A 276783-nucleotide genomic window follows, 5' to 3' on the forward strand; every position below is an offset into this window, starting at 1 on the left:
GCCGGACACCAAGCAGGGTCAGCAGGGCCGAGGACCTCCCTGGCCGCCTGCCTTGGAGCCAGGCTGGCTCTGGGCTGGTCACCAGGGAAGCCTGAGGCTTGGGAAGCCTGTGGCCCAGGGACCTGGCCTATCAGAGGTCCTGAGTGGAGACATTTTTCAGACTCTGGAACGTTCCTAGGTCTCTGTTCAGCCAGAGACGATCTCTCTCCCCGAAGGGCAGCTACCTGGCTCTAGCCAGCTCTGTAGGCACCCAAGCACAGGAGCTGGCTGGGCTGGGGGGGGGGTCAGACCAGCTCTTTGGAGCCCAGAGCCCAAGCACCTCCCTCTTGCCAGCTTGCCCTCGTGAAAGGTGGCAGTGGGCATGTAGCCCCCGCCCAGGGGCTCAAGCCTGCACTCCCGCTGGCCTGGGGTACTCAGTGCCGGGGCCCTGCCCACTCATGCTCAGTGAGCCGTCTGTTGACCTGGGTGTCTGGGGTTCAGCTGGAGGTCAGAGCAGGACACAAGGGCCCTGGGGTGGGCCCCCTTCTCCATCTACGGCTGGTGGGTGGGAGGAGGTGCGATGAGGGAGAGCTTACATCTGTCCGCTGGGAGGGTCTGGCAGTGGTGGGCCCTGCGCTGGAGATACATGGGGGCCAGCAGAGTCTGCAGCTCAGGCTGGATGCTGACTCCCACCCCGGCCATTGCAGGCTGCCCTTCTGGTGCTCGCCCAGCCAGGGCGTGGAGGACGGTTGTGGACCATGGGGGACTTGGGTGGGGCTGGGGCTCACGTAGTGTTTGGAGCTTCACAGCCGTCTGGGCTGTGACGCTGTTGTTTTTCTCTGCCTGTTCCCTTTCCTAAGAGCTGTCTGTCCTCCTGAGGTTGGGGATGGGGGCTGTCCAGCCTCGAAAGACTGCAGCCACGACAGCTGGACTGGGGCATCCTGGGAGGGGCTGTGCTTGGCCCTGCAGGCTCCACCTGCAGTCCTGGCCGTGGGGGCGGGCGGCTGGCGAGGGCCTGAGCAGGTGGCCTGGGCAGGAGGCCGTACATGTCCTGTGACCAGGAGGTACTCTCTCCCCACCCAGATGCCATGGTTCAAGGGCTGGAAACTGGAACGCAAGGAAGGGAACGCTAGCGGCGTGTCCCTGCTTGAGGCCTTGGACACCATCCTGCCGCCCACACGCCCCACGGACAAGCCGCTGCGTCTGCCGCTGCAGGACGTGTACAAGATTGGCGGTGAGTGAGGCCTGGCTGCTGCTCCCTGCCCCTCCGGGTCCCCGATGCTCTCCCGGGGCCAGGGCCACTGTCTCCACCCTCCTTCCACACCACACGCTTTTGGGGCTGTCCATCCCTCAGTTTGTCTGTCTGTTTGCTCACTGCCTGTCCATCTGCCCACTGACCTCCAGCTAGTCAGCCGCCAACCCAGCATTTGCCGGGCTTTCCCTCTGCCAGGGAGATGCGAACTCTGTGCCAGGACCGGGCCTCAGGTGGGAGCAAAGAGGTGTCCCTCCCCCCATCCTGAGTCTGTGTCCTGGGAGACAGTCCCAGTCCAGGAAAGGTGAAACAGAAGCCATGAACAAAGCCGGGTGTGGTGCCATGCCCCTCTAATCCTAGCTACTAGGGAGGACGAGGCAGGAGGGTCTCAAGTTCAAGGCTAGCCTCAGCAATTTAGCAAGATTCTGTCTCACAGTAAGAAATAAAACGGTCTGGGGGTGTAGCTTGGCAGTAGAGTGCTTGCCTTCATATGCAAGGCCCATCCTCAGTGCTGCAAATAAACCCAAATCATAAACAAAGACGAGCCCCCTCCCTGTAGAGGAGAATGGTGGGTACCCTGGCCAGGGGATATGGCCAGAGATAGCAGGGCACCACTGCAGGGTGGGGTACCATGCTCACCTTGGCACAGAGTACAGCTGCCAGCCTCAGACGCCGTCACACCGTAGTGCCACTGAGCCTCTGTCCATCACAGACCAAGGAGATGATCATGGGCCCCACACTCTGGGGAGGACGAGCCACCTACTGGGTAGCCACATAGCTGGGTGTAAGCTGGTCTGAGGAGTGCCAGGGCACAGGTGCCCCTTCAGTGACACCGACAGTGCCAAAGTGGGGCCCAGGGAGCCCCTCATAGCGGCCAGGGAGCCTACAGTAGGAGCAGCCCCAGGGAGCTGGCCCATGCCTTGCAGCCTGAAAGCCGCAGGAGGGGTCCTCAGAGGGGGCCCACGTTGCTTCTGAGGGACGGCTGCCCCGGGGCCGGGCTGGGGTCCATCTTCTCTCCCTTTTGCTGTGTTTCTTACCCTTGAGCTCTAGGGGACCCCGTTTATTTAGTCTCTTGTTCCCTGGCTGGGTCCGGGGAGTCTCTCCTTCTGTTGGAGTCTATCTGTCTTGTCCGGGGCCTCCCTTGTCCCCACCCTACCCGCGCACTCCTCCAGGTGATCACATCCGACTCCGTCAGGGTGGACAAAGTCCTGAGCTGTTTCCAGGCTCTCTGCCCCAGTGCTGTGCCCTTCCCCCCCCCCCCGCCCCGCCTGCCCTCACGCTCCCTCCTCTCGGCCCAGGCATCGGCACCGTGCCAGTGGGCCGCGTGGAGACGGGCATCCTCCGGCCGGGCATGGTGGTGACCTTTGCGCCGGTGAACATCACTACCGAGGTGAAGTCGGTGGAAATGCACCATGAGGCACTCAGCGAGGCCCTGCCTGGCGACAACGTCGGCTTCAACGTGAAGAACGTGTCCGTCAAGGACATCCGCCGCGGCAATGTGTGCGGGGACAGCAAGTCCGACCCACCCCAGGAGGCCGCCCAGTTCACCTCCCAGGTGCGTGCGTGTTGGGAGCGTCCTGTCTCTGCCCAGAGTGGCACGGGTGGTCCTGGGGAGATGCTGCCCCGGGCCAAGGAGAGCACGGGCTAGAGGTGTGCTCACCCTGGGGCTGCCCACTGAGTCCTTCTCTGTCCATGGCAGCTGGAAGGCCTCGCTTTTGGCATCCCCCTTTGTCCCTGTGGGATTTTTTTTCTCTCCGTTTTCATTACGCTCTTTGGCTACCTCTTCACAGGACAGTTGTTGGTCCCCCCCCCCCCTATGGTACTGGGGATGGAACCCAGGGACATTTTATCTCTGAGCTACACCCTAACCCTGTTTTTCTTTCTTTCTTTGTCTTTCTTTCTTTCTTTCTTTCTTTCTTTCTTTCTTTTTCTTTTTCTTTTTTTGCGGGTCTGAGGATGGAACCCAGGGGCATTCAACCTCCGAGCTACACCCGTAGCCCTATTTTTTATTCTTTATTTTGAAACAGGGTCTCACTGAATTGCAGAGGGCCTCACTAAGTAGCTGAGGCTGTCCATGAACCATGATCCTCCTGTCTCAGCCTCCTGAATCCTGAGATTACAAGCGTGTGCCACCACGCCCAGCCACAGGACAGTTTTTAAAAAATGACTCTATTGAGATGTGGTTGGCATACAATAGCCAGGGTCCACTTTGACCTTGCCGTCTTTGTCCTGGCTGGAGCTGGGGTCAGGGCTAGCCTGGCCTTTCAACAAGACTGACCATTGCTGTTTGCCCCACGGTTTTGCCGCATGTTCAGTGAGGATGCCGGGGTACAGGTCTGGAAGTGGGTTCCCCGTGGCCCAGGACCTAGGCTTCCTCCAGGGTGGGCACCCCTCCCTGGTGTGGATCTGGGAGTACTCCCCCTCCCCTTGTGACTGGCCAGCCTTCCCTGCGCCCCCTGGTGGCCAGGCGCACTTCATGGTCCTTGTTTGACACTGCGCCCCCTGGTGGCCAGGCGCACTTCATGGTCCTTGTTGGACACTGCGCCCCCTGGTGGCCAGGCGCACTTCATGGTCCTTGTTTGCCTTAGGTCATCATCCTGAACCACCCCGGGCAGATCAGCGCTGGCTACTCGCCGGTCATCGACTGCCACACCGCCCACATCGCCTGCAAGTTTGCAGAGCTGAAGGAGAAGATTGATCGGCGCTCCGGCAAGAAGCTGGAGGACAACCCCAAGTCCCTGAAGTCTGGAGACGCGGCCATCGTAGAGATGGTCCCCGGGAAGCCCATGTGTGTGGAGAGCTTCTCACAGTACCCGCCTCTCGGTGAGCAAGGTGGAGGGAGGTGCAGCCCCGAGGCCACGGCTGAATCTCACAAGGGCAGAGGGCCATCGGGGGCACGGGCGCGGGGTGGGGGGCTCCTTTACATTGGCCAACTCCTCTGTGGAGCTCGAGCCTGGCGTCACTGAGCGCAGGTGTCTCTACTGGGCATCCCTCTGCTGACGAAGGCGTCTTACTCCAGGTCGACAGCCAGTCAGGTGATCGACCGGCAGGATGTCTTGTCTGCCTTGTCTGCCCCAGGGGCCAAGCTCAGACCCGCCTAGGTAGCTGCCCTGCGCAGGCCTGCTGGGCCCAGGCCGCTGCTATAATAGCTAATAGGCGGTGGGCCGGCGCGGGGAGGATGCTGTGGGCGCCCAGTGCGCCTGCGCAATGCATCCCGGCCCGCTCACGCGCCTCCCCCCGCAGGCCGCTTCGCCGTGCGCGACATGCGGCAGACGGTGGCCGTGGGCGTCATCAAGAACGTGGAGAAGAAGAGCGGCGGCGCCGGCAAGGTCACCAAATCTGCGCAGAAGGCGCAGAAGGCGGGCAAGTGAAGCGCGGGCGCCCGCGGCGCGGCCCTCCCCGGCGGCGCCGCGCCCCGCCCCCTGCCCCGCCCCAGGCGCGGGCCCGCCGCCCCGCACCCCCGCCAGGCGCATGTCTGCACCTCCGCCTGTAAGAGGCTCTCCGTCAGCGACTGGATGCTCGCCATCAAGGTCCAATGGAAATTCTTCAAGAGGAAAAGTGCCCCATCCCCGGCTTCCGCGCCAGCGTCACCGCGCTCAGTGCCCGTTTTCCCAATAAACTGAGCGACCTGAGCCGTGTGCGCCTCCTGCTGGGGCCCCCAGAACATCCTGCCCAGCACCCCTCCCCTGCTGCCCGGTGACCCGGCCAGCTGTCCTGAGCTATGCAGGTGGGCAGCGAGGCCGGCAACCCCAGGCAGTGGGGACCTGCATGGCCCCAGGGCTTGGGGGTCGGCTCGTGTCCTGGAGGTCTCTCTGAGGCCAGGGGGGAGCCGTCGGCCCCTCCCCAGGAGTGTTAGCATACACATCCTTGGCCCAGGTTTTAGGGCTCCCACCCCCTGGAAGCCCTGTCCTCCCACCCCGGTGGTGTCTGGAGTCTGCCCCAGGACCGTGCTGCCCCGTGCCAGAGGAGTGAGCTTGCACTGGACTAGAGGAACTCTTGACCCAGAAGCTGGGAGGGCAGTGACTTCAGGCATTGGGGGGTGGCAGATTTGAGATGCACCAGGATCGGTGCATCTAGGAGGGACACTCTGACCTTAAACAGCAGCATGGGGGATACAGCAAGACCACCCCTTGTCCATCTGTCCCTGCTCCAGGAAGCCGCCTGCAGCCGGTGCCTGTTGCTGGAGGGATGCGAGCAGATTCTACTGACCCTGCACAGCAAGGGGGTGGGGCCTCCCGTGGCCCAGAGCAGGGCACTGTGACCACATTTAGCGCACACCTGGATAGTCCAGGCTAATCTCCCATCCCAAGAACCTTACTTGAGTCACATGTGCAAACCTTTTCTTGGACCCAAAGTCAAGGTCCCAGGGTCCAATGTCAGGCTCCTGATACCTTCAGGGGCATGTGCAGCCCCAGGCGAGAGGCAGCTCTGCTGTCAGGAAGAGGGCCCGCCAGTCCAAGGAACCCTCCGGGGGGGGGGGGGCTACAGCCCCCCAACGCCAAGGTGGGGTGGGCCGCCTATCATCTGACAGAGGAAGAATAGGAGGGAGGAAGACCCGTGTGGCCAGGGAGCAGTGTTGTCTGGGGAGGCAGTTCTCCAGGGCTGTGCGGTGGCCCGCAGACCCCCATTTTAAGTGTTTGGGTGATGGATGTCAGAGTACTCTGAGGGAGGGTGGCTGGGTTAGCAGATAGACAGAGGACACCCAGTCCAAGATAACTTCAGCTCAATATTGAATCATTTTTAGTGTAAAATATTGGGGGCATATTTAGCTGAAAAGGCATTGGTTGCTCATCTGAAGTTCTTGGTTTGATTGGGTGACCCTACCCAAGGACATCAGGTGTTTCTTGATGTCTCCCAAGCCCATCCTGGGCCTTTCCTGGACTAGCACTATTGCAGAGTGGGACCTAGTGGGACCCCCCCCCCCACAAGAAGTTGTTCTTACACATGTGACCCAATTAGAATTGTGGTCAAACTGAAGAAATTTGCCAGCCTGAGTCAGGATGAGTGAGAAATGTGTCCTGCTGGAGGTGAAGAAAGCTCAGGTGCAGACCCTGAAGGCTTCGAGGCCCCTCACCCTGTTAACAGTTAGCCAGTGCCAATTGTGGTGCCTCTGGTGCTGCGGGCTGGTCAAGGTCAGTCTGCTGCCAAGTTCTGTCTGGCCTCTGGCCTGTGGTCTGCATTGGGCCACACTCTCCCCCAGCGGGTGGGGCATTCCTGGTGGGGAAGGACCTGAAGACGGGTGGGCCACCTCACTACCATTGAAGTCCTTGGCGGATGGGCATCCTGGTCTCTAAGCCTTTCGTCTTCCTTGTGGGTGGGGTGCTGAAGACAGGCCAGAAGGCCCAGGTTCCTGGACTAGATGCCGGAGGGCTTTGGGCCTTGCTGCAGCTCCTGGGTCTGGCTGGGGGGCAGCCCCATGATGGGGGAGGCAGAAATCTGGGTTGAGTTCCTGGCATTTGGGGGGGCAGCACACATGGCCAGCTCTCAGGGCGTGCCAGGGCTTTCCTGCTGTCTGGGTGAGGGGGTCCTTTGTGTCCACCCACCAGCAGCTCTGGGGAGGGCAGGGGCTTGGCCTGCATGGGGCTGCAGCCAGGGGTCTCTGGGGAGCTCCTAGAGCCACCCACACTCAGGGCAGGAGGAACCTCTGGGGGAGAGTGAGCTCCTACTATAGGCGAGGTCTGGGAGACAAAGGACGAGCCTGCCCGTCTGCGGGGAGGCGTGGCACACAGGCACCACTACCCTCTGACACCCTGTTGCCGAGCCAGGCTGAGACAGAGATGAGAACCTGGGGCAGGGTCCGGGAATCCCACAGGCCAGCGGGGTGGGCCTCACCCCATCACGAGAGGGAGCAGGGAAGGGGGAGCCCCTAGCCTCCTTGGGGCAGATCAGCCCCTGGACATCAGGCTGGGGAGCCCAGTGGGCAGCTCACAGGGTGGTGATGGGGTGAGTCGGGTCACCTGGACCCTGGCAGGGGTGGGACCATGCAGTACCAGGGCTGGGCACTTGGGCTGCAGTTGGCTGAGGGAGACCCCAGGCCCAGGGAGGTGGCCCAGCTGGCTGCCACTGGGCACTGGGCTCTGACTGAGGCAGCCGGGGCTTCAGTGCAGGCTCTGAGGTCAGGGCCTGGGGGGAACTTGGGGCCTGGGGCTCCACCCTATGCTGGTGTAGTGAGCAATTCAGAGTAGGCTCCACCAAGACAGGAGTGGCAGATTTAATCTGTGCTTTGGACGCCCCTGAAGGCTGAACTGGATCTGTCTCCTGCCCTGTCTTCCCAGGGCTCCTAGCCACCCAAGACCTAGTCAGGAGGCCCATTCCCACCCTCCCCCTGACTCCAGGGTGGCCGGAGGGCTGGAGTCTCTGGCAGTGATGGTGCTCTGTGAGCACTGGCTTCCCCGTCCCCGTCCACCCCATCCCAGGGCCCGAGCCTGGGCATATGAGGCTGCGGCCATGGACGCCAGGGTTCCTCATGTACCTTGACTACGGAGAAACTGTCCTCTAGGTGACTGTGTGTGCTCCCAGATGCCTTAGTGTCCCTAGGAGCAGGACTGTGGGTACTCAGAGCTCAGTGTGTGCCCTGGTAGATGCTGGCACATGACACATATCCATAGGGTGTTGTGTGGGGCTTAGGAGAGGCTTGGGTGTCCCATGTGTGTGCCTGTGTGTACATGCCTGTGTGCCTGAGTGTACATGCATGCATGCCCATGTGTCTATGTGCACGTGTGTGCCTATGTATGTGTGCCCATCTGTGTACATGCGGCATGTGCATTCCTGCATCTGTGTGCACCTGTGTGTCTGTGTGCAGCTGCATGTCTCTGTGCATGTATGTGAGCACCTGAATATCTCTGTGCCTGTTTCTGTGTGCATGTGTGTGTCAGACATGGACAAGTGTCCCCCAGGAGGCAGCATCACCCCTGGTGAGAATGGCTGACCTAAATGGGCGTCCCCCTGTGAGGACATTGACAGTGACTGGGCAGAGAGCCAGTCTTCTGGGATGGAGTCGGCTGCCCGACCTGTGGGCGGCACGCGGTGCTCTCTCTGCTGCAGCCCATAGGAGGGGCTGCTGGGCACCAGGGGAAAGGGTGCGTGGACGCCGAAACGGAAGCCACAGCCGCCCAAGCTGAAGCCACGGCAGTCCCAGGACGGAGGGAGGCACGATTCTCTCTGTTGGCAGGCAGGTGGGCGGGCGGGCAGGGGGACTGGAGGCTGCTGGAGGAGGCTTAGGCCGGCACTTTCTTCCCAGGGTTCTGCAGGTAGAAGTCCCAGGGTAAGGAGCTGGCGTTTCGCTGGCTAGGTTCTACCTCCGGCTTGCAGACTGATCTCATGGCCTCTCCCTACAGGAAGCAGAGGGTGCGCAGGCCCACTTGCAGCGGCACAGACGCACTCTGGCCTGTACCACTGAACCCAAGGCCCCACTGCCTCCTATTGCTGGGCCAGGACTTGGACAAGTGAATTTTGGGGACGTGATCATGGAGTCCAGCGCAAGCTCAGAGCAGCTGCCTGGCCTGCTCCAGGTCACAGAGCACGGATGAGCCATGGTGTTGGCCTGGGGCCATACTCTGCAGCTAGCACTACCTGCCTTCGGCCGCCAGCAGGGTGAGCTTGCTGTGTGCGAGGGTGGAGTTCACTGGCGGAGATGGCTCTGCGCAGTGCTGGGTAACAGAGGGCCCAGGTTCTGTCCATCCTGTCTGCGCCGGGCAGAGAAGCCAGCCTTTCTGTACACACCTCCTGGTGTGTCCTCTGGTGACCTTGTCCAGGGCGAGCCCACGGGCCCTGCCCCAGGCTGGATGGCTCTGTCTGGAGCCTGCTGGACATCGGCCAGGGGAGACACTTGAGCAAGCCTGGGTGGGCAGCGGGCAGGCAGCCAGGGCGCAGAGGGCGCTGGCCACTCTGCCAGCAGGAGCCCGCTCCCAGGCACCACACTCCAGCTGCCCACAGCCTTGGGCCAGTCGTTGCTGGCGTGGTGGGCGGAGGCTCTGAGGGACACAGGCCTCAGGTCAAGGTGACAGCTCACTCACTGGTGGACGTGGCCGAGACATTTTTACGGGCTGGGGTGGAGGCTCTGAGGGGCTCACCATGAGGGGGAGGAGACATGAGCAGGCAGTTCCAGACCATGTCGGGAGCCAGAGCTGAGAGGGAGGGTGGGTGCTGGAGGCCCCGTGTCCACCTGGTGCTGGGAGACGGAACAGCTTCTGGGCAGGGCACAGTCGGTGCAAAGCCACCTGCATGTGGCGGGGGTGCACTGTGGGCGGGGCTGCAGGTGGAGGTCCGCATTCTTCGGGGGTGCCTCGGCAGGGCTGAGTCTCTCACAGGTGAGTGGGCTGTGGTTTGGAAAGCGCCTGGGGAGCGTCACTGAGGGGTGGGCACAGCGGGACCTGTGCTGGCCTGGGTCATGCCCGCCTGGGCTGCAGGGCCTCTGGATTCCTCACATCTTACTGTCACAGAACGGGAACAGTTTCCTGACTTCTTTGTGGTTCCCACATAGAAAAATCTGAGCAGAAATAACAAACATGGCACCGGGCGTGGTGGGCACCCTTGTCATCCTGGCATTCGGGAGGCTGAGACAGGAGGATCGCGGCTCACGGGCAGCCTCAACTACTTAGTGAGGCCCTTTGCCACTCAGTGAGACCCTGTTTCAAAACAAAAAATAAAAAATAGGGCTGGGGTGTGTCTCAGGGGTAGAATGCCCCTGGGTTCCATCTGCAGTATCCCAAAAAGAAATAACAAACATGGATTTCAGGTGGGCACAGCTAGCACCCCGGGGAGCCACCCCGACCCCCAGCCTAGCCTGTCTCTGTTGTTCCCAAAAATCAGGGACTCCCGTAGTGAAGGAATCACCAGTAGGCAAGAAATACAGCCATTACTCCCTTATGCAATTAGCTGCTCGCTGGGGGCAAGGAGAGCTTGTTTAGAGCTCTGCTCCTTTTTAAAAAACTATGAATTAAATTTCTATTGATTTTAGTCAATAGGTGTTAGTGTGAGATGCTTAAGAAATAAATGCCTTCACATCCTAAATTTTTTCCTCACCTCCCTGCTCCCCAGGAGCTGGATGAACATGGCCCTTCCTTTGCCTAATAACGGAAAATTCCTTGCGGGGGGCGGGGGCTAGCTGGGCCTTTCTGCCGAGGCAGGCATTTCCTGTTTTCCAAATTATAGGATTGAAACAACAGCTCTGACCCAGGCTGAGTGATTGAGAACCTGTCTCTTTCTCGTTTCCCCATAGTAAGTCTTTCTGGGCACAGAGCTCTCCTCCTGGGCTCCCACCAGCTCATCTGAAGTCTCGTGTGATGTTTCTGAACCCTGGGCCTAGGAAGCGCACCTGTTCCCCTGGGAGGAGATGGGAGGGAGCGAGATGAAGGGAGGGGCGCTGCTGCTGTGTTCACACGTGGCGTAGTGTGGCGGTTGGGTCCACAGAACTCCGTGTGGCTGGACACCTGAGACAACAGGCGCATCTTAGCGGGGGCTCAATGGCGGCTGAGCTGTTTCTTTCTGCAGACTCTCTGTGGGCCCCCCATGGCATGCTGGATGGCCCCCAGAAGGCTGCACCCCCCAAGCATAGAGTCTGTGAGGCCAGAGTCCTGACCTCCAGGGTTGCGGTTGGGACTCAGGGTGGCAGAAAAGAAAGGGGGTTTCTGGGAGTGATGGGCCTGCCCCTCACTGGCACCATCGGGGAGGTCACTGTAGATTCTCCAAAGAAGCAATAAGCCCAGCAGGCCTGGCGGCGCACGCCTGTAATCTCAGTACATGAGAGGCTGAGACAGGAGAACCGCTGATTCAAGGCCAGCCTTGGCAATTTAGCAAGACCGTTTCAGGAAAAATAGAAAAATAAAAGAAATGCAGCCAGGCGCGGTGGCTCACGCTTGTAATCCCAGCATTTGGGAGGCTGAGACCTGGAGGATCGTGGTTCACAGACAGCCTCAGCTACTTAGTGAGGCCCTCTGCAACTCAGTGAGACCCTGTTTCAAAATAAAGAATAAAAAAGAGGGCAGGGGGTGTAGCCCAGAGGTTGAATGCCTCTGGGTTCCATCCCCAGACCCAGAAAAAAAAAAAATAATAATAATAATAGGAGGAGGAGGAGGAGGAGGAGGAGGAGGAGGAAATGCACGGGGGTGTAGCTCGGAGGTAGAATGCCCTAAGACTCAGTGCCCCCAGTATGCAAAAGAAAAAAAAAAGGGATAATCCCAGGGTGCTTTGCTTTGAATTCCATCATGAGCAGCCACACCATCAGACTCAGGACAGTGGGCCAGACAGGCAAAAGGGGTGTGTGAGGCAGGGCGGGGTCCCAGCCCCCTAGTGCAGGATGGCTTTGGGGCGGCTGGAACTAGCAAGGACTCCAGGCTGGCCTTTAACAGCTCAGCCAATGTCAGCTCGCCAGCCTGGCCATCCACCTTCCCTGTGCGGTGAGGACAGGAGGGCCTATGAAGTTTCCTGCCCAGAGTAGAGGGGAGCAGGACAGAGGCAGGAGGTGCTGAAAGGACAGCTCCCAGCTCAGCGGCAGCCTGGGCGGGCGCTGACCCCATGGGGCCTCTGAATTTTTCCATTCTTCCTCTCTGGAATCCTGTTGAAGCAGTCTTGGCAGAGACGGCTAGAACCAGAACGCTTTCCCATCTATTTTAAAATGAAATGGAATTTCTGCTGCTTGTGTGAAATATACCCTAATTGGGTGTTTTCAGGACCCCTTCACTGGTGTTTTGTGGTGGAGCATGCTTGGTAACCAGGTTGCTGCAATGTATGGTCTGCAAGCGTGTAAGGCACAACATTAAAAGCATACTTAGGCCGGCCGTGGGGGGCACGCTTGTAATCCCAGCACTCGGGAGGCTGAGACAGGAGGATCAAGGTTCGCTGACAGCCTCAGCTACTTAGTGAGGCTCTTTGCAACTTAGCGAGACCTTGTTTCAAAATAAAGACTAAAAAATAGGGCTGGGGGTGTAGCTTGAAAGTAGCATGCCCCTGGGTTCCATCTCTAGTATGGCAAATAAAATAAAATAAAAAAATAGGGCTGTGGGTGTATCTTGGAGGTAGAATGCCCCTGGGTTTCATCCCCAGTAGCACACACACACACACACACACACACAAAGCATACATGATTAATGAGCCAGCTCACTGGAGGATGTCCCAAACACAGGAAGCAAAGACTTCCAGGTCTTGATATAGTATTCATTTTCTGAAACCTTCTGAAACATGGCAAAGCTGCTGGTAGAAAAGAGAACAGAGGGCTGTGGGGAAACGATCTGGTTCACACCAGCCAGGTCCCCTTCCAGCACCTCTGCCAGGGGAGCCACACCGCAGCTGCCCCGAGACACTGTGGGGTGGCCAATGGCTCTTACAACCTCAGGGCAGTGCCCCCTTCTCCTGAAAGCATGAGAAGGCTTGTCTTTCCAAAGTCCTGGGTCCCCAGAGAGCCTTAAACTTCGCTCCCATCTCAGTGGCTGTGCACGTTGCTCTGACTTCAAACCTGAGAGTTCCTTCCCAGGAAGCATCAAGTGTGTCTTTCTCTTGGACAGAAGAGGCCCCAGGCCTTCCACTGTGGGTGCGACTGAGTTAAGAATACTTTGCTTGGTCTTCTGCAGAGTGAGAATGGGGGCTAACTAGAGTGCCCTGGAGGCAGACGGCCAAGCCAGCCAGTCTGTGCATAGAGGTAGGGCCAGGAGTTGTCCTGTGTGAGGGCACATGTGTTGTGCACGCCTGTGTAAGGGGCAGCCCCCTTCCAACATTCTAGACAACTGACAAGTTAGCACTGTGCCCCTATCGGCCGTAATCATTGAAAACAGCCCCCAAAGCCCAGGCTTTATGTCCAGGGGCTCTGGAAACCAAAAAGTAAACACAACCAAAGGCTGACCCACAGCCAGGGTTAGCGCCATTTCTAAGCCAGGCCAGTGCCTGCCACTGAAGGGGACCTTTGTTGTGGTGGACCACGTGGTGCCGGGAGGTGGGGAGAGGCTGGAGAGCCAGGAGATGCACCTGCAGCGCTTTTTCCCAGCTGTGCAGAGGAAGCAGAGTGCCCAGGGACTGGGCAGTGGGTCCTCTTGGCTTCCCAGCAGGAGCCTCGGTGGGGCTCTCCCCACACCATTGCTCCCTGGCAGGCAGGGGGCAGTCATGGTGGCTCTTCTCCCCCCAAGAGGACACTCCCACCCGTCCAACACCTGTTCTCCTTTGTCCTGGACTCTGCCACTAGAGTCCCCAGCGGCCTCCGTGTTCCCTGGGGCCCACCCTCCAGCCCTGGCCCTGGCCCGCGGGGACCTCCAGGCAGCAGGTGGCTCTCGAGGCCTGGCCTCTCTGACTGCCATGAGCCCTCATTTTGGCTCCCGGCCTCCCTGAACGCCCCTTTGCCCCCTGGGCCTTCTCCAGGCCCTGCTTAGGCCCTTTCAGGAAGCTCCCCAGACCTGGGGGAGGGTGGAAGGGGCCTAAAGGCCTGATCCACCCTGGGGCAGGAACAGGAGACCCCTATGGGCTGAGCCTTTAACCAGAATTTGGCAAGCGCCAGCACCCTCCCCACCCCCTCGGAGGTGTCCACTCCAGAGCCCAGCTGGCCGGAGCTCAACCCTCCCCCCATCAGGCGCTGAGCTTTGGGATGGATCCCAGCGTGATCCTGGGTCCAGGCAGGTGGCCCTGGGGTAGTCTTGCTGGCCCCAAGGGTGACCGCGTCTGGAGCGCCTGGGAAGGCACACGCGGCCGCACGGCGGGCGGGGGAGGGGTCGCGGAGGCCGGTCGGGCCTCTCCTTTCCCCCCCCTCGTGGGCGCTGTCCCGCGGCGGCGCAGAGGTTAACAGGGCGGGGCGAGGCGGCGGGCGGAGCCGGCGCGGCCGCGGGCCGGCACCGAGGCGCGGAGGGAGCGCGGTGGCCGCAGCATCCCCGCGCGGCCGCCTGGGCCATGCGGCTGCTGGGCCGGAGGCCTGGGCTGGGGCCCGCGCCGCCCCCCGCGCTGAGCCCGCGCTGAGCCCGGCCCGGCCGGGGCGGCCAGCACCATGGTGCAGAAGCCGCGCAACGGCGGCGTGTACCCCGGCCCGAGCGGGGAGAAGAAGCTCAAGGTGGGCTTCGTGGGGCTGGACCCCGGCGCGCCCGACTCCACGCGGGATGGCGCGCTGCTCATCGCGGGCTCCGAGGCCCCCAAGCGCGGCAGCATCCTCAGCAAGCCGCGCGCGGGCGGCGCGGGGGCCGGGAAGCCCCCCAAGCGCAACGCCTTCTACCGCAAGCTGCAGAACTCCCTCTACAACGTGCTGGAGCGGCCGCGCGGCTGGGCGTTCATCTACCACGCCTACGTGTGAGTGGCCGGCGGCCGCGCTGGACCGAGGGCTCGCGGGGGTCTGGGTCGGGCGCCGCGTCCCTGGGTTGAAGCGAAGGGCGGAGATGGGAGAGCGGTGTTGGAGAGCAGTCCTGGGGCCAGGCGCCATTCAGGTGGGGCTGGGGGCGGGGGGGGGGGCGTCTGGCTGGCGCGTCCAGTCCCTCCCAGGAGCCCTTAGCCCTAGCCTGCGCGGCCCCTCCCCACGGCCCACTGCACCGAACAAAGGGCCGGCGGGGAGGGAGGAGAACGCTGGAGCCAGGGTCCAGGAGACTCCCTACCCCTCTGCCGCGCTAGCCCCTCCGCTCTGGGTGTCCCCCAACCCAGTGGGGGTGCCCTGTCCCCAGCCACCGTCCAACTTCACACTCCGTGTGAGCCTGGCTCTGCTGCAATGGGGAGGGGTCTTAGCTTTACCCCACCCAGCCCTGGCCCAGGTGCCCCTGGAGCCTGTACCCTGCCCAGGCGCCTGCACATTCTGGGCTCTGGACCCCCTGGCGCAGCGGAGGCAGGAGTGGGGGCTGCCATTGTCCTGGGCCACCAGCCTCCCCCAGGCCTGGGGCTCAGGCACGGCGCTGCTGCCTCCCAGGGAGCACTGTGCTCCTGCACACGAGTCTCTCAGTGTGGCGTGCATTGTGAAGGTTACTGCATGTGTGTGCGATGCACGCCAGCGTGTGAGCTGCCTCCCAGTGCCAGGGCGCCTGCTCCCCCATCCCGGCTAAACCAGGGACAGGGAAGCGCGCAGACACTCGGCCATTTTGTAGGCATTTTGGGATGGGAGTGAGGACCAGATTCTGGGATGGCCTCGGCCAGTGCCGCCTGGCCTGCGAGGGGTGTGCACCCCAAGTGTGCACAGCTGTGAGTGTTGGGCAATGTGAAGGGGAGGTCCGGGGATGGGCAGTCGGTCCCTAGGGGCAAAGGCCAGCCACCTTCAGAGTAGATGTCCTGGGGAGCCCGTGGGAGGAGGGCAGACTCCTCCCAGGCAGGGCTGGAGGCCTGCTGGCCCCAGCAGCACGGAGCGGCCCCTGCCTCCGCCAGAGAGGCAAATCTGGCTCTCTCCGCCAGGGTCCAGAGTGTGGCTGATAGCCCTTGGAAGTGTCCTTACTGGGCCTCCTGCCACGATCTGCCTCTGCCTCCGCCTGCTGGGGGCTGAAAGGCCTCTGGGGTGGGCTGGCTCTGGCTGGCCATGTCCTGGCGCCAGGTGACTTCTGGGATGTGGACCAGGCAGAGCCCAGCATCCGGGGGATGGGGCATGGGTGTCCTGGGCTGGCAGCTTTCCTGGGGTTCCCCTTTAGGCCAGGAATCCTCTGTGTGGTTTGATCCAGTCAGCCCCCTGCACCTGCTGTCTCTGGAGAGCGGGGAGTGGGGTGTGTCATCGCCATTTGGATATCCCTGAGTCAGGACCACCCCTCCCCCCGAGCAGTTCCTGCCCCTGCAGCGTGTGAAGGTTTTGGGGTGAGGCCCGAAAGGAGGCGGCCCGCCCCAGCCTGCTCCAGGCCTCTCCTGGGCTCCTTTCCTGAGGCACAGGGCCTCCAGGGCTCCCTGGCAGGGGTGGCTGGTGGGAAGCCGTGCTGTTGCAGCAGGGAGATTTCTTGGGTGGGGGTGGAGGTAGGAGGGAGATTGCCCGAGAGCAGGGTCTCTGGGAGCTGACTCTGGGCCAGAATTTATGCAAGCCTCTGTTTTCCCATCAGTAAAGTGGGTGCAGCTACCCCCTGTCCCCTGGACTTTGTGAAGAGTAACCAAGAGGGGCATCCACCTCTTCCAGGCCAGGATAGCACATCCTATTGGGCTGCTGTCACATTCCAGGCCCTGCCCCCACCTGGTCAGGAACCTGCGGGCCTGGGTTTCCCCACCCTGCGGCCAGGCCTGGTATGCGCCGCTGGCCCAGCCTGTACTGTGCGTCAGGCACCATTTGGTTTGAGCATTAATTAATAATGAGGACTGAGGCCAGGGCAGCCACTGATAGCCCTTGGCTCAGAGTAGATACAGGCCCCGTACAGTGCTGGCCCCCTGGGCCACCTTCCTTCTGCCTCTGGCCACCAAATCCTGGTTTCTGAGGCATCCAGCTGTACCATCCCTGCTGGGCTCTGGGGGACAGCTGCTGTCTGGGGTAGGAGGGAGGCACCTCCCCGAGGCCCCAGGGCGTGGTAGGCACGGTGGGCTGGGCACCAGCTGCAAAGGGTGCTCTGCCCCTATCGATGGAGAGGTCCTGGACTAGGCAGTTGTGTCCACAGCTCAGGGGCTCCCTGGTGAGCACTGAGGGACCCTCTTGGGCCGAGCTCTGGGCTAGCCTGGTGCTGTGCGGCCCACTCGGCCTAAGTTGGACAGTAAGTCTATCATGGATCTCCTCAGCTGATAGCACCCATGGCGCAGGTGGCAGAGGGAAGTGGGCCCGTGGTCCTGTGCCTCTGGGCTCACTTGTTTCTTATTGTGATGGGGAAACTGAGGTGGCGGGAGGGTGTCCTGCGTGAGTGGAGAAGGGCTCTGCCTAGGAGCTGAGCCCTGGGGTACAGATCATTGGACCTTTCCCACCCCCAGCCACCGAGTGCCCAGGAGGAGATGGCGTTTATTTTTTACTTATGTAACCAGTTTTATGATGCTGGGAACTGGACATAAGAGTGCTCTACCACGGAGCTACACCTCTGTCCCTTTTCATTTTTTGCCCAGGCTGGCTTTGAACTTTTGATCTTCCTGCTTCAGGCTCTCGAGTAGCTGGGATTAGGGGCGTGCACCACAGTAACTAGATTTGGCATTTAAAATGGGCCAGATGGAGGCTGGGCGTGGTGGCACACACTTGTAATGCCAGCATTTGGGAGGCTGAGACAGGAGGATTGTGGTTCATAGACAGCCTCAGCTACTTAGTGAGGCCCTTTGCTACTCAGTGAGACTCTGTTTCAAAAATAAGGAATAAAAAATAGGGCTGGGGGTGTTGCTGGGAGGAAGAATGCCCCTGGGTTCCACTCCCAGTACTACAAAAAAATAGAATAGAATAAAATAAAATAAAACGGTCCAGGTGGTGGCACATGCCTCTAATCCCAGCTACTCTGGAGGCTGACAGGAAAATCGCAGGCTTGATGTATGTCCAGCATGGGGTAATTTAGCGAGACCTTATATCAAAATATAAATAAATAAATAGATAGGACTGGGGGTGTAGTTCAGTGGCAGAACCCTGGGTCTAATCCCCAGTACCACATTAAAAAAAAAAAAAATATATATATATATATATATATATATATATATATATATATATATATACACACCAGATGGCAAGTGTGAGGTGGGGTGGCTATGCTGGAGGGGCTGGGCTCATGTCATGGCTAGGATGGGCTGGACGGCTGGGCTGGGTGCCAAGGCCCCTCCATCCACAGACGGTGTCCAGGTACCCTGTGGAGGCCTCCCATAGCTGTGGGCTGGCCAGGTGCTATTTCATAGCAGCAAGAGTGCATTCCAGAGTCAGGGTCCTTCTCCAGGTGCCTTGGTGCTCTCCCGGGGGTGGCCCAGGATGGGCTAGTCCCAGCTGCCCCTTGGGCCCTCCCTGCTGCTGGCTGCCTCGGGCTCTGGGGACAGTCTGGGTGGGTGCGCGCTGCGTGGTGGGGACAGTAGCCTCTGCTCTTGGCCTCAGCCCTGCATGCCGGCCAGCTTCCCGGCCACGCTTCCTGGGCCCGTGTGTGGGCCAAGTGCAGGCCGGGCCCTGGCAGGGCTGCTCTGGCCTCTGCTGACTGAGCTCTCCACCTTCCGGGAAGACACCGAGTCACTGAATGGCGTGTTCTCAGCTCCTCCTAGTCCCAGCCTTCCTGCAGCCCTCCAGGGAGGGAACGTCTATTGATTGGGGAGTGGAGAATCTTGTGGAAATTTCCCAAAAGGTGCAAATGCCTTCAACATTTGTGGTTTCCAGGGAACCTGCAGTGCTGGGGACTGGGCTTGTCTGACTTCCCGGCCTCCTGTCGGAATTTCCAAATTTTACCAATAACTTAAAGTGAAATTTCTCTGAGATGATGGAATATTTCTAATCATACTGTCTGACTGCACATGGGGTAAATCTCTCAACCTTCTCGTATTTGCAAGGTAATAGAACAAATACTCCACAGCAGGCAGGCAGCTCTCTGGTCACAGATTAGAGTGCAGAAAGCCTTAGTTTTATATGAATCAGCGCAAGTCGGACATTCAAACCTGTCTCTATAGAGACTCAGGAGGGTGCACAGTGCATCCTGAAGGCCTTTGGCTTGCATCCTGCTCAATATCTGGGGTCCTCTACCCCCAGATGCTGGGTGCATGGATTGGAGGCCCCTCTCTGGTTTTGAATATTCTGGAACCCAGGATGGTATGTGTGGGTGTGGGTGTGTGGGTGTGTGTGATGTTGGGAATGAAACCCAGGAGCATTCATTCTACCTCTGGGCTACACCCTCAGCTCTATTTTATTCTTTATTTTGAAATAGAGTCTCACTAAGTTGCAGAGGGCCTCACTAAGTAGCTGAGGCTGGCTGAGAACCTGTGATCCTCCTGTCTCAGCCTCCCCAGTACTGGGATTACAAGCGTGCGCCACCACGCCTGGCGAGGCTAGGATGGTCTTGATGACCTGTGTCCTGTCCTGGATTCAGAGTCTTCCATGTTTTCTCCAGTTTGTTTTAGCTAAAAGTGAATCCACAGGCCTCATCTGTCTGTGTGCTCCCGACTGCCCACTGCAGGCTGAGCCTGTCTACACAGCACGTCCATTCGGCGAGACATTCTGAACACCTGCTAGCCAGAGCTTGGGACTGGCCTGGCCCTTTAGGATCGCACACTGCACACCAACACAGGGCCGCAGGGTCCGCCCTCAGCAGAATGGGAGACTTCGTGCTGGGTAGGGTGTGGAGGGCCCGGAGGGTGACAGCGGGCCCTGGCCCTGTCCTGGGCAGCATCTCCCACTTCCTGCCCTCAGCTGTCCTGTGGCCAGTTCTCCATCTGGTCAGTGGTGGCTAGACCTTGATGGATTGGTTTGGCCACTGTTACCAGTGGTCATGTGTTTAGATCTGAGACCCAGGTCCTTAGCAGCAGAAGTCTGGTGTATGTCCAGCAGAGCTGGCTACGGGGCATGGGGGGGGGGTGACTGTTTCCCTGGACTGGAGTAGTCACTCTGGGCCTGCCGGGGTGTTAGGAGGCACCTTTCCATTTGGGGCCAAGCAGCCCACATTCCGGCATCCTTGGGTTAGGGAGCAGTGGAGAGGAACGATTTTGGCCTGAAAACAGCACTACGGGCAGGTTTACCAGCAAGCCCCCGGACCGGGAGAGAATTGCCATGAGCCTGTGGACATCCGGTTCCCACACAGGCTGTGTCCCCAGCAGCCCTGGTAGTTTGGCTCCCACACGGCTGGTGAGCCTGATCCACTTTTCAGATGAGGGTTGTCCTCTGCGTGGACAGGGTCAGCCTGCCCTGCATGGCTGTTTCCTCTGAGGCTACAGCTCAGCTCTGATTTCTGACAACGATTCGCTGACAAATCTGGGAGCTTCTTAAAACAGCCCCTGTTTGTGGTGACGCACGTGTGGAGGCCTCGGTGGCACCTGTCCACCAGCCTGACAGAGCCAAAGCTAGTGACCAGGTGGATGGCAGAGGCGTGCCGCTCTGAGACGGTCCCGGGCGCGCTCTTGGAATGACTCACGCCGGTCCTGCTCCTGCGCCCTGTACAGCCGGGCTGCCCGCTGCTCCCAGGTGTGCGGCCCAGTGGGCTCTGATTTCTGCCTTCTGTTGACCTGGTCTCATCTTCCCTCAGAACTGAGGCGCGTCCTTCCGCCCACTGGGCAGGCACTGTGCTTCACAGGGAGGTGGGCATCTCCAGAGGGACCGGACTCTTGGAGAGGGCATTCCTGGAAGCAGGGCTGACAGTAGCCCTGCACTGTGCAGAGGTGCTGGGGTGGCCAGGACAGTGGCCTGGTGGGTCAGGGAGGGACAGAGCCTGCAGGGGCTTTGAATTCCTTTGGTCATTTCTTTTTTCTTTCTTTCTTTCTTTCTTTCTTTTTTTTTTTTTTTTTGGTGGTACTAGGGGTGGAACTCAGAGGCTTTCTACCTCCGGGCTATACTCCCAGACCTTTTTTATATTTTTATTTGGAAACAGGGTCTCACTAAGTTGCTGAGAGCCTCACTAAGTAGCTGAGGCTGGCTTCGAACCTGTGCGATCCTCCTGTCTCAGCCTCCCAAGTGCTGCCAAGTGGCCTCATACTCTGCTGCTGAGAGGCCTGCCCACAGGGAGTGCCTGTGTTCCCTGGCCACTGCTGCCCCGGGCTTCTGTCCCCCTGTGCCGCAGCTGGCCACAGAATCGCAGCGCCTCCAGCAGCTTCATGCTGAGGTAGGGACTGCCTCTAGAGGGCGAGGACAGAAGCTCTGCTCCGGGGACTGGAGGCAAGGCGTGTTCCCAGCACGCTTCAGGTCGATGTTGTTAGTTCTGCTGGTTACCTGGCCAGAACAAAATCAGCCCTTTAAGTTTCCTTTTGGATTACTGGGATTAATCTTGAGAATGTTCAAGACAGCAATTGTCCCAGAATGCTCGAAGAGGAATCATTTTGGAAAGGTGTCTGCAGAGACCCCTTGACGGCCTCCGCGGGCAGGTCGGCACTTGGTGCTGAGCTCCAGGCTGCCGGGGTGCAGGCAGGGCCCTCTGGCCCTTCCTCCTTGTCTGCCGAGGGGCGGAGAACTTGCCTGACCCTGGTGCCAGGCCCCGTGGGCTCCTCACCTCCCCTGACTCCTGTTCGAAACATCACAGCTTTAGAGTTGGTCCTCTGCTCAGGCGTGGGAAATCATTTACCGGACAACAAGGAGGAGAAGGCCAATTTCCCCAAGGGCCCCAGGTTCTGGGAGCAAGGGCGGGCAGGGTGATGAAGCCTGTTCAGAGGGTTGCACCCGGGCAGGCACCGGGTAACGCAGCTCTGCTCCTGCACTGGGCTGGGAGCCTCCCTGCAGATGCCCACTCCAGGCGGGCATGTCCTAGCGAGCCCGGCGCAGGGTGCAGAGGGACCTGGGGTGCAGGGTGCCTGTGGCTTGGAGCCGATCTGTCCGCAGGGGAGCTCTGTGAGGGCAGCTTCTCTGCTGGTGACAGCTCCCAGCACCTGCTGTGTCACTTGGAGGAGGCGGCCGGGAAGCAGGGCTGTTGGAGCTAAGCCCCCAGGTAGGGACGGAGGCGGGCTGGGGTCCCCTCTGTAGACCAACAGGGTATTAGGGCCAGCAGCAGGGGCCACCGCCCTCTTCTTATCCCCTCCTTCCAGAATAGCCCAATTCATGTGAAACACACAACGCCCCACCCCACCCCAGACACACAAACATACCAGTGGGGAAGCCCCCAGAAGGGAGCTGGGCAAGTGGACGCAGCCCTTTGCTCTGTGGGCAGAGGTCCTGGGGCAGGAGGCAGCTTGGGAGGGTGAGGTCTGGGAGGGAGCGGTGGAGTGCGGGGTGCGGCTGCGCCAGAGTCTGGATAACACCCTGGCCCCCATCCCTCTTGGGCCTCCCTGCTGCTGCTGGCGGGGGGAGTGTGGTCTTTGGGGGCTTGCGGGTGGCTGGGTGGGGAGTGGGCAGCCGCATGAGCGCACACTGGGGCAGGAGCTGGGCTGAGCTCTCAGGAGGGCCTAGAACACCAGGGTGGGGGTCTCAGCCTGTCAGCCTGTCAGCCTGTCGTAGTGGACAGGTCCAGAGGGTGGCGATGGGTTGGGCCTGTGGAGGGTGCCCAGGCCAGCCCTGCTCGATGTACCTCCCCTGCCTTTGTCCGGCACCTGTGGTCACTAATGGGAGCAGTTAGCCACATGGAGCTGCCGTCTCCGGGGACCTCAGGAGGAGGTGCCAAGTCTCCAGGTCGTGCTAGGGACCAGCCTCCCTGTGTGCTGAGCCAGCGGGGCTCCTGCCAGGCCCGGAGCCCTCCTCTGCTCACAGCTCCCTGCACCTAGCACTCAGCTTACACTAGATACCGCCTTTAGGGAGGGCCCTGCCGCTGCAAAAGCAGCTTTGGGCTGGTACTTTTTGCGGGCTGGAGCCCCTGTGGACACTGTTTCCGCTGGGGTGAGTGTTGAGGAAGTGATGTGGGGGGTTAGTACCCAAACCTCAGCACCCCTGCATTCTGTATCCTGGCAAGAACCATCGCTGGCCATCCTGGGGCCACGGGTCAGTGGGCACCCAGGGGTCTATGACAGCAGCTGTTGTCTTGGGTTGGGAGGAGGGCTGAATGGGTCACTGGTTGGGGGCGTGGGGGACACAGACGGGCCGAGCTATGGCCGCAGAGTCTGAGGCCTTTGCTGAGCACCTGTTGCATACCCTGTGGGACCTCTTGGGAACCTCTGTGGGTGCTGTCTGGCCAGGCAGGTGGGCTTCAGGGTGTCAGATGCAGCCCACACAGCTTCCGGGGGCTAGACGGCTAAGTGCGAGGCTTGCCAGGGAGAAGAGACCGGGTGGAACGTGGCTGCTGCGCTCCGGGCCCTGGCTGGCCGAGCAGCGATACTTCATGTCTGGCTTGCGCCTGGAGCGGCCGTCAGCACCCGCTTCTCTCCACTCAGACTGCAGAGGCAGTGGCCCTGGCAGCTGAGAGTTTATTAGGGGAAATTAGATTCCAGGCCACAGTGCTGGCTACGGCCTAATGGACGAGGCAGTAGAGGCGTCCCTGGGGAGCTGGCCGTGCGTCTGGACCAGAGGGCTGTGCTTGGGCCTCAACCTGGCTGCTCCCGGCCCCCTGGGAGGGGCTCCTTAGTGGGATGAAGATTATAGAGGGGTGGATTTGTGCAGAGGACCCCATGGGGACACAGGAGCCCTCTGGGGAAAGGGGGCTGCGAGCGGGGTGGCGCTGCCATCGGCATCCTCTGGTTGGGTCCCTGAGTGTGCCGTGGTGAGTCTACTAGACGCCTCTACTTCCCCAGCTGTAGAACGGGGATGGGAGCCTGTTTCTGCTCGTAGGTCCTTGGGCACCCTGTCAGTAGCTGAGGATCCGAGCTCATGGCCACCTGCCTTCCCTCCCTGGCAGTCCTTTGAGAGCAGGGGACTGGGGCTGGGAGCCGGGAAGCATGCTTTTATGGAATTAAATATGTAAATGAAGCCAAGTGTGGTGGTACATGCCTGTAATCCTAGTAAGAAGGAGGATCACAGGTTTGTGCTCCACAACTTAGTGAGACCTTGTTTCAAAATAAAATATAAAATAGGGCTGGGAGTATAGCTCAGAGGTAGAGTGCCCCTGGGTTCAAACCCCAGTACCACACACACGCTGAATGAGGTTGGTAGCCCCTAGCCACCTCCAGGGTCAGTGCTGGCAAAGAGCCTGACTGGAGGGTCCGGGCAGCCTCTGTGGGCTACAGGGCAGCCCCAGACCTCCCTGCCCACAGCCTGGGAGGTAGGATGCTGTCCTGGTGGCAGGGGCATTGCCATGTTTCTCCAGAAAAGAGATATTCCCTGCCACCAGATGGAGAGGGAGAGAGAGCAGGAGTCTCACTGGGTGGGCCACACACACTCTTGCGGGGCACACACAGGTGTCCCCCGGGTCTTAGGACCACCGGGTGTTGCCTGGCCCGCGCGGGCCCTCTGCTCAGCGTCCTGCTCTCAGGCGCCTCTCAAGAGGGCCTACCTCTGTCCAGAGCTCAGACTGTGTCCCCAAAGCCCTCTCCAGTCTGACAAAGCCCAGCCTGCTGCTGGGAAGGCTAGCCTGACCATCAGGGCTGAGGCCGGACCCTCACTGCCTCTTGTGAGTTGAGGTCTGGCTGTGCACTGGGATGTGTCCAGGTGGCCTGTCCCCCATGCTTTGGTGGGGCTGCCCACGGCTGTCTGAGGTCCCTGCCGGCCCTGTCCTGGCCTATGAATCTGAGGCTGGGGACCAGCTGCTATTGATGCTTGTCTCCTTGGCAACCGCTGCCAGGGAAGCATCCTGAAGTTGAATCTATTATCATAATTAGCCTTGAAACCCCTCGTGCTGTAATTCTGGGCTGCAGAAACATGACCCGTTCTGCTCAGAGGCCTCTCTCCTTTTTGTCCTTCCAGGCTTGGCCGCTTAGTGGGCTGGGGGTGTGGGGAGGGTTCCTGGGCCTTGCTTCGTGGATGGTTTGGGGGAGTGTGGCCGAGGCTTGTAGCTGAGGACCGAGGCTCCTGTCCCGTTGCCCAGTCCCAGCTGGTGGGCAGAGCGCTGATTTCCAAGTCTGAATGTCTCAGAGCAAGGTGGCCGGGCCCAGGAGGAAGGTTCTGGGTCTCCACGAGCCCAGAGGGCTTCCAGGTCTCTGAGCTTTCTCCAGGGGAAGGAGGAGGAGGTGCTGGATCCACTCCACCCAGGGAACTGCAGCTTCCATGAGGGTCAGAGGCCACAACAGCAGAGCTGGGGTGAGAAGTATTCAGGAGGGCAGGCAGGCGGGGGCAGGGTCTCCACCCTGTGCTGTGTGCAGCCCCACCCGGTGACCCAGGGGCTCTGTCTCCCGGCTCTGCTTAGACGTGGCTGCTCTTGTGCTGTGGGGTCAGGCCTGCAGGAGATCCCTGCATGCCCTTTTCCTGCCCGGCCAGTGCTCCGGCCTGAGGGCTCTGGGTATGGACCCCTGGGGTGCCCCACATCACTGAGGCCTCTGTGCCTGGGGATCAAGGCCAGAGGGCAGAGGAGCCCCTCTCCACTGCTCCCGGGAACAGCAATGGAAAGCCTCAGAGAGCCTCAGTTTCCCCCATCTCTGAATGCGTGTGGGCGGGGCAGAAGCACCGGTGAGGAGCCCTGGGCTGGGCTGGGCGGCCGGCTCTGCTGTTAGAGGTGCGGTGGCGAGTGGGGAAGCATCCATGGCTCTCCAGCTCCGTGGGCGCCAGAGGCTGGGCGGCGCTTCCTTCCCGTGCCCGCCTCCGTGCGCTGCGTGGGAGCCACTCTTTCCTGCCTGTCCATCACGCAGTCAACCCTGCACGGCTTCCCCCGCGGCCATCTGTGCCGTCTGTTCGGAAAACCTAAAAAACAAAGCGTGGAGCCGTGGAGCGTGGTGGGTCCTCTGGGCGGGGCTGCTGGGGAGGGAGGAGCCATCCAGGCACCCTCTGAGAGGGTCCATCCATCCGTCCAGAGCCTGCGGGGCTGCACTGTCATCTCCCCGGTCCGCTTACAGGCTCACAGGCTCTGGGCCTTGGAGTCCCTGGAGGATAGGAAGGGGTACAGATCTGTACGACATGGTCACGTCAACATGCACCCCCTCTGTGGGCTTTCTGGAATGTTCTGAGATGCCTATTGGAACCTTTGGAGCAGGGCTGAGAGGGGTCAGATTACCTGGTACCTTGGACTCTTTTTTTTTTTTTTTTTTTTTTTTGGTACTGGAGACTAATTTTACCTCTGTGTGAGTAACACCTCCAGCCTATATTTTTAAACATTTTTATCTTGAAACAGGGCCTCACTAAGTTGCTGGGGCCTCACTAAGTTGCTGAGGCTGGCCTTGTATCCAGGATCCTGCTATCACAGCCTCCCCAGAATTGGGAGTGCAGGAGTGGGCCACTCTACCTGGCTTGGCTGGCCTTGTTCTTTTTTAACTTAGAGGAAGGTTTTACCATGTGAGACGCTGACTTCTTGATGTAGTATCGGACATCGTGGACTCAGGATTTGAGTCTGTGGGGCTGTCCCTGCCAACCCTGCCCCGCTTCCAGTCTGGCCAGATGTACCCTCTGCCTGACCCCAGGACGCGAGCCCGTCCCTTCCTTTGGACCACCCCACTTGTTCTTCCATCTGCTGGGAACACCCTTCACCTTCTTCCTTCATGGCCAGGCTAGCACCTCTTGACCCTGCTGGTGCAGGCCCAGGGACACCTCTCAGGAAGCCTGCCAGTGTTACATGTCTCTCTGGGCACCATACCTTGCTCTGCTGGGCTGAGCGGGTTCTGGCTGCCCTCTGTGGTAGGGAATGCCATCGGGCCCCTCCTGTGTCTCTCCCACCCTGACCCGGGGCCCAGGAATCCCCTGTCCTCCCTCGGGAGAAAGCACCACCAGGCAGGCAGAAGGTTCGACGTCTGCACTTTCTTTTTTTCCAGGGCTCAGTTAATTGAATAAATTGGCTAATGAACAGAGGAAATTAATTGCACTTTTGAAATGTGGCCGTTCTTCGCATGTGTTCTGTGCCAGCGGGCCCGCTGTGCCTTGCTGCCACTGTCACCTCTGCCCAGGAGCTGGCGAGCAGCAGAGGACCCTCGGGAGCTGCCTCGGGCCAGGAGCTGAGGAGGGGCTGGCTGCGGGCTGTGCCCCAGGGCCCATGTGTTGGGTGGGGCAGCAGGGAGTTAGCCACGGCAGGCGGTGGGTAGGGGAGTGTGTATCTTGGGGCAGCCAGCAGCTTCTTGGACCTCAGGGCTGGGCTGAGGCTCACAGTTTCTGGGATGGTGTGCGGGCGGGGTGGGACCCAGGCCGGGCCAGCCTTGCTGTGGCCGGGCTCTGGCTCTGTTGTGTGGCGTGGGTCCCTGAGCATCCTCAGAGCTTCACTGGGAGACTCTGGGGTTGCGGAGCTAGGTGGTGGGGCAGGGGTGCTGGCTCCCCTCCCTCGTCCCCTCTGCCCCCGTGGGACTCTCCCTGAGAGCCTGCCTCTCCCTGTCCACCCAGGCTGGAGAATCTGCCTGGGGCATTGGATGGATGGGCCTGGCTGTGGTGCCCTCCCTGGCCTGCGTGGAGGCGCCTGGCTCCTTAGCCGCCCCGCTGGGCTCTCTGCTGCAGGCTGGGCAGCAAGTGCCCTGGTGAGGGTGTTGGTGAGGACCAGTCGTGATGGAGACCTCTGCGGAGCACCCGGCAGGAGATCGTCCCTCCCACATGGTCCTCTGGCATCACCTGAGCATTCTCTCCTGAGCTGAAGAATCAGCTGGCATGCTGGGCCTGGCTGAGGTCCCGTCCTCTTCCGGTCTGCGATGGCCACTTCTAGATGTCAGCTGGGCCACGGTGCCCACTGGTCAAACACCCACCTGGTGTTGTTGTGTTTTTAGATGTGATTGACACTGACCTAGTGGCTGTGCAGAGAGGCAACTGTCCGCAGCCTGCAGGTCCCTGGGGTGAGGGACCTGCAGCAAGACGGGCACCAGCTTGGCCACGGTGGGCTGAGGAGGGCCTGCTGCGGGGAGGGGGGCACTAGGCCAGTGAGCCCAGGTGGGCTCGGATAGCTGCGTAGGTGGCACCCAGTGCAGGGTAGGCATGCATTGAGCACCTACTGTGTGCCAGGCTGAGTTCCAATTATCTGCTTAAATTGCCAACACCGCCCACTGGGCTGGCTGGTCCTAGTGTGGGGTGTAGAGATGGAGTGGAGGCCCCAGGGCTGGTGGCTCAGGCTTTGTTCCTGACCTGGTCCTTGGCCCCTGAATGCTGCTTGCCTTTGCTTAAAGCAGCAGGCCTGGTGGCTCCCTGATGGAGCCAGGGTCTCCTGGACTCATGGGGGCAGCCTCCAAGGGTCTTCTCATGTGCAGTGCTGCGGATGGGACCCAGGCCCTATGCTCCTGGGCAAGCTCTCTGCACAGAGCCCGCTCCAGCCCCAAAGGGCTTTTCTTATAAGCAAGGGAATAGGGTTTGGCTTGCGTCAGAGGGGGCTGCATGGCTGAGAAGGGTGCAGAGCGTATGGGGGAGTCTGTAGATTAGGGAGAGTCAGGTATTAGAGTAGGGAATGGGACGGGGGTCTCGCAGTGATTACTTGCAGAAAACCTAGGCCGGAGAGGAGGGAGCCGGCAGCTTACCAGGAAGAAACAGAAATTCCGAGCTTCCTGGCAGCCAGGGCAAGGTCAGAAAGAGCATAATCTAAGACATCTTGGTTGAGCACAGATTTAATTGGAGAAGTTCCCGCTTCTGAGCCTAGCGGAGAGGGTTGCGCGGCAGGGAAAAGGAAGAGCGCTCCCCGCATGCCTACCGTGGGGCAGGCCGCGTGGGTCCGGCTCCCTTTCTCGCTTTTGCAGCAGTTGATGGGCAGGCACAGCTGGTTCCTTTTTACTCTGAGAGCTTGGGGGGCATTCCCAAAGCACAAGGGTGTCAGGACTGCAGCCATACAGCCCAGGGTGGTGGGGCCCCTGCAGGGGCTGACGCGGCGGGGGGCAGGTGTGGACTGCGTCAGGCTCCTGCGGTGGGACGGGACGTCTGGAGGCCGCAGCTCACCGCACCCCTGCTGCTCCCCAGCTTCCTGCTGGTCTTTTCCTGCCTCGTGCTGTCCGTCTTCTCTACCATCAAGGAGTACGAGAAGAGCTCGGAGGGCGCCCTCTACATCCTGGTGAGCCCCGCAGCCCCGGCCCCAGCTGCCCTGCCGCAGCCCTGCCCCGCCCATCCCCGCCCATCCCCGGGGTCTGGCCTCCTCTTCACCTCCCTGGCTCTGGCCCAGCCTAACCCCCCTCACCCAGGTGTGGGGTGTTCCCTGGCAGGTGGGGGCGTGTGAGGGAGGGCTGTGATGCTCACATCATCCCGGTGACGGGGCAGGGGTGGGTACCATGGCAACGGGAGTGCCATTTCTGTGTTGCTATGGGTAACAGGGTGGCCCCCTCAGGGAAACTGATCCCACCAGCATATGCCTCCTCCTACCCCCTGCCTCTGCCCGGGGCAGCGTGAGTCCTGGGTGAAGCCGGTCCCCCTCCAAGTCAGCTGAGACCCTCCCTCAGCTCAGCCACGCTGTGCCTTCCACAGCAGCACTAGCCCAGACGCCCCAGTTCAGGGCAGGGCACCCCGCTTGGATGGTGCAGGACACCCCACCAGCATAGACAGGGCAGCCCCCCAGCTGAGATAGGGCAGGGCATCCGGCTCAGGGCAGGACACTCCAGCTTGACCAGGGAGGGTGGGCCCACCGTGGCCCTGGGCCCGAGGTGCCTACGCTGTGGTCTCCCAGAGGCCCCGTCCCCGGGCGCCACGGCCCTCAGCTGTGGCCTCCCCTGCAGGAAATCGTGACGATTGTGGTATTCGGGGTAGAGTACTTTGTGCGGATCTGGGCCGCGGGCTGCTGCTGCCGGTACCGTGGCTGGAGGGGGCGGCTCAAGTTTGCCCGGAAGCCCTTCTGTGTGATTGGTGAGTCCTGGTGGAGAGGATCAGCAGGGGGAGCAGGGCCAAAGGCGGCCCCCGGGAGGAGTCTGTGCTGCGGTGCTGCTCCTTCTGGAAGTTTCTCCTCACTTGGAGCTGGAGCCTGTGGCCAGGACGTGGGAGGAGTGGGCGGCCTGCCCCAGGCTCCTCGGGCAGGGCAGGCGGTAGGAAGCGCCTGTCCGGCGGCCCTGAGTGCTGCCGTCCGCCCCACAGACATCATGGTGCTCATTGCCTCCATCGCCGTCCTGGCCGCCGGCTCCCAGGGCAATGTCTTCGCCACGTCTGCGCTCCGGAGCCTGCGCTTTCTGCAGATCCTGCGCATGATCCGCATGGACCGCCGGGGAGGCACCTGGAAGCTCCTGGGCTCGGTGGTCTATGCTCACAGCAAGGTGAGAAGCTAGGGCCAGCGAGGGGCCCGGCTCAGCCCAGCCCACCAGGCCGCCTTCCTCCCTGGTGCCCCAGGGGCGGGGCTGGGGGGTGAGAGGCCGCCACGCCGGGTTCAAGCCCAGGGCCCACTCAGGACGAGCCTCCCTCCCCTCTCTTGTTGGGGTTTCTTTCTACAACCTAACTCAGCTTTGTCATCTGCCCCCAAAAGCTTCTTCTTTAGCCAGGCTGGGCTGTGCAGCCCCTCCGTGGAGCTGGATCCTCTGTGGTTGGGTGTCTTGTTTCTTGGTTTTGAGTGGCGGATCAATACGCTGCCAGAGTCACCTGCCCGGGTGGTTGTTTAAGCTGTGGCTTGCGGCAGCTGCTGGCCAGGGATCCGCGGAGTGGCTGCAGCCACACAGCTGTGTTCCTGGGGTTCCTAGCCCCCCAGTAGCCCAGACCCCATCCTGCTGGGTGGTGCTATGAGGCCAGCCTGTGTACTTGCTAAATGGTCCCCTCCCCATTTTCCTGCCTGCCCGAGCCTTGCAGGGGGTTTGGTGACAGTTTTGGGGCAGGACCTCAGGGGTGGGACTGAGTTCTTGGTCCCTGGGCCCTTGTCTCTCTCTGGGTAAGGGCACTGGGTGCCAAGGACCAGCTGGGTGGGGGTTGAGCTGTCTCTGGAGTGTCTGTGGTTCCTTCCATCCACCAGGCCCTGGGCCCAAGTGGGTCCCGGCTCGCTGGCCAGGGGCTGCTGCTGGTCTCCCTAGGTCTAGGCCACACAGGCGATAGGGTGGGACTGGCTCACAGCCAGCGGGAGCCCTCCTTCTGACCCATGCCTGCAGAGCCTCTGGCAGCCTGGGGGTGTACGTGTGTGCAGGGAACCCACCCCAAAGCCGCAGAGACGCAGACCCCAAGCAGGGCTCCCCTGGACACTGCTGGCCTTGCAGGAGCTGGTCACCGCCTGGTACATCGGCTTCCTGTGCCTCATCCTGGCCTCCTTCCTGGTGTACTTGGCGGAGAAAGGCGAGAATGACCACTTCGACACCTATGCAGACGCGCTCTGGTGGGGCCTGGTGAGTCCTGGCCACTCGCTAGGTCCCTGTCCCTGGCCTGAGGGTGGGCTCCTTCCTCCTGCTGCGAGGGGAGCCCCGGAGGCTGTGTGTGTCTTCTGGGTGCTGCTGTGGCTGAGAAGGCCTGTGGGGTGGTGGTGGAGGCTGGGCCTGGCCAGTGTGCAGTGGGGAGGGCCAGGGCTCCGTCTCTACTGAGCTTGGCGCCTGTTCACTCAGGATGGAGGAGAAAGACCGGGACATGTGCGCTGCTCGTAGTGGCAAGGTGTCCCCACTTTAGAGGGCAGGACCCCATGGCCTTTAGCCATCTGCGTGGGGAGCTGGGTACACAGGTCGAAGGGCAGCCGACGCCGGCCTGTCCTCGCTGGGCATGGGTGGTGTGGGAGAGCTGGGGATGTCTGTCCCATCCCCGGCCCGAGGGGCCGGCTGGCTCCAGCTATGCCCGGGTACAGTGAGACTTCAAGCTGAGCAGGGCTGGGTCCTTCGCGGTGGCCCCACCAGCCTGGCCAGGTGACAGAGCCCTGCCACCCCTCAGATCACCTTGACTACCATTGGCTACGGGGACAAGTACCCCCAGACCTGGAACGGGAGGCTCCTGGCAGCTACCTTCACCCTCATCGGCGTCTCCTTCTTTGCTCTTCCCGCGGTAAGCCTGTGCGCCTTCCTGCATGGGGGCGGGGCAGGTCCAGGCCTCTGGGCACCCTCCCCTTGGGGGAACCTGGGCCAGGAGCAGGGTCCCTGCAGGGTTTGCAGCCTCCCGGAGTGGGGAGGAGGCCCCAGGCTGTGGCTTTGGACTGGGGCTGTGGGTCATTCTGCATCTTCTTGTGTGGATGGCCCTGGACAAGGGCATCCTTGTGGCCAGGAGCAGTGCTCCCTGGGGAAAGCACCTGTCAGGGCCCCGTGGCACCGAAGACCCATCCCAGGCACAGGGAGGGGCTGGGCTCGCCAACCCTCGCAACATCTGGGCAGGCAGAGGGCCGTGCTTCCAGACCTAGTGAATGCTTCGGTGTGGACAGGTCAGGAGAGGACGGCTGCTCTCTGGCTTCAGTGAGGGCTCTGCCGTGCTCCTGCCAGCAGAGGGCTCCTTGACCCCAATCTTAGCCCGCCCCACCAGGTGAAGAGGGGAGGAGAAGGTGGAACCCACGCGGGCAGGGGTGGGGTCCAGATGAAGGAACCCTTGGGGCATGGTCTCATTGGTGACTCGCAGGGCATTCTGGGGTCCGGCTTTGCCCTGAAAGTTCAAGAACAGCATCGGCAGAAGCACTTTGAGAAGAGGAGAAACCCAGCAGCGGGCCTGATCCAGGTGAGCACGGCACCGGCAGGGGACCACCTTGCACAGGAGCGTAGCCAGCCCGGGCCTGGGCCTGGGGCGGCCATCTCCAGACATCTCATCCCTCGGTAGGAGCGCGTGGGGGAACGAGGTCAAAATCAGTGTGAGGGACAGGTCAGGCACCTGCTGCTGTGCACAGCACGGGCAGCCCCTTCTGGGTGGTCCTGGCTCAGGCGCCTGGTGGTCACCCTCCAGCCCCCTGGCAGGCAGGTCCTTACACACCGGTTGCACAGCTGCAGGACCCGTGGCTCAGAGAGGTCATTGCTCAGATAGCAAGTTGTGCCTGGCACCCTAGGCTGAACCACCTGCACCAGGCTGCCATGCCTGAGCCCAGGCAGCCTGCCCACCACCATCTGGGGGCAGCGGCCACCTGGTGCTCAGGCAGAAGGACAGAGATTCCCTCTGGACCCTCGGGATGATGGAGGCTCCTTATCTGCTGGGCAGACCCTGCCTCTCCTGTCTTTCCTTTTTAAAGATGGCTCGGCCTCTCCTGTCCCCCCCCTTTTTTTTTTAAAGAAGTGGCTCTCCTGGTCTTGGCTGTGAGTCCAGCTTGCTTTCATGTATGTATGTTTATCTTTCACCATAAAGACTCCAAAGGGCTCCTTTTTGTGTAGCTGCAAAAGAATACAAAGAACAACCAGGCGTGGTGGGCACGCTTGGAATCCCAGTACTTGGGAGGCTGAGACAGGAGGATCACAGGTTTGCGGCCAGCCTCAGCTACTTAGTGAGGCCCTGCACAAATTAGTGAGACCCTGTTTCAAAATAAAGAATAAAAAGTAGGACTGAGGCTGTAGCTCCGAGGCAGAATGCCTCTGGATTTAATCCTCAGTGCTGAAAAGAAAAAGAAAAAAAAAAGAATCCAGAGAACAAAGAAGCCCCTCCTCACTCGCTGCCCACAGTTAACAGAAGCCACAGTGTGTATGCAGCCTGACAGGTCTGGATAGCTCAGAAATTTGCCTAAGCCAAGCCCCCACCCCAGGGTCCTGGAACAGTAGCCTGCAGGCTATCTAGAGACAGCGGCACCACCCAGGGACAGCGGCATGCTCTGCCCACGTCTCCCGGCTGTGCGGTTTTCCCCACAGTGGACGCTGAGGCTGTTCCTGGAGATTCGGGACTTCTCTGACCCATATCTGATGAGTGGCTGCAAGGCAGCCTGTGGCAGACCGGTGGGGCCTGGGGAAATCAGCCAGCGGGGACCCCAGCAGCCCTACTGCGGAGCACTGGGTGGAAGGACTGCTCTCTGAGAGGTCTGCAGCTGGGGTTGGAGTCCAGCCCCAAGAGGCCAGGGTCCCCGAGCCTGCCGGCAGCAGAGGCTCATCTGCGTCTTTCTGGAAGGCAGCATGCCTGGGTCTGACCTCAGGCCTTTCTAAGAGGTCCTCCTGCACTGAAAACTATAAAATATTGTGGAGGGAAAGAATGAAGACCTAATAAACAGAAAGGCGGCCTGTGTTAATAGGATCTTAACAAAATTTGTTCTACGGAGTCGACCAGTTCCTATCATAAGCCCAGTGACCCACCTTGCAGAATCCTAAGAGTCCTGTGTGATTGCAGTGGATTCAGAAGAGCCGATTGTGTGTGTGTGTGTGTGTGTGTGTGTGTGTGTGTGTGTGTACTAGGGACTGAACCCAGGGGCATTCTACCTCTGAGCTACACTCCCAGCCCTTTTTAAATTTTTATTTTGAAACAGGGTCTTGCTAGTTGTCCTGAAGCTGGCTTCAAGCCTGCAGTCCTCTGTCTCAGCCTCCCAGCTACTGGGATTACAGGCATCTTGCCATCACGCCCGGCTGAGCCACACAATTTTGAAACAGGAGAACAAAGTTGGAAGACTGACACTTTCTGATTTCAAACTTTTTACAAAGCTACAGTAATCAAAACAGCGTGGTTCTTACATAAGGATAGACATCTCAGTGGGTGGAGAGCTCATAAGTAAAACCATTCGTCTTTCGTGACTTGATCCTTGACAGAGGTGACAAGTTCATTCCATGGAGAACAGAGCCTCTTCAGGAAATGATGCTGGGACAGCTGGACAACTGGATATCCAGATTTTGTTTTTGTGGTGCTGTGGGTTGAACTCAGGGCCTTGTGCCTGCATGTGTGCTAGGTAAAGCCACCACTGAGCTGTGTCCCAGGTGGTTTTTTGTTTTTTTCCCCACAGTACTGGGGATGGAACCCAGGGGCATTCTACCTCCGAGCTACACCCCAGCCCTATTTTTTATTCTTTATTTGAAACAGGATTTCATTGAATTGCAAAGAGCCTCACTAAGTAGCTGAGGCTGTCCTCAAACCGTGATCCTCCCATCTCAGTCTCCCAAATGCTGGGATTACAAGTGTGCACCACCACACCCAGCTTTTATTCTTAATTTTTTGAAATAGGATCTCACTAAGTTGCGGAGGGCCTCACCAAGTAGCTGAGGCTGGTCACGATCCTCCTGTCTCAGCCTCCCAAGTCCAGGATTACAAGTGGGTGTCACCACACCCAGCTACAGTGGCCTGTTATTCAGCCATAGAAAGGAGCAGTTCCTGGCTGCTGGCACAGCATGGTGGCCTCTGAGGACATCAGCCTCAGCAAAGGAGGCCACCCAGAAGGCCACACGCCCTGGGACCCCAGTGACAGGCTTACCTAGGATAGGCAAACGCGTTGCCAGGGCCTGGGGGAGAGAGCAGGAAGACAGCTTCACGTGGGGGCTCCTTTCAGAGAGATAAAAACAGCAGCATTAACGGTGGTGATGGTGGCACGACTCTGAGTGTGCGGTTGCAAATGGCTAGGTGGAGAGTGTCATATCGTGCACATTTTTTTCGTCACGCAAGAAACATGTTGGGAACAGAAGTCTGGGCCAGCGGAGGTCAGCCTGGAGGACAGGCAGGGCTTTGCCCAGCGAACATCCCCCGTCTAGGGAAACCCATTGAGCCACTGGGCCTGGGGGAGGCCGCGTCCCTGCCGGGCCCAGGAGCCTGGGGAGGCGGTGAGGGGCTGGCCAGGACAGTTAGATCCTCCAAGCATCAGCAAGACAAGGGAAGAACGGGGTCTGTCTGCACCCCTCTTCCACAGCCACTGGCCTGGCGGGGTTTGCCAGTCTGTCTTGTGAGGATAAACTGAGGTGGGGACAGGAATGGAGTCACCCTCTGGCGGAGCCTGGCACCGCTGGGCCCTGGGAAGGGGCGGCTGCGCTGCATGGCCGCCCGCCCGCCCCCCGCTGACCGGCTGCTCTCCCTCCCCAGTCCGCCTGGAGGTTCTACGCCACCAACCTGTCACGCACCGACCTCCACTCCACGTGGCAGTACTACGAGCGGACGGTCACGGTGCCCATGTACAGGTACCATGCGCCCGGCCCCGCCAGCGGTTTTGTGTTTTAACTTTCATTGTTCCTAAGCCTCATTTTCTGTTGTGCATTATTTTGATTCAATTTTGTTTCTTTTACTTTAAAATGTATTTTTTAAAAAAAGAATTGTGCGTGTGATTTATTTCTGATGTTACTTTCGTTCTTTGTTTTATAGCCTGGTGGCTTTTCTTTTCATTCCATCCCTCCGCCCTTTGCTTTCTGTCCTCCGCTGGGGCTGGGGGGCTGCATGGTGAACCCTGCAGGCACAGGCCCTCCCCCGTAGCCCACAGGTAAAGGCCAGCCTAGGGCCGCACCTGCCCCGCCATTGGCCAGAGACCCAGCTGCAGGCACGGAGGGTGGTGGTGTCCAGTCCCCCAGCAAGGAACAGGGTGCCCATGTGGGGAAGGAGAGTGACCCCAAGCTCAGGAAGGCTCTAGGCTAGGAGAACCCATTTCCCAGGGGTCCCCGGCACCCCAACAGGACAGAGCCCAGCACGCCCTAATGGCCTGGGCAGGAGAAGAGGCAGCTCCGGAAGTGCCCCCAGCCCCACGGGCCAGCTGGGCAGGGGCGGCTGCCCAGGGCCTGTCTGTACCGACTCCTGCCGCAGACAGGCCGTGCAGCCATACTGCCGCCCCACCCTCTGGCTGTCCTTTGCTCCAAGGTAGGCCACACCAGGCTGGGGTCCCCCCATCCTTACCTGCTGCACAGGCTCTGCCCCCGGATGCTCCCAGGGTGGTGTGGGCACAGTGCCTGGCTGGGACTTCCAGGCTGGGTCATCCCGAGGGGCGGCACCCTCCTCTGTCGGTGCCGCCCAGGAGGACGATGCCCGTGTGCCCCTCCTTCACACCCACCAGTCCTTCCCGAACGCTGTTGCGTGGTGCCGCTCCAGGCTGCGCCCTGCCGGTGGCCAGGACAGGACGGAGCCTTGGGCTAATTTTCTTTGTTCTGTTGTTTCCCCCACTTCCCTTGACTATTTTGTTTTGTTTTGTTTTCTTTTTCTTATCCCGTTCTTTTTAAACGTTTTGGTTCTTTTCCCTCTGTGTGTGTGTGTGAAAACACTTGAAAGCTCTCAAAGTCAAACCTACGGGGCGTCCAGGTAGGAAACGCATGGAACAGAAAGCCGTGTGTGGTTCTCGTTCTGTGGTGTCTGCTCTGGACCGGCCCTGGGGCCCGGTCCTCACGCTGGGCCTCCTCCGACCTGTCACCCTGAGCCCTCCCTGCCTGGAGCCCTCTGGCCCAGCCCCCGCTCCTCAGCTGCTTCCTCCTTGCTGGGTCTGTCTGTCCCCAGGTCTCCTTTGCGCCTGCGCTTCCTGCCTGTTATTCCTGTGGCCTCCTGTCCCTGCCGCGCGTGCCCCACGGCCCCCTGGGAACAGAGCTGTGGATGAGGGCTTGGGGATGTCCAGGGCTAAGGGCACATTCCTGACCAGAGGCCCTAGGCTGGGCAGGTCGGCCCACTGCCTCTGGGGTCTCCCTCCCTGGGCTCGGGGGCCCAATCCCCCAGTGCTTGGCCACAGCCAGAAGGCGCAAGGGGGGAGCCTGCACTTCCTCTGCACAGAGGGCTCTCCCCCCAAGGGGTGGATGGGCCTGTCCTGCCCAGAGGCCAGGAGGGGCCTGGGCAGTGGGCACAGGTCCCTTCGTTGGAGCCTGGGTCCAGAGGCTAAGCTCAGGACGGAGGGGCTGCCCTTGGGCATCTTGCTCCCACATGCTGCCTGCCGGGCAGTGGTGGGTGAGACCCCCCAGGCATTTAGCCCCAGTGCTGCAGGGCAGCCAGAGGCTCCTCCCCCCAGCTCCTGAGCTGCCCCTCCTCTCAGGCTCCTCCCAGCCCCAGCTGGCGCCTGCTTCTTCAGTTACTCCTGCACCCAGAAATATGCCCCCCATGTCTGCAGCATCCCAGCCTGAGTGGCTGGAGCTGTCCCCTGAAGCTGGCTGGACATCCAGCCCAACCTGTTCTCCGTCCTGGGGCACCCCACTTCCCCACTCCAGGCACACTGCCCCCTCCCACCATGGCTGCCCGGAGGTGACCGGGCTGTGCACAGCACCCTGGCTTGCTGAGTCGGCCCCGGCACCCTGCCTGGTGCTCCCTGGCTCTGAGGGTAGTGTGACTGGTCTCTACCCAGGCTTAGTCTCTACCCAGGTCTCTACAGGGAGGCCTGTCCCTGGGGCCCCTGCTCCAGGCTTTGGGGTGAGGGGGTCCAGGCAGGGTTAAAGCCAGCTGTGTCCCTATGGACTGACCCACCTGACGCTGGGCTCTTGCATGGTGCTGACCCACTGGACAGTGGACAGTCTCAGAGAGGGAGCGGTGAGGGACACTGAGGGGCAAGAGCTCACAGGACTGCCCCCTCCCCCAGGGTTTCCTGAGCCCCTTCAGGGCCTGGTTCTGATGGGGCTGCAAGGGTCAAGGAGGGCTAGGCCCCTGGGTGACGGCAGGTGTCCGTTGAATTGCAGGGACACCAGGAGGCCAGGAGTGGGGGCCAGTTAAGCAGGGAGGAGTGGGGCAGAGACAGCAGGGGTGTTGGAAGGGTCCAGGTGAGGTGTCAAGGAAGAGGAGGCACCGGAAGGCATCTCCCCAGGAGGCAGTCTAGGCTACCAGGTCAGGCTGCCTGGGAGGGGGCCAAGCATTCTGCAAGGCCCCAGGCACAGAGATAAAGGGACCTGTGCTCTGCTTCTGGGGGTCTAGAAGGATGGAGACCAGGCAGGGTGAGGGCTCGGGTCTTGGGGGTTTGGAGCATGGTCGGGGCTCCTGGGAGCGTGGCTGGGGGCCACGGCAAGCTCTGCAGAGTGACCGTGTCCGGGTGGGGGTAGGTGTGGGGGCCGAGCTAGGGCCGGAGTGGCGGGGCCCAGGCATGGTGGGGTAGGTCCGAGGCAGCACAGAGTGTCCAGGGCCTGGGGTCGGGTAGCTGAGCAATGGCCACCTTCCTTGCAGCAGGGTTGGAAGTTATGAGGGAGGCAGGAGGGAGCTGAGGAGTCGAAGGTGGAAAGCGGTGGGAGGGAGAAGTTTTGCCTGGATCCAGGGAGCGCCCACCTCGGGAGTTGAGCTGCCTCCCCTGGTGTGGTGCTCCCTCCACCTGCAGGGCTGGTTCTTAGGGACAGCAGGAACCCTCCCCTCCGCGTCCAAGATGGCCACGCCCCACTTCAGGGCCCAGGTCTCAGGGGCAGCCGAGAGAGTGAAGATGGTCCCGGGCCCTGGAAGAGGCGGAGACACTGAGACCTGAGCCCCCTTGGGCATCGCCAGGGAGCGCCTGTCCCCGCCAAGCCTGGCATTGGCGCCTGCTCCCTGTGCAGAGGGGAGCTGGCGTGGGCCAAGCTCCTCCTGGGCCTTGCGGGTGGTCAGCTCACTGCCCTCTCTTTCTCCCACCCAGACTCATCCCGCCTCTCAACCAGCTGGAGCTGCTGAGGAATCTGAAGAGCAAGTCCGGCCTCGCCTTCAGGTCAGCGCGGGCTCTCCCACGGGCATGGGCAGCAGGGGCCAGGCTCCTGAGGGCCCCGGCGGCCTCAGCCCAGGCCCCCAGCAGTGGCGTGCGAGCTCCTGGGTCATGGGTGTTGGGAGGTGTTGGTGGTTTCTCTTTCTGCTTCTGTCGCTGGTCCAGCCTCCTGTCCCCAGAGGGGCGGCTGTTGGATGGTGGACACAGGGAAGGAAGGGAGGCAGAGTGGGGCTGCAGGGGCCTGGCACGCTGTCCGTGGCTGGTGCTTGGGACTTGGGTGGAAGGTGTGTGCCACCCTGTGTCCTCTCAAGCGCCGAGTGGTGGCATGTGCTGGCGGCTTCTCTGGTCCCGCGTTAATACGAGAGCTGTGACTCTCGGTGCTCAGACACGGACTGGTGTGCACAGAGACTGGGCTAGCTCTCAGCAGAAGCAGAGAGCCAGGACAGTCCCCAGGCGATTTTGTCACTGAAGACGCAGCAGGGCAGAGGAGTCGCGGTGTGTCGAGGGGCGGCCCCTGGCCCCCAAAGCTTTGTTCCTGCTTGAGCTGGATTTTCCAGAGGGACCTGAGTCCAATTACAGTGTGCTCTGTCCAATGACAGCGTCTCCTCTCCTGAGGAGAGGGATGTTTGGAGACTCACCTGGGGCTGGGCAGGGCAGGAGAGGTGGAGAGGCTGCGAGCAGCTGGACAGGCGAGTCCTCCGCAGCCCAGCCGAGCCGGGAGGGAGTGCAGCCTGCTACACCCACTTCAGCTTCTCCCAGGTGATGAAACAACATCCTCTGCTGCAAAGCCGCCCCGTTCTGGCATCTTGTTACGGGAGCTCTAGCAAAGGGATTCAGGCCTTGGTCCTGGGAGGTGGCTGCTGCTGTAACAGACGCCTAAGAACGTGGAATGAGTCTGGAGTTGGTAAGAGGCAGACGAGGTCTGAGGCATGCCAGGGCGAATCCATATTGCCCTGAAGCCACGGTTGGCAGAGGCTCCAGTGTTAGAGGCTCCTGCTGAGGCTGAGAAGGAGTGGGACCATGACAGTCTCTGTGGTCCAAAAGCATGCACAGGTATCGCCACGAACAGAATGTTGCTGGGACTACAAATGGCAGAGGTGTTGTGGTGCAGCTTAGAAGGAAGCCAGCAAGAAACGCGTTCCTGGAAACAGGAAAGGTGACCCTGGCGCAGGCTGGGTGGGCTCTTCTCTTGGGCAAGTGGATTCACAGGTGATGGAAACTTAGCCCAGAAGGTTTCCAAGGTATGTGTGTGTGGGGGGCTGACTGCGAAGAAATTGCTAAGACACCAGAACTGGAAGATGCAGGAGGGTCCGGGCCTGTCCGGATAACAGGATCGCCGTAACCAGGAGGCTCACTGCTGGGGAGGCCATAATGAGGCTGGACCCGTTTTGCCGAAGATCTCAAGTTGGACTGATAGACCCAACATCCATCTCAGCAGAAGCCCAGCGAAGGTGGCCCTATCCAGGAAGACTTTCCTCAGTGGCGCCGGCCCTGTGGCATGCGCTCAGGGTTTGGGCCGCAGAAACACTGCCAGCAAGGAAGAGCTGGAAGGAGGCTGCGGGGCTGCTGGGCCTCTGCACCTGGGAGTGAGGCTGATGGGCCCCTCAGCTGCAAACACTCTGCCTTTAGCACGGGAGGGTTAACGAAGCCAGAAGCCGAGGGAGAAGGAGCTCCTGCTCCTTCCCAGAGCTTGGAGCTATGTGGAATTTGCCCACTGGATGTCAGGCTTGGGTGGCCAGGGACGACTCTCCTGTTTTTCCTTTTTCTCTGTGCTGCGTCTCCACTGTAGCTTTTAAGCAGACAACTTATTTTGGGACTTGGAGGCCTATGGAGGCTCCAGCCCCAGGACAGCACACACCAAGTCTCTCACTCCGGATTCCAGTCACTTAGGTGACTTCAGATGGGACCTGCAGTTTTCGGAGCCTGTGGTATTTAGGGGGATCTCGGAATAGAGTTGGTGCTGCAGTGAGTTGTGGGTTTGGGGTATTGGGTGTTTGGGGTGACTGTGTTCAGAATATAAGAGAGAACAAACCTGGGGAGCACGTGGGCCCGTACCCCCCCGACACGTCTGGACTGGACTCGCTGGAGTGCGTGGCCCTCGAGAGTCCCGAAGTCTGGCACACCCTCACCCTCGTCCCACTCTGCTTTGCCAGTGTCCTGGTGACGTGGCGCCTGTCAAACAGAGCCTTCGGAAGTGTGCCAAAGAGCCTTCCTACAGCAGACCAACCTGCTGCCTCCCAAGGGTCCTGCTGGGACCCCTCCCCATTTGGCTGTGCCAAGCCACATAAGATCCAAGCCACCAACCTTTTATTCAGTTGACTGAGAATATTACCAGCAGGAATAATCAACTCCCAATTAAGCAGATGTTGGCCAAAATAGCCTCCCAAGCAGAAGAGACCTGGAGAGCAACACTAGCCCGAAATAGACACCGGCTCACGGAGGACGGCAGAGCTGCCTGCCGGTTCAGCCCTTCACCGGGAAGTTACACAGAGAAGAATTCCGCCTAGTCCAGAGCTTTCTCCTGCACACATTTCCGTTTTGAGACTTAATTATATCAGCCTGGTTCTGTTAAAGCTGGTGTCATAAATGCTGAGTGAGAGCACCCTTAGGGTGAAGGCTGCGCAGCCCCTCTGAAAATAATCCCTCCCCTCTCCCCAAGGGACTTCTTAGCCCTGAGGTGTCCTCCCTCAGCTGGGGGCCCTGGGGCAGGTGTCCTCTCTGAGCCCCAGCCTGTGGCAGTGTGGGGACAGGTGCAGGCCCGGGGTGGGGGGCTGGGGTCTGGAAGGGGTGCTGGGGGGGAGCGCGGGGCCACTGGGCACTCCATGGGGCCGGCCGGAGCGGGCAGCTGCTAACCCTCTTGTCTTTGTTTGCAGGAAGGAGCCTCAGCCGGAGCCCTCGTCAAGGTCAGTGCCTCCTGCCTCCAGCTACCTTGGCTTGTCTGTCTTGCTCTGTGTACGCACCATGTGTCGGGGCAAGGGCTGCCATGCGGGCCCTGCGTGTGCTTCTGTGTGCCAGCGTGCAGCTGCGTGCCCAGCCTGCCCGGCGTCACGCCCCCGAGCCCAGGGCCCGCTGCTGCTTCCAGCTCACTCTGCAGCACTGTGGGTTTCGGCAGCTGGGGGCTTCTCAGAGGGCCCCACCCACCCAGACCACAGGGGACTCCATGCCAAGGGAACACTGTGATTCCCTCCAGGGGTGGGGCCCGATTTGCAGTTGGTTTGAGCTGAGACCCCCAGGTGAAAACTCTGGGCAGGGACCCCTCCTGCCACCCCAGGCCAGGCGGGTAGGAGGCCTCTCTTTCTTGGTGGTCTTTGGAGCTGCTGGGAGAGAATCAGGGTCCACCTGTCCCCACTCCTGTGCTCCTTGCTGAGCCAGGACCGGCCAAGGGGCCATCCGGGTGCTGACACTGGCTGCTCCCTGGGCCCCGCTGGCCCTGGGGCTGCTTGTTCAGGCTAGTGAGGGCTTGGGGCCAGTCTGCTGGGGTGGAGAAGGGCAGAGGTGGCCCTCCCAGTACTGAGAACACCAAGGTCACTTCACAAATCCCAGGCTATGGGGTCCAGCCCACCCGTGTACCCTTGCTGCGTTCCCAGGAGCGGGGTATCCCCCAGGGCCCTGCCCATTCAGTGCAGAGTAAACCCGACCCCCAGCCCTCAGGGCCAAGATGGACACCTGCTGCCCCCGCTTGCCCTCTTGGACCACAGGGTGACTCGGCTGACCCAGATGTCCAGGAGCTGCTGGGGGCCGGGGGGAACTGGGCTGACCCCCACCCTCTCTGTCTATTGGAGGACAATCCTTCACTCTCTGAATCCCACAAAAAGGGGATAGATAGCAGGTGGTGTCTAATTGAAAAGATTGGCGATGCTTTTGCTCCTATCGGCGCAGAGGACCAAAGACTGAAATGCCCGCAGAGAGGCTAAGAAAGCCAACCCTGGAGCCAGAGAGGGGGGTCAGCCCAGGGTAGCAGCGGCTAGCCCGCGGCCCGACACGCTGGGGGGAACAGCGGGAGCTGCCCACAAGGAGGGACCGCGCTCGTCAGCCTGCGAGGTCTGGTGCCCCCCGTGCTGGCCGCGCCCCGCTGCCGAGGCTGCCCGCGCGCTGCCCCCAGCGCCACCTGACTCACGGCCTCCCGCTTGTAGCCGCAGCTCCAGCTCTCACTGGACTGGGGACTCTCTCAGCCTCTCTCTCTCTCTCTCCCTCCCCGCCCCATTTGGAAATCTTGCTGCCCCCCAAGTGCCTTTAATCACTGTCACTGCCCTCGGGCCCCTTTCTCGTCTGCTCTGTCTTTTGGGATGAGGTGCTCGCCCTGAAAGCAGGACTCAAGGTGAGGACCCACGGAGCCCCTGGCTCTCCGGTATGTTCCGTGGCTCCCCCGCTCCCTGCCCCCGCCACTCCTCTGTCTCTTCCTGCGTGTTGGTGGCCCCTGCCTGCCTGTGCCTCTCCACGCCCTTCCCCAGGGCCAGCACCCACCTGCCTGGCCGGGCCTCCTGGGACACCCACGGTGAAGTGCTCAGTGGGGTAACCGCTGTGGGCCCCGTCCCTTGTGACTCCTCGGCCCGAGGGCCGACCCACGGCTCCTCACGGGTCTGAGGTCCTGGAAGGTGCTTGGGTGCTATGGAGAGAGAAGCAGTTTTTGTCGATGAAGACTGTCCACTCTGTTCCCTGGGATGCACACCTGCCCAACAGGTAATGGGGTGGCATTTCTGCCCACGGCCTGGGGCAGCCACAGTCCCATCTTTAGCACCCAGTACATCGTAGGTGCTCAGGAAGTCGCCCTGTTACTTGGGTCACAAGTAGCAGGTACACTTATCTGGCAGGGGAGGCTGTTCCGTAAATGGGAAGGGGGATTGGGCTTCCCAGGGCTCTGCCACCCCAGGCCTGTGGCCGCACCTCTAATTGTGTTTAGCCAGAGGCCTGCACCTGCCCAGCACCTTCCTGGCTACGTTCACTGGTCTGCGCAGGCGGTGTGCAGACCCTCACTCACCTGCACCAACTCGCCCTCCTGGCCCTGGCTCAGGATGCCCGGCAGCACGGCCAGCCTGCCTTTGGCTCCTCGGCACCTGGCGAGGCCCGTGTTCCTGTGCTGGAGCTGCGCAGGGCCTGAGTGCGGGAGCGGGGCAGGCAGGTGCTCGGGCCTGTGCTGCTCTGGTGTCTTGTGGCTGCTGCTGCTCCGACCTGTCCTTTGTGGCCGGCTTTACCCTCTGTCCACCCAGCCTCCTCTTCTTTGCAGGTGGAGGCACCTGTGGGTTTGGGTGCAGGTCTGTCCTGTCTGGTCTTGGTCCCTGTCTGTGCGCATCTCTGCCCTCATGGGGCCTCAGGACCCCTGGGCTTGCCTGCCGGGCGCTGCCTGGGCCTCAAGGTCAGCCCGGCATTATCCGATAGGGCAAGGCTCCACCTGGTGGCAGGGCAGGGAAAAGCCCAGCATCCGCTTCAGTCCGGGGAGCAGGCAGCAGCATGCTGGCCTGGGGCGAGGTCCTTGGTGCCCCACCAAGCAGTGTGGTGTTCAGGGAGGGCTGTGGCCAGGAGTTCCCTCCACAGCTGAGTTGGGCTCTCAGCTGCGCTGTCCTTTAGGAAGTCATGGGTAAATTGACATTTCTTAAGCTGGACACACTGGAGATTCATGCCAGGGTCTCAAGCTGTCAGACAGACTACATCACAGAACTGGGCCTCGGGGCCCGGGCGGTGCTTCTTGGGTGAAGCAGTAGGACTGGGTCAAGTCTGGGGGCTTTCGTGGGTGCTGGGAGCCAGGGCTGTCTCTGTCCTCCTTCCCATTGAGTGCGGAGGCCTCCCTGGGGATCCTCAGTCAGTAGCCCTGTGTTGGGCCTGTGTTGGGCCACATTGGTTGAGGGCCAGTCTACATTCCTGACAGGCCTCGGTGCGTCTGCGGCTGAGATGAGGTTGGGCTTCTGAGAGCAGCAGAACTGGAGGCGCAGGGGTGCCCTGGGGCCGGGTCGCCGGGTACTCGGCTGATGGCAGCATCTTGCGGTGCATTAGCCTGTGCCTCGAGTCCAGCCCTGCAGCCCCAAAGCAACTCAGGAACCTGAGCGGCTTGTCTGCTCAGAAAGCAAGCCCACATGGGGCACTGCGCAGCCGGTGCTCGGGTCCCGGCTGCCGGCTAGCGGGTGCTCTGCAGAAGCCACGCAGTTGCTCCTCCCCCGGAGTTAGCGGCGTGGCCTTTACCCCCGTGGAGGCTCAGCTGCGGCGACTTGCCACCAGGACCCTCTGGATTTGAATAAGTGTGCGAAAGGCAAGCGGGATGCTGAACACTTCCATCCTGAGCTTGCTTTGTTTCAGACTTGGAGCCCTAATACCCTTGGACTTCCCTGGGTGTGACGTCTGAGAAGTGCTGCCTGAGAGAGGGCAGACGCAAGGTGGGGGCCTGGAAGAGAAGGGAGGATTTGTGTAATTCTTTTCTTTTTTCTTTCCTCTTTCTTTCTTTCTTTCTTTCTCTCTTTTTTTTTCTTTGCTTAAAATTTACACGTTTGAAGCTGGGTGTGGTGGCGCACGCTTGTAATCCCAGCATTTGGGAGGCTGAGACAGGAGAATGGCGCAGGTTCGAAGCCAGCCTCAGCTACTTAGTGAGGCCCTTTGCAACTCAGTGAGACCCTGTTTCAAAATAAAGAATAAAAAATAGGGCTGGGGGTGTTGCTCGGAGGTAGAATGCCCCTGGGTTCCATCTTTAGTACCGAAAAAAAAAAAATTTACACGTTTGAATGAACAAATAAATCTCGGGGTTTTGGGGGGATTCTTGGAAAGTTGAGCATTTGCTGAGCCTGCTCTGAGGACCATTTGTAGGCAGGGGCCTGTTCAAGTGGATTTGTGAGACCAAGAGGAACTGGCTTGGCCAAATCCTTTTAAGTCCACGCGTCCCCAAGTCCCTTCTTGGCTTTCTTCCAGTTAGTGGCAGCCACTGCTTCCTCGGTAAACTGAGGCCTAATTCCAACTGGGCGGCAAAGCGGCTGGCGAAGCCCCAGATTGGAGGGTAAAGCCACCGCCCCTCTTCCTCCAAAGATGTGCATGTTCTACCATGGTAACTTCCCGGATGGTGACCATCCAGAGCCAGCCTTTGCAAAGTCTTAGCCCATGTATTATTTTTTTGTTGGCATGAATATAGCAAAAAATATAATACATCTTTTAAGACATGAACCCCAACTCTAGGTTTGGAAGGAAAAGGTATTTTTGGAGGAAAAACACAGGGATTCTTTCTCTCCAAAAATCGGGGACACCTCTTCTTTTCCAGGCCACGGGGGGCTTCACGCACCCCTCCTCGCTGTCCGTGCTCAGATGCAAACCCTGCGGCTAGGGCACTGTGAGCCCAGGGCCGCCGTGTGGCCACGGTGCCTCCGTGCACTGCTGTTCTCCGCCAGGGCCTGCCGCCGCCGACTAACTCTGCTCTCCTCATTTCCAGTGGAGGCAGACCGTGCAGAGGGTGCCTGTGTGGATGCTGCCCTGGACACTCTAGGTACCGCCACGCTGCACGGACTGGTGCCCACTGCACGCTCCCGCCCTCCCTGCTTACTAGAGGTTCGGACATGCCGGGCCCGGCTGGTTCTGCCAGTGGCCTCAGAGCTCTGCGCTCAGGCCCAAAGGCCTCCTCCCTCCGCCCCGGCCCAGCCGGAGTCGGTCATTGCTATGGAAACAGTTACTGCCCTTGGGCATTTCCTGGGGCCGGTCAGTCTAGCACCTCTACTGGGCACTGAGGACCGTCTTCAGCCAGCACTTAGCTGCCACTGGCTGAGCAAGGCAGCTTGCTGTGTGACTGCCCAGGGCCAGAGGCCCGGCTCCCCTTCTGACTTACAGGCCTGGTTTAGGGCAGACTGGAAACAGGACTGTGGAAAAGCCCCCGCACCTTGACCACACCTCTCCTGCCCCTTCCCTGTCTGCTGTCGGTGTGTGAAGGCCTCTGTACTGCTTGCTCTGGGAGCCCCTTGCCTCTGGGGCTTCCTCTCCTGCCCGCCCTCCTCCTGGCCGGCCAGCCTGGCGACCTGTAGGCCGTTCCGAGGTGCCCCATCGGAGCATACCTCATCCTGTGCATGTGGCCCGGCCGGCTGGCGCCGAGCAGCATGCTTGTGCATCTGCATGCTCTGACACTGCCTCCCGGGAGAGGGGCTTGCAGGGCCCCGCGTGCTCCCCAGGCCTCCTGCTACCTGTGTGTTCTGGAGGTAGGCGCTTCTAGGGGTGGCTGCTGCAGCCCCAGAAAGGGAGGGGCTGCCAGGGAGGCAGCCTGCTCAGGCCCCAGCTGAAGCTCTGCTTGTCTGGAGTGCCGGTGTCCTGGGTGCTTCTGGTCGCAGGCTGGACCCTTAGGGCAGGGGCTGAGGCCAGGCTGCTTGAGAATGAGAGGGTTTGGAAGTGTGGGGCAGAGGAGCCCTGCTGTGCGTGTCTTCCTGGAATGTCCCCCTCTCCTCGGGTGCTGTCTGTCCAGGTGTGGGCTGGGCGGCTCTCTGGATGCCAGCTCCCTGCAGCACTGAGCTGAACCCTGTGCGCTGGCTGGGGTGAGGGCCATTTGCAGCCGGTGCCCATGTGGATGTTACCCTGGGGAAGGGCAGGCGGAGGAGGGCTGGGGCTTGCTCTCTCTCTCAGACTCTTCCCCAGCTTGCCCCTGCCCTTTGAACACTGACGTGCCCGGCCCTTGCAGCGGAGGGTGGTTCTGGCTGCCGGCTGGAGCGGTGGAGGAGGCTCTTGGGAGATCATCATTTCATTAGCTTTTTCCTTGGCTTGTCCCTGGCCTGTGAGACTCCAGGCTTTGGGGCTGAGGAAGGCCGGTGCGGACTGCGCAGCCCCTCTTCCAGCAGGGCCTCCCTCGCAGGCCTCAGAGCCGAGTCTGAGGTTGAGGAGGCAGAGCCAGGGTCATGGCTGGGGTAGGAGAGTCCTTTCTGCAGTGGCCATGAATGGGCTGGGTTCCTGGGGGCCCCTGGTTCTGATGTGGCCAGATCGATGCTTATAGAGGCCTTTGGACTCCACACCCAGCCCCTCTTCTTACTGCTACCTCTTGGCCCAGTGCGGTCTGGGGGACTGCTTGGGATCCGACCTGTCCTCTAGGGAGGCAGGAACCTGAGCTGCCTCCAAACGCAAGCATTCCTGTGAATGGCCGGTGTCCTGCCTGCCCAGGAACCAGGAGGTGGCGGCCCTGGACTCCATCTTGCCCCCCCCCCCCAGCATTTCAGTGGCCATGATTGAGAAGGAAGCGACCAGCTCTGAGGTTGGAGAGGGAAGGAGAGGGAAGTGAGGCCCAAAGGGGCTATAATCCGCTTTCCCATGTGTCCAGGAGACTGCCTGGCATAGGCCCCGTGTCTCTGCATCTGAAGTGGCTTGCGTGATAGAGGCAGAGCCCATAGAAGGAGAAAAGAATGCTCTAGAAGCTGGCATCCCAGAGCTGGCAAGTCACGATGCCTGTGGGCCCTGGTGTTACCGTGGCGCCACAGCCGGGAATTGCCCCTGGCAGGTGGCTCCAGTGTCTGGCTCCCCTGGACCAGTGGGGAGTTTCTGGGTTGCCTGGTCCCACTCTCCTCACCTGCCTGCAGTGGGGGGCACAGAGGCACAGGCTCAGTGTCCCACGCAAGCGAGCGCCATTGTCTCTTGATGCACACAGGACACAGGACGCCTAGAGACCCCGAACTCTCCGTCTCGAGTGGCCTCCATGTTCCAGGCCATTGGGGTCTCTTCCTCTTGCTCCCTCACCTGGACATGAGGTGGGGCACTGGCCCTGTGCACGGTGCCAGGCTGGTAGGCTGGGCACTGAGGCTGGTCCTTTCTGGGTGGCCCCTTCGGCGCTGTGTAGACGTCTCTGGCTGTGCACAGCATGCGGGACTGCTGTGCAGTGAGATGTTAGCCAGTGACACTGGACACTAGGGCTTCCTCCTGGAGACAGTTCTAGGACCCACCAGACCTCCCTGACCCCGGGTCTGGTGAAGGGCTCTGGTTGGAAGCCATCCTGGGGAGCCTATGGCTCTGCGTGGCCGGCGTGAATGGGCCCCCAGCCGGAGAGGCCGCTCTTCTCTGAGGCCCCCTGTGTGCACAGTGTGGGAGCCAGCAGCTGGCCTGGCTCCTGGACCGTTTGTCTCTGCTGGTGCCCGGGCTATGTTGGAGCTGGTGAACTCAGGGTATCAGCCCTGTCTCCATGGTTTCCAAGAAACACGAAGCCAAGGGCGGCTCCAAGACTTTCAACACTATGGGAACAGTGGCCCTGCTGGGGAAGGCTGGGGTGGGGGAAAACCGCTGTCTCCCAGGCCTGAAACACCTGGTCCCGCCCTCAGGTGGGGGTAGAGCCTACAGGCCAGGTACTGGGCAGGCCCCTCACAGGAGCCAGGGAAAGGCTGGACAAGCATGAGCAGTAGCCCCTGGGCAGGGGGAAGAGAGATGGGGAGAGGCTGCTGGGGGCAGGGGAGGCCTGCAGGAAAACCTGGGACTCCTGTGAGGTCACTTGCGGGGGCTGCTGGGACAGTGTGGGGAGCCAGTGGCGCCTGGTGGTAGGTACTAGATGGTGGAGTCCATGGGATCCCTCCCAGGCACGGCCGAGCTCTGACCGCACCTGTGCGGCCCCTCCCTTCCTGCCCGCACTTCACCCGCAGCTGCTCCGAGCCTCTCATGTGGTTGGTTGTTCCTTGAACCTGCGTCTCCCTCTGGTCTCGGGGACAGACACCGCCCCGTGTTCTTTCCAGAGTGACTTCTCTTGCTGTCTTTCTGTGTGTGTGTGTCTGTCCACTGTCCACGTTGGTTCGCATGGGAGCAGCCAGAAGGTCAGTTTGAAAGATCGTGTCTTCTCCAGCCCCCGAGGCGTGGCTGCCAAGGGGAAAGGGTCTCCCCAGGCCCAGCCGGTCCGGCGGTCGCCGAGCGCCGACCAGAGCCTTGAGGACAGCCCGAGCAAGGTGCCCAAGAGCTGGAGCTTCGGCGACCGCAGCCGGGCACGCCAGGCTTTCCGTATCAAGGGCGCGGCATCCCGGCAGAACTCTGAAGGTGGGTGTGGAGCAGCGCCAGCCTCCCCAGGCTAGTTGCCATCGGGAGGAACGTCAGCTCGCAGCTTCAGGGCACATGTGGCAGCCCTTGGAACAGGGAAACCCCAAGCCCCACTCTTAGGAGAAATCACACTAGATGAGCCTTGCAGAGCGCTACATGCTGTGGTGTTTCCTACTCGGCTGCAGCCATCACCTCTGCCCAGGTGACATTTTTGTCCTCTGGGGAGGAAGCCCCAAGCCCACTAGCAGAGGGTCCTTCCCGCGCCTTCCCAGGGCCTGCTCTTCCCCCGGGGGCCCCACGTGAGTGGCCTCGTGCACCGGTGGTCCGTGCTGGCTGCTGCTGTCACAGAGCGTCGGGTTCTCAAGGCGCCTGCCCCCTTGGCACGTGCCAGACCTCCGGGCCTTTTCCGGCCGAACAGTGCTCTGTGTGTGGTTGGGGCACCTCACGATCCTACATTCCTCTCTGGACAGAGATGCCCTTTGAACCCTCACGCCTCCTCTCCCTGGGGCCACAGCCTCTCCTGCAGGGCCTGCCAGGAGGGGGGAGAGAGGAAAGGGCCCCGGGGAGTCTGAGCGTCTCTGGGGAGCGTGGCTGTGGCTGAGGCCTGGGTGTGACGTGCCTGCTCCCTCCCACCCAGAAGCAAGTCTCCCTGGGGAGGACATCGTGGAGGACAACAAGAGTTGCAACTGCGAGTTTGTGACCGAGGACCTGACCCCTGGCCTCAAAGTCAGCATCAGAGCCGTGTGGTGAGGCCCCGCGGCCGCGGCCAGGCGGGCCCGCACTGTGCACCGTCTGTGCTGGTGCTCCTGGGCTGGGCAGAGCAACCAGGGCCTGGGTCCTGGGGAGAGGAGGGAGTCGAGGTGCAGGTCACAGTGGGCCTTGAAACGGACCCCTGCTGGTCCCAGTGGTTCCTGTTGCCGGGAGTGGTGGGCCTCTGCTGTCCCGGTCCATGGGCCATCGCAGGCTGAGGTGCTGGGGCTGCTGTGGGCGGACTAGTCCCCTGTGCACTGGACCCGGGCTGCCGAGTCCAGCGGCTGTTGGGGACCATGGGACAGCTGAGTCTCGGGTGTTCCAGGGCCGGGGTGACAGGCTAGGTAGACGGGGTCTGTCTGTGAGGCCAGGCCCTGAGGGTGGCTGGTGGGGCCAAGCGGGACCCAGCGGAGACGCACAAGTTGCTGTGTAGGCACAGCTCTGCCTGGCATGGGTGTGCGTGCAGACACACTTGGGGCTGCGGTCTCGGAGTTGTCTGGGGGCAGCGGTGGCCGCTGGCCTGGTGCTCACACTCTGCCTGCCCATTGCAGTGTCATGCGCTTCCTGGTGTCCAAGCGGAAGTTCAAGGAGAGTCTGAGGCCGTACGACGTGATGGACGTCATCGAGCAGTACTCAGCTGGACACCTGGACATGCTGTCCCGCATCAAGAGCCTGCAGTCCAGGCAAGCACCCCACTTGCCTGCCCTTCTGTCCCGGGGCTGGGGAGGAGGTAGAGGGCGGGCCAGTGCTCAGGCGCCCGCCCGTCAGCTCATGTCAGCTTTTCCTGCCGTCTTCACGCAGTCCGTCCGTCCGTCCATCCGTCTTTGGTATTTGTCTCCCCCTTCTCTCCCCACATTCCTGCACTGTGGTGGGTGTGCACTCACACAGATTTGTGTGCACATGCATGAGTGTGTGAATGTGCACATGTGTGTCTCTGAGTGTGTGCACACGCGTACGGATAAGAGCATGTATGCGCGTGTGTGTGCCCAGCATGTGCGTGTGGTGTGTGTGGATGTGTGGACATGCGCCTGTGTGCTGTGCCGTGTATGCACACTTGCAGTGGGTGCATACATGTGCATGTGTACACATGTGCCCGTGTGTGTGCATGTGTGTGGGGAATGGAGTACTCCTCCAGTGAGGCAAAGCTGTAGGGCTCCCACGGGCCCCAGAATGCAGGCTGCCCACTGCCCTGAGCAGGAAGTGGGAGTAGAATGTGCACCGGAGGCCTGGTGGTAGTGGGCACTCACCTGCCTCATGTGTGGGAAGTGGCCAGCTCCTTCCAGGCACCACTTGCACACGCATCTCTCTCTCTCTCTCTCTCTCTCTCCCTCTTTCTCTCTCTCTCTCTCTCTCTCACACACACACACACACACACACACATACACACATGCACACACACACACGTGCACTCCTGTGGACAGGCGTGTTTTGCACACACAGTCCCAGGTTTAGCCTGGCACCTGTGCATGTGTGCTCCCGGCCACACACCCTCAGCCACACAACAAGCACATGCACATGCATGTGCTTCCAGCACACTTCTGGCAACAGGGTCCGCCCCTCCCAGGGCGCAGTCCTCCAGCCCTGGAAGTTTAGCCCTCCTGGGCCCTGGCCTCTGGAGCAGCTGTAGAGGTGGGGGAGGTCCAGGTCTGCCCCCGGGCGCTTGCCTCCTTACTCCAGGTGACAGTGAAGGGGTCACTCGTGGGCATGGCCAGAGGTGTCCCCTCCCTCCACCCGATCTCCCCACGCAGAAGCTGGCCCTGCTGCACGTGGCCAGTGAGAACTCCCAGCCTGACCCTAGCTGGTGTGCAGGTTCCTTTTCCTTTCTGTCTGGAAGACAAATAGATACAGCCAGTCAGCCCCAGGAGCGCCACCCTGATGTTCCGTAGAGACACCTTCCCTGGGACTTTGCCCCAGCCCCAGATCTGCCCCACGCAGGCTCCCGAGACCCAGGCCCCCCCAGATCTGGGTGCCGAGGCTGAATGCCCGGCTCCCAGGGCAGAATGATGTGCTCAGAATGTGGGGTGTGGTGGGCCTGCGGCCGGCGGGTCTAGGCCCTGGCTCTCATCCGAGCAGGCGTTTCTCGGGGATCACTGCTGTTGGCAGTGGAGGCCCTGTTTCTGCGTGCCCCCAACTCCCTCAAGCTGCTTGCTTACCCACTCTGCTGGTGTCTCTTTTCTCATTTACGTTGCCAGGATAGATATGATTGTGGGCCCCCCACCCCCTTCAACTCCCCGGCACAAGAAGTACCCCACCAAAGGACCCGCGGCCCCTTCGAGAGAGTCACCTCAGTACTCACCTAGGTCAGGACGCGGCACCTTCCTGCCTGTCTTGTGAATGGCCAGCGCCTTCGCCCCAGGCCACAGGACGGCAGCACCTCTGCTGGTCTTTCCACAGACTCAGGGCCTGTCCGGCTTCTCCCCTGCAGAGCTGCCCCTGCCAGGGCCCTGGGGCAGTGCAGGGCAGCAAAATCCGGCATGCCCACCAGTCTTCCACAGATAGGGCCTCCTGGGAAGCCAGGGCTCCTTCCCTTGGACATCCTGTGATGTCCACTGGGGACCAGCTGGCTCCTGGGCAGAAGTGGAGGGAAGGCACCGGTGTCCTTGACGCCAGCTCAGATGCCTTGAGACTCTCATGGTCTCTCTGGGCTCTGACCGACTCAGGCCCTGGAAACCTGCCCACTGCTGGGTGGACCTGCCCAGCCCTGACTTTGGTTCTGTGCATCTGAGCAGATGGCCGCTTTCCTGTGCCCAGTCCCTCTGAGCCTGCCTCTTACACCATCATGAAGAATAGGAAAAAACCCCTGCCAGGCACCCAGCATGGGGGCGGCTCAGTTGAGCACCAGTGCTACTTCAAGTTGAGGTCCTGGTAACTAATGTCAGTAAGGAAGATGGCAGGACCTCCCTCTGGCTGACGGGCAGATGGGGGCCAGAGTGGTCGGCTGGCCAGAGAGGGCTCTTTGGTGGTTAACTGGGACCTTCCAAGGTCTTCCAGCTTTCCTGGGACCGTTCAGATGGGGCCTTCCCCTCCAGCGAGTCTCTTAGGCCATGCAGAGCGAAGCCCGGCAGCTGGGAAGACCAGCTGCGGTGCCCGCCTGGCTCCTCGGGTGTCAAGTGATTGAAGCCCGGTGAGCTGGCCGTCACCGGTCAGCGTCTGCCACCCTCTGGGCCAGTGCTGCTGCCCACGAGGCCAAGGGTCAGTGTGCCGGGCACCTTCTTGGCCAGCAGCTCCTCCCACGAGAGAGACTTCCTGGGGAGTAAGTAGGAAGGCTGTGTTTGCGGCTTCCTGACCCAGGGCGGCCTGGACAGTGTCTGCCGAGTCCGCTGCTTGGCTGAACTCTGGGGCCGAAGTCCTATCTCCCAGGTCAATGCAGCAGTGGCAGTGGCTGGGGTCTCAGCCATGAACTAAGAAAGGCTCGCTGGCCCTTGGAGCCCCCAGGCCTCCCAGAACACTGCACCCAGGTCAACAGGGAAGCACCCGAGAGGACAGCCTAGCCCCCACCCCGTGGAGTATGTGGGGGTTGAATCTGAGTCCCCAGTCCAGCCCAAGGGGAGAAGGCAGTGCGGGGTCCCCAGAAGACCCTCTCCCTCTGTCCCAGCTGCAGTTCTAGGCTTAGCCCTGGGCCCCCAGACAGGCAGCCCGTCATGTGGCAGGGGTGAAGGCGCTGCGCGTCGTGCCTGGACATGTGGACACTTGGAGCACCAGGGCCTGCCCGCTCCGTTGCACCTGGCGTCTGCTTGGAGCCAGAGGTCCCCTTCCCCCGTGCATGAGTCTGGCATGAAGCCCCGGAGCATGAGAAGGCTGCATCTGGCTGACGCAAGCCCGTCCTGTGCTGTTTCGTGCAGCATAGGGAAACCCCCCACCCCACAGAAGCAGGCAGGGCGGCTGGTCCGCAGAGAGCAGAGCTGGCACCACCCGGTTGGTGTGGTGCCTGCGGGGCGCTCTGGATGCACAAGGCTGCTGTCCAGTGGCAGGTGGCCTGAGGCCTGTCGGTCCTGCTAGGCAGTCCAGGGGGCTTGTGGACTCAGCACAGGGTCTTCCCGAGTGGGTGCCCCCAGCTGTGGATCTCAGCTCACGCCTGCTCCTGCAGCAGCTCCCACCCTGCAGGGTCTCCTGGTGCACACGACGGCGAGGAGCTGTCTCTGCGGCGGGTCGGCCGGGCTCCTGTCCCCGGGGTGAAGGAGTTCCTTTGCTTCTTTCTGGCTTAGCCATCCGTAGCTCAGCTTAGCTCTGCTCCCTGCATAGGCACATGCAGTTGTGTGTGTAAGCACATGTCCCATGCACACACGCACACACACACACCCTGGCTAGCAAGGCTCTGCGCCCTCCTCTGCCGAGTGCTGCGGTTCCTGTGTGGCTGCCCCTCCTTCCTGCCTGGTGCATGGGCTGCAGCCCTCCCGCCTCCCTCCGTGGTTTCCTGCTTCTGTTGTCCCCGCTGCAGACCATTAACTGCCCGTCAGACCCGGGGCCAAGGGCTGGTGGCACATTATGGTGTAAATAAGCTCCGTGGGCACCCAGCAGCCATACCGCCCCTCTGGCTGCAGGCCAAGGAGGAAGGGAGCTGGGGACAGGTGGGGTGGAGGTGACAGCCAGGGAGCCCTGCTGGAGAGGAGGTAGGTGGGCCAGCAGGGCTCCGCTTTGCTCCCGTTAATGTGCCAGGCCCGGGAATGGACCAGGTAGGAAACAACCCTGTGGGTGCCAGAGACAAGGCAAGGACTTAAGACACAGTGTCCATCTGTCCTGGCCCCTGCAACCCCCGTGGGCTCTGGGCTGGGCCTGGAGCCCTGTCTGGGGGGCTGTGGGCTGGCCCAGGAGGAAGGGCAAGGGGCTGGCCACACCCTCCCGAGCTCACGCGCGGGGGCCGGGTCTCTGTTCCCGGTAGAGTGGACCAGATCGTGGGGCGGGGCCCAGCGATAACGGACAAGGACCGCACCAAGGGCCCAGCTGAGGCAGAGCTGCCAGAGGACCCCAGCATGATGGGACGGCTCGGCAAGGTGGAGAAGCAGGTGGGAGAGGCTCAGGGCGCGCCTCTGCGGTGGGGCCCGCTGTCAGCCTGGGGCCGGTGGGCAGGGTGGAGGCTGGAGGGGCGCAGCCTTGGGCTTCTCTGCTGGAGCCCTGCTCCACCATGCCAGGCATGGGCGCTTTCCTTTCCAAGGTCAGCACGAGGCCATATGTTTCTCTCCGTGTCCTGGGGCACATTGTGGGGGGGCCTTGGAATCATCTCTATGGAACTTGCCAGAAGTCACCCTGGACTGGCTTGCCTCCCCTCTCCTCCTGCTGAGCCCCGCCCCACAGCCTCTCTTCTGGGAGTGGCGCTTCAGAAACCATCACGTGAGGCCCTTGTCTGCTCCCGAGCTCAGCCACACACTGACTGGTAGGGCCAGGGCTGGGGAGAGGCCGGCTCAGGAGACTGACCTCTTCTGCTCTTTGCTCCTGGGGAGCGCTGGGTCCCTGGAAGCCCAGCAAGCCCTCTCTTTCAGGTCTTGTCCATGGAGAAGAAGCTAGACTTCCTGGTGAACATCTACATGCAGAGAATGGGTATCCCCCCGACGGAGACCGAGGCCTATTTTGGGGCCAAAGAGCCAGAGCCGGCGCCGCCGTACCACAGCCCCGAGGACAGCCGAGAGCGCGTGGACCAGCGCGGCTGCATCATCAAGATTGTGCGCTCCGCCAGCTCCACCGGCCAGAGGAACTTCTCGGCGCCTCCGGCCGCACCCCCCGCCCAGTGCCCGCCGTCCACCTCGTGGCAGCAGCGCCACGGCACGTCCCCAGTGGGGGACCACGGCTCCCTGGTGCGCATTCCACCACCACCGGCCCATGAGCGGTCACTGTCTGCCTACAGCGGTGGCCACCGGGCTAGCACGGAGTTCCTGAGGCTGGAGGACGCGCCGGCCTGCAGGCCCCATGAGGGTGCCCTGCGGGACAGCGACACGTCCATCTCCATCCCATCCGTGGACCACGAGGAGCTGGAGCGCTCCTTCAGCGGCTTCAGCATCTCGCAGTCCAAGGAGAACCTGGACGCGCTTGGCAGCTGCTACGCAGCTGTGGCACCCTGTGCCAAAGTCAGGCCCTACATCGCGGAGGGCGAGTCAGACACGGACTCTGACCTCTGCACGCCCTGCGGGCCGCCGCCGCGCTCAGCCACAGGCGAGGGCCCCTTTGGTGACGTGGGCTGGGCTGGGCCCAGGAAGTAGGGGGCTACGGCATCTCTCCAGCCCTGCTTTCTGGCTCGGGTGGGAGCTCTGTGGGCCTTTTTCCTAGAGGCATGTGTGTTGCGAAGGCACCTGTGGGTCCCGCTGCCAGGCCACATGGGCGGTGGGCAGGCTCTTTGGCTGCTGCAGTGAGATTTTGTGAAGTTCTTCCCCAACAGGGGCTTCAAGAGCACCCTGCCGGGCCTGCTCAGCAGGGACAGGCCACGGCGGCACAAGGAGGGCCGAGTGGGGATGGGGGTGCAGCTGGCAGGAGTGTGTGCTGGGCAAGGACCCAGGGCAGAGTGTGGCGAGGCAAACCTGACCTCTGACAGCGGCCACCTTAAGGCCTAGTGGGTCTGGGCTTGGGCTGACAGGTCCAGGAGGACATGGCTGGCTGCCCGCCATGGCCCGCCCTCAGATCTGACAGCTTGTCCCTGGGTTCCTGGCTGCCCCAGGAGGCGTCTCCCGGCCCACCCATTCGCACAGCTGGGCCATGCCCTCGCCCGGGTGCCCAGCTAGGGAGCTGCCAGGCAGCATCTTCCCTCTCCTCTCTCTGGGATCTGTGGGTCTTCCCGTGGGAGCTGCCCCAGTTCACGACTCTGCCTGGAGCCAAGGACAGGGTGAGGCCTTGGGGACCAGCCAGAGACCAGAGCCACCCTTGGACCCTCCTGGCCTCGGCCTCTCAAGGGAGGCCCGGCTTGCAGTTTCCTCTGCAAGGGCTTCTGGGAAACTCCTGCTGACCCGGCCCTAGGCCCTCCCAGAACGCACAGAGCCAGCAACCCCCACTGCAGCAAGTCTGGGGCGAGAACCCGTGACCTCTCCTCTCTCCTGACTGTCCTGGATGAGTGCCGGGCACCAGGCTGTGGTCAACACTTTGAGGGACCATCTGCCCATCCCCTACCCAAGCCCTGCAGACCCAGGCTAGGATGGATGGTGTGGTCACTGGCCAGGAAAGCCCTTCAAACCACCAGCTCACCCCACCAATTGGCCACCACGTGCCCATCCCAGTGGAGTGGCGACCCTGACACTCCCGTTCCTGCAGACCGGGGCCTTTGATGGGAGCTAGAGATGCCCTGTCCCCTTCATTGGGCCCTGGTGAGCAGGGCCCTCTGTCCCTCCTGCCCTGGGTGAAGCCCCCACTTCTGGCCCTTCTCTTCTGGCCTGGGTGTACCTTGACTCTAGGTGATAGTGTCGCGGGGCTGGGCTCTCTGGGGCCATGGATCCCCAACCCTAATCTAGGAGGAGCCTCCAGCCCAGCAACATCTTGCCACTGGAAGAACTTTTAAACAGTTTTTTGGAGTGGCAGAGCCCGGCTGTGGGGGTCCCAGGCCCTGGGGAGTCATATCTGTGGTCAACAGGGTGAGAGGCGATTGTGCCTGGGAGCCCCGGCCAGGAGCTTCTGCCGCTTCCACCCAACGTGTCAGCTGACACTCCAGGAATTGGGGCAGCTCTTGGGGGGCTGAGAGCCCTTCCGTGGAGAGGCGTGTCCCTTGCAGACTGACATGTAGGATGAGCCCGCCAGGCCCTGGGCGGGTGGAGCCTGGGGTCTCAGTCCCCCTTGGCCCTCTGTGGTGGGTAGGGAAGCTCCAGAGGTGGCCACAGGCCACAGGAGTGTGTCAGCTCCAACACACCCCGACCCAGCCCTCCCTGAGGGAGGTCTGCCCGTCTCCGGGGCTGCTGCGGCAGAGGGGCCTGGGCCACGAGGGTTGGGGATCTGTGGGGTGAGGATGGAGGACAAGGGCCCCCCCTCAGGATAGAGGAGGGCATTGGCAGGGAAGGTGTGAGACCCAGCGGGTGACATGGGGCCCCAGTCTGGGAGATGATGGGGTAGAAGCCCCTCTCAGGGGCCCCCAGACCCAGGCCCAAGCAACATCACTGTCCACTGCGCTTGGGGTCCCACCCTTAGAGGAGAAGGAGGAGCTTTACGAGACGTCTGTGCGCTTTCTTGGCTGTGCACGGTGACGCGTGTGGCTGAGAGCCAGCGGCGCTGTGTGCAGGCTTCCCAGACGGGACGTTTGTTAGAGTTTGCACTCTCTGTGCCCCTGACACACACATGTGCATTCTGCCCGTGCATGTGCTCTTACATACCACACATGCAGAAACACTCATGCACTTTCACATGTACAGAGAAAGACACACGTGATATGGCGCACTTTCATGCAAGGTCACATGTGCATAGGTGAACACATGGCTGGTGCACACTAACACAAGCTCACACGGGCACACACAGCAGGCATACACTTTCACATGTACACACAAGTGCACTTGCACTCACATACCTGCAAGCGCACACACATGCACACAAGTGCAAACAGCAGGTGCACACCTTCACACATGCATATGCAGGGCACACACAGGGACACTGTTCATACACATGTCACGCATACACACATGTACACACAGGCAATCAGACCCCCGTGGCAGGTACACACTTATACACATGCACACACAGGAGCACATGCAAGTCACAGACCACACACAGTGGACACACAAGTGTAAGCGGAAGTGCACACAGGGCAGATGCGTCTCTCACGCATGCTCACGCAGCTGCACAGCCCACATGGTATGCACACACATGCACACGAAAGCCCACGCACCCGTGTTTCCAACTCTGGCTGCCCTTTGTCTCTGATGCTTTCCTCTTTGACTTTTCCTGACATGAGCTGCCTGGGAATGGGGCCACAGGAATCAGCCCTTGTACGCAGATGGTTCTAGAATGTTGAACACGGTTGGGGATTCCAGCTGTCCAATGTTCCTGGGCAGCAGTGGCTGAGGGGCCTCCTGCAGCCCACTAGGGCCCCGCGTTGCCCTCCTCTGGCTGGCTGGGCAGCCACCCAGAGCCACTGTAGTGAGGCAGAGTGGGGCCACGGGCACTTGCCCTGGACCGAAGCTGCAGGAAGCCAGAGTCTGGGTCTGGGCGCAGGGACGTCCCCATGTCTGTCCCAGCAATTGGCCTGGGGGGGGGTGGCTCCCTAGGCCCCAGGTGTGTGGCTGCACCTCATTGACCCCAGGCCTGCCCCAACCAGTGTTGTCTGTCCACCATTGGCGTTTTCTGTCCCAACAGCTTCCTTTCTGTCCCTTCATCACAGCCTTCAGAGGGCCCTCCCGCCTGCGGTGGCCGGGACACTCCTCCCTCCTCGTGGTATGGGAGGGCAGTAGCGCAGGCCTCACCTGGGCCGCTCCTGGCGGAGGCCACGCTGCCCCTAGTGACATCCTCACCTCAACTCAGCTGAGTCTGGGCAGCTGCCCGCACCAGGAGCCCTCTGCAGGGAATCTCTAGCCACGGGTCCAATCGCCCCAAGAGCCCAAGGAAAGTCCCCAGCCAGGGCCACCTGCATCTTCTAGAGTGTTTGTGTCCTTTCAAGTTACCTCCTCTGTGCTCTGCCGGAGGCTCTAGTGGTCACAGGTCCAGGATGTTGGAGGAGGGAAGGGAAGGTACCTGATTTGGTGCCACCCCCGCTGGGCTGGAGCCTATTCAGAGCACTGTGAAGAACATCTCTGCTCTTCAGGGAAGGAACTTGGCTCTGAGATACTTCCAAATTCTTCCTGAGGGCAAACCAAGCCTGGGCAGCCTTTTGGGATACTGGGTGAGCCTGTGTCAGGGTTACCACTGTAATTAGGCAGAGTGGGGCCACAAGGCCAACAGGTCGAGCCACCATCCCTTGGAACAAGTGTGGTGAGAGGGACAGACCACGAGGCGCCCCACAGTGGTCTACTCAGGCTTCCCAGAGCCTGTGTCCCACAGGATGGGGCTAGACTCTGAGCAAGGGGCCCTGTGCATGGTCCATGGGCCAGGCACACAGGGCTTGGAGCCAGACACCTGACAGAGCCATTGTCTGCCACAGCCACATGCAGGCAGCCCGCTCCGTGCAACCCAGACTTCTGTGCACAGGACATGGGCTATGGGGTGAAATGAGCCTCCTGGGGCCCCTAGGTATCTGTCCCAGGCCAGCTGTCCTCCTGCCTCCTCCAGGACCCAGCTGAAAGTGGAGGAGGAGCTGCAGAAAGGACCTCCCAAGGAAGGCATCGTGGTAGGATGGAGAGTCTGCGCGGTGCACCCCAGGGCATTCTGTACCCCTGGAGTGGGAACGAATGGGGGCCGTGGTTGTTGAGTTTTGCTGTCTTGAGGGCTGAGGCTGACCGCTGGCCTCAGGAGGAGGAGCTGGGGACTCTGAGGAGCAGGTGGGAGGAGGAAGGTGTCCGCAGAGAGCAAGGCCCGCCAGCGTTTCCTTGGCATCCATGGTGGGAGGTGGGATCCAGTGAGCCCCCATCTTGTACGCTGCTTTGATGTCCCTGCTGCCCTGTCCTAAGGCCCCTTGGTGTCTGGCCCTCTGCCAGGTGCCAGGGAAGATCTGAGGCCGTGTGTTCCCAGGGAGCCAGGTAGGCTTGCCCGCGGCTAATCGCCGAACGTCCAGCTCAGACTGGGTCTCACAGTCGTGGCCTTAAAGGTGTCCAGAGACTCGCTGAGGTTGGCCTTGGCCCAGCCCGTCAGGCGGAGACACCGGACCGCCTCTGGCAGGCCGCAGCGCCCTCTGAGATGGTGCAGGGCAGAAGGGCTTCTGCTTGCTGCCGCGCACGAGTCCTTCTGGGCGCCTCTGCCTGGGATGGGCCTGGCCCCGTGCGGCCCTCACCTGCCCGCCCGCTGCAGCCTGGCCCCGCCCACCGCGCTGCGGCTTCCCACCCCCGCTGTTGCCTTTGGCTGACTCTGCACTTTTGTTCTTGCTCCAAAGAATACTTCATGATGCCTTGTGCTGCCGCGCACCGGCCGTCTCGCGTGCATCCCTCGGGCCGCCGCGGCGGCCTCCCCTCAGCGATCGCGTTGCCGCCCGCGCACTCCGACCCGGCTCCGCGCACAGCCGTCTTCTAGGGATAGACGCCAGGGAACGGACTCTAGTTTTCTAACGGAGTAGCCGAGATGCTAACTCACTCAACACGGACAGGTGGATGCTTCTGCCATAGGAACCGGCTGGTGCGGGTTTGTGGGGGGGACTTGGGGTGCAGAATCCCACAAGGGTCACGTGTGGACAGTTCTGGAAAGTTTTGCTGCCACGGGGCGAGTCTGGATGCCCAGTGAAGCTGTGCACTTAGTAAAATGCAGTGATCCAACATGCACGGTGCGTGGTCCCTCAATGTCACGTGGTCACTGGGCTGAGGACTGGAATGGGGTGGGGAGGCCTGCTTGGACTGCTCCGTCCTGTAGGCCTTGAGCCCTGGGTCCTGCTGGCTCCCTGGGACCCTCTTGGCTTAGCCTCAAGTGGCCTGAAACGCCAGAAGTCATTCCTTGGCTGTGGTTCACGGAGGAGTGCTGAGCAGCCGGCAGTCTACCAGCTGCAGGGAGCCTGAGCACAGGCAGCCCGGTCCGGGGCCAGGGCCAGGAGCTTCCTGTCCGGTTGCTCTGTTCACGTCACTTCCTCCCACAGGGCACCACAGAATGGCTGCTGGAGTTAGGCCGTTACAGCTGCCTTCCAGAGAGAAGGAGGGGGGAAGGGAAGCGGGCACACGTCCTCCGCACATCTGACTTGCAGTGTGTCCGCCGGCCCCTGCTCCAGGCTGCCCTCACCAATCCCACAGAAGAGCACGGGGCCTTCCTGGCCGGGGTGGGGAGGCACGATGGCTGCGCCCTATTTAGACTCCCCTGGCTGACCATGCTGCAGCGCCCGGGCCTCTAGGGCCAACTGTATTTCTCCCTCCTGAGGGCCCAGGAGGGGCAGGAACATGTGACCCCTGCCGTGGGCGAGGGTGTGCCCGCCGCTATGGATCATGGGCCATCGAGTGAGTGAAGAGACCGCAGGTGTGCTGGGCGGCTGCCTGGCCCTCTGGCCTTCCCGACTCTTGGAGCTGGGGCTATGCCTAAAATACCCACCAGGTGGCAGTGTTGGCCCAGAGAAAGGACCCGTGGGGCCAACCCGAGGACCTCTGGGCAACCTGCCGGCAGCTCTCCTTGCGACCACATTTGTGCATCTGCTCCCCACACCTCTGTGTTCAGCCTTTCTTGGACACCCACAGAGGCCACCTGGGCACTGCTGAGCCTGGAGAAGGACCCAGAGGCCAGAGGAGGACTGGGGGCTTACAGACACATGGTGTGGGGCCCCTGCCAGGCAGGAAGCCCCAACCCAGCTCAGTCTCCCATGCCCTGGAGAGGCAGAAGATGGGCCCTATTTGGACCAGTTTCTTCTGTAGGACCAGGCCTGAGGTAGAGGTGAACTGGGTGGAGGTGGGTGGGGACATAGAGAGATTTTATGGGTTGGGGTGCACCACGTGTCTCCCAGGGCCCAGGGCCTTTCCTCTCCCTACCCGGACTCTGAGCTGCTCCACTGGCCTCAGCCCATCCTGCTGAGCCCTCTGCCTGAGCCTCCGCCCACCCCTACACAGAACCCCAGGCACTGGAGCCTCAAGGGACCAGCAGCCCCCACAGCCTCTGGCCCATAGTGGACCCACACCGTGTGCCCTCTGAGAGCTGCGGGTGCTCTTGGGAACAGAGGCTTTGGGGAGCCCCTGCTGGAGTCCCCACAGGCATGAGTAGAGGGCCCTGCACTGGGCCCCAAAGCCCCCCAACCGCTCCCTGGGAAATGACGGGGTCACGAGGCCAATGCGAACTGCTTCTGTGTGTGCAGGTGTGGCCCATCAACACTAAGTCCCGCGACATCTTCCTTCTGGCACCAAGGTCCTCCTCCTGCATCCCCAAGCCCGTCTTCTTCCATGCCTCTGCACACAGACCCTATGACCACAGACTCCTCAGCACTACAGCCTTCCTGGGCTCCCTCTTGCCTGCAGGGAAGTCACAAATCTCCAACCCACACCCAGACCTGCCTGCAGGTGGCTCTCTCCGCCCCACCCTCCATGCCCCTCTACCCTCTTCCCAAATCTTCCTTCACGCACCCCCGCCACCCTGCAGCCCCTGCCCACGTAGCTCTTTCCCCTCGATCCCGCCTCTCCTCCGTGGGTTCCTTGGTGGGCGCCTCATGGCCCCAGGCGGGGTGGGGAACCCACTAGTGGGTGAGCACCAAGGAAGTCCTAGAACCCAGGCACCACCGGGTCCTGGGGAATCCACCCAGCGGCAGCCCAGCCACATCAGCTTTAATAAAATATGAAAATGTCTTTTTTAAGAAGGAGGGAAGGGCCCGGTGTGGTGGCACACGCTTGTAATCCCCGCCCTTGGGAGGCAGAGACAGGAGGATCGCGTGGGTTCGAAGCTAGCCTCAGCTGGCTTAAGAGACCCTGTTTCCAAATATAATATAAAATAGGTCTGGGCATGGTGGCGCACGCTTGTAATCCTAGCATGCGGGAGGCTGAGACCTGAAGATGGTGGTTTACGAACAACCTCAGCTACTTAGCTAGGCCCTTTGCAACTCAGTGAGACCCTGTTTCAAAATAAAAAATAAAAGATAAAAAAAAAGGACTGGGGGTGTAGCTCGAAGGTACAATTCCTCCAGGTTCCATCCCCAGTACTGTTAAAAAAAAAAAAAAAGAGGAGGGGATGGGGTGGGAACTGGGGAGGGCTAAATGAGTGATGTGCGTATGTGTGCCTCCACCATCCTGTACTCCAGTAGGATGTCTGACTGCAATGCACCCATAAAATTTTAATGTCTTTTTTATTTTCAACTTGAAAATAAAACAAGGTGTTGGACTCAGTCTCCAGCACTGCAGAAAAGCAATCGGCTGGGGTGGCCCTGAGCAGGGAGCTGCCAGGCCTGTGGCAGCAGCAGAGAGGAAGCCCCAGACCTCTGTCGTGGCTGAGGACATCCCCGGAACACCTGCTGCGTGCACTTCCTGGGTAACATTGCGGGTCTGTGGATAGTGACAGGGTGAGCAGGGGTGCTTCCCCGTAGGGTGCACAGTGGCTCCCCACCCAGGCCCACGCCTCCCTCAGGCTCCCTTTGGAATCTACCCAGTGATCCCTGTGGCCTCTGACTGGTGGCCGTGGGGCCCTGGTCTGCGCTGGACTGCCCACTGCCCTCAGATGGCCTGTTCACACAGGCTTCTACATGTGGCCCAGTCCCCACAGCCCTGTCAGGGGGAACCCTGGCTCACCCAGGCGGGCTCCTGTAAGGCCGCCAGGTTGTGTCCTGCTGACTTATGGTCCGCTAACACTCTTGGTCATTTTCTTGTGACCTGCTTGCTGGCCAGGACAGTGAATTCAGGTGCCTTTGCAACCCTGGGCAAACGTGGCTTCGCCCTGTTGGGCTCGCCTTCTGGCCTGGACCCATGTGATGTTGTGCATCCTACTGCCATCTGCAGCCTGGGAGGGGGGTTCGCACACACCTGCTTGGGCGCATCCCAGGACCCGACAGCTCCCCTGGCCTGGGCTGCCTCGCTCTGTCCCCAGTGGGCCTCAGAGCACCACCATCCTTGTGCCCCTCTATGCCTGCCAGGGCCTCTCCCGCCCAGGACCTAGAGAAAGCAGCTCAGCTACCCGCTCCTGGCTCTGCTACCAGACAGCTGCAGCTGGCTCCTCTGTGACATTCAGAGAGACTGCTTTTCCTGGGTGCCTGGCTTGACATTTGCATTGGAATGGATTTATGCTAACTCCTGTGCTGCTGGCAGGAAGACCACATCCTCCTCCTCCTCCTCCTCCTCCTCCTCCTCCTCCTCCTCCTCCTCCTCCGCCACCCCCAGCTGAGGCGTACTGGGGGCCGAGACATGCAGGCACAGCCTGGTCTTGCGGGGACTCAGTGCCACCCTGCCCTCTGTCTTCATCTAGACCTTGGGCCCATGAGGCCCAGAAAACACAACCAGTCCTGCCCCGGCGGGCCCTCGGCACAGGTGCTTTTCCTGGTGAACTGACCACACGTCAGTCCTTGTTATTTCACAGAAGGAAGCCAGGTAGGCTCTGTTAGGGCAGGGGCTGCCTCAGTCCCTTCCTTCAGCAGCAGCTCAGGTTGGGGCACACGCTAATCAGCTCACATCCGGGGCTCCTGCAGCTTCACTGCGGTCCTGGGTCCAGGGTCCAGGCACCAGCCGCCCTTCAGTGAATCCCCTCACCCCAGGCTCTGCATACCTGATCCTGCCGTGTATGCAGTCGGCACAGGTAGCTGCCCACCACGTCAGGGAAGGGCAAGATGCTGTTTTGCAGCAGATAAATGCCAAACCTGAACCAGAGATGGTGGTGTGGGTGTAGCCCTTCTGCTCTACCTAGAGAGCAGATTTGCTGGGAGCCTGGGACAGGACTCCTACTGAGAGCCAGTGGGGGCCTGAGAGCCCCCCAGGGCTTGGGGCCAGCCCCACACACCCTGATTCCTGCCCAGATCTGGCCATTTGTCACACTGCCTGAAGGAAGGGTCCTTCCTGTGGCATGGTGATGACCTGACCTGGAGCGACCAGGCGAAGGGACCTGCTTGAGGCTCTGCTGTGGATGCATAGCCAGGTGGAACTCTCGCCTAGCTCCCGCCTTCGAGCGGGAGTTTCACTGTCGTCTCAGACAACACATCAGCCTGAAGGTCGGATGTGTTTCCTAGGAAAGGCAGCCCAGCAGGTCTCAGGTCCAGCACAGGCCAGTGTGCTGGGGTCAGGGAAGCTTCCCACCAACCCCATGCCTGCCTCAGGCTGCATCAATTGTATTGATTTTTACCCTAATCTTCACTATTTCCTTTCTTCTATTTTTCACGTTTAATTTTCCTTCTCGTTTTCTTTAGATGGACACTTAGCCACTTACTTGCAATCTTTCTTCTCTCTAATATAAACATTTAATGGTATGAACTTCCCCCTATGAACTGCTTTACCTGCCTTTCACAAAGTTTGATATGTTATTCTTTTCATTTTCATTCAAATTCAAAGTTTTCAGATTTTCCTTGATAATTCCTTTTATGGGTTGTCACAGAACAGCTATTTAATCTAGATGAGCCGGGCGTGGTGGCGCACGCTTGTAATCCCAGCATTCGGGAGGCCGAGACCTGGAGGATCGCTGTTCGCGGACAGCCTCAGCTACTTAGTGAGGCCCTCTGCAACTCAGTGAGACCCGGTTTCAAAATAAAGAATAAAAAATAATAGGGCAGGGGGTGTAGCTCGGAGGTAGAATTCCCCTGGGTTCCATCCCCAGACCTGCAAAAAAAAAAATGTTCTAAGATGAAATTTCATGATTTCTGTTTGTTTACATTTATTAGGATCTGCTTTATGACTGGGAATACCATCTTACTGAGTGTTGCAACCACGTGAGAGAGCGCGTTGCTGGGTGTGTTAGTCGGCTTCTGTGTTGCTGTGACCAAAATACCTGACTTAAGAACAGCCTGCAGGAGGAAAGTTTATTTGACTCCCAGTTTTGTAGTTTCCGCCTATGGTCAGCTGGCTCTGAGGTAGAAACATTGTGATGCAGGGTGGGTGGGGAAAGCTGCTCAGCTCACAGCAGCTAGGAAGCAGGAGAGGTGAGAAGTAGCCAAGGACACGCCGGGCGTGGTGGCACACGCTTGTAATCCCCGCAATTAGGAGGTGGAGACAGGAGGATTGCGCTGGTTCGGAGCGCTGGCTTGAGACCCTGTTTCCAAATTTAAAAAATATATAAAATAGGTCTGGGAGTGTAGCCCGGAGGTAGAAGGGCTTCCAGGAACCCCAGTACCACCACCAAAAAAAAAAAAAGTAGCCAAGGGTGGGTCTAATCTATAAGGCCACACACCAGTAGCCCACCTTCTCCAGCCGATACCCTACCTCTCAGCTTTATGTGCTGCTTAACACATGAGGATTTGGGGGACATCCAGCCAATACCCTACCTTTCAACTTTCTGTGCTGCTTAACACCTGAGGATTTGGGGGACATTCTAGGTCCAAACCATAATATTTCCCCCATCCCCAAAAAAGCTCATGCCTATCCCACAGTGCATTCAGTCCATCACCACAGTCTTAACAGCTTAAACATTGTTCAAAGTTGAATTCAAAGTCTCTCTGAGACTCAAGGTAAACTCTTAGCTGTGAGCCTCTGTAAAAATGAAAAGCAAGTTACAGATATACAATACCCAATAGCACAGAATAAACATTCCCATTCCAAAAGGAAGCAATAGAGTCATAGGAAGAAGAGATGGACCAAAACCCAGCAGGGCAAGCATTAAGTCCATATAGGACTATATATATGGAGCTACATGTAATAGCTCCATGTCCAGCAGCCAGGACACATGGTGGTGAGATGTGATCTCCAATGGCCGGGACAGCCCTGCCCCTGTGGCCTCGCTGGCTGTCTCTTAGCCTGGACTTCTGTAGCCTGCAGCTTTTCTTAGCAGACATTCGTGGTCGTGAGACCTCTTAACTTGTCGGGGCTCTGTCGTGACTTTGGCTCTCTTCTCATGGTTCTCTCAGGGGCCTCTCACAGAGACTCCAGTTCTGTTGCACATTACCTGGCCTCCCAGGCCTTCCTTTGCCATCTCGGCAGAAGCCTTCATGACCCCTTCACTTGAACATCCTGCATTCCTGCAGAACCAACACTGTCTAGGTAGTGCCAAGGTCTGCCACCGATCAGGCAGTAGCCAGGCCCCCTTGAGCCAGGGCTGCAGTGGCCTCTGAGTATGGTGAAACACATCCTAGGTCTGGAGGCCATCTCAGATCTAAACCGTAACCTGGGTGTCTCCATGCTGTCTCTTTCCTGTGTTAGAGAGGTCAAGTTGGCCGATGTTCAGTCCTCTGTGTTGGCCCTGGTTTCAGCCTAATTGTCCTGTCAGTCATTGCTGAGAGAGGCGGGTCCTCCAACCACAGCCTTGAGTTCGTCCGCCTCTCCTTTCAGCTCTGCCAGCATTTGTCTCCTGTGTTCTGAGACTTGTCGGATGCGCACACATGGAGAATTGTATGCTCTGTGGAGACCTGACCTTTTCATCGAGCGTGATGTCCTGCTTTACCCCTGACAGGGCTCTTTGTTCTGGATCACTCGTTCTGATGTTACGAGGCCTTCCCTAGATGCCCTAGGGTTGGCCTTGGCATTGAACACACTCTCCATCTTCTTATCTTATTTGATCTTTGTCTTTATATTTGAAATGATTATTTTCAAATCCTAGAGTTGATTCTTGGTTTCTTCAATTTACTCTTCTTTCTTTCTTTCTTTCTTTCTTTCTTTCTTTCTTTCTTTCTCTCTTTCCTTCCTTCCTTCCTTCCTTCCTTCCTTCCTTCCTTCCTTCCTTCCTTCTTTCCTCCCTTCCTTCTGCTAGAGTTTGAACTCAGGGGCCTTCTATCTTTGAGCTGCAGCCCCAGCCCTCTTTATTTTTATTTTGTAACTGGGTCTCATTGAGTGGCTGAGGGCCTAGTTACTGAGCTTGGCCATAAACCTGAGATCCTGTCTCAGCCTGCCGAGTCCCAGGATTACAGGTGTGTGCCATGGCACCCAGCTATAATTTTTCCTTGAGAGTGTTTTTAGACCATTTACACTTTCGGTGGCTACCACCACAACTGGACCAGATTCTGCCCTCTAGCCGCTCTGTGTATGTCTCTTCCCTGGTATCTCTTCTGGGTCCATTGAGAGCAACCCTGTGCATCTTAAGAATGAAATATGCTGTTTCTGGTTTTGCTTTGGACAATGAGTTATCTTTTAAAGAGAGTAAAAATAAGAAAAAAGAAACCTTATTTTAGGTCCTCTCATTTAATTCCAGCACTCCTTTCTAGTGTTGACCTCTGTCCTGCAGCCTGCTAGCTTTTTTTTCTCATGAAAAAAAAAAAAAAAAAGACAGGAACAGGTCTGAGGGTGATGGAGCCCTGCTTTTGTTTGCCTGAGAAAGACTTTATCCTTTCTAGTTGGTGCGTGGTTTTGCTGGCTACTGAACTCTGGGATGAGGCTTTTTCCCCCTGCAATTTAAAGATACCCTCCCAACCAGCTCCTTGCTGAAAGGGTTGCTGACAAGAAGTTTATAGGTGTGTGTCAGTATGAGTGCGAGCACGTGTGTTTCCTTGGGGGGCCTGTAAGAGCGTCACTTGTCTTTAGGTTTCAAAGTCTGAATTTGACATTTCCACACACAGCTATTTTGGGTTTTTATTCTACCTGGTGTTCTCCAGTTTTCTTAGATTTGTCATCTGCTGTTTATCATTAACTTTGAAAACAATTTGGCCACCATTTCTCCTCCATTCTGCACTTGACACCGATTTCACACTCGTGTGTGTGCGTGCGGTCGCATGTGGGTGCGTGTGCCCATGTGTGTGTTCAGCGTGGCCACCAGGCACGGGTTTCTCTTTGTCTTCCCCGACTCTTCCTTGGCTGTGTTGCGCCTACTGGGCGTGGAAGTTCCCGTCTCTGTTGCTGTTTTGAACTCTTTCCATCTGGCTCTTTTAGTTTCCATCTCGGCTGAAATCACTCACATTGCCTGGTACCTGCCGTCTGCGCCAGAGCTTTGACATACAGCTCAGACTATTTTAAGCTCTCTGCTGGGTAGCGCCATCATCTGTCACAGCAGATTCTGGTTTCGATGACTGCTCTCCCCTGGCAGCGTTCCCTGCCCCCGTGGCCCTGGGCTTCGTGCAGGTCCTCGTGCCTGGTGACCCACGGGCCTTCCTTCTCCAGGTCCTGGTGTGGGGTTCCATCAGTCACATGAGGAGCAGAGTGAGTCAATGCTGTCCTGCCATGGCTCCTGTGGGCTTCCAGGAGTCCTCACATTGGGGTGTGAGCTGCGTGTGTGGGAGACTTTATCAATATCTTCTCCTTAGTTTTTCGTGTGTGTGTGTGTGTGTGTGTGTGTGTGTGTGTGTGTTCCCTCCAGCTGCTCCCAGAGATCATCTATGTGTCCAGTTCTATTTTTGTTTGGCCCCTGTTAGCCATGTGTGGGTGGTGGGAGTGTTCTCTGAGATTTTATCAAGCCTCCATGTCAGGGGTGTGGCCTCCCCAAGCACCCTTGTCCCTCCTCCACTCCTCCAACTGTGTGCTAAGCTCGGAGGTCCCCTTTCCTGGGGGGCTTTTCTCTTCTGTTCCCCTCCTCAAGTGCAGCGTCTCCTCAGCACCCTGAGAAGCCAGTTTTTACTGTTTTTCCCCTTCTATGGATGGAGTTTCTTGCTTCCCACGGAGACTAAGGGTGGGGCTGGAAAGAGTCGGGCAGGCTGTTCCTTCACCCATGTGTGTGTGTGTGTGTGTGTGTGTGTGTGTGTGTGTGAGAGAGAGAGAGAGAGAGAGAGAGAGAGAGAGAGAGAGAGAGAGAGGGAGGGAGAGGGGGGGAGAGAGAGACCCCCTGGGTGTCTTCTGTCTGTCCTCTCTGCACCTCTGTGCTGTGCAAAAGGGTGAAACCACCCTAAACTCCATTCCAAGAAACCTGAGTGCCAGACTAGTGCAGGCTAACTAGACTTCAAGATTTGCCAAATATTTTTGTTTTTGTTTTGTTTTGTTTTTGGTGGTACTGGGGGTGGAACCCAGGGCTTTCTACCTCTGGGCTATACTCCCAGACCTATTTTATTTGGAATCAGGGTCTCACTAAATTGCTGAGAGCCTCACTAAGTAGCTGAGGCTGGCTTCAAACCTGTGCAATCCTCCTGTCTCAGCCTCCCAAGTGTGGGGATTGCAAGCGTGCGCCACCATTAACTGAACCTTTACTGGCTCATGGCGTTTAGTATGTGTGCAGGTGGCAGTGCCAGGCCCTGTCCCTCGCACAGGAACCCATGTTGCCCTGAAAGCCCAGTCTGCTGTGGGTTTCAAGGAAAGGTGTTCTCCTGTGGGTTTCTGGAGCCCAGCCTTAGTTTTGTTTCTGAGGGGTATTTTTGCTGGGTATAGAATTCCAGGTTGGTTTTTGGTCCAGTTTCTTTGTGCTACAGTGTCCCCCACACTGTGGTGCTGAGAGTTGAAGTCAGAGGCTTCTACCCCAGAGCTCTACCCTCAGCCTTATTTTAGTTTGTTTTTGAAAGAGGGCCTCCTAGGGTGATGAGAGTCTCACTGCTTGCTGAGGCTGTCCTCGAATCTATGGTCCTCCTGTCTTAGCCTCCACAGGCTGGAATCGCAGGCGTGTGCCAGCACACCCAGCTCTTTACGCTGTTTCTGATGAGGACCTGCTGTGACCTTCACTCCCAGGTGTCTCAAGTGTCTTTCCCTGTCGTTATCTATTCTGCTTGGTCTTTATTATTGATTTTGAGCGATTCAATTACAATGTGTCTTTGCATAGATTTAGTCATGCATGTATATTGTACTTAGAATACTTGAGTTTGTGGAATTGTTTTAATAAAATTTGGAAAATTACCAAGCTTTTTTTCAAATATTTGTTCTGTTACTCCTCCATTGGGAACCACAATTACATGTATACTAGGCCGCATTACACTGTCTCACAGGTCAGTGAAGTTCTCTTATTAAAAATTTTCTTTTCTAGCCAGGCCTGGTGGCACATGTTTATAATCCCAGTACTTGGGAGGCTGAGAGAGGAGGATCACAGGTTCAAGGACAGCCTCAGCAAGTAGTGAAACTCACATCAACCTAGTGACACCTTGTTTCCAAATGAAAATAAAACAGGGCTGGGGGTGCAGCTTGGAGGTAGAATGCCCTGGGCTCAATCCCCAGTGCCACACATGCAAACATTTTCTTTCCCTCTGTTTGTCTTGGGTGCTTCTCTGTCTTCAAGCTCACTCATCTTTTCTTCAGTTTACTTTGTGTTAAGCATCTTAGTTTTTTTTTTTTTTTTGTGGGTCTGGGATGAAACCCAGGGGCTTTTTACCTCCAAGCTGCACCCCCAACCCTATTTTTTATTCTTTATTTTGAAACCGGGTCTCACTGAGTTGCAGAGGGCCTCACTAAGTAGCTGAGGTTGGCTGCGAACCACCATCCTCTGGTTTCAGCCTCCAGAATGCTGGGATGACAAGCGTGGGCCACCACGCCTGGCTGGCATCTTAGTTTTCATTGCTAAAGGTTATGTTTGAGTCTTTTCTATATTTTCATATCTGCACTTAACTTTAAATAGATTTTATTAGTGTATCATAATTATGCATAATAGTGGGTTTCGTTGTTTAATATTTGATGCAAATCTACTTAACTTTTTAAGTAAATTAAATGCAGGCATAATAATTTTTAAATGTCCTTGGGTACTGATTCTAACATCTGTGTCAGTTTGGGGCCAATATCAATTGACTGATTTCTGGTCCATTTTTTTTTTATGCCTGGTAATCCTTGTTTTAATGCCATAAATTGTGACTTTTAATTTGCAGTGATTTCTGTTGGTTGTGAGCATTTTTGCATTCCTATAAATGGTTTTACTACTTGTTATAGGAGTACTTTGAATTTGAGAGTCTTCTTTTTAAGGTTTGCTCATTGGTAAGCCAGGCGTGGTGGCGAACACTAGTAATCCCAGTGCTTAGGAGGCTGAGATAGGAGAATTGCGAGTTCATGGCCAGCCTCAGCTATGTAGTGAGGCCCTCCACAACTTAGTGAGACCCTGTTTCAAAACAAAAAATAAAAAATTGGTCTGGAGGTGTAGCTCAGAGGTAGAATGCTCCTGGGTTCCATCCCCACTAGTGCAAAAAAAAAAAAAAAAAAAAAAAAAGAAAGAAAGAAAGAAAGAAAAAAAAGGGTGTATTCATTTCGAGTCACCCCTCATGCCATTTTGGCATGGGGCTGTATTTCTATTTTCTGTATTTCTATCTTTCAATAAACTTCTTTAAATCTTCAAACAAACAAAAAAAAAGATTTGTTTATGGGTAACATCAATGCTTGGTCTCATCTGAGTCATTTCCCACTACTGAGAACTCTGCCTGGTGTCTACGAACCCAGGCTCTTCCTGTCTGCGGGAGCATCCCTGGCCCCACGTGAGTGTGGGTCCTGTTCCTTCAGACCCTTTGGATGTGGCTTTGGGGTCCTTGGGCAGTTTGCTTGGGCGTGTGCAGAGATCTTGCCCACGCACCTCTCCTCTCCCTCTCTCCAGCCACCTCAGTGTCTGTGGACCCCCTGCTCTGTCTCCAGTTTAGGAGGCCCCAGCAAGCCAGCCACGCGGCCCTGGCCTTTGCCTGCTGGCCTGATGCCCCCAGGCCTTTGCTGCGGGTGTGTACAGGCTCTGGGGGCCATGCTCCCCAGCTGCCTAGGCAGGAGGGCAGCTCTACCCGCTGCTGCCCACTGGTCCCCTGTGCTTTCTGCTCCTGATGAAGTCCTTGTCTCATGATGGCTACCCTACTTCCCTTCCTGGGCCTCTGCCCCTACCCGTCCATCCCCTGAGCACCTGTCCAGCACACCTGGCAGAACCTCCCCATGTGGGAGGTCCCAGATGCCCAGCAGCGCGGTCTTGACGTGGCAGCAGCTGAGAGTCTTTGCAAGTGTTGGATGAGGTGGGAAGTGGGGTGGGTGGTGGGGCTGGGTTATACCCAGGGCTGAATGAGGAGGACTCAGCCATCGCAGTCGGCCTCCATCCTGAAAGACCCTCAGGGCTGCCGTGGCTGAGGAGGCTGGGGGAGGGCCACTCCCTGGCCTGTGGAAGAGAAGTGCGTCCCTTAAGTCGGCTTCATCCAATGAGTGCTCAGATACTCCCTTCCAAAGGCTGCACCAACTGTCAACTACATGGACTGGTCCGGTAGTCACCTGGGGGCACAGGTGACTCACTTTAAGGAAGAGACTGTGGCGGAACCATATGGTGGACCGGGACTCCTAACGGGCAGGGTGACACCCACTGCGGGCCCCACCCGGCTCCCTTGGCAGCACAGGGCACTCCCAGATACTCCCAGCAGGTGGCGCTGCAGCAACAGCTGCGGCAGTTGTCCAGGCTCTGCTCTGCTTGGAGCTGGGCTGGGTGGAGGTTTCCCTCCAGCCTCCCTTTTTGCAGAAGGGAGGCCAAGTGTGGAAAATCCACCTCGCAACAGGAGTCTCAATTTCTTTTTCAACCCCAAACTGATTTTGGCTTAAAGGGCTTCATCCTAGCCGGTCAACACGGGGCACCCTGGGTGTCAGGTTCTGGGTGCTCCTTGGAGAACTGCCACCTCTCTCCTAGGAGAGGACACAGATCTGGAGGAGCGTCCAGTCAGACCTGCCATCCGGAGCCTGGGAAGTGCCACCTCCCGGCCTGACAGCATCTGGCCAGAAGAGGCAGACGTCACAGAAGAGGAAACTGGGCCCTTTGCTGGGCTTCCAAATGGGACCTGTATGTGGGCAGGAATACATGTCCTGCCTGAGCGAGAAGAGGACAGCTAGCAGGTGGCGGGGTGAGTGCAGGGGTGTGGGGGGAGGAGGAAAATCGCCCCCCCCGCAGCAGAAAGGGTCAGCACCTTGGACAGCTCCCCCATCTCCAGGGGCAGATTTTCAAGACGCACCCCTCCCACTCCTCCCAGCCTGCAGCTCCAAGTCAGGGCCCGCTGACCCCACAGTCCCCCAAGAAATTGTCCCCAGCCTGAGATGCCTGCCCCCCAGAAGGGGAGGGTGGTAGCTGTGGTGCAAGTGAACAGGAGTGAAGGAGCTGCCAGGCCAGAGCTGTGGGGGCTAGCTGGCCCCCACTCCTACATGAAGGTACGGCCCAGAAAATGTCTTATGGGCAGAGACATTTACATCAGAAATTATTTCGGCCAGGCACAATGGCACGTGCCTGTAATCCCAGTACTTGGGAGGTAGAGACAGGAGGATTGCAGGTTTGAGGCCAGCCTTAGCAACTTAGTGCAATCCTCAGCAATTTAGCAAGACTCTGCTTCAAAGTAAAAAAAAAAATAGAGTTGGGGGTATAGTTCAGAGGTATAATGCCCTGGGTTCAACCCCCACTACTACCAAAAGAAAAAATTGGAAGACTGAGAAAGGAGGATTGAACGTTTAGTGAGACTCTTAGCAACTTAATGAGGCTGATTTCAAAATGAAATATAAATTATTCTGGGGATGTAGCTCAGAGGCAAATGCCCATTGGTTCAATCCTTAGTACCTCAAAACCAAAAAACAATAAGAAAGAAAAAAAAGAAAGGGAGAGAGAGAAAGGAAGGAAGTGGAAGGAAGGAAAAAAAGAAAGAGAGAAGAAAGAAAGAAAGAAAGAAAGAAGAAAGAAGAAGAATGAAAAAAGAAAGAAAAAAGAAAGATTACCACTCCAGGTCCTCGCCTGCCTCTGGGGAAGGTGCCGGCTGCCGGGGAAGGAGCCTTTTCGGCTTCCAGGTTCATGGTTTTCCCAGCTGGCGGAGGCTGCGGGGGTGGGCCGCAGCTGTGCCCGGCGCCCTGGCCGCAGGGCGGACGGCTCTTGACATTGGCTGAGACCATGCCGGCTCAGGGCGCCCTAGATACCGACAGTGGATGCTGGTGGACAGGACGGCCTTGCTATCAGGGGGAAACACCTGCCAGGCAGTCCATCAGCTGCTCCAGAAGACTCGCACACTGGGAGGGCTGATGCCTGCTCAGCAGGAGTGGGCACCCAGGCGGCCCACTTACCCCTGCCCCCAGGTTCAATCACAGAGGGAGCCGACTGTGGGCTCTGCCTCTGGCCCCTCACCCAGGGGACACATGAGATTCTGCGGGAGGATGTGTCTGGGCTGTGTCATCCAGGGCAGCCTCTGTTCCTGGGGTGGGGGTCAGGACAGGGATGGCTTCTCACTGGGAAGAGCCAAGCCGCACCTGGCTGAGAGTGTCCTTGAAAACGTGAGGGGCGTGACTGTCACAGGCAGCGCGGGCCCCTTTCTCACCATGGCGGAATGAGAGGGTCCCACTCTGGGCCTTGGTTTCCTGTTCCTTCAGGACAACCCAGGGAGTGAGGTCACAAATGGGTGCTGTGGGGCAAGAGTGGCGTGTGTGGCACCCATCCCCTTCCCCCTGAGAGGCTGTGTTGGGGTCATGGACGCCCTCCCCTCTGCAGGGCTGTGAAGGATTCAAGTCAGGACTGCATAGTCTGATGAAATGGCTGTAGGCACGTGCAAGTTGCTATGGAGACACGCACAGGCTACTGGGGTGGGGGATGGGTCCCGGAGGGTCTCAGATGAGGTGTTGAAAGATGAATGAGGTTTCAGAGCAGAGCGGGGCGGGAGGAGGCGGTGGGGGGCACGTCCTGGGCGAACGGGAGAGCCTCTGGATGGAGAAAAGCCACACACTCACACCAGCCGTCCACATCAGCACAGAGCCATCAGTTCACTGACAGCCCTCTCCGCAAAGGACAGTCCCTCTGCCTCCTGGCTGGTCTGGGAGTGCAGATGGAGCTGGCTGAGGTGTGGTCTGTGGGTGTGCTTCTGCCCCTGGGCCTGGGCCCCAGCTGAGGCCCAGGAGACACAACTGAGCTCTGAGGCTTCCCAGCAGTGAGCGGAAGGGAGGGGCCCTTCTGTCCACCTCCCAGGAGGGATGCGTTCCCCCCTCTGTGCTGCACCGAACATGTTTGTTCCCCAAGCAAGGCCCGGGCCAACTCATCCAGGGAGAGGGAGGACCGTGGGCCCCTCCCTGGGCACAGGTCAAGGTGTGCCCTTGGCCGAGGCAGCAGCCAGCCAACCTGCTGCACTGGAGATGCTGAGTGACCTGCTGGCCGGGCACCAAGAGCGGGCATGGGCCCCAGGGAGGCCTGTAGGAGGCGCTCTCAGCAGTGCTTTAGAGCGGCCGGGGGTCTTCTCCGGGCTTGGCCCTGCCCTGGGCAGTGAGGAGGTGGCGGTGGGCAGTCTTCTTCCTTGGGCACTAGTCCTGCGAGTCTGACTTCAGGAGACGTTGTCCGGGGGGGGCTCTGAGGGGTGGAGTGGAGCAGGCACAGCTGGGGGCTGCACAGGTGCACAGGGGGCGGGCTCCTCGCCTCCCTCTCCTGGGAAGCCCTCCTCCATCGCCCTGGCCTCAAGCCCTGTGGTCCACCTGGGGGTGGGGGGGCTCCGCAGAGAAGCCTCTGCTCCCGGGAGCACTTTCCTCGAGTGCCGGGAGGGGAGCTGAGGAGCGATACCAAGTCCCCTGACCTTGTCACGCACTCTCGCCTCCCCTGGTCCTCACTGCGTCTCAGCAGTGTCCACTGCAGACAGACTCCTGGAGCAGGCAAGGTCGCCCAAGGCCGCCTCCTCTGCAGGCTGAGGAGTCCTCCCAGCCTGGCCTCTGTCCTTGGGCCTCTGTCCTTGGCTGGCAGCAGATCCCAGCAATGAAGTTCCCTCTGCCCTGAGTGTGGGGACACTGGGGTGGTTATGGCAGCGTACCCACAGTGAGGCATCAAAGTTCAGACCCTAGCCGGGTGCGGTGGTGCACATCCATAATCCTAGTACCTGGATGGCTGAGACAGGACGACTGCAGGTTCAAGGACAGCCTCAGCAAGTAGTGAGGCTCTCATCAACCTAGCAAGATCCTGTTTCAAAATAAAAGTCAAAAATAGCTGGGCAGGGTGGAGCACGCTTGTATTCCCAGCATTCGGGAGGCTGAGACCGGAGGATTGTGGTTCAGGGACAGCCTCAGCTACTTAGTGAGTCCCTTTGCAAGTCATAGAGACTCGGTTTCAAAATAAAGAATAAAGCCAGGGGTGGTGGTGCACACTTGTAATCCCCGCACTTGGGAGGCTGAGACAGGAGGATCGTGCAGGTTTGAAGCCAGCCTCCGCTGGCTGAAGAGACCCTGTTTCCAAATAAAAAATATAAAATAGGTCTGGGAGTGTAGCTCGGAGGTAGAAGGCCCCTTGGTTCCATCCCTAGTACCACAAAAAAAAAAAAAAAAAGAATAAAAAATAGGCCTGGGAATGTAGCTCAGAGGTAGAATGGCCCTGGGTCCCATCCCCAGTACCACAGAACAACAACAAAAAACCCCCCACAAAAATACAGCAGTTATTACAACCATGCTCCAGGAAGTAAGGGCCAACACCTTGAGAGTGGACGGCAAAATGGAACATCTCCAACAGAGAATGGAAAATCTCAGAATTGAGAAAATGCAGCGTTGAAATAAAAAGCCCCAAGGACGGCCTCAATAGCAGAGCAGAGAGACTGGAGCCAAGCCCTGATGAGCTAGAAGGGAGACCCGGGGGAATTGTTCACGATGAATAAGACAAAAAGAACAAAAGCCAACCAAAAAAATGTGGGAGATGCCAGAGACCCGCCACTCGTGCCCTGGGCGTCTCAGGGCACCCCTTGGCTTCTGACTGCTGGTTCAGCAAGGGCCACCCAGAGGGAAGCAGGCACCGCTCACCGTGCTCTCAGCCCAGCCTGCTGCCCAGAGCCAGTGACCCGCCCCAGGGTCACCGGCTCTCTCTCCCACCTGGCCCGGGGTAAGTCACGTGCGAGCGCGTGCACACACACACACACACACACACACACACACACACACACACACCTCTTCAAGAGTGTCATGGTAGGAGCATCCAGCTGTCCTGGAGACCACCCTCAGGCCACCTATGGAGCAGGACGCTGGTAGTCATTACAGGATTTCCTTTATCTGGATCATTTAAAAAATATTTCCCAAGGGAAATGAACTCCTCTCTAAACTGTGGGACTAAAATAAATTCAAAGACATGAGTAAAAAGGGAAATCGGATGGACCCGGGAGTACCTAGTTCATAGAAGTGTTCAATTACCATTACCACCTGCTAAAAATTTTTAAAACCAAAAATCCGGAGCCACAGAGCAGCAGCGTTGGCAGTGTGTGTCTGACCTGTGTCCTGCAGGCCTGGCTGTTGGGAAAACGTCTGGAACCCAGGCCAGGGCTGAGGATGGGGCTGGAGGAGGGCCCTGTGGTGGGGTGAGGGCTGGGCGGTGGAGCTGGGGGTACAGGGCTGGGGTACAGGGCTGGTGCAGGGTTGAGTATAGAGCAGGGAGGTGCAGGGCTAGGAGGTACAGCTGGGGAGTATAGGTTGGGGTGCAGGGCTGGGTAAGGCTGAGTACAGTGCTGGTGGGATGCAGGGTGATAAGGTGGGTGGGTGCAGGGCTGTGCAGGTTGGATGGGGCATGGGGCTAAGGGTGGGGCTGGGGAGTGTAGGTTGAGGGGTGCGGGGAGCGGGATGGGCGGGGCTGGGAGATATAGGACTGGAGCAGTCTGTTCACAGGTCTGGCTGGCCTGATTCAGAGCCCCCAGCCCCAGCGAGGCAGCTCTGCCTTTTCTGTTTTATAAATAGACGCTCCACCATGCAAGCTTTCTTTTGAAGTCGAGTCCTGTGAACAGAACAAAGTTCCCAGCTCCACCCGGAGCCGCGGCCTGTGGTGCCATGGCTACATGCCATGCAGCCTGGGGGGTGGAGAGACCCTGGGCTAGGCCAGGTAGGTGGACACCAGGCATGCCCTAGCCTCGGGTGGGGAGAATCCCGCCAGCCTCTGGATGCATCTTGGGGTCCAGGTGACTTAGGCCCCTTCATGCATTGCTGAAAGGTCACCTCCATGAGACCCGGGGCTCCCAGGGAGGTGGGGAGAGGGGCTGGTCCTGCCCAGGGGACTCTTCCCACCCCCACCTCCTCCCTAGGACGCGTCCTGCAAGGGCAGCCTGGAGCACAGAAATCCTATTAAAATCACACTTCTCTCTGAATGAAGCATCTTTGCTGCAGCTGCGTCAGCCTGGCTGGCAAGCTGAGCGCCCCGTGCCTTCGCAGTGGTGGGAGATGAAGGGGCCACTTGCTTTTGCCTGGCTCAGCCTCCCGGGCATCTCCGCAGGAGACGGAAAAGAGCCCCCTAGGGCAGAGGGGGTGTTGCAGCTAATTAAGCAGGCAAGGTAAAGTGCAGAGACCTTAATTAGCAGCAGCCGGTCTCCCCTGCCAGAGTTTCCTGACGTGGCTCCTGAGGCGGGGTTTGATTTGGATGGAACAGGCTGACAACCGACAAAAGAGCACAGGCTTATGGCCGCTTTGAGGGGAAGATTCCTCTAGCCCATCCTGACGCCCCTCCCTCAGAACTCCACACCGTCCTCCTTGCAGGTGGGCTGCCTGAGGATTTACCAACCTGATATGGAGTGGCTTCCACCTTTAGCCCAGAGAAACCCATGGCCTGGCCCCTTCCGTGGTCCCCAGCCCTGCCAGCCCGTCTGGCCTTGTTCGGGGCTTCCTGGGCATCCTGGCTCCCGGGAAGGAGAAGCTGCCCTGGGGCCTTTCCCAGGACAGTTCGAGGGAACACCCTGTGCCCAGACGCCACCATCTCCGGCTCTTCTAACTCCTCAACCAAGCACTAAGCACTGTGATTCCATTGCGTATGAGGACACCGGGGGAGTCCCCATTGGGTGGAGGGACCCATTGGACCTTGGGAACGTCGGGGCTGGACTGCCACTGCTGGCTGCCGCCCATCAACTGCCCAGCCGCTAGGTAGGGGCTTGGTTTTCCCTAGGCGTAAGTGAGGCCCAGGCCAGGGGTCTCAGGAGACCTGAGGGTCTGCATGGGGGACTGGGCTGCAGACTCTAACAGTAGTGGCCGCAGGGATGAGTCTCCTGACAGACACGTTTGCTGGAGCCCGGGGTTCCCTTTCCGGGGGCAGAGGGCGACGCGCCACCCCGGGCCCTCTGTCCTCGGCTCTGCAAGCATACAGGTGAGAGTGCTGGGCAGGACCGCAGGGCAGGGCGGGCAGGCTAGGCTTCCTCCCCTCGACTGCACCACGGGGCGCAGGGGAGCTGTCTCTGAGCCCTGCACTTGGCACAGTCCAGACGAGGCTGAAACCCAACCCAGAGCTGGTGCTGACCTCAAAGCCTCTCAGAGCCTCTTAATTGAGGGAAAGATTGGGGTCAGGCACCTGGGGACTGCCGGCTCATGCCAGCTCCGGGGCTGCCTCTGGGATGCCAGGATTCATGTCCTGGGGTGGGACTTTCAAAGTAAGAAGTCAATCCCCTGTTCCTCCTTTTAAGCTTTCTCGGCCGCAACGGGGCTTCTCCATCAGGCCTGTGGGGGCCAGTGGCTCCGGGTGGTCCCCGATATGCACACTGAAGGCCATGCCCCCACGACCCCCCTCCTGCCTTCCTTCAGTCACACAGGAAGCGGGGCAGGGATGCCCAAGGCAGATGTGGGTGCAGCCTCCTGGGCTGCAGAGATACAGGAGACAGTCATCCGGCATCTCCCTACAAAGAATGGCAGGGCCCGACTTCTGAGGGATGTGGGAGGCCCTCTCGAGGGGGGTGGCCTTTTATCCCAGATCTGGATGCAAAGAGGCATCCAGCTTGCCCAGGGCTGGGAGGAAGGTGAGGCAGGTGTGCAGGGAGGGCCTCGGCATCTTCTAGAACGGCTGTGCACCTGTGGGGAGAGGAGAGCAGAGGGAAGCAGGGCAGACTGCGGGCCTGTGGCCTGTGGACAAGGCACTTCAGCCATCCCCTTCCTGTGCCCTGAAGGTCTTCCCAGGGCTGAGCTCTGGAATGGGGGAGCAGGTCTGCTTTGGTTTCACATCCTGTGGGACTGCCAACCGCCGGTGTTGGCTCAGCGAGTGGAATCAGGGACAGCCTTGCTCCGTCCTACGCCCCAGGCTTTGCCTTGTTCCTGCAGGCCAGGTGCTGCTGTCCTGAGGGTCCCAGAGGCCTTCTGGGGTCCCGGGTCTCCCCCCTTCAGAACAGGAGCGCTGAGCTGCAGGGCCCCGGCCCCCTCCTGCAGCTGAGGCATGCTCAGAGTCCCCTTCAGGGCCGCCGCTAGGGCCACCTGCCCTGGTGGTTTCCAGGCCGGGAGCAGTGCCTTCCTGTCTGCCAGCGCCTCCCCCTCCATGGCCCCTGTTCCTCAGGATCCTTTCCCCAAGGTGGAGGCTGGGTGCCTCACCACAGGGCCTGTAGGCAGCCAGAACCCGGGCTCTGAGCCCAGACTCTCCCCCTGGCCAGCACAGCCCCTGGGGACGTCCAGGTGTCTAAGCTTGCAGCGACTGTGGCCCGTCCACAGCTGCACTTGCCGCCAACTGCCAATGAGAAGGAGCCTTCTGCTCCCCAGTAGTGGAAACGGCCATCCCGGATGGGGCCCAGCCAGCGGGAGGGATGCGTGCCAGCCCATCAAAACACACCACAGCCAAATTTGCGTTTCCAGCACTGAGGAATCGTTTTTAAACTCTGCAAATGGACGCCAGGATAATTATCCCCACCAGAACTGGGACAAGGTCCAGGGCCTCCCGGAGAACAGGGCAGGGACGTGTCGCCCGCTTCAGAGACAGTGAGCTGGGGCAGGGTGCCGGCTCCAGGACAGTCCGGGTGCAGACAGGGAGGCCGAGGCTCCTCCCTGCTGCTGGAGGAGGAGAGGCTGGGGAAGGGGCTGAGAGTCTGCCAGGGGCTCAATATTCAAGGTAACTAGGGAGCCGCAGAGATGTACCCCAGACCATGAATATTCATGAGCTGCAGCCCTGCCCAGGTAGTTGGCCCTGCTGTGCCTGAGCTGGTTCCTGGGCTCCGTTTGAAATGACACAAGCACTTTGGATGGGTGACATGAGGAGCTATTTGTAGATGGTCTTTGTCAATAAGGAACCGGAGCCTGAGCCGACTGGGAGCTCCCCTGAGCAGACACATCCTCAGGGCGTGGTGTCTAGGACACAGCTTTGGGCAGGGCTGGAGGCAGCAAGTAGCTGGAGCGGTAGCCGTGCTGGTGTGGGTTTGGGGAATTGGGGCGTGGGGGGCCCTGGTGTTGAGGTGGGGAACCCTAGAATTGAGGCCTGGGTCCCTCTGCCTGACCAGATGGCTCTGGCTTTGACATCACGGGAGGGACAGAATAATAATGTCTTCCCAGATGCTGGGGACAATCCATCTGGTTTGACAAATGTTAGAACATGCCAGAAATTGAGAAAGTGCTCCATGCTGCAAATGAACCCCTTGCATGGAGCTAGGCTGGGGCTGGGCTCAGAAACCCAAGGCAGGTGGAGTCCGCCAGCCTCCCCATCGACAGGACAGCATTTTATTTATTTTTAATTAATTAATTAATTATTTTGTGGTACTGGGGTTCCTGGAAGCCCTTCTACCTCCGGGCTACACTCCCAGACCTATTTTTATATTTTTATTTGGAAACAGAGTCTCTTAAGCCAGCTCGGCTGGCTTTGGACCTGCGCGATCCTCCTGTCTCCGCCTCCCAAGCACGGGGATTACAAGCGTGCGCCACCACACCCAGCTTATTTATTTTTAGTTTTTACAGCACTGGGGATTGCACTCGGGCACTCTACCTCCGAGCTACACTCCCAGCCCTATTTTATTTTTATTTATTTTGAAATAGTGCTTCAGTAGGTTGATGAGAGTCTCATTACTTGTTGAGGCTGTCCTTGAACCTGTGATGCTCCAGTCTTAGCCTTCCCAGTGCTGGGATCACAGGTGTGGGCCACCACCCCCGGCTAGGACTACTTATTAATCCCCACGATAGCAGTTGAGACTTGTGGACCACGGACATGCTTGGTTCATAGGCAATTGGTTCTATTCCCTCTACCAATGACCCCTTTGCCCAGAGCTGGCCCAGGCTCCTATTTGGAGGCCGAGTGGCCAGTGTCCTACCTGGGGAGGAGGAGCCTGAGGCCTGCTGCCCCTTGCTCCGTCTATGGCTCCAGATCTGGGGCCTGCTTTGGGGGCATCTTGGCCACTTACAACCCTTCTTGCAGCCTGGGGCTTCCCCACTCTTGACTTCCTCCCCATCCCAGGTTCTGGGGGCTGCAGGGACTGGCCTCCTCCCTCCCAGCAGCCGTCAGGATCCTAGGGGTGGCTTCCTCACCCTGGGAGGGGCCCTGATGCCAGCCCATCCCTGGGTATCCAGAGCTACCACGGTCAGCTTTGTCCCTCAGAATCTGTGGGAGCTTTGGCCTGAGCCCACACATGGCGTTTCTGTTGGCCCAGAGAGGCCCAGCCTGCAGGGACTCCAGGCACCAGTCCTGTGGGGGACTGCAGGGGTCCCGGCTCTACCTGGTACCAGAACACCAGAGAGGGCGAGGTGACTTGGGGCGCAGGAGGAGGAGGGAAGTTTTCCAGAAGGGCTTAGCACTCTCCCTGGAGGGTCACTAAATCTCTGGCTGGGCCAGTGCTATCAGTCTGTGAAGTGAATCAGAACACTCCCCAACCCCGTCCTCTGCAGCAAAGCCAGGGCCGGCCCCTCTGCCCCTCTGTCCTCTCCCTCTGCGCTGGGAGAGGTGGCTTCTGAGGGACTCGGGATGGAAACCACTCACAGGCAGCCAGCGGGCACAAAAAGGGGCTTTTCTGTGCCGGTGGCCAGTCAGGACACAAGCCTCCCTGCAGCCTGACATCTGTACCTGCCCTGCTGCCTGCCTCAGCCCTGGCTGCAGGGCCTGGCTGGGTCTCCAGGCTGGGAACAGGCAGCGCCAGGAAGCTTGTGCTCGGACCCTGGGTGAGCTGCCCGGGGCTTCTGAGCTCAGAAGAATCACCAGGCGGACCCAGTGACAGCCCAGGTTCCACGAGGGCCGGGAGCTGGAAGCCTGGCCATCACTCCCTCCCTCCACCCACACAAGGACCCCTGGCCTTCAGGGTCCACTGACGGCTGAGGCCCTAGTGCCAAGAGAGGGCGGTGCCTTGGCTGAGGACACCAGGTGGCAGGGCAGAGCCAGGGCTTGGAGCACAGTTCTGTTGCCAACCAGGCCAGTGCCACCCTGGCCACAGCAAGGCTGAGGGCAGGTGCTCATTAGTCCCTGCAGAGCCTCCTTGGAGTATTTATGGGTAATTAACTGCTTAGCGAGAGGCGCGGGGAATGGAGGCGGCACAGATACACTCCGCTGTGACTCTGGAGCCCAGCCCGGGACAGAGCAGTGGCCAGTCTGTGAAGACAATCGTCTACTCCCAGGAAGCTGGGCACACGGGAGCCCTAGGCGCCAAGGAGGCCCAGGGGAATGGGCCTGCGGAGATTCCAGCTGTGGCCAGAGGCTGCCCTGGCCAGCATCCTGTCAGAAAGGACCCCAGCTGGCCTGGACGGCAAGTGCCCACAGGCTGAGGCTGCCAAGGACCCTGGGCCAGGAGGAGCTCCACCGTGGCCCATTGCCCGCCGCTGCCACACAGGGCCTGACCAGAGCTTGGGGGGACTCTGGTGTTGGGAGGAGCCAGGCTCTGCCTCCTCAGTTACCATCCACAGCTCCATGGAGAAACTCCTGGTTCTGGGGTAGTGGTGCTGGAAAGGCCACAGGCCTCCCTGCCGGGCACACGGCCACCCTCACTGGCCCACCGCCATCCTAGCACCTCTGGGGCCCCTGCCAGCCCAAGAAGAGGCTCTGCAAGGGCCTGGGGTGGGCATGGCCGTCTCCGGGAGCAGGGGTGCCACAGGACGGCATGCTCTGGGAACTCGGGAGCAACTCTCATAATTCTTTTGCACTTCATAGTTTCCAACACTTACTTTCCATATTGGGGTTCAAGCCCACATGTGTGCAAGGGAACTGCACTGCCACTGAGCTACATTTCAGTCCCCGTTTCCAAAATTTTTGCTAAAAAAAAAAAAAAAAGGTGGGGGCAGAGGCCCAGCTACTCCCCCTCTCTATCCGCCCAGGAGAGGCACTTCCTGTGCAGGGCGCTGGGCTGGCTCGGGCCTAGGGGCAGGGAGCGGCCTGGGTGGCCAGTGGATGCCTGCTCACCCAGGAGGTCACTAGTCCACCTGCACTGTGAAGGCAACCTGGGGCTGGCACAGCACCGGCCCCTCACATGGCTTCTGCCCCTTCCGCCTTGCAGGGCCATGCTGGATGGGCGCAGGGGGTGCTCCTGACAGGCTGTGCACTAACACCCGCAGGGGCTGAGCCTAAGACCAGGCCTGGCTCCCCAACACCCTGGCAAGAGCGGGGGACAGAACTCGGCACAGCCAGGCCACTTCCAGGGAAGGGCAGAGGCCTTGCCAAGCCCACTCACCGCTGACCACACCTGGGGGCTGAGGGACCCAGAGGAGGTGAGGGTGGGCCGCTTCCCAGGCCCCAGGGCCCCTCCTGCCTGCCACACTGGGCCTCCGCTCCTCTTTCCTGGGCTCTGCAATTCACCTTTCCACCTGCCCAAGACCCATCCAAGCATGAGCCTCTCAGTCGGCCAGTGTCCAGCCTAGAGATGGGTCCAGCTGCCGCAGGACAGGGCCACTGTGGACGCAGTCCCTGGAATCCCCTTGCCAGGTGTTCCCTGCCTCCTCCCCTCCCCACCTGTTCCCAACCTCGCAAGCACCTGGCCCCAGCAACAGCGGAAGCCCAGAGCTGGGAATTCACGGGGGGGGGGGGGGCTCCAGGCTCCCCCCCATTCCTTTCCAGGGATGCTTGGTTTTTTTTGGGTTTTTTTTTTTTTTTTTGGTACTGGGGTTCCTGGAAGCCCTTCTACCTCCGGGCTACACTCCCAGACCTATTTTTACATTTTTATTTGGAAACAGGGTCTCCTAAGCCAGTGCGCATGGCTGGCTTCGAACCTGTGTGATCCTCCTGTCTCTGCCTCCCAAGCTTGGGGATTACAAGCGTGCGCCACCACGCCCGGCTAATTCTTTATTTTGAAACAGGTTCTCACTAAGTTGTAGAGAGCCTCACTAAGTTGCTGAGGCTGGCCTCTAACCTGAGATCCTCCTGTCTCTGCCTCCCAAGCGTGGGGATTACAAGCGTGCGCCACCACGCCCGGCTGATGCTTGGTTTTTAAAGGTTGGCTAGGGCTCATTAGAAAGAAATGCAGTAGCCAGGCGCTGAGTCCCCGGGTGGGACAAAGGTACGACCCCCCCTTTGTGGGTGGGGCCTGGGCAGAGACTGGGAAGAAGCCCCCTTGGGGCATGGAGAGCTCAGAGGGCCAGGGGTCAGCAGGAGCCCTGCTCCTCCTCCTAACCTGCCCTCAGCCCGCAGATGGCGCCTGCTCCTCAGGGCAGCCTGGAGGCCCACCTTTATTTACATGAGTCCCGCTTAGGTCAGCAGATGGTTACCATGGAAATGTCCTTGCACAGGGCGGAGGGGAGAGGGGACATCCCCCCAGAGACCTCTGCCTGCAGAAATGACTGTCCAGTTGGACATCGCCTGGGAGGCGATGACAAGTTTGGGGGATGGGAGGCGGGGGTGCTCTGCAACCCCTGCCCTCGGGGGGCACGCAGCTCTGCTCTCAGGACCACCAGGGCCTCTCCCCTAGAGCGGTCCCTTCAGCTTTGAATGGGGCTTTTCTTTCTGGGCCTGTAACAGGAACCCATTTCAGCTGCCTTGATTACTAGGTTCCTGCGAGACAACCTTCCCAGCCCGCAGGTGGGGAGGGAGGAGCCATGCAAAATTAATGAGTTAGACTGATTAATCTTTTTGCATTAGCAAGTCCACGGGGAGAGCCTGCCAGGGCAGACAGATGTGTGTGAGCTGGAGCACGCAGCCCGGAGCTGACTCTAGCATGGCGAGAGGCCGGGCCTGCCGGCCTCAGCGGGCTCTGGGTGAATTCACCTGTGGGGCTGCTTGGCCAAAGGGAAAGGAAGGCTGAGCTGAGCTGCTCTGGGGAGCGCTGGGTCCTCCTGGCCCCACTTGGGCCAAGTCCCAGAGCCCACCCCAAGCAGGACATGAGGCTCACGCTTAGCCCCACCCAGGGCCCTTAGAGCTTCGTAGTGTGTCCGAGGCCTCCTGCATTAGAGGTGGTTGAGAGCGATCAGATTTGGGGCTGCACCGGACCCAGCAGTCCCCGGAGCGGGGCGCAGCGTGTGGCCTCCCTGTGCCTGGCTCTGGGTTCTCGTAAGGTTCCCCCAGCCAGCAAGTTATTCAGAGGAGGCCCCCAACTTTCACAGGAATGGGGCTGGGCTGGAGGAGGGAGTGTGAGCCCCCATGACGAGGCAGGAGAGAGCAGCCTCACCCCAGAGGAGTCCTTGGCTGGCTGCAGGTGAGGACACAACGCCCCGTTGGCACTGAGCCTTATCAGTGAGGCCGCCCTGCCCCTGCCCCCTTCTGCTGCCAAGTCAATGGTGGCAGCCCCCTGCCAGCGTGCCCAGATAAGACCGGTGGGAGGGCCCTGGAAGGGGCCCATGGGGTCAGCTCTGGCTCAGCCGGGTGCTGCGGGGTCATCCTGTGACCATAAGAAGCAGGTGTCTCACAGAGGAACCCCAATAAACTTCAGCTGTGGCTCCCTCCAGGCGGGAGACACCAACCTGCCACCTTCTCTTTCCTGCATGGGGAGTGCAGGTCTGCGAGCGTGGCCCCATGAGGGCTTGCGCCCCTGCTCTGGGCAGATCAGGAGACCAGCTGCTTGTTGGACCAAATCCGCAGCATGCTTGGAGAATTCCTGGTCCCCTGCACAGAGCTAGATCGTCAAGTGACAGTGAATTCTGGAAGGTTCCAGGAGCTGGGGTGGGTGAGGAGCAGGGGTGGAGACCTGCGCATGTGAGCCGTCAAGCTTCCCCTGGCTCCAGGAAATACTGCAGCAGGACAGGTGCGGCCTTCCCGGACACTGCCTGGGGCCAGGAGGCCAGGGCATAGGCTCTAAAGGAGGTGGGAATCCCACTGCTGGTGGCGTGACTTTGGACGTGTGGCAAAACTCTCTGTGCCCTCTTGGACAAAGTGGAAATGAGGAAGAAACTACCCTTCAGGGGTGCCATCGGGCACAGTGAGCCCGTGCGTCCACACACATGGGCCACGTCTGGGAAGGCACAAGGGTAGCTGGCCCTGAGCATTCTGGAAGCTCTGCCTGAGGGTGCTGCCCACACAGTGGACACAAGGTCTCAGAGCAGGTGTGTGAGGCTTTGAGCCCCGCAGAGAACGACTGGCCAGCGGGCTGGGCACATGGCAAGGGCCCGTGAGAGCTGAAAAGGAGGTTGGGGAAGGGCGGGCACTGCCTCCCGGCCTTGTGGGGGGAGGCAGGGGCCTCTCCACCCCACTTGCACACCGAGGTCTCTGCTGGCACGGTGCCTGCTGCAGGGCCTGGGGAGGGCCCTCGGATCTAAGGTTTCTGCTGCCCTCTCCTTGGGAGATTTAGCCACACAAAGTGCCTCTCCTGACTCCCACTGGAGGCCCCTGCATGGACATCTGCAGAGAAGCAAGTCGTGGGCCCCAGGTCGGTTTTCCAGAGATCTGTTCTCCAAGCCCCTGGGCCGCAGACCCTGCTGTGCAGCCCATGTCCACGGCTCTGCTCAGGCTCACAGTGCATGGAAAGGCACCCATAGGCTGCAAGGGGGTTGGGGGGTGTGAGGGACCCTGGCCTGGCTGGACAAGAAGCACTGCAGGGGGGCCATCAGGGTCTTTCCACTCCCCAGTAAAAGGGGGCAGGGCCTGGCTTCCCCAGGGGATATCTCCTGGTGGTTCTGGGGCAGGGGGAGGCAGGACGCCCCGCAACGGGCTCCTTCAGGAATGTCTCGCTGGAAAAGGAGACGTGTGGTTTCCAAACTGCAGTCAGGCTGAGGCGGGTGGGTGATGGAGTTGGGCGTTCCGCCCGCTAGCCTAGAGTAGCTGGATGAGAGAGCCCACCCTTGCAGGCAGGCAAGGGGCCGAGGGCTGGAGAGGAAGGTGGGGGGCAGGGTCCGACTGCGCTGGGATCCTGCCATCGACGCAGTAACCACGGGGTCCCCAACCCAGGCTCACGCATGTCCAGAGCCCGGGGAGGAGCAGGAAACTTTACCCCCCACCCCACCACAGTGCGGACCAGGGCCTCCAGGCCCCTCCTGTGCGCGACCCTCCCCCTCCTCCTCCCCCTCCTCCTCCCCCTCCTCCTCCCCCTCCTCCTTCCCCTCCTGCTTCCCTCCCTCCCCCTCCTCCCCTCTCCCAGCGGCTGAAGGCAGCAGGTCCGGGCGGGGCCGTGCCGCTGAGCCCACAGCCTTGCGCTCCAGCCCTGCCGCCACTGCGCCCCGCGGGACAGGCAGCCATCCGCCCAGGGACAGACGCCTGCGACTTGGGGCATGAAGTTGGGGCCTCGAAGCGGGGGAGCGGCGGAGCCGGGAGCCGCCCGCGTCTAGAGCCCGCTTGGCGTGCCATGGAGCCCCGGGGTTCCCGGGCACTGCCGCAGCTGCTGCTGCTCCTGCTGCTGGGGACCGGCCTCCTGCCCGGTAAGTTTTGGGGAGCTGAACGCGCTTATTGTTCGCCCTGGCCCGGGCGCCAGGGACCCTGGAGCCAAAGGAGGCTCCTGGCTGCAGTGCCAAGCCGCGGGTGCGCGCAACGGGGCGGCCACAGACTCCGCACCCAAGGTGCACTGGCGGTCCTGCGGCGCAGACAGAGCAAGGGCTGGAGGAGTCGACCTCCCACAAATGTCCGTGCAGGGCTTGGCGGGTGTGTGTGGGACCCCAGCTCCATTGTGAAACCAGACCCAGAATCTCCAACTTGGATAGAGGTGGGCCTGTGGGGAGGGGCATCCATCCGGCCAAATGTTTCTGCAGACCCTGCTCACTGCTATTGGTTTAGGGGATCAGAGATGGCCTCTGCCTTTGGAAGCCCCCACCCCACCTTTTCTGCTCCTCAGCCTCCCTCCACCCCTTCCCCTTCCCATCTCCTGGGCAGCACTGCGCCCCTACCCCATTCAGGGGCTTCCTGCAGGAAATTTAACCCCTGGGCTTCTGGGAAGCAGCCGGCTGCACTTACTGGTCAACAGCAGGGGGAGGTGCTCTGGGCTGGAGTCGGGGTCCCAGGGGTCTAGGATTGACTCCTCCGAAGTCCCGTCTGAGACCTGTGGGAGCAGGACCCAGGAGGGAGCAGGGGTCTCTCCTCCTGCCCTTATTCCCTCCATGATGCAGCCAACCAGGGTGGCACAGAGGCCCCCAGACCAGGTGGGGAGACTGACAGGGAGCACCGGTGGGCCTGAGGAACCCCTCCCCAGACTTCAGAGCGGGGGCCAAGGCAGGGCACCCCCTGGCCTTTGCAAGAACCTAGGGTGCCTGCAGCACTGTGCCAGGCCCAGCCACCAGGCACAGGTCCTTGTGAGCATTATCTCTGGTGCCCCGAGCTGCAGGAAGCAAGCTCTTGGGTGGAATGGGTCCTCACTCCCCTTCTTCCTCTCTCTCCCTGACCCCTGGGGGCTCCCATGCCCTCTGCACCCCGCTTTTGCTGTTATCCCACGTCCTCTGTCTCTCCTGGTCACTGAAGATACAACCTTTCCCTCCAAAGATACATGGGGAGAATCCCCCGATCAGTGCTTGTGAGGTTGGTTGTCTGGCTCCCTGGCCAGGTGCAGGGTGCCAGGAAGGCCTGACCCTGCCGGAGCAGTCTGGAAGAGGCAGCTGCTGCAGGTCCTGGGCCAGGAGGCATGTGCAGGGAACCAGAAGGAAGGGATGAGCCTGCCTGGTGTAGGCTGGAGGGGCAGCCTGGACCCTCTGCCTAGAGCCGCCCCTCCCTCTCCCCACAGCGAGTGGCCGCCTGGAGACCCGGGCCCATGCGGAGGAACGGCTCCTGAAGACACTCTTCTCTGGCTACAACAAGTGGTCCCGGCCAGTGGCCAACATCTCAGACGTGGTCCTTGTCCGCTTCGGCCTGTCCATCGCCCAGCTCATTGACGTGGTAGGTCCGTGTGGGGCTCCAGCTGTCATGCATGGTGACTGGGTGACCCTGAAGGGAAGGGTCCTACAGGAGGGCAGTCAGGATGGGCAGGGGCACCCCAAGGCTCATATGGCTGTGTGTCCAGTTGTGGCGGGTGGGGCAGAATTTTAGCCACCCACTCTGCCTGCCCAAGGCCCAGCAGGACAGCCCAGCCCTCCCCTCCCTGCTGTCCACATAGGGGCCGAATTTTCATAGGGAGCCAGGTGCCTTCCAGATCAGAAAGCAAAAATGCCCAGGGTGGGGGCAGTGCCATGGCCTTCAGCCACTGGGCCCTGGGGGTTTCTATTATGCCTCAGTGGGGCACGTTGGGCGCCTTGGTACTCTGTGGCACCCCTGACCTCTGCTTGGTCCCAGAGGCCCTGAATGTCCACTGGTTAGGAATGGGCAAGTCTCGGTCAGGTTCTGTTTGCCTGGGGTATGCTGGCCTCTCTGGCAGGACACCTGGGGGCCAGGCAGAGGCCCCTGCAGTGTGGGTGGAACCGAGGCGACAGTGAAAGAGCCTTCGGAGATCACAGTGTCAGAGCCCAGAAGCACTTGCAGGGGGCCTGGGCCTCGTGCAAGGCAGAGGTGCTCGGCCAGCACCCGCACCTCCTGGCCAGGCATGGCCGGGCTGGGACTGACCTCCAGGGCAACCATCTGGTGACGCTGCACAGCCTGGCTGGTCCTGCTTTGAGTCTCAGCAGCACCCAGGGCAGGGCCCATTATGCGGGCCTTGAGCGTAGCCTTGGAGTGAGTGGCCTGGCCTTGGGTGGTCTGGGTCTGTCTGGCTGGAAGGGTTTGGGCTTCCCTGCACTGGGTCCTGGCTGGCCCCAGCCTTACTGCTGAATCTCAGCTCTCAGGTCCAGGGCGGGCCTGCATCTGGGGAAGGGAAGTGGACCGCGGAAGGGACCCCAGCATCCCCGCAGGCCCACGCCACCCCCTGCCGGGACAGGCTTGAGTCTTCTGGCCAGAGGAGGAGCCTTTGCGTGCAGGAGGGCTGGCTCCCTTGCCACCCCGGTGTTCTTGCCTATGTGGGCTGGGAGCAGCCATGCCATCTTAAGTGAGAGGCAGCACCCCAAGATTTTGGAAGCACGAGGGCCTTCAGCCCCCCTGGGGAGCCCCCAGCCCATTGTCCCTGTTCAGAGCTAGACACTTACACCTCCACCGCAGGTGTCCCTGAGGAACCAGCCCTTAACACCGTCCCTGCGGGGTCCCTGGCTGGCCCCAGCCAGGGACAGTGTGAGATGTTGGGGCTTGTCAGCTCTGCCGAGGTTTGCAAACGTGACTGTGAAGTGGCACCTCACAGCAGTGGCGCTGGTGGCTTCTCAGAGCTCCAGTCTCGGCCTCAGGGCCCCCAGTTTGTCCAGGAGAGCGTAGCTCATGCCCAGACTCCAGCAAAGGCCATAGCTCCTGGCGCTGGCCTCTGCTCTGGAGCTGGCCAAGGACATGTGTGAACATGCACACATGTGTGCAGACGTGCTGGGTGTTGCAGAGGCCTGCAGCCACATGTGTGCGTACAGGGACCGCCTTGGGCCTATGCCTGGCCCCAGGGGCTGAGGGCTGGTGCTCCCGCCCCAGCACCCCATTGGCCTGTGCCCCTGGGGGGCTTGTGTGCTAGGGGAGGGCGAGTGCACCGCATGTGTGAGTTCACACCGGGCCTTAGCTGCAGAGGAGGCTGAGAACCCCCAGTGGTTCCCTGACCTGACACCCAGTCCTGAAGAGTGTGCCTTGCTGCCTCTGCAGCACCAAGGGCCTGGGGAGTGACGGCCACGAGGGACTGGGTGGACGCGGCAGAGGGCACACCCAGCACCCTGGAGCCCGCTCCCACTGCACGCCCCTCTGACCGGAGCTGGCCATGCGGGCGCTGGGGGCAGCCGCACCCAGGCAGGCAGAGGGGTACATGTTCTGCTCTGCATCCCACCTACTCTGCAGCGTCCTGCTGGGGGCACCAGTCCAGGCCGCTGGGTGGCCAGTGTTCTGGGAAGCAGGCTCAACCTGCAAGCAGCCTGGGAGACCGGCCAGAGCCTGCATGGGGTGGAGGAGGGGAGGCCAGTGAAGTGATGTCCTAGGGGCAGAGAACAGGCTGGGCCTTGTCCCTGTTTCCTTCTGGAAAGATTAGGGGGCCCTTGTCCCTCAGCCTAAGTCTCCTCAGGCCACCGTCCTGGGCTTGGTTGCCACCAGAGACAAGGTACTCACTCCCCGCTGAGATCCAGCCTGGCCCCATTTGTGCCCGTGGCTATGGCTTGGAGAGAGGCGTCCTGACACCGGGACGGGGTCTCAAGTGCCTTCTCTTCCCCCTAGGACGAGAAGAACCAGATGATGACGACGAACGTGTGGGTGAAGCAGGTACGTGGAGGCGTGGTGTAGCCGGTGAGGGGGCCCTGCCCTGCCCTTCCCCGGCTCCTCACCTCGGCCCCTCGCCCCCCAGGAGTGGCATGACTACAAGCTCCGCTGGGACCCCAGAGACTATGAGAACGTCACCTCCATCCGCATCCCCTCCGAGCTCATCTGGCGGCCCGACATTGTCCTCTACAACAAGTGAGCATGGGCCTGGGCGGCGGGTAGCCAGCCTCGCGTGGGGCTCAGAGCTTAGGGAAGCTGTCGTGGGGGCTCAGGCCAGCGTCGGGTGGGTTTGGAGACTGAGGCGTCACACCAGATGAGTGTGGCTGCACCACCTGGTCACCACCTTGTGGCCTGAGGGCAGGGGAGTTGGGGCCCTGCCTTGGTGGTGCCCACGGCCTGGGGCAGCTTTGGTTCTCCATGCCCGGCCACATGCCAGGTTCCTCGAGTTCCCAAGCAAGCAGACGGTCACCAGGCACCGGGAGCTGAGCTCACACAGCCCGCTGGCTGTGCCTGGCAGCCACGGTGACTTTCCAGAGATTGGCCAAGGCAGGGTGGCCTCCCGAGAGCCGGTGTCCTCAAACTCGTCCTCCCCTGGGCTCCCACAGGCCCCCAAGGCAGGAACGGCCACTCTCTGAGCTGACCACCCAGGGGCGGTTCTCCAGCCTGGACGGAGCAGGCAGCCGTTCCCACAGCACTTAGAAAGACAGCAAATGGAAGCCCCTCACCCCCTGGCCCCAGCCATCTGCCCACAGCCCCATCCAAGCCGCAGGGCGTCCGCCTGACCTACAAACAGTCCCATTTGATTAAGAACGATTGGGCTCCTCTTCCTATTAATTGAGTCCAATAGTGGCTACAGCCTTGGCCAGGGAAGGCTCCCCCAGGCTCCAGCGTGCATGCAGGAGCTGGCAGGAAGTTGCTGTCCTCTGCCCCATCTGTCCTGGGGCCCGGGGAGGCTGCCGGCCTCCTGGCCCTTCTGGGATCCACACTCAGCTGGCCCAACCCCGCCCTGGGGCCAAGCACCGAATCAGCACAACCTGCGTGAAAGGTGGGAAACGCACCAGGTAGGACTGGGCCAGGCAGAGGGTAGTTGTGGGACTGTGTAAATAGTCACCAGGACCAAATACTCCTGGACTGGAGCTCAGGAGGCGACGTCCCCCAATCCCGTTTTCTCCCCCTGCCTCCCACAGCTTCCTCCTCCCTGTGCCATGCCACAGGAGGAGGCTCATTTTCAGGGGCAACCAGTAGCCACTAGCCCGGCGGTCAGCCCCAGTGTGGGCAGGGGCCCAGCTCCTCTGCAGGCTTGGGGAGCCCTCGAGGGAGGCTTTGCTATCCCTTGGAGGTTTTCCAAGCCTCCCTTTAGAGCAGGGGCCCAGAAGTCCCCAATCTGGTGCTGGACAGTGGGCAGAGGGTCTCACTGACCTCTTTAGTGCAGTTACATGGTGGGGCCTTTCCACCTTGGGGCAGAGCTCAGAACCCACCCACCTGCTCCCAGCCTCCAGCCAGGCCAGCAAGTCCAGCATGGGCTTCTGGTTGGATCTTTCAGCCCAGACACCCACACCCCCTAGGCTCCTGCGGCCTCCGAGATGCTGTGGAGCTTACAGGGGTATACCACCGCCACCTGGGCAGCCAGCCTGGGACAGCAGCTGCTGGTGCTGAGGACAGGATGCCCTGGGCCTCTGGGCCCTGCGGGAGAAGAAGGCAGCCGCCTTCACCCCTCCACAGCTGGGGCCTCACGGGGAGGCAGCAGGTTCCACAGCCAGGATAGGGAACTGGGCTGCCCTGCCGCTCTGGGACCTCCGTCCTCGCACAGGGTAACATCTGCCTCGCTGACATCAACCCCAGAGGTGGCACTCCCAGGCACAGAGAGCCAGGTCCCCGGTAGAGTCCCCAGAAACCGAGCTGGGCTGTGAGCGCTGAGGGCAAGAAGCAGGCCGCAGGCCAGGGCACCGTGCAGGAAGCCGTGGGGCTTGGAGCCCTCCTCACGTCCTCCCACAGTGGGTCTGCAGGGCGCGATCCACCCGTGTACCTGGGAAGGCCGAGGCTTGGCTTTTGGAGAGACCGGGCTGGGAGGAGGAGGCAAGCCCACGCCCCATTCCTCATGGGCTGACCTGTGCAGCAAGATGCTGTCCCAAGGGAACCTCGGACCACGCAGAAGCCAGGCGGTGGGCGGAGGAGCCTCACTGGGACGCCTGTGTGGAGGCAGGGTCTCCTTCCCTCGTCTGAAGGGCCAGCGGTGTCACCAGGACGAGTTCCCGGGGGCAGAGGACCGGCTGGGCACCAGCTGGGCCCATGGGGGACTCTGATCTCGGGGCCCTTAAGGGTGAAGAGCCAGTGGCGGGGCTGGCACCTGAGAGGAGGTCCCTGGGGGCCCTAGGTGGCCACCATGGCTTCATGATGGGTCAGACAACAGGGCCGGCCAGGTGCAGGCTAAGTGGGCAGGCAGAGCCCAGAGGAGCAGGCCCTTCCCTCAGGGCCTTGAGAAGCCCTGGCCTTCACATGGGGGCTTAGGGATGAAGGTAGGCGGAGGAATGGGCAGGAGAAACGTGGCTCAGGAGGGCATGGTCCTCCCTCTGCAGTGTAAAGATCAGTGGGTGGCAGCTGCTGCCCCCGGATCAGACCTCAGAGAGCTCGTTAGCATCGATGAGGCTCCCCATCAGAGCTTCTTAGCCAAAGATCTCAGGGCGCGCTGGGCGGGGCTCCAGCCTTGGCTGCTGCCACTGTCTCTGCCTCTATAGATACTACCCCAGGGTCTGGGGGAGGCTGCCCAGTGCCCACGTGGGGGTGCAGCTGTGTGAGGCCGCAGGAGCCTGGCGTGGGGAGAGCGCAGACACTGGCCCCACCCCTGGGCCTAGGACCGCCCACAGCAGCACCCTGTGCCAGGCGCAGGTTGGCCCTGTGTGCTCTGAACCGTCTCACCTCGGGGGTGGACAGGCAGGTGGCAGCCTGGGGCCAAGTGTCCATGCCACAAGTCCTATGCTCTGCCCAGGACTGGCGGCCCAGGACGAGGCTGCAAGTCCTGCATACAGGACCGTGCAGGTGCATGCGGGTGCGCGCACGTGAGGGCCTCACTCCCCTCCTCTCTTCCTGCCAGCGCGGACGGGGACTTTGCAGTCACCCACCTCACCAAGGCCCACCTGTTCCACGACGGGCGGGTGCAGTGGACACCCCCGGCCATCTACAAGAGTTCCTGCAGCATCGACGTCACCTTCTTCCCCTTCGACCAGCAGAACTGCACCATGAAGTTCGGGTCCTGGACCTATGACAAGGCCAAGATCGACCTGGTGAGCATGCACAGCCGTGTGGACCAGCTGGACTTCTGGGAGAGCGGGGAGTGGGTGATCGTGGACGCCGTGGGCACCTACAACACCCGCAAGTACGAGTGCTGCGCCGAGGTGTACCCCGACATCACCTACGCCTTCGTCATCCGGCGGCTGCCGCTCTTCTACACCATCAACCTCATCATCCCCTGCCTGCTCATCTCCTGCCTCACCGTGCTGGTGTTCTACCTGCCCTCCGACTGCGGCGAGAAGGTCACGCTGTGCATCTCCGTGCTGCTCTCGCTCACCGTCTTCCTGCTGCTCATCACCGAGATCATCCCGTCCACCTCGCTGGTCATCCCGCTCATCGGCGAGTACCTGCTCTTCACCATGATCTTTGTTACCCTGTCCATCATCATCACGGTCTTCGTGCTCAACGTGCACCACCGCTCGCCGCGCACGCACACCATGCCCGCCTGGGTGCGCAGGGTCTTCCTGGACATCGTGCCGCGCCTGCTCTTCATGAAGCGGCCGTCTGTGGTCAAGGACAACTGCCGGCGGCTCATCGAGTCCATGCACAAGATGGCCAACGCCCCGCGGTTCTGGCCCGAGCCTGAGGGGGAGCCCAGCGTCCTGAGCGGCCCGCGCAGCCGGGGCCCGTCACCCACACTGTCCTCTTGCGTCCCCCCAGACACTCCGGTGGAATCCCAGCCTGCCTGCAAGTCTCCCTCCACCCAGACCCCTGCCCTGCAGCCCTCAGAGGCCGAGAAGGCCAGCCCCTGCCCATCACCTGGCCCTCGCCCCCCGCTGGACGGCACCGGAGCCCCAGGGCTCACCAAAGCCAGGTCCCTGAGTGTCCAGCACATGGCCAGCCCCCAGGAAGTGGCGGAGGGCGTCCGGTGCCGGTCTCAGAGCATCCAGTACTGCGGCGCCCCCCAGGAAGGTGCTGCCTCCCAGGCCGACAGCCAGACTGCTGGCTCCGCGGCCTCGCTGAAGGCCCGCCCGGCTGATCTCCCACCCCTAGATCTGCTCTCTCCGTGCAAATGCACCTGCAAGAAGGAGCCCTCTGCGATGTCCCCGGTCACCGTGCTGAAGGCCCGCAGCACCAAAGTGCCACCCCAGCACCTGCCCCTGTCGCCGGCCCTGACCCGGGCCGTGGAGGGCGTCCAGTACATCGCAGACCACTTGAAGGCAGAAGATGCAGACTTCTCGGTAAGTTCCTGCCCCGTGGCTGTGTGTGGGAGGCTCCCTGCCCAATGAACAGCGGATGCCTGGGTTTCTAGCGAAGGGTCCAGAAGCCCAGGCCCCAGATTCTAGACTGCTTGGCTCCAGGAGCACAGCATGGCTCCTGCCCAGTAGCCTTTGCCGGACCCTGTGCGGAGCTGGGGTGAAGCAGAGCAGGTGGCCCAGAGTAGCAGGTGTTCAGAGGGCCTCCCTTTACGCCACTAGCACTGGTGAGCCCTGGTGGGTGGCAGGGTGAGGGTGGCCCCCAGCACATCACTCCGGCACACACAGGATCTTCCTGGGCAAGGGTGCGGCATTAGACCGTTACTGACCACAGAATTCCGAGGCAACCATACCCAGTGGATGTCCACCTCACCTTCCCCAAAACACAGTGAGGCTGCTCTTGCCTCTGCCCTCAGCCCCAGTGTAGACCCCCCTTGGTGCCCCCATGGGGAGGGGTGGTGTCTGCTCCCTAAGACGGCAGTGGGGCCAGAAAGCAGGTGGGCGGGGCAGTCCCTGGGGGCTATGGGCACCACCCTTCTGGGTATGTGCCTGCCTGTCATATGTGGGGTCTCCAGGACTGAGTCCTAGCTCAGACGGGCAGGCTCAGGACCCTGCGGTGCCAGGAGGGCTGCTTCCTGCGGCTCAGACTGCCCAAGAGTAGAGGGCTGCAGGTGGCGGGGCCTGAGCCCTCACGAGGCAGCCTGGAGCCTCCGCCACTTCAGCCGTGGCGTCCTTGCTGACCCTCAGCACCTGTCCTCTGTGCGGACCTTGCGCCGGCCGGCACCTGCGCTGTCCTGGCTCCTCCTTGTCCTCCCTCCCCACCTGAGGGGCCTGTCCAGCACAGCTCCCGTCCAGCCCAATGTCTGTCTCCCTGGAGCTGAGTGAGCTCTGGGAAGAAGGGGTCTGGTGCCCCACACCCCGAGGAGTGAGTCGTTGCCCCTCAGTACACCAGTGAGTCCTGGGACGTGTGAAGCCATTCTGGAGGTCTCTGGAAAGTTCCAGGGCTCGGAGGCCTGCCTGGGAGAAGCTGGCTGTGGGATCACATTTTGCTGCACTCTGGAAATGAGAGGCAGCTCCTGACCCGTGACGTGTGGTTGAGCGGGCAGCTAGGGAATGGCCGACACCATCACAAGTGTGACCGGAATCCTCGGGAGACCAGTCCTGAGCTCGGCCTCCCCTCCTCCACTGCCGAGCTGCCTCCGCTCCGGCCTGACCTGCTTCCAGCTCTGGGCAGGCAAAGTCACAGGGACTGGGCCCGGCCAGCGGAAAACTTTGGTCTGTGAGCCCGCCTCATCGTGAGCTGGGCCGGGGCACCGGGCACAGGGAGGGAGAGGCTCAAGGCAGGGGCTGCTGCTGCTCAGCTTTCCTGGGACTCAGTCCTAGGCGGCGCTTTTCATTAGAAGTGGCCCTGCTCACTCTGAGGTTTTCTGAAAGTAAACCTAGCATTTATGTTCGGTTTAAACCCATCGGGACGCCTGTGATTACTTTGAAAAATCAGGGCAGAGGCGCCGAAACAGGGAAGCCATCTCCACCCTGGGCCCAGCCTGCGAGGCCTCAGCTGCCTGAGCCCGTGCCAGCCGCAGCCTCTCCTGGCCACTGGCTCAGGGTGCTCACTCACAGCCCACCCCAAAGGCAGTGCTGGCCAAGCCCGGTGGGACTCGGGGTCCCCCTAGGCAGCTGCCACCCAGGTGGGGAGGCAGCAGAGAAGGAAGCGCGAGGCAGGGGCCGCGTGCAGAGCTACCCAGAGACTTCCTGGCCAGGCCCCTGGGGGCAGGAGCTGGTTTTGCTTCGGAGTCCCCGCGCTGCGGAACTGTCCAGCGAGGACTGGGCGTGCGTAATGGGCTTTAGTCTATGCCCCTCCGTGCTGCACCTCCCCCTGCACAGCTCCGCTGTGCCGCTCAGCTTCTGTGGGGACCCGGCTGGCACCTGCCACTGGCCGCACTGGTTCCAGAAGGTTCTCTTGCTGCCCGTGGGGCCAGGGGCGCTGGGAATGACGATGTCTGTGTTTGCAGGTGAAGGAGGACTGGAAGTACGTGGCCATGGTCATCGACCGCATCTTCCTCTGGATGTTTATCATCGTCTGCCTGCTGGGCACCGTGGGCCTCTTCCTGCCGCCCTGGCTGGCCGGCATGATCTAGGGGTGCAGGCGTGCGGCCCAGCCCCAGGGCATGCGACCGCCTGCTGGTTCCTGTCCCAGCTCTGAGGGCCCCCACTCACACTTACCCTCCCTCTTCTGAACCTGCTGTGATATGGGAAAGCGACGCTGCCTCGGGCTGGAAGGCTGAGTGCTGGCTCTGATCGGCTGTGGCCCAGGGCTGGGGGCCAGGAGGGTGGGGAGCACATTTGTTCAACCTGCAAACAGCACCACGGGCTGAGCCCATCAAAGCTTCTCCAGAGCAGGTGGCCGGTGACCTCCTGACCACAGATGGCACTCTGACGTCCCTGATGTGTCCCCACTGTCCCTGGGCCCGAGGCCTCGCCCCTTCAGCCCTAGGTGCCCTCCTCCCATGGGGTCCAGCCCACCTATCAGCTCCCATCTGCACCGGCCCTGGGGGCTGCAGGCATCACCCATGTCCCTTACTGGAACCCCAGGATGTTGGGAGACCCCAGACGGGCAAGTTCACGCCAGGACAGGGAACAGGGAAGACACTGGGCCTTAGGTGGGGAGGAACTGGATTTCAGATGTGAGCCTGTGATGTGTGTTGGCAAGTGGTGCAGCTGCCGGTGTGTGGGCAGGAGCAGCGGCAGGTCGCCGGAGAACAGGCCGTGAATGCCCTTTTCTGGGTCAGGAAAGGCAAAGCCTGGGACTCTCACTGAGCCCACACCTACCCACCCAGAGGACACGGGGCAGGAAAGTGAAGTGATGCCCCACCGAAGACCCCGGGTGCTGTTTCCGTATTTGCCCCCAGGGTTGACTTGTAACTGAGGCGACCTCTACTTGGGCCAACACATGGTAAGAGGCCTTCGGGCCGGGAACGGGAACGGCGCCGTCAGCCCCACAGACACCAGTGTCCTCGCGGCCCTGCGTCCTCCCCCGTCCTGGACAGTGGTGCTCCGCTGAGTGGGTGTCAGGCTCCGCGTAGGGCACCGCTGTCCCATCTGTCAGTGCTCAGCACTGGGCAGTGTCCTGTCTGAATAAACGGAATCGTAGTTTCTTTGTCTGTGGCCGGCTGGTGGCTTTGGTTTCTAGCTGTGGCTGCCACGAGCCAGGTGCTGGGGGTGTCTGACTGTGTGGGCACCTGTTCTGTTCTTGATTCTCTTTGCCTTAACTGTGTTTGTTTTCTGTGGTACTGGGGGTTGAACCCAGGGGCATTCCACCTCCAAGCTACACCCCAGCCCTATTTTTTATTCTTTTTTTAATATATAGGGTCTCACTAAGTTGCAGAGGGCCTCACTAAGTAGCTGAGGCTGGCCCTAAACCTACATTTCTGTCTCAGTCTCCCAAGTCCTGGGATTACAAGCATACACGACTGTTTATTACAATATTTTAGGGTACCTTTCAGACCTGAGATGGGTCTGGCTGGTTCCAGGGTTGCACAGCTTGCCTGGAACCCACCTTCTTGGGCAGACGAGTCAGTCGAGGGCTGCGCCCTGCCTTCTTGTCAAACCCTCACACCAGGTAGAGATGTCTCTGCCCCGGACCAACCAGGGCCATCTACCAGGCAACCAGTTGCCATCACAGCTCAGAACCTGCCAGAATTATCCAAACTGGTCAACACAGGCTGCTTAGTCTGCTCTGCCTGGTCCTCCCGCAGAGCCCCTGACTTGGCCACAGCCTGTCTTCCCTTGACCCTCTTCCCCGCACACCCGCCTGGTGTCACCGGTCCCTTCTCCCATATGTGCAGCAACAGTCTTCCTTCCGCGACCACAGCCTCCCCAGGCCCTCGGTCTACCTCATAAGTTAGGATGACCCAGAGTCCTGGAGCCCGTCCCTGTGGGTGGCCCGAGCCGTGGGGCAGAGGTGGATAGACAGCTGCTTCAACAGCTGGACACTGGTGCCTCCCAGGAGCCGACGGCTCAGCGGCTCCATGTCCTGGACAGCCGTGGGCTGCAGGCCCAGCAGAGCCCACCCGAACTCTCCGCTGCTAGATAGGGCCACTCTGTGCACCCATAAGCTGCCATGAAGGCCCCGCCACAACAGAGGAGAACAACAGCCCCCGAGCCGGGCCTGCTGGGATGAGCACAGGCCCACTTCACATCCACAGTGGGCGCGTAGACACGTCCAGCCACCCCTGCGGGCACGCGCCACGCTTGGGGTTTATGTTATTCTTGTCTGTTTTGATCTGTAGAAAAACACTAGTCACACACCACCAAACTGATTTCTCGCCCCGCTGCTGGAAGCACCCTGCTTAGGAGGTAATGCCCAGCAGCGGCTTTGCTCAGCCCTGGGGTTGGTATTGGGTTTTAGAGATAATGCAAAGATGCTTTCCACACGGCCGTGCCATTTACACTGCCCCGTCCGCAGACAGCTCCCCGGCCCTAATCCTGGCTGGCATTTCTTGGTATTTGCCTTCCCTGCAGGGTGACGCACACACCGCGGGCACGAGTCCTCCGTGGCACATCTAGACACGGTTTCTCTTGGACGGAACCTGCCATGTTTCCAGCACCCGGGGCTCCCCCAGTCGCCCGCCCCGCCCTGCAGGCTCCTGCTCTTGAATTTGGCTCTCTTGGGACCACACAGGGTGCGCTCTCCTGTCTGATTTCCTTTCCTCACCCTGGCCGTCTCAGCTCCGCCGCGCATGCGCATGGATGCAGCCGGCACCTGCTGCCTGGTGGCTCCAGCATTTATTCACCCATCCTCCTGGTGATAGCATTGGGGGCTGCGGTGTGCAGCGGTGCTGTGGACATGCCCTGCTGTACAGATGTGGGTGTCTACTGGACACGGTTCAATCGTAGGAATTGCACGTGGTCAGCTTGCTGTCACCAGACCCATTTCAAAAGTGGCTGTATCGAGGACCCTCCTTCCACCAGGGTTCCCGGCACGGGGCCACACCGAGGCGGTGGGCTGCGGCTCTCACTGGCTGAGCTGTGCTTGCGTAACTGCTAGTGAGCTTCACCATGTTTCCACTACAAATTGCCTGTTCTTGTCTGTCGATTTCCCCGTCTTTACTATAGAGAAATGTCCTGTTTGACCCTTCTGAATTTGCCACGCTTCTGTTCACACCGGCACGTGGTCTGTCTCTGTCCGTGTCCCACACACACTGTGTCTGGTAGAAGGTGTGAGCTTCACCTTCTGATTCAAACATCTAGCTACCTCAAACCTCTGGGGACACCACCATCCTGACCTATGCAATGCCTTAGGGTGGTCGGCGTCTTTTTCCCAGCTTTGGAGGGCTTTGGTTTGTCTGAGTCTGAGATGAATGGTGGCCTCGCTCCTCAGGGCTCAAGCTCTCCTCCCGCCTCAGCCTCCAGCTTGGCCTTTTATGGTGGTTTGGGGTCCAAGGGACTAGTGACTCCATCATGGCTGGGAGAAGAAAGCCTTCTCTCGTCTTTTAATGCAATTTAGAGTGTTCATCTTTCAGCCAGGGAAACTCACTTGTGTTTATTTAATTTCTGCTGCACTGGGAAATATTTGAGTTATCTCTTTTATTTACTTAGCTATTTGCTTAAATATGCTCTCTCCTCTCTGTGGAAGAAGACGGTCTAGCCAGCCATGCTCGGTGAACCTTTTGGGTTTATCTTCCTGGCCGCGGCTGCTCACTTTACGAGTATGCATTTTCAAGACCCGTCTAGACGGACCGAAGCCTCTCTCCCACACCTCCACCTCCGGGGCACGGCTGCCTCCGGCACCGGCCATGAAAGACAACGGAGCTTTCAGTCCTGCGGGGTGCAGCGCTCGAGGCCTCCCCATGCTGAACGTGGGTGAAGTTCCTCTTACCACAGCGTCTCCCACATATCTGGTTATTTTCCTTTTGGAACTTTCCAAGAGGGCCTTTTGTACTGGGCCTGGAAACTCCATGGCGCGCAGAACACCTTTCTTTCATTTTCAGTACTGGGAATTGAACCCAGGGGCGCTCCACCTCTGAGCTACACACCCCAAGTGTTTTTTATTTAGTTTGAAACAGGGTCTCATTAAGTTGCTAAGGGTCCTGCTAAGTAGCTGAGGCTGGACTCAAACCTGTGATCCTCTTGGCTCAGCCTCCCAAGTACTGCGATTCCAGGCGTGCGCCACCAGCCCGGCTCCCAGGACATCTGGCCAGCGGGCTTAGTGGTAGTCCTGCGGATCTGCACTGTGCCCTCCACAGCACTCGCGGCCGTCGCTGTCGCCACCGCTGGCCACATGTTCTTGCCCCTCCGTGGCTCAGGCCGCCGGCCTCTCCCGTCTTCACTGTGTGCTGCCTGAGTGAATCTAACCTCACTTTAAAGCCCATTGTGTGGAGCCAGGCGTGGTGGCGCACGCTTGTAATCCCCGCGCTTGGGAGGCGGAGACAGGAGGATCGCCTTTTGCAGGTTCAAAGCCAGCCTCACTGGCTTAAGAGACCCTGTTTCCAAATAAAATATAAAATATGTCTGGGAGTGTAGCCCAGAGGTAGAAGGGTTTCGTCCCTAGTCCACAAAAAAAAAAAAAAAAAAGTCCATCTCATGGGGCACTTGGAGCCTTTTAACCTGAATCCAAGTCTTTCTCTAAAGCTCAGATTTTCAAAAGCTAGCTATTCTGAGCCCTCACCTCTGTTCCCTTTCCTGCCCTCTGGGATCCATCCTGAGGCTCGTGGTGCTCAGCCCGACCTCCCGTCTATCACCGGGCCTTGCCTATTGACTTGATTTCTCCTTGGTTCCCACGCACTGTACTTCCGGCTGGTTCACCTTTACTTACATCTGTTATTTCTGGCTCTAGGTTTTGGCTCTCTCCTTTCCTCTTTGATATATAATGATTCTTAAAAATTAATGGACCATGCCAGGCGTGGTGGCGCACGCTTGTAATCTCTGCATTCGGGAGGCTGAGACGGGAGGATCGCGGTTTGTGGACAGCCTCAGTGCTTAGTGAGGCCCTTTGCAACTCAGTGAGACCGGTTTAAAAATAAAGAATAGAAAATAGGGCAGGGGGTATAGCGCAGATGCCCTTGGGTTCCATCCCCAGTACCACAAAAAATAATAAAAAAAAGAAAGAAAGAATAAAAACTAGAGCTGGAAGTGGAGCTCAGAGGTAGAATACCCCAGGGTTTTATCCCTAGTATCACAAAAAAAGATTAAAAAATAAAGAATAAGCCGGGCGTGGTGGCGCACGCTTGTAATCCCCGCGCTTGGGAGGCAGAGACAGGAGGATCGCGCAGGTTCGAAGCCAGCCGCGCGCGCTGGCTTAGGAGACCCTGTTTCCACGTAAAAATGTAAAAACAGGTCTGGGAGTGTAGCCCGGAGGTAGAAGGGCTTCCAGGAACCCCAGGACCACCAAAAAAAAAATTAATAAAGAATAAAAATAGGGTTGGGGATGTAGTTTGGAGGTAGAATACCCCTGGGGTCCATCCCAAGTACCACAAAAATAATAAATAAATAAATAAATAATAAAAATAGGGCTGGGAGTGGAGCTCAGAAGCAGAATACCCCTGGGTTCTATCCCTAGTACCGAAAAAATTAAAAATTAAAAAATTAATGAATCAAAGAAACACTAGAATCACTTTTTCTCTGGTATAGACTGCTGTTGGTCTCTTCGTGTTTTTTCTTCCCAAATGTTCCATTCTCTCTTTATCAGTGGACCACAACCTGCTAATGGGGCCCTATGACAGGTGTGTGTGTGTGTGCGTGTGTGTGTGCATGTGTGCATGTGCGTGTGTGTGTGTGTGATTTCAGGAGGAGCAGTTAACTGTCCTGTGATGACTTCTGAGACTCTCACGTGCACACACCGAGCTGTCCGCATCCCCGAGTCCGCGCCGCTTCTCGGGAAGCTCTCAGGCGCGCCAGCCCCCGAGCTGGCTCGCGAGGACGGCGAGTGGCCCTGGGCTCGGAGCCACCTCGGGGACTACCTAGACTTCGGGCTTAGCGTCGTCCGCTCTGGGTCTGAGGCTCCGCTGGCACAGTGGCTCGGAGCGCCCGAGGCTCCTCCGGCTCTTCTGTAGCTGTGGTTTCGCCCTCTCTCTGCTCCTGACTCTGCCCGGGGCCCTTCTCATCTTGGCCCCTGCCGGGCCTGTTCTGTCTCCTTCCTGCTTGGCGGCCCGGCTGCTGCTGGACGCTGACGCTCACTGCCCCTCCTGCCTTGGAAACAGCCTGGGTTTCACTGGCAGTCACTCCTCACGGCGGCCTTTCTGTGAGACGCAGAGCCAGGCAGTCCTGGTCGCCCGATATTCACTCACACGCAGTTTCCTTTGCTTGTGTTCAGCTGGAGAGGGCAAGGCCGCAGGGGACAGGTCCCCAGGCTGCCCGGGACCACTCAGCTGCTGTCTTTGCCATGTTACTCTAGTTGGTCTTAACACTGGCCTCCTCAGCTCGCACCCTTCCTGAGGAGCACGGCCAGCTCCGGCCCCGGCACCCAAGGCTACGACTCTCCCCAGGGGCTGCGTTAGCTGCACCTCTGCTCTGGCGGGGGTCTTCAGTTTCCCTCAGGATGCTGCCTCAGCTTCTCTGACCCAGGACAGGGCTGGGCACTGACTGATCTCTGAGCACTCTCGGGCCTCTGTTCCCGTGATGTACAGAGGTGGGAGGTGGCAGCTGACGCTGGGAGGCTGCGTCTCCCCGGACTGCAGGGTGTGCTCCTCGCCTACTCAGCCTCCTACTGTTCCCACTTACCTCCATGTTCACTGACGCGGGCGAGCAGGCCCTCCCCGAGAAGGTGAGGTGGGCATGGTCCCTGAGGCTGTCTTGCTGCCCCCTACTCGGTGCCATAGTGGTATCTGCAAACCCGTGCCTGCTAACTTAGTGGATGGTTCCCTCTGCCTGCATTAAGGTCTCTTTGCTCCTTTTAAAACCTCTTCATCTCTTCTCCCCGCCATGGTGCGGTTCCCTCCTTGCTCCTGGCACCTCTCTTACTTAGCTGCACCGTAGACCAATTATTGGACATTTGGAAGAGGAAGTGGGTGCTCCCAGCTCTCGTCCATGGTGGCAAAGACTGAACACCAATGTGTTACACATTGGCCCCATACTGCTTCTGGACAAGACAGTGAGGCCTGGCGCTGCACCTGCAAGGGTCGAGGAGAGGCTCGGGCGGAAGGGCCGGGAGCACTGCTGAAGGATGCCCTGGCTCTGAGACCTAGGCCAGGAAGCCAGTGCAGAGGCTGGGCCAGTGAGGGATGGCCACTCACATAGGACCGGCCTCCTCAGGTGGGGACATAGTGGGGATGAGGCAGACAGGGCCCTGCTCCTATCCAAACACTCATATCCAGGGGCTCACGGGTGCTGTTCCAAGGGAGGGGTGGTACAGGTGAGAGTGGCCACCTGGACCAGAACCAGGCAGGACACACAGCAAGTGCAAAGGCCCTGGGGCGGGCACAGCAGGAAACCTGCTGTTCTACAGCTGGTGGGGAAGGGGTCTGGCCAGAGCCCTGGGAGAGACAGGAAGTGTCCAGGCTGATGTTCTGACTGTGAGGGTGACCCTGGGTGAGCAGCTGAGCATCTACCATCCTGGGTGGGGTGGCAGGAGGAGCTCTGTGCAGGATCTGGGAGAATCTGGAGGAGGCCCAGCAGAAGGTGGCAGGAGCCCTGGGGGGCTTGTGTGAGCCCCACCTGTTCTCCCCAGCACTGAGCAGGCACCTCGCACTGACAGTGAGCAATCGGGTTTATCTGAGCTTGGGAGTGTCACAAGAGAAGGTCTGGGAGGGGCTGAGGGCTGCTCAGGGGGCAGGCAGGAGTGGTCGGTGGTCAGTGTGGGGGTGCCCAACCGCCTCGGCTCCTTCTGCCTTCAGGCTCTTCTGAGTCCAGACAGCCCCAGGGAAGTCGGGGGAGGAGGCGCCAGCTACTTGGGGCAGCACAGGGGTCGTCCTGGTAGGAGAGAGGGGTGGAGTGTCTGCGAGGCCACGGGCAGCTGGCCACTGGCTCGGGACACAGCTGCCCGCCCACTGCCCCACAGAGCCGGTGTCCTGGGTCTCCGCAAAGCTGGTCCCAGGGCTGTGGTTGGAGCAGAGGCCTGGGGTGTGTCTGGCAGCCTCCAGGCAGGGATGGTGCTGCCTCCTCACCTAGCACTCCGGCTCCACCGCTGGGCCAGGTTCGTGGGTGCAGCCTGAGCTCCCCCTGCCCGCAGGGCTGAGCCTGGGTAGGGCTTTCTCCCATCGCTGCTCTCCGCGGTCCAGTCCAGAGCCCAGCCATCCCATGCACACGCCACACCCCTGCTGCCCAACCCGGGTCTGAGGTCAGCCCTGCCCCAGCACTGGCCCCTTCCTCCTGGTCATGCCCTGGGATCCCCACTCTGCAGCACCACACTACACCCCGGGGTGGGCCCGAGCTCGGCCATCAGGGCGGATGCTGTGCCATCCAAGCACCCTGACTGCCCCCATGTGCCCCTGGTGGGTGCTGGGACAAAACTCACCTGCTTCCTTCGGGGGTGCTAGGGGCTGGCTCCCCTGCGGCCCAGGGCTGCCTGGCTGGCCACCGGCTGCTGGCTCACCTGCAGGGGACAGATGGGCAGGCCCGTGGTGTGGGTCCACAGGCATCCCTCTCAGGGGCCCGATTCTGACTGGAGGGCATAGACAGGTGCCTTCCCTCCCTGGGCAGGGCCAGCTGGCCAGACCCGAGCTGAGGCTGACAGCTCAGCTCAGCAGCAGGCCCCTGTTATCACTGGGGAGTGACCAGAGTGGGGGGCCTGCGGCTGCGGGCTGAGAGGCAGCCTGTGGGCTTCCCGGGATGGCCCCAGTTCCTTGACACATCTTTGGGATAAAGGGTAGAATTCATATAACTCCTGACAAAAGGAAACACACACATACATGCACACACACACACACACACACACACACACACACACACACACACACGCTGTGCCAGGACCAGGGACCAGTTACATCTTTGCCCCAGAGCCCTATCCATAAGTGGGGGCCTGGTACCTTGGTCCCCAGGCTGGCGGTCCCCAAGCCCCCACTCCCCAGGAGGCAGGGCCTTCTTGCGTGTGCCGGGGGCACCGTCTGTCTTCGCTGTCTCCGCCAGGACAGGCATGGGGGGCCTGGCGCTCCCGCGGAGGATGGAGTCCAGCTTCAGCACGTGAGCTGGAGACAGGCGTGTCAGCCCAGGGCAGGGGGACAGGCGCAGGAGGAGGCTGGGCCAGGCCTCACTCACCCTGGATGGCTGACTCGCAGGCCTGGCTCACCAGCTGGAAGATGGCGGCCAGAGACTGAGGCTCACCCTGGAAGGAGGCCTGGTGGTGAGAGCCGGCCGGCCCCAGCCAGGGAGCTCCGGCCCCAGATCCGGCCTCACCCACCTTCTCTCCTCGTTCTCCCTTGGGCCCCGGAAGCCCCTGCAGCAGGAGGCAGAGGGGCGAAGCCGGTCAGTGGGTCACGCTGCTCCAGCCGCCCATGCACACCGCAGCCCCAGGGTCCCGAACATGGTGCCCATGGCCTCGTCCTCAACCTGACCTCCCAAGTCCCAGGAGCAGGGCCCTTGCCTGCACCCAGAGCCAGCAACTGAGGTTGATACCCGGCAGCAGGGCAGTCCCAAGTGGGGAACATGGGTGGGCAAAGGACTATCCCTGGCTGTATGTTTTGTGCTGGGGACAGGGGTCCCGAAGAGCTGGATGCTTGGAGAATAAACAGGCCCGTCCCCAGCCTGAGCCAGGCCTGAGCAGGTGCCCCTGCCCATCACCTCGTCCTTCCTCCAGCTTGCCCAGGACCCAGGAACACACCCCCACCCCCTGCGCAGGGCCCTGTGGAGCTGCTGAAGGCCCCACCCTGCTTGCAGGCCACATTGGTCTCCCAAGGTGGCTGTCCCATTCCGGCTCTGTTCCCCGCTCCCCCCACAGCCCCAGGACGGGGCAGAGGCGACCCCAGCCCCCTGGCTCTGCTCAGAGCTGGGAGTAGCTGGCCTCCTGCAGGAAGATCCTGAGCCTGGACCGCTGAGCTCCTGAAGGTCTCTGGCCCTGGCTGACTGCTGGGGCCACGGGGATGGCTTACCGTGGGCCCCACGGCCCCTGGGGGCCCTCGCTCTCCATTGGTGCCCCTGGTCCCTGCCAAGCCCTGGAACCCCTGCAGAAGGCAGAGGGTACAGCTGGTGTGAGGCCTCAGTGAGTCTGCCCCTGGGTCCTGGCTCTGAACACCTGGGGGCCTCACTGCCAACCAGGACCAGACCCCTTAGCTAAACCTCAGCTGCCCTCAGGCCTCACCCAGGTCTCCAAACTTGTCCATGTCCTACAACCACCCAGCACCCAGGGAGGACCCCACATCCCACACCCACACCCAGGGAGGACTCTACATCCCACACCCAGCACCCAGGGAGGACCCTATATCCCACACCCAGCACCCAGGGAAGACCCCACATCCCACACCCAGCACCCAGGGAGGACCCTACATCCCACATCCAGCACCCAGGGAGGACCCCACATCCCACACCCAGCACTCAGGGAGGACCTCACATCCCACACCCACACCCAGAGAGGACCCCAAATCCCACACCCAGCACCCAGTGAAAACCCCACATCCCACACCCAGCATCCAGGGAGGACCCCACATCCCACACCCAGCACCCAGGGAGGACCCCACATCCCACACCAGCACCCAGCATCCCACATCCCACACCAGCACCCAGGGAGGACCCCACATCCCACACCCAGCACCCAGGGAGGACCCCACATCCCACACCCAGCACCCAGGGAGGACCCCACATCCCACACCAGCACCCAGAGAAGACCCCACATCCCACACCCAGCACCCAGGGAGGACCCCACATCCCACACCAGCACCCAGGGAGGACCCCACATCCCACACCCAGCACCCAGGGAGGACCCCACATCCCACACCCAGCACCCAGAGAAGACCCCACATCCCACACCAGCACCCAGGGAGGACCCCACATCCCACACCCAGCACCCAGGGAGGACCCCACATCCCATACCCAGCACCCAGAGAAGACCCCACATCCCACACCAGCACCCAGGGAGGACCCCACATCCCACACCCAGCACCCAGGGAGGACCCCACATCCCACACCCAGCACCCAGAGAAGACCCCACATCCCACACCAGCACCCAGGGAGGACCCCACATCCCACACCAGCACCCAGGGAGGACCCCACATCCCACACCAGCACCCAGGGAGGACCCCACATCCCACACCAGCACCCAGCATCCCACATCTAGTTGTCTGATTCTGCATGGAAACGTCTCTAGCCTCAGATCCAGTTGCTTGGGAATAACTGGCCCTGGGGTGATACTGGGTGATACCACCTGCAGCAGGTGGCCCTGGCTCTCGGCAGGGTGGAAATGTCCTCCCTGGCACAGGAGCCCCACCGAGCAAGGGCAGCGGGGCTGGGTCCTGGTCCCCCAGCCCACCTGCCCACCCTACCAGGCCCAGCCAGGAGCCCCGGCGGCCCCTGCCTGTGGAGGAGGCTGCATGGGAGCCAGCCCAGGGGGAGGAGGCCTGAGGCGGCTGCTCCTGTGCAGGAGCACTCCCTCCTGGGGCATCCTGGGCAGGGGCCCTGGTGCGCAGACCCTTCTCCCAGCCTGGCCCTGAGCGGCTGGCTCCCAGGGGGGCTGAGGAGGCGGCGGCGGCACCTACCCTGGGGCCAGGTGGTCCGGGCAGGCCAGCGGGCCCCTCCAGTCCTCTCATGCCCTGGTGGCAAGGGAAGGGTGAGCAGAGGCGGAGGCATGCCACAGGCCCACACCCGAGGAGGCGGACAGGCACCTGCTGAGGCTGGCTGCTGCTCCCCCCAGAGCAGGCCCAGCACCAGCACCTTCCCAGGGTGCGCCATGGCCGCCCACAGCCCTGTGCATCCCGAGGCCTGCCTGGCCAGCCGCCTTCCCCTACATACACCCTTCCACCAGAGCCGGTACCTTGGGTCCCTGGAGGCCAGCTCTCCCTGGGCTGCCTTGCTGGCCAGGGTGGCCCTGGGAGGGAACAGAAGTGGCCGGCCAGCCAGGGGCCGAGGTCATACCAGAGGAGGGGCCCAGGCCCCGCCCTGCCTGGCTACAACCCTGCCCGTGCTACCTGCAAGCCTGGCAGTCCGTGGTCCCCCTTCTGTCCTTTGGCCCCCGGTGGACCCTGGAAGGGAAGGTTACCAGGCAGCAGAGAGGAAAGGGGGAGGGGAAGGGAGGGCAGGGGCAGGGAGCGGCACCTACCATGGGCCCCTGGACCGTGCGGCCCTGGCTCCCTGGTGACCCCTGCTGACCTCCAGGGCCCTCAGGTCCTGTCTGTCCGGGTGGCCCTGGCTCTCCCTGGAGACACACAGGAGACTGAGAAGGTCCCTCACGTCCCTCCTGCTCACTGCTGGCCCCCAGGCCCCGGGCTGCTGCTCCGTGGCTCTCGGACCCAGGCCACACACAGGTACCTCAGTGGAGAGTCAGGGGTGGCTCGAGTGTCCACATGACCACCTGAGGAGGCCCTGGCACTGCCCTGTCCACTGCCCAGCCCAAGACAAGCGAGTCAGGACCTGCAGCCGGTTCTGCCCGCCCCACTCTGGGTTCCAGAGGGACTGGAGCTGTGGATATCACTGGAGGAGGAAAGCCTGATGGTCTATCACACGGAAGAGGCTTTCCTTCAGCTCTGAACCCCGAAACACCAGACTTTGACTTCACCAGAACCCACCTCTAGGATGGGGGCACCACAGTGTTTAAACTGTTTGAGCCAGGTGTGGTGGCATATGTCTGTATTGCTAGTACTTGGGAGGCTGAGGCAGGAGGATCACAGGTTTGAGGACAGCCTCAGCAAGTCCTAAGACTCTCATCAACCTAATGAGACCCTGTTTCAAAATAAACCGTTTGAGACTGGGGAAACCACTCTTTCCTATTATTATTATTATTATTATTATTATTATTATTATTATTTTGTGGTATAAGGGGTTTCTGGAAGACCTTCTACCTCCGGGCTACACTCTCAGACCTATTTTTATATTTTTATTTGGAAACAGGGTCTCTTAAACCAGCGCGGCTGGCTTCGAACGTGTGTGATCCTCCTGTCTCCGCCTCCCAAGCGCGGGGATTACAAGTGTGCGCCACCACACCCGGCTCCAATTTTTTTTTCTTTTTTTTTTTGGTGGTACTGGGGTGCCTGGAAGAAACCTACCTGAAAATAAAAAGTATCACCACTAAATAAAGGAAGGAAGCTGGATATTAAATAATACTTGGAGATAACAGGCCATATATAAATAATACGGTAGAAACTGTAATGAGGGAAAAGACCCTACTTGCAACGGTGACAAGAGATTGCTTCCGTAGGGATGCACAAGAGTTCAGTAGTCTGATAAAAAGTGACCTCAAAAAGTCACTAAGAGCCGGGCGTGGTGGCGCACGCTTGTCATCCCAACATCTGGGAGGCTGAGACAGGAGGATCACAGTTCACGGACAGCCTCAGCTACTTAGTGAGGCCCTTTGCAACTCAGTGAGACCCTGTTTCCAAATAAAGAATAAAAAAAATGGGGCTGGGGGTATAGCTGGGGGTATATAATGCCCCTGGGTTCCATCCCCAGACCCGCAAAAAAAGAAAAGTCTAAGAGTCACAACAGACATCTGGACAAACAGAAGAAGAGTTGTATTCCTGGACGAGAAGATTTGAATCATAAAAACGTCACTTGCTCAGTGCAGCCATAAATTGGAGGTGGTTCCAACAGAAATACCAGCTGAATTTTTTAGGGCAAATGGACAAGTTGATTCTATAGTTCACTGAACTTCATTACAAAGGGAGTCAGGCATGGTGGCACGCGCCTTGAAACCCAGTGCTTGGGAGGCTGAGCCAGGAGAATCCCAGGCTCAAGAAGAGCCAGCAAGTAGTAAGACTCTCATCAACCTATTTCAGAATAAAAATAAAAACAGTACGGAGGTAGAATAACCCTGGACTCAATTCTCAATATCAGAGAGAGAGAGAGAGAGAGAGAGAGAGAGAGAGAGAGAGAGAGAGAGAGAGAGAGAGAGAAGAGAAATATAACAGGGGCACAAGTGCCCTTCCTAGACTTTGAAACTATAAACCAAGCTACAGACATGGGTGGATGAAGAGGGAACTTCCATCAAGCCCCAGGCTTGGGAAGGTGATGGGGAGCCTGGACCAACTCCCTACTTCCCTGAGGTATCAGGACCCCTGCCTGTCTGCAGCTTCGGGAGCCCCCACCCAGCTTGGGAGGGTGACATGCAGCTCCTCCCTGCATCACGAATGTGCTGGGAGCTTCCCTGCACAACCTCAGACTCACCCTGGGCCCTGGGGGGCCCTGCTCTCCTGGGGTGCCTTTTCTCCCGGGGAGGCCCTGTGAAGGCACAAATAAGGCTGAGCCCCCGCGCCACCCACACTCCAGCCCTGGCCCCTGAACACGCGTGGGGGAGGGCTCCATGGCACCCTTCCCTCCACAGCTGGGCACACACTGAATCAGGCAGATCTGGGCTCAAGCCCTGGGCCCCACTCAGCAAGGTCACAAGCGCTCTTGGTGGGATGGGTTCTTGAAACCCAGCCGAGCTGGCGGGTGGTGGTACTGGAGCCTCAGGGCCAGCAGAGGTGGCTCTGGCGGGCTGTTTAAGTGTCCTCTGAGGACCGATCCAGCAGCAGGGACCAGGCCTGGAGAGCTGCCTCCCGGGGGCCTGGCAGAACTCCTGCCCCACCTGCTGCAGTGAGCTGGCCACCATGCCCAGCGAGGAGGCACTGTGTAAAGAGCCGCCCTTCTGTGGGGGAGGCCTGGAGAGGTGCCCGGTGGGCCTCATGCCAGCTGGGAAAGGGGCCAGTGAGGGGCCTGCCCCACCCCTGCCAATAGCCGTGCTGTGGCTCCAAGCCCCTAGTCGACCCAGGGGAGGGGCTACTGGACTCACTGGAGGGCCTTGGGGGCCTGGGGGCCCTGGGGTCTCCGAGGAACAGGTGCAGGTAGAGGCAATGGCTGGGCACGTCTCTCCATCCCTCTGGAAGAAGGGAGACTTCTCGTCCAGGGGTCCTTTCCCTAGATCCTAGGGCTCAGCGGGGCCAAGGACACATGGCTCTGGGAAGCCTCAGACCCACAGCTGGGGTCCTGGCTGCCCCTCCAGGCTGCCCGATGAACCCAAGGCAGGGAGGATGACCCCTCGCTCCTCTCGCTCCCCTCCCAGGCCCCGGCCCTGTGCTGGACACTCAGGTAAGCAGCTTGAGCCCTGCACGTGCTAGAAGGCCCCAGCAGCCTGGACAAGCCCTTCCTGTCCCTTCTGCACCGGCTAGGCCCACAGAGAAGGGGAATGGCCCCATACACACAACTATTGTAGGGGCGTCCCGGCCTGCTCCAGAGCCTCTGGGACCTGCTAGCCAGCCACCCTGGCCCCCAAGGCCACCTCTTCCAGGACCCCTTCCTAATCTCACCCAGCCCTGTGATGGTCCAGATAGGTTGTTGGACCCCTAACTCCGCAGTGCCTGGACACACACACACAGGACTGAGGGGCGGTGGCCACAGCCACACTGCCACCTACCGAGGCAGGGAGCTCGCAGCACCTGTCCTCGTCCGCCCAGGCCTCGCCACACACTACCTGCAGCATCTGGAGCTGGAACTGGGAAGCCGGTGCAGGTCAGCCGGAGGCCAGCCCCGAGGACCGCCCCCACCGGCCCACAGGCCCAGCCCTGCTCACCGCGGCCGAGCTGCTCCGGGCTCCTCGGGCCTTGGCCAGCCGCCCCAGCGTGACGAAGCCAGCCACAGGCAAGCTGCCAGCCTCCCCAATGGGCCTCTCAGCCACCTTCTGGCAGTCCACGTACAACCGGACCTTGGAGCGTCCCACGGCCACGTGGACCTGCAGAGACGACACCGGGTCCCCCACAGCCGGGCCAGTGCCCGTTGGCTCCCAGGTCAGGGCCAGGGCAGGTGGAGCACGCGCTGACCCCCTGGGGCCTGGTCGGGATCCCGCCTCCGCCCACATCCATGGGGCCTGGGAGTCAGCCTGGCTGGGCCCCAACTTCCCGTGATGCCTGACGCAGGTGCCCCCCAATGAGAAGGGCGGGATGCATGCACTTTGACCCAGCTAGGACGGGCATCTGGACAGGGGGCGGAGGCCCCTGTGAGAGGCCCTGACCCGTCCACCTCTCAAGGAAGGTTGTCATTCCCCAGGGGAGGCAGTTGGGTGGCAGGGAGGCCGGTCTGGCAGGGTACGGCCCGAGGACCGAGGTGGACAGTTCCTAGGACCTTGTGGAAACTCCCGAAAAAAATCTTCTTGGCCTCCGGCAGGTCGAAGGTAACCTCCTGCGAGACAGCCCTGGGGTCGTGGTTGAAATAGGTCAGTGATCTTCTGCCGGCTGAGGGCGGCGAGGAGCAGGCCAGACCGGTCCAGAGGCAGAGCAACAGGGAAGGACGGATTGTGAGCAGCAGGCCACGGCCACGACGGGACCCGGCCGGGGTCTCCCTGCAAGGGGCAGGCACAGCCGGAGGGTGCAAAGCCAGAGGGGACCCTGGGTGGGTGGCCCCCTCCTGGGGAGCCCACTGACTCTCTGACTCCCGAGCCATGGGGTAAAGAGGGGTGACAGGCCCCATCCCTCCCATTGACAAGGGCGACGCAGGGCCCACAGTCACCGTCCAGGAGAACTCCGAGGACGGGCTGGAAGTCCTCGGCCGTCATCTGCCACAGCGCGAATGCCTCGCGGGGCGTCTCGGGGAGCAGGCGCACCAGGAAGACGATGGTGAGTTCGCGGGGGAGGGTGGCAGGGTAGATGTCGCTGGGGGCCGAGGGACAGGAACAGAACAGAGGGTGGCCACCGACTGGTCAGGCTCTGCGGGAACCAGCCCAGCCCTGCCTCCAGGGCTGCCCCGTGCGGGAGCCCTGCGCCCACAGCCTTCCCAGCTGCGGACAGACCGGACAGACCGTAGAGGTCGTCTACCCCCTAGACCCCAGACTGAATCAGGAATCTGCAAAGCCAAGCCAGTCTCCCCTGCCCTGGTCTCCCCATGAACATCAGGACAAAGGACAGGATACCCTCCTGGGGTGATGGAAACACCTGCCCTGACACTGCCCTTGACCTCGCCGAGGCCTGGCCAGGACAGCAGTGAAGGCCACCCAGCACGGCTGGCCAAGACCCCGCGCTCAGGGCCCCTTTGAGGTGAGGAGGCTGTGGCCCAGGCAGCGCTGTGTTCAGGAGTTGCCTCCACTGAGCACACCTGGCCAAGTGCTGAGGCTGGGGAGAAATGGGGTCCCTGCCCATGCCGCCCCAGGGCAGGGAGCGCAGTGACATGGCTCCCCTGGCCTGCAGCCCCCACGCAACAGCCCAGTCCCCTCCAAGGCAGCTGTGTGGCGGGAGCCACACCTGTGCCGGGCAAGCACACCCAAAAGGGAAGCATTCCAGGGAACCATCTGGCCCCTCCTGAGCTCCAGAAAGGCAGGCAGGCAGCCCTGGCATGCCACGCACACTGCGGGCCTGGGGCTGTCACAACGGAGATCTAGGGGAACAGCCACTAATTTGGCGCAGGCTGTGATGTGCAGGAGGGCAGGGGCGGCAGGGGCGGGGCTGGGTCCTGGGTGAGCAGGGGGCGTGGCCCTGGTTGTGGGTCCACCCCAAGTCGTCCTTTGGCCGCCTGTGAAGCAGTGCTCCTTAAACACCTAGCAGGATGGAGGCGGGCAGACGGCCGGTGAGGGCATCTGGGATGCTACACTGGGGCCAGCCACGGCCACGTGGGAACAGGGCAGGCCAAGGGGCCTCACTACACTGGAGACTTTGCTCATCTGGGGCGGGATGCAGGAGCCGGCGGCTCTGGGGGCTGGGGTGGCAGATGTGGTCGGTCTTTTCCCATAGCCACCTTTTCCTGTCCCTCACACCTGGCCCTCCGAGTCAGCTGAGCATCCTTGAAGAGCGTGAAGGTCGGGGTCTGGCCCAAGGCTGAGGGCTCCATGGCTACACCTCGAATAGAGGCATATTCCTTCTTCACCAGGCCGAAGGCTGCCATCAGGTCAAAGCCTGGCAGGACAGAAAAGGCTGAGCAGGGACGGTGGACAGCGAGGACTGGGGCAGGGTGGGCGGCACACTCTAGCTGGGGCCCCAAAGTGCCAGAGACTGAAGCCCGGGGCCTTGGGGGGCTACAGGGAGCTGCAGCAGGCTCCTGGCACCACCTTGCCCTTTGGGGAAGAACCCAGCCTCTCTCTGGCCACGCCCACCCCACCCCAGGCCACACCTCCCCATCCCTCGCCCCAGTCCTCACCCTGGGGAAATCACTCGGCCAAAAGTCCCAGTTTGGGAGGCCCAGAGATGCTATGGGGTAGGACCTGGACACTCAGTCCCAGCTGTGACCCCAGCTCCTGGCTCTCGCCCCAGCAAGCAGAGCTTCAGTTCCCACACTGCCCCACTCGCAGCCCCCACACTTGTTTTCTCTCCAAGGAAGACCTCGCTGAACTACCCCCCACCCCGGCACCAGTCTTGAGTGGTCCCTCTGCTTCTCTCATCCCAAGGACCCCCCACATCCCAGCCCACATCCCAGCGGGCAGAGCAGGAGGTGCCACAGTGGGGTCTCAAAGCACTAGCTCCTTCTCCAGCATCCATGGGGACAGAGTGGAGGCTGAAATCTCAATTACACTCAGTTTATTAGCACTCCAGCAGGCATGGGGGCTGGAGGCCAGCTGAGCACCAGCCCCTTTCAAGGAGGCTGCCTCGCCAACCCTGCAGCAGGCCCCTCACGGGCCGGGGCCCAGGTGAGATGTGCAGTCCTCCCGGGGAGCCCCTTTTCTGCCCTGCACTTCAGCCCCTGCTGGGCAGGGTGCCCAGACCAGGTTCCCCAAGCCCTTCATCTACTCTGATGGGGCTGGAGCTCTCACAAAGCACTTGGCACCGCCCCCCTCCCAGGAGCCACAAAGGATCAGAGCCCAGCTATGTCTCCACCTGCATGTCTTGAAGCCGACCTTGGGCCAGCCTCAGTTTCCCCAACTGAGAAGTAGGGGCCACCTGAGAAGGAGCAGCATCCTATGGAGGGTCCCCAGTCGCAGCCCCTGGGCCCCTACTCTGCAAAGAGCCCAAGGGACAGAAGGCCAAGCACAGCGGTCACGGGTGCCAGGACCTACCTGACAGGGAGCTGTTGGGGTGAAGGGCGGGGCAGGCTGCTGAGAGGAGACAGGGCTGGTGAGGCACTCCTCCCCCCAGCCGCCAGGCGACACTGTCCTCCGCTGTGGGCATGGGGGAGGCTCGTGTTGCACCCCCCGCCTGTCCCCTGGCACTCAAGGCCTGTGGCCCCCGAGAAGGGGACAGGATGTCCTGCCGTCACTGGCTCTGAGAGCGCAGGTGCCCAGTTCCTCTGCAGAGCTCGGGGCCAACACCAGCGATCTTCTGGGTCCTGCGCCCTGGGAGGGTGCCGCCTGACAGCAGGGCCTGGGATGCTAGGTGCCTGGCAGGCGTGCTCCGGGGCACCTACCAGTCAGAGGCTAAGGACACAGGCTCTCTGTCCAGCCAGCAATATGGCAGCATGGGTGAGGACGGGAACACCCCCCCCCAAGCAGAGGCATGAGAAGGATGCCAGTCAGGGAGTGAGGACCCCGTCCCCCCACAGGCATCCAAGCCACAACCAGACCCCTGGGGGGAATGCCATGGGGGGGGAGGGATGGCAGCAAGGCCGAGGCCGTCTGCTAGCCACTGCGGCCACCCAGAGCAAAGCACCAGTGGCCTCAGTTCCCTTCAGCAGGGCCTGGTCTTGTAGAGAGGACCCCCACCCTGTGGAGATGTGGCCTCATCTGGTGCCTGGCTGGGTCTGGGGTCTGGTCTAGGGCTAGTCTAGCCTGGGGTCTGGCCTGGCCTGGTCTGCAGTCTGATTGTGTCTAGAGTCTGGCTGCGACTAGGGCCTGGCTGGTCTGGGGTCTGGCTGGGTCTGGGGTCCGGCCTGGTGTGGATCTGGCCTAGCATCTGTCTAGCTGGGTCTGGGGCCTGGCTGAGTCTGGGATCTAGCCTAGGGTCTGGTCTAACCTGGCATCTGTCCTGGCCTGGCATCTAGTAGCATCTAAGACCTGGCTGGGTCTGGGGTCTGGGTATCCACACACCTGTCCGGCCTGTGGCAGATATAGCCACACTCTCGCCTGCTCCGTAGACAGCAGAGACCAGGACCCTGTACTTGGTGGCAGTCAGCAGGTCAGGGAGCGTGGCGTGGCTCCTGGAGCCTGGCACAGAGATCTGGGGGGGCAGGACCACCTGAGCAGCCCCCTCCTGGAGCGTCTGGTCTGCCATAGTGAGGACCCCACCCGGAGGCTGCCACCCTCAGCAGACAGGTGGGCACATCTCAGACACTGCCCCTGGGCTCCTGGAGAGGCCTGTGGGTGACAGCTTCACAGACTCACCGATTTCTCAGGGCCAGAGCCCGAGGCGGGCGCATACGTGAGCCGGTAGGAGAGAACAGGGCCACCTGGTGGTGTCCAGCTGACCTGCAGGCTGTTGGGGGTCTCCGAGGACAGGCCCAGGCTGGAGGGGGGGCTCCTGCTCACTGAAGCTAGCCAACAGCACAGGCAGGGTGGCTCAGGACCTCGAGGCAGGAGCCCGCAGCCAGAGGGCACACTCCCCACACCGCACTCTGCCCAGCAGGCCCTGCTGTCCTGGCTGCTCCTGCACAGAGGCTGTCCCACACCCCAGGTGACCTGCGCCCTGGTGGGGCCCTGCACACCCCATGGCATGTCTGGGGGTTGCGACTCGGGGAGTCTGCATCCCAGTGGCTCTGGGAATTCAAGGTTCTGGGTCTGTGGACATGGGGAGTTTGGGGCCCCTCTGGCTGTTCCTACCAGCAGAGTGGGGGAGGGACCACCTACAGGGAGTGTAGCGGAGGGTCACGGGGTCACTGCGGGCCCCGTCCTGGTAATAGGCCAGGATGGTGATCTCGTACTCTGCGTGCCTCCCCAGGCCAGGCAGGATGGCCGTGCTGAGGGTCCCTGGGACAGAGATCTGGAGAGAGGAGGGTCTAGGTGTCCACCAGCTCACAGGGCACATGCGGCAGGTATCCTCAGGATGCACACCCCAGGAGGGTATTTCCAGAGGGCCAGTCCACCCTCTGCCCACCCACACCTCATGGGCCTTCCCCTCTCCCAGGGGCGTCCACTTGATCTGGTAGACCAGCACGCCCGATGTGGCTGCAGCCGCCCATGCCAGCCGGACGGAGTCTCCGGGCAGCTCGGTCACTGACAGCTGGCTTGGACTGGGGGCTTTCCCTGGAAGATGGAGGCAAGGGAGGCCGGAGACTGGCTGCCAGCGGTGTGCCCCACCCTGCCCTCTCCTGACACACCTCCAGGCTCATCCAAGGACTGCTCAGTCCTGGCCAGAGCAGACGCCCTGCACACGTCAGGACTTGAGCTACCCAACAGGACAGGGCGCAGTCCACTCCCCGGGCCCCAGCTCGCCCTCTCCCCTCTCACTTGTGGTCACACGGCCGGTCAGCGTGGAGGAACCTCCACCCAGGTACAGGCAGGTGACTCGGACGGAGTACGTGGTGGAGGAGGAGAGGGGGCCCAGAACAGCCGACGTGGTATTCCCGGGAGCCTCCATCTGAGGGAACACGAGGAGACCAGTGGGTGTGTGCAGCCCCCGCAGGGTGGAGACCCAGGGATTGCATGCAGGATAGTCTGTGGACCCACAAATGTGGTGACAAGATGAATCACAGAACCCCAGGAAGGCCCACTGGGGTGCCCCCTCTCTGCCCCCACAGAGCCCCACAGCTGGTTCTTCTCCGTGACACACCTGCCACCACATGCCTGTGTTGGATTCTCCACCTCCTCGTGTCTCCCCCAACTCCCACCAGGTGCCCCCGGGGGCAGGACAGTGTCCACGCTGTGTCCCTGCCCAGCTCAGAGGCCGGGTGTGAGGAGCCAGGGCAGAGGTGTACTGTGGACTCAGGAGTGAGTGGGAAGAGGCCACAGGGCAGGGTCGCAGAGGGGGCGTGGTGCTGGACTCCCCAGGTCTGTGTGTGGACACGGGTTCCCAGCATCCCTCAGGACACTCTGGCCCCGGGCCAGGGGCTCTCACCTGCCCCGAGTGGCCGCCATCACTGGAGACGTAGCTGATCCTGACCAGGCGCACAGGCCTCTGGGTTCCCTCCCAGGACACACGGGCGGAATCGTGGCTCACGTCCAGGAAGTCCAAGTGCCTTGGGGGTGCCGGAGAAGCTGCAGGGTGCAGCAAGACCTCAGAGGCTGGCACGCCACCCTTGCCTGTGCCCAAGGGCTTCGTGGGTCTGGAGCCCCACCCTGCAGAAAGTTCAGGATCCAGAGTGGGCACCACCATGTGGTGGGAGGCCTGGGGCACTCACAGGTCCTGGCACGGATGCCCCGGGCATCGCTGACCTCCATCCCTTGCAGACTCTGCACGGAGACCTCATAGTCCCTGCCTGGCTCCAGGCCGTCCAGCAACACCTCGGGCCGCCCCACCTGCACCTGAAGGCCTGGCGTCACTGCCCTGCCTGCCCTCCCCGCACTCTCCCCCCTGGCCATGCACCTCTCTCCCCTCCTCCTCTGCCCCCCTACCGCCCCCAGCCACGCACCTCTCTCCCCTCCTCCTCGCCCTTGGGGGAGGTTGGCAAACATCGCACCAGGTATTGGGTGGCCCCAGCTGTGGGCTGCCAGGTGAGGTGGAGGGTCTTGGGTGTGGCCGCCACCAGGGTCAGTGCCTGGGGCGGAGGCAGGGGTGCTGGGGAGGGACAACCATCAGGGGCACTTTGAGAACAGGCATGGGCATCTGCCCACAGCAAGGGGCCCTTGTTCAAATGTCAAAAGGATTCCCCTAATCCGGGTGTGCAGGCGTGTTTGATTGGAAATACCACAGAGGCAGGGCTGGGGCAGACGGCTCCCCCGCAAAGGCCTACTGAGGGCTCAGGGCTCTGAATGCTAGCCCACCGGGCTTCGGCTTCAAGCGAATGAGGCTCTATCTCAGTAGAAGTGTTAAGGGGGTTCGTGGTTGAGATGAGGGATCTCAGCCATGCGCCGTGGGCCAGGCCAGCGGGGCTCTGGCGACGGGTGGGCAGGAGCAGGAACAGGCTGGGGTTGGCGATGGGATGATTGGTGTTCAGCAGAGGACACCGGGGCTCAGGGAGGCCCAGGGACTGAGCCCTGTGGGGGGTTTAGACCCAGGACGGCCTGCAGCCTGCAGGCCTCCCGGGGTGCCAAGCCCCGAGGGGAAGGCAGAGGGGGTGCCTGCGCCCCACCTACCTGTGGTGGCCAGGCCCCGCAGGCCCTCACCCACCCCGCCCTTGTGGACAGGGAGCACAGAGACGGAGTACTCGCTGCTGGAGGTCAGGTTTCGGAGCTCCACAGAGGAGACACTTCCTCCCACCACCACCTGGAATGGAGGAGCCCGCGGGGCAGAGGGGGCAGGTGGGACTGGGGCAGGCAGGGACTCTGCCAGCTGAGGTGTGGGCTGGGGGAGCTGGGCATGTCGCATTCTGCACATCAAGGTCGCCAGCGGGGAACGGGGCAGGTGAGATGGTCAACACAGCCACCTCCTGGACGCTCCCGCCTGCCCTGCTCTCTGGTGCATCTGTGTGCAGCCGCCCACCCCTCGCGTCCTTTCTCAACAGGCCCCTCTCACCTCCCGCGGGGCGCCACCCCTGGAAGGCCGCCACACAACCAGATACTTGAGGGGCAGCTGCGGGGCTGGAGTCCAGGAGAGGTGGACGCTGGAGGAGGTGACTCGGGTCAGGACCAGGCTGGTGGGCCCCGGAAGGGGGTCTGGAGCCGGAGCTGGTGTGACTGGCAGAGAGGTGGCAATCAGGGCCCAGTCGGGCCTCTCTGCTGCCCCCGCAGTGTCCACTTGTAAGAAGGACAGGAAGATGGCTCCCCTGGCCCCTTGGTAGATGGATATCCTCCTGTTGGGGCTGCAGACCCTTCACGACATGGAGTCATCCTGGTAGCCTGCAGGAGCCACAGCCTCCCCCATGCCTCTGCCCAAGCAGCACCTAAGGGCGCCCTCACCTGGGCCCGCTCTCAGGCTCCTGCCCTGGACCCTCTGGCAAATGAGGCGGCTGAGCAGGCCGGCCAGCGTGGCCAGCTGGGGGAAGTCCAGCACATTGTGGACCGTGATGTCCAGGGGCCGGGATGCTATAAGCTTCAGTTCCGCCTCGTCAGCGTTCTTCACGCCTGTTCCGAGACGAGGAGGAGGTGGGCATGCCAACTGGCAGCTCCTCAGCCCCCCAGCCCTGGCTAACGTATGGCCAGAACCACCAGGGGCCCCACTGAGGCTCCCGGCACAGGGGGGGCCGGAGGTGGAGAGGCCAGCTGCTTGGCTCGGCCTGGGCCTCGGCACTCTGGTCCTAAGCACTCTGCTCAGTGGCTAGGCTAGACGGTGCTGTGGCAGAGTGTGGTGAGGTGGGGATCTGGAGTTTCTTCCCCATGGGACAGAATTGACAATGAGCTAAATCTGTGCATGGGACTGAGGGCACGGTGGTCCTCGCCGGGGCAGCTGGGCAGGAGGGGAAGGGTGGACGGGGATCAGCTTGAGGCTTCTCTGTGAACATTGCACACTGAACATGGGGTCCTAGCACAGAGGCTGGACCAGGGACCCTGCAGGCAATGCTGAAAACCCAGACCACCTCGCCAGTGCTCACCTCCACGCGTTTCACAGCCATGGGAGCCCAGGCTCTTGGCCAAGCGCCCACCCGCTCTCCAGCTCTGAGAGTCCTGTGACCCAGCCCACTCAGACCCGGAGCTTGGGACCCGCACGGGGCTCACCCACGGCGAAAACATCAATGCCCAGGCCCTTGAGGGTGCGAGCGGCGGCGCGCACGTCATCCTGGGATTTGCCATCCGTCACCAGGATCACCACCGTGGCTGCCTCTGGACGGAGCCCCACCGAAGGCTTCAGGTTGTGTCCTAGCACGTGGTTCAGGGCGAGGCCTGGGAGCGGAGGTGCAGTGACGGGCAGCGTCAGCCCCTGCTCCCGCGCCCTCAGCCTCACTGTTCTCGCCCTAGCCCTGGGCCTCCCTCAGCCCCAGCCTGGGTCACCCAGGAACAGGGTGGCTCCTCTTCCCTGGGAGGTCCAGCAAGGCCATGCCCAAGGTCCCTGAGGGCCACCTGCAAGGCAGCCCAGCCCAGGGGTGGGGCCCAGGAGAAGCTGTGGGATCAGGGGAGCTGTTCACTAGCAGCGAGACGCAGGGCAGACAAGCACAATCACACCCGAGTCTGGTCTGGGAGGGTCTTATGGGCCACACGGGTCCAAGCTCTGGCCCTACCTGTGAGCGTGTTACCCCCCTTGTAGTGGAGGCCTTGCACAGCCGCCAGCACCTCTTCCCGGGTATGGAAGGAGTTCAGGTCCCACTCAGTCTGGGGGTCTCCACTGTACTGGGTCAGACCTGGGGAGGGCCAGGCCACGGGGCTGAGTTCTGAGCACAGTGTTCTCCATGAGATGGAACAGGGCTGGACCCACATCCCAAGAGATGCTGCTCTGTACACAGCCTTCCAGGGGCTGGGGCTCCTACCAGAGGGAAGCCCCTTCCCCAGGGGGAGACATCTGTGCACAGGGCCCAGGGCTCCCATGGAGGAGCCACCAGCGGGGCCCTGGGAGCTTGCCGTTCAGCAGCCCTGGCTTATGCGGGGAAGTCCGCCCAGGGATTGGGCCACAAAACCCCACTCAGACCCCACAGACTTCAGCCAGCAGGGGTCTCTCTGGTGTCCCCTGTCTCTCCTCTGGGGGAGCCAGCTGCCCTCTGCTGGTAAAGAATTATAGTAACAAATTCCAGGGCAGGACCAAAGCAGGAGCCATACCCACCTACTTGGACTGTATCTGGCCCGATGTCAAAGGGCGTGATGACGCTGGCCAGGAAGTCTTTGACCTGCTGGAAGTGGCTGCGGCCGATGCTCCAGGACCCATCCACCAGGAAGACCAGGTCGGCGGGGGTGGGGGGTGTGCAGTGGAACTGAGGGCCTGGGGCTGTCAGGGGGGCACAAGTGCAGGTGGGGCCATGGCTTCCACTGGCCCGGAGCTGCAAGCTGAGCTGAGCCTGGCTGCAGACCCCTGAGACTGCCTCCCCTGCCCAGGACGCCAGGGCCACTGGGGGGAGGCAAGTCTGAAAGACCCTTCCTGCAGTTCCGAGTCCCTCTGAGGACCCCACCTGATGGGGAGGCAAGCTGTTGGGGTGCCCGCTCACCTGGCATCTCTCTTTGGGCCAAGGTCCTGGTATGGCTCTGCTGCCCAGGTCTGGGGGCAGCTGCTGGCCTGCCCCGGCACTTCTGGAGGTGGGGAGTCACTGCTGCCACCTCCCACTGCCCAGGCCCAGGCTGAGGGGTACCAAGGGACCAGAGATCACTGGCCCCAGTGCCTGGATTTGCGTGAATCCAGGAGCACAGCGGGTAAGCTTCAGTTAAAGCCAGAGGGCTGAGCCAGACCTGAGGGAGGACTCCCGCTTCCTGGCTACTTGGAGAGGAACTAAGAGGCTTCCGCTCCCTCCCTCCCTGCCCAGCAACTTACCCTCACTCCACCTGGACCCACCAAGGGTGGGCAGGTCTTGGCTTGGGGCGAGGGTGACTCTGGGCTCAAGGGTCTGCTCAGAGCCTGGGGCCCCCACGTGGGAGGGAGTGGGCTCCAGAGCTGGCCCCGGCCTCCGGCTGCTCCTGCCCAGGAAGTTACTCTTCAGCTCCTCGACTGCAGAGAGGGGGGCTGTCAGGACCCCACCCTCCAGGGAGGGAGCTGAGGCCCGCGGGTCAGGGTCCCTTCCTGGGAGAACACACGCATGGGCCCTGTGGACTCCCTGCTCAGGATGTGGGCAGGAAACAAGACCCCCTGGCACTTTATGGGCAAGGCATAACCTGAACCCAGGCCCCAGCTCCAGTCCAGAGGTGTTTCATCCATGTCCACCTGGGCTGGGGTCCAGGGGAGGACAGGGAACTTACTCACAAACTCCCTCCGTGCCAGCAGGACAGGCCCAGAGCCAGTGAGCTCGAAGATCTGCAAGGTATAGCCCTTGGAGGGGCTCAGGCCCCCCACGGTGGCCTTGGGGGTCTTGGTGGTCAGCATCACTTCCTGCTCCGAGTCCCCTGGGGCGGGGGAGGGAGAGCTGTTGGGGCCACTGAGGTGGGCGTGCACCTGTGTGCATGGTGCATCACACATACGGTAGGAAGTCCTCCAGGATGCTCCCAGCTCCCCTGAGGCCAGGGGAGAGGAAAAGGGTGGGAGTCTAATAGGAAGGGCTTTCTTCAAAGGAAAGGTGCCTTAGAGCAGAGAAGAGAGACCTCCTTCACAAAACCCTGCTGAAGATGTCATGGGGACCTGTCATGGGATGGCACCTGCGTCCCCTACTCTGAGGGCTGGGATTGGGTATTAACAGCAAACAAATCAAGCTGGGTGTGGGGGCACAGGCTTGTAACCCCAGTACTTGGGAGGTGGAGACTGGAGGATGGCAGGGTGAAAGACAGCCTCAGCAAATAGTGAGACTCTCATCAACCTCGTGAGACCCCGTTTCAAAAAATAAAAATAAAACAGGGCTGGGGGCATAGCTCACAGGCAGAATGTCCCTGGACTAGGTGGCCTGGAGCGGGCCTGGGAGCTGGCGGCCAGGGCTGCAGAGGCGCCGTGGAGCCCCTGGGTTTCCAGCGGCTCTTGCTTATTCAAGGCACAGAAGCAAATGGGTGGTGTGCACTCCTTTGGGGTCCTAATTTATTTATTTATTGGTATTGGGGGTTGGGTGCAGGGGCATTCTACCTCGGAGATACATCCCCAGCCCTATTTTTGGTTTGAAACAGAGTCTCTCTAGGTTGATGGAAGTCTCACTATTTGCCAAGGCTGTTCTCAGACCTATAATCCTCCTGTCTCAGTCTCCCAAGTACTGAGATCACAAGCACCACCACACCTGGCTTTGAGGTCACAATTTGGAGAAGTGATTGCAAAGGACATTCATCAGACATGCTAGAAAACCTGAACACAACTAAATATTTACTGCCGCTCTGAACCAGTTTTAATTTGGGGGCATACTAAGATGTGGGGTTATTTCTGAGCTGTTTCCGTTGGAGAAACATACTGAAATATTTGTAGGCAGAGCTATATGATATCTGGGATCTTCTTTTAAGATAATCCAGCATTTGGAGGGGTGAGGAGAGAGACACTGGGCAGTGCTCGCCATATGTGGATCACTGTTCCAGCTAAGCTTGGAGCATGAGACTTGCTATACTTTGCTGTCTTCTGCAGCGTGTTAAAATTTCCCACAAAAATATCAGTTCAAAAGAAGTCAAGAACGTCAGGTGTGGTGGTGCACTCCTGAAATTCCAGTACTTGGGAGGTTGAGACAGGGGGATCAGAGTTTTGAGGCCAGCCTCAACAACTTATTTTTTATTTGAGATAAAAAATAAAAAGGTCTGGGGTTATAGTTTAGAGGTAGAATGCTCCTAGGTTCAATCCTCAGTTCCCGGGGGGGGGGGGGAATAAAAACTCACAATAAGTATAGCAAAAAGAAAAAAAACAGGAAGATAGTAGGTTTAAGCTCAAGTAGGTTCATAATTCCACCAAGTGTAAATGGTAGAAATAAATATGTCAATTAAGAGACAAAGATTGTCACACTGGACAAAAATAACACCCAAGTACATGCTTCTGAGAAAGATTGAGAGTGACTGAACTGGAAAAGATAGTTAATAAAATCGCACCAGCAGAGGAGATTTCACAAAAAGTAGATAAAAAGGGAAAAGAGAGAGGTGGAGCGCTGGCGGGGAGCCCTCCACAGCGGAAAGGCCCCACCCCAAAGACATGATTCTGAGTGTGAGTGCTCCCTGGCCAGAGCCTCACGTGTAAAACAAGCCCAATGTGACGACCCCAGGGAAGTCGTCCACAGCCACAGCGCAGACGTTAAATGCGTCTCAGTCACTAGTCAGATAAGCGGACACAGAACCAGTGGAGGTAGGCAAAGTCTTGGAGGTTAGAAAGGAGGAGCCGGCCCTTACCTGCCCGGGGCTTCACCTGCACCAGGTAGCCAAGGCCATTCCCCTCCAACTCCCGCCACTTCATCTGCAGCCGGTCCTCCGGCAGCACCGCCAGCCTCAGGTGGCTGCTCACTGTGGAGACGGCGTGGGGTGATGGGGACCCCAGTGGCCAGCAACTTCCTCCTCCCCCAGCCGGCCCGGGGAGGAGGGGAGCACCTGCCCTGAGAGGTGTGAAGGGGGCACGGCCCCATCTCGGGGGCTCTGAAGGGACATAGCCCACCCTGGGTGTCCCAGGGGGACTTGGGAGGAGGAGCCCCACTGAGGCTGACCCTGCCCTCCTTAGGCCCTCAGCAACAGGGAGGCTGGGGGTGTCAGTGGGTGGGAGTCTAGGCCCTCCCAAGGATGCCCCTCGCTCAAGCTGGTACCCAGGAGAGCAGTTTCCACTCTTGGTGACCAGGGTGTCAGCATTGGGGGACTGCTGACCGCCCGGACCTTGGCAGCTGCCCGGGACTCCCAGTCAACTCCAGAGCCTGTAGGAGAAACAGATGTGCTGCTCCGGAGCCCCTGCTGCCAAGGCCTACTCCCAGACAAGTCCCTGGGGGACCGACAGGCTGGGAGAAGTCTGCCCAAAGCATGGTGTGAGCATGGTGGCTGTGTCTGCCTGTGTGCATGTGCTGGTGTGTCTGTGTGGCGTACATGTGTACCGCCTCAGCCCTTGCGCTGGGGGGGCTCCTGCTGTGGCCCCCGGAGGAAGTGGGCTCATGGGCTCTGTGGAGAGGGCAGCTATTTTGGAACACAGGGACAGAGGGGGTCTCTTCTGGCTGCCCACTGCCCTCCGGGGTGCGGGAGACGGGCAGGGGCTAGGGTGCTCAGGGTGGATACAATGACCCATTCAGAGCAGGAGCAGCTGAGCTTGTCTCCGGATGGGGCTGGGGGCCCGGGCGCCCTGGAAGCACCCGGATGAAAGGCAAGAATGTGCGGTCGAGCTGGGCCCCTGGACAGCCAGCTGTGCGCAGGGCTGCTCCTGCCTATGAAGAGCCCTCTGTCTCTTCACTGACCCCCTGCATGTGGGGGCCCTTCCAGCTTCCTCTCAGGACAGCGGCGCCAAGGCCGGGGGTGGGGGATGGGAAGGCCCCCAGGCAACGCTCCCCTCCCCACCGCAGCAACACCTCCTCCATCCAGGTACCCTTTGAGCCCAAGCCCCGCCCTGCCGGGCCCCTGTGGGCATGGTGCCTCTGCTTGGCACTGCTTTGTAGACTCGCACTGGCAACTAAGGTTTGATTCTAACTGAAATCTCGGCTCTGGCTCCTCCTAGGCCTGTCCAGGCTGAGCAGAGGGAGCCCAGAGACCCGCCCACATGAGCGGACAGGTTGGGGACTGAGAGGCCTGCCAACTCAGGGCCAGACCTGGGCCCAGGTGGGCTCAAAGCCCTGTGAGGGTGCAGTGGGCGGCAAAGTTCTTAGCCCAGACAATGTCAGATCTCGGTGGTAACCCAGGGCACACAGATTCAGACAGGGCTGAGGTGCCACCAAGAGTAAAAACTGCTCCGTGGGAGGTGGGATGTGCCAGGCAGGCGGCATCACCCAGCTCAGGAGCAAGGTCCTGGCAGAAAGCTGCTTAAGATCCCCCATGGCCTGTATTTCTATCTAGGGAGGAGCCCTAGCACAGACCTTCCCCCTACCACTGCTAAGGGGTGCAGAAGACGGGGAAGGATAATGGAGGCCAGTCAGGTGGGGCCGGATGGAGGCCCTGTGGCACCCGGGGCCTGACCTTGCAGGAGGGAGAGGCAGACAGCAGCCGCTCTCTGGGGAGGGCGGGGGCAAGGGAGACTTCTCTTGACTCCAGATGTGGGCTGTCTGAAAATTTATATTGAAAGGCATTTGTGGAATAATCCAGCAAATCACTGATGTGAACTAAACAGATAGTGTGCCCAGAACGTTTTTAAAAAAAACCAGAAACAGAGGACGCACAAGCATCCCCAAGGCATGATGGGAAGATGGTGCGGCCACGGTCAGCTGAGTGAGCAGCTTTGTGCGCGCCTGTGTGGTCAGCAGTTCTCAGCGGAGCAGTGAGGTGAGTGGCTGTGGGGGAAGGCCGGTGGCAGAGACCCCAGGAGCCCCTTACCTTGTCCCGGCCCCAGCGCCAGGGCGGTGCCCAGCCACAGGCAGAGGCGGAGGCGGAGACGGAGGTGGGCTCGGGGGCTCGTCATGGTGAGCAGCCTGGGGAGGAGAGGCCACAGCCTTTGCCACCACAAAGCCAGCACTGCTCTGCGGCGTCCCATGGCCTGGGCACCCAGGCCAAACACACACGTCTGGAGCCAGCGGCCTGCGACCCACTGCCAGCCCCAGCCCATCACCATGAGGATGCTATTCCTGTCACCCAAAGCCGAGGATCCGAGGACAGAGTGGGGTCCATGCTGGGGGCTTCCCATGCCCCTACTCGGTTCACATCAAGCTGGGTCAACAGCTGAGGTCCTCTGAGAGTGACAGCCGGTCCCTGAGCTCCCCGCCACCCCATGCCCAGCACTGGCGGGTGAAATGGGCTATGGATGGACACTGGCTCTGAGGATTCTCTCGGCTAGGGTCAGTGTCTGTCCGCTGGACACATGTAGACATGTGCCAGCCCCGCCCACCCAGGACAGAGGGACACCTGGGCCTGGCTGAGGCCAGAAACGCATTCATGGGCAGATCTGGGGAGCCGTGTCAGGTGCAGGTGTGTGCACCAGGGCCCTGCTTGAGGGGTTGGGAGTCAAGGGCAGGTCTATGCGGCTCACAGGAGAGGCTGACCCATCTGGGATGTGTGGGCTTTGAGTGACTCAGCTCCTCCACCTACCCTAAGGTTGAAGGAAGAACCCTGCATGGGCCAGACTGGCCTGCGAGGTCTCTGCATGGCTCACACTGGGCCCTCCACCCAGGGCGCCATTTCTTACCTTTAGGAGAGCAGAGGTTCCTGGGTAGGCCCATTGCCTCTGTGCTGAGCTGAGGGCAGGAGTCAGTGCAGCCCACCCCCCCCCAAAGTAGGGCTCTGGGGTCCTCCAGGGTTTCAACTGACCCAGACGTACCAAGCCCCCACACCCTGCACACCCCACCCAGTATACCTCAGGGGGACCACTGCAGGAAGCCAGCTACTCCTTGAAGGGAATGCTGCACCTCATACCACCCTGACCATTGGCTCAAGCCCCCAGTACTGCCCTCAACAAGCAACCTACATAGGAAACCCAGACACTGGAGGCCTGAAGGCAAGATGCCTACAGCCCGCAGTCTGCCCACAAAGGTGCCGTGTGGCCATTCCTCAGCTCTCCCAGGCCCCTAGACTCTCAATCCACACTAAATCTAGATAAAACTCACCCCAGGGCCACAAGAGGCCCTCCCTGCTGGACATCTGTCGTACTTGACGCTGGGTGCTATCTAAAACCCCCACAGGGGTAGCGGGAGCTAGGGCAGCCCAGGTTCCCTGGCTGCATCTGGTCCTGCTGCCCAGGAAGGAGCTGAGCGGCTAGCCCACCCTCCCCACCTTGCAGACTGGAGGGGCCCCCAGCCCTCGGCTGCAGCCCATCACCAACCTCTTCCTGCTCCAAGGACAGCGCCCCTCGAGTCCCAGGGATGGCTGGGCCATTCTGGTCCTGCTGTGGCCACAGGAAGGACAGGGCTTATGAACGGCCCTCCGACGTCACTGGCCCATCCCACCCCTTGGCTCCCTCCTCCCTGTGGGCCTGTCTGAGGCATCTCTCCTAGAAGACACAGTGGTTCTTGCACAAAGGACTCACCACGAGGGCAGGAACCCACAAGAGGGTGGCAAGAGCCAAGCACCTTCATTCCTCACCCCCAGAGGCTCTGTCCCTCAAAGGGCTCCCCAGGAGGGCCACCTGGGGACAAAGGCTATGGACTGAACTGCTGGGCACCGGGCAGCCTCATGGAGCAGCACCTGGACCCCGTGCTGCCACTGGAGAAAGGACCACACAGCCCCACCCCCACCCCCAGCCTGTATGCCCCCAGGACCCCGGACAGCCCCCCAGGCTCAGGCCCAGGCTCACACCCCTCCACCTAGGCACTGCTCTCCACTACTCAAGACTCTTCACTGTCCAGGCCTAACAGAGCACTGAGTAGAGCCCTCCAACCACCCTGATGGCCCCACCGGGCTCTGGAGGCCAGCCACAGGACCAGACCCCCCCCCGCCACTGGCTATGCCTCGACCCCAGCCTCGCTCAGGACCCCAGCAGGGTTGGAGCCTGCACAGGTGCCAGCCTCCCCCACCCTCCAGGCCTTGGGCTTCCCTACTGGGGACAGACGCGGAGCCACGCCCCACTGGGCTAAGGGTTGCCTGCATCTGTGTTACTAGTAGCTCCTGGGGCTCCCTCCTCTGAATTGGGTCCCACTGCCCAGACTGGGGGCCTGGCTGCCGACCTAGTGGCCTTTCCCCAGCTGCCCATCATGACTGACCCATGAAGGGACGAAAAGCCTGGCCAGCAGCACGGCCATCCCCGATGCCTGCTGAGTGCCAAGTCCCCATCCCAGCCTCTAGTTTCAGGGACCCACCCAGGCCCAGGCTGCAGCCAGGCGAGGCGCCACCCAGCCCATGAGTGTAGCCGCAGCTCACAGGCAGCGTTAACGGGTATGCAGGTGCACACCACACACAAGCCGGCATCCGAACTTCCTCACGCTCTTGGTGCCCACAGAGCCCACTCGGTGGTCCTGTGCTCCTCACACCTGGGCCTACCTGGAGATAGCACCAGAGGCTGAGCCCTCACACCACTCGGTCATGCTGAGACCCAGGGAGCTGAGGGGGCACTGCCCAGAGGCCCCCCTTTCCCCAGTGCTCTGGCAGCTGATCTACCCATCACGTTGGCTGGGCCAGTGCTCCCCCCAATTGACCCCGCCCATCCCACCACCCGGTACTGAAGGCCCTGGACTGCAACTCCTGGCTGGGCTGCATCTGGGGTGACAGGCAATGTCAAGAGCACATGCTGAGTGACAAGTCAACATGTGAGTCACAGCCTGGATGCAGAACATCCCAGGGCATCACACTCTGGAGGCAGCCGGGGTGGAAGCAGCTCCAAGGCGGGGCACAGCCCGTGAGGAGGCTGTTTCCTGCGGTGCCATGCCAGCTCCTCCACAGGCCAGCTCCTGCTTGGCAGCACACGCAAAGTGGGCTCTATATGTGTGAGAGAGCATGTGTGTGCTTAAATCTCCAGATCTATAAGCAAAAAAACCTTCCAAATTGCAGGCATCAGGTATTTGGGGTCACAGCAGCAAGAATGCTGACCCAGGGTGCAGCTGGGGAGGATACTCAGCGCCTGCTGACTGACAAGCATCTACTGGTCAGGTGGGGACTTTGACCAAGGGCAACAGCACAGGCCAGTGGGAGACGTCCACCTGGTGGTCAGGACAGCTTCCCTGCCCACTTCCTCCCCGGCTCGCCAGTTGGCAGAACTAAGTTTCAAAGCGGACTTGAGCGGACTGGCAACTTTGCCTGGCCAAGCACCATGTCCACCAACCCGTGGCCACTCTGCCCTGAGTGCTCCAGGAGACAGCGGACTCCAGAACCTCCCCCAGGCCTCTCCTAGCCAAGCCACTCTGGTGTCAGGGAACAGGGCTAGATGGAGGGTGGGAGTGGGGAGAACACAGCACTCTCCTTGCCACCTGCCACAGACAGGGCTGCAGTCTCTCCACACGGGCTCTGGCATGGTCCGGGGGAGGCTGCCCACCCACTTAGGCCGAGGGCCACTGGCCACCTCCTGCCCTCCTTCCCCCACTTCCCAGGCGGCCTGGCCACAGAGCAGCAGCTGGTCAGGCTCCTGCTGGGCAAACATGCCCTGGGCTCACTCCCAGAGGGTCCACCTGAGTGTACTGGCCCTCCCAGGAGGGGAGGGAGACAGTGGGCCTGTGTCCCTTGAAGCCCAGTTGGGACCGTAAGGTTGCTGGCTCACCCGTGTCTCCTTCCTGAGCACCTGCATCCCTACCTGGCTCCTGCCCACCCACTCGCAGCACAGAGGAAGTCAGCCTTCAGGGCTCAGATGTCCTGTTCCCATGTGCTCAACTGGGATGCCGTTGGTCAGTGCCTCGAGTAAAGAGAGGAGACACAGGCCACACTGGCACAAAGAAGCCACCCCCCCACACACCTGCTCTGCTGGAAGGGGTCCTAGAGGTGCCCCAGAGTGGCAGACCTCCCCCTTGAAGGAAGCCCCAAAACACGTACGAGGGGCCTGTGCAGCTGGGGCAACTTTACCCCAGGCTCTCCTCTACATGGGTGTCCACACACTAGGCACAGCCCTGGAGGGACCCGGGCACATGCTGGGAGTCATCTTGGTCAGAGAAATACACCTGTGCCAGCACTTGTAACACTTGGCTCCCCTGAGCTTTTTACTGTGACCTCGTGGTTCCCATCTGCCTGTGGGTTCTTGGCCCAAGCCCTTTATCCCACTACCCGCAGCAGGCTGCTCCTTCAGCAACAGCCCCAGCTCCACCCCTGCCCCCTAGCTCAGGCATGTCCTGAGACTGGACTACCTGGCAGCATGCCCACCAAGGGCCAAGCACTAGAGGGCGCCTGATCAAAGGCCACCACACCCCTTGGACGCCCCCTGGCAGATGGCTCGCGCTGTGAGGAGCCCAGCGGCGGCAGGGCAAGCACGTCACATAGACCACACAGGGGCCACCAGGTGCATGCACTGCTGGTCAACTGAAGGTCACACAGGGGTGCAAGGAGTCCAGGCCCCACGCCCACCCAGCCATCTGTCCAGAGCGGAGGGCTGCCAGGCAACGCTGCTGGCATCAGTGTTCCAAGAAGCCCATGAACCGGTGCTACACTCGCCTCACATAGTCCAACAGGCTCAAAGCCCATGCAGGCTCCAGGAGGACAGTGAGACCCAACGGCCTGGCACAGGAGAGCAAAGCCGCAGACCGCCGACCACAGCATCCACCCAGGTCCCCAGCCGGCAGGAAGTGGCTGCTGCAGACAGGACGGGAGGCAAAATTCCAACTGACAATCTCTGCCTGGAGAGTCTTGCGAGAGGCAGCCACTCGGGCCAAGATGGCAGCTCTGGAGGCCGGCCCGCCCTGACCAGCTCCCCTGCCTGTGCCAGGCCAGGGAAGGGACAGACATGCTGCGCCGGTGCCCCCAGCCCCCGTGCCTGGGACTTCTGAGCTGTCCAGAACACTCCAGATGACCAAGTTCAAGCGCTGGGCCCCGGGCGGGGAGGGCCTGCAGGCATGTCGGGGTCTCAGCACAGACCGCAGGGGAGGCGTGGGCTCAGGAGGCGGAGGGTAGATGGCAGTGCGAGCTCCGGGACTGCTTCCAGGCATCTTCTTCTAACAGAGAAGAGCTAGAGCAAGCCCTCGAAGACAGAAACATTTCAACTGACAGCACAGCCACGGTGCAGAGGAGGCGGTGCCCAGGCCTGCCTCCGCAGCCGGAGACTCTGCCCTCAAATGCCCAGGCCTGGCCCCAGGAGCGCCAGACTGCAGAGCCCACGGCAGGCATGCAGGGCGCTTCTCACCCTCGCGGCTGGAGCCCCGCGCCAGGCAGGGCACCTGCAGCCATGCGTGCTGGGCTGCCGTCCTGGGTCAGGTGGGAGAGGAACCGGGAGAGGGCAAAGTGCAAACACGCGTGGCCTGGCGGCCAGGGTGGCCAGGCTCGGGGCCTACCAGTTCTGGTTGTCCCAGCCATCGTCGGTGGCCACAGGGGGCGCTGCCCTCTTGGCGGCCTTGGCCCTGCCCTCCCCACCGGCACCCTCCCAGCTCTCCCAGCCATCGCTGTTGCTGTTCTTGTTGGACGCAGAGCCTGAGCCCCAAACGTCCCAGCTGTCTGAGCTCCTCCTCCCAGTGGAGGCGTCTGCACAGGTCCAGCTGTCGCTGCTTGGGGACTTGGCCTTGGGGGGCTCAGTGTTCCCGAAGGTCTCCCAGAAGCTCTGGTCTATGGCACTGCTATGGAAGTTGTCCCCGCTGCTGTTCTGATAGCTCTGGTTCTCCGGGGGCCTATACAGAGAAAGAGAGGAACGCCCAACAGTTGTGACCACCAGCAAGGGTCCTCCGACTGCCTGGCCTGCTCAGGTGTCAGGCCTGGAGAACAGACACCTGCCATTCCACGGGCCCTGCCCAGAATGGACTCAGTCTGCACTCCATCACTCACCCAAACCAGAGGCTATGTACCAACTGCACAGCAGGGAAGGAAGACAGTGTGGCCCCCCGCTCATGAGCAAGCCATGGGTCTGAGGCCCTGAGCAGAGCCAACAGAGGCAGGTCCCAGCTTGACCACAACTGCCCCCCAGAGCACCATGGAAAGGGCACAAGAGAAGAGGGGCCAGGGGAGGACGGAAGGCCACCGTCCCCGGCTGGGGGTACAGCGTACCTATCTGAGGGGTCCTCAGCTCTCCCAGAGAAGAAGGTGGTGACATCCCGCCATCCCTTACTGCCAACTCCCTGGACCTGGAAGGAGACAGGAAAAGATGGTAGCCAAGGCCCACTGCACAGCACGGTGGCTCCAGGGGCCCAACGCAAGCGCAAATGTGCCCTGTCCAGCTAAGGAGACCTAGCCCAGACTGAGGAGTCTCAGGGACCTGCACACACTCAGCAATGCAATGCACTACAGCACTCAGTGCACAGCGCGGCTGCTGCTCGGTGTGCGTGTGTGTGTGGGTCCTGGGACTGAGCTCAGAGGCACTCTACCTCTGAGCTTCTCCCCAGCCCTTTTTTTTAAACCAGGCTTTGCTAAGTCACTGAATCTGGCCTTAAACGTGGTACCTTGTCTGCCAAGCACTGGACTCACAGGTGTGCGTGCCATGTTCATGGCTTGCCTGCCCGTCCGCCTGCCCACCAGCACCCTAACCAGGCCACCTGTGGTGGAGGGGCCCTTGCATGGAGGGTAAGAGGAGCTCGGCCTCCTTCGCCATGTGAACAAGGTCCCCAGTGGGCCACATGCTGGGAGGCACCGGTGAGCAGCCAGAGGCTGCGTGGGCACTTACCCGGGCACAGGCCGCCGGCAGCAGAAAAGGGGAGAAACGGAGTTAGTAGTTGACAGCCCCACCGCTCAAGCTGTTTCCATATTCCTCACGCCCTCGGCAGCAGCAAGCAGCGGCCACTGAGAGGCTGGCCCGCTGCATCGGGCAGGACACACTGGGCCTCTCCCGTCACGGGGGCCCAGTGCCAGGGCCAGGAATATGGAGACTGGCTTTGGCCACACCTGCACGCCAGGCGGGCCTGCCCTACCTTGGATGCCAGCTGAGAGACCCCACTGGACACATCATCAAAAATCCTTCCCTCCTTCACCTGTGCAGAGTCAAAGGACAGCATTAGGGACTGAAGCTCGGGGGAGAGGGCCACCTGCCACCGTTGCCAGGGACACGCTGCTCACAGCCACCTGCCCGAGACCTGCCATGGCCTCCCGAGACCTCCTCTGACAAGGACCCTGCCTCCCCAGCTGAGCGCCTCCTGCTTGAACCTCTCTGTGGGCCACTGGCCACCCCCTCCTCGGACAGGCTGGCGCTGTGCCCCATGGCCCCACACGCAGTGTGCGGCAGACCGGAGGGCAAGCTCGGGGACTGAGCTGAGTGGGGCTGCCGGGTCAGAGGAGCAGGGAGAGGCTGTGACTCGCTGGTCCAAGGACATGGGGGGCTCAAAGCTCCCACCCACTTGCCCAGAAAGCAAGCCTGGGACACGAGCGCCTCAGCCTGCCCTACCTTCTCCTGCGCGGGCTTCAACACGTTCTCGTTCAGGCTGTGGCCTAGCTCCGAAGCCTGTTGGGAGGGACACCGTGTGAGCCTGGCACAGGGCAGGCAGGCACGGCAGGATAGAGAGCCAGCCAGCGGACGGGGCACATGGGGCAAGGCCACGGCGGGCGGCACAGCAGAGCTGCCCAGCTTTGCCAGCATGAGGGAAGGCACGGGAAGGGGCGCACAGGGGCGAAGCCATGGCAGGCGGCACAGGACACCAGTGTGGGCGAGGGTGGGCACTCCTGGAGCCCATACTCCTGCCCGGCTGCCTGGGGGCCTCTCCCTCCTCTCCCAGGAGCACCCGTGGAGGCAAGGGGGGGCACAGGCTGAGCAAGGGAAGAAGCCACTGGGGTGCAGGCGCCAGCTCCTGCTCCTGGGGATGCATGCCACGCAGGGGTGGCCGCTGAGGGCCAAGCGCGGCCCGGGATGCGGTGTGCTCCTCCCCCAAGGCTGGACAAAAGGCTTTACAGGGAATAGTGCCATAATATCAGAAGGGTCCTCCCCAGCAGGGGGGATTTCTGCGTCTGGGTCGGGGTAACAACGATGAAATGGGATCCTTGGCAATCCAAGGCCCATCCGATGTGCCTGGCTTGAGCAGCACCGGGCTCAGGATCCTGGGGAGCCACAGGCCACCCCCAGCTGGGCAGGCCAGGGAGGAAGTGAGCGCAGCACACGCAGGGACGCAAGCACATGGGACGGGCACGCCAGCGCCAAGCAGGTCCTCAGCAGACGTGGGTGGGCGGCATGCACCGGCACATACGGGCTTTACCGGCTCTGGCTGCTGCTTATGACCCCAAAACTTGACCAAGGCGGCAGAGGGTTAGCAGAAAGAGAGAGCAAGGTGGTTGGAGCAGGATCTGGCAACACCCAGGCAGCAGCTTGAGCAGCGTCCTTGGCTGAACTGTTCTGATGCTGAAGCCGCGGCAGCCGTCAGCAGACCTCACGTCGGCCTGCTCCACGCCCACCCTTGTAGGGCCACTCTGTGCCTCCAAACTCGCCGCAGTCCAGTCTGCGCGGCTGATTCTCAGGAGTCAGACACAGAGGCCCAAGACAGCCAGGGATGTGCCCCAGAGCGGGCAACCAGGTGTGCAGGGCAAAAGACCCTCAGAGGGGGACGCGCCCAGGGGCATTGAGTGCTGCAGGCCACAGGGGAGGGACCGAGAGAACTGGCCTCCCTCCATGCATGAGTGCAGGCCCCAGAAACACCACAGAACCACGCAGGCCAGCCCAGGCCAGAGGCCTGAGAGCCTCATGGAAATTTCCGGGGCTATGCCGAGTTTTAAAGGTAAATGAGACGCATAGCCCGTGACTGCCCCAGCCTGCATCAGCGTGTGCCCACCAGGCAAAAACCAGGCCACTTCCCAGGCTCAGGCTGCCACCTGTGGTCTCAGCAACACTCCTCCTAGAGGAGCGGCCAGGCTGAATGGCCCGCACCGGCTGCTCCAGCTCCTTCCCAGTCACGGAGGCTGGCCACACAGCGGCCTCGGACCTGCACCGGCAGCCAGCAGTGCAAGGTGGGCCTAGGGCAGCCTCCTGCTTGCCCCAACTGCGCAGGCGCAGAGATGGCGCACTGCGGGGCCCCTCACACTAGGACCCCTGGGCCCAGGCAGCTTCCCGATGCTGCATGTGAGTCACGGACCACACAGCGTGTTTCAGAACTTTAAACTCCTCTCACCTTTTGACTTGCTTGGGATCCGAATTTTGTTGCCTGAAAGGAAAAACAAAGACCAAGCTTTTTTTAATCATCTGTGTCTTACCCCTTAGACCAATCACTCAGGTCTGCCTCCCACTCTCGCAAGGGCAGGTCATCCTCTGCGGGCAGCTTGTACCCAACACCCAGAGGACACCCGTGACTACAGCAGCAAGGACTCCTGGACCTCTCTGCTGGGGCTGAAGCCGTGCGAGACGGGCGTCTGTGGTAGGGCCCCAGGACGTCCCTGGCTTCCCCAGCTACTTACGCCCTCCTTGGCTGCAGAGGCAAACTTGCTTGCTCCTGTGGTGAAGCTGCTCCAACCCTGAGAAGCAGCAGAGGACAGTGCATCAAGGCCCAAAGCTGCCACGCAGGGGCTCCAGAGGTGCCCCACCTGGCCAGCTGCAGCATCCGCACGTGTGGGGATGGATGAGCACAAAAGGACGAGAGGGAGCCAGGCCCGCGGCCGCAGAGCCCCCAGGCCCGTGAAGGTCCTGCCTGGCTCTCCCACCTGCCTCTCGGGGCCACAGGCAGTGCGAAGGCAGAGGTCACAGGCCTGAGCCTGAGTACAAACTTGCTTCATCTTAAGCTTTGAAGTTAAAACTATTTGAAAATAGAAATGTCTTGTACCAGGTGTGGTGCCACACACCTGTGACCCAGTACTTGGGAGGCTGAGACAGAATGATTGCAGGCTCAAGGCCAACTTGGGTCACTTTTTTTTTTTTTTTGCGGGTCTAGGGATGGAACCCAGGGGCATTCTACCTCTGAGCTACAACCCCTGCCCTGTTTGTTATTCTTTATTTTGAAAACAGGGTCTCACTAAGTTGCAGAGGGTCTAAGTAGCAGAGGCTGTCTACAAACCGTGATTCTCCGGTCTCAGCCTCCCAAATGCTGGGATTACAAGTGTGCGCCACCACGCCCGGCTTGGGTCACGTTTTTTTTTTCTTTTGGTGGTAATGGGGATGGAACCCAGAGGCCTTCTACCTCTGGGCTACACTCCCATATCTATTTTATATTTTATTTGTAAACAGGGTCTCACTAAATTGCTGAGAGCCTAAGTAGCTGAGGCTGGCTTTGAATCTGTGTGATCGTCTTGTCTCAGCCTCCCAAGCGCGAGAATTACAAGCGTCCACCACCACACTCAACTTGGATCACATTTTTAAAAGAACATGTCACAAAGGTGAGGAAAAGGGCTTCCAACAGACCAGACAGCAGTTCCCTGAGGGGCTGCCACCACCCATGACGGGGTGTGCCTGTGCCCCGCAGCCCCTGTGGCTGTGTGTGCTGGGAGGCCCTCTGCCAGGGCCAGGTACCCTCACCGAGTACAGGGACGACATGGCGTTGTTGAGGAAGTCATCTTCTTTCTTCTGGGGGGGCACTGTGTTCCCAAACCCCACATAGCGATTCTCCTGAGCCCTGCGAAGAGAGCGCATACAGGCAGCAGCCGCTGGCATGAGTCCTGCTATGGCTGAATGGCCAACACCCCAAGCCTGAAGGACACGCTGACCCACCTCTGCACCCCTAAGGGCTGTGGTAAGCTAGTCACTCACACTGAAAAGCCTCTCCTGCCATGTGCCTGAGGGTCCCCAGTAAGACCAGACCCCGTAATTAGGGCTACCGGAAGAAGCAGCGAAAGAACTAAATCTGGGTAAAACTCATTCACAGGCCAGGTACATTCCAGAAAAAAACATAGTAGGGTTTTTGTGTGTGTGTGTGTGTGTGTGGTACTGGAGATGGAACCCAGAGGCCTTCTACCTCTGGGCTACACTCCCAGACCTATTTCATATTTTTTATTTGGAAACAGGGTCTCTTAAGCCAGTGGAGGCTGGCTTTGAACCTACACGATCCTCCTGTCTCAGCCTCCCAAGTGTGGGGATTACAAGCGTGCGCTACCACGCCCGACTAAAATGAAACAGTTTTTCTTCTAAGTATTAAGTTTTATCTACACCCAAGATGCTCAATTCAAACCTGGGCTGGCCAGAGCGCCACAGTTGGACCCCCTGACCCCGCACAAGAAGAGCAGGCCAGTCCACCCAGGGAAGCCCCCACTGCAGGGCCTGGCGGGGCGGCCTCACCCTTGGTAGGAGCTGAGGTCATCGCTCAGCCAGTCTTCAAAAGCCTTGTCGGTAGAGGCGGTCACATTCTGTGGCTGGCCAGAGGGTCTGAAAGCGAGAGTCAAGGTCAGGGAGGCAAGCACTAGGCACAGGAGGACACAGACCTGCGGTACCTCCGGTGGCCCCAGCACGCCAACCGCACCCACGTGGTCCAGGTGAAGGCCTTCACGCCTGGGAAGCAGGGCCAGGCTGGCCTGCAGCTCGGCCCCACAAGATGCTCAGGCTCAGCTGCTGAGACCCCAGCCACGCCCACACTCGCAGCTCTCAGAAGAGGCCCATGCGCTGGCTGGGAAATGCCGGGAGGGTCCAGGCTCAGAAAAAGAAAGGGCAGTTGCTAGGATCTTCTGATGGGCCCTAAGGGAGGCAGGCCCACGGGGGGTGCACTCAGCACACCTGGAGCCCTCTGGGGCTCGCCCATCCCACACCAGCCTCGACACCGGACACTCCCACAGCAGGAGAAGTCCACTGCGCAAGCCCACACCACCTCAGGACCTGGTCTACGGGACGATGACACCTCTCACGGGTAGCGACTGTGCACCCAGACACCGCCCCTTCCCCAGCACACCACGGTTCATGCGGCGACACGTGCCGGGCTACCCAAGGTGGGGCCTGCTTCCCTTGCTGTAGACTTATCTTTGAATTTCTACTAATAGCTTACAGAGCTTCAGGAAGCTTACGAGGCCTAACTTCAGGAGCAGCCCCCATTGGAGCCACTTCACGACAGCGGGGAAGGGAAGGTTCTGTGGGGTCCTGGGCCACGGCTCAGATCAGGGTCTGGCAGAGAACAGGGCTGAGGCCCACGCAGCAGCCAGAAGAGGGGGAGTTACCGGTGGGCAGTGGATGGCAGCACCTTGGGCTGCGGCGGGGTCCAGTTCTGGGCAGGTGATGACTCCAGAGACCACTCTCTGCCTTCGGCCAAAGTGGCCACCTAGCAAGAGGACACACAACAGTCAAGGGCACAGACGCTGCAGACACATGCACACCGCCCCAGGCCAGCGCCGGGGCCAGGCACATGCTGGCTGTGATGACGACAGTGCTGGCGAGCTGGGCACACAGGGCCTGCCTGGCCCCAGGACAAGCCCCAGGTTCAGAGCCACCCCATCCATCCCAGGCCGCCTGCTCCCCGGGCAGGGAGAGCTGCTCTACGCGAGGTGTGGGCGCACGTCCTCGTCTGACCATGCGTGGCCTTGGCAGGAGTCCCTAACTGCTGGCAGCCGCAGCTCGCAGGGCCCCGCCTGGCGTCAGAGCGAGCGCCGCACACCTTGTCCCTGAAGAGCGCTGCGGCTCTGCTGCTGTACTTGTCCTGCAGGGTCCAGCAGGGGTCGTAATCCTCCTGAGACTCCAGGAACTCTCGGAACTTGGCGTTTCCCCCAGCCTTCATCTTCTCCAGCTCGATGTCCTTCCACTTGTCCATGGTCACGGAGCGCACGAAGCTAGGAACGAGGGGCCCATCTGGCAACCAGTCACGGGACCTGGGGACCCCCACCCAAGGCTGGGCCGCGAACTAGATGCATGCTCTGGAAGCCAGACAGAAGCCGGAGGACACGACAGGCCAGGTGGCAGCAGCTGACAGGCCGGGCTATGGTGCCTTGGGGAGCCACCTGGCAGGGAAGCGGCCCCCAAGTCCCCACACAGACGGCCACGAGAGGGACGCGAGGCGGGACATGGCTCGACAGAGGCAGAGTGGCAGGCCACTGACCTGAGGTGCACCCCAAGCCCACGGTGTCTCCCCGAACACTCCAGGCAGATCCAGATGCCGTAGGTCACGCTGACCCACTGAGGGTTGAATGCACCACACTCAAAACAAACCTGCAAAGGGGCCCATGCAACTCACCAGGCGGCAAAGGGGAGGGCCGGCGACCCCAAAGACCCAAGTACCCTAAGAGGGTGCGGAGCAAGGACGGCAGACGTGCAAGGCCTGGACAGAAGAACTAGAATCAACAAGCCCAAAAAGGCCGCTCAGGGTGCCCACAGGGTGTGGCTCAAGGCAAAGGGAGGCAGCAGGAGCCCTGCCCGCAAACTGGGAGCAGAGGGAGAGCGGCTTGCGTGAGGAGAAGGCGAAGCGGACCATCTGGAGCATCCTCGACACAGCCTGGCCAAAGCCTGAGCTGCGCCCCCTGGTGTCACTGGTGAGCAGCAGCAGCCGGCACTCCCCACAGTACTGGGGGCTCCGCTAATGACCAGCTATTTCAAGAAGGGGTGCTCATAACCACAGAGCTGTAATCGGCCGGGGGAGGTTCCCCGTCTACCTGAGGCCCCGAGGCAGACACTTACATTGTTCTCATCCTGCACCCTGACTTCTTTAAGAACTTTCCTGGTTCTTGGGCTGGCCATGGTGCTGCAAAAGTGGAAAACAAACTCTTAAGTTTACAAACAGGTAATTTATTAGAAAGAAAATAGCTGGGTGTGGTGGTGCACGCTTATAATCCCAGCGCTTGGGAGGCTGAGACAGGAGGACCGCAGGTTCAAAGCCAGCCTCAGCAGCTTAGTGAAACTTTCAGTAACTTAGTGAGACCCTGTTACCAAATAAAATATAAAAATAGGCCTGGGGTGTAGCCCAGAGATAGAAGTCCCCTGGTTCCACCCCCAATACAAAAAAAAAATTTTTTTATTAAAAACCAGAAATAAGTCCACAGTTCAAAAATACTGGACAGGGATAACCTCACAAGAACGTCTGCTCAGCTGCACGCACATGCATGAGCCTGTGTGTGTTACTGGGGATTAAACCCAGTGTGTGTTACTGGGCATTCTAACTCTGACTACACCCCCAGCCCTAATTCTTTTTTTTTTTTTTTTAATTTTGAAACAGGGTTTCACTAAATTGCCGAGGGCCACACTAAGTTCATGAGACTAGCTGCAAACCGGTAATCCTCACGTCTCAGCCTCCCAAGTTACTGGGATTACAAGCATGTGCCACACACTGTTTGCTAAGCTGCTGTGAAGCTACAGTGTAACACTGCCTTCTGCTGGCAGTGCCAGGGCCCAAACACCGGAGGACCCTCTTCTCCACACTCTGTGGCCCTCCCAGGCCACCAGTGCAGTCACTGGTGAGGGCCAACTTGAGACAACACTGGGTGTCCATTCTGCTTAATCACTGTGTGCCGCCACAGCTGCTGAGTTTATAAAAAGTCCTGTTTTTTAATGGCAAAACTCACAGCAAGGAGTGACCTTCACAAGACACGCAGACTGACTACTAAACTTGATTCCCTGCCTCAAGGGGCACGTGACAACAGGGACCTGGGGACTCTGCAGTCCCTACCTCTCCAATTGAGCAAAAGACCCCGGGTTGCGACCGGGACAGACATGTCCCTGGCTGATGGCGTGGGAAAGCCATCCTGCTGGACAGTCTGTAGGTAGGTCCTCTTTGGGGCCTCCTGAGGGATGGAGGTGACAGACGGTTCAGCCACAGCAGCCCACAGACAACAGACTGCAGGGAGGCTGATGAGGACAGCAGCAGCCCAGGCTGAAGGGAAAAGCCGTCCACTGCTTTACAGATCTACTAGCTGGGCCATGTTCAACTTCAACTGCTGGCCCATTTACTCACGACCAGGGACGTCAAAGCTGGACTAAGACGGTGATGCCAACCTCAGTGCCAGATGCACAGAACTTCGCTGCTTCTGCACACAGAACTGGCCAGCACAGGCCCAAGAGTGCCGCGTCTCCGGAGCTCACCCACTTCTAGAACAGCCCTGTGTGCTGCTCCCTAACCCACAGGACAGCGTGTGCGTGGAAGACACACGCGTGTGAGAGGAGCCACACTGGCTCTCCACCCACATTTTCAGCGTCATCTTTCCACTGCATGGCTGCATGAACATGGCCACCTGGACTGGCTTGCCTCCTGGGTTTAAGTGGAGCTCAACAGGAGTATAGCTTAGAGAAGATCAGGAAGATCTCTGTCCTGCCTCTCATTTTCAATCAAGTCTGCAGGAATAAGGCCTTCACCGAGGGGCGTCCTGATGCACCACCGCTTCGGAATCTACGAGCCCCTTCTTCCTCACATTCGCTAGGACCCACTTTCAGCCACCTGCAGTTAGGAACTAGCTGTCTCCTAAAACTGAAATCAAAAGCTGACCCTAGGCTGCCTTCCACTTGGTAATTCTCTTAGCCAGGACAGCGTGTGAAACCACAGATCATGAGGGGAATGTCTGAATACTTATCCTGCCTGCAGGACTTGGGCCCTGGCATGACTCATTTGGGCGGAATACTGTCTACTTAGAGCGTTGAAGGCAGACATGGATAAACCCACATTTGAAAGAGACACCATTGTGGGTTTGAGTTTACAAAGCCCTTTGGACAGATTCTTCTTACAGTGGCCACAGAAAGGCCAAGGGTGGGCCGCTGTACAAGGACAGCAGACAAAGACCGACGCAGCTCTCTGCTCCCAGCCCAGATTTCTTCCACAGCACCATGCCTGCCTTGAGGGGCTGTGACTGACACAAGGAGGAAAAGAAAAGCCAGGACAGGGCGAGACTGCTTCGGCTTTTTAATGGCTTAGAGTGCGGCAGGATATTCACAGGACCACTAGAGAGAATGTGTGAACAGTAAATGATCTGCCTTGGACTTAGAAGGAACTCTCCTGTGTGACCACCAAGTCTGGGATGAGAGCCGCATCTGTCTCAATCACTTCGTTTAATAACAAAACAAAGACCTCCTCACTTTCAAGAGCGTAACTACGGTTTATCTGGAAAAACAGTCCAAGAACTCTTAACATCTGGAAAAAGATGATAAAAACATAACTTCAGCAAGTTTGAGACAAATGAGACCATCTGTGAGTCCACTACGTCACTGTCAGATAGGAGGACATTTGGGCCGTAAGTTGAAGCACTCTTAAGCTGAGATCAAGAGGCATTAAAGACATGGCTCAGCCCTAGAGCAAAGCAGGGGTCAGGAGACACCACAAACGTGTTCTTCAGAACTGACAGAGGCGCCCAAAGAAACTATGTCTAAGAACAACAGCCCTGCCTTCTCCTAAAGAACATTTTATTTCTGAACTCTGGCAGGTATGATCCTAGAATGGATGCCAAGCAAACTTAAGAGCTACCTCCCCCTGGACCATAAAGAATTAAGGTTCCACTTGGCTGCTGTCATTAACAGGGCATGGCAGGAATATGAAGCCTGTAATAAGTGAGCAGAATTATTTCTCAGAAGTGGTAGTCTGCGGTTAAGCTGTTTAACAGGGCAGACAATAACAGGACAGTCCTTCTCGATCCAGGTACGCTGGAAAAGTGTTAAGAGCCCATCTTTGCGTCCTTTTCGCCCTCCCTCCAGACAATCACCCTTGTCAAAGGGCAAGGGGTAAGGCGATAACGCAGGCTGCGGCAGGAGAGCCTGGCTTTCCCAACGCCTCCGGACAGACGATTTCTTCTGGGGGTGGAAGAGCCGCGGGGCGCCCTGGGGCCCCAGCCAGCGGGCCGGGCCGGGGCTGGTCGGCGGGGGCTCGGGAAGGGGTGCTGTCGGAGACGCGCGGGGCCGCCCCGGCGGCAGGCGGCTGCGATCGGGCGGCCGGGCGGCCTCAGGTGGGGGCGGCTGCGATCGGGCGGCCTCAGGTGGGGGCGGCGGGAGGTCCAGGCTTGGAGGGCCGGCCCCGGGGAGCTCGGCGGGCGCGGGGGGCTCGGGACCCGGCCTCGGGCGGCGTCCGAGCGCCGAGTACAGGCTTACCTGGCGGGGGCGAGCTGGCCGCCGCGATCGGGCCGGGTCGGGCAGCGCGCAGGCCGGGCCGCCGAGCTGCACCGGGCGCGCGGGTCGCCCACCGGCCGCCAGCAGCTTCCGGCTACGTCGCCCTCCACAAGGCCTCACGGGAAGGCGGTGGGCGGGACTTCCGCCCTGCCCCAGCCCGGAAGCGCCGCGCGGCGGCCGCGGGGAAGACCACCTCGTTTCCGGGCCGCGGCGCCGTGGGCCTGGCGCTGCTCGGTCTGCGCCGCCGCGCTCCCGACTTGCCGCGAGGAACGCTCCCTCAGCCCGGGACTCGAGGCCGGCTTGCGGCGGGCTGGGGAGCGGGGCCCCGCGGGGAGGGAAGGCTCGGGGCGAGGCGGGGCCGGACCCCGGCCTGCACAGGTGGGGCCTGGCCAAGGAGGGCACCCGGAGAGGGGCTGCGGGGCGGCCACAGGCAGCGTGAGCAGCAGACCCCTATGTGCAAATGGGCGCCAGCGAGCTGTTGAAGTTGGGATATATACCTCTTGTTTATTCTGCCTTTCTGTGTATTTTTTAATATGTGGTGGTGGTGGAGCACTGGCAATTGAACCCAGGGACATTCTACCCCTAAGCCACACCCCCAGCTTTTTATTTTTTTATTTCTTTGAGACAGGGTCCTGAGATTGCACTGATCTGGAACCTTCAGTCCTCCTATCTCAGCTTCCCAAGTACTGGGATTACAGACGTGTGCCTGTTGTAATCTCTTTACATGCGCTGTCAGGTAAAGCAAAGAACATGCACAACTTGTGTCTTGCCTCCGTGTTGGCTTTCTTGATAGAAGCAAAATGGGGGACATCCCCATACAGTGTTCCAGCCTATCCCTGGCGAATTTGGGTCAAAAGAAGTTAAAGCACGTTCTGTTAATTACACGCAAATTAAGATCACATTCACACAGTTCACTCACTAGCAGTTCAAAGTCCAAATCAAAAGTCCATTCTGCAAAATGGGCTGTTGGTCGTGGCCTGGTAATCCTCCCGGGGCCGGCCAGAGAGTGTGGTCTCCTCAGAGGCTGCAGAGGCAGGCCCTTGGTCCCTGACCATCAGCAGTCACTTCAGACATGCCCCTGTGGACGCCTGGGCTCCTTGGAGTTGAGTCGGTTGTGGCTCCTGGCAGCCGCCTCCTTCACGTGTAGCTGGCCTCTGGTCCTTTCTAAATAGAGTTGTTTTGTCTGTTTTTTAAGCCCTGTGTGGTCGCACATGCTTGTAATCCCAGCATTTGGGAGGCTGAGACAGGAGGAATGTACAGGTTCGAAGCCAGCCTCAGCTACTTAGGCCTTTTGCAACTCAGTGAGACCCTTTTTCAAAATAAAGAATAAAAAATAGGGCTGAGGGTGTCTCTCAGAGGTAAAATGTCCCTGGGTTCCATCCCCAGTACCGCAAATAAATAAATAAATAAATAATAAATAAATAAATAAATAGAGGGTTTTTTTGTGTGTGTAGTCATGACTGGATTGTTTACCTTTCTTCTGATTGGTTAGCAGGTTGTATCCTTTCTTCCAATTGGTCACTTACATAATATTTGTTTTTAACTATCCTATAGTCTCTCCCATAATATTTGTTTACAACTATGCCATAATATTTCATAGCACACTGTCAATCAAAAGCACACTGCTAATTAAACTTACTGTTAATCAAACTTTGCCGCTCATAGTGCTCATAACACACTACCACACCCTGCCAGGCTGAACATTTTTATTGAGGTGTATTCTGCCTGCGGTGAGGAGTGTAGCTTGCTGGGTTTGCCACGTGCACACTCTCTTGGAGCCTACGCAGTAGTCAGCGGTAGAACATGTCCCTCAGAGACAACCACTGTCATCTTAGTTTTGTCTGATCTAGAGCTTCATATAAATAGGAGTGAGAAATGTTCTCTTGTGTTGGCTTCTTTCCCGGCATGATGCTTTTGAGAGCCATCCAGGCCATGTGCGTGGACGCTTGTTCCTTATTGCTCAGTCTTCTGCTAAGTGAACATGCCACACTTATTATCGGTCCTCCGCTTACACGCTGGGGTCATTTCTACGTTGTTTCTAGTTAACAAGGCAACTTGTGGATTAAGCCGCCTTGAAACCAAGCCCACGTCTTTTGGTGAGCGTCTTGTTTACTTGTGCCCAAGTGGTGACATCGCTGGGTGATAGAGGAGGTGCGTGTTGAACTTTATGAAAGGTGCTAGACAGTTTTCCAAGTGGCTGTGCCTTGTTAGACACCCACTGGCAACACAGGCGCTCGTTGTCAAGGTGTGGCAGGAGGTATGGTGGGCCCACTGCTGTCTGTTTACATTCCCTCCCGCTGAAAGCTACCCCCAGGCTCTGAGGTTCCCCTCACTTCCAGCCTCCAAAGGCACCTCCTGCAGCCCAAGGACAGCCTCAGGAGGCCCACAGCTCCTGCAGTTAAGGCAGGCCTGGAGCGTGAGAGCCAAGGTGGCGTGGGTGGGCGCCACTGGCGTCGACACACATGGCAGCAGGAGATGGCACAGGTTCAGACAGCAGGAACCAACCGTCTGCTGGGCCAGTCAGCGGGCTTCTGGAGGAAGGCTGCGAAGCTGAAAAGGAGGAAAAGGAAAGTGTCCTGAAGGCTCAGCGCAACGGCGTCAACACCAACGTGGGGAAACAAGCGACCAGCAGAAGCTGGGTCTCCAGCTCTGATCGTGAAGCAGGAAAGCCATGGTGCTGCCTCGTCACCCAGTTCCCACCGGCCCAGGAGATCTAGGGCTCTGGTCACCCCAAAGGGAATCTCCCAGTCCCCACAACTCAGACGGGTGTGGCCCTTCTGTAGACAGTACAAGCCTGTCACCTCAGGGCACCCGTGATGCCGCTGCCTCCACAACGTCAAGGCTCACGGTGGCCAAGGGACAGAGGGACAAAGTGCTCCTGGAGACCAGAGAGGAGCCGATTCGGTGGCAAATGGTGCAGAACACATAGCTGCACTGAAACGCTCCTACTCTAGGGTACTCAGGTCCTTCCCGGTGGGCAGTCCGTCAACGTGCAGATGCAGTAATGTGAATCCCTGTGGTCTCTACCCTGAAGCTCTGCAGTTCTCCCTGTGATGACACCACGCGGAGAGGGAGGCATGAGGGAGGTCAGTGAAAGTAAGGAGGCGGTGCCCAGCGCTGGAGGCTGGTGCGGTCTGGCTGTGCACAGGAGACTTGGGAATAGCTGCAAGGACAGAGCAGGAGCACCTCCCTACCCAGAGCTGTGGAGGGCAGCCCACTTGGCTGGTGTGTGTGTGTGTGTGTGTGTGTGTGTGTGTGTGTGTGTGTACATGTGTATGCTTGCAGAAGTGTGTTTACTTGTGCGCGTCACGGGGCTTTAGTGTGTGGGGTTGTTGGGTGCGTGGGGATGCGCCTTCAGGCTCATGGGCTCAGGTTCACCAGGCCAGTCCCCCATCCACACGGTGATGACAGGTAGAGTTAATGGTGTGCGCCTGGCCCAGGCACCTGTCCAAGGCCGCCCAGTGAGCAGGTTCTGTTGTGTCCACTTTGCACAGGTGGCAAGGCCACAGCCGGGCACTCGAGAGACACACCAGGGTCCTGCAGCTGGTGGCACAAGGGTATGGATGTAGCCCCCCCAGTCTGCTCCCACGCAAAGGCCCCGGGTCGGCCTCAAGGCAGCGGCTGGTGGTGAGCAGGAAGGAGCCACCCTCCCCAGGAGCACACGGAGCCCTGGCACAGCTGCCATCCCCAGCTGCTCCCCTCCTGCTCAGCACATCCCCTCCAGACACACCTGCCTCAACCCCTGGATCTCGGAGCCCTCAGCGCCCTTGGGACTCTGAGCCCAGCCTGAAGACTGCCCAATTCACTTCCCAGGCCGCCCAGGAGTGCAGGCCTCACTGGCCTCCAGGGGGCAGTTAAGCCTGCCTGAGTTCCATCTGGAACTGTGCTGGGCTCCTGTCTCGGATTGGCTAGGAGGAAAACTGGCTGAGGCCTAGAGGGTCCCTGCAGGCAATCAAAGTCATGAACCCCCTCATGCGCACCGGGCTGGGCAGGAGAGACCAGCCCCCACAGGCTCCCTGGGTGTGACCATGAGTAAGCTGTGACTGGCATGCCTGGGGATGTGGCCAACAGTAAGCATGGCCCACACGGGGGCCTGAGCACCTGAGGGAGGGAGCTGAGCACAGGCACACGAGCCTGTGCCGGGCCTCAGACCCACAGAAATCGAAGCACAGGGGACCCTGAGTTTGCGGCCACCTGGATTCCCTGGTTGCCTGTGAACCAGACACCCAGTGGAGACTCCCAAAGGAAAAGGTGGCCTGGCAACCAGTGCTGGCCCTGTGCTCACTACCTGGACCCTCCCACAGGGACCTACCTCGGCCACAGTCACCCATGCCACCATACCCCTTTCCAGAGTGGCCCCTGGCTGGGGGCTGTATATGGCCCAGGCCACCTGTCAGTGGGTGAGCTCCCCCAACTCCCCTGGGCTCAGGCTGTCTCTAGCTGAACACCCTGCTGGCTTAGCCCTGGCCCTGTCCACCCTACGCCCTGCCCCAGCCTCTCTCACAGCCTCCAGGGCCCCAAAATCATGTTGAATCGTCAGCCCCAAGGAGATGCTGTTGAGGCTCATGAATGGGATTAATACCGTTACAAAAGGGACCCTGGAGCCTCCTGCCCCTTCTGCCACCTGAGGGCCAGTGAGAAGGGGCCTCTGTTGGGCAGTAGGACCTCTAAGGTGTCTTGGTACAGCCTGTCCCCATGGCATAGCATTCTGGCTTAGGGTAAATTTTTTTATTTTTTATTTTATTTTTTATTTTTTGGTGGTACTGGGGTTGCTGGAAGCCCTTCTACCTCTGGGCTACACTCTCAGACCTATTTTATATTTTTAAATTTGAAAACAGGGTCTCTTAAGCCAGTGAGGCTGGCTCCGAACCAGCGTGATCCTCCTGTCTCCACCTCCCAAGCTCCAGGATTACAAGCGTGCACCACCACGCCCAGCTAGGGTAAATTTTTTCTTTTATAAGCAGAAGGCATGCACACTAAATTAACAACGAAAGCACAGTAAATACACAGACAGATCACATGGTTTACTTTTATTTTGTGTGGTACTGGGCACTGCCTGGTCAGCGGAGCCCCAGGGACACCCACACCTGCTGCACAGCACTTTGCAATGTGTGAAATTCTGGTGGCAGCAGATACCTGCTTGAAGATGTAGCCCAGTACAAAGCTAGTCCTTACTGCGCCTTCTCCTGTGGACTGCGTGACCTCCCCAGGACTGCGTGACCTCCCCAGGACTGTGTGACCTCCCCAGGCAGCTTCCTCGTCTGAAAACGAGGGTCAGAGCACCTGTCAGGGGCCGGAGAGAAGCCCACTGGCCGAGCAGGCGCCGGCACGTGCGGTCTACATACCTCCTTGCAGCAACCTGTTAGGATAGAACAGGGCACGCCTGGACCTCAGTACAGAGTGGATGGCTCTGGGAGGCGTGCTGGGGTTGGGGGCGGGCCTGGGCGGGGCGGGCTGTGAAGTAGACACTGCACAGACCTCCGTTGTCAAGCTTCCTCTCTTCCCGTGCACCTGGTGCTCTGAGTTCTAGACCAGGTGGTCAGTGTGGCCCAGAAGCTGCTTACGCTGGGTCCCTGCTGTGGATGTAGACCGACCAGGTTTGCAAGGTGAACAAATGACAGGAGGAGGAGGCCCCAGGGCCCCAGCAGCCCCTGAGCCAGGGGACGTCTCAGGAAGAGCCGGCTCAGTTGGCTTTCCTAACGGTCCACACCCCCCTTGTCCCAAAGGGTGAGCCCTGGACAGCCAGGGGCAGCCTGTAGCCTGGGAACTGCAAAGCACCAGCAGCTGAAGATGTCTGCTGTCCGTCAGAACTGGGAAGGACACAGCCCTTGTCCGGAGCTGCGGAAGACGCAGGCTGAGGCCACGGAGTGCTGAGATGCAGGGACCTACCTCAGCCACACTCGCCACAAGCTGCACCCTGCCGCCTGCACTTCAGACACAAGCTGGATTCCACTGCGGCTGGAGGCAGTCAGGCTGTGGTCACACGCACCTCTCTGCAAACAGGGCAGCCAGGTGTGAGGCTGCTCCCGCGGATGTGCGTGGTCAGAGGGTGGTCTGGGCCTTTCAGCCATGTTCAGTGTTCTCTCCTGGTGACCAGGAGCCCACATTCAGCAGTGAGAGGCCGTCCCAAGGGACATCAGTGCATGTTGAGGACACGTGTGTCTGTCAGCCCTGGGGAGCAGGTGCCACAGGGACCTCGTGGGTGGAGGACAGGCATGCTGCTCAGCACCCCTGGCTAACAGACCATGCCAGGACGGCCTGTCCCGGGCACCCTCCAGCCACGTGCAGGCTGCAGGGGCTCTGCGCAGCTCCCCCCACTGAGCAACTCCCCAGGAGCCCCATCCTGGGAAGCCCTGCCATTTCCACAGAGCTGCTCCAAAGGTCAGGACCAGAAAACATCAGGCCAGCTCTGCCCCAAGCCTGGGGGTGCGCTCGCTGAGGCATCCCATCAGCCTCTCTCTGGGGGTCACGGCTCCTGCCACCCTGCCAGCTTCACCAGTGCTGCTTTGGGTGTCCCCAGTGTCCGACGCCCACCCCACTGCTCTCTCCCTACAGAGGACCCACAGCCTGGGCTTCCCCCACAAAGCTGCACCTCACTTCTCTGACCTTTCCCACTCCTTGGGGTTTGACCTGTGTCCCCCAGGAACCGGGATTAGTCACCTCAGCCAGCTTCCTTCCCAAGGCTGACACCCTTGACCTGCTCTTCTGTTAAACAGGCAGAGAACGCTAGCCTGCCTCCTCCATGACTACGGGAAAGGCTTGGTAACTGGTAAAATAGCAGTGAGTTAGAAACTAAGATCACTACCCCCAGTGATCTTCCCAGATGGCTCCTTTGTGAAGGGGGTGCCCAGTACACACTGGAGGGTGCACAGAGGGCTGCCCAGGCTCTGAACCCATGAGGAAGCTGGCCTCTGCCCTCTAGCTTGGGCCGCTCAAGTCAAGACCAGTGGCCCACGGCCAGGACGACTGGACTGAATGAACACTGGGCTCCCCAGAAGTCCTCTGTGGCAGGGTTGCCTGGTGTGGCCCCTTCTCCCCATCCCCATATACCTCTGAACCCAGTGGCCCCCAGGAGCTCAGGTCAGCTCCTCTGGGGCCTGGTGGAGACCACCTCCTGTCTCTAGCACAAGATTCTCCTCCAAGGAGAGGCCAGGGCCTCCTCTGACCTCAGCTGAAATCCAGCCCAGTTCATGTGAGTCCCTGGCTGCCTGCTCACCGCCTCCCCAGGACCCTCCTCTGCTTCTCTGGCCTCCAGCCCCCAGAGTGCCCCTGCCCTGCTCCAGAGGACCTCTGAAGTCTTGACCGGGGTCCAGGACCTCTCCAAGCCGAGGACTCCGAGATGGCCACGGAGGAAGCACTTGGAGGATGGGCGGCCTACAGCTGTGGGCTAGAGGCTTCCTGGGGTCCCGGCCGGCTGTTCATCTTGGATGCGCACGGCAGGCCGGTGGGTCCCAGAGCCACTGTGCCTCCAAGAGCCGCCGCGCCATCGCCCCTTTAAGAAGAGGTCTTGCGCCCCCTCCTCCGCGGGCGAAGCCCCCAGGGGCCCCGGGGGTGGGGTGGTCCGGGAGACGCGGCAGCTGCTGTTCTGAGGGGGCCTGGCGGGTGGGGCCGGGTCTGCCCGGCGGGGCGGGGTCTGCGGGCGGCTGGGCGGCCCGGGGCGGCGGGCTGGGCTGGGCTGGGGCCACTCCCGGCAGTGGCGCCCGCAGGCGGCGGGGAATCATGGGCTCCTGCTCCGGGCGCTGCACGCTCCTCGCGCTCTGCGCCCTGCAGCTGGTGAGTCCGTGCAGGTCCGGCTCTCCTGATGCGGGACAGCCCGGGGAGGCTCCGGGATGGACAGCAGCCGGGGGCCGCCGCAGCTGGCGCGAGGACGCGGTGTCCCGAGCGGGGACGGGTGCCGGAGAGCGGCTGGGGGGGGGCTGGCGTGGAACAAAACAAAAGCCTGTGTGGGGGCGACCCTGGCGGCTGCGCTCAACAAGTCCCGAGGTGAGGCCAGGGAGGAGCGCTCTTGCGTGGAGCCCACGCGTGTCCGAAGGCCAGAGGCCAAGCGGAGGGAAGGAGCGTGCGCGTGTTCCAGAAGCAGCGCCAAGAGGGCAACCTGAGCTGCCAAGAGTTCGTGTCTGAGACCCGACAGGAGGGACTGTGCTTCAGCGTGGGAGCCTTGCCCCCCTGCGGGTGTGTGCGAGCCCTGCTGCCCTGGATCCCCTCAGGCGGGAGGGTCTGAGTCCCTGTGCCCACGGGCTCTGCCCAGCCTTTTGTGCTGGGAACCAGTGGGCCCCCTGGGTGCAGAGCTTTGCCGGAGAACTTGAGCGTCCCTCGGCCAACTTTGCATGCTGCCCAGAGCCTGGAGACCCCCACCCCCATGCCTGGAATATGGGTTCCTGGCTGCCCCTGCCAGAGGGGGCTGAACAAAGGTCTTTAGGCTGGGGAAGCGCCTTTGCTTAGATGCTAATGGGCCCCGGTTTCTGTCTTAAAAAGGAAACTGCCTTGTTGTCTGCAGGTTGTGTGGCTGTGTGGGTGGTGGGCTCAGCTGGGTGGGTGCCCCCCCTTCCTTCTGAAGCTAGATGACCTGGAGAGGAGGATGGGGCTGTTTCTTGCTACATTTTATTTTATTTGTTTTATATTGTCATTATTACATTTTACTTATTTATACATCTTGTCATTGTGCTTATTAATATTTCATGGTGCAAGTACTGAGCCCAGGGCTTTGAGCATCCTAGAGTGTGCTCTACCCCTGAGCCACATTCCCAGTCCTTTGTGTTTATTTTTTAAATTTTAAGGTAGAGCCTCACAAAATTGCCCAGGCTGGCCTTGAACTTGTAATCTTCCTGCCTCCGGCCTCCTGAGTATCTGGAATTACCCGTGGTGTGACCCATCATGCCCAGCTTCTGAGAAGTTGTAAGGAGAGAATGCCTCCGCATCCCTGGTGGTACAGTCCGGCGGCCTGTCCTCTGCACAGGAAGAGCACAGACCGTGTGTCCCACATCTGGGAAGGAGGGAGCTTCACCCGACAGGATGATGGTGCGGGATGGAGGTGGTGGTCCGCACAGGCTGGGGAGAGCCCGGCCTCATATCTTGGAAGCAGTCCTGCCATGTTTCCTGGGGACTCCCTCCTGGGGGAAGAAACTTGGTAGCAGCAAAGAAGGAAAGGGTGACCCAGCTTGAGGGCAGCAGGACATCCCTGGAGAGGCTTCTAGCAGGCTCAGGCTCAGCCAGGTGAGCCCAGGGACTGTGTTCCTTCCTGTTTCCAGCAGGATCACAGATCAGATGCAGCAGGAAGCTCTCTAAAGCCTTTTGTCCTGGGCTGGGCTGGGCACTCATCTGTCCCTCCTCTGCTCCAGGGGGAAGAGGCCTGCGGTTGCTGCAGGAGGGTATGGGGCACGGGGAAGCTTGGGGGTCCTGAGGCCACTGCCGCCTGTGTTGCTGCAGTCCTCCTCCTCTTCCTCCTCCTTCTTTTCTTCTTCTTCCTCCTCCTCTTCTCCTTCTTCTGACAAGCATGAGAGTTTTCTTGTTACCAAGTTACAAGACAAAGGGCCAAGCATCTCTCCCTGAAGAATAGCGTGGCCTCGGTGGGCTCTGAGCCAGCCTAGCTTCCTGAGGCCGTTCCCAGGCCTCGCTGCTGTGGTGACAAGATGGGGCTCTGGAGCCCAGGAAGGGGCTTGGGGCTGGGTCCTGGCAGGCCCCAGTGCTCCCCCCCGCATGGGAAGAGCCTCAGTCTCATGAATCTGGCCGTAGTGCCACGGGGCACTGAGCTCTGAGCACCTTGGCTCAGACCAGAAGGACCCTGCACAGCCCTCCACCCCTGGCTGCAGGAGTCCCAGGTGCCACCTCTGCCGCTGCTCCTCAGACCGTGCACGTGAGTGTGTGCTGTGTAGACTCATCTCCTTAGCTCCTCAGACCTGTGCTGGGGACCCCAGCACGGTGCAGACCCTTGCCCTTCTCCCACCTCCTCCAGGTCTTTGCTCACACCTGCCCCTGTAGGCGGCACTACCCTCTCTCCTGCGCTCTCTGGCCTGCCAGTGTGGGGTCACCAGGCTCAGGGCCCTCACAGGCAGAGGGTACTCACCGTGTCCTTGCAGGCCATCAGTGTGAGGCTGGCCGAGGGCTCCAGGCCTGAGTCTGTCCCACCCTGGATGCTGCTCAGGGCCAGGGTGCTCGCTGAAGCAGGGAGAGACTGGCCTTTGCCCTCAGAGTCTGGTTTCTTTGCCCATTGTGCACAGTTGAGAAACATCAATGTGCAGCCCTCAGGGCACAGGGGCCAGTCTGGGATCGGCCGTTGAGGCCAGTTCTGGGCCAGGCAGTACTGCTGTGCGTAGACACTGTACCAGGTCAGCATCCCTTACAGCTGATGTGAAACGAACCAGAGTGCAGATTACTTGGGTTCCCCAGGGGTGGTGGGGATGGGCCTGCTGCTCCTGCCTGGAGCCGGCCGGCCCAGGCAGGAATGGCCACGCTGGGCATGGAGGGTGCAGCCTGAGCCCTGCCTGAGGAAGGGCTGTTCCTGGAGTTCAGAGAGTGCTGGAGGTCTGTGCAGGCCCAGGGAGCAGGGGGTGTCCAGTGAGCAGGGCCTCGAGTTTGAGGGGCATGGGGGGAGCGCGTGTCCTGAAAGGCTGGGGTGGGGTGCTGCTGGGCCCCGTGCTGTGAGGCTGGCTGGGTATCTGGCTCCACTTCAGCAGGTCCCAGCTGGGGTGAGCAGACTTGGGAGTTCCGGCGCCTCTCCAGTGGGGTCCTCACTCTGGTTCTGGAAGAGTGTGGTCCCTCCTGGTGCAGCCGGGCCTTCCCTGCCAGTTGTCCTGGCGACACAGAGGGTCCCGGGTGTGCCTCCCAACCAGGGGTGTTTTCAGTAGCGCTAGGAATTCTCAGGCTTGGAGTGTTTGAAGTGTTCCTTCTGCTTCTTGTTCGTGTCACACTGCTGAGCTGAGTGGGATGTGTGCGCCTTGCTGCACCTCCTCCGGGGAAGCAGGGGCACATGCAGGGCGAGGGCCCTTTGCCCCAGCCTTGAACTGAAGCTCGGGACCTGGGACCCGGGTCCAGACCCATAGCTCTGGGGATCTCTAAACAGAAAACACTTGAGGGACAGTGTTTGCAAGGCGTCTGGCAGGCCTCCCCGCCAGGACGGTTGGGGCTGCCACTTCCCACAGCTGGGTGGCAGGGCAGCCCTGCCTGGTGGTCTCCTGGGTGGCACGTGCACCTGGGAGCTCTGGACACCTGTGTGAAGTGGTGCCCTGGTGGCCACAGAGGAGGCTGCACTGGGGGCTTTAGCCCGCTGCATGTCCCCCGTGGCGGATCCTCACGGCCCCACAGCGCCGTGCTTGGCTTGAGTGTTTGGGGCACCAAAGGCCGGGAGCACAGCAGGAGACTGGCAGCACTGCCCTGCGGGTGGGGCTGGCTGTGTCCCAGATGATGGGGTGGGAGCTAGGACACATGGGGTGATGTGGGGCAAGTGCCGGGTAGGTGGGGTGGGGGAGGCCCGGCGGGAGACTGGGGCAGCTGCCTGCGGAAGCCAGAGGCTGGCAGCCGGGCTGGTGCTGTTCAAGCATGGGCGCCCGGCGGGACACGGAGCCCAGCAGCTGGGCCGTGTCAAAGCTGCCAGAATGGGGGCAGCTCGTGAGGGGTGTGGGAGGGAGCCCTGGGATTCGTGAGAGGAGAGAGGCTGGTGAGGGCCCTGCCTGGTGAGACCTGGAGGGGCAACCCTGGGGGCCGAACGCGGGGCAGCAGGGGTATGGGCTGGGGTACAGGCCTGTCACCCATGGACCATGAGGTCTTTGGCCCAGCCTGAGTCTTGAGAGCTTGCTGGGCAGGCAGGATGAGGGGACAAGCCCATTCTTGGGTTAGGTCTATAATCTCCATCAGAGGGGGGCCCGGGCTCCCTTCTGGGAAGGACCCCAGCACTGCTCCCCTCCTCCTGTGGCCGGGAGCACAGTGTGTTGGGCGGCAGCTCTGCTGTGCAGTCCGCCCCCTCAGGCCGGGGTCCTGGCCCTGCTGGCTACCCACCCTCACTCCGAATCACACTCACTGGGTCCCCTCCCAGGGACTCTGCAGCCCAGGTCCAGAGCTGCCAGCACCCACCAGCTCCTGCAGGGGCAGGTTCTGGAGGAACTCAGCAGATCACAAAAAGGATCTTTCCCTTACAGAGTTCTAAAAATGCCAGCCAGGTGCAGTGGTGCAAGTCTGGAATCCCAGGGACTCAGGAGGCTGAGGCAAGGGGGTTGTAAGTTTGAGGCCAACCTGGGCAACTTAGCGGGACCCTCTCTTAGACTGAAAGTAAAGATGGCTGGGATGTAGCTCGCTGGTACGGTTCGGTCCCCAGTCACACCAAAAAGGAAAAAAAACCAAACTACAAAGCGGCTCCCAGGGTCTGTAAACAGCAGGCTGGAGAAGCTCCACAGCCCCTGGCGTACAGCTGTCAGTCAGTCTGTCTGTCTGTCTCTCTTTCACACACACACACACACACACACACACACACACACACACATCCACATTTGGTTTTGTGTTTCCTTGCACACGGGGCCCATGTGCAACGCATGCTGTCCACATCCCAGGCAAGCTGTCTGCTCACCTCTGAGGCCAGAGGGTCACTGGACAGATGGCCCGAGCTGGGTCCTGTGAATGCAGAGAGCCAGTGGGTCGGCTCCTGAGAGCTGGCCCCACCGGCGCGGCCCGGCCAGCTCAGGGGAGGAACATTCCAGTGGTGATGCTCAGAGCCATCAGACACAGCTGGAGATTCTCGGACAGCAGTAGGTGCTCGGCCCTGTTTGATGGCGGTGGTTAAGCAGGCATTTGGGCCCGCCTGGCAGAGTGGTTAGGAAAGGGGTATGCTGTAGCCATCACCCTGGGGCCTGGGGCCTGGCGGGTGGCCCTGGGCCTCCTCAGAGCCCGCCATCCCTTACGGACCTCCTCCTCCTAGGTCACCATCCTGGAGAGGCAGGTGTTCGACTTCCTGGGCTACCAGTGGGCACCCATCCTGGCCAACTTTGTCCACAGCGTCGTGGTCATCCTGGGGCTCTTTGGCACCATCCAGTACCGGCCGCGCTACGTTGTGGTGGTGAGTCCACTGTGCTCGGTGCCTCTGTGACAGGTGGGTTGGGGTGACCAGGACAGGGGCCTCCCACAGCAGTGCTCTGTGCCGATGTCCTGGAGGCCACCAGAACCTTGGACATGCCAGCCCAGAGCCCAGGTTCAGAACTTGCCCCAGCCTAGATGCCTAGAATTTGACTTGGCCCGGCTGGCCTTTGCAAGGGCTGCTTCAAGGAGCACACCAGGGAGCCGGGCTCCCTTAAAAGCATGTTCCCCAACTGCCAGGAGTGTGGGTGCTGTCAGGACCTCTGCCTTGCAGACAAAGAAACAGCACCGGGCACCTGGGCACCTGGGAGCAGCCATTAGGGTGCAGACCCCACAGGGCCCTCCTGCTGGTCAGGTTTTGCCAGAGGCACTCAGCATATTTGTTTAATTCAGATAAACAACTTCTGTTGGCCAGGGGCCTGCAGCGGGCTTTCCTGCGGAGGGCCAGGCAGTAAACATTCTGGCTCTGGGTCACAGGGCGCTGGGGGGCTGCTCTGTGGGGTGGTTTGGGGGCACTCAGCGGTTGAGGCCAGCCATACCTTGCTGTCGCTCACCTCAGATGGCAGGGATGCTTCTGGGCGACAGTAGTGGCCGAGAAACTCCTCCCGGGCTGGCACTCTGGAATCGGCCATGCCAGTGCCGTGTGTCCTGGACGCCCTTGTGGAGCAGGAGCCCCGCCACCCTTTCAGTGGATGTGGGAAGACTGCCAAGGGCTCCAGACCCATTCAAGGTTGCCTCAGGGAAATCCCTTCCTCCAAGCAGAGCATCATGTTCCGGGAGCCCCTGCCCTACCCAGAGGCTCCAAGGCGGCCATGCAAAGAGGTGCAGAGTGCTGGGCTTAACTTCTGCCCCGTCTCTCATCTCCCCAGTATACTGTGTGGGTGGCCATCTGGATCACCTGGAACGTCTTCATTATCTGCTTCTACCTGGAGGTGGGGGGCCTCTCCCAGGTGAGTAAAGAGGGGAGGGGTTCTACGAACCTCCCTTTCCGGGGGCTCTTAGCTGGGTCTCCATGTTACTTGTGAGTTTGCTTGGTCTTGGTATGTCTCCCCATGGGGAGGAGCTTGGTCAGTACACAGCTGTATCCCAGCCAAGGTTGCTGCCTAGTAAAGATTTGGGTGGTGTGTGGGTGGGAGGGGGTATTGGCGAGGCACTGTGGAGCCTCCAGCTGCTGGGCACACCCGGAGGTTCCATGGAAGAGGGGGCCTCAGAGCTCAGGCAGAGCTTGGGAGAATTGGGCATGAGGTGCAGAAACAGGCCACCTGGCGGAGGATTGCAGGCGGGGGCTTTAGGTGCAGGCAGAGGGAACCCCCACCCTCCTGTGGCAGAGGGGGTCTTTGGCCCTGGCCTCGTGTGTGGCTTGAGCCAACCTCCCGGCTGATGACCCTTGCACCCTCTGGGCAGAGGGGAGGCTGCAGATGTCCTTGAGCTGCTCCGGGCCTTTTGCACAACGCTCACAGGAGGGGGTACGGTGGAAGCCACTGTGCTCTGCTCTGGCTGAGCTAACACGGCTACCAGCAGGTGGTCAGCCCTACTTTGAGGCCATGGCTGGGGCCACAGTGAGGGAGGCCGACATGAGGTCAACACACTTAAAGTGGCAGCAAGCCCTGGGGTCTCCCAGCAGGAGGCCTTCCCACAGAGCCGGGTGAGGGCCAAGGCTCAGCAGAAAGGCCTCCTGGCCAAGGAGCAGCGGGGGTCTGGGCTCCTCACCGGTGGCTGCAGCCTACCGGGACAGGCCTCCCTCGCTCTCCATGATGGCCATACCCATGCCAACCTCTCCCCAGGACAGCCAGCTCCTAACCTTCAACCTCTCCCGGCACCGCTCCTGGTGGCTTGAGCACGGGCCAGGCTGTCTGCATGAGGAAGCATCTGTGGCGGGCCTCGGCATCCTGCAGGGCCCGGCCCTGGTGCCGGGTGCCGGCTGCATCCTGGAACATGGCTACATGGAGGTCCTGCACAGCGGCCTGCAGGTCCTGGTGGCGGTGAGTGTGGGGTCAGGGCCAGCAGGCAAGTGTGTGGGGTGAGGGGAGGGCTCACGGGGCTGAGGGCTGCCCTGCCTGGAGCAGGGGTGCTTTGTGTACAAAGGAGCCAGTCTTCCTCCTTGCCAGACTGCATGCTTTCTCGCACTCCCAAGAGGCATGAGGTCGCAGGTGGCTCCGGCTGGCTGCTGGGTTCACACTGCAGGCGCCTCAGGGTCCCCGCTGCAAAGTGGGCTGGGAACTGGCTTCAACCTGGGCCTCCAGTGGCACTGTGGAGGGAGAGGCAGGAGACCCAGGATGGCAAGGGCCTGTGGGCCGTGGGGCCCCCGGTGCCCCTGCACGTCACTGTCTCGGCTGGTGGACCGGTTCCTGTGATGAGACTTGGTGACAGGTGTCTGGGGTGCCGCAGTTCTGGGTGAAGGTCGCGTCCTGCTGGCCTCAGGTCACGGTCTGCCTTGAGTTGGCAGGTCGGAGGTTTGGGTCTGAATGAGGTCAGCAAAGATGAGATGTGGTTATGTTCCATCTGCAGTCAGTGACCCTGTTTTAAGATGGAGGTCAGGACATGGCTGAAGACTGTGGGTGGCTGTAAGGGGCAGGAGGGCAGAGTGCAGGTTGCGGGGCCTTGGGAACCACTGTGCACATGGAGAGGGTGTGCAGGGGCTCTGAACCCACAGGCCTCTCCTGTTCTTTGTCTGGGGCCTTGGCCCACTCGCTGGCCGGCGAGTACCCAGAGAGGCCGAGGTTCCTCCGCTCTGGAGCCAAGCTGTGAGGAGCTGGAGTACAGGGGTGGGCGGCCTTCCTGGGGGCTGGCAGCTGCCCTGCTAACTGAGCTTCCTCCATTGACTCCCATCCGTACTTCCAGGGCAGAGGCCTCACACTATGCAGCTCCTCCGGGGCTGGCCTATGCTGGGTGCATGGTGTGGCCGATCTGCCTTCCTCCTCCCCGTTACCCACCCCAGGCCCCAACCCAGAGAGAAAAGCACTGAGATCAGACCCCGCGCTGTGGCCTTGAGCTCTGAGATCAGACCCGGTGCTGTGGCCTTGAGCTCTGGTCAGCGGAGGCTGCCTGAGCCGCAGAGCACTCCAGGAGGCTCCACACTGCTGCAGGATGAGGCCACTCCCGGTGGCTGCTGGGATGGCCTCAGCAGAGAGGCAGGTACCCAGGAACCGCCAGGCTCCTTCCCAAGGCACGTCCTGCTTGCCACAGTGAGTGGGCTGTCTGGGCTCGGACCCAGAGACCCGCCTCAGCCTTGGCAGCCTCTACAGGCGAGGGGCATATGTCCTGACAGAGGCCTGCAGGACTGCTTGAACCCACCCTGCCCTGTCCCTCCACTGTCTTTGAGCTCCTGTTGGTCACAGAAGCCAACATATCCCGAGGCTGGGGGACAGAAAGCCAAGTGGCCCCCCAAAACCTCAGACCATGACCCTGGTGAGGCTGGCACCCACATCCTGCCTGGTGGGGTTCTCTGGCCCTACCCAAGGCTCAGGAGCAGCCAGCATCTGTGGTGACAGAGTTGGGCCAGTGGAGACAGAGGTCAAGAGATGGCCCCCAACCCAGGTGATACCACCTTCCCACTGTGCCGCCTTCCAGGAACCACTCACCCTCCCTGCGCCTCAGCTCCCCCTCCTGTGAAACACAGGTCACTTGATGGAAGGACTCATTGGAAAGGAGGCTGGAAGGTGCTCAGCCGCAGCGTCACCAGCCCGTAGGGTCCCGAGTGCAGGGACAACCTTGGACAGGAGACTGGCCAAACCCCGAGGTTCCCCGACCTTCCCTGGACACACAGTAGCATCTGCAAACATGTCTGGCTGATGGCAGAAGCCGAGTCCCACACCTGAGGGCCTCTGCAGTATGAGAAGCCATGCAAGGGGTGGCCTCACGAGCGTCCAGGGATCCTCCTTTCCTACTCCCACACCTCCTACAGAACACTGGCCTCCAAAGCCGGGCATGGTGGCGCACGCTTGTAATCCCCGCGCTTGGGAGGCGGAGACAGAAGGATTGTGCAGGTTCAAAGCCAGCCGTGCTGGCTTAAGAAACCCTGTTTCCAAATAAAAATATAAATTAGTTCTGGGAGTGTAGTCCAGAGATGAAGAGCTTCCAGGGACCCCAGTACCACCAAAAAAAAAAAAAAAAAAAAAAAAAAAAAGGAAGGAAGGAAGGAAGGAAGGAAGGAAGGAAGGAAGGAAGGAAAAAAGTAAAAACTGGTCTCCAGGTCAGGGAACCACAGCTTCCATCCCGTGCCAGGACTGTGAGTCAGTCATGCAAGAAGGGGCCCGATTGCCCAAAAACACGCGTGGGAACCTCAAGAGGAGAGTCAGCTGGCCAGGGAGACATGTCACAGAGTCTGAAATTGCAGCAGCAAGGAGACAAGAGACCATAAGTGAAGGCCCTCGTGGAGGGCACAGCCTATCTCTGCTGAGCCGACACTGGAGGAGAGTTCTGCCAGGAGGGGAGTTGGAGCTTTTGTTCTTGTTCCTGGGAAGTTCCTCTAATGTGGCTTTCCAGATTCCACTCCAGTCTTGGGTGCTTGCTTTGCCTCGGGGAGCCCAGCCCTCTGCCACCTGCTTTGGAGGCTCTAGGGGAGATGGGTATTGGGATTGTCCCTGTGCATATGGCCAGGGAGCTGCCAACGGAGGCAGAGATATGCAGAGCTGGGGCAGGGAGCTCAGGGAGGAGCTGGGCCGGAGCCCAGGATGGATGGGGGACATGGGAAGCTAGGGGTGTGCTGGGAGTGTGTGACATGGCCAGCTTGGGCATCCCAAGGCAAGCTGGGCACCAGGTTGGACGCAGCACCAGCACCCGGGACAAGCCTAGCTGCATTTCAGAACCACGGCCAGCGCCGGGGCCTGGCTCCTGGGGACTTGAACCCACCCTGAAACCCCTCTAATTCCACGCTGTCCTGTGGCGCCAGAAGAGGCTACATGGGAGACCTCTGCGGTTGTCTCCTGTCAGTGAGGAGCCAGACCTGCCTCCTGACCCCCAGCTCACTCCTAGACACCAGCTGGACTTCCAGGAGCGTGGCCCCACCTGCCTACACTAGAGCAGGGGCGTCTCAGGGCACAGAGCCCACACAGCTGCAGCCTGGGGCCCGGCACTGCATGGCCAGACTCAAGAGGAGGCCACTGGGCCAGGTCAGATGTGGAAGAAGCCCAGCTGTCAGCAAGTCCCTTGTGAGCACCTGGTGCTTGGTGGAGGGGCCTGATGGTCACCAGAAAGCCCCACTTCCTCCCGAGGGCCTCTGCATCATGCCAGACCACCTCTGGCTGCCTCCTGCCCCGTTCTTAAATTCCAGAGTGTTCTCATGCGTCAGACTGTGATGCCACAGAGGAAGCTCTGCTCTCTCCCAGCGGGCTGTTCTGGGGGTGGGGAAAGATTGCACAGGTACATGTGCTGTGTGGGTTCCTGGCTCTCCTCCAGGCGCCCTGGGCCTGAAGGGACTTGGGAGGACACGTTGCCAACCCAGGGCCGGGTCTGAGCCCTGCAGGGTGAGGCTGTGTGGACAGGGAGCCTGCTGTCCTGCTGCACCTGGATCTGACTGCTCCTCACCTCACCCCATGGCCCTGCTGTGGGTCATTTTTCTCAAAGACCATGTGGCCAGACCTGCCCTCCCGGCCCTGCATCGCAGTGGGCTTAGAGTGCCTCCTGGGGCTCATCGGGCTTCAGCAGGTCCTCCAGTGCCTCCTGCACCCTGCCCCGCGGGCTGTCCTGTTCTTAGCCTCATGCACACACCTCCCAGGAGCAGGGTGGGGGAGAAGCAGAGAGCCCACCTGGGACTGGCTTCCCGAGGCCATGCACATCAGCTCTGCCCTCCTTCCTCCCTCCCTCTCTTTCTTTCTCTCTCTCTCTCTCTCTCTCTCTCTCTCTCTCTCTCTCTCTCTCTCTCTCTCTCTCTCTCTCTCTCTTTTGGCCAGGGGGTTGAACCCAGAGGCATTCTTTCTTTGAGCTACCCCCAACCGTTTTTTGTTTTTTTTTTTTTTTTTCTATTTTGAACAAGGTCTCACTAAATTGCTGGGTCTGCTGTTCCTTTCACAGAGGAGGAGCCCAAGCCCAGGAGAGGGCTCCAGTGTCCGGGGCGCTTCTGTGCACTGCTGCGATCGTGCCCCCTCAGCCACCTGGCAGTCCTCACCCGGGCCTCTTCGTGTCTTTCAGCTCCTGGGCTTCATCTGCGGCTGCTACGTGGTCAGCGCGCTCACGGAGGAAGAGGACAGTTGTAAGCATGCAGCCACTCCCACGAAGCCACTGTGATGCCCCTGGTCCCTGGGGTGGGAGGCTAGCAGAGGTGGCAGCCAAGTTCTGCCGTGTCTGGGCAGCGCCTGGGGTCTCCTCAGTGGTGTCTCTATGCGCAGCAGGGCCTCGCTCCCTGGATCCGGCCAGGACAGAGGGGACAGTACAGAAGCCCGAGAAGAGGAGCCTGAGCCTAGACTGGGCCTCAGGCTCAGCTGGCCCAAGGGCTCCTGTTCTGTGGGGTCTGGTCTGCCCCGTGACCCTCAGGAGCAAGGTCTGAGCCCTGGTGGCATGACTCTCGCCCTTGGTGCTGGTGAGACTTGTTCGTCCCGTTTCCATTTCCCCGTCTGTGAGCCCTTCATAGCTCTCCTTTGGTTTGTGATGATTCTAACTCTCTGGTGACCTCTTAGGGCCCTGATGTGGTCTCATAGGAAGACTTTGCAGAGAAAGGACTAGTGGGGTGGGGGTGGGGTAGAAATCCAGTCCAAGTCTGGGCACCCCAGAGCCACAGCTCAGGCAGCAGAACCCTCCCCAGGGTCAGAATTGGAATCTAGAGCCATCTAGGTGTCAGGCCGTGGGGTCAGCGGTCCCTGGGTCAGCAGCAGCATCCTATGCTGAGACCAGGGCATGATTCTGAGGCTCAGGGGTTCTTCTTGAGCCTGTCCCCAGCAACCCTCAGCCTCCTGGGCTGCTTGACCCTCCAGACTGCATGAGAGGTCCATCTGCCCATTGTATTAAGAACAGCTTAAGACAGGTCAGCCTGGACCTTCCCAGAAAGCCCTCGGTCCCACTAGTGGTGCTGACGGCCTCAAGGGATGGGTGATTGACTGGGTGGGCCTGAAAGGACATGGTCCCCTCCACACCAGGTATAAGGGCCTGGGCTGCCCCACTGCTGGGACCGTGGGGCCATTCAGACCTCCAGCCAGGAGGTCACACACTGAGGGCTCCAGGGACCATCCCTGGCCTGCGCACCCACCTGGAGCCGGCTCGGGCAGGCTGCCCCGGGCCCCTCGGGCACTGGTGGGAAGTCTGTCTCCACTTGCCCTCCCTGTGCCATCTTTTCCACCCCTCGAGTTTTATTTTATTTGGGTCTTGATTTCTTTCAGTTGATTTCATTGCTGGATTTGATCCATTTCCCCTGTACCATTTCAATGAAAAACCATCCAACCTCTTGTCCAAGCAGGCGTATTTGTAAGTATGGCCCACTGGGCCTGCTCACAGTGTGAGGCTCCTCCTCTTGGGGGGCCTCATCAGGCATCTGTCTGTCCATCTGTCTGTCATCCATCCATCATCACTCACATGCTCCCCCTTTCTGAGATGGATCCTCTGTGCCAGCTCCAAGTTACATCCCAGGGTGCGGCGGCTCTGGGACTCCGCCCCACTTCCCGGCTCAGAGCCCACAGCGGCAGGTTCCGTGGGAGCCAGACACGGATTCTGCAGGAGGGGGTGCTGGCAGGCCTCTTCTCAGGAGGGGGGGCTGTGGCACCTCTCCCGGGTCTCTCTGTGGCAGGAAAGGCAAGGTGCTGGCTTCCGATCTTGGAGGATCAGGCTGCTGTCTTAGAAGGCAGTGTCCTAGACTCTTCCGACCCCAGACCCCATGCAGCCCTGCCCCAGAGCAGTTCTAGAGTTTTCTGTCAGAGAGGATCAGTAGAGCGCCTTCCTCCGCTGCCCGGGACTCCGAGGATCTCTTGGCCACCTTCTTAGCACTCTCCAGCCCTTCTGGGACTAAGACCCATCATGGCCAAGGGTCCTCAGAGATAGCAGGAGTCTAGCTCCCAGGACCAAAAAATGTGGCAGTGAAGACTTCGGGTGGGGCGGGGTCTCCGCAGTCCTCTGTGGTCCTCAGGGTTGACCGCCCCTGGGGCACACACCTGGACCCTGGGCTGCACTTGGGCTGGGCAGACCTGTCTGGTGCACAGACCTCGGGGATCTTCTCTGCAGCCTGGAGCCTGGGAGACTAAAGGGCCCAGCAGGAGCTCCACATTCCACACCCAGACCCGTGGCCCAAGACCCTGTGGACACAGCAGCCAAGGAGCGGGGGATAAGACCTGGCCACCCTAGGCCCGGGCCCAGCCCTGGACCCAGCCCCCTTTCTTGGCTTTTGTGCCATTTGCATTTCAGGCCCTCTGAGGGGAGGGGGCCAGACCTGTCCCCTCCCTCAGGTTTCTCTGACCCCCACCTCCCCACAGGCCTGCGTAAGTGAGGAAGCCGTGGATCATCGCTCTGCGCCCACGACCTCCAGCGTCAGTGACCGCCTTGAGGAGGAGACCCCTCGGGCCTCCCACCCCCAGCACCCTGCAGGAGGCCGGCAAGCTGTGGCTGGCTACGACTGCACACTTCTATCATTTTCTTTTCCTAAAAATGAAGACACAAAAGAAGAGAAGAAAAAGAAACTGCACCGCAGTTCTCCTTGGGCAGCACTGGCTCTCCCGCTTCCCCTGCAGCAGGCCTAGACCGCTTCCCGAGGAGCCCCTCCTCGGGAGCCCTGCAGGTGCTTCGTGACCCCCTGGATCTGTGAAGGCTCTGATCAAACACCCCCGCGTGCGGGTAAGGACACCCAGCCCCCTCAAGCTGCGGGTGGAGCGCAGTTCAGCGCTGGAGCCTGGGCCACTGTATGGTGAGGACCTTCCTGGAACAAATGGCAGCGCCATTCAGAAAGAGGGACCTTGGCACGCGGTCCTGGAGAACCCCCTGCATCCACAGGTAGACAAATAAACAGGAGGCCGCCCTGCAGCCCAACCTCCCAGAAACATGGCCGTGGCGGCTGATTACAGCAGGGTCCCTGGAGGCGTCAGAGGCTAGTTTGGTCTGAAAGTATTCTAGCAAAGATGGGACTGGGGGAAGGGAGAGGGGATTGGACGGGTCCTGAGAAGTGGGGAGGAACGGGAAGCCGCCTGGGGGGCTGGGCTCGGGGCAGGTGCTGCCCTACCAAGGAGAAGAGGTCTGGTTTGGTGAGAGGAAGGTGTGTGGGGAGGCAGAGGCCAGGATCCTGGAACAAAGGCTGCACTGAGCACCGTTGAGGGGAAGCCCTGCTTTATTTATCTTCAGAAGTATCAAACAGCCCAGTGAGAGCACCTGCCAAGCCAGGCAGGGCTCCTCCTTCATCCTGGGCTGTGGCCTGGGAACTGGGGAGGATGGGTGGTAGACACGATCCACGTCCTCAGCAGGCCCACTGTGTGGTTAGGGGCAGGCTGAGGCCGGCAGGGTGCTCACCGGAAGCCCCTCTGGCCAGCCACAGAACCTGGAGGGAAAGGAGGAGGCGCGGAAGAGTCCTGGTTCCTATCGGGCTTATCTGTTTCCCTGACCTGCCACATCTTGGGGGAACATTGCCTGTAAGAGGCTCAAGGCCACACTCCTGCCCCTCAACAAGTATGAGGGGCCCCACCCACTTCCCCACTCAGTGACGTTGTGCACCCCATCACACATTACCTCCGGGCTTAGTTGAGCTGTGGTCCAGGGTCCTGTGCTTGGGCAGCCCCAGCCCTGGCCTTCCAGAGCTCCCCTCAGCCTGGCGAGCCCTGCACACCCAGCTGGGTGGGAGGCCTTCACCCACCCCCACCCTGACCCTTACCCCCGGCAAAGGACTCAGAATCTGGGTTCAAGGTAAAGTACTGGGACTGGCTGGGAGGGAGGAGGGAGAGGGCTGCCAGCCTTGTCCCTGAAGTGCTGCTGCAGGCTTCAGGATGCTGCATGGGGTGCCAGGGGTGGCTCTGGAAGCTGACCTGGCCTAGGACAGGAAGGTGCGCACACAGCTGTGTATGGACGCCCTGCAGATGGGGCACAGCTGCAGGTTGGGTGCACACTCTGCGCAGACCAGGTGTCCGCAGGGCACGAAGACCACCGCCACAGCCCGGTCCAGGCACACCTTGCACCGCCGCTCCTCCTGCAGCCGCCGCAGCTGCTCCTGCAGGTCCCCGGCTCCTGGGGACTCAGACCACCCGCACCCTCAGGGCCGGGGCTTCTCGGGATGCCTGGTGTCCATCAGCCCCACAGGGCCTATTCGCCCTCGTCCCCACCCCGCCCCAGCTAGATTCCAGGTTGCACCTGCCTCCGAGGTATCTTCAGGCTGAGGCTCTCCTCTGGGTGTGAGCAGCTCAGGGTCCCCGTGGACAGGAGCTGTGGGCAGTTAGGGACGGCCTCAAGGACTAGCCCAGAGACAGGTCTGCTTCTGACCAGGAGAGCAGAATAGCGCAACGGTGGCATGCCCTCCTTCCTCCCACAGAAAGAGGAGCCAAGGCCAGAGGCTTTGTGCAGGGCTCCCCGGGAGTGGGCCGCCGGCCAGGGAGCACTGCCCGCCCAACCCCTGAGGCAGTAGCCACCACTCGCTCTGGGAGCAGCAAGATCGGGGTGGTGGTTGTGCCAGAGGGCTCATGAGGGGAGAGGTGCATCCAAGGGACAAGGTACCTCTGGGCCCGGCGGCTCGGCCCCTGCCTTCTTCCTGGAGCAGACTGGCCATTAGATGCAACGGGGACAGGCTGGTGGCTGCAGCTGGGCTCTGGCTCCACGCTGGCCACTGCTGGCCACCAGTGGCATCTACAAGGCAGAGAGGGAGAGGCCAGTGCCTGTGTGGCTTCTGCACCCCAAGGCCTGGTGAAGCTCCCGACCCTCACAGACGGGGAGCTGCGTTCCTAGAGCGGTGCCTGGGGGTGCCGCACCATGGGGGAGGACCAGGAGCTCGACCTCCATGTCCCTAGAAGGCCGCACAGACTTGTGACCCCAAGCAGCACCAGCGTCCTTGCTCCAGAGTGTAGGCACAAGGCACGGAGAGAAACGTCATTTGTCTGTGGCTGCAGAGTTGGCAGGAAGAGCCGAGGTCTGACCCTGGGCCCTCCCTCCTGGGGCTCCCCACCTACCAGTCGCTCTTCCTTGGACTCTGACAGCTTGTGCACTGCAGCTTGGTTAGGGCTGGCAAACCAGCTCTCCAGGCCAGAGCTGACCCTGGCACAGCCGCCTCCCATGTGCCCACGGGCCTGCCGGGTATTGGCTGGTGCCTGTGGTGGGCTGCTCAGTGGTGCCAAAGAGGTGCTGTGGCCTGACCTGGAGGCCTGGACACATGGTGTTGGGACACAGTGCCCATTCGCCCTGCTGTCCAGCGGGGCAGGATGCACTGTGGCCTTGCCACAGTAAAGGCCGCGGGTGCCCAAGGAATCACACAGGCCGTGCGCTGGCCCTTACCTGCAGGGGCAGCGGGCAGGGCGTCTTCCGGCTCTTCCCATGGGTCCTGTGGAACATTCGTGCCTAGAGTAATCAGGCTGGGGACCTCTACCCACCCAAGCCCAAGGAGAGCCGGACTCACCCAGGAGCTGAGCAGGGTGGAATAGGCCTCCTGGACGCTGTGGACAAAGCCCCTTCCTTTTGAGCGGAGCAGGAATCGGCACCTGGAGAAGTGGGCCGAGCCTAGGTCAGGGCTGCGCTGTCAGAGCCCCGCTGTGGAGCTCAGGCCTCGGGAAACTGCTCCTGAGGACCCCTGCACCCTGCAGCAGGCAGCTGGGCTCACTCCCACCGCTCGAGCACTCGCTGGGACCCTCAAGAGAGCTCTGAGCACTGAGGGAAGAGCTGCAGTGAAGAATTTCTGCCCAGCCACCCTTCCAGAGGGGGCTCCTGTGTGAAAAGTAGGAGGCGCGCCCCCTCCAGGGCCCCCGATGCCCCCCTGGGGTGTGGGCCGGGGAGCCTGGGGCCAGGCCTGGCCTTAGGTGGGCAGAGTTCTTGGGGTTCAGCCCCTGACCTCCGTGATCAGACCTGGAGTGCCAGAGGCTGTTACCTGGGGAACCACTTGGCATGCTCCGTCCACGGAGCCTGGGGCCAGGCCTGGACTTAGCTGGACAGTTCTTGGGGTTCATCCCACCCTGTCCTCCATGATCAGACCTGGAGCGCCAGAGGCTGTTACCTGGGGAACCATTTGGCGTGCTCCGTCCAGGGGTCGTCCCCTCTCTCCCAGCTCTGCAGGCCTCCATAGCAGAAAAAGCAGCGCACCTTATCCTGCTGGCCTGGGTGTGGCAGAGAGGCTGGCCCAGGCCCAGTGTGTGGCCAGGAGCCCTCCCCAGCCAGCGGCCCAGGGGGCCCCTCAAGACTGCGAGAGCTTGGGGGGATGGGGGCCCAGGTGGCCTTTCCTGCCAGGAAGTTGACAAGGAGGGGTAGGGATGGGGCACTCATGGTCAATTCATAGGTCCTCACTGTCCCTGGGAAAAGGAAACAGTGTCTGGGGCACATGCCAGGAGGCCCAGAATGTTCAGGAAAGGGTTGAGCTGGCATTCCATTGTCCCCAGAGTAGGCGGGCCGGGAGGGGGAAGGGAGGCCCCGAGGGCCTGGAGCCTCAGGCCCAGGTTGCTGCCTGTCCCCGGGGAGGATTCCCAGTGACAGGAGGAAGGGCTGATCTGGTGCCAGGCTTGGCTTTAGGGGCCTACGTGTCCCTTGTCTCTACCTGCGCAGCCACCCTGGGCTGACGTGCCCTCTTCATCTGCTGCAGAGCCCACAGACAAGCCGCAGGCACCCGCAGGCATCACCCTGCCCCTGTGACCCCAGGAGGCCCCTGACTGTCCCAGCACTCACCCTCCCTGCCCAGCGTCCAGTTGTCCTAAGTCAGACAGCACACAGGAAAGAGGGCTGAGCCCCCAGGTCACACAGCTAACAATGACCCCAGCTGTGTCCCCACCTACAGAGACCCTCGTGGGTCCAGCAAGGGGAAGAGCCGGAATCTGAACTCCAGTCTGACCAGGTGGCCCTTGCTTCAGAGAGAAGCAGCCAGGTGCTGGGCTGGCCAGGCCTCAACTGGACCTGGCGCCCTGGGGCTCTGGCCTGTAGTCTGGTCTGGCCCAGCCTGGTGTGTAAAGGGTCTGGGGAAGCCGCAGCTCCATGGTGGTCAAGAGGCTCTGGCCGCCCACATGGGTCACATCCTGACCTTGTCCTAAACCTCCATTGCCCAGGGACGCGGCCTGGAGTAAAGGCAGCAGGGCACCTCTATCAGCAGGGCTGCTGGGGCCCCCATGAAGTGTGGCCATGGCCACCAGGCCAGCAGAGCCCACACACTGAGGCTCCCCCAGGGCAATCCAGGTCCCCCCAGGACCATGGGCCCCTCACAGTGGCTCTAGCAAGAGTAGGTGCCAGGAGATCCCACTGTGTGGGTCAGACCCTCCCGCGTGGGGATGGATGGAGCCCCGGGCTGCAACAGCTCCCAGGTCTGCAGTAAAACACCAGGGCTCACCAGTGTGAAAGAAGCCAGCTGCGGCCAGCAGCTCCGGCTGGACTCCCGCGGTCGGCGGCCAGTCGTAGAAGGAGGCCAGCCGCAGCTCCTCCGAGCCCATCTCAGGGAAGGCTGGCTCTGTGGGCGAAGTGGCCCCGGCCCCCTCTGCCTCTTCATCCTCTGCCGGGGGGCGCAGTTGGCCCAGGATCTGCCCATCCACGTGGTCCTGGCCCAGCAGGGGGCCACAGAGATAGCAGGGTGGGCAGGGCTCCTGGCCAGGGCTGGCGCCGGGGCCCCAGAAGCTCTGTTCTGGGCCACCGCATAAGCATTTGGCCCTGCGCTTGGGCCCCATGAAGAGCACACCAGCCCAGGCCACTGCTGGCCCTGGAATGCGCCAGCAACTGCCTCAGGGCTCCTGAGCCTGGCCCTTCCTAGGAACCAAGCTGCTAGTGAAGAATCAAGCTGGGTTCTGCCACCAGAGGCCCAGACAGGGAGTGGCCAGGGGCCCTCCACTTTCCAGAAGGGGCCAGGGTAGCAGCCAGGTCACGTGCTCGCTGCAGGGGGAGGTGTTCCAGGGCTCCCTGGCAGGGGCCCAGAGGCGCAGCGATGACGTCGCAGGTCCCACTCCACCCACAGGGGCAGGTGGCATCTCTCAGAACAAGGTGGGGACAGAACACAGGACCCCTCCGCAGGATGCCTGGCACTGCCCTAGGATGGAGGGGAACAGCGGGCAGGATCCCACAATGGCCCTCTGAAATGGACGCAGCACGTCCCTTTTCAGAGGTGAGGAAATCAAGGACGGAGGGGCACGTGGGTGCTGAGAGCTGAGCTGGAGGTCAGCTGCTCCTGCAGCCCACCCCGCTGAGCCCCTGGGTGGCCGTGCACCAGCCTGGTGGATTGAGGCACTGAAGCTGCCCAGGATCCCCAGCTCATGCCTGGTCCTTGATTTCTGGTGCTCAACAGCTACCCATTGCTAAGTGGGTACTCTGTGGACAACCAAACCCAGTTATGGGACGCCCAGAAGGTGACCACCCACCCACACCTGGTGGACGGAGCCCCTCCTCCCACGGTTGCCCCTAGAGAGGAGAGCCGGGAGAGCTGGGAAGTGAGCTTTCTAAGCCTGGCTCAGCGCTCCCCCTGCTGGACATGAGGGAGAGGACAGCGCAGAATAGGGCCACGGGAGGGCCCAAGTGTCCTCAGAGGGAGAGGGGTGCCAGAGCCTCGGGTGGCTCTAGAGAGGAGGAGAAAGAGGAGCCGAGGGTGCCAGGCAGAGGGAACTGGCTGGCTGAGGACAAGGGACAGTGAGGGCTGGCCACTGAATGGCACGTTGTCCTGTGGTCAGGACTCTCAGTTGCAGGTGACGGAAGCTGGACACTTCAGCACAAATGACACATCTTGGTTCAAGGAGCAAAGCGTGGAGGCAGACAGCTTCCGGCTCAGCTGGACTCCGGTATTTAGATACCGTCAGTCTCACCTGTCTCCTTCCTGGGGCCAGGGTCATATCCAGGCCAGCGTGGCCGCTGACAGCTTAGCAACAGCAGGGAGAAAGCTTCCCATTCCCCAAACATCCCGCCACTGACCAGCTGGTGCTCACAGGCCCAGATCAGGCCCAGGGGAGGCGTCCACCGCACATCACAGGGACTGGAGTGGATGCCTAAAAATATATTAGGATGCACTAGACACAAGGGGGCGGGATACCAGGCAGGCCAGCAAGGGAACCCAGGACCTAGGAGCTACAGGGAAGGCCACGCACGTGGGGGCCGCTGCACCATGCAGCCTGAGGTGTGTGAGCAGTGGGAGGAAGGTAGGGTGTCCAAAGAGCCCGTGCCCGGGCTCCCTGCAGGCAGGTACCTAGAGCCTGTCCAAGGGTCCAGCCTCACCACAGACAGTGGCGGGCCTTCTGGTCCTCAGAGGCTGCTGGTAACCACAGTCTCTGTGTCCTCCTAAGCTCCACCACCATTCTGCAATATGCCATTCTATGTGTGGGGATTTTTTTGGGGGGTTGGACATTAATGATTGAACCCAGGGGCATTCTACTTCTGAGCTTCACTGCCAGTCACTTTTATTTTTATTTACTTATTTTTGTGGTACTGGAGATTGAACACAGGGGTGTTCTGCCACCAAGCTACACCCCTGCCCTATTTTTTATTCTTTATTTTGAAACAGGGTCTCACTGAGTTGCAAAGGACCTCATTAAGTAGCTGAGGCTGTCCGTGAACCACGATCCTCCTGTCTCAGCCTCCCAAATGCTGGGATTACAAGCGTGTGCCAACACGCATGGCTTATTTACTTATTTTTTGGTATTAGAGGTTGAACCCAGGGGTATTCTGCCACTAAGCTACACCCCCAGCTGTGTGTGTGTGTGTGTGTGTGTGTGTGTGTGTGTGTTACTGAAGATTGAACCTAAGGGCATTCTACCTCCTATCTCTAAGCTACACCCTTTCACTTAAAAATTTTTTTGTTTTGTTTTAAAACAAGATCAGAGCTGGGCATGGTGACACACACTTGTAATCTCAGCATTTGGGAGGCTGAGACAGGAGGATTGCAGTTTGCAGACAGCCTCAGCTATTACTTAGTGAGGCCCTTTGCAACTCAGTGAGACCCTGTTTCAAAATAAAGAATAAAAAATAGGGCTGGGTATGTCGCTTGGAGGTAGAATGGCCCTGGGTTCCATCCCCAGAACTTAAAAAAAAAAAAAAAAAAAAAAAAGACGGGCGTGGTGGCGCACGCTTGTAATCCCAGCATTTGGGAGATTTAGACCGGAGGATCACGGTTCGCAGACAGCCTCAGCTACTTAGTGAGGTTCTCTGCAACTCAGTGAGACCCTGTTTCAAAATAAAGAATAAAAAATAAGGCCCGGCGTGGTGGTGCATCCTTGTAATCCCCGCGCTTGGGAGGCAGAGACAGGAGGATCGCGCAGGTTCGAAGCCAGCCGCGCGCACTGGCTTAGGAGACCCTGTTTCCAAATATAAAATGTAAAAGAGGTCTGGGAGTGTAGCCCGGAGGTAGAAGGGTTTCCAGGAACCCCAGTACCACCAAAAAATAAAATAAAATAAGGCAGGGGGTGTAGCTTGGAGGTTGAATGCCCCTGGGTTCCATCCTCAGACCTGCAAAAGAAGAAGAAAAGAAGAAGAAGAAGAAGAAGAAGAAGAAGAAGGAGGAGGAGGAGGAGGAGGAGGAGGAGGAGGAGGAGGAGGAGGAGGAGGGGAAAGAGGAGGAGGAGGATTGACCTCAATACCAAAAAAATAAAAACAAGGTCTTACTAGGTTGCTATGTGTATTACTAACTTGCCAGGGTAGTCTTGAGCTTGGGATCCTCCTACCTCAGCCTCCCAAATACTAGGATTGCAGGCATGTGCCACCATTTCCATCTTATTTTTTGTTTTGAAACAGGGTCTCACCAGGTTCCCAAGCATCTCGTTACTTTGCTGAGGCCGTCCTCAAACCTGTGACTTTCCTGTCTCAGCCTCCCACATACTGGGATTACAGGCGTGCGCCATCATGCCCGGCTCTTATATTTTTTAGTAGGGCCTCACTAAGTTGCTGGGGCTAGCTTCAAACCTGCTATCCTCCTGTCTCAGCCACCCAAGTACTGAGATTACATGCAAGCACCATTGCACTTCACCTGTTTTTTTTTTTTAAAGCAAAGTCTTGCTAAGTTACCGACAGCCTTCCTTAGTTGCTGAGGCTGGCCGCAAATTTGCAATCCTCCTCTTTCAGCCTCCCAAATACTGCAGCCCAGCAGCCCTTTTTATTTTATCTTTTTTTTCCCTCTGTGGTACTGGGGGTTGAATCCAGGGGCATTCTACCTCTGAACTACATCTCCAGCCCTATTTTATTTTTTATTTTTGAAACAGGGACTCACTAAGTTGCAGAGTGCCTCCCTAAGTTGTGGAGGCTGCCCGTCCGTGAACCTGTGATCCTCCTGTCTCTGCCTCCCCAGTACTGGGATTACAAACGTGTACCACCATGCCCAGCTTTATTTTTTCTTTCGAAACAGAGTCTCACTAAGGTGCTAACACTGGCCTTGAACCTGTGATTCTCCTGTCTGAGCTTCCTGTACTGGGATTCCGGGTGTGTGCCACTGACTAGCTATATGTGATGTTCAAACCTACCCAAATCCATGGACTTCATCTTGGCATGAACTGCCCACAGCCCTAACATATCAACATCCCCATGTAGCCAGATAGCTCCTCAGAACATCAGGCATGCCTCCTGGCTCTGAGCTAGGCCATAGTTTCCCAGGTATAGCCCAGGCAGGGGACCAGGGAGACTCAGCAATGGGCAACCGGGAATACTGGAACGCAAGCAGCCCTCCCTGGGGCCAACCGTTTGCCTCCACCCCCTCCTGCAGGGGTGAGAGGTTGTCTTGCCTGGCTGAAGGAGGCGCAGGCTTGGAACTGCCCCCTATGAACCACTGCGGGCCCCCGGCCCCTGTTCACTCTGCCTCGTGAATCTGCCTTGACCTGCTTTGGGGAGCCCGCTCACCTTGCCTGCCTGCCACCCTGCGTGAGCCAGCATCCAGGTCTGTCCCCTTAGCAGGATGAGGACACCCCTCAGATCCAGGTCCTTACGATGTGCCCCAGCCAGAGAAAAGAAAGCAACCTGGAAGTAGTCTGAGTGGGCATTGGCCCCAGGGCAGCTGGACTGAGAGGGCAGGGAAAGAGTCCACCTGGGGGTCCTGGTGGGTCGGGCGAGGAGGACCAGGCTTTCTCATGAACTTGGAGCCATAAAGGGGCTGTGCATATGTCCACGAAGACCAAAGGCCTGTTGCCCAGCTAGGGCCCAAGCGTGGCTGAACTTTCTTTTGCTCTGGTGAGGAATCCACCCCGTAGCCTTGGTGGCAAGAGCGTTCACACAGGGTGGGAGGGGCCGTGCGGCAGGTGCACCGCAGACCACCGCCGCGGCCCCGCGCTTCCCGAGGCTTCCCACGTGACTCCCCGGCTCGCCCCGCCCCCTCCAGGAGGCCCCGCCCCGCCGCACGAGACTGGGACCGCGGCGCGAAATCCGGTGCGCCGGACGGCCGTGCGCAGGCGCGGCGGCGGCGGCCCGACGGCGCTCCCAGCCTGCCCCGCGTGCTGACGTCGCGCAGCCTCGTCCCGGCCGCCGCCGCCATTGGAGTCGGCGCCCCCTCAGCGCGTCCGCCCGGCCCTCTGCCTGCCCGCCGCTCCCGGCTCGCGTGACCCGCCGCCGCCGTCGCGCCCGGCCGCGCCCGAGGAGTGGGCGGCGGGTCCCGGGCCGCACGCGCGGGCTGACAGGCCCGGCCTTGCGGGAGGCCCGAGCCGGCGGGCGCCCGGCCCCGCGCCGCGCTGTTCATGAAGCATGTCGGCCACCAGCGTGGACCCCCAGGTAGCGGGCCTGGCGGGGCCGCAGGGCTCGGATCTGGGGTCGCGGAGCCGCCCGGGAACCTCAGGGCCGGCCAGGCCTGGGGGCCGGGGCCGCGCCGGTTCCGCGCCTGGGCCCTGGGTGTCGGCATGGGGGACCTGGAGGCCAGGCAGGTGTCCTGGGCGCGCGGCTGGCCAAGGACTTGGAGGCAGGCCGCGGGCCGGGATGAGGGACTGGGCCGAGGACCTAGAGGCCTGGCCAGGACTGCGGAGCCGGGGTCATTGGGTCCGACGGCGGGGTCGCGGGTCTGTGGTGCGGGCGGCGGGGCAGGGGACCCGAAGCCTGGGCCTGGGTCGCACCGCCCGCCGGGGTCCATTCTCTGGAGAGTAATTTTGTCTTTCTTTTCCCGGGCTGGGTTGTGTCCGACTTGCACGTCCCGGCCTGTGGCGACAGAGAACAAAAGGACAAGATAATAAAGGTGAGGCAAGTTCCAGGATGGCCATGGGGGAGTTGGACGAGGATGGGGCGGCCCCCGCCCCTGTGGCAAGTCCACGAGCCGCATCTGGAACCGGAAACTTGCCCAGCTTTTGGGAGATGAGACTTTGCAGATTCCTAGAGATTTGACAGGTTGAAGACAGGGGCATTTCAAGAAGTAAATAAATGGGTGCTCAGAGTACTTTAGCCCCTTCCTCCCCACTGGAAGGTTGTTGATTTGATGAGAGGAGATAAGGCACTGCCTGAGGGACAGGTGCAGAGGCCAGCGGTGGCGTGTGACCAGCTCTCTGCCGCCCTTAGGGCTGGCCCTTGGGAGATGCACTCAGCCTGAGAGCCCTGCGAGCTAGCACCATGTTCCTGTAGTGATAACCTTTGTCTCTAAGTCTGCTGTCATCTCTTGTGATATTCTGGCTTGGGGTAAGCCCTCATAACTCACTCTTCCTGAGAACCACACACTTGATGTTTACTTGGAAGAATGTTTTTAACCAGTGTGTGTGTTACTGGGGTGTAACCAAATATGGTTCATCGTGTTTTAAGATGGGGAAAGACCCAGTAGTTTATTTACCTTTCCTTTCCTTTTCTGGCTGAAGATTGTAACAGTGGAAAGTAAGTGGAGAACCAGATAATAGTGAGCTTCAGTTACAGCCTTCCTAGGTGAACATCCTGTTCTCAGGTCTCCACGAGCAGCTGGGCATTCAGCTGGGCATTTGGAGGCTCTGTCCTCCGCTTGCATCACTAAAATAGATTTTATTAGACTTTGTCAATTTTCCAACACCTGGTTGTGAACTCCTTGAAATTTTTTTTGCACTTGTATTTTGTAAACAAACTTCCTAAGAAATTAAAATTAGATTTTTATTTAAAATGTAGATTAAACTATTCGGTCTATATCACCACTTTAATTAGTTGTGAAAATACCAGATCTGTACTGGTTGTGCCCATTTCTAAATAAAGTCATGGTTCCTACTAGAAATTGATGAAAAGAGGCATTGCTAACGTTTATTTTCATGCTTAAAAGTAGTCTTTTGAAACTTGAAGATAACATTTTGCAACTTCTTGTTCTAGTACAAAATGGTTCTTTGCATCAGAAGGATACAGTTCATGACAACGACTTTGAGCCCTACCTTTCTGGACAGTCCAATCCGGTGAGTTGATTTGGTTATCATGTGATTATTTTAAAACTAGTTTTAATTATTTGTAACATCTTTGTTGTCACATCTGACTTTCCTCTTACTTTAAACAAGAAAGAAGACTAGAAAGGATTAGAAACCACAGAATGGTCTTGAAGACTTGCTTTGAAAACTTCCTTCTGCTAAACCTGGGGCACAAGTGTGTTGCAGGTGTTTTTTCCCTGGAGGAAGCAGCACCCTGTTGAGGATGGGAGGCAGGCAGAGTCCTAATGGACCCGTGGTATATAGTGTCTTGCAGAGTGCAAGTGTGTGTGTGTGGTTCCTGGAGTGTTCTGACACATTGTGTTTGGCTCTGGGGTGTCAGAATTGTGGTCTCGGAGGGTGGCCAAGTTCTGGCCGTGAACTGGATTTCTAATGAGGGGGAACTCTAACTCTGCCTGTGTCAGGCAGCTCACCTTCCTGTGCCTCGGTTTCCTTTTCTATAAAACAGATAGTTGGAAACTCCCAACAGACATGTCGGGAGGGTGACATTGAAGTGTGCCTGTGAAGTACTCAGTACCCCATACAGGCCTGGCAAGTCACAGTGGCTTTGGTTTTCTAGGTAGTTCAGGGATTCTCAACCTTGCTACTCTGACATTTGGGCCAACACATTGTTTCAAAGACTGTATATTGTAGGAAGGATATTTAGCATCCTGCCTGGCTTTGCCTCCTAGATTCTGTGAGCACCTCCCACAGTCACCGCTCCACCCCAGATAGGGCATTTGCACATATCTTCTGGGGACAGAATCGCCCTCATTAAAAACCACTGGGTTGCCAGGCATGGTGACCCACACTTGTAATTCCAGTACTTGAGAGGCTGAAACAGGAAAGATTGCGGGTTTGCGGCTAGCCTCAGCTGCTTAGTGAGGCCCTTTGTAACTTAGTGAGCGACCCTCTTTCAAAATAGTTAAAAATAGGGGTGGGGGTATAGCTGGGCGGTAGAATGCCCCTGGGTTCAATCCCCTGTACCGCAAAAAGCACTGGGTCAGTGGGAATTAGGGTTAACCATAATATCTGCCATTTTTAGCATGTACTGTTTATGTTTACTTAAGAATGAAACTAGGCTTCTCCCCAGTAATGGAATGAAACTAGCCTGCCAGTGTTTTCATCTGCCCTTTTCTAAGGCATCTGAGAACTTTTCTCCATCCTCCTCCTTTCCACTCCACTTAGCAAGTTAACAGCTTCAGAGCCTGAGAAATGTACGGGGAGCGTTGACCCACCAAGCTTCTGGGCAGAACAGGGTGTTACAGAACTGACCTGGTGTCAGCCATGTACTTTTTGCCAGAAGTAATGGCCAAACATTAAGTAGAGCCCCCACCCCGTTTTACTTACTTACTTATTTATATATTTATGGTATTGAACTCGGAAGTGCTCTACCTTTGAGCTATACCCCCAGCCTGTTTTATTTTTTGTTTGGAAAACAGGGTCCCATTAGGTTGTTGAGAGTCTCACTGTGTTGCTGAGGCTGTCTTCGAACCTGCGATCCTCCCGTCTCAGCCTCCCAGATACTGGGATTGCAAGTGTGTGCCACCACACTTTGCAAGTCCATGCTTCTGAGGGGTTGGTAGCAGATTTTAGGTGAGGAATCTGAGGACCTGGGAGATCACGGTCTGCCCGGTGGAGGAGCTGGTGACAGCAGAGCCAACGCTCACTTGGAGGACGTGCAAGCATGTAGCGGATGCCTAGCCTTCTGTCTTCATTTCTTCATGTGAGACCACAAAGCTGTTCTCCCTCCTTGCACTGAATTCTCCTTATTTTGCCATTTCCATCATGAGTTATTTGGGAATTGTTACTGCCTCTAGATTTGGGCTTTTCTGGTGCAGGCTGCCATATAGAAAGGTTCTCTTCCATTCTTAGATGACCGCGGTGCTTGGTGCCCATGCAGTCAGGGGAGCTCCTGTGTGGCCGGTGTCGGTGAGCTTGGAGTCACTACCGGTGTGCTGAGCACCTCCTGGGCTGGGGTGCCTCTTTGAGGCATTACTGACGTATGGTAGACTACGCCTGTTTAGTGGACGGTTCTGTGGCTTTTGACCTTCCGGCAGGTGCATTTGCGGAGCTATGACAACGTGAAGCTGGTGGCCCCTCCGCCCTTGTCTTGCAGCCAGCAGATGGTGTGTGGCGAGGCACTGTGCTGCTTCACTGTGTGGAACTGCTGTTGAGAGTGAAAGGTCCGAGAAATCAGTCCTCAAGAGCACGCGAGTAGGTGGAAGTGTTGCTCATGGGGCTGCAGTGGGTGGTCTCCAGAGAGGCCTCACTCTTCTGCTGGGTCAGGCGCTAGCTCTCCTACTTGCCTGTGGCGTGGCCTGTGGCAGCTCCATGTTCCCCTCTGGTCTGCAATGTGTGCTTGGAACTGAGGGGAACTGAGGGCTCAGTGAGGGGCTCAGGGTTGAGCTTAATGGTCTCGATTTCCTTATTTGAGCTTATGTCTGCTCAGGCTGCCTAGTTTGCTGACTCCTGTGGTTTTCTGAAAGGTAAGGAAGGACTACGAAATGGCCCAGAGTAGGTCCTGCTCAGTGTAGAAGATGCTGTCTGTGTGACATCCAGGTTGGAAGGAGATGCTGCTGGGCCTGGGCCTTCTGCACCAGCCACTGAGCAGTCTGAGCGTGTTCTGTGACCTCTGACCGGCACACAGATGGCCAGGGGCACCTGGGCACAGTGGAGGTAGTGCCTGCCCCCGCAGTCAAGGCACTCAGTCATCAGCATACCTGTGCCCACTTGCCAACACATCTGACAGGAGCAGAAATGAGGGAGCTAAAGCATTTTTGGTTTTCTCTTTAATAATCCAGTTATCTTCTAGGTGTGATATAGGACACTCATTTTATAAGAATATTTCATAAGGTTTCCTGTTGTGAGTTCCACTGCTGGTGATTTGTAATTTTTTTTTTCCTGAACCACTTTAGGAAGCCACACTTATTTTGATTTTGGGGATTGAACTCAGGGGCATTCTACCTCCAAGCTACACTCCTGGCTCTATTTAATTTTTTACTTTGAAATGGGTTTCATTAAGTTGTTAAGGACCTGTGCTCTTCCTGTCTCAGCCTGCCAAGTACTGGGATGACAGGCACGTACCACCACGCCCGGCTAAAGCCATGTCCTTTAAAAAGAGGACTTTTTAAAGTCTTCTTGTTTAAGGGTTGGATTTTATCTTGAGCAATCACTTGCAGGGTGGGGGGTAGTTTCGTGAGTTTAGGAAGTGCTAATGTTTAGTGTGGCATCACTCAAAGTCCCTGGTATATACGGTCACTCAGGTGTGGTCTCGAGTGTGGCTTCGTTAAAGTTTGTATCTCTATACTTTGGGAGAAGCTGCTGGCCTGGAGAGTTGTTGTCTTGAAAAGTTGTGCTTACCCCTTGCCTAAGGTTTCTGTCAGGATTGGCTTAGTTTTTCACCCAGTAGTGCGAGCCAAGTTAAATAATGCTATTTTTTGTCACAGCGTCCTCAGCCTGTTGCATTGTAAAGAGCTGGCCGAAACTTGGCAGCTGGCTTAGTCCTGAATCCAGGTGATTCTGGTGGGCTCAGGATGACCTGAAAGGACAGCAGACGTGGTCATCCAGGCTTGTGTCTATCAGAGGTTTCTGTAGCTACGCCTGAACAATACAGGTTTCTTAAAAGGTCCATGGGGGCGCCCACTAGGTAGGTAGGGATTTGCCATCCTGCCTGCTTCCCAGAAGTGTGGCTGGAAGGACTCCGTAAGTCTTCATGTGCTCCTTATTGGCGATTGCTATGGCGTACGCAGAAATTCTGTGTCAGAAACTGCTGTCTCTGCCTATTGGCCAACCAGCTGAGGGGCCCAAAAGCTTCCAGGACCAGCCTTGAAGACATACAGGAAAAGTGACGACCAAGTAAGTTTGGGGTTTGGGGCTTCTGAGGCAGGAGGTCGCCCTGGCAGGCCTGCCCTGTCCTGGTCGGAGTGCCTTCAGGGCTGCGTCCCAGGTCACTGGCCAGCACTGCCCTCAGTGCTCTTCCCTCCGCGTCATTGGCTCGATGGGACCGGCTACATGCTTCGCAGCATCATGCTACTCAGATGCTTGCCTTGGGCTCAGGGGGACCTTCTGCTTTCCCTCCAGCCTCTCTGTTGCTCTGGTATCAAGTCAGTTTGTGAAACAGTGTTGGAGTAATTTTAAGAATTCATTACTTTTTTCTTACTGTCTTTTAAAGTCATTAAAATTAAGTATGGAAAAAACTGCTCTTAATTCTAGGATGGGTTTGTGGCTTTGCTAGATTTTACTGTTTGGTGTTTCCAATGATCTCTGCAGACAGATCACTGATATTTAAAATTCCTTCATTTCTTTGGAGTATGTATTATTTCTTAGTTAATCAAGAGAAGGAGCCCAAGAGTCCAGAGTTGTGTTTTCCTGTCAGTGGGCTGACTGCCTGAGAGGGTGTTGCCTTGGTGTGGGCATGTCGTATCTAGGCCTGTGGTTGGAGGTCTTGGGTGTGGCAGTGCTGCCCTCTTCTGAGGAGGCATTTGGGAGCCAGCTGTGCTCTTAGAGTGAACTGTTGACGTGTGAAGAGCAAGCTGTGAGTTTGTTTTCATAACTTGGTTCATTCAGCAGCGCCCTGCTAAGTAAGTGTTCCCATTCTTCGACTGTGTTGTGGAGCTGCCAGGCGGGGGGGTCTGGGCCACAGCCTGCGTCCCCTCCAGGACTTGGCAGTGAGTGTGAGCACTGAGCTGGTGTCTGGCTGTTCAGGAGGTCGCAGGAGGCTCAGGGCTGGACCGGCTTGTGTGCTTCACAGGCGGCCCAGGTGTGTTTCCAGGGTGCACTTGAGGGACTGTGCAGTAAGTTGAGAGCAGAGCAGTTGGCTTGGCACTACAGATCCAGCAGCAGCTCCCATCCCAGGGAGGGCTGTTGAGCATGTGCAGTGCGGGAGCAGCCGCTGCAGGTGTCTTCTGTGTGGTGTGGCCTGTTCCAGATAGCTCTGCAGAGAAGCCTGCCTTACTTTCAGAGACTGGAGGGGAATATGACCGAGGCAGTAGAAAGTGGGTTCTCAGCATTGCGGGGAAAGCTGAGGTTGGCCTGTGGCCTGGAGGGTGGGACTGGGGCTGCCAGGAATGGAGCCTGGCCACCAGGCCTGCAGCCTTGAAGTGCCAGAGTTTTTGCAGGGAACTGTGAATCTAGGGCCTTGAGATTAGGAATCTTTTCCTTTGTTGCATGCATGTAGGTGTTCAGGAAAGAGCTTGTAGTGTGAGTGGTGTTGCTTTCTCGGCAGCCAACAACTACTGCTGCTTATTCACCGCCCAGCTGACAGCTCCGAGCAGGCAGAGAAGGCAGGGCTTCTCTGGCCACCTCTGTCCTCCTTGGCATGTGTACGTCTGCGCGAGCTCCTGGTTCCCTGGCCCTCCGCTGTGATGGTTTTTGCAAGAGAAAGAGAGTTAGAACCTTTGTGTTAAGACCTGAAGGAGCCAGAATTTCAGGATTGTTTGGCTCTGTGTACAGCTGTGCTTGAAGCCATGTTACCCAGGTCAGGTGGTGCTGTGGCAGGGAGCATGGGCGTCCTGCCCTGTGTGCCCATTTGATGGGAGCACCTCAAATGGATTTCAGGGATAGCGTTCGCATAGCTTGACACGCACTCTCTCTGTCCTAGTTAGGACTTGCAGGTAAAGGTCTCTGGCCTCACTGATGTGTCTGTCTTGCACTGTGGCCAGGTGGGTTAACATGCTACACAGCCACTAGGGCTTCTCTTCTTCCTTCTGCCCTCTACGTGCATGTTAGGGCTGAAGAGGGGGAGGAAGGCTGGCCTCTCTTCGGAAGGACCACCCCCTATCCATGCCATGCATTCTCCTCACAGAGTGGGTCCCCACCAGACCTCCCTCCTGGCCGCCCTGCTGCAGAAGGCTGCTTGAGGGCTGCCGGGTGGAGGCACTTACGAGGTAGGTTGCTGCAAAGGAGCAGGGACTGAAGAGATCTTTTTAAGGGACAGTAAGCTCAAGTTTTCTCATGTTTATGGAACATCGATATGTCCCACTTGTTGAATCCCAAAGATTTCATCACAGGGGAGCAAGTGTTTTAACAGATGATTCTGAAGTGTCTGCTGACCAGTGGCGCTCTGGCCTTGAGCCGTGTGTTCCCACCCCCCAGCACCCTCCACAGTGCAGCACTCTGCAGGAGAGCATCTTGAGTGACTCGGACAGTGAGGCAGGTGGCTGTCCCTCGAGGAGACTCCTCGCCACTGCTGACCTAGGCCCAGGTGCACGCTGGGCAGCTTCTCAGGCAGCCCAAGAGGCACTGAAGCACTCCATCCCCCACCAGGCCCAGCCACCCAGGCTCCTGCTGCTGCACAGAGGTTCCCTCTGCATGGCAACGGGGTGCCCCAAGTGAGCTGCTTCGTTCCCAGAGCTGGGGCCCCACACTTGAGGGGCTCACTCCTGCCAAAGAGCTGGAGCCAGCCAGGGCCCTCTGCTGCCTGGCCTGCCCTAGAGCCAGGGTGGTGCCCAGAAACCATGTGATGTCAGACCAGAGGGAAGGTAGCTGTGAGGACAGGCCCTGGAGCCCTAAGGAGTGAGGAGTCCTGAGGGCCGGGCGTGGGAAGGGTGTCGCACCCAGAGGAGGATGCAGCAACTGCTCAGGGCTGGAGCCGCCTGTCCTCGACTGCTGACTTGCCATCAGAAGCATCTCTGCCTCCCCACTGTGCTGTCAGGAGGATAGAGAAAAGGCCCAACTCTGGATTCCTCTAGATGGAGGAGTCTCGAAGGGAAACGCCAAGGCCCTAGAGAAGCCCAGCTCTGTCAGTAGACTTGAGCTCAGATTGTTGTGAATGATGCTTTGTGCTTTGAGATGACAGTCGGGTTGTAGTAATCACTTGTCCCCCTGGCTCCTGACTCTTCTCACATCCGAGGCCTTAGTGTCCTCTTAAGAGTGAGTCGCCCTGCATGGTGTCGGGCTAGTTTTTGCTCAGCTTGTGCTTGAGAGGTAGTCTGTGGGCTCAGTGTTTCCTCATCTGTGATAGCAGTCTAACTTACCACATTTGTTTTCACAGAGTAACAGTTACCCCTCGATGAGCGATCCCTACCTTTCCAGCTATTACCCACCGTCCATCGGATTTCCATACTCCCTCAATGAGGCGCCGTGGTCCACTGCAGGGGACCCTCCGATTCCATACCTCACCACCTATGGGCAACTCAGTAACGGAGACCATCATTTCATGCATGATGCTGTTTTTGGGCAGCCGGGGGGCCTGGGGAACAACATGTATCAGCACAGGTTTAGCTTTTTCCCAGAAAACCCTGCATTCTCAGCATGGGGGGCAAGTGGTTCTCAGGGGCAGCAGACCCAGAGCTCCGCATATGGGAGCAGCTACACCTACCCGCCAAGCTCCCTGGGTGGCACCGTTGTGGATGGGCAGACAGGTTTTCACAGCGACACCCTCAACAAGGCGCCTGGTATGAACAGCCTGGAGCAGGGCATGGTTGGCCTGAAGATTGGGGATGTCACCACCTCTGCAGTCAAGACAGTGGGCTCTGTTGTTAACAGCGTGGCACTGACAGGTGTCCTTTCCAGCAATGGTGGGACAACTGTAAACATGCCAGTTTCAAAGCCAACCTCGTGGGCTGCCATTGCCAGCAAGCCCGCAAAGCCACAGCCTAAGATGAAAACAAAGAGCGGGCCCGTGATGGGAGGCGCCCTGCCTCCTCCACCAATAAAGCATAACATGGACATTGGTACCTGGGATAACAAGGGGCCTGTGCCGAAGGCCCCGGCCCCGCAGCAGGTACCATCTTCCCAGTCTGCCCCGCAGCCCCAGCAGGTGGCCCAGCCTCTCCCAGCTCAGCCTCCCCCATTGGCCCAGCCACAGTATCAGAGTCCTCAGCAGCCACCCCAAACCCGCTGGGTCGCTCCTCGCAACAGAAATGCGGTGTTTGGGCAGAGTGGAGGGGCCGGCAGCGATAGTAACTCTCCTGGAAATACCCAGCCTAATTCTGCCCCCAGTGTAGAATCTCACCCCGTCCTTGAGAAACTGAAGGCTGCCCACAGCTATAACCCCAAGGAGTTTGACTGGAACCTTAAAAGTGGACGGGTGTTCATCATAAAGAGCTACTCTGAGGACGACATCCACCGCTCCATCAAGTATTCCATCTGGTGCAGCACCGAGCACGGCAACAAGCGTCTGGACAGCGCCTTCCGCGCCGTGAGCAGCAAGGGGCCCGTCTACCTGCTCTTCAGCGTCAACGGGAGTGGCCACTTCTGTGGGGTGGCCGAGATGAAGTCCCCTGTGGACTACGGCACTAGCGCCGGGGTCTGGTCTCAGGACAAGTGGAAGGGGAAGTTTGACGTGAAGTGGATCTTTGTCAAGGACGTACCCAATAACCAGCTCCGGCACATCAGACTGGAGAACAACGACAACAAGCCGGTCACCAACTCCCGAGACACACAGGAGGTGCCCCTGGAGAAAGCCAAGCAAGTGCTCAGGATCATCGCTTCCTACAAGCACACGACCTCCATCTTCGACGACTTTTCTCACTACGAGAAGCGGCAGGAGGAGGAGGAGGTGGTGCGCAAGGTGAGTGCTGGGCACCTGCTGCGCTGCGCTGCAGGTCCCCATCCTGAGCCCGCCTGGGCACCTGGGCGGTGAGCAGAGCAGAGGGGCTGTCCACTGAGCTGGGGCAGTGACAGGCAGTGCCCTGCTGGCCTCTGCAGGGAGTTCAGAGCATGGGGGAAGCACTGCGGAGCTTCCTCAGGGACCTGGTCACTGGGAGGATCCAGTGATGTTGAGTTTAATAATCGTAACTTTTGATTGCTTTTCAGGTGTGTGTGTGTGTGTGTGTGTGTGTGTGTGTGTGTGTGTGTGTGTGTGTGCGCGCGCGCGCGCGCGCGCACTTGGGAATGAACCTAGGGGCACTCTACCTGAGCCACACCCCTAGCCCTTTTATTTTAATTTTTTATTTGGAAGCAGGGTCTTATGGAGAACTCACTGAGTTACTAGGCAGTGATTCTTCTGTCTCAGCTTCCCAAGTACTGAGATTATAGGTTTGTGCCACCAGGCCTGACCGCTTTTCAGTTTCAAGAAGCATAGTCAATTGGGACCATTGTGCACATGTGGTTACAGAGATATGTGGGAGTTGCTCTTGTTCTCTCTCCTCCTGAAGCTTGATCTCTCGGTGCTCCTAGCCTCTGTCCAGCGCAGTGTTCCCAGGTGCGGGGAGGGGGTGGGGAGGTACAGAGGTGGGGGCGGTGGCCAGCACTTTGCTGTGCACCGCCCTGGGTCTCTGGCTTCTCAAGCACTGCCCATCAGCAGCTGGAAGCTCTGGTCTGGTCTAGAACTGGGGATGGAACCCAGGGGCATTCCACCTCCGAGCTACACCCCCATCCCGATTTTTTATTCTTTATTTTGAAACAGGGTCTCACTGAGTTTCAAAGGGCCTAAGTAGCTGAGGCTGTCCGCAAACCGCGATCCTCCTGTCTCAACCTCCTAAATGCTGGGATTACAAGTGTGTGCCCCATGCCTAGCCCTTATTTTCTTTTAAAAACACTATCCTGCAGTCTGGGAAGTTTAAACCATTTAAATAGTAAGAGAATGGTAGGGGAGGAGTATGTTTGGAACCCAGGCATTTTATCAGTAAACAGATACATTCAGATCTCTGAGTTGGTCCTAACTGCCTCTTAGGTTTGTGTAGTAAAGCCACTAGGGATCTGAGCCTCACACTTCCCTGGAGCCAGTGTGTCTGCTCTTGAGAACCCGGGCCAGGTACCCACAGGTGCCCCCCGCCCCGGAAATGGGAAATATGGGCCTGACGTACTTCATAAAGCTCCCTTCATCTGAGGCCCCTTTCTTCACGCAGTGTCAGTTGGCAGAAGCTGGGTTCCAGTCTTCTCTGGGTCTGTGAGAGGAGGAAGTGCTTATGGGCATGCAGTGTCCTGAAATGTTTGGGGCAGAGGTGAGCAGAGGCCCCGTGGCAGTGCTGGCACCGATGGCTTCCCCTCGTGTGGACAGCCTGGGGTTCACAAGACTGAAAAGGTCGGGGGTGTTACTCTTTTCCCTGCATTCGGCTTTTTAGGTATAACGTATAATAAATACAGTCATGTGCCACTTAATAGCGCAAATTCTGAGAAAAGTGTTTTTTGGGGGATTTGAGGCCCACAGACATCATAGAGCCTTAGTGCAAACTAAGATGGCTCCGGTGCTGCCAGTCAGCGTGGTGCTAGGGGACTGCTGTCATATGCAGAATGTCATTAATACCGTTCATGGCTTGCTGGATTTGCAGGTTAGAATAGGATCATTAGTGAGTTTAGGTCTGGTCTTAGACTGCTACTTGACAATGTGTGCATGTTCAGTTGTTCCTCTTAAATACTGAGTACTTGGGTTTTCCTGAAGCGACACTTGGTCCCAGAGGTTGGTGATAAGCTTAGGGTTATAACTCTACCCATGATCTGGTAGGTGTTTTTGAAATTAGTGTCCTAGCTGGGCATGGTGATGCACGCTTGTAATCCCAGTACTTGGGAGGCTGAGACGGGAGGATTCAGGTTCGTGGCCAGCCTCAGCTACTTAGTGAGGCCCTCTGCAACTTAGAGGTCTGGGTTGTAGGTTGGAGGTAGAATGCCCCTGGATTCAATCCCCAGTAACACACACACGCACGCACGCACGCACGCACAGTCCTAAAACTTGCATTATAACAACTTGATGCTTAGACACTGCATTTTTTTTGTTGAGCCTCCTGCTTGTGAGTGACCTGCAGGGCCCATGAGCATCTGCCTGTGGTCAGGATCTTGGCGGGCCTCCACTACCTGTCTTAGGAGAATTCTGGAAGGAGCATGGTGACCTTCCCCAGAGTGTCAGCACAGATGCGGCTTTGCCTCAGAGTTCAGTGCTATGTTAATCTGTGCCATGGAGAGCACCAAACAAGAACACTGACTTGCCCTGGCCTTGGTGGGATTGCTGGTGTCTTGAGCTTCCTGCCAGCAAAGAAGAGAAGGTGGCCTGTGGTGGTCCTCAGACTGGTGCATACTGACTGCGCCACGTTGGGCTGTCTGCCAGGCACTTTAGTCTCCTGATAGTGGGTTGTAGTTTATTTAGGAGTCAGAATTTGGGCGTTTTGAGTTGAGACTCAGGGTCTCCACTGAGGAATGCCGTGTGGCCTCCAGATTGAGGGATGCTGCAGTCAGGAGCCATGCCTTCCTTCAGCTGGGAGCACCGCAGCTGCTGGTGTGAGGACAGACCTCACACAGCTGTCATTTAAAAGGAAAAGTCAGTGCTGGGCATGGTGGCTCAGGCTTGTAATCCCAGCATTTGGGAGGCAGAGACCGGAGGATCGCAGTTCGCGGACAGCCTCAGCTACTTAGCGAGACTCTTCAAATTGTGAGACCCTGTTTCAAAAAATAAAAAAGACTAAAAAAATAGGGCTGGGGCTGTAGCTTGGAGGTAGAATGCCCCTGGGTTCCATCCCTGGTACTGCAATAAATAGATAGATTAGATAGATAGATTAGATAGATTAGATAGATAGATAGATAGATAGATAGGAAAGGCAGCTGGGCAAGATGGCGCACGCTTGTAATCCCAGCATTTGGGAGGCTGAGACAGGATCGCGGTTTGTGGACAGCCTCAGCTACTACTTAGAGAAGCCCTTTGTAACTTGGTGAGACCGTTTCAAAATAAAGAATAAAACAAAATAGGGCTGGGGGTGTGGCTCTGTGGTAGAATTCCAATCTGGATTCCATCCCCAGTACAGCATAAAAAATAAATAAAAGGTAAAGTGTAGTTAACAGTTTTGCAAAGTCCCCTTTCAAAATTTCCCTGTTACCCTGTAAAGTGAGGCAGAGGGCCTCACTGAGTTGCTGAGTCTGGCCGAGAACTTGCAGCTACTTGTCTCAGCCTCCCAAGAATGGGATTCCACGTGTGCGCCACCACCTGGCTGCAGACCAGTCGTCGGCTGCAGCCTTCCTCCTTTCAATGCATCATTAGCAGCATTTTGACTCAAGAGCGAATCTTAAGGGAGTGAGATGTAGAGTTCCTAATTTCCCAGTTACGCACCAGAGTAGGGAGCTATGTTAGCTATCAGAGGAGGACCTGTCGACCCTGCTCGTTTCTCCAGGCACCCGTAGCCTCCTCAGTGGTGACTAGTCGTGGGAGGAACGTCCTCAGAGGCCTGCCCTGGGCCGTGCACTGTTCACCCCAGGCCCCAGGCTAGGCCGTCGTTGGCAGGACATGTGTTGTGTTCACTAGCCGCACGTAGGGTGGGTGTGCACTGCTGCACCTGTAGCCATAGGTGTAGTGCTTGTGTCATGCATCAGGGAGGTTTTCATGCTGAGAGCTGAATTAATTAAGTAGCTAATTCTTGTGGTGCTGGGGATTGAACCCAAAGGCATTCTACCATTGAGCTACACCCCCAGCCCAATTTTATTTCTTATTTGGAAATAGGGTCTTGCTAGGTTAATGAGAATCTCACTAGCTTGGACCTGTGATTCTCCTGTCTCGGTCTCTCAAGTACTGGGATTACAGTACTGCCCCACCACACCCTGCTGAGAGCTGACTTTAGATTCTACAGAGTTGGGAAGACCCACTGATGAGAAGCCGGGTGGGCAATGAGGAGAAAGAATTGGATGTAGATCCCAGACTTGTGCATCAAGCACACACTGGGAGAGGGCTGCCTTCGTGGAAGTAGAAGTGAGCCTGGAAAGAGGGGCTCGCCTACAGGTGCTGTTAGCTGGCCCGGACTTGGGCTGGTGGGAAGGGCCGTGGCTGGTGGTCCCCGTTTGTCCTCCTGCTCTGCAAACCAAGGGACTCAGAGCTTGCTTTCCCGGCTAGTCGTACTGTCCTCTGAGCCACCAGGGGGCTCAGGTGGGAGAAAGGAGGAGCAGCTTGCAGGTAACCGGCTCGGTCGCCGTCCAGGCTAGCTCTCGTTCTGTGCTGTAATGTTTTCCATGCCATGACAGCACACGGAGGGAACGCTGGCATGGGTGGCAGCCGCCTTGGGAGGGTGGGCAGACCGTGGCCGCCTGTGTGGGTGGCTGCCTGGGCCTGGTGGGGCCTGCCCCTGAGCAGGCGCACTTCTGTGGGTGCATGGCGGTCACCTGTGTGCACGTGCTGAGTTAACCACTCTCCTCTTTTTACAGGAACGGCAGAATCGAAACAAACAATAAGGACAAGCAGTTTCTTGTGTGGTTCGCAGCTGACTTTGAAAACAGTTTGGAACTGTATGCTTGGTGCTGTCTCCGGCGTCAGCTCCAGCGTGTCGTACTTGTGCGGGTTGAGTGGTTGCATCTTTACCTTCTTGTAGTTCATTTTGGCCAGATGGGTCTGCATTCATTTGTATTTTTTCTATGTATTAAAATGTAGAACTCACTAATAAAGAAGTATTTTTGTCAGCTTATCAGGCTGACCTAACAAGAAATGCAAGTATCCTTAAAAATTATAAAACAAAAAACCTAATACATCCCAAAGATTTTTTTATTTTGGCAGAAATTATGTTCTTACTCTTATAACCAGCTATTTAATATATCCATAGACTTCATATGTCTCACCCCTTTACTACTTCATAGCAAACACAAGAACTCATAAGTTTTGTCTTTTAGAATATGCTGTTAAAATCTCCCAGTACTGAAATCAAAAGGTTAGTGCTCACTCTGTTCAGTTGGCTTGCCACTTTTACAGTCTCTTATCTAACATGCTAGTCTGTCTATTTTTTCTACTAGACAGATAAGCTTTAGTTTTTCTCTGTGGCAGCCACACTTGTGTCTTGGGAAAGCCAGTCCTCAGGGCACCTCCCCAGCTGCGTGGGCTCCTGCCCTCGCTGGCTGGTCCACTGTGGGCACTGGGAGGCATTGAGGTCTGGTGCAGTGTGCAGCTGTTCTTTGTTGTTTGCAGATCATTTTTAATTTTCCCCTTTTTTCACTTGAGAACCCTAATGCCATCTTCAGTTTTTATACCAATAACGCTGAGCTTTAACGTAGGAACTGGTAGACAGTGTAATGGATGATGCTGCCGACTGTAAATCTCACTGTGTGTGTCTAATTTTTTTTTCTGTTGAATGGGTAAAAAAAGCAAAAAATACCTTTTTAGAAAACAATTTTGCTGTCATGTTTTGTGGAATGAGGGGCTGTTGAGCTCTCGCCACGGGAAGTTGGAGTTTAGCATGGAAGCGGTGCTCATGCCCGACGCCCTCGCACACGACTCTGCACGCGCCCGCCGTAGAGGATCCGTACTGTCTTAGAGAGCAGATCCTTCCGAAACTATGTACTCCAAAAGACCCTCTGCGCTAACGTTCCAGCTGTGTTATTTAGACTTGTGTTTAGAATGTGTCACTTCTCTGAGCTGTTACTGCCTGTACGGAGTCGCGGACAGCACTGGACCGCTGTCCTCTAGGAGAATACAAGCCTTAATAAACACACCTGTTTAGCACGCCTGCGCCCGTCCTTCCCCTGCCTTGTGGGGGGACGGGACGGGAAGGGGAGGATGTGCCATTGTTAGAGCTGCGGTCAGCGCATGGGGCGGGGGTGGGCTGGAGGTGGAGCCCTGGACTCTGCCTAGAGTGGTGGACACTGGCCTTTGTGTCTGGAATGAAGAGTGCAGGACAGCCCAGAGGCCTGCAGTGGAGACCCCTCTGCCCCCTGCCCAAGCTGCCCCTGGGACTGGTCCTTCCCCAGACCCTACATCTGCTCTCACCTCTGAGAACCAGGTGGGCAGCCCAGTCTCCTGGCAGAGTTCCGATGCTTGGAGTCTGACTGTGTGGTTTTATTTATTGTGGTACTGAGGACAGAAACCAGGGGTATTCTACCTCTGAACTACACCCTCAGCCCTTTTTTATTTTGAAACAAGGTCACACTAAGTTGTAGAGGGCCTAAGTAGCTGAGGCTGGCCGTGAGCCTCCAGTCCTCCTGTTTCAGCCTCCCGAGTGCTGGGATCATAAGTGTGCACCACCACGCCTGGCTCTGACCATGTGATTCTGACACCTGTGCTTCACAGGGACTGGGGGCCCAGGAGGAATGGGGTATTGGAGGGGTTAAATGTGAGTGCTGCCCAGAAGACACAGTGGCCCAACTGGCCTTCCTAGCTACGCCTTGATTCCAGGGCAGAGTGCAGAGCAGACATGGAGACCATGCTGCTTCTGGCCAGTCGCCACCCTTGGAGCTGGTGGGGGACGGGGCTGGGGGCAGCTTGGAGGAGTGAGGCTAAGAGAGCTCACCCCAGCAGTGCCCGAGGTCTGATGTCTGCCTTTTTGTGCAGGCAGGGAAGCCCCCCGAAGGAGGGCAGGCCAGGAGCTGAAGTGGAGCTGGGCAGCAGGGCTCTGAGGAAAGCCTTCTGGTTAGAACAGTGGGCAGAGGCTCGGGGCAGGAGGGGTGTCAAGAGTCCAGGGTGGGGGGGCTTCGTTTCTGTCTTGAAGCTGCCCTCCCCTCTGCCCCACAGGCAGACAGGCACAGGCCTGAAGGGCAGCCTGGAAGCAGGCTGTTCTTTGGGCTGTATGGTCCTTAGGCGCTTGGGGATGTCTCCAGCCCTTGGGCAGGTAGGCTCTGAGGGGGATTGTCCTGTCCAGGGATGTCACAGGCACACAGCACACAAATGCACAGGTGCACACAGCCACATGCACACCCAAACATGCACACATACACACACTGGTCAAACGGATGGGTTGGTTGTAAAGATGGAGACAGTCCCACAGAAGCAGCAGTCAGTCCTCGGCAATTCTCTCCTTTGGATGCTACTCAGCGCCACCTCGGGCCGAGAGTTCTTGGGAACGGATCTGTATGTGAGGAAAGGGGGGGTTTAGCTGGAAACGGGCCTTTCTATGGGCTGTTAGGCCCCCCAGTTCCTGGGATGTCTCCAGCCTTGAAACAGATGGGCTCTGAGGAGGGGTTGTCACCCCATATAAACCAGGAAGTAGGGCTTCTCCCCAGCACCTCTCTGACCGTGGAGTGGCAGGGAAATACCTTCTCTGGGTATGTTGGGAGACTGGGGAAAGAGCCTTGGAGACTGTCTATAGCCAGCTGGTCAGGGCTGCTTGGGCAGTGGAGGACTGGCCTGATGGGGGCCAGGGGTCTGGGCATCACCCAGCTGGTCTGTTATGGAGTCCTCCTCACTCTAAGCTCTCGGCTACACTTGGTCACTCCCCCTTCCTCGTTCTCAGTGTGCACGCACCTGTGTAAAGTCAGCTTTCTGTCACTACAACGAAACACCCGAGATAATTAATTTGTAAAGAGGAATTTATTTTGAAGTGAAAAAGGAAGACACCAGGGTTCCACTCTCCCCTGGAGGGCACACTCCCAGGGCCCGCCCCGCCCCCAATGACTGACCTCCCTCTAGGCTCCACCTCCTCCTAAAGGTTTCACCACCTCCCAGAGGCCACCCTGGGGACCAGGCAGGCCTTCAACACATGGACCTCTGGGGGATACCACCCAAGCCACCTTCCTAGGAAAATATGGGTCTCTTGGTGGCCTTTGGGTGGCCACAGTCCTGCCATGCAAATCTTAATTCTGCTCCACCTGCACGGCTTCAAAGAACTGAAGACAGGACCAGTTTGCAGGATCCACCCTGCGAAGGAGATGCCGACGACAGTGGAGATAACTGCTCACATGTACTGAGTGGACGTGTCTGTCTGAACTCACCCTGAAGCCACTGATGAGTGGGGAAACTGAGGTGTGGCAGGGTGAGGAACTAGGTGAGTCCTGACTGGAGACCTAAAGACCATACCTTCCTGTCCCTGGGCTCGGGGCCAGCTTCCTTTCTGCTGCCTTCAGGAGGCCCTACTGTGTTCCAGGCTCCCTTCTAGCTGGTCCTAGGGGGAGTACAAGGGCCCATGCCACCCTCTGCCCACTAAGGTCCTGTTGCCTGCAAGCTTCCCCTGACCTGGGGGCCCCTGGGGGCTGGTCCCCAGGAGGGGCCACAGATGCTTGTTGAAAGGAGCAAAGGGTCAAGGTGTGCAAGGGCGGGGCAGTCTCCCAGAGGGGAGGGGCTCCGTCCACGCTCATTGCGCCTGCCTGCCGCGGTGTTTGGCGCTAAGGCCCTCACCACCCTGATCCCGGTGCAGAATCCTGCAGTCGCTCCAAGGCGCCCTCATGTGGTGAACACGGGCACCTGCAGGCGGGCCTCGCTGCACCAGCCCAGGTTGACACGGGTTGGCGCCCACTCTGTGCTACGTGGTTGCACTTTGAGACCACCTGTACTTGGTCTGTGTGCTTTGTGAGCAGCCCATCCCTTCGCTGCAGGAGCAGTGCTGCCGTGGGGGTGCTGGCCTGGGTGCCACGTGGACTGTATACCCCACGACTAGGGTGTGTCCCCAGCCTAGTCTTCCGTCAGCCATTTAGCCATGCAGGCTCAGACTGCAGGGCTGGGAGTTGGCCACGGTCCTGGTCCTGGCTGGGACTCTCAGGAGGAGGGGTACTACCTCCTGGAGTACCATCTTCTGGGCTCTAGGGCTGCACCTGGCCCGTGTCCATGGCCAGTGGAGACTCAGGGGCAGCAGGGGCCCCGCAGGCATCTCTGGGACGGTCTGGATCTGTGAAGAGGCCACGGGAGCTTTCGGTCCTGCTCGGTCTCCCCCATGGCCCGAGGGAGGGGCTCATGACCCCGCTTCAGCTGGCCCCAACCTCGTTGGAGCAGCTGTGGAAATGGCTTTATGGCATTCGGAGCCATTTTTAGCTCCCTCGTCCCCAGCACAGGGGGCTATTTCTGCCCTTCTGCTAAGAGCTTTCTGGAAGGCGAGAGCTGCCTTTTGGGGTGAGCGCCAGCAGCAGCAGCGTGGGGTGTAAGCTGAGGCGGCAGGTGTGTGACCCCCTGTGGCTCTTATTATGTTTTGGCAGAAGCCAGGGCAGTCTGCGACTCAGCTGCACAGGGAGGAGGAAGGCGAGAAGGTGGGTGTGGGGAGGGGCCCAGCTCTGCAACCGGGCCTTCACATTTCTCTAAGGTGAGCCCCAGCCTCAGGCTCGCCTGCCCTGTTGCCCATGAGGAGCCTCAGGGGCCCTGCGGACCCTCGGGCCTTACTCTTTGTATTGTGCTGAAGAGGTGACACTCTCCAGCATGTGTGTGGGGTGGCTGGACAGAGGGAGCCCTGGGCCTCAGCCGATGGTGGGTCCGGCCAGTGTGCAGCAGGGTGGCAGGCAGGCCTGCCACGTAAGGCTTGCATCCTGGGCTCCCGTGGCCCCTTTCCTGGGGCACCCAGGGTCCGGCATGGAGTGGGCTGCAGTGTGCCATGCAGTGAGAAGACCCCCCACCTTGCTCCCTGAGATGAGGTGTTCATAGAGGCAGACGCCCCCTCCCTGGCAGAGCGAAGGCCCTTCCGCTCGCCCCTCTAGCGGGTTGGAGAGGAGCATTTGGCCATTTTCCTTTCCTTCCTGTCCCTGTACTGCACTTGGTTACGGAGCCGCTGACCACACAGTCCTGAGATGGCAGTCCAGCCTGGCACCGGGTCCACCCATCACCGGCCCCAGGCCTATGGCAGAGGCCGAAGGTCCCAGGTCCCGCTGTCTGCCCTGCCTGGGGGGGGGGGGCTGGACCTGAGGGAAAGGAGGGCGGGGGCTCTGGATTGGAAGGGCAGGAGCCCCACCTGAGAGGGGAGCGGGGAGGGCGATGCCCAGGGCTGGGCGTGGTGAGTGCAGAGTGAGCCTTGCTGCCCCACCCACCCTGCCGCCCCGTGTCTGTGCAGAGCAGCAGCTTTTGGAAAGCCTGGAAGAAATCTGGAGGAGGCTGAGGGGCAGGGGCATCACTGGGCAGCTGTGCTAGGTCTGACGCAGAGCAGAGGGAGCCTCACACCGGGCTGCCAGGCGCTTCCTCTCTCTGGTCCCCACACTGGGGGGGTGCTGGGCCCATCGGGGGGATGTTCCCAGCCTCTGCCCACGCTCGCTGTCCACCAGGATGGCTGCCCAGCACCTCGTCAGACAGCATGCTGTGTGCCAAGCCCTGGCTTCCTGAGCCAGGTGGCCTCAGTGCACGTGCATGCAGGGTGTGAGGAAGAGAACAAGGGTCTGAGCTGGGACAAGGGTGGCCATCCCTGCCAGGTGCAGAGCACAGCAGTGGTGGGTTCCTGGCCCCAAGAGTCTCAGCAAGGCTGGCAGCCCAGCCTGCAGTTCTGAGCTGGGTCTTGTGGCACACAGGCCTCCCCACGCCGAGGCAGAGGTGCAGAGGCAGAGGTGCAGAGGCCTGGCCACGCTTGGGCTCCACGCTCCTGGGCTGCCCTGCCCCCTGTGCTGGAGCCGCAGGCCTGGCGAGGGGCTGAGCCGCAGCTCAGTGTGACTCACGCCTCCTGGGAAGGGTAAGTCAACATGGCCTTGGCAGCAGCTAGGGACCCCAGCCCAGGAAGCCCCCAAGACACTGGGCAGGCCAGGCTCGGTGCCAAGCTCTCCCCAGCTCACACCTGGAAGGTCATCCTGGTCAGGAGCTGAGCATCTAGGAAGGAGGCTGCAGAAATGGAGCTCTGGCCAGGGGAGGAGCAGGGCCACTTTCCCTCCCAGGGTTGGAGGTGTTTCTGAGCAGCCCCAAGGTCAAGCTCAGGCAGGACAGGGCCATGTGCTTGTGCCCGGCAGGGAACCCATGCCTGGGAGCTGCTGCCCCACCAATCCCTTTGGTCCTCCTTGGAGTGACCTTGGGACCCCGCCCCTTCCCTAAGCCCAGAGGTGACCCTAGAGGCTACTGTCCCTGCAGGCTCTGGGGGGAGGAAGGGAGAGGGGGGCAGGGAGCCAAGGTCAGTGCTGCATGGGGCAGTGCTTGCTGGGGCTGCCTGGGCCTCTTCCCCTCCTCCAGGGGGCAGAAGATTGGAGGAATGCGGAGCAGGCTCTGCAGAGACTCCGATTTGGCCCAGGGGTGGGAAGATGGAGGCACGGGCGGCCGCTGCAGGCAGCGGGTATCAGGGCGGAGGGCTGGAGAGCTGGGGTAGACTGCTTGCGGGCTCCTTGCCCATCCCGGGGGGGGGGGGTGAGGCGGAGGTGCCCAAGTGGGTCCTTTCTTCCTGGATTTCTGCAACCTGCGTAGGGCCTGGGGCTGGGAGGGCTCGAGGAGGCCACAGCCCCTGTTCAGGCTCAGAGCTCGCGCGCCCCGAGCAAAAACACTGGCTAGCTTCAAAGCCAGGGGATGGGCCACAGAGGCGCAACGTCCTTCACTGCCCCGTCCCTGTCCACACGGGCAGCACCACCCTGCAGCTTTGGGGACCCAGAGCGGCGGTGGGAGGAGAGGCGGGTGCCAGCGCAGAGGCGCGTGCCAGGGCGCCAGCAGGTGGCGCTGCTTCCGAGGACAGGAAAAAAAAAATGCCTGCAGCAGACCTGAGTGGGTGTCACTGCGGCTGCAGATGGTGAGGGGGGAGGGATTTGTCATTTTCTCCCCGGGCTGCGGATCCTCACGTGCCTCGCGTCCCGCATAGCCCCAGCGAGGTTTGGGGGCGGGAGGGTCCAGCGCAGCCGCCCGCAGGTTGGGACCCGGGGCACGGGTGCGGGCTCCCCTCCCTCGTGCCAGCGTGTCCCCAAGGTGCGGGGACTGGCTGGCCGGGCTCAGTGCGCGCCGCCCCCACCCCGCCGCTGGGCGGCCGGCGGAGGGCAGACTTTGCCGTGACCTCAGACCCTGCCCTACCCCCTCCCTGTTACCGTGGCAACTGTCCGGGCGCCCCCGTGGGGCGCGGGGCCCTCGGGACCCACGGGCTCCGCGCGCCCCGGCCCGCCCGCGGGGGCGCCCGCCACCAGCACCGCGGACAGCGCCGGCCCGCCCCGCCCAGCCGCGCGGCCACTCACCTGGGCACCCGCCGCCGCTCCCCGCGGGCCCGCTCTTTGTCTCCGCGGGCTGCCGGGCGCCGGCGCTGCGGACACACGTGGCCGGCGGTGGCCGCAGCCCGCCCTCGCCCGCCTCCCGCCCCGGAGCGCGGCCCGCCGGCCCTTTGTGTCCGCGCCCGGCTCCCTCCCGGCCGGCGCGGCCGCCTCGGGGCTGCGCATTGTCCCCGGCCGTCCGCGGGCGGGCGGGCGGGCGGGCGAGGGGCCGCGGCCGGGCAGCCTCCTCCGGCGGGGCGCCGGCCGGCCATTTCCATGAGAAAGGAGCGGCGGAGGCGCCTCTCTTGGCATTCACCGCGTGCCTTAATTGTATAGACATTAAATCAAGGTCCGCTGTGAACACGCAGAGCGGCCCCCAGGCTCGCCCGCCCGCCCGCCCGCCCGCCAGGTGCGGCGTCCCCGCGCGTCTCCGCGCCCGGGCCCCGCGCCGCCGGTTATCACTGGGCGCGCGGTGACGTCACGGCCCGCGCCGCCCCGAGGTGTCCTTGAGAACTGCGGGGCGCCGCCGACCGGGCGCCCGGCGCAGCCGCGGGCGGGGAGCGCCCAGGCCCTCGCGGCCGCCGGCCGGGGGCGCCGGCCTGGCCCCGGGCGCGCCGAGCCTCCGCCGCCCTTTGTTCCCAGTGCGGAGGGCGGGTCGGCGGCGGGCAGCGCCAGGCCTCGGCCCCGGCCCCGGCCCGGCCCCTGCGCCATCTGCCCCCGCAGAGCCCGGCCGGCCGCCCCGGCGCCCGGCTAGCTCGCCGGCCGGCCGGAGGTCGGCACGCGGGGGCCCCGCGGCCCTCCCCTCCCCGCCGCGGCCCCTCGCCCTCGGCAGGTGCGCCGCGGCCGTCCTCGCGCGCGCGCATCGGATGCGCGCGAGGCCGCCCTTCCCCAGGGCCCACCCGAGCGGCACTTTGGCCGACCCCAGCCCAGGTCTCGGGAAGCCGCCCCCGGCCCGCAGGCGCCCCGAGGCTTGGAGGTGGGCGCCGGGGATGCCCGGAGCGGCGCTGCGGCTTCTTGGGAGATGGAGGTCTCTCCCTTTGCCTCTGCGGTCTGGGCTCTGCGGCCACAGGGTCCGCTGTCCATGGTGTTGAAACTGAAGCCCGAACCCCCCGCCCCAGGGGCGTGCTTTTCGCCCGGTCCTTTTTTCCCCAGGAGGGTCGGGGCCCAGGCCCGACCACCAGGGCAGACTCCCAGCCCTCCCGCCCGGGGCTTCCTGGACCGTCGGAGACCTCCGCTCCCAGCCCCCCAAGCTCGTTCCCTTCCCAAGGGGGAGGTCTCCTTAGCACCCTCCCCCACCCCGCGCCTCAGATTTACCGACTCCGAAAGGGATCCGCGCTTAGCACCGGGGCAACTCGGCCGGGGCCCCCTCCCAGACCCTCTTTTTTCCCGGGCTACAACCGCCCTCTGCGGCCCCTAGCTGTTGGCGGGAGGTCTGTCCGGCCGGCCGGGGGGGCGGGGCGGGGGCGAGGCTGGGGGCTGCGCCCTTCCCAGGACTCGGACCAGATTTGCCCATCCCCAGGGCGGCGCCGCGGGGACCTCGCTCTCTCCTCCTCTCCGACCTCTGAGCGCCGGCTGGGTCCCGGGCTCGCTCTTCCCACTCGGCTGGCAGGGCCGGCAGGCGGGCTGGGGGAAGGGCCGTCCTGGGCAGGGGGTGGAGCCGCCAGGCGGTGCGGCGCGGGAAGAGGAGCCCACCGCCGCATCCCGCCGCCCTCCGGGTGGGAGCTCCTGGGTGGCCCCCGAGCCTCCGAGGGTTCCATGAAAGCCAACTTACAGATGCTGGGCCTCGGCGGGGTTTGTGCTCCCCTGGGCTCCGGGGCCCAGCTGCTCCTGTCTTCGGTCGCTGCCTCCACCTCTCCCGAGCACGCTGCGACTGTGTTAGTGAATTTATTTGCTAGCTCCGGGGGACTGACGGTGGTGGAGGGTGAGGTGGGCGGCGGGCCGCTGGCTCTGTTGGGGGTTCCAGGCGGCCGCCGCGGTGCGCACAAAGGGCCGGGCAACTTCGAGTAGGGTCAGGTGGCTCGGTGGGGGCGGGATAAAGAAGAGAGGGATGCTGCGGCGAGACCCCCCTTCCCCTGCCGCCATCCCAGAACGCGCGAATAGCGTGGGATTAAATAGATCTTCAGAGACCCGTGGAGAGCCCCCCTTCCTGCCCCTTCTTGTCACACCACCTCGCCCCCCCTCGCCTCCGCGGGAGGCCTGTCATTCCTCCAGAAAGGGGAGGGCCCACGGCTCACATCTGGGAACCACTGGCTCACAGACTCTTGACCCTTGACCCCACCCTCCTTGGGAGGGGAGGAGCCATGGAGGAGGAGGGCCTTGGACTGCTGCGCACCCCTAGCTCCCCCCCCCCAGCCTAGATGCAAGGGCATGGGGAGGAGGTGGGAGCCCTGCAGGGTCCCGCAGACATGTGTCCAGTGTAGACTGGCAAAGGGCTTCAGCCTGAGGGAGGAGGGCTCCAGGCTCCACCCCTGCCCCGCCCCTGCAGCCCCCAGATAATCCTTAGCTTCTCAGTTCCAGCTTGGGTGGCCAAGGAAACTTGAATACCACTACCCAGTCCTCACACGGGATTGACTGGACGGGCCTCAGCACCTCTCCCCTCCTGCCTAGCACAGCGAGCCCAAACCTGTCTCCTGTGGATTACCTGTCCCCCTGGGGGAGGGGAGTGAAGCCCCCAGAGGAAGGGCAGGTTCAGTGCCATAGGTAGGGGCCCCAGAGACCCCTGTCACCCCTCCAGGTGCCCCAGGGACCCTTTGATGGCTACTTTATCCCTGCGTGGTGGGAGTGTAAACATGAAAGTCCCTCACCCCAAACTTACTGGCTGGGGTCTCCACCTAAATACCCTTGCACCTGCCTCTCTGGCTTGGATCTGGATGGGGCCAGTGCACTTGGACCACAGGGCCTGGTGGGGAGGGGAGGACCTCCCTTCCGGGCCTCGCTCCTCCCAGCCCTTTGTGTGGGGGACCCCCGCCACGCCTGAGTGCCGGTGGTGGGCCCAGCCTGTCACCACAAAGACAGATACTGTGAGCCGGGCTGGTGCACAATGGGGCCGGGGCCTCGAAGGGGCCCCGCATGGAAAGCCACAGCCGCGTCCCTTCCTCCCAGCCTCGCCCCTCCTCCCCAGCCCTAGCAAGCTGGCAAGCAGCACAGACATGGGCCTCCTCCTGTACAAGCTCCTTGGATGCGTGGTCCTGGGGTGCCTGGCAGCTGGAGCTGCGTGGGGAAGACCTGGAGTGCCCATCAAGGGAGGCCAGGTAAGCCACGCTCCCGAGTGGGCTGGGTGGGCAGGGAGTAGTGGGGGCCTGGCCCCTCTCTCAGGAGCCTGGGCACGGCGGAGGCCGGGTTGCACCAGACTGCATGCCTGGGCCAAGCCCCTTTGTTTCCCAGGGGCCAGTGTTTCAGTCAGAGGAGTGTCCCTGGCCAGGCCTGAGTGCCCCTGTGGGCCCCTGACTTCTCAGATGAATTCCTGGCCCCCCACCTGTGGTCAGGGTGCAGCACCTGGGCCAGCCAGCTCCCAGCAGTCCCCGCCCTGCTTGCCCTGGCCCTTCCCCTTGGCTTTGGGGCAGTGCCCCCCGCCCCTGTTTCCTCGGCACCATCTGGGAGGGAAAGGAGGCTTGGTGTCCATGCCCTGTGCTGGGAAGCCTGGTATGGGGGCTTGTCCCGCCCAGCACTGCTCCGCTCAGCTCTAAGGGTCTGGGAGCAGAAACTTGAGCTTGAAGAAGGCGGAGTCTAGGCTGCTCCAGGGCCGCAAAGCCCCTCCTGCTGGCCTGCCGGACCCACCTCAGGCATGGAGACCCTAGGGTGAGGACGTCCACTCAGGACTAGGCCCTTGCAGGACTCAGACCAGCTAGTCTGGTCTGCGGTCTGGGGGTTCTTGGGAGGGGCCTCCCAGACTGCTGTCTGCTCTTAGAGATGAGCACCCCTACATCCTCTCTGGGGATGCCCTCAGCCCCTCCATCAGATGCCCGTGTGGGGGAGAAGCAGGAACTTCCGCTACAGTGCTACCCAGGATACCCCACCCTGCGGCAGCCCAGAAGGGGCAGGAGGGAGGGCAAGCTGCAGGATTAGCCGAGACGTGAGCAGAAGTCGACCCGCCTGTCTGACCAGTCAGACCCTGGTGGGGAGGGCACGAGCACCCAAAGCCTGTGGCCAGTGGAGCAGAGGTGTGGCCGTAGCTACCGGCAGCAGAAAAATGGACACAACTCACGCCCAGCATACAACTCTCTCCTGGAAGCCTGTGGGAGGCAGGCCTGCCCAGATGGGGGCCTGCAGCCTGCATAGGGACTGGTGGGCTGGTGCAGGACATGCGCAGACGAGCTCCGTGTGTGGGCTCCTCTCCGCTGAGCAGGCTCAGGAACACCTTGTTTGAGAACAAGGGCAGGCGTGGGGCTCAGGGCCTTCAGCAGCCCTGGGTCACTGCCCTTTCGGTGTAACTGTATTGATTGCAGGATGGTGTTTAGGGCGAGCACTGGTGATTGTTCACTAATAGTGCAAATGGAATGTTCTCTTTATTCATTTATTTTTTGCGTGTGATGCTGGGGATGGAACCCAGAGGCATTCTACCTCTGAGCTACACCCCTAGCCCTATTTTTTATTCTTTATTTTGAAACAGGGTCTCACTGAGTTGCAAAAGCTGAGGCTGTCTGTGAAGGGTGATCCTCTTGTCTCAGCCTCCTGGATGCTGGGACGACAACCGTGCACCACCAGCCCAGCTAGAATGTTCCCTCTAAACACAAGTCAGAGCGGATGGAAGAGACCTCTGAGGTCCAGGAGGGCAGCAGGTGGGGGTCCCAGGGCATGGTGTCCCTGGCTTGGGGACAACGAAACTCCTTTGGGGCTAGTGGTCTCCGTGACCCCGGTGGTCTCACAATCTCTGCAAATATTGAATTTCACATTCTAATCAGTGATTTTTAAAAATCTGCTGCTTCCCAGCCACAGCTTGCCTGGTGTGGGGTCTGCTGGAGTTGGCCTGGCGCTTCCGGTGACCGTGGGCAAGAGCTGTCCCTGGGGCGCCTGGGCACCATCCCTGTTATGGGAGGCTTTTCAGGCCCGAGAGGACGCTGTGCCTGCCTTCCTCCCTAAGAGCCCCAGGTCCCTACACAGAGGCCAAAGAAGAAGTCAAGAATGGACGTAGCCATTTGGGCGAGCAGGGCCACATCCCTGGGCCCTCAGTGGGCCACCGTCTTTCCAGGCCTTCTCTTGTCCTGTCTCCCTCCGAAATGTGTCTGAGGCAAGGATTCTTACTAAGGTGTAAGGGATGCCAAGGCTTGTGGTCTTCCCAGCATAGCACCTACCTCTTCCTTTCTGCTTTGAGCACGGCCTCTGCCTTCCACTGGGCCTGGGCCACGAGGCGCCAGCCTCTGGGGAGGAGAGGAGCAGGGAGTCTTTATTCACCCTCCAGCCCTCACAGGGCTTCTCGCCTGCTTCTCCAGTGTGCAGAGGCCAGCAGCCTCAGTGCCCGCAGCCCCAGCACCCACTCTGCAGCGCACGCTTGTAATTCCAGCATTCGGGAGGCTGAGACCGGAGGATCGCGGTGCGCAGACAGCCTCAGCTACTTAGTGAGGCCCTCTGCAACTCAGTGAGACCCGGTTTCAAAATAAAGAATAAAAAATAGGGCAGGGGGTGTAGCTCGGAGGTCGAATGCCCCTGGGTCCCATCCCCAGACCCGCAAAATAAATTAAATAAATAAATAAATAAATAAATAAAATCACAGCGGAAACCACACTTTTTTTTGTGTGTGTATGTATGTGTGTGTGTATGTATGTGTGTGTATGTGTGTGTATGTATGTGTGTGTATGTGTGTGTATGTATGTGTATGTATGTGTATATGTGTGTATGTGTGTGTGTGTGTGTGTGTGTGTGTGTGTGTGTGTTATGTAGTCATGGCCCTCCCACAGGGATGGAGAGAGGGGACTCCAGTAGGGGTCCCAGGCCTGGAGGCCTCAGCAGTGCTGCCGGTGCCCAGGAACTCCCAGAGAGGAAATCACTGGCTACTCTCCACAACCAGCCACAGAGTGTGGGGGACATATGCCAGGGTCCTGGCCCCAGCCTGTGCCTGTGACCTGGCTCGGTGGGTGCTCAGGTGGGGACAGGGACTCTTGAGGACTGTGAGGGCGCTTCCCTGCCCCTGGCCCCTGGTCTGCCTGTGGTGTTGGCAAAGACCTCGGCTGCAGCTTTGCAGCCTCCACCATGTTCCGGGGGCAGGGCCATCGACAGACGGGGAAGGGACAGGCGCTGCCGGGCCTGCTCTGCAGATTGCCCACGCTCCTGCCCCCAGGCTGAGCATCAGGCTTCTCCTGGCCTGTGCTGCCCACCAGCCAGCCCCGAAACCCCCTCTCCACTCAGGGCACACGTGGCTCAGAGGATGCCCTGTAATGTCCTCCTGCCCCGCAGCTGCTAATTAGCAGCCTCAAGATGAGTCCGCAGGCCCCCGCTGGCCCCCTGGACCTGCAGGCCCTGGTCACCGTGCTTAGTACCCACCGGTGCTCTTGGTGAGGTCAGATGTGAAGGCCAAATCCCACAGGTCTTAGAAACCACATCCTAGCCGAGGGTCAAGAGGGGATGGGTGTTGCAGCCCCTGAAGCGTGCATGGCCAGTCTGGGTCTGCCCACAGCTGCTCTGCTGGGGGGCAGTGTGGAGAGACCGAGCCCTGCTCTGCCCTCCTCCTGGACCAGCTGCAGGCCTGGGAGCCACAGAGCCAGAGAAGCGGCCTGCAGGACAGTGGGTGGGGAGGGGCAGGCAGGGAACCAGCCCTCGGGTGGTGGGGTTCAGGTGGGTTCATCCTGGGCTTAGGTGGGGCTCAAGATGGGTGTAGGCAGCGCAAAGGTGGGGCTCCGGAAGGGCTCCTGATGGGCTCTGGATGAGGCGCGCATGGGGCACAGGGTTAGGGTTAGAAATGTCCCCATTTATCAGGATGCTCAGGAAAGGACTGAGGTGGGTTCAGGAAGGTGTTCGGGGGCATTTATGGTGACCACACCTTGTCTTTTACCCATCCCCAGCAGAGAAATGACGTCAGATTGTGCCACAGGAGACCCAAGTGTGGCCCTTGTAGTGGGTCCCAGAGCGGGTTTTTGGTGGTGACCAGTCACAGCGGGTGGCCTGCCGGGGCAGCTTGGCAGTTGGAGGGTAGCCTGGCATCTGGGACAATGGCCGTTGCTGGCTGTGGCGCCCACAGGGACAGGCGGGCTTTGTGGACATAGGTTGCTTCTCTGGGCAGTGAGCCAGGCTGGTGTGCAGGAGGCTGAATCCAGAAGGAGTCAGGCAGGATGAGTCAAGGGGCGGGGGATGTGCCCAGGCCAGCGAGGCATGTCCCTTGACCTCCACTGGTCTGGGTCGACTTGCTGGGTCGGTCCATCTGGATGCCTGGATGCAACTTCTCACTGGAACTAGAAGCTACAAGGCTGAGAATCACTCAGAGACTGAGTCCTGGCCACCCAGGGGGTTTCAGAGTCCCCAGGTTACAGAGGAGAAACTGAGGATGCAGAAGCCACCGATTTGAACCGTGTCCCTGGCAGCAGCAGAGCCTGTGAGGCTCTCCCACGGCTGCTGCAGCCTGGCTGTGAGTCCAGGTCAGAGTGAGGCAGCGGCTCTCCTGCCCAGCGGGTCCTGCGGGGAACTGTGAGGAAGGGCCCTCACTACTGTGCTCTTTGCGGGTCATTTTTTTCTTCTCTCTTTTTCTCTTTCTTTCTTTCTTTCTTTCTTTCTTTCTTTCTTTCTTTCTTTCTTTCTTTCTTTCTTTCTTCTTTCTGGTGGTACCGGGGTTCCTGGAAACCCTTCTACCTCTGGCTACACTCCCAGACCTATTTTATATTTTTATTTGGAAACAGGGTCTCTTAAGCCAGCACGGCTGGCTTCGAACCTGCATGATCTTCCTGTCTCCGCCTCCCAAGCGCGGGGATTACAAGCGTGCACCACCACGCCCGGCTGCTGGTTCTTTTTTTTTTTAATTTTTTTAAAAATGTTTTAGGCATTCTACAACCCTAGCCCTTTTCATTTATTTTACTTTTTTGAAATTGGGTCTCCTTAATTTGCCGAGAGTCTTGCTAAACAGCTGAGGCTGGCCTCAAATCTGCAGTCTTCCTGTCTCAGCCCCCAAGCGCGGGGATTCACAGCGTGCTCCACTGCGCCCCGCTCTTCAAGTGCATTTCAGTCTAATTGTGCCCCAGGCCTGAGGCGGCCCCTGCCCGGGCCTCTTTTCCTGCCTTGTTTTTGGTGTCGCTGTCTCAGCCCCATGAAGGGCGAGGGCGCAGGAGAAGGGATTTAACTCTCTTACCTTCCTGCCTCCCACCTGGGGGAGCGTCCGCCATCAGTCTCTGCCTGCTCCCTCTGCTCGGCCTCCAGCTCCAAGGCTTCACGCAGAGGTGCACAGAGGCCCAGCGCCCATAGTGTACGGGGCTGGTCCTCCCTGGTGTTAAACATGCTTTACACTAGAAAGGGGCCACTGGTCCAGTGCCCAGGCCCACACTCTGGGCGACTGTGGTCTCACTGGGCACCCCCTTCCACCCCACTGTACCACGGGTCGGCCCCATGGGGAGCCCTCCCTAGGTGAGGCCAAATCTGACAGCCAGTGTGTGGGGACGTGGAAAGCCAGCAAAGATTGCGGCCTCCTTTCCTTTTTATTATTGAACTGAAATCCACACAACATATAATTAACCTTTTGAATTGCCCGATCCAGTGACACGCGGTGAATTCACACTGTTATGCAACCGTCGCCACTACGGGGCCTGTGGGGGGCGGCCCCTCCCGGCCCCGGCCCACCTTGCGCTGCCTGGCTCTGTGGATCCGCCCGGCCTCGCCTGAGCGGGCCGCGCGGGATCGGCGTTAGTGGCAGTGTACTTCCCTGGCAGCATCCCAAGACTGGGCCGTGATGGGCGCTGGTCCCCGTCCCACACGTGCGGGACCAGTTTGCTCACCCTTTATCTGTGCACGGCCCCAGGCCTTCCACCCTGTCTGTGACAGAGCGCTGCTGAGACATCCATGCTTCCCATTCTGCTGGGTCTGTACCTGGGCACGGAAGAGCTCTGACTTTGGCAGGGCTGAGACTTGCCCAGTCACGTGACCCAGATCTTACAGTCAAATCCAGGAGATCATCTGGAGCCTACCGCTTCTCACGCTTCCCCAGACCGAGCTGACGGAAACGCAGCACATTAAACAGGCCATCTCCCACGGACCAGCCCCGAACACGTGCATCAGACGCACCTCAGGGTGCTGGCTACTCCGCAGAAGTGGTCGCTGAACCAGGGCACAGTCGGACCGTCTAGAGGCGGCCCTCCCCGTGCAAGAGAGGTTCAGCCCTCCCTGGAGGACAGAAACCTGCCTGGTGAGAGAAGGTTTCAGCAGAAATACCCCGGGGAGCCGGCCGTGGTGGCGCACGCTTGTAATCCCAGAATTTGGGAGGCAGAGACAGGAAGATCAGGGTTCACGGCCAGCCTCAGCTATTTAGGGAGGCCCTTTGCAACTCAATGAGACCCTGTTTCAGAATAAAGAACAAGAAATAGGGCTGGGGTGTAGCTTGGAGGTAGAATGTCCCTGGGTTCCATTCCCAGTACTGCAAGAAGAAAGAAAGAAAGAAAGAAAGAAAGAAAGAAAGAAAGAAAGAAAGAAAGAAAGATGAAGGAAGGAAGGAAGGAAGGAAGGAAGGAAGGAAGGAAGGAAGGAAGGCTCCCTGGGGTCAGGCCAGGATTGGCAAAACCCAACCGGACCAGTTAGAGAGAGAGAGAGAGAGAGAGAGCGCTCAGGGCCAGGGCGCCTACCCCGTGGCAGCCAAACAGTTAAAAAAGAAGGAAAGAATTCAGGGAAATCAAGCCGTCAAGTAGTTAATTGACTTTGCCTCAATCAGCCCAATGAATATTCATGAGGCGCTGGTCCTCCTCGGGCCTGTCTCTGCTCCCTGCGTGAGGTGCCCAGGCTCCTCTTCCTCTTCCTCTGAGCTGACAGGACCCTCCTCCAGACCGCAGCAGCCCTGATTGGCTCAGCTGCACTCGAAAATGCCATAGCAACCCCTGGCTGGTTGCCTAGCAATTCTTCCCTTTCTTTTCTTTTTTTCCCCTAAAGCCCAAGCCAGTAATCCATAGGCTTAGGGTGGAAATGTCTCCATGGCGTGGCATGTGTATGTACGTGCATAGGTGTATGTGTGTGTGTGTGTGTGTGTGTGTGTGTGTGTGAGAGAGAGAGAGAGAGAGAGAGAGAAAGAGAGAGAGAGAGAAAAAGAGAGAAGGAGGAGGGAGCCATGGGGCTGCCCCATCACTACACAGCTCACCAGTGGGGGTGAAAGATATGGCACCCAGATTCCTGGTCTGGCAGGCATCCTGGGATGCCCACTTCGCCAGCCAGCATCCCCAAGCTGAGCTCCGGAGATCCAGATCAGTCTGCAGCCCCCTGGATCCCTTGGTGGGTGGTCTTAACCCACGGCCCTGTCCAGCATAAAGGGTTACACTGGCCTGCTGTTTTGTGGAGCAACTGGGTCCAAGGGCCTGGTCCCTGAGGTGGGCCGGGCTGCCGGGCCTACATGTCCAGGCATCCACAGCTGAAGGCCGGCCCAGAGCAATCTATACGCTCTCTGCCATGTTCCTCCCCTTCTGTTGGCCTCTCCACATGGGTCCTAGAGAGACCACTGCGTCCTGTCCTGGCCACCCTCCGGGAGGGCTTCCAATGGGCATTGAGGGCCAGACCCTTGGGAGGAGAGAGAAGGGAGGCCATCTTGGCTGAGGTCACGATCTCTTCTTTGCTGAGAGAAAGGCCTATGGCAGTTTCCCACCAGGGAAGCCCGCAGCGACGCTCAGGCCCGATGCGAGGGGTCGAGGCCTACCCCTGAAGCTGACCATAGTTGCTGGCGGGTCAAGGCCTTCATCTCTGTGGACGGCATGCCTGGGGACAGAAAACAGGCACCCTTGGGGCACGAGTTCTAGCCAGCTCCATCCAGAACGGGCAGGGGAGCATGCCCAAGACGGGCAGGAGGTGGCAGGCGGCCCCCGGGGGTCTGCTGGGACCTGGGGACACTGGCAGAAGGCCTGGTTCTAATTTTCAGAACGATGTGGTGGATGTTTTTGCTTGTGGGAGAAGTAGGAAGTGGCAGTAGACACCCTGGAGACCATGCTGAATTTATTTCAGGATCTCAACACACGTGACTCTTTGCTTTGATGTAGACAGCGGATCAGGACCAAGGACAGCACATGAACTGGGCCAGAGCCCACCACTGACACTTGGCCAGCTCCATGAGACCCGAGACCAGAGAAGACTACACGTACAAGGGGTGGGCCTTGCCAGAGAGGGTGCCTCGACGGCCTGGCTCCGTGAGGATGGTGCGCACACACGTGTGCGAATGTGCACACCAATGAAAGCGTGTGTGTGTGCGCGCGCACGCGTCTGCATGGGGTGTGCCCAGCGTGCATTGAGTGATAAGGACTGAGATGGGCACGTTACTGTGGCCACTGGAGGCAGGACTGTGTGTGGCGTGTGCTGATCTCCTCTCTGGTTTCACCGCTAAACACAGCAAACGTGTGTCTCCAATAAAAAGCTACACAGCAACTTAATCTCCGATCGATTTTGAGGAAGGAAAATGAAACCCTGCTCCCCAGGGCCTGGGTAGCCTGATAGGCAGTTGCTCTTGGTGTAGCGTGCAGGCAATAGATGCATTAAGTATAAGTGGAGATGCGGGGAAGATCGATCCACCCCGCTTCCTACGCGCTAATTGAAAACCACGTCAAGGGTTGATTAATGGCGAGCGCCTTGGGGCGGGGCTGTGCTCTCTTTCTGGGGCCGTGGGCCAGGGTGGCAGACAGAAGGGTGCGATTCCCAGGAGGAACGGTTGGGTCCAGGCTGCTGCTGTTGCGGGGTGGTCAGCTCCTGGAGGGCCAGGGGACCTGCCGGGGTGCCGTCGCGGGCAGGCGAGGTGTGCAGAGGCAGGGTGGCTTCCCCCCGGGGGTTAATTTGCGTTTCCCTGGTGACTGGAGATGTTGAACACCTTCTCGTGTGCTTACCTGATGCTTACGCATCTTCTTGGCTCGGTTGCCCCTGGGTGCCGAGCCTGCGGCCGCATGTACTTTGGGAGCAAGCCCTTGTCAGGATGTGCGCTCAGCATGCTTCCTCGCTGTCTGCTGTTGCCCTTCAGTTTCCTCCCTACTCTTCCAGAGAGCGGAAGCCTTATATTTCTATAAAGTCCAGCTCACCAAGCCCTGCCCTGGCCTTGTTCCCGCACGCTGAGTCCTGTGTGGGCTGTGGGACCGCGCAGGCGCAGAGGCGCTGCAGAGCAGAGGCCTCACGGGGGTGCCCCATGCTGGCCCTCGCGTGTGTCGCCCTGCTGGCCGAGGGGAACCGAGGCCGCTCACCCGCAGGCCTTTGGGACCCAGTTCTGGGTCATCCAGGTGAGGCCAGTGGAATCACCAGAGCCCCTGTGAGTGAAGAGGGAGACGGAAGAGAGTCCAGAGAGGCCACGGTGAGAAGGAGCTGCTCACTGGCCTCGAGGCTGGCGGAGTGCCCTGAGCCGTAGGAGCCCTGAAGCCACTGCGGCTGGGGGAACGCGACCCCACCCAGACTCTGGTTTGAGTCCAGTGAGGCCCATTTCTGACTTTCGACCTCCGGCATCATGAGCGCACACATGTTCCTGGTGAAGCCGCCGTGCGTGGCCCAGTGTCCAGCACGTGGCATCCCCCTCTGTGGCAGGGGAGGTGTACGCTGGCCTCCTCATCACCCAGCCAGCCAGCCTCCCTCATCTACCCATGAGCCCCAGCAGTGCACGGGGGCTGCCCCCAGGGCCACCGGCCATCCGCTTAAAGGGACACTCAGAGCCCGCAGCACCTACTAGTCGCAATCCTGAGCGCCATGAGCCCGGTGATCCCCGGCACATGTGCCCGTGGCAGCCAGCCAGCCTGCGGTGGCCAGGCCCCTGCCAGCAGCTGGCAGCCTGGAGAGTCAGGGCAGACGCGTGTCCATAAGCCCCAGTCTCTGTCCCCAGGACTTAGTCCTCACTTAATCCCTCCTGTCCTGCAGCCGCTCCGCCTGCCCCAGCACCACCAGGCTTTATCTCTACCAATTAATCCAGATCAGAGTGGGATTAACGAGGACATCCCTTCAGACGAGGATTCCCAAGGTCAGGGGGATAAGGGCTGGCTGGGAGCCCCAGAACCTGATGGTCATACAAACAGGACCGAGAGTTTTTCTGGTGGTGACCGGGGGCGAGTGTGCTTTAGGGGGCGGGTGGAGACAGGTGTGGAAGGGCCTTCTGGGGCCTGTTAGCGAATGCAGGGCCGTTGGTGCTGAGCATGGGCCCGGGAGGCCCCTGTGTGGGGAGGAAGGAGCGTTCCCTTCCCTAGAGCTCCCCCTCCCGCACCCGCACCCCGCTCTCCAGTCACGGGGTGGCAGGACAGGCTCCACCCATCCAGAGGAGGCAGGTCTGTGGGCTTGGCTGTGCCCCGTGGGTGGCCCTCACTTGTGCAGCATGGCGGCGACTTGGGTCCAGCGGGGACAGGGAGAGGGATGTGGTTTGCTCTTCTTTCTCTCAAATGTGGGATGTGCCCTATGCATGCCTTTGTGAGCCATTTTCTGTCCCCATTTAAAGCAGAGATCAGGTCTTTGCGAGGACAGGCCCTTGGATGTGGGCTGGATCAGTCGAGCACGGGGAGAAGGGTCTGACCACCCATTGCACCCGCTGCTCTTTCAGAGCCCCAAGGGCCACCCAGGGACGCGCCTGTCCTCAGGCGGGCCAGTCTCCCCCTCCCACTCTTGGTGGTTCAGCGTCCGTGGGGGCTGGGGGAGGGCAGGACGTGCAGACTCACCCCTCTCTTGTTTGGAGCTTAGGGGAGCCCCAGAGTGGCCCAGCCCCCTGCCTGCAAGACCATCCCAGCCATAAGGGCTACAAAGAACGCGTCTAGAGTGCAGTTACTAGTGATTTTATAGGCCTGCCATTGTCCTTGTTCATTGTCTTTGATTATGATCTGATTTAAAATCCAGACTCTGGCTGCTGTTGAAGAAACCTTTGCACAACTTCTCTCTCTTCCCGTGGGCACTTGGAAAGCCCACACCTCTCACCGTCGGGCACCTTCGCGTGGCTGGCCCTCCCTCCTGGCACGCTGGCCTTTATTACTGTGTTAATTTGGAAAACAGGTCATTGGAAATTAAATCGCTCAAAATAGGCCACCAATTAGAACTCTGCATTCTATTAAAATGAGAGCGTCTGCGATTTTTATCAGCTTATTGTAATTGAAGGCAAAATACTCGCAGTCGAATTGTTGTTGGTTGGGTTTGGTGCCTGGCGGCCCCCTCCACGGGGCAGCACGAAGCGCCCTTCGGGAGACCCTGTTGTCCCGCATTTCGGCTGGAATCTCTGATAATCGCTTTGTGGTTGAACCCCCAGCAGGACAGAGCGCAGATGAATACTAGACAAAATTTGGAATCATCAACTAAAAACAGAAATAAGTTGTATCCATCAGCAAAATGGGAACTTGGCTACACCTAGCCCTGAGCTCACGGGCGGCCTGCAGCCAGGACCTCTGCTGCGGCTCTGCCCACAGGTACGTCAGAAGGGAACTGAAAGCAGCTGTAGTGAAATGAAATGAAAACGCAACCCAGCAGGACGTGGGCCAGGGCGGTGTGCCCAAGGCAAGTGTAACCCGGGAGCAGAAAGGGCCAAACGTCCCAAACCAAGTCTTTGTCTCCATCTGAGAAGACAAGAAGATGAGAACAAATTCAACCCAAAGTGAGGATCGGAACAGGAATCAATGAAACAGAAAATAGGCAAACAATAGGGCCAATCAGCACAGCCAGAGCCGCTCTGGAAAGGTGAATCAAACCAGCAGGCAGTGGGGACTAAAGAGAAAACAAGATTTCCTCACCTGAGGTAGCACAGACATAAACTACGCCAATAAATTAGATGGCAGAAGAATGGAAAATCATTCATAAAATGGGACTTAGCAAAACTGACACAGGAAGAAAGAATATGAATAGTTCTATTCTGATTAAAGAAATTAGATTCACGGCCGGACGTGGTGGCCACGCTTGTGATCCCCACACTTGGGAGGTGGAGACAGGAGGATCGCGCAGGTTCGAAGCCAGCCGCGCTGGCGTAAGAGACCCTGTTTCAAAAATATAAAATAGGTCTGGGAGTGTAGCCCAGAGGTAGAAGGGCTTCCAGGAACCCCAGTACCACCACAGAAAGAAAGAAAGAAGAAAGAAAGAAAGAAAGAAAGAAAGAAAGAAAGAAAGAAAGAAAGACATTAGATTCAATTTTTTTAAAATGCTGCCACAAAGAAGATTCCAGGCCCTGCAGGTTTAGGTTTTTTTTTTGTGTGTGTGTATGTTGTTGTTGTTGTTGTTGTTGTTGTTGTTGTTGTTGTTGTTGTTTGCGGGTCTGGGGTTCTAACCCAGAGGCATTTGACCTCTGAGCTACAACCCCTGCCCAATTTTTTATTCTTTATTTTGAAATAGGGTCTCACTGAGTTGTGGAGGGCCTCACTAGGTAGCCCAGGCTGTCCACGAACCGTGATCCTCCGGTCTCAGCCTCCCAGATGCTGGGATTACAAGCATGTGCCACCATGCCCAGCTCCCTGCAGGTTTTGCTGCTGAATTCTGTCAAACACTTGAGGAGGAAATATTATAAATCATTCACAGCCTCTTTCAGAAAATAGAGGGTGGTGCACACCTGTAATCCCAGTATCTGGGAGGCTGAGACAGGAGGATTGCAGGTTCAAGACCAGCCTCAACAACTTAAGACTCTCAGCAACCTAGTAAGACCCTATTTCAAAAAAAATATATATATATATTCGGGTGTGGTGGTGCACGATTATAATCCCCATGCTTGGAGGCTGAGCCAGGAGGATTGCACAGGTTCGAAACCAGCCTCAGCTATTGAGTGAGGCTCTCAGCAACTTAGTGAGACCGTGTTTCCAAATAAAATAGGTCTGGGAGTATAGCCCGGAGGTAGAAAGCTCCTGGGCTCCATTCCCAGTACCATAAATAAATAAATAAATAAAACAGAACTGGGCATGGTAATTTATGCCTCTAATCTCAGCACTTGACAGGCTGAAACAGAAGGACCACAGGTTTGAGGATGGCTTCAGCAACAGAGTGAGGCTCTAAGCAATTTAGTGAGACCCTATTTCAAAACAAAAAATAAAATAGTGGGTGTAGCTCAGAGGTAGGATGCCCTAGTGCCACAAAAAACAAAAACAACAACAATAAAACAGTCGGTCCTCTTGAACTAGCAAGCACTGGCTCCTGTATACTCCAAGGCCAGCAGAGCTCTGGCGCCAAAGCCAACAAAGATACAAGAGAACAAAATGACAGACCAAGCGTCTTTTATGAACGGAGACATGGAAATTCTCGACAAGACATGACTAAGGCGAATCCAGCAAAGTGAGAGAAGAACGGTGTCCAGGGAATGTGGACCGCTGGAGTGCAAGGTTGGGTTGATATCCAAGAGCCAATCAACTAATTTCGCCATATGAACGAAACACAGGGAACACCCATGTGGCCATCTACATAGATGCAGATGGAAAAGGTTGCCAAGACAAGGCCGCTTGGGTGAAGTGGCTAGAAGTGGAAGGGTCTCAGCAGGACAGAGGCACACACCGCCTGCCTGCAACTTCGCCCAAGATCCCCAACCTGGTAAAGACGGCTTCCTCCCTCAAAATGGGCAAAGACCTGTGGGAAGGACATAAACATTAGCCACTAAAAGCCCAAGGTGAAGCCGGGTGGGGTGCTTCACGCCTGTAATCCCAGCGCTTGGGAAGCTGAGATGGGGGATCAAGGTTCGAGGCCACTCTCAGCAATTTATCAAGACCCTGTTTCAAAACAAAAGCTGAATGAGCCAGGTGTGGTGGCGTACCCTTGTAATCCCAGTGCCTGCGAGGCTGAATCGGGGGATCCGAGTTCACGGCCAGCCTCAGCTACTTAGTGAGGCCCTCCGCGTTTCAAAATAAAGAATAAAAAATCAGACTGGGGGTGTAGCTCAGAGGTAGAATGCCTCTGGGTTCAAATTCCAGGACCACACACACACACAAAAAAAAACTAAACTAAAAAGGACTGGGAGTGTAGCTCACAGGTAGAATGTCCCTGGGCTCAATTCCCAGTACAAACAAAACAAAAAACCTAAGCTGGCAATTGGCCTTCACCACAATTTTTAGAAGCCTGTCAAAGCCCCTTTAAGAAAATGAAATCACAAGTCCCAGGTGGTGGGAAGTGTGTGCAGCCCTTGGGCTGATGAGCGCTGTTTTCAGAGCACCCTCCTCCTCCTCCTCCTCCTCCTCCTCCTCCTTCTTCTTTACTAGGGATTGAATGCAGGGGCATACTACTCTAAGCTACACCCCCAGCCTTTCCTTTTTTTAAATTTCCAATACTGGAACCCAGGGGCATTCTACCTCCGAGCTATACCCCCAGCAATATATATATATATATATATATATATATATATATATATATATATATATATATATATATATTGTCTTTCTACCTCCGGGATATACTCCCAAACCTACTTTATATTTATCTCACTAAGTTGCTGAGAGCCTCACTAAGTAGCTGAGGCTGGCTTCAAACCTGTGTGATCCTCCTGTCTCAGCCACCAAGTGTGGAGATTACAAGCATTCACCACCACGCCCGGCTCCCAATCCTATTTTTTATTCTTTATTTTGAAACAGGGTCTCACTGAGTTGCAAAGGGCCTCACTAAGTAGCTGAGGCTGTCTGCGCACCGCAATCCTCCTGTCTCAGCCTCCCGAATGCTGGGATTACAAGCGTGCGTGACTGTGTCCCGCTAGTCACTTCTTAGACCAGCACAGAGACAGTCTACTCAGTTAAAAAAAACAGCAGCAGACCTGGACACACTCTTCGGTGAAGACACACTGACGCTCAGCGTGAAAGCTGCTGACTTGTGTGGGCCAGATCGCAGCAGGGTGACTCCCCCGAGGCCAGCCCGGGAAGGCCTGGCAGTGCGGCGTGTGGGCAAGTGGCGCTCTCGCCTGCCGTGGGCCGTGCAAAACGGTGCGATCACTGTGGAAATGGCCTTTTTTCCCTATAAGATAAAACACACACCTCCCCTGTGATCCGGCAGCTTGTTCCCAGGAATCCAGCCAAGAGAAATACAAGCACATGTGCACTCAAAGACTGGCACATGGCCGCTCACAGCCGCGGCTGTGCTCACAAGTCCCCTGACACAAATGGTGCCCTGTCCTCTTGCCGTGGGTCCCGTGGCAGTGGGCTCAGGTAGCGGGACGCCGTTCAGCAAGGAACCAGAAAGACCCCCTCTCACCCAGGATCTCGTGCTGTGAGCGGATGGACACAAGATCACGTGTGACGTAATCGCATTCGTGTGATATTCTAGAACCGGCAAAAACCAGTCTCTGGCCAAGAGAAAAACCCAGGGAGCAGCTGGGCGTGGTGGGCACCCTTGTAATCCCAGCACAAGGCTGAGACAGGAGGATCGAGGTTCGCAGCCAGCCCCAGCTACTTAGTGAGGCCCTCTGTAGCTCAGTGAGACCCTGTTTCAAAATAAAGAATAGAAAATAAGGCTGGGGGCATAGCTTGGAGGTAGAGTGTCCCTGGGTTCAACCCCCAGAACACCCCCCAAAAAAACAACCCAGGGAGCAGAGGCCAGGTGTGTGGGGTGCAGACTGTGGGCAGGTGCTTCTGTGCCATGTGTTGGCACTTGGGGGGGTGGTCAGCAGGTGCCCCAGCCCGGCACCGGCATCGTACGTGGCCACCTGTGCGAGGGAACTCCTGAGAGCGGAGCGGCTGGACTGCAGGGACATGTGACCCCCTGTTTCTTAAAGCAGACGCACCATTTTGCACTGCCCACGGGTGGACTAGAGTCTCATCCGCACACGCGGCTCGGCCAGTCCTCCCCACGCCGGCCACTCTTTTGGGAGGGTCGCACCGCGGCCTTGTCCTGCTTTGCATTTCTTACTCTGCTGAAGGAGGGGGCGCTGCTGAGACCCAGGGCTCCTCAGAGGGATCCTGCCTTTGTATGCTGTGTGTGCTAATTACGGCCACACAGAAATTCACTGCAGTCTCACCAACAAGACCGCGAGCCCGCTGACACAGGGAGCGCGACCGTGTCCACCTGTCCCCGTGCCAGGGTAGCGGCAGCGGTCAGAGCTGCTTCTGCAGGATAGCAATGGCTCCTGCCGCAGCAGTACAGTAGAGCAGAGCTCACGGCAAGGGTGCCGAGCACCCTTCCTCCCCACGCAGCGCGCAGCCCAGGCTGGAGGAGCAGCCACGCGCCCAACACCACGGCACCACGCGGCCACGAGTGTGTTCACACTGGACGATGGCTTGGCGAGGTGACTGGCCACCTCCCGCTCCCGCCTGGCACGGCTGCCCGCCCCCACACGTGGCCGGTTCTGGGTCGGCAGGCTTTACCGTAGAAGTTGGCACAGAGAGGCGCCGGCCTGCATCCCCGCGTAAAGGCTTACGCAACTGGTTCTGCCTTGCTGTGCAAACACATTTGAACGTGGTGTTTTGACAGCGAGGCTTTTCATAGCTTCGAACGTGAGCTAAAGTGAGGCTGGACTAACAGCTACTGGAGCTGCGTGCCCAGCCCGTGGGAACGGACGCGCCGAGCGCAGCGCACGCGGCTCCGGGTAGACCTCCCCTGCCCAGCGCAGCGGCTGCGCTTTGTTCTATGTTGTGCTGGTTGTTGTTTGGCCCTGGGGCTCAAAGCTACATCCAGCCCTTTTTATATTGGAGTAGGGTCTTGCTAAGTTGCCAAGACTGGCCTTGGGCCTGTGATCCTGTCTCCATCTCCCAAGCACTGGAATCACAGGTGTGTGCCACCCCTCCCAGCTCTGCTGTCACAAAAACAGCAGCAACAACAAGCACCTAGTTTTTATTTTGAAATAATCTTGGATGCACAGAAGAATGCAAAGACAGACAGCACTGGGGGCCCATGCGCCCCCCCCCCCCGGCCTTCCAAAGGCCTTTAAGTCTCTAGTCAGCCCCACAGGCCCTGGCTTCTGTGGTGCAGAGAAAAGACACTGGCAGAGACCCGTTACCCTTAAAGCAGGGCTGGCCGCTCTCTGAAACGGAAGGCTGCCTGCAGTCACGCCTCTGTGGGCTTGGAACTTGCTCCGGGTTTTGCTTTGGGTAGCCATGGAACCTGGGCCCCGGGAGCCGCCCAGCCCCTCCTGCAGCCCCTCCTGCTGCTGCACAGCAAAACTCCCCGGCTCACCAGCCGAAACAGCACACAGCACCTCACAGTGGAGAGTCCAGAAAGAGCCTCGCAGCTCCGGCTCAGGTCTCCCACGACACCGCAGTGCCGACGGTAGCGGAGGCTCTGGACATCCGAGAGCTGGACGGGGGCCGGGAGCCCTCGAAGAAGGCGCTCCCATGCTGCGGACAAGACATGGCCGCTCCGAGGGCTCCTGGACGCCGTCACACCTGTCCCCCAGAGTGAGAGATCCGAGAGAACAAGCAGAAGAGGCGGATGTCTCGCCCTGGACACACGCCGCCGTCGGGGTGGAGCCAGCGCAGGATGGAGGGAGGGGCGTCTGGAACCGGAGACGCATTTGAAGCCAGCGTCCAGATGGAACGGCACCGACAGCCTGGCCTCTCGCGGCGGGGAAGCCCAGGGTGGCGCTTCTGCCCCAGTCTCCCATGGTGGCTGAGGAGTCCCTTGGCGCCGTGGGGCTCGGCAGTGGCTGGCAGGGCTGGGAGGGAAGCCTCTCCTCCTCACGAGGAGCCCACGTGTGGCGCGTGGCCCTGCGCTCTGCCTCGGGTCAGCGCCCTGGATGCACTGGAGTCCCCTGGGACTTACTGCTGCATCCGGGGCCTGGACCAGGTGATCGCACCCGGGATGTGCGGGGCTCCAGGTCTCCACAGCACAGCCTCCACCCAGTGTCTCCACAGTCTCCACCTTGGACCCTCTGCTTGGGACTCCGGGAGATGGACTAATGCCCACACTGAACACAGAGGCACTATGTTTTTGGCCTTATAACTTAAAAAATTAAATTGGAGGCTGGGCGTGGTGACATATGCCTGTAATTCCAGTACTTGGGAGCTAAGACAGGAGGATCACAAGTTCACAGCCAGCCTCAACTACTTAGGCCTTCCGCAACTTAGTGAGACCCTGTTTCAAAGTAAAAAATAAAATGGGCTGGGGGTGTGGCTCAGAGGTAGAATGCCTCTGGGTTCAACCCCCAGTCTTATAAATAAATAAATAAATAAATAAATAAATAAATAAATAAAAAGACTAGGGTATACCTCAGAGGTGGAACACCCCTGGGTTCAATTCTTAGTACCACACAAAAAAACTAAATAGGAAAATTGTCATCTCTAGTTTTATTAATTTTCATCAGAGGGGGGTTATGCTGGTTGTCTCTTTTGAGTCCTGCTGAGTTTGTTTGTTTGTTTGTTTGTTTATTATCCAACTGCTTTAGCCTCCCAAGTACTAGGATTACAGGCCTGTGCCCCTACACTTGGCTTGGAGTTTTTTGTTTGTTTGTTTGTTTTTGTTTTTACCGTACTGGGGATGAAACCCAGGGGCATTCTACCTCCAGCTACACCCCAGCCCCATTTTCCATTCTCTGAGGTGTTTTTTTTAATGGCCCAGCAGGCCGAGCATGGTGGCGCACACTTGTAATTCCAGCATTCGCGAGGCTGAGACAGGAGGATCGTGGTTCACAAGAAAGCCTTAGCTAGTTAGTGAGGCTCTTTGCAACTCAGTGAGACCCTGTTTCAAATAAAGAATAATGAATAGGGCCGGGGGTGTAACTCGGAGGTAGAACGCCCCTGGATTCCACCCCAATACCGTAAAAATAAATAAACAAGCCGGGCGTGGTGGCGCACGCTTGTAATCCCCGTGCTTGGGAGGCAGAGACAGGAGGATCGCGCAGGTTCGAAGCCAGCCGCGCACGCTGGCTTAGGAGACCCTGTTTCCAAATAAAAATATAAAAATAGGTCTGGGAGTGTAGCCTGGAGGTAGAAGGGCTTCCAGGAACCCCAGTACCACCAAATATAAATAAATAAATAAATAAAAACAAATAAAATAAATGGCCCAGCAGATGGTCAGTTTTGGAGTAGACAGTCTATGGTCTGAATACCCGTGCCCCTCCCAAGCCATATGTCAAATCCTCACCCCAAGGGGATGGCATTAGGAGGGATTAGGTGCTGAAGGTGAAGCCTCCTGGAGGGACTGGGGAGCTCCCCGCCCCTTCCGCCACGTGGGGACCAGGGAGAAGCACCTCAGTTGGGCGGCAGGGCCTCTCCAAACAGGGCATAGCCCAGGACCTGATCTTTGACCTTCCGGACCCCAGGCCATGCACAATAATGTCCTGCTGTCTACACACCAGCTGATCCACAGTCAGGAGGGACCGGGTCGGCCCCTCGGCCCCCCGGGAAGGTGCAGGTTCCGTCCTGTGGCTGTCTAGCTCACAGCCTCCCCTGCCCGCTGCCCCAGTGTCCAGCAACACACATCTGAACCCCCAACGGGGAAAGGTCGAGCCCAACAGGACGCCATCCGTCAGTAAGGAACAAGACTTGCTCTTAATCCCAAATCAGCAAGTTCCGGGTCAGCTCAGCGAGTCCAGTGCCAGCAGTCCCGAACTCAAAAGATGAGCTTCCAGAAGATTTATTCAGCCGCATTTTAATTCACTTCTATTAACTTAATTAAAATGTGCCTTTTTGATTCAGCCTTTAAAGTCCTGATTAGGCTTTTTATCAGCCAAGCAGGCCCTCAGTGCTCATCAGTCACCTCTCAGCATCTGCCAGTCCCAGGGGCCGGCAGGAGGAGGGGCTCCCAGCCACCCACACCCCCAGGGCGCTCCCAAGCCGCGCCTGCCCACTGATGGAGGTCACTTCCCAGGAGACCTGGCCTCAGGAAGGGGCTGCATTTCATGGGGTTCTTAAAAGCACCCCCAGGCCCTGCCTTGTCCCCAGTAGTAAAGCTCAGTGTGCAGGGCCCCAGGACTGTGACCCTGGGCACAGGCCACCTGGTCGTACCCCCACCTGGGGCCAGAGGGAATGCGGGTGGGCTTTCCCGCTGGGCAGGGCCCGGCTGGGTGTGCAGCACTGCAAAGCAGCCGGAAAAGGCCTATTCCAGGAACAAAGAGGCCGGTGCGGGTGGGAGCCGCCTCCACTCAGCAGCGGAGCAGAACACATGTGCCCAGGAGCAACCTCGCCATCCCGCGACTCACCCTGGCGCCCGCTGGGCACGCAGCGTGCACAGGGGCTCAGCACAGGCACCGAGACTCCCCGCCCACCCAGCGGCCACACACCCCAGCAAGGCCGACTGTGAGGCTGGGCCGTGGGCGGAAGGAGCCAGGGGACAGACCCTGGCAGCCAGGTCCCTCGGCAGAGCTCCGGGGAAAGGCAGGGAGCCCGGGCTGTGCTCAGGTTAAAGGGCAACATTAAGCCGGGCCGGTGGTGCTCCCTTGTCATCCCCGCGCTCGGGAGGCAGAGACAGGAGGATCGCAGGTTCGAAGCCAGCCTCAGCTACTGAGTGAGGCTCTCAGCAACTTAGTGAGACACTGTTTCCAAATAAAGTATAGAATAGGTCTGGGAGTATAGCCCGGAGGTAGAAAGCCCCTGGGTTCCACCACCAGTACTACCAAAAATAAATAAATAAAGGGCAACATTATTCAGGGTTTTTGTTTTGTTTTGTTTTCGCGGTGCTGGGGATGGACCCCAGGGGCATTCTACCTCTGAGCTTACCCCCCAGCTCTATTCTGTATCTTTTATTCTGAAACAGGGTCTCACTGAGTTGCAAAGGGCCTCACTAAGTAGTTGAGGCTGTCCCCAAACCGAGATCCTCCTCTCCCACTCTCCTGGATGCCGGGATTACAAGTGTGCGCCACGCCTGGCTACTCAGGTTTTTCTTGTTGTTTTGTTTTGTGATACTGGGGGTGGAACCCAGGGGCTTTCTACCTCCAGGCTATACTCCCAGACCTATTTTATATTTTTATTTGGGAACAGGGTCTCACTAAGTTGCTGAGAGCCTCACTAAGTAGCTAAGGCTGGCTTGGAACCTGTGCGGTCCTCCTGTCTCAGCCTCCCAAGTGCGGGGATTACAAGCGTGCGCCACCACACCCAGCTACTCAGACTTTTTAAGAAGAGGACACAGACCGACTGCACCATTTCACAAACCCTCTCAGCTCTCCACCGGTGGCGTGTTCGTGGCTGACATGGCCCAGCTGGACTGTAGAGGCACACAGCCTCAGACATCAGCGGGAAGCCTGCCGTGTGGGCAGCAGGGCCCTGCGCCCTACAGTCTCTGCCCCAAGTCCGCCTGAGGCTGCACTGACGGGCTGGCTCCCTGGCACACACCATCCTGGAGATGGTCCCTCCCCTCGTCCATGGAGTGGAAACTTCAGTGGGCTCATGTTCAGTTCTGGGAAGGTGTTACATGTATGCATAGGTCTGTATGCTTGCATATGAACATGGAAGTATGTGTGTCTGTGTTTTTTTGTTGTTGTTGTTTTGGTTTTTTTGCTGTACTGGGGATGGAACCCAGGAGCATTCTACCTCCAAGCGACACAGGGTCTCACTAAGTTGCAGAGGGCTCCTAAGTAACTTAGGTTGCCTGAAAACCTGGATCCTCCTGTCTCAGCCTCCCAAGTCCTGGGATTACAAGTGTGCATCACCATGCCCAGCCTATTTTTTATTCTTTATTTTGAAACAAGTTCTCACTAAGTTGCAGAGAGCCTCACTAAGAAGCTGAGGCCAGCCGCAAACCCACGATCCTCCTGTCTCAGTCTCCCAAGTCCTGGAGTTACAAGTATGCACCACCACGCTCGCTCGGACTGGTATCCTTTTGAATAAGAGAGTAAATTAGGCTTAACGACCAGGCCTATCGTAAATGTTGGTGACTTCTGGCTGGTGCAGCCCTGCCCCAGTGCTGAGCCTGCAGCTCAGGGCTGGGGGCTGGAAACAGGCTCCCCTGAGGCCGGCCGCTCTGCTCCAAGGGGCTGCATTTCGCTTGGGGAGGGGCTAGGGCGCAGCCATGGGCCCACCTCCCTTTCTGTTTTTATTTCCAACCAGAGGCACACTTTACCATGCCAGACTTCTTTGTTATTGACAGGAAACACTTTCGAGGCAGAAAGCGCTGCTGGGCCTGGGGCCGGGAGGCCTTATGATGGCAGACCCTGCTATTGTGTGGTGGGCCACCAGCTGCCTGCAGGTCAAGGGTGGGCGAGGGGCTTAGCGACCATCACCCTCCTGAAAGCACGGACCCCGGACGCGCGGGACACTGTGGCTCTGGGGGCCTGGCCCTGCTCTGCGCTGACCCTGCAGCTCCAGGAGCACAGCGCCTTGACCCAAGCACGCCGATCCTGCTACACTCGGGCCTGCTGGTGCCCGCGGCTGGAATTTCAGCCGCGATGCAGTGCGACGTGTACTTTCCATGTAAGGAAACAAACCCTACATGTGTTTTATTCCAGAATAGAGGTAGGGCCATTGAGGACACTGAGGCACTCGTCGTTGTGGTCTTGCAATGCCTACCTTGCTGACTGTGCAGCTCCACCTCTTCCGAGTTTGTGTGACCTGCAATGTGCACCTCTCTGGTCTTTGGGGGCCAAGGAGAAGTCCCCTGAGCTGGGCTCCGGTGCCCCGGATCCCCAGGATCATGGCTGATGACTGGCTTCTGTCTGGGAGGGCTGTGGGGAGCCCACATTTTGCATTTCAATGGTCTTTTTATTAATCCACCTGCACACACACACACACACACACACACACACACACACACACCTTTCTGTCTGTGTGCAGGGCGTAATTTAAGCAGGCTTCAGAAATAAAAGGGGACAAATGTTATTGTTCTTCTCAATCTACAGATGTTTATTCTGCCCCCCATTTCCACTTCTGTCTAGTCGGTGACGACATAAATAGAGCGTGTCTCCTCGCAACTCTGAAAGGCTTTGTTTCGGGGACAGCAGCCTATTATGATGTCACACAGTGGAATGGGGATGGCCGCCCCCCGGACTGTGAGGGGGCTGCAGGGCGGAGGGAGGGCAAGAGGGCGGGGAGGGAGAGGTGGCTGGGTGGGGCGGGCTCCAGGGGGCTTTGGCTTGGAAGATGGGTGGGAAGGACAGGCAGGGGCCAGGTCCTCCCCTGGAGACGCATGGCGTCAGCTCCGCCTGCTTGCTGCCCGGGAGCATCTGTGGCAGGTAGGGCTGGTGTGGTCCTCCAGCAGGCCCCTGGGCACCAAGCCACAGGAGTGCTGGGAGAAGACGTTGAGGGGCCCCCTCTGCCAGTGTCTGAGGCAGGGTTTGAGGGGAGTCTGTTCTCTTCACGGTGCAGAAAGAGATGGGGATGTTGAATTTCCACTTAGGACATTTGGAAAGGCTCGTGCTGTGTCTAGAAGAGGAGGAAGCATCCCACGGCTGCAGCGCACACCTGAGAGGCCTGCTCCCTCCACCTGGCCAGCGGGAGGGGCAAAGGCAGAGGCCCAGGGCAAGAGGGATCTGCCTCGGCAGACACCATGTGCAGAGACGCCAAACACCCTCGGTGCTGTGGGCGCCGCAGTGCTGAGCCGGTACACGGAAAGGAACAGTGTTTTTATCTATGGTCAGCAAGAAGGAGGAAAATAAGAGTGAGAAATGCTGTGTACAACAACATCAGCAAATGGACTGTAGCAGAATTCCGTACATACAAATGGCTCAAGTGTAGGGAAAACCCCACAGAACTACTGAAAAAGTAAAGCAGACCCAAACACACAGGCAGCTGAATCCGCGTATAGGTTGGACCAAAAGGGCGCCTGAGGAAGCGCGGCCAATGCCCCTGCGGCTGGCGGTGGGCGAGCTGTGACGCGCTGCCATGCTGCCTGTGGGAGGTGCGGGCGGACTGGGTTCGCGGACAGTGGAGCAGAACATGGGCCGGGCATGCGCCCACGTGCACTGCCGGGAGACCCTGGAGCCAGGGCCTCGTCACATGAGGACGCCGCCCCCCCTTGTGATGGTGCCAGGGAAATCAGGAGTCCATATGGAGAGAAATGTTAATGAACACGTACTGTGTGCACAGGGGCCCGCTTGCTTCCTTTTTTTTTTTTTTAAGATATTGGAGGTTGAACCCAAAGGCATTCTACCTCTGAGCTACGCCCCCAGCCCTATTCTATTTTTTATTTTGAAACAGTCTCACTAAGTTGCTGAGGCTGGCCTCGAACCTGCAAACCTCCTATCTCAGCTTCCCAAGTACTGGGATTATAGGTGTGCGCCACCATGACTGGCTCCCAGCCCTTTTTATTTTTTGTTTTGAGAGACAATCTTGCTGAGTTGCCTGGGCTGGCCTTGAACTTGTGATCCTCTTCCTTTAGCCTCCCAAGTAGCGCAGATCACAAGTGTGTGCCACTCTACCTAGCACAGCCAATCAGTTTCAACCTAAGGTCACCCGTGGTGAGATTTAGGGCAGCAGGTGCTGGGCCCTGGGCTCCAGGGCCTCTCAGAAACCATTAAGCCTTCCTGAGCCTCCCTCTTGTTAATATATAAATGTGTGTAAATAGGGCAAACAGTAACCCCCCCCAAAAAAAAAAGTTGTAATGGTTTAAGTTTCCAGTGACATCCTACCTCACCCTCTGAGAACTGCAGAACTTCCCAGGAGCAGAAAGGCCGGGTGAGGAGGTAATGACTGAATCCCCTTCCTGCCGGAGAATCCTCTCCCTATCCTGGGAACCACACCCAGGAAGGCAGGCAATAGTTGCAGACTCATTCACCCTGCTAATTTGTCTGGCAAAGGGTGCCACTCCCTAGAGACAGGCCTCTACGGCTTTCTCTGGACTCTGAGCTGAGGCTGGGAGGACCCCAGGACTGGGCAGCCGAGGTTGTCTGTCCAGGGCATGGAGCATACCACCCGTCTCAGGACAGATGCAGCCAGGCAGCTCTCGGCATAAGGATTGAACCAGGAGACCAGGTCCCTGCCGGCGGTGAGGCAGGGTCCAAAGAAAGTGCACCCCACACCCTGGCCAGGGGAAGCCTTGCTGGCCATGGCCAGCTCTGTCCTATGAGAGCCTCCGGGACCTTTCTTCTGCTGACAAGGTGAGGGAAGCCTGTCCAGAAGCCAGTTTGCAAAGCGACTTTTCCGACACCTCGCCCTCTGGCAACCTGGTCCCCTTGCTGCCTCCAGAGCTCAGGGAAAACAAGGGCTTTTGCAGAATAAAGACCCACGGGGAAGCCTGGGGAGCATCCAGATGGAGGCTCAGGATGGTGCCTCTCCCTCCCGCAAGGCTTAGGTTTACTGAGCTGCCAAGTCCTGCTGATGGTGGTCCCAGAGACCAGGCCAGCATGAGGCCGCATGACTAAGGCCTGGAGGAGAGAGTTCTCCACCCTCAGCTCCAGAGCCCGGCCTCCCCAGCTCAGCTCTCCTCTCCTGCCCCCCTTCCCGGAAGTGAGGGCAGGGTGGCGGGCAGCAGGGAGGGAGCCAGCTCCGGAGGCCAGAGCATGGGGCGCACTGCCTGATGGGGCGCTCTGCCTGACGGCAGCAGATGCTCAGAGCCCTGTGGGCTTGGAGCAAGGGTCTGTGTGGCCCCATGAGGAGGCCATCAGACCGTCCTGCTCAAAGCCTGGACTGCTCACCGCGTCCGTGCCTCTGTCTTGTCTGCTCTTGCATGGTGGACGCCTGCCCACCTGCTCAAGGAGTCCCAGAGATGGGGGAGATTTGTCACTCCAAATGGGTATATTTGGGGCACCGTTGGTGGAGACACGACTGGGTTTGGGTGCATGTTGCGGAGCCTCTTCTCTTCTTTGTGATACTGGGGATTGAACCCAGAGGCATTCAACCTCCGAGCTACACCCCCAGCCCTGTTTTATTCTTTATCCTAAACAGGGCTTCACTAAGTTGCAGAGGGCCTCACGGAATAGCTGAGGCTGTCCGCGAACCTGTGATCCTCCTGTCTCAGCCTCCCAAGTACTGGGATTACAAGCCTGTGCCACCACACCCAGCTTTTGGGGTCTCTGTTCACACAGTAGATGTCATACCAAGGTGCAAAGATGTGTTCCATGCAGCCAAAATCCCCGCACAATGGTTCCCGAGTTCCCGGAAACCTCCCAGAGGTTTTGGCATCAGGTCTGCTCAGGGGGTCCAGGGGAAGGGCCTTGGTCCTGAGGAGGGAAGAAGCTGGGTATGCTACAGAATGGGGGCTTAGCGGAGTTTGTGGGTGGCCAGGCCTTTGGGCAGCAGGCCTGGCTGGGGTGGCTACCTATACCTTCTCTATTCTTAGACATCTCCCTCCCTCCACAGTGGGCGAGAAGACCCGCGTGAAGGCCACCTGGCTTGCTGGGGTGTGGACATCCTAGTCTAAGGCCTTGCCTGGTCTTTGGAAACTCCCAGTGGAGACCCCTGTGCCCACCCACCCACCCGAGTCCCTGTGCTGGCAGAATGGAGTGTCCTGCCAACCCAGGGTTCCGGTGGCCACCCATGGGCACCTGCTCCCAGCCCAGGGAGTTGCCCTGGTCAGCCACCTGGAGTCTGCCAGCCCAGGGCTCTGATGGCCACTCCAGGCCAGTTGCCCTGGCCAGCCACTTGACCAGGCCTTCCCTGCTGCTCCTGCTGCCAGAGAGAGCTGCCGTAGCGAGGTTGCTGAAGGGCGGCCTGTCTCGTTAGCTCTGGCCGGCTTGGTCGGCCAGGGAGGAGCCACCAGGAAGATCGCTTTTGTAAAATGAGTCCCTTAATTGATATAAAACAAAGGACGCAGATTAGTTGCATGCAATTAGCAAATTAATTCTTGGCAATTACGGATTTAATGGCAGAGCGGCTTTGCGGTCACGTGTCGGTCTCTGCGGCGTATTGATTGTGTTTTGCCGAGCGAGAGATTGATGGAGGCCTTTGCCTTGGGACAGCGGCAGGCCGGCTCTGCCGAGGCTTCAGTGGGTGACAGCGACTCTGCCCACGCCTGGCGGGAGGGACTCCCTTGGTGTTCCTGACCCACTCTACCACATGGCTGGCAGCTCCCAGCTGTGAGGGTGGCATTAGCTGGGGGGTGGGGTGACCAGGGTGGTCCACCCTACAGAGATGATGGCTCTGGGGTGGGGCAAGGTCACAGGACTCAGACTAGACCTCAGGGAGACGAACCTTCTGGCCTCAGCCTTCCTGATGAGATGAGGGTGACACTACCCCCTGTGGACTGTGGGAACCTCGATAAGTCACTGAGTAACCCGCTGGTCAAGGTCAGCCTGGCAGGCATTCCATGGGCAGCAGACAAGGGCTGCAGCGCAGTGCCTTCTGCCTCTACCTTAGAGCTTCTCAGGACACTGGGGGTGGGAGGAGCAAATGTTTTACCCCCACAATGAGGGCTGGAGTGCCCATGAAGGTCGGACCGTCAGCTGGTGCAGGCCATAGGGCCATAGTGTCGAGGAAGCCGGCCTCACGCGGGCTCGGGGGGAGGGCTGTGGGAACGCAGGCACAGATGGGGCTCTGGCTTGGGAGGTATCAGAAAGGATGGAGATAAGCCAGCTACACAGAACAGGCTAGACATGAGTATCCTCAAAGTCCCAGCTGGGAGGCTCTGGCCAACCACACAGCCGAGCAGCTGGGTAGAGTGGGAGTCACCGCTGTGCGGGGCCAGGTGCTGTTTTGAGTGGACACAACAGACACTCTGGCCCCAGAAAACTACGCCCTTCATGGATTTGTGTGATCCACCCCATCCATAATCCCAGATAACCCCCAGAACAGCAAGCCCAACCCTGGGGCGGGAGGAGGCAGAGGCGCAGGGTGCTGCTGTCCAGGGTGCTGAGCGCATCTCGGGCTCTGCCTTCCTCGACCTGGCCCGGCCTCGCAGCCCCCGGGGAGCAGGGCTGCGGCCCTTTGGGGTCCTGGGATCCTGGCCATTCAGCGCCCCCCTTACTGGTATGCTCAGGGGCAATGGGTTCCGTGCGATGAGCCAGCAGGACTGTGCAGATTTCCCCCGACTCTAGGGTTCTGCGAGCCATGGTTTCATCGTATGTGGTGAAGAGAGGTAGAGGGTGAAGGGCTGGGAGCCGGGGTGCTATGGGAGTCTGGGTTCCATGGAGGATATAAGTGGAAACACAACAATAAGAACTAAAGCCCCCGATCTTGGCCCCACCCGCAGGGAGCTCACAGTCTGGTGGGAGAGATCACTCGTGTTATCCCGGGAGGCTGAGTCCATGGGCCATGGGAGCCAGGTGGGAAGCCTGCTGCGCGGGGAGGACTGGGCTGGGATCAGTGCTGGGAAGGTCTCCCGCAGGAGCAGGGAATCGAGCTGAGGCCGCCTTGAAGGCTTTGCCTGTTTAGCATTCACCAAAGCCACGGGGAGAAGGAGTGCTAGGTGCTGCTTGGTTTCCTATTCATGGGACTCCCTGGACCCGGGAGGAGCCAGGCCTCTGCCTGGCGGGGCGAGCCTGTCCCGGAGGCCGTGGCAGTGTTGGCTGCCTGCTGCCATTTGCAGCCGCTGTTCGCACCTGGGCCTCGCGCTGCGCTCTCGGCTGGTCACCTCACTTCATCTCCCGCCAGCTACCTGGGTGGCAGGCTGAGCGAGAACCATCGTCCCGGGCAGTGACCCCAGCACTTGGGAGGCCGAGACAGGAGAGTCGTAGGTTCAAAGCCAGCCCAAGCAACTTAGTGAGACCCCGCTTCAAAATTAAAAAATAAAGTCGTGCATGGTGGTGCATGCCTGTAATCCCAGCATTCGGGAGGCTGAGACAGGAGGATCTGGGTTCGCAGACAGTTCCAGCTACTTAGTGAGGCCCTTGGCAACTAACTCAATGAGACCCTGTTTTAAAATAAAGAATAAAAATAGGGCTGGGGGTGTAGCTCAGAGGTGGAATGCCGCTGAATTACATCCCCAGTACTTCAAAAAAATTAAAAATAAAATCGGGCTTGGGGGTTTAGCTCAGAGATAGAATGCCTCTGGGTTCAATCTCCCATACCACACATACACAAAAAGCCATCACCCTGCCCCATTTTACAGATAGGAAAACCGAGTCCTGGGGAGTCTCGGAGCCAGTGCAAGTATGCTGATTTGTAAACCCCTAACCACATGACTGCCTACTGGTCAGATCAAACACACACACTGTGTGCACATGCATGTGGACACGCTTGCATGTGTATATGTCTGAGTCTCTGTGTGCCCACTTGCACATCTGTGTGAGCACATGTGTGCTTGCCCATATGTGGTGTCCATGTGTGTACACATCCGTGGTGCAACGCACACGTGTGTAGGGATCAGGGCTCCCTGACCCTCAGAGCATTCACGATAACGTGCAAAACCAAAGCAGCCCACTGGCTCCTCCCCGAGATCTCCCTGGCTCCAGGACAGGCAGCTTGCCCCCACCCGGGTCAGGGCAGTGACCTCTCCTCTTCTGCCGCAGGACACAGGTCATGTGCACTGGGAAAGAAAGGTCGAGACTCCCGGCGGTGCGGACCGACCCAGCACGTGCTGGGGTGCACATGGGCTCGCCAGGGAAACGCGAGGCCGTCCCCTCCTGGTGAGGTGCCCTTGTGGGTGGGTAAAGGTGCCTCGGACACCGTGAGTCTGGGAAATGTCATGGTTGCTTTACATCCAGGTGGAGCAGATGCTGCCACCACCCCACCCCGCCACGCTGCCCTGAGACCCTGCTGACACCCACGGCCCCTCCGTGTGTCTGCCCGGGACCTAGAGCAGCCCAGCCCACTGGGGGATGGTGGGGTCAGGGCACAGGCTGGCTTCAGGTCACTGGAGGTCCCCATGGATTTGTAAGGGCCCGGCCCCCTCCGCCTCCGTCCCCACAGCCCCACCGATTTCCTCGGGTCACCCCATATAAACGACTCATGCTCAAAATGTGTGTCAGGGCCCCCAGCCGAGATGCGGTTCTCAGATTCCACGCTAAGCACAGGGCATGCTGCCTTCGAAGGCACAGGGTCCAAGCCCTGGGTCCCAGCTCTGCCGCCCAGATGCCCCTGAGACGGCCAGCGCCTGCCCGGTCCCATCCCAGTGCTGATGGTCAAGACCCACTTACGCCCTTGAGAACCGATGCTGTGACAGCTAGACTGTGACCAGAAAGCTACTGCATGGTGCCAAGTACCACTGCTGCAGCTCCAACGCCCCAGCCACCCTAAACAAAGCTGCCTCAAAGGCGATCCTGACCACTTGCTTTATCTGCTAGAGAAGAAAGAGAAAAGAAAGACACACTGGAAACAGATGTGGAAGTTCACCTCCAAACTGCAGCTCACTCATTACAATAAGTTCCTAAGTTTCTTTTAAAAAAAATAGAGCTGATAGCCAGGCGTGGTGGCGCAGGCTTGTAATCCCCGCGCTTGGGAGGCTGAGACAGAAGGATTTTACAGGTTCGTAGCCAGCCTGAGCTGGCTTAAGAGACCCTGTTTTCAAATAAAATATAAAATAGGTCTAGGAGTGTAGCCTGGAGGTAGAAGGCCCCTGGGTTCCATCCCCAGTACCACCAAAAAAATAAAAATAAAAAAATAGAGCTCATAAGATTACAAGATTACATGCTTATAATCCTAGTACTTGGGAGGCTGAGACAGGAGGATTGTGCAGGTTCGAAGCCAGCCTCAGCTAATGAAGCTCTCAGCAACCTAGTGAGACCCTGTTTCCAAATAAAATACAAAATAGGTCTGGGAGTATAGCCCAGAGGTAGAAAAGCCCCTGAGTTCCACCCCCAGCAACACACACACACACACACACACACACACACACACACACACACACGAGCTTATTTTCTAGAGCAGTTTTTGTTTCATTAGTCATTGCTTTTAGAGGAATCTTTGAGTGCTGGGCGGCTGGCATGTGAGCTGTCCAATATGAGACAGACCTGCCCTAACTTGTGGGGCACCTGGCTCTCAGCTGCATGTTGAGCCCGGCAGCTGGGGGGAGGGCTACTCAGAGAACTGTGGCCTCCCCCCCTGCAGGGCTGAGGGGCAGGGCAGAGCAGGGCAGGAATTGGGGTGGCAGACGCTGCCCCTGCCAACATGCCCCGTGGCACCTGAGCTTCAGTTCCTGTCCTTCAGCTTGTCCCCGGAGGGGAGCCCCTGTGCTGTGTCCAGGGCCATCCAGACGCTGCAGGCCTCTGGTCCGTCCAGCAGCTCTGCAGATACTGTGAGCCGAGGGTGCTCGTCACAGACCAGGGTCTCCCAGCACTCCCGAGCTGAGGACCGGGGGCCACCGGAGTGAGGGCCCTGAGTGGCAGCCACGCCGGGCGGCCTTGCTGGGTAATCCTGCAATTAAAACCACCCTGCTACTGCACCTCAGCAAATGGGATCTGCATAATTTGAAACGAGGAAAATCTCTAAATACTTTAATTTTGATAGAAATTGTTTCCACTGCTGACATGTGTCTACACCTATAATTTCAGTTGATAAATTGCTGTAATTTCTTCCCGTTTCATGTTCTTTCGAACATTAATTGTCAGCTGCAGCACAAGATGCTACAGAAGAGAGAGGGCGAGAACACCGGTGGCCAGGCAGCGTGAGCCACCATGGGGACCAGCGGCTCGCAGACACAGTGGGACCCGGGACCCACAGGTACCGCGCTGCCTGTGACCCCAGCACACCGACCCGGCCCTCGGCCGCGAGAGATATGGCTGCCGCCCAAGGAGCGTGGGCGCCACCCCATCCCACGTGTGCACACGGCACGCCGTAATCCATGTCCACACACAAGTGCAACACACACTTGCACACACTATGACACACGTGCACGTGCTCACAGGTCTCTGTACACACTGTAACACATGTACACTCAGGTCTCTTGCACACGCTATAACACACATGCACACTCAGAGGTCTCTTGCACACGCTATAACACACATACACGTGCTCATGGGTCTCTTGCACACACTGTAACACACATGCACATGCTCACAGGTTTGCACACACGGGGACACTCCTGCACACACACTCACAGATATCTTGCACACAGCGTAACATGCACACAATGTCTCACAAGTCTCTGTGCACACTGTAATGCACACATGGGCACGCTCACATCCGCAGCTGTCAGTCTCAGCTGGGCCCTGCTCTCAGGCCCCCTTAGCACTCACCCGAAGCCTCCTGGGACCGGGGCCTCACTCGCACTCGGGGCTGAGACGCCAGTGAGGGTCAGTGTGGACACTTGGTGTACAGCGGCCCCACAGCCTTGCCCCGCATTGCCCCCGGACCTTTGATCTAGGCTGTGGCCCTCTGCACTCCTCTTTCTCCCCAAACACCTTGGTAGAGCGATTCCTGCCGCCTTCTGCAGCATCAACCCCTCCCAGGCAGGAGCCTCACACACCCTCTCTGTGAGCACTGCACTACCAAGTCAGAGCCTCGGCTGGACACAGGGGCACACTGTAATCCCAGCAACTCAAGACCTGAGGCAGAAGGGTGGCAAATGTAAACAAGTTTTTTGTTTATTTGTTTGGTGGTACTGGGAATTGAACCCAGAGGCATTTTACCTCTGAGCTACATGCCCTGACCAATTTTATTCCTATTTATTTATTTATTTATTTATTTAGGTCTGGTGATGGAACCCAGGGGCATTTAACCTCCAAGCTACACCCCCTGCCCTACTTTTTATTCTTTATTTTTTAAAACAGGGTCTCACTAAATTACGGAGGGCCTCACTAAGTAGCTGAGGCTGTTCGTGAACCGTGATCCTCCTGTCTCAGCCTCCCAAATGCTGGGATTACAAGAGTGTGCCACCACACCCAGCCAATTTTATTTTTTATTTGGAAACAGGGTCTCGCTAGGTTGCTGAGAGCCTCACTAAATTGCTAAGACTGTCCTTGAACCTGCGATCCTCCAGTCTCAGCCTCCCAAGTACGAGGATTACAAGCATGTGCCAACATGCCCAGCAAGTTTGAGCTAATGAGACTCTATCTCGAAATAGAAAGGTCTGGGGTGCAGCTCATGGTGGGGTACCCCTGGGTTCAAGCCCCACTCCTGGAAAAACCATGTCTCCAGGTCTTCTGGAGGCAGGGTGGTGCGTGGGGCAGGGGGCTTGTGGAAAACGCTGCAGCTTCTGTGCGGGAAGTGAGCGGCCAGCCCAGCAGGCTGGCGAGGGACCACAGGACAGCCGAGAGCTCCTCGAAACTGGCCCCAAGTCCTGTCCACCAGCTACCCTCAGACCTCAACCCCTCGCCGCCAACCTCTCCTCAGCCGGGACCCAGGCCCTGCCCTCCTCTCGGCCCACCCCTCCGTCCCCATCTCACCGGGGACGCCACAGAACACCACCACACTACACACTGCTTCTGTTTATTTTTATTTTTATTTTTATTTTTTGCAGGTCTGGGGATGGAACCCAGGGGCACTCGACCTCCGAGCTATACCCCCTGCCCTATTTTTTATTCTTTATTTTGAAACAGGGTCTCACTGAGTTGCAAAGGGCCTCACTAAGTAGAAGCTGAGGCTGTCCTTGAACCGCGATCCTCCGGTCTCAGCCTCCCAAATGCTGGGATTACAAGCGTGCGCCACCACGCCCGGCTACACTGCTCCTATTCACAATGAAAAATCACTCTAATAACATTTTGTGCTATTGACATTCCAAAGACCAGCCACTTAAAGCCCCTTCCTACAGCCCTCCTCTTGGCAAAAGCCAACCTATTTTTAACAAAGTACATTGAAGTTAAAATCTAATCATTTGCAATATGCTATGTTTAACAAATATGCTTTCAAAGAGTGCTGAGCTGAGCCAGGCTGGATGTGGGGGACACGCGGGGCGGGCACTGGAGTGCCCAGGACGGGGCTGGCCCCGGCGTCCCAGAGGCCCTGCCCACCAACCTGCTGCTGCTCCCCTCCATCCGCCCCTCCTTCCCGCCCCTCTGGCCTGTGTCCAGTGATTCGCTTTGGGCCTCTGAGGGGCTCTTGACTCAGGAAGGAGACTGCTGCTGCGACCCTCTCGGATCCCCTCGCCACCCCTCCATCTGGGGTCAACTGTTTGCTCTGAAATATTCCAAACAGAAGTGTGTGTGCTTAGCCGGGCGTGGGGGCGCACGCTTGTAATCCCCGTGCTTGGGAGGCTGAGACAGGAGGATCGCGCAGGTTCGAAGCCAGCCTCAGCTACTGAGTGAGGCCCTCAGCAACTTAGTGAGACCCTGTTTCCAAATAAAATATAAAATAGTTCTGGGAGTATACCTGGAGGTAGAAAGCCTCTGGGTTCCACCCCCAGTACCACTAAAAAAAAAAAAGAAAAAAAAAAGAAGTGTGTGTGTGTGTGTGTGTGTGTGTGTGTTTTACTGGGGCTGGAACCCAGGGACATTCTATCTCCAAGCTATACCCCAGCCCTATTTTATTTTTAAAACAAGGTCTCGCTAGGTTAATGAGAGTCTCACTACTTGCGACCTTCCTGTCTCAGCCTCCCAAGTACTGGGATTATAGGCCTGCACTACCACACCGGGTTCAGCAGAATTCTTAAGGAGCTGCTCAGTGCTCAGGCTGGTAGGACTTCATGGTGACCCTGAACTGACAGCTCGGGATCCCCTTCTGTTCACTGTGTCCTACAGGCCCACAAGATCTCCCGAGTGACAGGTCTCCTGGCCCTGCCCCAACCCCCATGCACAGCCGCCTGCACAGCCTGTCCTTGAAGCCACTTGGCCCGGGCCACAGGGTGGTGTGGGCGAGACGGGGACACACCGGGCCTCCCGTCTTCTCCCCTCTATTGCATCAGGAAGAAATGCAACCAATTTCCTTTTCCCTGAAAGGCAAAGCCTTTTTAAATGGCGTGCATGACTGAATTAAAAAATTTAGGCAATTAGCAGTCCTCTTTCCCATCTCTCATGCACATTTAAAATGCACATCGAATTCAACGTTTCTCTCATGTTCGGTGTCTCCCTGGGTCCCGGGTGTCGGGCAGCATGTCAGGCCTGCAAGCCAAGGGCCCAGGCAAGGGCTGGGTCTAGTGTCAGGGGTGAGGGGGCATGTCCCCAGCGCTGTCTGCCAGGGGTGCCCACCAGGACACGATTCCCGCCCCAATACCCCCCCTCCCCATCAGGCTCCCATCTCCTAACTTTGCTCTAACATTTCTGACTACATGCTGGACTTCCCCGGGCTACCCTGACACCTCTCTGGGATTGAAGAGCCTGGAACAGACATGAGAGGAGGAAGGAGAGGAGGAGGGAGGAGGGGAGAAGGAGGAGGGAAGAGGGAGGAGGAGGATAGGAGGAGGTAGGCAGAGGGTGGAGGACCACTCCCAGGAGGCTTCCTCTGCATCCCTTGGATGCACCCCAGCACTTAGGAGTGTTCATTCCTCTGGCAATGAGCGGTAGGGTCTCTCTTCCTGGGGTACCCACACCTCATATGCTTACACGTGGGATGCCATCCTCCCCGTTCCCTAGCATCTCTGGGAGCCCGAGCACCCCTGACCTCACCAGCAGCTCTGGACCTTGCACACCTGCGGCAAAGGGGCTTCCCCAGGTGGCCAGCAGGACTCCAGCGGTCCCCAGGGTAGGGGGACACACTCATCTAAGAGCAGCTCCCACACACAGAGCCACAGGGCAGCCAATGCCGGGCAGCCGATGCCGGGCAGTCGGAACGGGAGCTGCCTCGGGGCGGGCGGGGCCAAGCCACCCTCTGTCTGCGGCCCATGCAGGAAGCCTCAAGTCTGCACACAGCTCCTCTCTGCAGGCAGTCCTGCAGAGAGCCACCCGCCCGTCCAGTCTGCAGGAGGACTCCGGGCCTCCCCTCCTGCATGCACCTGCAGGTAATGCCTCTCCTGCCCCCTTCCTGGCTGCAGGGGAGTTTCCCAACACCTTGAGTAGGCAATGCACCAAGAGCCAGAACAGACAACCTGCAAGCCAGATTCCCAAAAATCACTTCCTGCTTTTATATCCGGGGTGAGTGCCCTTGACCTCTTAGAATTCCCCAGTGGCTAAATCACACACACGCATGGAGACACCCAGACACACATGTAGAGACACACAGACACACGTGGAGACACACAGACACACAGGCATAGACACACACACAGAGTCACATACACAGAGACACAGACACATGGAGACAGAGACACAGGCACAGACAGACACACAAATACATGCAGACATAGAGACACAGAGACAGACACACAGACACAAATACATAGACAGAAATACACATACACACATGTAGACAGACGCACAGACACACAGACACAAATACACAGATATAAATACACATACACACATGTAGACAGACCCTCAGACACACACAGGGCAGAGAGGCTGAGGCCCCGAGGTTCCCAGGGGATGCCACATTCTTAATGATACCTATGATAATTAAGGAATACAATAAACACAATTAGTGCACATTTTAAGCAGTTTGTTAGTGAAGCTTACCATGAAATCAGAATGGGGAGTGCTCCAGGGTGGCTCAGGGTAACAGCTTCTAATCCTTAGAGTCATAAAATCCCTGGCTTGGAAGAAATGGGTGTCTGCAGAGGATAGCAGGGGCTGAAGCCCCGGCTCCTGCCAGGCAGCCCACAGGGAAGGGCCAGGCGTGCCCGGGGGCACAGCCCCTTCACCGGCAGGGGCTGCTGACGGTGTCAAAGGCCCTAGCCCCAGACACACTCATTGGTTGTGGCAAGAGGACCACACAGCCAGTTCTGTCCACCCACTGGGGCAAGCTCTCCACGCCGTGACTCCCTGGGCCAGGCAGAGGAGCTCTGACCTGGGCTGTCTAGGGCAGAGCTCAGGGCCTAAAGGTATAGCACACACACGACACCTCCTCGTAGGGTGCTGTCCCCGCAGTGGGGTAAAATGGACCCACCTGCTCCTCCACCTCATCCACGGGCCTGAGAGGGGCCGAGGGGGCTCTTGAGCTCTGCCCCAAGAGCCCTCCACCTGCCATCCTCTGGTGGGTGCGTCAGCAATCCGGCCTCAGGTCACGTCTGCAGTCTTGTTTCCTCCGCAGCCAGCCACTGCCTGTAGACGCCTTCACGTCTCACTGAGGTCTGAGACCTCGCTCCTCCTGAGCCTGCCCCTCTGGACGCAGCCTCAGCCTGAGTCCAGGAGCCGGGTCAGGCTGCTGGGGCCGCTGCGATGGGCTCAGCCAGGGAGGCTGGATGGTCCCCACGCGAACCACAGACCTCACGACCCGCAGCTTCCCAGGCCTCCAGGCTCTGCTGCCTCCCGTTGCTCAGTCCACCGCAAAGCCTTCCAAATATCAGGAGAGGCTTCCCAGGGTGCTCAGCCTCCTCCAGTCCCACTCCAAGACAGCCTCACTGTGACTTGCAGCCAAAGGCAATACCTGGCGTCCAGGCCTCTAGCCTGCCCTCAGGTGGATCCCAAAGTCCTGGCCACGACTTCTGCTGCCCTCCATGTGCCCATTGGTCCAGCAGCCTAGCCTCCCCTTGCCCATCACCTGTGCTCCCTGTCCCAGGGTGCTGCTCCTCCCCTCCTGCAAGGTCCTGCCCTTCTGCAGGCCCCTCTCTCCTGGAAGCTCCTCCCTTCCTGTGGCCCCTCCCCAGTGGCTCCTCCCCTCCTGGGAGCCCCTCCCCTCCTGCAGGCCCCGCCCCTCCTGGAAGCTCCTCCCCTTCTGTGGCCCCTTCCCTCTGGTGGCTCCTCTCCTCCTGGAAGCTCTCCCCTCCTGTGGCTCCTCCCCCATGCAGGCTCCTCCCACCCGATTGTCCTTCCCCTCCTGCAGGCCCCGCCCCTCCTGTGGCTCCTCCCTCCTGCGATCCCCATTATGGAGCTCAGGGCGGCGGAGGCTCTGCCCTGTGTGCTCTGCGTGTCTGCAGTCTGGCAGCACTCCACCCTCTTGGGGTCCACCTCATAGAAGCTCAGCCTGGCCCATGGGTGTGGAGACTCTGAAAGGGCCCTCTCCTTCCTGCACTTGGGGACAGCTGCTCCAGGCAACTCGCGTGAGGTGAGAGGCCAGTTCTCCTCTGCGGGCCCAAGTCCTGCCTGTTCCTGGGGTGGCACCCAGCTGCTGGTCAGCCCAGCCGTGGCCTCTCCCTGCCGGGCCTCAGAGCTGTGGAAGGGTTGGCAAGGTGAGCACGAGGCCAGCGCTGCCCACTGGTGAGCGGAGCTGAGCAGGCCCCCGAGAGCCATGTCTCCCCTAGGAGGGACCCAGATGCCCGGCCAGGCTGGAGGGTAGTGGGCAAGTCCTGGGGGCAGTTTAGCAGCCCTTCTCCCACTTCACAAGTGGACAGAGGACCCCATGATGTAGCTGGCTTGCTCCTGCTGAAACTGAGACTTAGGTCTCTGAGCAGGAGGCCGGGGCCTGTGCCTTCCCCGGGGTGGGGGGGGGCAGTCATGTGGGATCCTAACCAGGGATCCTTCCAGCCCAGAAGGCTGCATGTCACTGAATGCCACAGTGAGCTGGAATGGGGCTGAGCCCTCTGCACAGAAGACCCTTCTCAGGGCAGGGCGGCTGCCCCGCACTGGCCCCTTCCCCAACATCTGCACAAGCCAGCACCTCATGACACCCAGGACCTCAGCCCCTATCCCTGGGCCCCACGCAAGTGGCCCTAGAGGGAGGCCTGAGTCCCCGGGGATCGCAGCCCGGTCCCCAGAACACACAGCCCTCTTGCCCTGGCTCCTGGGGGCCAGGGCCACCCACCTGGGGTGGCCACTTCAGGCTGCAGGCCAAGGCTGGGGGTGGGGGGGCTAGCACAGTCCTGAAGTAGTCACCAGAGCGACGTAATATTACCATTATGCTGCTAATTAATTCCAGCTCATTACATTTCCTGTGGCTAATTTGTAGGCTGATTTGATTAAACTCATCTCTATGCTAATAAATGTGTTTTCCATTTGTTTTAGTGACTGAAGAAAGAGGGTTTGATATTTACATATTTTGACGTTTATCAGAGAAATCACAGCATCTGAATTCTCTCTGATTCCTGTTTGGAGAAAGGATTGTGGCTGTGGCAGCTTCCCCTGGGCCCTTCCTCTTAGCACCCTGGCCAGAGGTCCTGTCCTGTGTGGACTCACCTCCCCATCCCAGCCCTCCTCGGTTAGGAGTGTGGCCCAGGCCCCTCTAACCTCGTGCAGGGCTGTGCTTGGGGGACAGCACGAACCCCGATTTCCATACCCACAGCTTGAGCACCAAGCTGGCGGGGAGCTGCGCTCTACCGACCTGGTTTTGACCGCGGGACTCACCCTGGCCACGTAGTAAGCCCTCTCGGAGGCCCCCTGGGCCAGCCTTGCCTCCCGGTCACCTATCCCACCGGTCCCCACCTCCTCCTGTGACCTCCTCCTGCAGGCCACAGCCTCGTCCGCAGGCCCGCTCCGTGCAGCCCCTTCCCGTGCTGCCCTGCCCAGCGTCCCTGTCTGCTGGGAGAAGGGGGCATTTGAAATTTGTGGGCTGGGGCAGGCCATCTGCTCCTGCCTGCCTGACCCACCATGGCGTCTGCCTCGCTCCCCACGGCCACCTGTCCCTCTCTGGCTTGTGCAGGGCCTGCCTGGGCTTACAGCTGAGTCCTCCCGACCACCCCGCCCAGCGCATGCCCTCCCCCTGCTGGTGACTACCTCCCTGGGCCGCCTCCTCCCCATGCCGTGGGGCCCTGCCTCAACTCACCCCTGAACGGAGTTCCCAGGGCCCCCCTTCTGTGTAGGCTATGTTGGGTTTGGTCAGCGTGTCCGAGTGCACAGGGTGTGGGGCACAGGGCCGCTCACAGGCAGGTGGAGTGGTGAGGCGCCAGGCCTGGAAGTTTCCAGTTGGCCCCTTGCTCTGCTAGAGGGAGCTCTGAGGGCTTGCCCAGGACAGCAGGTGTCCGGGGGTCTGCAGTCTGAAGCCCAGCAGCTAACAGGGGCTGTGCAGAGAAGAGCCCTGCAGGAGATGCTGGGTGAGGCCCTGCGTGCCCAGCAAGGACAGCGATCTACACAGCACAGGGGAATCTGGCCAGGATGGGACGGGAGTGGGCAGGGGAGGCAGGGCATTGTGGGGCAGTTTGAAGCTAGGAAGGGCAGGCCCCTGGCTCTGGGAGGGGCCTCCATGGGGTGGGAGCTCTGGCTGACCTGGTCAGGCCCAGCCAGTCCTGGATCAGCCTCTCAGGATGCAGATAGGGAGCATTTTCCCCCTAGATTCATCCCATAGGAGCAGAGACAGGCTGGGCACCGGGGCAGATGTCTGCTGAGCTCAGGCTCCACCAGGCTCAGACCCAGTATTCCGCGCTTCTGGTGTGACTCTGAGCCCAGGGATCTGTCCTGGCTCATATCCAAGAGGTGAGGCAGAGATGGCACTAGGGAAGGCCCTGGAATTGGCCCAAGAAGGGGCCCGTGCACTGCACCCCGGCCTCTGGGGGGGGCAGAGGGAGCAGGACCTTGGGGTCGGCTGACATTTACTGTGGGAATCCAGGGACTGTGCTGCAGGGCGCAGGAGAGTGTCCCCAGTCTCTGTCCTCTCAGATCTGTAAGCTCTGTGCCCTCCCACTGGCCCTGGGCATCATGGGCCCTGCTGTAAGCCAGCCTGGGTAGCAATGAAGAGAAGCACTGTGCAGCCCTCGCTCTGACCCAGGGACCGCAGGGCTCAACAGCGAGTCCTTAATATGATAACACTGCACAGATAAAAAGACGGAGAAGTGCTGTTTGAACTGAGCTGTGTAACCCTCTGTTTTTCAAGGTCACCTCAAAGGTACAGCCAGCAGCACCTCAGGCAGAAGCTGCCCAGAGCCCACAGCCTTGTCTGCAGAGCTGGGCTGTCCCCTCTCCATCCAGCCACCCATCTGGCTCTAATCCCCGTAGGGGTCTGCTTGGCTGGCAAGGTCTGGGGCTCCGTGCACCTGCTACGGTGCCCGACTCTGGGTTGCCCACCCTGCATCTTCCCCTCTCAAAGGAAAGGGCCAGGGAGCAGAGTCCTGACAACCGGGTGCTGAGCATGGGGCATGGCACAGGCACATGCCCACTGAGTGTGAGCACCAAATGGCAAATGATAGAGCCAAACTCGCCATGCCACGCCCTGCTGCCAGGCAGTAGAATAAATTCCAGGCCCATGCAGAGGCCTCGAGTTGACTTCGGACGGTGTGGAGGGCTACTCCATGAAGCACCTCTTTATTGAGTGCAATGGGGAAGAGGGAAACTACTTAGCCTCTGAGATTCCACACCTCAGCATAAACTTGGTGCCCATAGCACACGGCCTCTTTCTCGGCTTGGTAGAGTTTGGGGTTACATCAGCAGGTGTCCGGCGGGCATCTCTTCTGCCCACTACCTGAACCCTGACTCTCAGGAGCAAGTCTAACATGCCACATCCCTGTCGCTTCCTCAAGGGAATGAGCAGAGGAAGGGTCTCCCTCCGATTCATTCCTCTGGGGAATTATCATGGAGGGAGCGAGGGAGGAAGAGAAGGTGGGAAGGAGGAGGGGTGAAAGAAGGCTCAGTATGAAGGCGAACTCCCAGAGACACAGGGCCACGCCAAGGCCCGCAGCAGGAATGCAGGACCGAGCGGCCAGCACCTTGGAGAGGGCCTCAGGCCCAAGCCCCACACTGCACGGGGACAGCAGACCAGAGACGCTCAGCTACAGGGGCTGGTGGACAAAGGGCCCGGCCCTGTCCAGGCAGAGTGGGGAGGCGGGTGGCCACAATCAGCTCTACCAGCAGCCCAGCAAGGACGCGGCCCCACCTGCCACCTCCTGCTCACTGAGGCTGGCTGGCCTCCACCGGGACTCTCCCGCATGGTCTGAGGAGTGGTGACGGTCCACATGCCTTGGGGACAGGGCTTTCTCTGGGCCAGGCATCTAAATGAGCCTCTGACCAGCAGGGTTGTTTGTTTGTTTGTTTGTTTGTTTGTTTGTTTGTTTTGTGGTACTGGGGATGAAACCCAGGGGCATTTTACCTCCAAGGTACATCCCCAGTCCTATTTTTTATTCTTTATTTTGAAATAGAGCCTCACTGAGTTGCGAAGGGCCTAAGTAGTAGCTGAGGCTGTCTACAAACTGTGATCACAGTTTAAGACTTTTTTTGTGTGTGTGTGGTACTGGGGATTGAACCCAAGGGCATTTTACCTCTGATCTACACCCCCAGCCCTTTTTTTATTATTATTCTTTATTTTGAAACAAAGCCTCACTAAGTAGCTAAGGCTGGCCACAAATCTGCAATCCTGTCTCAGCCTCCCAAGTGCTGGGATTACAAGCATGCGCCGCCACAGGGCAGGACAGTCAGACGCCCCTGGGTCGCAGCCCCACCCCTCCCCTGGCCATGGCTGTCCCCACGCCAGGAGCCGGCCTGCTCTGCCCTGCTCAGAGCCACCGTTCCTCCAGTGGCATTTCCCTAACCAGATTCCCTCCCCACCTCCGTGCAGCTTTTATCCTCTCAGTCTTAGTCTTTCCACCCCAACCCAGCGAGGGCCTGCGTGTGAGCACCCTCCCACTCCTCTGCGTGTAGCGAGCTCGGGGTATGCATCCTGGGACTCGCCCGAGCCAGCTGGAGACCATCGCCTGGGCATCCAAGAACCACAACGGGCTGAGTGACCCAGCTGGGCAGGCTCCTGTGACCCACGGCAGCACAGGGGCAGCCTGACCAGGCGGGCTCAGGACCAGCGGGCAGACTGTAGGGAAGACCAGCTTGGCCGGCTGAGAAGGCTGCCCAGGGCGTGCCAGTGGCCCCACAGCTGGCTGCAAGCATTTCCTACTCACAGGACAACTTGTGGCTGGCTACCTGGGCCCTGCGATCCCCAGGACGGCTGAAGCCAAATTGTCCACTGATGTCTTCTGTGCACTCTGGAAATCTTTAAATTCCAGTCATGCTTTGCCCACAAGATCCCAGGCAGATGAGATGGAAGCCTTTCCTGCCCCAAAGTACATCCCAGCTTCCGAGTTCCAGTGAGACAAAGGAACCCTCCATCTGTGCCCAAAATAGAAAGGCAGCGCCGGGCAGTGCCGGCATCAGCAGAGCAGGAGACGCAGTTATGCGATGCAGAGGAGCCAGCCGGGAAGACATCAAGCGCGCCTGACCTCTCGCTCCATGCTTGAAAACAGCACCGAATCAGCCGTTATCCAGGCTGAGCAAAAAATGTAGCTGGGAGCCGCCTGGATGCTGAGAGGTGTTACGTCACCTGAGACAGCAGAAAAGCCTTCAGCAGCAGCTGTTCTAGGCCCTGGGAACGTGGCCTGTAGGGCTTGCCACCCGGCAGCATCCATACTGCTGGGGGCTCAGACGGCCTCAGGAAGGGGCCACCCTGTCCACGCGCAAAGCCTAGCAAGGCCTAAGCCCGAGCTGGGCTCTGCCCAGTCACGACCCAGGCCCAGCGCCACGGGCACAGCGCCACGAATGAGCCCTGCGCTCTGGTCTCTCCTGCCCTTCTGCCCTGGGCCTGCCCGGCTGAAGGCAAGGCTTGGCAGCAGCAGCAGGCACCCGCTCTGCCACCAGCGTGCCCCGCGAGGGCTCCCGAGCTGCTCAATCACACAGCGTCCCTGAGAAGCTCAGAAGCCCGAGAACAGACGCAAGGTCATGTGGGAGCAGCAAGGTCTCCCCTGCTCGGCCTGCGACAGGCCTGGTGAAGGGTCAGGGTGTGGGTGACCGTCCCCACCCTGAGCCCCACAGAAGACGGCATCTACTGAAGCATAGCCAGGGTTGTCCTGTGGACCCCGCGCAGAGGGGATGAGCCCTCAAAGCCCAGGACCCCACGTCCCAACCACCAGACACGGAACAGGAAGGAGCAGGAGCCGGGCGCGGTGGGCACGCTGGTCATCTCAGCATTCGGGAGGCTGAGACCGGAGGCTCGCGGTTCACAGCCAGCCTCAGCTACTTAGTGAGGCCCTTTGCAACACAGTGAGACCCTGGGTCAAAATAAAGAATAAAAAATAGGGCGGGGGGGGGAGTGTAGCTTGGAGGTAGAATGCCCCTGGGGTCCATAAATAAGAAAAAGAAAGGGCCACGTCCCCAGGCAGAATGCTCACACTGTGGCCCCACATACCTGGCGGTCCCAGCCTGGAGGAAGAAAAGCATATTCGCCTACGGATTGGAGAGCTCGGTGCCTATATCCCATTTTCCGCTGGTCGCCAGGCAGGAGCGGGGGCTGCGGGTCCTTAGGGCATGATGAGGGGCAGGGAAAGAGACCCCAAAAGCTCAGAGCGAGAGGGGCAGGGCCAGCTGCTGAGGCGGGAGCACGGGCAGGGCAAGGAGCGAGCACAGGCCCTTGAGGGTCCAGCATCCTCCGCTGGCATCTGCGCTGCAGAGGGCATCTGGGCTGGCACACGGGGCCGCCCATGTGCTCTTACAGTTTGTACCCGGGGCCAAGCAGGGCGACGTGCTCCATCAGTAACACGTCCTGTTGGAGCCAAGGTCAGGACAGCACAGCCCCAGAGGCGTGATGCGGGGCTCCGCTACCGGGGAGAGGAGATCCTGAAGTGGGGGAGCCCAGGTCCCAGCCAGGGGTCAGAGGTGCCTTCCTTGAGAACAAGGAGAGGCTGAGGCCGTGGGCGGCCACACTGACCACAGCCACCTCAGAAAAGCAAGATGCGCTCTGAGGGCTTGGCCTTCAGCCCTGTGGGCACACGGCGCAGGCCCTGTGGATGTAAAGACACACACACAGCCTGTGCATACAGGCAGAGCATGAGTTTGTGTACACATGTGCATATTCTCAGGCATGTACCCACACACACACAGCTTGCGCATGCATGTGCACAGACAGGTCCACACGTGCACAGAACCACTGCACGCACACGTGTGCACTCAGAGCTCCTGGCCCCTTGCTCTGGAAACGAGGTCTCCGCATCGGCCTCCCCCTTGCCCGCCAGATCCGCCCAGCCCGGGCAGGCGGTGGCATCAACTGCAGCCCCCAGGGAGGGACGCAGCTCACGTCCCCAGCCCGTGTCTCAACTGGGGTTGCAGGTTTTAATAAAGCTCTAAAAGAACTAAGTCCCTGCCCGTGACGGCAACCGCCGTCAGCACGTCAGCCATGGACTTCCTTGCAAACGGGCACTGGATGCGGGAGGTCACTGACGGCACTTTCAGGCTGGATTTCCTCTTCTTGCAGTTTACTTTCTTCATCAGATTGAGTCCTTGAACTGAAAAGACAAGAATATCTTGTTTTACTTGGAAGGAAGACATCAGGTTAACTGCAGTGGAAGGGAAGAAACTTCAAAAATTCAATAGCATGGAACTTGAGGCCGACGTGTCCCCTCACTGGAGAGAGCAAAGGAGCGGTGTGTCTCCTCTCCGCGGGGCCACTGCCCTGGGTGGCGCCCGCCAGGAGCCCCTCAGCAGAGGCTGGCCGCGTCTTCAGAGCCCTTCCCGAAGGACGTCTGGCCCTCCCTGGCGCGTGAGTGAGTGAATGAAGTAAGGGTGAGTGGGAGCCGGCAGCTGCCTGGTCCCGGCACAGCAGCTGGGCCTTGGGGCTGGGAGGGGAGGCGACCCCTCAGCCTTGCCAAAGGCAAAGCCCCCAAGGCCAGGCCCAAGCCAGCGCAGCCCGCGCTGCCCCTTCCCGCCCTGTGGCATGCGGGCTAATGGCTGCCACCCTCCAACTGCTCTCCCCAGTGGCCTTGGGGGGCTCCAAACCCTGAAAGTAGGGCCTCCTTCAGCGAGGCGGGCCGCTCCTCCCTTCCCACCAGCGGCCAGGCGGCTGCTGCCCTCTGCCGGCCGCCGGCCCAGGGTCGGAGGGGAGGGGGATGCTGGCGAATTGGGCCGGGGTGAGTCATGCCAGCTCCAGAGCTGGTCACCACAGTGACATGGCAGGGTCACCACCACCCTCCTTCCTCACCTTCTCCCCGGTGCGGCCCACATGGCCGCAGGGCTCAGGCAAGGCTGGCCCACCTGCTACCTGGGTATCAGGAGAAACTGGTGCCAGATGCCGGGCCGGCTAGGGACACTGTCAGCAGGCCCCTATCCCTCCTCACAGCCCCATGGTGGAAAAGAGGATGTCACCTGGGCTGGCGGAGGAGTCAGGAGGCCCCATACAGAGACCGAGGAGCCCAGCCCCATGGCGGGCACCCCAGTCTTGTCCTGGGACTGCTGATCCAGGACACCCTTGGGGAGGGGTGGCAGCTACTCCGGGGGGGTGGGCTGGACCGGAGCAGACTGCGCTGTTGGAAGCCAGGACTGCAGGCCCAGGGCTCGGCTTGTACCAGAAGAGCCGCCAGGCAGCTCTGAGTGCAGCCCCGTCCCGCCTACTGCAGGCCGGTGGCCACGCCCTCCCGCTCACTGCAGCCCACTGGCCACGCCCCCGCCCGCGGCAGGCCGCGTGACCACGCCCCTCCCGCCCACTGCGGGCCTCTGGCCACGCCCCCTTCCCACTGCAGGAGGGGCGGGGAGGGCCGCAGGAAGAGAGGAGGGGACCCGAACTGCTGCCCACGGAGATCAGGACAGTGGCCTCTGAGCTTGTGGTTGGCTCCCAGAGGGCGGGGAGTCCCTAGCCTCCGAGCACCCCAGCAGGAGGCTCACAGGGCTCCCTCAAAGGGTAGAACGCCCAGATGTCTCCTCAGCGAAGATCGCCCCATTTCCCCAGTATGACTTCATGTAAACAAGAGCTGCTGATTCTAAATAAAGTTATTTGTCTGTAAATTAATATATCATATTCTCTCCTGAGATAGAGAATTATGTCTCTGGAGGAATCGTGTCAATGATGACATAGGGTGTAATGGTGTAATTTGCATATGCAGATATGTCTAATTATTCAACTCACAATTAAAGGCTTGTGTGTCAGCAAATGAGACTAATTAGATACATTTATCTATGATAATCAGCTTTTTACAAACAAAATAGATTCCCCTTTGTAGTGTTTTAATATTTTGGAGGAAGGGAGAACTGGGTATTGAACCCAGGTGTATTTTACCTTTGAGGGAAACCCCCATCCCTTTTGAAAATTATTTTGAAAGAGAGCCTCACTAAGTTGATGAGGCTGGTCTCAAACCTGAGCTCCTCCTGTCTCAGCTTCCCAAGTATTGGAATTAAGGGTGTGCACCACCATACCTGGCAGATTCCCCTTCCTTTTGCAGGGAAGATGGGGCTGGGGGAGGCCCTGCCTGACCAGGACGGAACAGAGCCACCTGGGGGGCACGGAGGGACTGGCCTCCCCTCCCCAGCCTGTCCTGGCTCAGGCCTGCCCCAGCGGGGCACAGACTGTCCTTGGGCCTCCCCACGCTCAGCTCGACGCAGCCAAGACGCTGCGGGAGTTGAATGAGGAGTGGAGCTTTGACGCCTGCAAGGGTCAGCAGGGGCAAGGGCAGGTCTCTAGACTTGGGCAAGTCCAGCCATGAAGGGCAAGGGTATTTCCTGCACCGAGGCCCGGCGGGGTGGGCACCTTGTGGGGCGCAGACCCTGGGTCTGATCCCAGGGAGTTCTGGAGCTCAAGGGATGGTCCCTTTCCAGAGGTCAACAAAGCACACACAGCTTGCAAGCCAAGGCTGCAGACCCCAGTTTCTGTGTGCAGGCTGGGCATGGTGCTGTGGCCCCTGCTGCCCTACGCCTGCTCAGGGCTGGACACTTGTCCCGGCTCTGCCTCCCTGGCCTTTTTCGGACAGAGTAGGTTGAGCAGGTCTGGAAGTTGACTCAGTGCTTGCTCCAAGCTGTGAGACGGAGTTGCCCGTAGGGATCGTATGGCCTACAGGAGTGTCCTAGGAGGGTGGTAGGGCCCCTGGGCTGCACCATGGAGGTCCGCTTCTCCTTCCTCCTGGGGAGGCAGGGCCAGGAGGAAGACAGGAAAGGAGAGAAGAGCTCTGAGGCAGGGGGCAGGGGCCAGAAGGAAAGTGGACGGACAGGCAGGGCCCCGGTGCCCACTGGGGCAGCCCGCCTCTGTCCCGTCTCTGCAAAAGGTTCAGGCTGAAACCCCACTCACCCTGCTTTAACTAGACACAGCCTCAGCCGGTCCCTCCGGAGCTGATGGGAATCTAATTAGCCAGGCAGCTTGGCACCAAATGTCCTAATTTGCCCAATGCTCAAGGGACAAGAGTGTCTCTTTGCTGCTAGGGCTCCCAGCCACTGCCAGCCTCTGTGCCCTCCTGGTTTCCCAGGCTGACCCGAGGCTACGTGGAAACGATGCCTACCAGAAACCTGAATGTTTTCAGAAACTGCTAATTAATCAGGCTCACGTTGGGAAAGGAATTGCAATGCCAGCATGTTCGAACAGAGCAGGACCCCAAGAGGACCCGGCGCCCACGGCACCCCCAGGGCGAAGGCTCAGCTGCTCTCCCTCGAGGGACCCCTGCTCTCTGCCCTAGTGGGTACAGGCAGGGGACATAGTCCAGGTCCAGACCGATGCACTGTCCTGCAGAAGCAGGCCCCAGAGCCCAGGACAGAGGCAGGGTCCCGGTGCCCACTCAGACTTCTGCCTGGGCTCAGGGAGGCTGGCTCCGGGAGCCTCGCAGGCTCACTGCCTCTGCTGGGTTTGGCCGACAGGGCATGGTGGCGGGAGAGGAGAGGAGCTGTCAGGGTCCTCCCTGTGACTGCATGCCCTGACCTTGGGTGCTGGGACTGCACCTCTGTTGCCTGTGGCCACTGCCTGGATGTGACCCGCGAGGTCATTCGAGGCCGGTCCTGTGTCAGGACTCCGCTCATCCGTTCCCCACTGGTCTCTTGCTGTCGAGAAGCACGAGTGTTTGAAGCACTAGAAACAGCAAAGGCAAAAGTGGAGGAAGCTGGGGGCCCAGGGATATCTAGGAGGGACGGGCTCCTGTCCAGCATCTGGGCTGTCCTGGTGCTGTCTTGGTGCTGTGGGTGAGTGGATCAGAGATGGCTTCTTGAAAAGGTGGGCACTGGGAGCAGCTGGGAGCCAGATGAGGCTAAGACAGGAGCCCCAGCAAAAGGAGACTTTGAGGGGACCAATGGGGGCAGAGGCCCGCAAGGACTGAGGGACCATTGCGCAGACACGCCTCTGGCTGAGCCAGGTTGGGACCCCAGCAGCGCCTGCTCTTGCCATTTTGAGAGGATCCCTTGGACTCCGTGTGGGCACAACCTATGCCGGCAGGCCAGGGGAACCTGGGAGCTGGTCCCCAGGGCGGCAGGTGATTCAGGTAGGAGGTCCTGGTGGTGAGGCAGGGCCAAGAGGTATGCAGGGGGATTGGAGGGTGTGGGGGCCTGGGGTGGCCCCATCCTCACGGTCGCTCCCTCTGTGGAGAGATGGCTGTTAACCGGCATCCCCACAACCTAGGTAACAAACAGGGCAGATGTCTCTCCAGGTGGCTTTCAGGTTCAAAGGATTTCTTCACTGATGTGGACCGTGGCTATTTCAGCAAACCATCCCAATTGCTTGTCCTCATTAATTCAAGCATAGTACATAAAGGCCAGCACCTTGCAAAAGAACTGGACTAACAGCCACCCTTTGTGGAAGTCCTCTGACAACCAAGATCCTCAATAGCAAGTCTCTATAATGAGTGAGTGCCTGCTACAAGCAAGTCTGAGGCGTAGGGGTCCGGAGCCTTTACTTGTCCCCGCTCGGTACCCATGATTCGAAGAGGTGCTCCTTTTCCCGATAAAAAGCCCACTGGGCTACCTGGACCGACTTACCAAAGGGGCAGAGTGAACACCTCAGCACCCACGGCCAGCACCAATGCAGCCAAGATGCTTGGCCTCCAGGAGCCCACAAGCTCCAGTGAGGCGCACGATGGTGGAGCCCTGTGCGGCCTGCATCTTCCACTCTCCTGGTCCTCATGCTCACACGTGAACACACATCCTTGAGTGCAAGGGTTCTGTAAGCACCCCAAGAAATGATATTTTAGGGTACCCTGTCATATGCGCTAGTTTGTAAAGATGATGGTGGTGATGGTGGTGATCGTGATGGCGATGATGATGGTGATGGTGATGATGGTAATGGAGATGATAATAGTAATGATGGTGGTGATGGTAATGGAGATGATAACAGTGATGGTGGTGATGGTGATAATGGTGATGATGGTGATGGTGGTGGTGGTGGTGATGGAGATGATGGTGATAGTGATGGTGATGGTGGTGATGATGATGGTGATGGTGGTGATGGTGGTGGAGATGATGATAACAGTGATGATGGTGATGGTGGTGGTGAGGTGATGATGGTGATGGTGATGAAGATGATGATGTGAAGGAGATTATACTGGTAATGAAGATGATGGAGTTGCTAATAAAGATAATGGTGGTGGTGGTGATGGTGATGGTGATGATGGTGGTGGTGGTGATAGTGATGGTGATGGTGATGATAACAGTGATGGTGGTGGTGATGGTGATGGTGATGATGGTGGTGATGGTGATGGAGATAACAGTGATGGTGGTGATGGTGGTGGTGATGGTAATGGTGATGATGGTGGTGATGGTGATGGAGATGGTAACAGTGATGGTGATGGTGGTGGTGATAGTGGTGATGGTGGTGATAGTGATGAAGATGATGATGTGAAGGAGATTATACTGGTAATGAAGATGATGGAGTTGCTAATAAAGATAATGGTGGTGATGGTGATGGAGATGATAACAGTGATGGTGGTGATGGTGGTGGTGATGACGATGGTGGTGGTGATGAGGGTGACGAGCATGATTATGAGTGCTATCAGATGCCTGACCTAGTAGCAGTCTCAGCCTTTATTTTCTCAGCACTGAATGACAAGGCCCATGCCTTCCCTGTCTTGCCGTCGCCTGAACCCTCCAGGTCTCCCAGCTGCTCCCTGCTCCTGGCCCCTCCTCCTCCATGTCCAACCCTTGCAGGCTGGAGGCCCAGGCTCCTCTGCTCACTGGACTCCACAGTCACTCCAGGTCCACGGCGTGCTCTCCATCCCGGCCAGCCCTGCTGCCGATGTCCTCCACCTCTTCTCCCTCGCAGCACAGGAAGACAGGGCTGCTGGCCCATCCTCCCCGGGACCTCGTGCCCTGTTCTCCGACACGTGCCGCCCCTTCGCCAGCCTGGTTTTCCTGCAGGCTAGATGCCACGCAATCAGCTGAGTTAATATGTTACCTAAACAAGTTAATTACATTATTACTTTCTGCTGCTGCAATCACAAGATTTTTATGTTTTGATACTAAATCTGGTAAAACTTTAAATTAGGGCAATTAAATAATTAGCTGTAAGATATGGCAAGCTCACAAACTACTCTGCTCTCCCCTGACCCACCCCCTCGACCTTGCCCATGTGGAAAACATCAGAGAACAGGTAGGTGCTGGACGTAGGTCACGGTCATCACACTGGCTCTGCCCTGGCCCTTCAGGACCAGCCGTGGCTCTGAGGACCCAGAGAATGCCAGTCCCACTGGAGCGTTGGTCCTCCCTGGGGGCCTCACCCCCTCCCTCTTGTCATTGAGCCCCTGTGGGCAACCTGATTGCCCAGCAGCTGGCCAGGCTGGAAAGACAAGGCGCAGCTCCAGTGCTGGTGTGGGCCTGGCTCAGAGCTCGGAGGCCAGGGCGGGAGAAAGCGCAGACGGAGGGATCCACAGAGCAGATCCAAGGATGAGGCCCTGCTACTCCACGGAGCCAGCACCAGCCCCACAGGTGCTCTGGGTCCTGGGACCTCCTCTCTGCCCTGCTGCGAGGACTCTTGAGATGGCCTCTGGGGAAGCCGCCTCTGCATTGTGGGCCCTCTGAAGCAGGAGGGACAGTGACAGGGAAGGGCGGCCCCTGGATGGCTCCAGAGCCCGTGTCCACACAGTGCCATGTGGATTAGACCTTCTGTTCCTCCACAGCAGGCCAGAGACAAAGCTGCTGGCGGGAGAGAGGAGACAGGAACCCATTCCTCTGAGGATGAGGGCGCACGGAGTGTGGGTGCATATCCTGCTTGCTATGCGCCAGCCTGTCCACAGCCTTGCCAGGGACTGGGCACTTCAGCCTCTGTCCAGCTCAGCCTGCTTCCTTTCTTTTCTGTGATTTTTTTTTTTTTTTTGCAATGCTGGGGATGGAACCCAGGGGCACTCTACCTCCCAGCTACACCCCCGGCCCTATTTTTTATTCTTTATTTTGAAACAGGGTCTCACTTGAGTTGCAAAGGGCCTCCCTAAGTAGCTGAGGCTGTCTGCGAACCGGGATCCTTCTGTCTCAGCCTCTCAGATGCTGGAATGACAAGCGTGCACCACCGCACCTGGCTTGACTGGGATTTTACTTGACCACAGTGACCAAATGATTCCTGACACAGCCGCCCAGGGTCCTGCTTAGCCCCAAGCCCAGCGCAGGGCCCTCGTCCTTGGATCTGCTCCTGTGGCAGCGAGGCCTCTTATCTGGGCGTAGGGACAACCTCCATCCTGGCGGAGTGCGGCTTGCTCACTGTGGCCAATTCTGGAGCCCTGAGCACGGGTGCCAGGGCAGCCCCCGCTCAGCGCCCTACCCACCCCGGCACTAAGGCAGCATGGAAGGTGCCCGTTTTGCTCCTTCCCTGCCAGGGACCAAATTCAAATGTACTATTTAAAAACTACTTTCCACCTGCTGCCTGCAATGATTGTGCCGTGATTATTAAACACTTCATAAATAGTGTGACACTTTCTGATTGGGCGTCTGAATAAGGGGCCGTTCTTACAGCCTGAGACTCTGGACAGATCTGAGATCGCTGAGACAGGGCAATTCCACAGGGTCTTTCTTCAGGCCCTGCCGGCCCCTGGGGACAGGCATCGGCGCCCACGATTAAGCCCAGCACAGGTGCAGCCCTCTCTCTCCGGCTGGAGCGGGAGGGAGGCAGGGCCACCTACACGTTGGGACCCCATCATCTCTGCAGTGTGAGCCTTGGCCTCCCAGGCCACCCACACATTAGGCCGACAGATGAGGGGGTCAGAGGCTCCAGGGGAGGACTGTGAGGACCAGTCGCCTCTCACTGGGAACAGCACGAGCTCAGCTCCGGCTGCGAGTGTTCTGGCCCATCCACCATCACCTGAGGTCCAGGCTTGCCTGCTGTATTGGGCCTGCTGTGGCCCAGGCCTGGCCCTTCTGTCTCAGGAGAGGCTAAGACCCCGTGGCCCCACCCCTGCTGCTTCTCGGGGGGTCAGTTTCCCTCAGACCCTCCACCACCGAGGGAGGGTAAACAGAGTTCCTGGCGCAAGGGACAGCTCCGCACAGCACCCCATGGCACCCTAAAGACACCGAGTAATGTTCTGGGGTCTGTGGTAGCCATCACAGCCTGCCGGCACGTGAGCCCTCAGGCCTCGGCAGGGAAGGCACAAGGCTGCTGACAGGCAGCGTTGCTCAAGGATAAGGCACAGGGGATGAATGGCTTCGTATTTCAGCATCACGTCACACAGCACTGGACCAGCACAGGCCCTTCTGTGAGGCTGCCCGCTGTTCCCGGAGCTGGCCTGCGGCCACCCTGGCTCACCCTCCCAGCGTCCACACGAGGCTCTGCTCCCTCCCACCTGGGACGCCCTTGCCTGCTCATCCCTCATCAGAGAAGGGTCTTTGGGCAGGACTCCAGAGCCCAGGCCTCACCCAGCGCCGGCCATGGCTGCAGAGAACTCCCAGCTCATGCCGGCTGGGGAGGCCTCGCCCTGGGGCCTGCCCGTCCCCAACAGAGCTAAGAGACTGGCCGACTGCCACTTCACCCCAAAGGACCCAGAGGGTGGTCACTGCCTCTTCTGTAGACGGCCACTTGATTGGGAATACAGCTATTTATTCTCTCCCTGGTCCAGACCATGAAAGGCTTATTTTTCCTCTTTGCACCTCTGACACGCTCCCCTGGGGGCCAAGTGTCCATTAGTCATTAGCCCTAACCTCAGGCCACGGAGCACGGCCACTCGCTGACCTCGTGGGCAGCACCTGGACAAGCCCGCTTCTGGGGCGCCTCGCCACGCCGTCTCGCAGGCCTGGAGCACCGGGCGAGGCACGGCCTGCGCTGTGTCCGGGGGCGGCGGGCAGGTGGTGACTGTCGGCGTCATTTCTCCTGAGGGGAGCACACTGCCCGGGGGACTGGAGAGGTGGGTCCGAAGCACTCCATCCCAGAACCTCTGCCTCTTCACCACCAAGTAGTTCCGCTGGCTGCTTGGTTGTTTTTGTTTTTGAATCTGAAAAATAACAAAAAACCTCTTTAAGGTCATTTCGTGTTGTCCCAGTTCTCAGCAGGAAAGAAATCCTGAGAGTGTGAGTGAATAAATGAAATCTCACTGCCCCCATGGCCAATTCAAGGAGGCCATGCCAGGCTCTGCGGGGAGCGGGAACTGCTCAGCTGGAAGGGAGCCAAAGGTGCAAGTGAGGAGTGGGGATGCACGCCTGTAAGCCCAGTCCACGGGAGGCTGAGACAGGAGGACCGCGGCTTCGAGGCCAGCCTCAGCAACCTAGCAAGACCCTGCTTTAAATAAATAGAATGGCCAGGCGTGGGGTGCACGCCTTTAAACCCAGTACTTGGGAGGCTGAGACAGGAGGATCGCAGGTTCACAGCCAGCCTCAGCTATTTAGTGAGGCCCTCTGCAACTTAGGCCCTGTTTCAAAATAAAGGAAAAAAAATCGGGCTGGGGGTATAGCTTGGAGGTAGAACACCCCTGGATTCCATCCCCAGGACCACATACACACACAAAAAATGAAAATAAGGTAAAAAGAAAGGGCTTGGGGGTAGCTTGGAAGTAGAATGTCCCTGGGTTTGGTCCCCAGTATGAAGAGAGAGAGAGAAAGAAAGAAAAAGAGAGAGAGAGAGAGAGAGAGAGAGAGAGAGAGAGAGAGAGAGAGAGAGAGAGAGAGAGAGAGAGAGAGAGAGAGAGAGAGAGAGAGAGAGAGAGAGAGAGAAGAGAGAGAGAAGAGAGAGAGAGAGAGGAGAGAGAGAGCGCGCGACGGGGGGGAGGCAGGCAGGCACAGGCATGCCAGTGCCCCTTGGCCATCCAGCACTTACATTCCCCGAGAGATCCCTCGTGCCCCTGGCTCAGCCCTCCCACAACGGGCATGCTGGATCCCGAGGACAGATGCCACCAGCCCCGTCCTCTCCTTTCCAGTGACGGGAGACAAGTCATAGCACCCCAGCACTGCGGCCAGCCCTCTATGGACACCAGCAATCACAGGGCCGTCTTCCCAGCCACAGCCCGAGGTCCAGGGGATGCCCCAAGTGCTCGTTGGTGAGCAGGGTGCCTGAGACACCTTGTTCTGTGCCGGGTCCCGAGGAGTCTCTCCAGGACCCCTCAGTGCAGAGCTGCAGAGCTGGAAGGGCAGGTCCACCCGGAGGCCCACGGTGGCCTCGAGGAGGGGCTCCAGGAAGCAGCGGCCCCTCTGAGCTTCCCGGTCAGGGTGCAGAGAGCAGAGGGCAGGAAGGGACCGGCCCATAAGCTAAACGCAGCTTTAGGTGACTCGCAGCCCCAGCAGCACCCCGAGAGGAGACCTTGTTAACAAGTACACAAAGTCTCTTCTTTGCTGACTGCCCAGCTGCAGAGAATGAGGACTGGCTTCCCATGAAGCCCCAAGGGGCTCCGGCAGCTTCCACCCCCTGGGGCTGGCCAGCAGCAGGCCATGTGGGAGCCAGGAAGCCGGTCCAGGTGTGGAACAGGGGGATACCCGCCCCAAAAGGGACCCCCGAGGCTCCAGCCTGTGTGCAGTTTGAGCAGGTCTTGCCTTATGTGCAAAATGTGAAGCAATTCTTTCACCCCTTCTTAAATACCACTCAAATTTGCCTCATTTCTAATCTCTGGTTCCGAGCAGGCCTGCGCAGTACAAGCCATTGCCACCAAGTGGCGCTCGGGAGCGCCCAGGAAGCGCAGGCCAGGCCGCGGAAGGCGGTCGGGGTCCAGGGTGGGCCCAGGACAGCCGGCACTTTCTTGTTGCTGCGCACAACAGAAGGTGCCGCAGGCACGTGCAGACACGCGTACTCGTGTTCACACGGGTGCACACATGCACGCACACTGGAGCCTCATTTCTCAGTCATGGCTGCCGTTTCCTTGATGAGAGAAGGGGGGTGACAGCCCCTGCGCTGGAGTGACCCAGGGAAGGGGCAGTCTCAGCAGAAACTAACTCCCCTGGAAGGGAAGGAGCCAGTGGTGGCACATGCCTCTAATCCCAGTGCTTGGGAGGCTGAGACAGGAGGAGCCTCAGCAAGTTAGCAGGACCCTCAGCAACTTATGGAGAGGCGATTCCAAAATAAAAAAGGCCTGGGAAGCTGGGTGCGGTGGTGCAGGTGGTGCATATTCGTAATCCCAGTACTTGGGAGGCTGAGACAGGAGGATCCCAAGATCTCACCCAGCCTCAGCTACTTAGTGAGGCCCTCTGCAGCTCAGTGAGACCCTGTTTCAAAATAAAGAATAAAAAATTGGGCTGGGGTGTAGCTCAGAGGCAGAATGCCCCTGGGTTTAACCCCCAGTACAAGAAAAAAGGGGGGGGGGAGAAAGAAATGAACCTGGACACTGAGCCAAGGAGAGCGGAATCCTGCTTCAAAGAGGGAAGGTAGACAGGAGCCCCGTGCAGCCTTGGTAAAGACGCTGCTCCTGCGCTCAGCCAGGCTGACCTGAGGACCTGGGGAGCAGCTGTCCAGGTCTGAGGAGAGGGAGCGCCAACACGGGCCGCTCCCCAGACACAGCAGCCCTCTGAGGAACCAGGTGCTGCCAATGGCAGCCTCCTCCAGAAAGCCCTCCAGGAGCCGCCTTGCTTGAGCCACTCTCTACCCTGGCTCGGGCTGGGGAACCAACAAGAAGGCTCAGAATGGATCCGTGTGGCTCCAGAGAGCAGCCTTTGTGGACGATGTCAACACAGTCCAGGGTTGGCACCCAACTCCAGGCTGAGCTGAGCCTGCAGGGGCTGCGGACCCGGGACCACCGCAGCCAAGGGCTAGGAGCAGGGAAGGAGATTCCGGACAGAATGTCCAGGCCTAGAAAGCAGGGATGCTGGAAGGGGAAAAGGTTCTGAGCAAGTGGGGTGTTAGCCTGGAGATGCCAGGACCACAGCTGCCTGAAGGTAAAGCCCGCCCAGAACCAGGCCGAGCTGGGGGACCAGCAGCCCAGTCCCCGGGGCTGTCATTGAGGCACCTAGACCCAGCCATGCCTGAGGCCATTCTTGGTTCACATAACCCCAAACTCCAGAGTCCCTTTTCTACTTAGATGGGTTTGAACCAGCTGGGATCCTTGCAGCTGTGAGTGACTGAGTCTTGCCAAAGGAAAGGCATGTCTTGTGCTGCCCCCACCCGCAGCTCTCAGCATGGAGGAAACGGAGGTGACTGGGGAGAGCCTGGGGGAGATGCGGGCGCCCCCACAGCCCCTAGCTCTGGCTCCACAGGGCCCCCGCTCACTCTTAGTCCCGTCTTCTCCCAAACCCACCGCCCCAAACGGCCCGGAGGCGCCTCTGCCATAGCCACAGATCTTGATAAAAAGCAGCGCCCATTCCCAGAACTGGTGACAGTACCTCGCTGAGGGTCCCCTCCAGGACCCCCGCCTCTGCAGCTCCAACTCAGGCCAACAGGCTTGCTCCTAACAAACACCAGTGGTTTGCTTTTTAAGTGCACCATAAGCGGTTGTTTAGAGGATGGGGTCTGTTGTGTTTTAAATTGTCTACGTATTAATATTTAATCTCGTCCAAGTACAAAATGATTTGTGCAATAACCTGGGAGCTAAGGGCAGGAATCAATGAGAGCCCCGTTCGGTGGCTCTCAGCACCGTCTGGCCTCCTGCAGACGTTCTCAGCCGCTCAGACCCTGCAGGCCACTTGGGCCGGGCGTGAGGCTGGGCACGTGGCCAGGGAGCCTGGCAGCCTGGCCTCCTCCCATGCTTGGGCATCCAAGCAGCCCCTGCCCAGCCCCCAACTGCAGGGGACAGCAACACCCAGTGGGTGTCCAGTGGGGGCTCAGAACACACACCTGTGTTTCCTTCACAGAAGTCCAGAGCGGTGTGGCCAGGGGGTCAGGAGACACATATGTATGTCTCTGGAGACCCCCACAGTGTCCCCCGTCCCACAGGCGGACACTGTCAGCCAGCAGTGCTCCTGAGAGGGTCCACACTGTCATCGTCCAGTCCAGCAGGGGACCACCCGTGTGTGCTGGACCCCAGCTAAGCACGCCGCACCCAAAGGCCGTGCTGTGACTGGGGCTTGGTTCACTCATCCGGAAAGCGAGGGTCCAGCCAGCGTGGATCTGGGCCCCGACCTCTGTCCTAGCCCATCTCCCTGAGCTGATGCCAGCCTTGCGGGCATAGCCTTCTTGGTCCTGCCTCCTGTTGCCCCCAGCCCCGGCCACAGCAACATGGTGAGCCAGGCTCTGAGCCCCCACTGACAGTACTCCCTAGCGTTCTCCTCAGGGCCCCAGAGCTCAGCGTACGGGGCTACTGCTCCCAGAGGGCTTAGGGGTTTGGGGCAAACCCACCCTGTGCAGCCCAGCTGTGTCCAGCTACCCCAGAGGCCCAGGGCTGCATCTGGCCCCAAGAACAGCCAAAGACGAACTTGACCCCTGTGCTCCTGGGGCCCCACAGCCTCTTCTGAAACCACCAAGCAGTGATGTAAACCCAGGGACTTGCTGCCCCCTGGAGGCCAGAAGGAGCACTGCCCAAGTGCCCTGCCCCGTCCCAGCCTGCAGCTCCCTGGGGGACAGAGTGCCTTGCTGGATGGCAGCTGTCAGCGGCAGCACTAGAAGCCCTGCGCACTCCCCGGAGGGCTGCCCCTCCTGCCTGGGTGGGGCCCCCACCTCCCCCCACCCTGGGCGGCTCAGCAGGGGCCCCTCTCTACGGGGTCTCTGGAAGGGAGAGCACAGGTGCTGGCCAGCCAAGCAGGTCCACGGGGTGGAGGTGGAGGCTGCCGGCCTTTGAAAGGGGAAGGGAAGTCAGGCCCGGGCCTGTGGACCACCCGGGGGCTGCGTGGGGACAGAGCTGTACAGGGACTCCCACGAGGAGGGTGGGCTGAGGGCACCGCTCAGCAAAGGGGAGAGGGGCCCTGTTGGGAGCAGCCACAGGCAGAGGAGAGGCAGAGCCACCCTGCCCCATGGAAGGGGCGAGACCTGCCATCGTGGGGCACTCAGCTAGGAGCTTCGGTCACCTCTGCCACAACAACCCCGCTGTCCGCCTGCCACTCTCGACCCCGGGGTCTGGGATGGGAGCAGGGCTCCAGGAGATGGCTGGTCAGCTCCCTGCGGTGTGGACTGAGCTCAGCTTCTGGCCACAGGTGGGTAGGAACTGCCCGGGGTCAGAAAGCCCAGGAAGGATGCTAATGTTCTGGGGGCTAGGGAAGGGCCAGGCACATCCTCCGCCCAGCCTGGCCTCTCCCAGTGAGAGCCGGAGGGAGAAGCCCCACACCCAGAATGCGCAGGGCCCTTTGCCGTGCAGGGCCGCCGCCATGGGGGAGAGAGCTGCAGCCTGGGAGGGGCGAAGAAAGAGGCCCAGGAGCCCAGGCTGGCAGCACGGACGGCGGTCAGGGGACGGCAGGGGCTGGGTGGGTATGGAAGGAAAGCTCAGAGCTCCTCGGGGTCCAAACCCACTGCGTGGGGGTGAACGGAGGCAGCGTCTGAACGCTGAGCAAATCACATCCAACAATGAATGAAAATAATTTACATTATGAGCCAGGTGTGGTGGCGCAGGCTTGTAATCCCAGTACTTGGGGGGTCATAGGTTCTGGACTAGCCTCAGCAACCTAGAGAGACCCTGTTTCAAAAATTTAAAAATAGGGCTGGGGTGTAGTTCAGAGATAGAATGCCCTTGGAGTCAATCCCCAGTACCACAAAATAATAATAATAATAATAATAATAATAATAATAATAATAATGTAAGCCGGGCGTGGTGGTGCACGCTTGTAATCTCAGCATTCGGGAGGCTGAGACAGGAGGATCGTGGTTCGCAGACAACCTCAGCTACTTAGTGAGACCCTGTTTCAAAATAAAGAATAAAAAATAGGGCAGGGTGTGTAGCTCGGAGGTCGAATGCCCCTGGGTTCCATCCCCAGTACTTTCTTTCAAGAAAGAAAGATTTCAACAAGAAAGTAAACCCAAAGCATACTCACACCTCTTCATGTTGAACCAAGATTGCTTTACAAAGCCTAGAACTGCTGCCCAACAGGAACATGGCTTCAAAGACCCCAGAGGCCACACGCCTGGACCCGGGGTGCTGGGGCTCTCCAACAAGACACAGCCTGGAGTGGACTGCAGAGATGTCTCCTACTGCTGGCTGCCCTGCTGGGGCTCCCCCTGGGGGTCTCGCCTTCGGGGGAGGGTGTGGAGAAGGTTTCCTGGAGGAAGAGGTACCACGCTCAGCCCTGGAGGTGGCTGTACTGAGATCAGCGCACTCGCTGCTCTGTCCCGGGTGGGCAGGCTGCCGGGGCCTTGAGTGCCACCCAGGAGAAGCGGGGACGTACCCTGCCCGTGACCAGGTGCCCCAGGCACCCTAAGTGGAAAGAACCCCTGTTAACCAGAACCCATGAGGGTGACAGAAGGCTCAACCCCAGTGCCTGCCTGCCTCCCCACACTGGCGGGGAAGGCGGGCTGCTTCTCCTCCTCCCCACCCGTGGGCTCCCGTGGAGAGTCTGAGAAGGTGCAGCACATCTCGTAGCCAGATGCAATCTCCCCACAGGCCAGCAGGTGGCAGCGTCGCCCCAAAAAACGCTGCCTCTGCTGAGCCTTTATAACTCGCACAGACTGCCAGGAGGTGGCCTGCCCACCCCTGCCCATCCCGCCTCCAGCCTTCCCCAGCTGCCAAATGCTAGCCGAGGTTCCAGGCTGGCCCCGGCTCCACTCCAGGCTGGGGGGGCATCGATGTTCCAAAGTCCAGGCCCAACCTGTGTGGGCCGAGACCTCTGGCGTAGTGCCCTTCCCCTGGAGCCTGTGGCCTGGACAGTGTTGTCCAGCCTGGCGCACTCCCCGTCCCCACCTGCTCCTCCTCGCTCAACAGGTGCACATGGCCGGGGCCGGCACCACCGCCCCCTCCTGCAGCCCTGCCCCTGTGACCACGGGAGCAGGTGCCCCAGCTCCTGGGAGGTCGGTCAGCTCTGGGGCCATGGAATCGCCGCCTCCCACACCCTGGCACCACAGTGCCGGACAGCACAGGACCGGGAGTGTCCCAGCCCAACTGCAGAGGAGCAGCAGCCAGAGGGGCCTTTGGAAAACACTGCCAGTGAGACCTGAAGGCCCTGCCTGCTCCTCCAGGGAAGCCCTGCCCCGCGGCCGTGGCCCCTGAGGCTGGGCCTGCCCCTCCTTGTCCTGGTGCCCTGGAGGATTCTCCCATCCCAGCACCAGGGCCTGACCCCACACCAGCCCACCCACCCACACCTGGTCTGGCTGACTTGACTCCCCACCTGGGCTCGAGGTCAGCCCAGGAGGCACGGCTCCTGGGGGGGGGGGCTCATGTGAGAGACACCCCCACATCCTGGGGCCAGGGTGCACAGGGGACGGGGCTCCAGAGCGGCCAGCCTGGAGGCAACCCCACCCAGGGCAGAGAAGGCTGCAGGTGCAGGCGGGAGGGGAGTTGGCCCTGCGCGCCCCTCGGGCCTCTCCCCCAAGTCCCCACGGATACGCATCTGTGTTTCTGTGTCTCCTGGCACACCGGCACCCAGCAAGCAATCCCGGGAGAGCATGGTTATTGCTAGAATCTTCCAGAGGGTACATGGCTGCCACCCATTTGCTCCACAGATGCACACTGGGCACTTATGAGCCTTCCCAGAGCCTCTGACAATGGCATCTTCTCTGCCATTCCTCTCCTGCGGGGGAACTTGGAGAACAGGATAAGCAACTCTGCTCGGTTGACCCCGCTCCCTGAGCAAGGGACAGCCACGGCCACCAACTCGGCCCCGGGGGGGGGGCAGCTCCCGGGAGAAGGCTGGGGGCCTGGCCTGTAGGGGCTGTGGGGGGCTGAAAAGGTGGGTCCTGAGGCTGCCAGCGCTCCCAGCAAGGGCACCCTGGGAAGGCCCTCCACGCCCATAGGAGCCCCCAGCCCTCCCCCCTCCCCACGGAAATGCTCAATGCCCCTTCTTCGCAAAGCCTCGGGAAGCGCCTGTCCTGAGACCCCGGGGCGAGGCCGCAGGTCTGGCAGGGTCTCCACGACAGGGCCGCGGGCCGGCAGGTCGCGGGTGGCCCGCCCGGGACCCCGCCCCAGGAGGCGCGAGCTCCCGCGGGTGGGGACCGGGAAGCGGGAGGCGATCTGGTGGGGACGGCGGCCGGGGGGCGCCGGGCCGGGGCGGGGCGGAGCCGGGCTGGGGAGGGGCGGCCGCCCGGCCCCTCTGATTGGACCGCGCCGCGCCCGGCCCGGCCCGGGGCGGCTTAAAAGCGGGGCGCGGGCGCGCGGAGCCAGGGCCCACCCCGGGCCGCCCCGCGCGCGGGCCTGCGGCCGGCTGCACCCCAGGGCCATGGCCGAGCTCGAGCCGCTGTCGGGGGGCGCGTACCTGGCGCTGGGCCGCGGCTACGGGGCGGCGGGGCTGGCCTTCGCGGGCGGGGCGGCCCGCGGCCACGGCCCCCCGGCGGCCCCGGGCGGGCCCCCCGCGCCCCCCGCGCCGGCCGCGGCCGCGAGCAGCGGCGAGCAGAGCGCCGACGAGGACGACCCCTGCGGAGGGCGGCGGCGGCGGCGCGGGCCGGGGGCGGCGGGCGGGCGGCGCGGGGGGGCGCGGGAGCCGCGCTCGCTGCGGCTCAGCATCAACGCGCGCGAGCGGCGGCGGATGCACGACCTCAACGACGCGCTGGACGGGCTGCGCGCCGTGATCCCCTACGCGCACGGCCCGTCGGTGCGCAAGCTGTCCAAGATCGCCACGCTGCTGCTGGCCAAGAACTACATCCTGATGCAGGCGCAGGCGCTGGACGAGATGCGGCGCCTGGTGGCCTTCCTCCACCCGGGCCAGGGCCTGGCGCCGCCCGTGGCCGCCGCGCCGCTCGCGCCCTTCGGCCCGGCGGCCGTGTGCCCGTTCCCGGCCGGCGCGGCGCTGGGGCCCTGCCCCGACAAGTGCGCCGCCTTCCCGGGGTCGCCGTCGGCGCCCTGCAAGCACTGCGGCGAGAAGCCCTGACGGCGCCGCCCGCACGGCCTCCCGGAGAGGAGGCGCTGGAGCGCGGCCCGGGAACCCACCGCGCCCTGGGCCGTCTCCCAGCGCCCTCGGGTCGTTTCCGGGGGCCATCGAGGGCCGAGACCCCGTGGCAGGTGACCCCTAGCGCTTCCGTCGGGCACCGCGGCTCACCCCTTAAGTGAAGACCCTGGCGGGACCCCGGGGCCACAGCGAGGCAGATACTGGTCTCATCCTGATGGTGGTCCGGCCCCGAACGCCCTGGCCGCTGGGCTTGGCTGTCGATGTCCCTGCCTTGGGGCTGGTCCTCTGCCCCTGTCGGCCCTTCTGGCCACACTGCAGGGGTCTCCCACCGGGCCTGTTCCCGAGGACACACAGGCCAGGCACCTCCTGCCTCCGGACTCCAAGATTCCATCCTCCCTCTCACGCAGCCCAGCGTCGGTTTGTCTGGGCGGCTCACAGGCAAAGGGCTGGCTTCCGGCGCAGGAAGACCAGGGCACCGAGCTTTCTGGCCTCTTCTAGTCTGTTATATTTCATCTTCTTGCCTGCCTAGACAAGCACCATCGCAGGCCTCCTGGAAGTCTGCGGATTAAATATCCAGGGACGCCTCCCTCACCCAGCTGTCCCCCCTTGCCGGCTTGGAAGGAGATCTCTTTCTGCGCCCTCTGCCTAAGGAGGCTGGTGGAGGAGGCCTTCTCACTGCCTGGAGGGTCCAGACCCAGGAGGACCAAGAAAGGCCCTTCCCACCATCTCCGGGAGGAGGCCGGGCTTCTGGTGAGTAAGCCGTGAGCCGGCACCAGCGCTGTGGTTGACCGCTCTGAATTCTGTCTCGTCCCTATCGGTGGCCTTAGCTGTTTTGCCCCTGTTGTGTCTGGCTTTATTAACCTGATTTCCTGCATTTCAAAAGGCCCTTTGTGTTTGCAAAAGGAAGTGTCCGACTAAGTCTTACAAAGACATATGTTTAATGGTGGTTTCTGCTAATTCCCATTTTATTTTACGCTCTCAGAAAGCTTAGTGTAAGACTATCTCAAATCCCCTGTAGGTAAGTTGAGGCAGGAAAACCAGAAACTCCAGTTTTGTTTCCTTTCTGGGTCATTCCACTTCTTTGCCTTTTCTTTTTGGGTGCTGGAGATTGAACTCAGGATCATTCTACCTCTGAGCTATACCTCCCAGCCTTATTTTTTATTGTTTATTTTGAAACAAGGTCTCACTAAGTTCCCCAGGGTCTCACTAAGTAGCTAAGGCTGGCCTCGAACCTGCAGTCCGTTTGCGGCAGCCTCTTAAGTGTTGGGGTTACAAGTGTGCACCACCACACCCTTCTATTCTGGGTCATTTCAAAGCGACCTTACATCCAAATCATAAATTAGTTACATGTGGTAATTACATGTGAAAAGGAAGTCATTTATTTCAGTCAAAATCAGAAATGTGTGGCACCTCATGATACGTGGAACAACGCATTTGACTTCAGCTTATTTTACAAATATGATTAAATTTGATATCAGATTAAACAGTGTCCATGTGTGGCTGAATTCATAATTTCCATTTTAAGACAATGATGTCAGTTTGGGACGCCTGCTTCTGGGGTCCACAAAGTATCTGAAATACTGAAGCTTCATCTGAGAGCCACTGCTCATTAGCTAATACATGAAATCAAAAGAAAAAATGAAGGAAAAAGGCTTCACCTCCTCTCTCAGGTCAAAGCTATTATTTAAAAGAACCATTTTAAGCCTGGTGTGGTGACACACTCCTGTAATCCTAGTACTTGAGGTCGCAGGTTCAAAATCAGCCTCAGCAGGCTGGGAAAGGTGCCACACACTTGTAATCCCAGCATTTGGGAGGCTGAGACCAGAGATTCACGGTTCAAGGACAGCCTCGCCTACTACTTAGTGAGGCCCTTTGCAACTCAGTGAGACCTTGTTTCAAAATAAAGAATAAAAAATAGGGCTGGAGGTATAACTCAAAGGTAGAATGCCCCTGGGTTCCATCCCCAGCACTGCAAAGAAAAAAAAAATTAGCCTCAGCAATTTAGTGAGGCTTTCAGCAATTTAGGGAACCTGCTTTAAAATAAAAAATTAAATAGGGTTGGTGGTTGGTGGTGTAGAATTATTCTGGGTTCAATTTCCAGCACTACACACACACACACACACACACACACACACACACACACACACACACAGTCATTTCACTGATCAAACGTTTCTTCGATAACAGCTAGCTTAAATTAAAATTAAACATTTGTTAAATCAGTTGTGGTAGCCAGGTGTGGTGGTGCAATTTGTAGTCCGAGTACTAAGCCACAGTGCATGGGAGGCTAAGACAGAAGGATTGCAGGTTCAAGGCCAGCCTCAGCTACTAAGTGAGGCCCTCCTCAACTTAGTGAAACCCTGTTTCAGAATAAAGAATAAAAAGTAGGGCTGGGAGTGTAGCTCAGAGGTAGAGTGCCCCTGGGTTCAACTTCCAGCACCAAAATAAATAAATAGATTTAAACATTTTAATTGCCAAACTGTTGGTCTACTGTTCTCCAAAATGTCAGCAAGGCTTCACTGCGGTGGCTGAGTGTCCTGAAAGTACCGAGCGTTCTCAACAGTGGCCACCTAGGAAGGGACCAGTCTATCAAAATAAATGTTGCAAGTTTGCACAGCAAACTTCCCATTTTAAGACCACGGTGTAAGTCCCGAGTGCCAGACAGAAAAGTGCTGCCTCCAAGGGCTGCCTTGTGGGAGCGGCCCAGCTGGAGTTCTGGTTTTCTTTTGTTCTGCCCGCAATGCTGCCTCAAACAGGTAAAAAGCATGGCTGCCGGTCACCTGGACATGGAAGCAGCTGGCGTTTCTCAGGTGTGGAAGAGGGTTTAAACAGGGAGGGCTTGCTATGGCTCAGGTTGGGACCAGCCTTGTGCTGAGGAAGTGCAGCCGCGTCCAGGTGGGAGGCGGTGTCCCAGGACTGAGCTGCTCCCGCTGCCCCAGAGCAGCACGTCCTGCCCGAGGAACGAGGGTCGCGTAAAGGTCCACTTTCTAGTGTCCACATGAAAAGACAAACAGAAGACAGGCGTGGTAGTGGGCGCCTGTAATCCCGGTACTTGGGACGCAGAGACAGAAGGATCGCAGGCTCAAGACCAGCCTCAGCAACCTAGTGAGACGCTGTCTCAAAACAAAAAATTTAAAAAAGGGGCTGGGGGTGTAGCTTGGAGGGATAATACCCTTGGGTTCCATCCCTAGTCCCATTTTAAAAAATAAAAAGCAAAGAGAAGCCAATAACATTCATTTTACTGATAACTTTTATTCATCCGAACATATCTATCCGAAGTATTGTCTCCATGTGTTATCATGATTTAAATTGCTAGGGAGTTTTGGTACTCAGCGTTCAAATTGCAGTCTTGCGTGCAGAGTGGATGGGCCCCATTTCCAGTGCTCGGCTGAGGCTGCCTCTGGGGACAGTGCGGCCCCAGACTGTGCACGTAGGAAGCCTCCAAAGTGTCCTTTGCTTAGGGGCATAGCATGGAGGTCGATTGCTTCTGGGTTCAGTATGTGGGGGCTGAGACAGGAGGATCGCAGTTCGCAGACAGCCTCAGCTACTCAGGCCCTCTGCAACTCAGTGAGACCCTGTTTCAAAATAAAGAATAAAAAATAGGGCTAGGGTGTAGCTCGGAGCTAGAATGCCCCTGGGTTCCATCCCCAGTACCGAAAAATAAAAACAAAAAAGCAAAACACAAAAACCCCACAGACTTTCCAACACAGGTGGCAGGCCTGAGCCCCGAGGCAGAGCTCCCCAGGCCGCTCCAAGTTCCGGCCCCGGACCCTGGGGTCTGCCCCGCAGTCCCCAGCACCCACCCCTGGCTCTCCTTCTGGCAATTTGTTTGATTTTGCTGTTATTTCATCCCAAAGGTTAGATTCTTTTTCCCTTCTAACTAGGACAGATGTCTCCCCGGATCTTTGGAGACCCTGTTGTACCATGTGATTAAGTAAGAAAGAGTCCCAGCACCGACATGGCTTTGCCAAACAAGCAAGTCTATTTCCCTGCAGGCCGGGAACATTCACAGAGGAGGCGCCTCTTCGTTAAAGGACAAATATTGTTTTCCCAGAAGGGGGGAGCTGAAAAGCACAAGCCGTTTTCCCAGCTCAAAGCTGCTCTGGCTTCACGCAGCGGAGCTTGGAGCGGAAGCCCCGGGCAGCGGCTCCTAAGTCCCGCTTAATCCAGCAGAGCATGATTACAGCAATTTTATAATGTAAATTTGTTTGTGATATGTTTCTAGTCATTAATCACCTCGGCATCCCATTTGAAAGGATGGAGATCGAGGATTTGCGGTGTATTAAATCATTTCTCCAACAATTGCCTCTCTGGATTCAAAACCCTGTCCACTGTATTCCAATACTCCAATGAAGGTCTGTTCCATACAATTAGGAAGTTAAGACACATTTTCAGATTTAACTCCCAAGGCACAAAGCCGTGTTCCCCTGAGTGCTCCGTGACAGCAAAGTGCCCTTCCGAGCAGGTGTTTCCCTGGGCTGAAATGTGATCTTTCTGGTCTTTCGGTCCACAGTGCCCAAGGCGTATTCATTCAGGTGATGTAGAAAGCTGTTTTGTTCTGCGAGTGGGAAGGTGAGCAGACAGCGTGGAAGTCCACATGAAGGAAGGCAGCACGGGCCTGGGGGCTGGCCCGCGTCCTCGCCTCTTCTCCAGGGTGTGGGAGCCAGTGGCCTCAGCAGCGCCGGGGCCCTGCTGCTGGCTGGCCTGAACCCCGAGGCCAGCTCTGATCAGGTGGCCAGTCTGTGCCTCCAGGAGGCAGAGCCATCAGAATGTGGTGCCCACCGGCAGCCTCTGTCCTCATGACACTAAGGCCGCCTGGCATGCCCCCTGCCTGGGCCACTGGGGGTGGATTTCGGTGTTGGGGGTCCCCGGAGCAGCCCAGGTGCTCTGAGAACCTCCATCCTCTGAAGATGGGTATTGCATGGGGGTCCTTGCTGCCACGTGGCTGTCCCTAAAGGCCGGGGAGACCTTTCTGCACAGATCAAGAGACAGAGCCCCGCGGCAGGTGGCTTCCGTTTGGTCTAGGACCCTCTCACGGTGAGCCATAGGGCGTGGGGGGAGTTAAACTTGGCCACAGTTGGGGGGACGCCACCCAGCCAGTCGGCCTCTCCCCATGCCCTCTGGTTGCTTGATGAGGCTGTTTTGAAGAGTGCCTTTGAGGGGATGGGCTCCCTAAACCCGCTCATTATCATTGATGAACCTGTCTCCGGCACTGAGGGGGACGTGGTGGTTAATTAATATCGCGCCCGAAGGTGGCTGTGCTGCCAGATGCGGGAAGTGGATGGGTTCTCAAGGATACGGACTTCATCGAGCAGTTCATGGCAGCTGGCTAAATGTGTCTCAGAAGGGGAATGCGGGGCTTTCAACTGCACCCACGCCGCGCCTCTCCCCACCACAAAGAGCCATCCCTAGGTAATCCCAGGGACTGGGAGGTGAGACGCCCCGCCCAGGCCACGGGAGCGCCAGGGGGCGAGAGCTGCTGGGAGCCTGGTCTGGCCAGTTGTGGAGACCCCTGCTCCCCGAGCATGCCGGGCAGAGCACTGCATCAGGCCCGGCTAGGGTGAATCAGAAGCCTGGTCTCTGACCCCAGCACCGCATGCCTATCCTCTGCTGACACTCTGGGCCCTGTCTTTCCTCCAATGGCTGCGTGTGCGGTGGTTTAGGTGAGGTCTGAGCTGCACAGGCCCTGTGGCGCCTAATCAAGGTCAGATAGGACCTTGGTTCCTGCAGGCAGCTAGGAGTTGGTGGCTCCTGCTTACCTGGCGGTGACCACAGGCTCCCGGCTCTTTGCTGAGGGTACTCTGGCCAAGGAGGGGCAAATTAGATCAGCGCTTTACATCAGAACTATGCTCCACAGATACAAGATTATTTGTCTGCAGAGTGGGCAGGGAGAGGTCACGCCGGGACTGCTCTTCTAAGGGGAAATGTGTTCTTTCACAATATGATTTTTTGTTCTTATTGTGGTATGTACATGACAGAGCACATATCAGTTTAAGCTTATTTATTGTTCGATTGTTTTGCAGTGCCCGGACATGCCAGGCAAGCACCCTGCCACTGAGCTGCAGCCCCAGCCCCATTTTAGCCCTTTGCAAGTTTACAATCCAGCGTGCCACCACCCTCCACCTCCAGAACGTTTTTTATAGCCTGCAATGTGATTCTCCACGTCACATCTGTTGAGGTGTAATTTATGAGATGTGCAGCCCCGTGCGTGTTGTAATGTGTGTGTAGCCGTGTGTCACCGAGACACGCTACAGAACGTGGCCGCATCCTGACAAGTTGGCCTGCCCTGGCCTTGGACCACTGACCTTCCTGTCCGCGGGTGGCTCTTCCGCGCAGTGCCTGCTCGGGGGGCACTGGGAGTGGAGACCTCCCTTAGAGCACCTCGAGAACTGAGATCCTCTGTGCTTCAACCTGTCCAGTGGGCAAGAATGGCTGGCGTCAGACGCCAAGAGGCCCATCCGCATCTCTGGGAGCCCGGGCCCTGCCCGCAGCGGGGGTGAGAGCATCTTGGACCGCCTTGATTTCTGCAGCAGTGGCAAGTGTGAGTCTGACATGAAAGGGACGTTTGATGGAGGAGGCGAGCAGTCCAGCCTTCTCTGTGCTGGAAAGGACTGATCCCTCGGTGGTGAAATTTCCAAGATGGTTCTGCCTGGAATCCCAGGCCTGCGGAGCGACGAGAGTACCCACAGCGCCAAGGACACTGAACAGCCCAGAGTCAGCGAGTCACCCAGGTTCCTAGAGACGCCCCTCTGGATTAAAGAGCGGTTGCCTGGCAGAGTGGGGAGAAGGCAGGGACGTGGAGGCAGGGGTGGGCCCTGAGGCTGATGTGGCCAGCGGCCTCGGGTGGACAGGCCTGTGCGCGTGGGCCCTCGCAGACGAAGACGTGCTGGTGGAACTGGGTGTGGTGGCGCACACCTGTGATCCCGAGACAGGAGGATCGCAGGTTAGAGCCAACCTCAGCAACTTAGCGAGGCCTTCTGCAACTTAGTGAGACCCTATTTTAAAATTAAAAATAAGCCGGGCGTGGTGACGCTCGCTTGTCATCCCAGCATTCGGGAGGCTGAGACCGGAGGATCGTGGTTCGCAGACAGCCTCAGTTACTTAGTGAGGCCCTCTGCAACTCAGTGAGACCCGGTTTCAAAATAAAGAATAAAAAATAGGGCAGGGGCTGTAGCTCAGAGGTCGAATGTCCCTGGGTTCCATCCCCAGACCTTTATTTTGAAACAGGGTCCCACTGAGTTGCAAAGGGCTCACTAAGTAGCTGAGGCTGTCCTCGAACCGCGATCCTCCTGTCTCAGCCTCCCAAATGCTGGGATGACAAGCGTGCGCCACCACGCCCGGCCCCTAGTCATGAAAGTTTTTATGGGAATCTTGGGAAGAAACAAAGTGGTTCCATATAGAAGAAAGGGTGCAGATAAGTCTGTCAAACAGTGGCTCGTGAGACAGAGGGGCCAGGGCAAGATGGCGCCCAGGGGAGACTGGGACATGGAGGGCGTATCCCGCTCAAATCTCGTCTCAGCTTCTCCCTCTCATGGGACTTCTGTGAGGGAGAGATTGTCGGGAGTGAGGCCTGATGTCCTGGCAGAACCCCCCACGGGGCCGGAAGCCTGAGCCCTGAGGCCCGGTCCAGGGGGCACCATAATCCCATGCAGCGCCGCTATCTGTCCAGCACTGTCATGGACGGGCCCTGATTACATCTCGTCCTGTAATGACCCTAAGTAAATCTTTGCAATTTTCATTTTGCCGAGAATAAATATAGATTGGTGCCCTGTTGTTGGCCCCCCTCTTAATCCAAAGTCACTCATTAAATGGAGGCCAGCAGACGTCGGTGGGTGAGACCCATGGGCTGAGATACCAGAGCAGGGTCCAGATGGGCAGAAGCAGCTGCCCTCGTTATGTGCCGGGCCCTGACCGCGAACGTTGACCCGCTTCTCTAAACATTACACATATTAAATGCAACCAAACTCCCGGGGGAGGCGAGGTCCACGGACGCTCCTCCCAGATGCCTTTGGAAGAAGCCTCCTGGGCAGAGGCCTCTGTCTGCCTGACCTCAGACGGCGGGGTGGGGGTAGCCACGCTCCAGGGCTCTGCACCAGCAAAGCCATCTCAGGCCTGGGCCAGCAGTGCCTACTGCTGTAAACTACCAAGACTCTCTCTACCTGGGCAGATACTCCCATCTGGAGAATTTAGATTTAAAAGGGGGGAAATAATTTCAAAGTACAGCATGGTACATAGCTATACTAAAAGTATTTGTTGCATATCTGAAATTCAAATTTAACTGGGCATCCTTATTTGCAGCACCTCCCCCGCTCACACACACAGCATCCCCAAGCTACCTCAACCAGGAAAACTCACATGGCTTTGACCCTAGTGGGCCCTCTCCTGGTATCCCTTCTTCCAAGGGTGATGTGCACACCTGCCTGGGGCATTTCTCAGGACAGGACTAGCCATGATATTTGCAGTCTCAGCATAAAATAAAATATGAGGTCTTTATTCCAAAA

General features: G+C 59.4%; 9 protein-coding genes across 24 annotated transcripts in view; 6 read left to right on the forward strand and 3 right to left on the reverse strand.

Annotated features, from left to right (window-relative positions):
* The window catches only part of EEF1A2 (eukaryotic translation elongation factor 1 alpha 2), a gene marked incomplete at both ends in the record, with an annotated part of 7636 nt that extends 3034 nt beyond the window's left edge, over positions 1–4602 (forward strand). The window contains 4 exons of the mRNA XM_080716218.1: positions 1063–1213; positions 2530–2786; positions 3820–4054; positions 4475–4602. Of these exons, the coding sequence (XP_080572344.1) occupies positions 1063–1213; positions 2530–2786; positions 3820–4054; positions 4475–4602 (771 nt within the window). The remainder of the gene's footprint in view (positions 1–1062; positions 1214–2529; positions 2787–3819; positions 4055–4474) is intronic.
* A 9590-nt stretch (positions 4603–14192) lies between these two features.
* On the forward strand, positions 14193–56846 carry KCNQ2 (potassium voltage-gated channel subfamily Q member 2; the record flags this gene model as incomplete). 9 transcript variants are annotated; one of them, XM_080716202.1, is made up of 18 exons in its annotated part: positions 14193–14488; positions 28572–28662; positions 29318–29444; positions 29670–29845; positions 30767–30892; positions 31422–31532; positions 32094–32189; positions 35436–35530; positions 36603–36632; positions 38896–38964; positions 41832–41861; positions 46361–46414; positions 49682–49905; positions 50543–50651; positions 51207–51338; positions 52848–52955; positions 55535–55658; positions 56133–56846. In XM_080716202.1, the coding sequence occupies 18 exons, from the start codon at positions 14193–14195 to the stop codon at positions 56844–56846; spliced, it is 2712 nt and encodes a 903-aa protein (XP_080572328.1). The 9 variants fall into 9 exon arrangements, with proteins under 9 accessions (XP_080572328.1, XP_080572330.1, XP_080572332.1 ...); XM_080716204.1 differs by lacking the exon at positions 46361–46414 and having other exon boundaries at positions 41832–41865; positions 49686–49905; XM_080716206.1 differs by lacking the exon at positions 52848–52955.
* A 33509-nt stretch (positions 56847–90355) lies between these two features.
* On the forward strand, positions 90356–100852 carry CHRNA4 (cholinergic receptor nicotinic alpha 4 subunit; the record flags this gene model as incomplete). Its single annotated transcript, XM_080716213.1, has 6 exons — positions 90356–90428; positions 91718–91869; positions 94189–94233; positions 94316–94425; positions 97322–98699; positions 100727–100852. 6 exons carry the CDS (start codon positions 90356–90358, stop codon positions 100850–100852), a joined length of 1884 nt encoding a protein of 627 aa, XP_080572339.1.
* Positions 100853–108472: 7620 nt separating this feature from the next.
* COL20A1 (collagen type XX alpha 1 chain) lies at positions 108473–131746 on the reverse strand (the record flags this gene model as incomplete). Its single annotated transcript, XM_080716466.1, has 37 exons — positions 108473–108645; positions 109165–109242; positions 109676–109834; positions 109905–109971; positions 110047–110082; positions 110735–110806; positions 112334–112387; positions 112609–112662; positions 112763–112816; positions 112894–112989; positions 114954–115007; positions 115561–115647; positions 116182–116259; positions 116338–116496; positions 116886–116995; positions 117270–117412; positions 118507–118645; positions 119740–119778; positions 120706–120835; positions 121000–121148; positions 121462–121594; positions 121715–121857; positions 122062–122191; positions 122669–122808; positions 122952–123075; positions 123183–123328; positions 123847–123976; positions 124226–124386; positions 124609–124773; positions 125365–125529; positions 125865–125984; positions 126401–126562; positions 126780–126986; positions 127100–127273; positions 127522–127665; positions 129559–129669; positions 131662–131746. 37 exons carry the CDS (start codon positions 131744–131746, stop codon positions 108473–108475), a joined length of 4371 nt encoding a protein of 1456 aa, XP_080572592.1.
* A 5427-nt stretch (positions 131747–137173) lies between these two features.
* On the reverse strand, positions 137174–145378 carry ARFGAP1 (ARF GTPase activating protein 1; the record flags this gene model as incomplete). Of its 6 annotated transcripts, none has more annotated exons than XM_080716220.1 (13): positions 137174–137507; positions 137881–137951; positions 138738–138797; positions 139208–139264; positions 140010–140039; positions 140916–140948; positions 141199–141255; positions 142250–142346; positions 143006–143092; positions 143872–143972; positions 144306–144477; positions 144744–144853; positions 145319–145378. In XM_080716220.1, the coding sequence occupies 13 exons, from the start codon at positions 145376–145378 to the stop codon at positions 137174–137176; spliced, it is 1269 nt and encodes a 422-aa protein (XP_080572346.1). The 6 variants fall into 6 exon arrangements, with proteins under 6 accessions (XP_080572346.1, XP_080572345.1, XP_080572347.1 ...); XM_080716219.1 differs by having other exon boundaries at positions 137881–137957; XM_080716221.1 differs by lacking the exon at positions 140010–140039 and having other exon boundaries at positions 137881–137957.
* Positions 145379–156439: 11061 nt separating this feature from the next.
* On the forward strand, positions 156440–169178 carry NKAIN4 (sodium/potassium transporting ATPase interacting 4; the record flags this gene model as incomplete). The annotated part of the gene is made up of 6 exons (XM_080716226.1): positions 156440–156493; positions 161625–161762; positions 162649–162729; positions 163564–163761; positions 167909–167969; positions 169090–169178. 6 exons carry the CDS (start codon positions 156440–156442, stop codon positions 169176–169178), a joined length of 621 nt encoding a protein of 206 aa, XP_080572352.1.
* A 2532-nt stretch (positions 169179–171710) lies between these two features.
* Positions 171711–175515, reverse strand: BIRC7 (baculoviral IAP repeat containing 7; the record flags this gene model as incomplete). The annotated part of the gene is made up of 6 exons (XM_080716467.1): positions 171711–171904; positions 172028–172099; positions 173159–173204; positions 173280–173361; positions 173871–173970; positions 175185–175515. 6 exons carry the CDS (start codon positions 175513–175515, stop codon positions 171711–171713), a joined length of 825 nt encoding a protein of 274 aa, XP_080572593.1.
* A 4962-nt stretch (positions 175516–180477) lies between these two features.
* Positions 180478–195219, forward strand: YTHDF1 (YTH N6-methyladenosine RNA binding protein F1; the record flags this gene model as incomplete). Of its 3 annotated transcripts, none has more annotated exons than XM_080716214.1 (5): positions 180485–180511; positions 180941–180965; positions 182045–182124; positions 189095–190645; positions 195193–195219. In XM_080716214.1, the coding sequence occupies 5 exons, from the start codon at positions 180485–180487 to the stop codon at positions 195217–195219; spliced, it is 1710 nt and encodes a 569-aa protein (XP_080572340.1). The 3 variants fall into 3 exon arrangements, with proteins under 3 accessions (XP_080572341.1, XP_080572340.1, XP_080572342.1); XM_080716216.1 differs by having other exon boundaries at positions 189125–190645; XM_080716215.1 differs by lacking the exon at positions 180941–180965 and having other exon boundaries at positions 180478–180511; positions 189125–190645.
* Positions 195220–267616: 72397 nt separating this feature from the next.
* On the forward strand, positions 267617–268264 carry BHLHE23 (basic helix-loop-helix family member e23; the record flags this gene model as incomplete). Its single annotated transcript, XM_080716225.1, has 1 exon — positions 267617–268264. The coding sequence occupies one exon, from the start codon at positions 267617–267619 to the stop codon at positions 268262–268264; it is 648 nt and encodes a 215-aa protein (XP_080572351.1).
* Positions 268265–276783: the final 8519 nt, after the last annotated feature.

The sequence above is a fragment of the Muscardinus avellanarius genome (assembly GCF_963383645.1).
Source record: "Muscardinus avellanarius genome assembly, chromosome: 19".
Taxonomy (NCBI): Eukaryota; Metazoa; Chordata; class Mammalia; order Rodentia; family Gliridae; genus Muscardinus; species Muscardinus avellanarius.